Source organism: Saimiri boliviensis, chromosome 7 (assembly GCF_048565385.1).
Source record: "Saimiri boliviensis isolate mSaiBol1 chromosome 7, mSaiBol1.pri, whole genome shotgun sequence".
Taxonomy (NCBI): Eukaryota; Metazoa; Chordata; class Mammalia; order Primates; family Cebidae; genus Saimiri; species Saimiri boliviensis.
This window is the reverse complement of record NC_133455.1, coordinates 30,934,098-31,172,900: the sequence shown is the minus strand read 5'-3', so window position 1 is coordinate 31,172,900 and position 238,803 is coordinate 30,934,098. Positions and strand designations below refer to the sequence as shown.

General features: G+C 40.9%; 2 protein-coding genes and 1 long non-coding RNA gene across 9 annotated transcripts; 2 read left to right on the top strand and 1 right to left on the bottom strand.

Moving 5' to 3' along the window:
* The first annotated feature begins 51,998 nt into the window (after nt 1-51,998).
* DRAM1 (DNA damage regulated autophagy modulator 1) lies at nt 51,999-97,455 on the top strand. Of its 3 annotated transcripts, none has more exons than XM_074402333.1 (8): nt 52,249-52,336; nt 53,043-53,204; nt 71,822-71,889; nt 76,097-76,239; nt 82,960-83,137; nt 87,589-87,647; nt 93,893-93,985; nt 94,949-97,455. In XM_074402333.1, exons 2-8 carry the CDS (start codon nt 53,197-53,199, stop codon nt 94,991-94,993), a joined length of 594 nt encoding a protein of 197 aa, XP_074258434.1. In that variant the 5' UTR covers nt 52,249-52,336; nt 53,043-53,196; the 3' UTR covers nt 94,994-97,455. The 3 variants fall into 3 exon arrangements, with proteins under 3 accessions (XP_039328439.1, XP_074258434.1, XP_074258435.1); XM_074402334.1 differs by having other exon boundaries at nt 52,262-52,336; nt 53,114-53,204; XM_039472505.2 differs by lacking the exon at nt 53,043-53,204 and having other exon boundaries at nt 51,999-52,336.
* Nucleotides 97,456-106,433: 8,978 nt separating this feature from the next.
* On the top strand, nt 106,434-216,572 carry LOC141585080 (uncharacterized). The gene is made up of 4 exons (XR_012518352.1): nt 106,434-106,579; nt 174,214-174,347; nt 211,050-211,170; nt 216,484-216,572. It is a non-coding gene; the product is annotated as an uncharacterized LOC141585080 (long non-coding RNA).
* WASHC3 (WASH complex subunit 3) lies at nt 125,666-230,087 on the bottom strand. Of its 5 annotated transcripts, XM_074402331.1 has the most exons (9): nt 229,869-230,035; nt 229,214-229,312; nt 218,474-218,539; nt 216,530-216,637; nt 211,949-212,059; nt 194,020-194,084; nt 142,339-142,390; nt 131,199-131,266; nt 125,666-130,837 (listed from the first exon to the last, which is right to left on the bottom strand). In XM_074402331.1, the coding sequence occupies exons 1-8, from the start codon at nt 229,917-229,919 to the stop codon at nt 131,243-131,245; spliced, it is 576 nt and encodes a 191-aa protein (XP_074258432.1). In that variant the 5' UTR covers nt 229,920-230,035; the 3' UTR covers nt 125,666-130,837; nt 131,199-131,242. The 5 variants fall into 5 exon arrangements, with proteins under 5 accessions (XP_074258432.1, XP_010338524.1, XP_003929664.1 ...); XM_074402332.1 differs by lacking the exons at nt 125,666-130,837; nt 131,199-131,266; nt 142,339-142,390 and adding exons at nt 182,619-182,697; nt 188,499-188,570 and having other exon boundaries at nt 229,869-230,034; XM_010340222.2 differs by lacking the exons at nt 125,666-130,837; nt 131,199-131,266; nt 142,339-142,390 and adding an exon at nt 175,950-182,697 and having other exon boundaries at nt 211,949-212,056; nt 229,869-230,087.
* Between the last annotated feature and the right edge of the window lie 8,716 nt (nt 230,088-238,803).

Below are 238,803 nucleotides of genomic sequence, written 5' to 3'. Positions count from 1 at the left end.
CACGTGCCTGTAATTCCAGCTACTCGGGAGACTGAGGCAGGAGAATTGCTTGAACCCGGGAGGCAGGGGTTGCAGTGAGCCGAGTTCATGCCACTGCACTCCAGCCTGGCCCCTAGTGACGGAGTGAGACTCTGTCTCAAAAAAAAAAAAAAAAATCTTGGGAACCAGCTTCAGGAAATACTCAAATTTGCACCCTTAACTTTGATAGTCAGATAGAATTAACAGCCTTGCAAAAGGGGTTAGCTTCACTCCAATCCAAGGCAAGATTTTTACACTTTGCTGTTACTTCAATTATTCTTTAAAAAAAGATGATTGATATATGCGCTACGTACATGGCAAAGATTATAGCAGTTGTACAAGTCACATATGTTTCTGAGGTCTTTTCAAGCATTATAATAGATCTGAGGACTTAATCAGAAGGGGGAAAAAAAGCAAAATAATATTTATAAAAACATCTGCCCCTCAACAGGACTCGCAGGATAGTGGCAACATTTATGTAGCATCTACCATGTGCCCAGCTCATCTAATCCTCACAACAATCTTATAATGGAGATACTGTTATTATCCCCATTCTACAGATCAAGAAACTGTATTGAAAAGAAGTAGGCCAGGCGCGGTGGCTCAAGCCTGTAATCTCAGCACTTTGGGAGGCCGAGGCGGGTGGATCACGAGGTCAAGAGATCGAGACCATCCTGGTCAACATAGTGAAACCCCGTCTCTACTAAAAATACAAAAAATTAGCTGGGCATGGTGGCACGTGCCTGTAATCCCAGCTACTCAGGAGGCCGAGACAGGAGAATTGCCTGAGCCCAGGAGGCGGAGGTTGCAGTGAGCGGAGATCGCGCCATTGCACTCCAGCCTGGGTAACAAGAGCGAAACTCCGTCTCAAAAAAAAAAAAAAAAAAAAAGAAGTAATTGTCTAACACCACACATAAAGTAAATCACAGAATTGAGATTTGAACCAGGCACTTAGGCTGTAGAACAGGGTCAAGATTAGGGAAAGGTATAGTGAAATGAGTTATGCAAGTTTGGAGTCAGATTCTGTCTTTTGTACAGTTTTCATATTGGGGCTGGGTGCAGTGGCTCATGCATGTAATCCTAATACTTTGGGAGGTCAATGTGGGAGGATAGCTTGAGCCCAGGAGTTTAGGAGCCAGAAGTTCCAGACCAGCCTGGGTAACATAGACCGCGTTTCTATTAAAATAAATTTTTTTTTTTTTTTTTTTTGAGACGGAGTTTCGCTCTTGTTACCCAGGCTGGAGTGCAATGGTGCGATCTCGGCTCACCGCAACCTCCGCCTCCTGGGTTCAGGCAATTCTCCTGCCTCAGCCTCCTGAGTAGCTGGGATTACAGGCAGGCGCCACCATGCCCAGCTAATTTTTGTATTTTTAGTAGAGACGGGGTTTCACTATGTTGACCAGAATGGTCTCGATCTCTTGACCTCGTGATCCACCCACCTCGGCCTCCCAAAGTGCTGGGATTACAGGCTTGAGCCACCGCGCCCGGCCTAAAATAAAATTTTTTAAATGTAAAATAAAAAACAAAGTATTGGTATTTTGTTTTTCATGGATATTCTTCAGTAATTTTTTTTTTTTTTTTTTTTTTTTTTTGAGACAGTCTCACAGTGGTGTGATCTCAGCTCACTGCAACCTCCACTTCCTGGGTTTAAGTGATTCTCCTGTCTCAGCCACCTGAGTAGCTGAGATTATAGGCACTGCCATCACGCCCAGTGAATTTTTGTATTTTTTTTTTTTTTTTTTTTTTTTGAGACGGAGTTTCGCTCTTGTTACCCAGGCTGGAGTGCAATGGCACGATCTCGGCTCACCGCAACCTCCGCCTCCTGAGTTCAGGCAATTCTCCTGTCTCAGCCTCCTGAGTAGCTGGGATTACAGGCACGTGCCACCATGCCCAGCTAATTTTTTGTATTTTTAGTAGAGACGGGGTTTCACTATGTTGACCGCGATGGTCTCGATCTCTTGACCTTGTGATCCACCCGCCTCGGCCTCCCAAAGTGCTGGGATTACAGGCTTGAGCCACCGTGCCCGGCCAATTTTTGTATTTTTAGGAGAGATGAGGTTTCAGCATCTTGCCCAGACTGGTCTTGAACACCTGACTTCAAGTGAGCCACCCCCTCAGCCTCCCAAAGTGCTAGGATTACAAGCATGAGTCACTGCCCCCGGCCATTAATTTTGATTTTTAAAAAATATTGCATTAAAATTATTATTCCTCTTGATTAGTGAGTTTCTGGGAGTTCCCTGAGATTTTGCACCCAAGACAAGTGCCTCACTGTCCTCACTCTAGTCCTGGCCCTGCCTAGCGCCTGTCCTTCTAAAAAAGTATGCTTTGTTGTAGTGCAGATTACCCTGTAATTTTTTCCTGTATCTTTAGGCTCCAACAGACAGCCTCAAGGGAGGTCAGGGGCATTGTCTAAGTCCTTTCTTCTAGAGAACTTGCTCTTGTTCACCCTCTTTTTCCCCTCCTCAGGCAGTATGGTTGAACTTGAGTAAAATAAATATGGGTGCAATATGATACACCTGTAGTGGCTACCTTACAGAGTTGGGAGGGTTATGTAAAATAATACATGAAAATGCTCAAGCGCCTGAGATATTTTTAGTGTTGGAAAATTTAAGAAAAGAACATTTAACCTTGTTCTGAAAGCAATGAGGTTTTCAGCAGGAGAATTAACTGATTACATTGGCACTTCAAGAACATTAGTAGTACGTAAATGCATAATTTGTGAAAATTATTTTTTTTAATTGTTTGTAGAGACCAGGGGTCTCACTATGTGGCCCAGGCTGGTGTTGAACTCCTGGGCTCACGCAGTCCACCCACTTCGGCCTCCCAACGTGCTAGGAGCCACCTCACCTGGCCTGGAAATGATTTTAAACTCTCCACATCTGAACAGTGGAAAAAATATGCAGTAGTATCTCATTTATCTGGAAATCTCTCTGGCAAACTAAAAGCCAGAAAAGCCAAAAAAAGCAAAAAAGACTCCCAGAAACCCAATGAAACCCCTGACTTTTGCTTTTAGAAGAAACCCACAGTCCCTCTCTCAAAATCTGACAAATATAATTCCAGGAAACTTTGTTATCTGGCTTCTCAGTCCATAGCAGAGAAAGAGAGAGAGAGAGAGAGAGAGAGAGAGAGAGCGCGCGAAAGAGCTCCTTTTCCTGCTTTTTCTCCAAACATGAAGTAACTAGAGAAAAAAAATGAGAGAGAAAATTTTTTTAATTATTATTATTACTATTATTATTTAAGATGGGGTTTCACCATGTTGGTCGGGCTGGTCTTGAACTCCCGACCTCAGGTGATCCGCCCACCTTGGCCTCCAAAGTGCTTGGATTACAGGCGTGAGCCACCATGCCTGGCTGAGAGAGAAAATATTTTTTTAAAAAGAAGCCAAATGAATTCCAAAAGTGTAATCATCTTCACATCAATCATGTAAATATATGTAAGAGCAGAGAGATACAGTGAAAGCAACAGTACCTCCAAGTATAGTAGGCTAATAAGGGATGTGGTGGTGAGCACAATCTTCGAGAAAAGTTTAAGTAATGGTTAGTGTTTGTTCAGCATTTGTGAATGAATGCTTTCTGTTGGGCATTTTATTGGACATTGAGTCTATCTCGGAGTGACTTAGGTACCCCAGTACTTGGGTACCAAGAAAGACATGTCCCTGCTTTTGTGGGATTTACACTCTGGAGGGGCGCATACATGTATATGTGTATATATATACATATATATATATGTGTGTGTGTGTGTGTGTGTGTGTGTGTGTATTGAATTGGGATTGTGAGGGGCACTAACCTAGCCTGGGAGGTCAAGGATGGCTTCCTGGAGGAGGTGATGCTAAAGACAGTGCTGGAGGACTCAAGATGTAGGCTGGGAGGGCCAGGCGCCGTGGCTCACGCCTGTAATCCCAGCACTTTGGGAGGCTGAGGGAGGCGGATCACGAGGTCAAGAGATTGAGACCATCCTGGTCAACATGGTGAAACCCCGTCTCTACTGAAAATACAAAAAATTAGCTGGGCATGGTGGTGCGTGCCTGTAATCCCAGCTACTCAGGAGGTTGAGGCAGGAGAATTGCCTGAACCCAGGAGACGGAGGTTGCAGTGAGCCGAGATCGCGCCATTGCACTCCAGCCTGGGTAACAAGAGCGAAATTCCTTCTCAAAAAAAAAAAAAACGAAAAAAATGTGGACTGGGAAGGGAACTATGTTCCAGGCAGGGCCAGCCGCATGGAAGACTCTAATCTAAGGCAAGAAGGGCTGGAGATGCAATGAGATGGAACTAGAGAGTCTGGCAGGACCTTAAAAGCCATAGCAGGAATAAAAGACTTTATCCTAAAGACAATGAAGAAATTTAATAAAATCTAACAAATGACACAATCAGATAATTAATTTCAAGAGTCATCGTAACTGTGGTGTGGAAACTGTATGGGAGGGGGTCTGAGGAGTTGAAATGAGACCGGTGGTAGTAGAGTTGCTAGATAAAATACAGAATACCCAGTTAAATGTGAATTTCAGGTAAGCAGCACATACTTTGAGCATAAGCAAATCCCATGTAATATTTGGGACATAATTACACTTTAAAAACTTAATTTACTTGAAAGTCACATTTAACTGTGTGTCCTGTGTGTGTAGGTATGTATATATATATTGAAATGGAGCTTCACTCTTATTGCCCAGGCCAGAGTGCAATGGCCTGATCTTGGCTCACTGCAACCTCCACCTCCCAGGTTGGAGCAATTCTCATGCCTCTGCCTCCTGAGTAGCTCGTATTACAGGTGCTTGCCACAACGCTTGGCTAATTTTTTGTATTTTTAGTAGAGACAAGTTTTCACAGTGTGGGCCAGGCTGGTCTCAAACTCCTGACCTCAAGTGAGCTGCCTACCGTGACTTCCCAGAGTGCTGGATTACAGGTGTGAGCCACTGCGCCCGGCTGTGTCCTTTATTTTTATTTGCTACAGCTGTTCTGAGCCACTCTTGGCCAGGCATGGCAGTCCCTGTTCCTTGACTTGAGCCAGTGCCTAGAAAGTCTATCTGAGTCAGGGATGAGGGATTAGCCTATATATCCCCTTGTCCACCGTTGTAAAACAACATTCTCCAGTTAACTTCATCAGTCCTAAAGTGATCCTCATCTGTCTGTATCTTGCACAATCTTCTCAATTGGTTCAATAACTCAGGAGACAATGAGAATGCTTTTATGTGTATTGGACACTAAAACATCTACCATCTTTGAGTCTCCCCTGGCTTAGCCAGGGGGAAAACTGAACATCCAAAGTAAACAATCTTGCTCAAACACGGACCTCTCGTCCCAGGCCTATACATATTTTGTATATAGAAATAGTGTGCTTCGGGCCGGGCCCGGTATCTCATGCCTATAATCCCAGCACTTTGGGAGGCCAAGGCGGACAGATCACCTGAGGTTGGGAGTTCCAGACCAGCCTAACCAACATGGAGAAACCCTGTCTATCCTAAAAATACAAAATGAGCTGGGCATGATGGTGTATGCCTGTAATCCCAGCTACTTGGGAGGCTAAGACAGGAGAATCACTTGAACCCAGGAGGCGAAGGTTGTGGTGAGCAGAGATCATGCCAATGCATTCCTGCCTGCGCATCAGAGTGACCAGAGTGACTACTCTGTCTCAAAAAAAAAAAAAAAAAAAAAAAAAAAAAAGAGAGAGAGAGAGAAAGAAATTATCTCAGAAGCAGTAAAATTACTTAACACTTTTGTTTACACTAGTTTGCAAAAATTAAAAGCCATCCTCACTTTCTTTTTAATACTCTTTTAATTTTATTTCAGATTGAGGGGATACACACGTTTGTTAAATGGGTATATTGAATACTAATAATGATTAAGCTTCTAGCGTACCCATTACCCAAACAGTGAACGTTGTACCTGACAGGTAATTTTTCAACTCTTGCCACCCCCCAACTGTGAACTTTTTTGGAGTCCTCAGTGTTTATTATTGTTATTGCCATTTTTAACCGTACCGTACTTTATTCTTTATTCTTTTTTTTTTTTTTCGAGACAGAGTCTTGCCCTCTTGCCCAGACTGGTGTACAATGGTGCAATCTCTGCTAACTGCAACCTCTGCCTCCCATGTTCAAGCGATTCTCTTGCCTCAGCCTCCCGAGTAGCTGGAATTACAGGCACATGTCACCATGCACGGCTAATTTTTTGTATGTTTAGTAGAGATGGGGTTTCACCATGTTGGCCAGGCTGGTCTCAAAATTCTGACCTTGTGATCTGTGAGCCACCATGCCTGGCCAACCATACTTTATTCTGTTTACATGATATTTACTGTTTTCTGTATTTTACTGATATTTACATGATACTTACTGATTCTGTTTACTCAGGTTTTTTGTACTTTCATCCATTGGAATATAGGCAACATAAAGGCATGAGACTTGCACATTTTATCCAGAAATGTTATCCCTAATCTTAGCATTGTGTCTTGCCAATAGAAACTAATTGATACAAATTTATTACATGAATTAATATATTTTGCAGTGATAAAAGTACAAAGCATTGGATGAGATGGGTCACACCTGTAATACCAGCACTTTGGGAGGCTGAGGTGGGTGGATCTCTTGAGCCCAGGAGTTCAAAACCAGCCTAGCCAACATGGCGAAACCACATCTCTATTAAAAATACAAAAATTAGCCAGGTGTAATGCTGTATGCCTGTAATGCCAGCTACTTGGGAGACTGAGGCACGAGAATTGTCTGAGCCTGGGAAGCAGAGGTTGCAGTGAGCCGAGATTGCACCACTGTACTCCAGCCTGGGTGACAGAGGGAGAGTCTGTCTCAAAAAAAAAAAAAAAAAAAAAGAAAGAAAGAAAGAAAGAAAGAAAGAAAAGTACCAATCACAGAGTTATATAAAGTTTTGATGAATTGAATTACAACATGTTATTAAAGGATGGTAGAATATTATAGAGAATAACCCTGGCCAGGCGTGGTGGCTCACGCTTGTAATCCAAACACTTTGGAGGCCAAGGTGGGCGGATCACCTGAGGTCGAGAGTTCAAGACTGGCCCGACCAACATAGTGAAACCTTGTCTTTAATAATAATAATAATAATAATAATAATAAAGAAGAGAATAACCCTATGTTTTGAGGTACAACTCATTTGGAAAACTTTTCAGTTTGAGATTATTCTTATGTGGGGAATTATACTAATGTCAACTTGGTTTTAAAACCTGTAATTTGTATTATTATTGACTCTGCTTGTCAGAGTCATTGTCTACTATTTCTTTTTGTTTGCTTCATTTTGTGTACTACTTCTTTGTATCTTTTCTTCCTTTGCCTAAATGATCATTTCCGTTTTTTAGAGACAGGGTCTCTCTCTGTCACCCCAATTGGAGTGTGGTGGTACTATCTTGGCTCACTGCAGCCTCAACCTCCTGGGCTCAAGCGATCCTCCCACCTCAGCCCCTGAAGTAGCTGGGATTACAGGCGTGCACCACCATGCCAGGCTAATTTTTGTATTTTTTGTAGAGATGGAGTTTTGCCATGTTGTCCAGGCTGGTCTCGAACACCTGAGCTCAGACAATCCACCCATCTCGGCCTCCCAAAGAGCTGGGATTATAGGCAAAAGCCACTGTGCCCAGCCTAAGTAATCTTTTCAAAAAACCAGCTTCCACTGGGCAAGGTGGCTCCCGCTTATAATCCCAACACTTTGGGAGGCCAAGGCAGGCGGATCATTTGAGGCCAGAAGTTCAAGACCAACATGGCAAAACCCTGTCTCTACTGAAAATACAAAAAATTAGCCGGGCATGGTGGCATGCGCCTACAGTCCCAGCTACTCAGGAGGCTGAGGTGGGAGAATCACTTGAACCTGGGAGGCGGAGGGTGCAGTAAGCCGAGATCGCACCATTGCACTCCAGCCTGGGAGACACAGTGGGACTCTGTCTCAAAAGAAAAACAAAAACAAAAACAAAAACGCTAAAGAAAAATCCCAGTTTCCTCTTTGGGTCTCCTTTCTATTTCCTGTGGTTTTCTATTCATTGATCTGTGCCTCTATCTTTGTCATTTCCCCCCCTTATTCTGTTTGCTCTGTTGCTCTAGAACTCATTCTTCAAATTTAATATTTAGCTCAATTGTTTCAATGTTATGGTTTTTTAATAAATGTTTTCCAAAGTATAATTGTCCCTCTAATTACTAAATTTATTGCATCCCATCAAAACTGGCGTGGAATGCAGGTGCACAGTGGGAGCTGGGGCACTGCAGTGGGTGTCAGGCCTGGGCACACAATGTACCCATCATGAGGACCAAGGCAAGGAAGTCACCAGACCTAGGCCAGGGTGGCAAGGTTCTGAGAGACTGTGATCTCTGGGTGAGCTTGGCTGCTGCAGAGCACCGCTGATGTCCTTACATACTGGTTCCCTAACCGACCATGTGGCAGGAGGAAGAAAACACAAAAACCAAACAATGAAATTGGGGAAAGGAGGCTGGCCCAGTGGCTCACGCCAATAGTCCCAGCATCTTGGGACACCCAGGCAGGAAGATTGCTTGAGGTCAGGAGTTCAAGACTAGCCTGAACAATATAGAGATGCCTGTCTCTACAAAACTTTTTTTAAAAAGAAAGAAATTAGCCAGGCATGGTGGACCACACCTGTAGTCCCAGCTACTCGGTACTTGGGAGGCTGAGGCAGGAGAGTTTCCTGAGCCTAGGAGTTCCAGGCTGCAGTGAGCTCTGACTATATCACTGCTCTCCAGCCTGGGTGACAGAGTGAGACCCTGTTTGAAAAAAAAAAAAAAAAAAAAAAAAAAAAAAAAAAAAAAAAAATCAACCAGGCGCGGTGGCTCATGCCTGTAATCCCAGCACTTTGAGAGGCTGAGGTGGGCGGATCGCCTGAGGTCAGGAGTTCGAGACCAGCCTGACCAATATGGTGAAACCCCATCTTTAAAAAAAAAAAAAAAATCCCAGGCACAGTGCCTCATGCCTGTAATCCCAGCGCACTTTGGGATGTCAAGGTGGGAGGATTGCTTGAGCACAGGAGTTTGAGATCAGTCTGGCCAACACAGTGAGACCTGGTCTTAAAAAAAAAAACAAAAAACAAAAAACAAAAACGCTACTCTGGGTACACTATGGGATAGCCCTGCTCCACAGGGACACAGGAGCAGTAAAAAAAAAAAAAAAAAAAAAAAAAAAAAGCAAAATAAATAAATAAGTATTTTTCAAAGAACAGAGGAGAGGAGGGAGAGAAAATCTGGAAGAGGCTGGTGGCGCGGGTGGGGTTGGGGGCGTTGCCCCCTTCTTCCTGCAGCGTTCCTTCATCGCCCTCTACTGGCAAAGCTTCACATCACAGTCACTGCCAAAGAAATGCTTCAAAAGAAGTCCAATGCATTAATTAATTACACTCCCTCAGGTTCTGAGGGAGTGAATTTGGAACTGAGAGGCAACAATTGATTATTGGCACATCCTTGAAGCTAGGGTTCCAGGTGTGATTGACATTCTCCTAATCAAGCGAATTCACAGAAGATTTTAACCTGGAGGTAAGCTACATGGAGAGAGGGAGTGAGTCCAGGCAGATGTGATGCAGTCGGAAGTGCCTTCCCGCCTCTGTGGAAAGCATCCTGATCCTGCTCTTTCTGATCCCGGCAGAGTCAGTAGCTCCCTTGATGGCCTAGCTCAGTGAAGTTTTAGGACCTGATCTTACAAATTCAGCCTAGTGTTCTCTTTCTAGAATACTGCTACAGGTAAAGTCTTTTTGTTCAGAACTCCTGAGGCCTATGGGTAAACCAACTTAATCCCTTTGTGTTTAAAACAGTGAATAGATTCCTTAATCTACAAATAATAAGAGATCATAGCTTGAATAATATTAAAACATTTTGGAATTCATTGACCCTTCCTTTGTTGCCTAGTACATTGTCCATTTTTTTTTTTTTTTTTTTTTTTTTTTGAGACGGAGTTTCACCCTTGTTACCCAGGCTGGAGTGCAATGGCGCGATCTCGGCTCACCGCACCCTCCGCCTCCTGGGCTCAGGCAATTCTCCTGCCTCAGCCTCCTGAGTAGCTGGGATTACAGGCACGAGCCACCATGCCCAGTTAATTTTTTGCACTTTTAGTAGAGACGGGGTTTCACCATGTTGACCAGGATGGTCTCGATCTCTTGACCTCGTGATCCACCCGCCTCGGCCTCCAAAGTGCTGGGATTACAGGCTTGAGCCACCGCGCCTGGCCATTGTCCATTTTTGTAAAGTTTCAAGTTTGCTTAAAAAGAATATATTCTCACCAGCTGCTGTGGCTCATACCTGTAATCCCAGTTCTTTGGGAGGCCAAGGTTGGAGGATCCCTTGAACCCAGGAGTTTAAGACTAGCCTGGGCAATGTCGTGAGACTCATCTTTACGAAAAGAAAAAAAAAAAAATAGACAGGTGCGATGGCTCACACCTGTAATTCCAGCACTTTGGAAGACTAGGCAGGCAGATCACCTGAGGTCAGGAGTCCGAGACCATCCTGACCAACATGGTGAAACCCCATCTCTACTAAAAATATAAAAATTGGCCAGATGGTGATGCATGCCTGCAATCCCAGCTACTTGAGAGGCTGAGGCAGGAGAATAGCTTGCACACAGGAGGGGGAGGCTGCAGTGAGCCGAGATTGCGCCATTGCACTCCAGCCGGGGTGACAAGTATAAGACTCTGTCTCAAAATAAATAAATAAATAAAAATTAAATTAGCCTGGTGTGGTGGTACAGACTTTTAGTCCTAGTTACTTGGGAGGCTGAGGAGGGAGGATCACTTGAGCTGAGAAGTTTGACGTTACAATGAGCTATGATTGCACCACTGCACTCCAGCCTGGGCAAAGGGGCAAGACAAAAGAAAAGAAGGAAGGGAGAAGAAGGAAGGAAGGAAGGGAGACAGAGAAAGAGAGAGAAAGAAAAAAAAGCAAGGAAGGAGGAAGAGGAAGGAAGGGAGAGAGGGAGGAGGGAGGAAGGAAAAGAAAGAAAATTCTCTCTCTGTGTTTTTCTGCCTCTCTTATCTTTCCTGTCTCTCTCGGTTCCTAATTTCTTCACTGTTTAAGTTCTCACAAGCCTCAGGATCAGTATGAAGTCCACCGTGATATACTTTGCAGAATCTACCTAGTTGTGAAAGCTAACTCCTACCCTCATCTTTGTACCTTGTGTTTGAAAACTGGATCCATTTCCTCATCTCCACGCATTTGTAACTTTCTTTAGTTTTCTTCTCCTTCAAACCAGAGCTTCCAACCCCACTGGAAACAAAGAAAGAACTCAAAGCAATGAGCACTCAATATATATATTTGAATATCCATAAATGCTGATTCTCTAATTCATTGCAATGTCAAGTGTATAATTAAATAGGGAGACTTTCACATTTTGCACAGTCTGCTTTCTAGAATACTGTCAGAGAAACTCTGATATTTTGCTACAATGCTTTGGCAGTGCTCTAGATTTACTAAACTCACTGTAACTGTTATACCCAAGTGACTTAGAAGGAAAGTTCCACACTGAGTTCCAGTTGAGAGTCCTTTATTGCCAGCGACCTCAGCTTGTGCACAAAATCTCTCAGGCCTGAGGAAGGGGCTTGATTCCTTTTTATTTTATTTTTTAATTTTTTTTAAAGAGGGGGTTTCATCATGTTGGTTAGGCTGGTCTTGAACTCCTGACCTCAGGCGATCACCCGCCTTGGCCTCCAAAGTGCTTGGATTACAGGCATGAGCCACCATGCCCAGCCTTGATTCCTTTTTATGCTTTGCTTAAGAAAGGGGAGGGGGAGTCTAGCTGAAGCTGAATTTACGGAAGCAGAACAAGCAAGTGAGATAAGGAGGCTGGTAACCAGGAGGCAGGAGGTTCCCATGATTGTTGATTGCCAAGGAAATCATATACAAGCGGTTCCCATGATTGCTGGTTACCAAGGTGGGTATTCGGTACTCGCCATACAATCAATCAATGGGGTATTCAAAATAGTAAGTGGGCTTGCCAAGCAAGATATGGTTACAATGGTTATATGCCTCTATAGTTCTAAGCACAGCATGACCCAGCACAGTAGGATGACCCAGGTATGCACTCAAGGAGGAAATGGCAGGAGGGGTGAGGTGGAGGTTAAGATGGAGTCTATCTGGCTCTCAGCAAGACGGAATCTGTCAGGCTAACACAGGGTAGGTTAGCATATAACCAATTCCAAGAAAACAGTGTAAGTCCACGTGATGCCAACTAACGAGAAAATTCCAGAGTTAATTTATCTAAAGTGTAAATATCACAGTGAAAGAGTAATAACTGGTGCTTCTGACATTTTAGGCTAAAAGAATGAAGAAATGACTGTGGCAGGAACCTCTAGATTATACCAAAAGAAAGGATGAATAATTATTAGGTTAGTGTGAATGGAGAGAAGCTCATGAAAGAGAAAAATATTTTCTGTTGTCTTTTCTTCTGTGGTCAAGTTTGAACTAGCTGCAAGTTTATCTCAGTTGCTCTGCTGTGAGGTCCACGTAAAATAAAAAGATTCTAAACGCTGCATGATAAGTCCCTTCCAATGTGGACAGTCCTATTCCTTTCTAAGACCTATATATTCTTTGGATTCTTAGTTTAAAGCAGCAACATTAAACTTGCAATTGAGATAAGGCAGAACTGGTTTTACCATTTTCACATCTTACTTCGTATTGACCTAGATTAAAAGTAAAGTCATTCTTCTTGAATTTATTTTCATGTCAAAAAATACGCAGATTCACCACTAATTAATTTTGAAAATTCTCCTATAGAAACATGCTTTTATATCAAGACAAATTTCTCTCAAATAAGGTTAAATAAACAAAAAATCATGGGTCAAAACTTCATTGTTTGCTGAGCAATCATGTGTAGTGTTTGTTTCTATTTACTACCTTAATTCTTTTTCCTCAATTTCCTTGAAAATTCTCTATTTAACTTTATTGAGATTATAATTAATATGCTGCAGGTATAAGTAACTCATACCTGTAATGCCTAATCCCAGCATTTTGGGAGGCCAAGGAGAGAGAGTCACTTGACCTTAGGAGTTCCAGACTAGCCTGGGCAACATAGACCCATTTCTACAAAAAAAAATTTTTTTTAATTAGCTGGGCATGTTGGCACACACCTGTAGTCCCAGCTACTTGGGAGGCTGAGGTGGGAGGATCGCTTAAGCCCAGCAGATCGAGGGTGCAGTGAGCCATGATTGTGACACTAGATTGTAATCGAGCCTGGGCAACAGAGTGAGACCCTGTCTCAAAATAAATAAAATAAACCCATTATAGGCGAACCGTGCCACTTATATATTCATGCCATTTGTGTGCCTTCTTGGCTGAAAAGTCTCTTCAAACCCTTTTGCACTTTTTTTTTTTTTTTTTTCCGAGTCTTGCTCTGTCACCCAGGTTAGAGTGCAGTGGCAAGATCTCGGCTCACTGCAACCTCCACCTCTCAGGTTCAAGCAATTCTCCTGCCTCAGCCTCCCGAGTAGCTGGGACTACAGGTGCATGCCACAATTCTCGGCTAATTAGTAGAAACAGGGTTTCATCATATTAGCCAGGATGGTCTCAATCTCCTGACCTCGTGATCTCCCCACCTTGGGCTCCCAAAGTGCTGGGATTACAGGCGTGAGCCACCGTGCCTGGCCCCTTTGCCGACTTCTTAAATTTGGTTAACCATCAACAACCTGTTGTCTACCCCTGCTTCAATTAAATCTAATCTCTGAAATAATGAAATACCATGGATATCATGATCCCAACTAACAAGTCTCATAGTGTATTTTGGTTCGTCTTCTTAGCCCTCCTGCAGTATTGGATAATGTCTTCAATAACCCTTTCTTAAAATGTTATCTTACTTAGTTGTCCAGAATAGAATACATTTCTGATTTTTCTGGAAGATCTTTGATAACTCCCTTTTCTGGGTTGCAGTCCACCTCCTGCTCTTTCTAGGTGGTGATTCAGTTCACATAGACTAGACCTCTGCCCTCTGCTCTACTTCTACATTTTATTTCATAGTAATTATAGTGTCTTCAAGAAAATTCCTGAATTAGCTGGGTGTGGTGGTGGATGCCTGTAGTAACAGCTACTCAGGAGGCTGAGTCACAAGAATTGCTTGAACCCAGAAGGCACAGGTTGCAGTGAGCCGAAATTTCCACTGTACTCCAGAGGGACACAGCGAGACTCCATCTCAACAACAACAACAACAACAAATTCTAGAAGGCAGTGAGATATCTGATAATGTCTTCAAGGGACTGGTGTTATCTGAGAATGGTGAGAACTGGAGTGGGAGGGAAACTGACTGACAGGCCCTACCATAGAGGAGTGATGGATGCAGCTAGGTGGGAGAGAAACACCCCTTTGATCTCTTCCTGGTGTCTCCCATTTGTTGAAACCAGAGTTTAGGAGAGTCTGGGTAAAACCATCCATGTGCCGGGCGCGGTGGCTCAAGCCTGTAATCCCAGCACTTTGGGAGGCTGAGGCGGGTGGATCACGAGGTCGAGAGATCGAGACCATCCTGGTCAACATGGTGAAACCCCATCTCTACTAAAAATACAAAAAATTAGCTGGGCATGGTGGCACGTGCCTGTAATCCCAGCTACTCAGGAGGCTGAGGCAGGAGAATTGCCTGAACCCAGGAGGCGGAGGTTGCAGTGAGCCGAGATCGCGCCATTGCACTCCAGCCTGGGTAACAAGAGTGAAACTCTGTCTCAAAAAAAAAAAAAAAAAAAAAAAAAATCATCCATGTGGTCAGCAGAGGATATGAGAAAGAATCTGGGAGCAAATGAAGACTAGCCAACACAGTTGGGGTCTAAAGCAAACATCTCACCATACTTTTTTTTTTTTTTTTTTTTTAGTCAGAATCTTGCTTTGTTGCCCAGGCTGGAGTGCAGTGGTGTGATCTCGGCTCACTGCAGCCCCTGCCTCCTGGGTTCCAGTGATTCTTTGCCTCAGCCTCCCAAGTAGCTGGGATTACAGCCACACACCACCACATCCAACTAATATTTATTTTAGTAGAGACAGGGTTTCATTATGTTGGCTATGCTGGTCTTGAACTCCTGACCTCAAGCGATCTGCCCACCTCAGCCTTTCAAAGTGTTAGGATTACAGGCATGAGCCACTGCACCAGACCCTTATCATCTTTTATGCCTTAATCATCTCCCTGTTTTAACTTCTGTGCCTCCATCAATGGCACCATTACTCTCCCAGCCTCTTAAGCTGGAACCTCAGAAATCAATCACTTCAACTCCTTTCATGGATTTTTTTTCCTGCTAGAAAATTCTTACCCCTTATTTGGTATTACCCTGCTCATAGGGTTGGACTGTTAAATCTTCTATAAATATGAGACTTCACAATCTCGTGGTTCTTAATATCACAGGTTAATTAAAATTCTCATGTGTGTACTTGTCTCTTGAACAATCATTTTCATGGCAGGTCTGTGCTTCATACTTCAAATCCTCATTTGCCCCTCAGCATTCTGTCAGGGTAGGGACTCAGCAATGCTTGTAAAATAAATCAATTAATAATCTGTTCACGGTGGACATGGACCTACAACTTGCCTAAATTCCTTGTCCAGGTGACAGAATTTGGCAACAAAGAGTCAACACATTTCACCACTAAGTGGCAGCATCCACAATGATAACTAAAGATGGTCAATACCAGCAAGCACATCACTGCGACTTCGGTAACCATAGCAACAAGACTACAATAAGATCATAACCAGCTAGTCAGACTAATCTCTTCATGGTGGACATGACCAATGAATTACTTTCTGTATGGACTGGGTTACTCTAAAAATAATTTCTTTCTTTCTTTCTTTCTTTTTTTTTTTTTGAGTCAGGGTCTCACTCTCTCACCCAGGCTGGAGTGCAGTGGTGTAATCATAGCTAATGGCAGCCTCGAAGTCTGGGCTCAAGTGATCTTCCCATCTTAGTCACCTGAGTAGCTGGGACTACAGGCACGCACCACCACGCCCAGCTAATTAATTTTTTGTTTGTTTTTACATAGATGGGTTCTCAATATGTTGCCCAGGCTGGTCTCAAATCCTGGCATCAAGTGATCCTCCTGTCTCAGCCTCCCAAAATGCTGGGAATACAGGTGTCAGCCACTGTACCTAATAATTTTTTTTTAATTTCAAATTAAATAGAGATGGGGGTCTTGCTGTGTTGCCCAGGTTGGTCTCAAACTCCTGAGTTCAAACAATACTTCCACCTCGGCCTCCCAAAGCACTGGGATTACAGGTGTGAACTGCTGCACCCGGCCCACCTGATAATTTTATTTAAATTTTTATTTATTTATTTATTTGAGGCAGGGTCTCACTCTGTCACCCAGGCTGGAGAGCAGTGGCGCGATCTTGGCTCACTGCAACCTCTGCCTCCCGGGTTCAAGCCATTCTCCTGTGTCAGCCTCTCGAGTAGCTGGGATTACAGGCACCCAGCACCACACCTGGCTAATTTTTGTATTTTTACTACAGACAGGGTTTCACTGTGTTGACCAGACTGGTCTCGAATTCCTGACCTCAAGTGATCTGCCCGTCTCAGCGCCGCCTGAAGTGCTGGGATTATAGGCCTGAGACATTGCACCTGCCAATAATTTTTAATAAATATAGTTGAGAATCAAAAGAACTTACTGCTAAAGTAAATATTTGCTTTCATGTGTGATTAATATGCATTTTAATATTCTTTTTGTTTTTAAAGTTTAGTTTTATTTTCTTATTTTTAAAGTGTTACATTCTTAGTACAAAATATGTAAAAGAAGACAAAATCGCCAATAGCTCTCTCTGTTGCTTGTTTTCTCTGTAAGTGTTCCATCTTGTTTTTTTCTTTTGTAAATCGACCTTAATGTTATATTGTTCTGGCTGGGCATGGTGGCTCACATCTGTAATCCTAGTACTTTGAAAGTGTCAGGCTGTGGTGGGAGTATTGCTTGAGGCCAGGAATTTGAGGCCACGCTAGCCAACATAGAGAGACCTCATCCCTAGAAAAAAATCATATTATTCTAGAACAATTCATACTCATAAAAACAAAACCATTTAAAGGTACATAGAGTAAAAAGTTAAAAACTTCCTTCTCAGGCCGGGCGGAGTGGCTCAAGCCTGTAATCCCAGCACTTTGGGAGGCCGAGGCGGGTGGATCACGAGGTCAAGAGATCGAGATCATCCTGGGCAACAAGGTGAAACCCCTGTCTCTACTAAAAATACAAAAAATTAGCTGGGCATGGTGGCGCATACCTGTAATCCCAGCTACTCAGGAGGCTGAGGCAGGAGAATTGCCTGAACCCAGGAGGCGGAGGTTGCGGTGAGCCGAGATCGCGCCATTGCACTCCAGCCTGGGTAACAAGAGCAAAACTCAGTCTCAAAAAAAAAAAAAAAAATGTATTTCAGAGTAAGTTGCAGAGGTGAATAGACTTCATCTTTAAATACTTTAGCATTAAATTACTCTTTTTTTCTTTTTTGAGAAGGAGTCTTGCTCTGCCCCCCAGGCTGGAGTGCAGTGGCACAATCTTAGCTCACTGCAACTTGTGCCTCCCGGGTTCAAGCGATTTTCTTGCTTGAGTAGCTGGGACTACAGGCACCCGCCACCATGCCTGGATAATACTTGCATTTTTAGTACAGATCGGGTTTCACCATGTTGTCCAGGCTGGTCTCAAACTCCTGACCCCAGGTGATCCACCTGCCTTTGCCTCCCCAAAAGCTGAGATTACAGGCATGAGCCACTGCACCTGGCCTAATTTCCTTACCGTTTAACTAACTCTTCACTGTTATATTTAATGATATAGTGAAGATCCTTGTTTGTATATTGTTGTATATATTTCTAAATATTTCTGTCAAATAGACTCTAGAAATAGACTTATTGAATCGAAAAAGTACACACATTTTAATTTTGATAGATACTGGTTAACTGCCCACCAAAAACATTGTGCCAACCTACATTCCTCTGATAGAATATAATAGTACCGAATTTCTGGCAAGGTGTGATGGCTCAGGTGTGTAATCCCAGCACTTTGGGAGGCCAAAGGGGCAAATCACTTGAGCTCAGGAGTTATGGACAATGTGCTGAAATTCCATCTCTACAAAAAGTAAAAAAAATTAGCTGGGCATAGTGACATTCATCTGTAGTCTCAGCTACTTAAGAGGCTGAGGTGGGAGGATTGCTTGTAACCCTGGAGGCTGAGGCTGCAGTGAGCTGTGATCTCATCCCTGTAGTCCAGGCTGGATGACAGAATGAGAGACCTTGCCTCAAAAAAAAAAAAAAAAAAGAGTAATCAATTTTTTGTATTTCTTAGAACATTCTAAGTTTTACACAGCTAGTAAAAGAAAACTACCTATATAAAATCATTTCTCATCATTCATTTATTCATTTATTTAATAAATATTCATTGAGTACCTATTATGTTATAAGCATTGTGCTAGGCCAAAGAGACAATCAATGAACAATTTTAAAAAATTCTTTCCCCTGTAGGTATATAATCTACTAAGGGTAGACAGTCAATAAAGAAATAGGTAAATTAATATACAATATAGTGTTAGATGATGATAAGTGTGATAAAAACTAAAGCAGAGGCCGGGCGCGGTGGCTCAAGCCTGTAATCCCAGCACTTTGGGAGGCCGAGGCGGGTGGATCACGAGGTCGAGAGATCGAGACCATTCTGGTCAACATGGTGAAACCCCGTCTCTACTAAAAAGTGCAAAAAATTAGCTGGGCATGGTGGCACGTGCCTGTAATCCCAGCTACTCAGGAGGCTGAGGCAGGAGAATTCCCTGAGCCCAGGAGGCGGAGGTTGCGGTGAGCCGGGATCGCGCCATTGCACTCCAGCCTGGGTAACAAGGGCGAAACTCCGTCTCAAAAAAAAAAAAAAAAAAAAAAAACTAAAGCAGAATATGGAAGTAGAGAGTAATGAAATGAAAGTTTAGATAGTGTCACCAGGAAGGGTCTCTGAGGAAGTGACTTTTTAGCACCGGTGAATGAAGTGAGGAGGAGCCATGTGAAACCCTGGGGAAAGATCATTTCAGGCAGGAGGTGCAAAGGCCCTGAGATGGGAACTTGATGAAACCGAGAAACCTCCATTGTGCTATAAGTTGCCTTTCCCTAATCACTACTGAGATGAAACAACTTTCTTCCCTCCACCTCTTCATCTGTAGAATGTATGAGTGTAGCAGTTTCACAGACCTCCAACCCCTCCCATCCCTAAATGTTAATCAGTCTGTGGCTTCCATATGTTTAATGATTTTGAGTTAAGCCAATGGTAAGGATATTTTTTTCATCCTTGTTTAAAAGTCAGGTTTACTGAGGTATTATTTACATAGAGTAAAATTCATCCTTTTAAAATGCAATGACTCTGACAAAGGTATACAGTTGTGTAACCCCCAATCAAGATAGGAAAACTATTTCACCAGTCACCCCCCCAAAAAAACTTTACTTGTGTCCCTTTGAGCTCAATCTCTTTTTTCCCTCAGTCTCTGGAAATCTATTTTTTGTACTTACAGTCTTATCTTCTCTAGAGTGTCACATAAATGAAACCATACACTGAATAGCCTTTCTTTCTTTCTTTCTTTCTTTTTTTTTTTTTTTTGAGATGGAGTCTCACTCTGTCGCTCAGGCTGGAGTGCAGTGGCACTATCTGGTTCACTGCAACCTCTGCCTCCCGGGTTCAAGTGTTTCTCCTGCCTCAGACTCCCAAGTAGCTGGGATTACAGGCGCCTGCCACTGTGCCTGGCTAATTTTTGTATTTTTAGTAGAGATGAGGTTTCACCATGTTGGCCAGGCTGGTGTCAAACTCCTGACCTCAGGTATCTACCCACCTTGGCCTCCCAAAGTGCTGGGATTACAGCAGTGAGCCACCATGTCTGGCCAGGAATACATTTTCGTGCCTGTCTTAGCATAATGCTTTTACGATACATCCATGTTGTTTCATGTATCAGTAGTTATTTAATCTTTACCATTGAGTAGTTTCCAGGGTCTGGTCGTACTGATGCAGGGGCAGGTAAGCCCCAAAATTAGGGCTGAGCCTGGGAGGATTCTTGGCCTCACCCAGGAAAGAATTCAAGATGAGCTGGTGGGCTTAAACAGCAAATTTTATTGAAGTGGCAGTGCACAGCAGCAGTAGAGGTACTGCTTCTTGCAGAGCAGGGCCACCCCGTTGGCAATGTGCTCAGAGTAACAGCTCAGAGGCATGAATTTATATCCACCTTTAATTACATGCAAATTAAGGGGCAGATTATGCAGAAATTTCTAGGAAAAGGATAGTAACTTCTGGGTCATCAGGTTGTTGCCATGGAAAGGGGTGGTAACTTCCAGGTGTTGCCATGGCAATGGTAAACTTACATGGCACACAGGTGGGTATATCTTGTGGAAAGCTGCTTCCACCCCATTCCTGTTTTAGCTAGTCCTCAATTTGGTCCAGTGTCTGAGCCCTGATTCTGGGGTCAAGTCCTACCCCCTACCTCAGTACTACAATTTGTTTATCTATTCATGAGCTGGTGAACATCTGAGTTGTTTCCAGTTTATGGCTATTGTAAATAAAGCTGCTATAAACATTCATATACACATCTCTGTGTGGACATATTCTTTTTTCTTTGGGTAAGCAATAAAGAGTAGGCCGGGTGTGGTGACTCATGCCTGTAATCCCAGCACTTTGGTAGACCAGAGTGAATGGATTATTCGAGGTCAGGAGTTTGAGACCAGCCTGGCCAACATGGTGAAATCCTATCTCTACTAAAAATACAAAAATTAGCTGGGCATAGTGGCGGGTGCCTGTAGTCTGAGTTACTCCGGAGGCTGAGGCAAGAGAATCACTTGAACCCAGAAGATGGAGGTTGCAGTGAGCCGAGATCGTGCCACTGCATTCCAGCATGGACGACAGAGCAAGACTCTGTCTTTAATAATAATAATAATAATAAAGAGTGCAATGACTGCATTATATGGTAACTGTATGTTTAACTTGATGTGATGTTGCCAAACGTTTTTTCCAAGGTGTCTATACCATTGCATTCCAATCAGGTATGTAAAGGAGTTCCAGTCCCTTCATCTCTGTCTGCATTTGATATATTACTGAGTACATAGTGACATCCCACTGTAGTTTCGCTCTGCATTTCCTTATAGACTAATGCGATTGAGCATCTCTTAATGTGCATATTTGTCACCTGTACAATTTCTTTAGTACAGTGTCTGTTGAAATCCTGTCACCATTTTTTATTGGTTGTTTTCTTATTATTGATTTCTGAGAGTTCTTTCTATATTCTGAATGTAGGTTCTTTGTCATATATGTGTTTTATAAATATTACTTCTCACTTATGGCTTGTCTTTTCATTACCTTTTTTTTGAGACAGAGTCTTGTTCTGTCACAGCTGGAATGCAGTGACATAATCTCCACTCACTGCAACCTCCGCCTCCCAGGTTCAAGCAATTCTCAGACCTCAGCCTCCTAAGTAGCTGGGATTACAGGCATGTTCCATCATGCCCAGGTAAGTTTTATATTTTTAGTAAAGACAGGGTTTACCATGTTAGCCAGGCTGGTCCTACCTTGACTAACTGTGCTGGTGCCTCTCTGTGCCCTGGAACATTCTGCTCAGGCTGTGTGGGTTCAGGAAGGGGCAGTTTCCCGAGTATTAGATTTCATTCATGATGAAAACAAGATGTCATCTTTCAAAGCCTTGAACTAAGACTTAATAAACAACTATCAGTTTTCTATCAGTGCCCAAAGGAGACAGGTTGATGGTGCTTAACAAAGATGAAGTATGGCATAATAGGAAAAATATTTATCCAAAAGATTTTTATTAAGTTTGTGTGGCTGGAAGTGGTAGCTAATGCCTGTAATCCTAGCACTTTGGGAGGCTGAGGCAGGTGGATCGCCTGAGGTTGGGAGTTCGAGATCAGCCTGGCCAACATGGTGAAACCTTGTCTCTACTAAAAATACAAAAATTAGCTGGGCATGGTAGCAGGTACCTGTAATCCCAGCTACTCGGAAGCTGAGGCAAGAGAATCACTTGTACACAGGAGGTAGAGGTTGCAGTGAGCCGAGGTTGTACCATTGCACTCTAGCCCGTGCAACAAGAGTGAAACTCTGTCTCAAAAAAAAAAAAAAAAAAAAAAAAAAAAAAACAAGCTTCAGAAGGAGAAGAAGGGGGAGGAGGAGGGGAGCAGCAGCAGTGAGTATAGAAAGGTCACGTTCTCTGTAAGGTTGCAGTGTGCCACATTTCATGGTGTCTTGCGTTCATGCTGCAGGGATGTGCTAACAGTCACACATGTGTGTATCACCAGTGAGTCAACTGTGCTTTTCCTTCCACCCATGGAAGTTTGCATAGACAATCTTACTGAGCAAAAGGCAATGAAAAGTCACGGCTCTACACTTTGATGTACTGAAATTTTCACCTCAGCTTATGAAGTTTATTTCTAAATCCATAATCATCTAAGAATGAATACCTGTCTGCCATGTATTTCAATCTTAGTGAGCCAAAGTGGTTTGTTTCTTTGTTACTTGAGAACGGAGATGACTGTTTTTTTTTTTTCCTACAGCCCTATGGAATTTGCAATCTGTGATTGCCTTGTAAAAAGGAAAGTGCATATGTCACTGCATTAGATGTGGTGTTTCTAAATATTCCATTATATTGGTGAGTACAATTTATGGCATAGACCATACTAGACCTAATTTGCAAGTATTGGATTTTTTTTTTTTTTAAGTTTTAGTAGAGATAGGGTTTCACTGTGTTAGCCAGGATGGTCTTGATCTCCTGACCTCAGGATCGGCTCGTCTCCGCCTCCCAAAAGTGCTGGGATTAGAGGTGTGAGCCACTGTACCTGACTGCAAGTATTGGATCTTAAACCTAAGTGCAATGTGTATGAAAACCCATCTGAGCTTTGTAGCTCTTAAATATTTATTTATTTTTTTTAATGTGTGAGATGTTCAAGAGAAGCATTCTCCATTACTTTCAGCGTTGCATGGAGGAAACTCGGCAATGATTTCTTTCAGTTGTCAAGTTCCTTTCATGTTATACCCTCCACAGAACCCTCGACCTTTGAAGTACTCCAGTTTTGTGGGTTTATTAGTGTATACCTACAAATTTACCTTTTTGTATTTTGCAATTTACATGTTTTTGGTTTTAAAATCTGAGAAAGTGGCTTGATTTTAAAAACTCTTTTTTTTTTTTTTTTTTTTAAGATGGAGTCTTGCTCTGTTGCCCAGGCTGGAGTGCAGTGGTGTGACCTTAGTTCACTGCAACCTCTGCCTCCTGGGTTCAAGGAATTCTCCTGCCTCAACCTCTCGAGTAGCTGGGACTACAGGCACACACCGCCACACCCAGCTAATTTTTTGTGTTTTACTAGAAACGAGGTTTTACTGTGTTTCCCACGTTGGTCGCAAACTACTGAGCTCAGGCAATCTGCCCACCTCGGCCTCCAAAGTGCTGGAATTACAGGCGTGAGTCACAGCGCCCAGCCAAAAACTCTTTTTTTGAAGATGGGGTTTCACCAAGTTGGTCAGGCTGGTCTTGAACTCCCGACCTCAGGTGATCTGCCCTCCTTGGCCTCCAAAGTGCTTGGATTACAGGCGTGAGCCACCACGCCCAGCCTCAAAAACTCATTTTTTTTTTTTTTTTTTTTTTTTTTTTTTTTGAGATGGAGTTTCGCTCTTGTTACCCAGGCTGGGGTGCAATGGCGCGATCTCGGCTCACTGCAACCTCCGCCTCCTGGGTTCAGGCAATTCTCCTGCCTCAGCCTCCTGAGTAGCTGGGATTACAGGCATGCACCACCATGCCCAGCTAATTTTTTGTATTTTTAGTAGAGATGGGGTTTCACCATGTTGACCAGGATGGTCTCGATCTCATGACCTTGTGATCCACCCACCTCGGCCTCCCAAAGTGCTGGAATTACAGGTTTGAGCCACTGTGCCTGGCCAAAAAAAAAAACCTCATTTTTAAAGTAGAATTCACCAGTCAGCAGAATAAAAACTTAGACTAACTTGCCTATGAGTGTTGATCTATGTATTTGGTTTCATGCATGTGATGATCCTTTTTGGAATTTTTTGCTTTGTTTCAAATGATAGTAAATTTTAATTTCCTAGAGCTAGAGCTAATTTTTTTTTTTTTTTTTTTTTTTTGAGACGGAGTTTCGCTCTTGTTACCCAGGCTGGAGTGCAATGGCGCGATCTCGGCTCACCGCAACCTCCGCCTCCTGGGTTCAGGCAATTCTCCTGCCTCAGCCTCCTGAGTAGCTGGGATTACAGGCACGCGCCACCATGCCCAGCTAATTTTTTGTATTTTTAGTAGAGACGGGGTTTCACCATGTTGACCAGGATGGTCTCGATCTCTTGACCTCGTGATCCACCCACCTCGGCCTCCCAAAGTGCTGGGATTACAGGCTTGAGCCACCGCGCCCGGCCGGCTAATTTGTTTTAGAGAAATTTTGTTTTAAAAAATAAGATCGGCCGGGCACGGTGGCTCAAGCCTGTAATCCCAGCACTTTGGGAGGCCGAGGCGGGTGGATCACGAGGTCGAGAGATCGAGACCAACCTGGTCAACATGGTGAAACCCCGTCTCTACTAAAAATACAAAAAATTAGCCGGGCATGGTGGTGCGTGCCTGTAATCCCAGCTACTCAGGAGGCTGAGGCAGGAGAATTGCCTGAACCCAGGAGGCGGAGGTTGCGGTGAGCCGAGATCGCGCCATTGCACTCCAGCCTGGGTAACAAGAGCGAAACTCCATCTCAAAAATAAAAATAAAAAATAAATAAATAAATAAATAAATAAAAAATAAGATCATTCTGAACTTTGGATTGATCCCTTATAAATTTTCTGAAAATGAAAACAAATAATTAGTTATGTGAAAAAAATTCCCAATGAACATGTCAGGATTTTATGAAAAACCAGGTTATTAGATGAAGGCAGTAAGTGAATCTTTAAAACATACTCGATCATGCACAAACAATGTCTTTTTCTCTTAAACTGGAAGTAAATCTATATCTATTAGAAATAACGTAGCCAAAAATAATGTAAATTTGGCCAGGCATGGTGGCTTACACTTTTAATCCCAGCACTCAAGGCAGGTGAATCACCTGAGGTCAGGAGTTCGAGACCAGCTTGGCCAGCATTGTGAAACACTGTCTCTACTAAAAATACGAAAATTAGCTGGCGGCGGTGGCATGCGTCTGTAATCCCAGCTACTCAGGAGGCTGAAGCAGGAGAATCACTTGAACCCAAGAGGCAGAGGTTGAAGTGAGCTGAGATTGTGCCACTGCATTCCAGCGTAGGTGACACAGCAAGACTCCATCTCAAAAACAAACAAACAAACAAACAAACAAACAACAAAAAAACAAAACAAGAAAATCCAAAACCAATTAACACTTTTTTCGAAGAATGGCAAATTTAGATTCTATTTTTAAAATTTGTTTTTGTTTTTGTGGCTTGTTTTGAGACAGGGTCTCACTCTGTCACCCAAGCTGGGATGCAATGGTTTGATCTCAACTCATTGCAACCTCTGCCTTCTGGGCTTCAGGGAGTGATTCTCCCACCTCAGCCTCCCAGATAGCTGGGAATACAGGCATGTGCCTCCATGCCTGGCTAATTTCTGGGTTTGTTGTTGTTGTTGTTGTTTTGTTTTGTGTAGAGATGGTGTCTCACCATGTCACCCAGGCTGGTCTCAAACTCTTGGGCTCAAGCGATCTGCCCACCTTGGCTTCCCAAAATTCTGGGCTTATAGGCATGAGCTACCACGCCCAGCTCTGAAAAAATATTTGAAACTCATATACGTGAAGCATGTGATGTACCTATTATTAAATTAAACACTAAAAGTCAAAGACAAACAACACATGATAATGCTTCAGGACTCCAAATCTCAGTGTCAGCTCAGCCTGTGTTGAATGGCCTTTGAATGCCTCTGGGTATTCCTCTTTCCCAAGTGCCCAGCCACCTCAGTTAATGACTACTGGTCTTTTTAATAAAGGACTGAGAATGATTACAGAATATACTCGAGATGATGTTCTTCCTCGTGGTGACCTGGCCACCTCTTTAGTTCACCAGTATCAGGTCTGAAAATTGACTTAGGTTCAACAGCAGGGCAAGAGATCATGATTTCCTTTTGGGTGACCACTCTAATTTTGTCAAATGCAGTTTATTAACCATTATACACCTACTGCTAAGCCCAGGGACTGACACATAGTAAGTACTCAAAAATATTTGTCCAATGAATGAATGATGCTTGGAATTTCAGCAACATAAAAGTTTAGGGTGGTGTACAAAACCTCAATCAATCAGTGATTATTGAAATGTTTATTTTTTCATTAAGTATCCTACTTGAACTACAGGGAAAACATAGAGACCTACAGACAAACATCAAAAACATAGCCTCTGGAATCAATCAGTGTGATTTGATACCAAGTCTCTTCATCCTTTCTAAGTCTCAGTTTTGTCATCTGTATAATGGGTATAATAATAACTTACAAGGTTGCTGTGTGGATCAAATGAGATGATGTACATAAAGATGTCAGCCTGGTGCCTGACACATAGTAAGTGTCATAAGGTTAACATTTTTTTATTTATTCATTTTGTTATTTTATTATCTTTTGAGACCGTGTTCCTCCATCACCCAGGCTGAAGTGCAACGGCATGATCTCAGCTCACTGCAACCTCTGCCTGCTGGGTTCAAGCAATTCTCTTGCCTCAGCCTCCTATGTAACTGGGATCACAGGCATGCACCCTCATACCCAGCTAATTTTTTTTTTTGAGATGGAATCTCATTCTGTTGCCTAGGCTGGACTGGCATGATCTTGGTTCACTGCAACCTCCACCTCCCAGGTTCAGGTGATTCTCCTGCCTCGGCTTCCTTAGTAGCTGGGATTACAGGTGTGCACCACCATGCTTGGGTAATTTTTTTTTTCTTTAACCTGCTATTACTTTTGCAATATTTTTTGTATTTTTAGAAGAGATGGGATTTCACCATGTTGGCCAGGATGGTTTCGAACTCCTGACCTCAAGTGATCCACCTGCTTCAGCCTCCCAAAGTGCTGGGATTACAGGCGTGAACAACCATGACCGGCCAATTTTTTTTTTTTTTTTGTATTTTTAGTAGAGATAGGTTTTGCTATATTGGCCAGGCTGGTCTCGAACTACTGGCTTTAATTGATCCTCTTGCCTCAGTCTCCCAAAATGCTGGGATTATAGGTGTTAGCCACCATGCCTGGCACAAAGTTAAAAATTTAAATACTGCTGGGCATGGTGGCTCACACCTGTAATCTCAGCACTTTTGGAGGCTAAGGCAGGCAGATCACCTGAGTTCAGGAGTTCAAGACCAGCCTGGACAACATGGTGAAACCCTGTCTCTACTAAAAATACAAAAATGAGCTGGGTATGGTGGTGCGCACCTATAGTCCCAGCTACTTGGAAGGCTGAGTGAGAAGAATCGCTTGAACCTAGGAGGCAGAGGTTGCAGTGAACTGAGATTGTGCCACTGCACTTTAGCCTGGGCAACAAGAGCAAAATTCAGTTAAAAAAAAAATTTAAATACCACAACTCACATATACCACAATGGTTACTGCTTTGTCTTTGTTTATAATTATCTAAACATTCTCACTAAAGTCCACCCTATTTGGTTGGAAGGAGGAGGGAAGCAGAGAAGTAGGATGCCACAGGAGTTAAACTTGTCAAATAAAGGTCCCTTAGTCTTTGCAAGATGGTTAAGACCATCTCTTGCTGGGTAAATGTTAAATCATCTAATATTTAACTCCACATCAGAGCCATTTTTTCCTTCTTGCTATTACTTTTCAAGGTGTCAGGGTTCCATGGGCAAGCTATGTGCCCTCTTGGCAGGAAGAGGGAGTCCTTTTATCCATAAATGAGTCTCTCCATAGGCTTTCGAATCCCTGTGGGTCTCAAGGGTTTTGCTCAACTTTGTATTGATGTCTTGGTTATGCTCCACCACTGGGACACTGGGGACATTTGCTGCTGGAGTGTGAGGTATGACTATTGGTCAGTTTTCTCAGTTGGTGTATATTAATCTATTCTCACACTGCTAATAAAGATGTACCTGAGACTGGGTAATTTATAAAGGAAAGAGGTTTAATTGACTCAGTTCCATGAGTCTGGAGAGGCCTCATAAACATGGTAGAAGGTGAATGAGAAGCAAAGGCATGTCTTACATGACAACAGGCAAGAATGCTCGTGCAGGGGAACTGCCCTTTATAAAACCATCAGATCTCAAGAGACTTACTACCACAAGAACAGTATAGGGGAAAACACCCCATGATTCCATTATCTTCACCTGTCCCTGCCCTTGACACATGGAGATTATTACAATTCAAGGTGAGATTTGGGTGAAGATACAGCCAAACCATATAAGTTGTGGTAGGACCCATTGATCTACAAATATGACTTGACCTCACCTTTGCATCCCTTCAAGACTCATCCACTGTCTCCCTCAGACATGTGGCAGAGGTTATCAGGTCCCTGTCTACCCACTTCCTCATGGTGACCCCATGGCAGGTCACACTCAATTACTTTCCACTTCCCCAAAAGCAATGCTGAAGAGGGGACATTTGACTCTCTTCCAAGGTATCAAGGGAGGTCTGCACTCTAGCAAGGCTGCGGTTGCATCGAGGTAGCCCTGCATGCACTCAGCAGTGGTGTTCTCTCCATTTCAAAACAAGAAGTCAGGCTAAATCTCCCTTTACGTGTGTTTTCTCTCCTCCACACAAACTGGAGTTTCCCTTTCCTAATCAGCTACTGATGCGGGATTTTTTACTCCTTAGCACAGCTAGGTCTGGGTTCTCATCTCCCGACCAGGAAGAATTAGGTATGCAACACTTGAAGAGTGAATGGAGTCGAATTAATTAAGTGAAAGAAAAGCTCTCAACAAAAAGAGGGGAACTGAAAGCAGGTTACTGGTTTCCCCCTTCACAGTTGAAGGCCAGGGCTTAAGGCATGAATTTCTGGTGGCTCCACCCTGTCCTTCCAGTGCTTATGCAGGCCCTTGGACTGCCAGCTCCGTATTGATTTATTTCCCTTACTGTGCATGTGTTAAGGAACGGAATTTTCCACTTCAGTCATGTTTAGGCAAGCCCCCTGTGCAAGTTCCCTTATCTGCACAAAACATCTGGTGTAAGCACTTGTGGGGCAGGCCGGAGGTTCTCTGGGGACCCTTCCCTTACTGTTTGCCTAAACCAAGTTGGATAACTCCTACCCCTATAATCCCCTGAGTTTCGACAGGAAGAAGGAGCTATGTGTAAATTAAGGGTCTTGATGTCTAATCTCTTTCTCCACATCTTCTGTACCCTGCACCACTAGATCAGAGGAAGGTTTCCCTCTGGGCTGACTTCCCTTTTAGAAATGTTTTCTTCTGCCGGGCGCGGTGGCTCAAGCCTGTAATCCCAGCACTTTGGGAGGCCGAGGCGGGTGGATCACGAGGTCGAGAGATCAAGACCAACCTGGTCAACATGGTGAAACCCCGTCTCTACTAAAAATACAAAAAATTAGCTAGGCATGGTGGTGCGTGCCTGTAATCCCAGCTACTCAGGAGGCTGAGGTAGGAGAATTGCCTGAACCCAGGAGGCGGAGGTTGCGGTGAGCCGAGATCGCGCCATTGCACCCCAGCCTGGGTAACAAGAGCGAAACTCCGTCTCAAAAAAAAAGAAGAAGAAATGTTTTCTTCTTCCTTAATCTAAAGCTAGTTCTTCACTTTCTTTTCCCTGAGGCAAAAAGCATCTCCCAGTCTTAAAGTGAGGAATGTTTGCAAGAGCAGGAAAAAGATTATAGAGTAAAAACTATTGGGGAGGTATAACATTTTTATCACCCTTTAACAAATTTGAGTGTCCTTCTGCCCCTTCTTCTATTTTTAGATTAATTATATGAAATCAAGAGTACATGTTTTTACATAGCTCAGATATAATATGGTATTGTCTGGCTGTGTCCCCACCCAAATCTCATCTTGAACTGTAGTTCCCTTAATCCCCATGTGTCATGGGAGGGACCCAGTATGAGGTAGTTGAATCATGGAAACGGTTACCTCCTTGCTATTCTTGTGACAGTGAGTGAGTTCTCACCAGATCTGATGGTTTTAAGGGGCTTCCCCCCAACACTGCCTTCACTCTGCATGTCTCCTTACTGCCACCATGTGAAGGAGGACATGTTTGCTTCCCCTTCTGCCATGATTGTTAAGTTTCCTGAGGCCTCCTCAGCTCTGTGGAACTGAGTCAATTAAGCCTCTTTCCTTTATAAATTACCCAGTCTCAGGTATGTCCTTACAGCAGCATGAGAACTAACACATAATATTTAAATTTTGATCATGAAACATTAGAACTCAATACATATTAATGATGATGTAATAATGACAGAGTTGAGCAAAAACACAGAAAACTCTACTTGATAGGAATCTAAATGCATTCTGCCACGAAGACCTGCTTATAAAAAATAAAAAAAAGAGGCCGGGCACGGTGGCTCAAGCCTGTAATTCCAGCACTTTGGGAGGCCGAGGCGGGTGGATCACGAGGTCAAGAGATCGAGACCATCCTGGTCAACATGGTGAAACCCCGTCTCTACTAAAAATACAAAAAATTAGCTGGGCATGGTGGTGCATGCCTGTAATCACAGCTACTCAGGAGGCTGAGGCAGGAGAATTGCCTGAACCCTGGAGGCAGAGGTTGCGGTGAGCCGAGATTGCGCCATTGCACTCCAGCCTGGGTAACAGGAGCGAAACTCCGTGTCACACACACAAAAAATAAAATAAAATAAAATAAAATAAAGGTAATCATCAGAATACTTAATGCTTCAGATTTCGGTCTGCTGATAAGCCAATCTTTTTTTTTTTTTTTTTTTTTTTTTTTTTTTTTTTTTTTTTTGAGACAGAGTTTCGCTCTTGTTACCCAGGCTGGAGTGCAATGGCGCGATCTCGGCTCACCGCAACCTCCACCTCCTGGGCTCAGGCAATTCTCCTGCCTCAGCCTCCTGAGTAGCTGGGATTACAGGCACGCGCCACCATGCCCAGCTAATTTTTTGTATTTTTAGTAGAGACGGGGTTTCAACATGTTGACCAGGATGGTCTCGATCTCTCGACCTCGTGATCCACCCGCCTCGGCCTCCCAAAGTGCTGGGATTACAGGCTTGAGCCACCGCGCCCGGCTAAGTAGCTTCTTTTTTTTTTTTTTTTTGAGACGGAGTTTCGCTCTTGTTACCCAGGCTGGAGTGCAATGGCGCGATCTCGGCTCACCGCAACCTCCGCCTCCTGGGTTCAGGCAATTCTCCTGCCTCAGCCTCCTGAGTAGCTGGGATTACAGGCACGCGCCACCATGCCCAGCTAATTTTTTGTATCTTTAGTAGAGATGGGGTTTCACCATGTTGACCAGGATGGTCTCGATCTCTCGACCTCGTGATCCACCCGCCTCAGCCTCCCAAAGTGCTGGGATTACAGGCTTGAGCCACCGCGCCCGGCTGATAAGCCAATCTTAAATAAAGCTTTTCTTATTTTAATTCCTTTTTTTCTCCCCCATAAAGATGGAGTCTTGCTTTGTCACCCAGGCTGGAGTGTAGTGGCATGATCTTGGCTCACTACGACTTCTGCCTCCCAGGTTCAAGTGATTCTCCTGCCTCAACCTTCTGATAGCTGGGACTACAGGTACACAACACCATGCATGACTACTTTTTTTTTATTTCTATTAGTGGTTTCACCCTGTTGGTTAGGCTGGTCTTGAATTACTGACTTCAAGTGATATGCCCTGTTCAGATTCCCAAAGTGCTGGGATTACAGGTGTGAGCCACTGTGCCTAGCCTCTTATTTTAATTCTTTAACCAAAGAAATGTGAGGACAAAGGTCCTGGATGAGACAATAAAACCTGGATTATGATCATTATGTTGGAGACTGCCACTAAATAGCATGTGAGTATGCACACGTTACCTCTCCGGTTTTACGGTTTCCTCTTGCGTAAATCCAAGACATTAGACCAGATAACCTCTAAGGAACTTTTCTGTAGATCTATGATTTTTCCTGAGGGCTCATTGTCCATAAATGTGTCAGCAAGCTGAGTTATTCACCGAATCACATGTTAACCTCTCACTGGAATTGCAATGCTTTACAGGGCTATTATGTAATTCTCCAGCCCCTTAGAATTGGGGTCATTATAATTGGACAGAATGGAAAGAACTCCTGAATGTCATATCCGCTCTAAGCACAGGCATGTGAATTACACGGCTGAGATTGGTAAACTTGAAATTTTCTGAGAAATAAACACATTTTTGTTGCTATTAATTCCTTCCTCTTCCTCCTCCTCTTGCTCCATCACTTACTTCTGCTATGTCTTCATATTCTCTCTCAGAAAGCATTCTGTCCTAACCCCTGAATGTATCTCTCCATTGTGTCTTCTTGTGCTTCTCCACCTATTTTCTTGGAATAGAAGTCTGCACTTACTACTTTACTTTTCCATTCCATGCAATCCAGCTTCTATTTGTACCACTCTCCTGAAATTCCTACAGAGATTGCCAGTGACTGGTTATCTGCCCAAATCAATCTCTTCTTTTCCCCTTTGTGCTTGATTTCACTGCAGCATTTGGTGATCTCACATATACCAATCCCTTTCCACTGATGTTTCCCAAGTCAATTTTCAACTACTGAGCAGTTGTCTTCACCCAGGTGTCCTAGACACCTCAAACTGTTGTATGTCTAAAACCAAATTCATAATCCTCCAGACTTCTTCTATTCCCTGGCTCAATTAATGATTAATATTCACTGAGCCACTGAGCACAATGGCTCATACCTGTACTCCCAGCACTTTGGGAAGCCAAGGCAGGCGGATCATGAGGTCAGGAAATTGAAACCATTCTGGCTAACACGGTGAAACCCCATCTCTACTAAAAATACAAAAAATTAGCTAAGCGTGGTGGCAAATGCCTGTAGTCCCAGCTACTCAGGAGGCTGAGGCAGGAGAATCACTTGAACTTGAAAGGTGGAGGTTGCAGTGAGCCGAGATCTTAACACTGCACTCCAGCCTGGGTGACAGAGCAAGACTCTGTCTCAAAAAAATAAAATTCGGGCCTGGCGCGGTGGCTCAAGCCTGTAATCCCAGCACTTTGGGAGGCCGAGGCGGGTGGATCACGAGGTCAAGAGATCGAGACCATCCTGGTCAACATGGTGAAACCCCCTCTCTACTAAAAATACAAAACATTAGCTGGGCATGGTGGCGCGTGCCTGTAATCCCAGCTACTCAGGAAGCTGAGGCAGGAGAATTGCCTGAACCCAGGAGGCGGAGGTTGTGGTGAGCCGAGATCGCGCCATTGCACTCTAGCCTGGGTAACAAGAGTGAAACTCCGTCTCAAAAAAAAAAAAAAAAAAAAAAATTCAATGAGCCTTATAAAAAAATTTTCTTTCTTTCTTTCTTCTTCTTCTTCTTTTTTTTTTTTTTGGAGACAATCTCACTCTGTTACCTAGGCTGGAGTGCAGCAGTGGTACCATCTTGGCTCACTGTAACCTCCGCCTCCTGGGTTCAACCAATTCTCATGCCTCAGTCTCCCGTGTAGCTGAGATTACAGATGTGCACCACCATGCTGGCCTAATTTTTATATTTTTAGTAGAGACAGGATTTCGCAGTGTTGACCAGGCTGGTCTCAAACTCTTGGCCTCAAGTGATCTGCCTGCCTCAGCCTCCCAAAGTGTTGGGTGTACAGGCACTAAACACCATGCCCAGTCCATTGAGCTTTTCAAACTAGAACCAATTTCTCTTCTTCTTCAGCTCTTCTGTCTCTCTTATTCTGCTCATCCAATTGGCCAGCAATTCCTTTTTCTCCATCCACAATCTACTGCCTTAAATTAGGTTTTTAGCATTTCTTTTTTTTTTTTTTTTTTAATTTATTTTTTTGAGACGGAGTTTTGCTTTTGTTACCCAGGCTGGAGTGCAATGGCGCGATCTCGGCTCACCACAACCTCCGCCTCCTGGGTTCAAGCAATTCTCCTGCCTCAGCCTCCTGAGTAGCTGGGATTACAGGCACGTGCCACCATGCCCAGCTATTTTTTTGTATTTTTAGTAGAGATGGAGTTTCACCATGTTGACCAGGATGGTCTCGATCTCTTGACCTTGTGATCCACCCGCCTCGGCCTCCCAAAGTGCTGGGATTACAGGAGCATTTCTTAAAAGGACCCTCCTGATGTTAGTCACTAATGCTATCTCTAGTCCAATCTATCCAAGGGTTGGTGGAGTTATCACCACAAAAAATAAACTTGATGATGGCACCACCCCTACTTACGAGCTCTCCTTCTTGCTCTCAGGGCAAAATCCAATCTCCTTAGCATGTTATACAAAGCCCTTTACAACATCATCACCACCGATTTCCCTAGCCTTATCCTCATGTGTTCCAGTCATACTGGACCACTTATTATCCTCTAGACAAATCAAGTTCATTTGAACACCATGACCTTAATTTCAGGCACTGAGTGTTTACATACTCAATCAATGTTTGAATGAATTAATCATGGATCCTGGATGGTGGTTTCTCAAGAAGATATTATTATGTGTGTATATATCTGTATCTATATATTTTCTTTCTTTTTTCTTTTTTTTTTTGAGGCAGAGTCTCACTCTGTCACCCAGGCTGGAGTGCAGTGGCATATTGGCTCATTGCAACCTCCGCCTCCCAAGTTCAAGCAATTCTTCTGCCTCAACCTCCTGAGTAGCTGGGACTACAGGCAAGCACCACCACACCCAAATAATTTCAATATTTTGTATTAAGGATATTGGCTAGGCTGGTCTCGAACTCCTGACCTTGTGATTCACCCGCCTCGGCCTCCCAAAGTGCTGGGATTACAGGCATGAGCCACTGTACCTGGCAAGATATTAATTATTAAGTAAAAGAATTATGAAAGAAACCCCTCCCTCAAAAGACTCCCTCTCCCTTTTTCTTTGAGTAGGGAAGCAAACAATTACTTCTGAACTTTTTGTCACTATCGTAGCCACTTTCAAATCTTGTCCAATTCATGTCAGGCTATAAGAAGAAAAACCACTGTGGCCAGGTGTGGTGGTTTATGACTGTAATCTCAGCACTTTGGGAATGAATCATTTGAGGTCTAGAGTTAGAGACCAGTCTGGGCAACACAGCGAAACCCCGACTCTACTGAAAACAAAAATTAGCCAGGCCTGGTGGTGGGCACCTGTAGTTCCAAGTACTCAGGAGTCTGAGGGGGGAGAACCACTTGAACCTGGGAGGCAGAGATTGCAGTGAGCCAAGATCGTACCACTGCACTACAGCTTGGTTGACAGAGCGAGAGTACATCTCAAAACTAACAAACAAACAAACAAAAACAACTGTCAAAATATTTTTCTCCTTCTGTAATATATTTACTACGTGGAGAGATAAATCAATGAGCTCTTTGTGAATGGGAGTATCATGCTCAGTTTGTCTGCAGATAATGACAACTAAAACATGAACTGCACCATGTAGGAAAACCCTATATAAAATTGTTGAAGTAAATAGAGATTTGGCCAGGCGTAGTGGCTCACACCTGAGTAATCCCAGCACTTTGAGAGACTGAGGTGGGGGGATCACCTAAGGTTGGGAGTTCGAGACCAGCCTGACCAATGTGGAGAAACCCCATCTCTACTAAAATACAAAATTCTCTGGGCACGGTGGCAGGTGCCTGTAATCCCACCTACTCTACTTGGGAGGCTGAGGCAGGAGAATCGCTTGAACCTGGGAAGCGGAGATTGCGGTGAGCCAAGATCATGCCATTGCACTCCAGCCTAGGCAATAAAAGTGAAACTCATCTCAAAAAAAAAAAAAAAAAAAAGAAAAGAAAAAAGAAAAAGAAAGAGAGAGATTTATGATGAGCTCACCTGAGAAAGTCAGTTCATATGAGTTCCTATATTCATGAAGTAATTTAGAAACTATTCATAATGGGAAGGGAGAAAAAAAAAAACCTGACCTCTTAAAACTTACAAGAATTTCTCACTTTGTCATAATGGAAATTCCCAAATTTCTCAAATGTGCTTTTTTTTTCTTCATCTCTGGTAGCATGAGAGCATCTGCTAAAAAATATGAAACTTAAGATGTATCTGATGCCATTGCCCAAACTTGCAATAACTTGTAATGATCAGGTTATCCTTAGAGTCAGTTGTCATTCCCACAAAGGGCATTGGTGTCTCTCCCTGAGAGTGATGAAAAATTTTAAACCATTGCTTCTTCCTTCTGATATCTATACTCAATGACATAGGGTTAACAGAACCTCTTATGAGGTGCTACTATGCTGCTGGTATGTACAAATGCATAGGACCAGATTCTCTAGGCAATAGTGTCAGACTACTATCAAGAATGCATCTGTACATATGTTTTCAATAAACATGTATTAACCACTTATTTTGAGTTGGTTGGCACTGGAAATAGAAATATATGAGGTTCAATTCCTGCTCACAGTGTTGAGGATACAAGAGAAGTGACACAGAGGTCACACTTTGGGGCTGTTAGGAAAGGCTTCCTGAGGAAGGCTGTTGCTGAGAATAATATATTCCACAAGTGTTTATTAAGTGCCTATGTCAAGCCCAGTTCCAAGCCTGGGAACACAGTAGTAAACAAAGGAGAAAGATAGTCCTGTCTGCATGGAGCTTATATTCTAGGAAAATAACCTGAATAAAGAATAGAAGCGCCAGGCGCAGTGGCTCAAGCCTGTAATCCCAGCACTTTGGGAGGCCGAGGCGGGTGGATCACGAGGTCGAGAGATCGAGACCATCCTGGTCAACATGGTGAAACCCCGTCTCTACTAAAAATACTAAAAATTAGCTGGGCATGGTGGCACGTGCCTGTAATCCCAGCTACTCAGGAGGCTGAGGCAGGAGAATTGCCTGAACCCAGGAGGCGGAGGTTGTGGTGAGCCGAGATCGCGCCATTGCACTCCAGCCTGGGTAACAGGAGTGAAACTCCGTCTCAAAAAAAAAAAAAAAAAAAAAAAAGGATAGAAGCTTGGCAGGTGAATCATCTACAAAGAAATGAACAGCATATCTTCAGAGGTTAGTCATATACAAGTAGAGAGTACCAGAGTCAGCCCCCAGTCCAAGAGACTGGCCTCCGGATCCATTGCTGGAGGGGGTCTATTGAACCACAGGCAGGTTGTCACAGGGCAATCCTGGATGAGCCCCCAAATTTGTGACCACCCAGTGGTTTTACCTCATCCACTGCCTAGACAGAGCTTATTTATTAAGACTGGGGACTTGCAATAGAGAAAGAGTAATTCATGCAGAACCAGCTGTGTGGGAGATGGAGGAGTTTTATTATTACTCAGATCAGTCTCCCTGAGCATTTGAGGACCAGAGGGGTTTTTTTGGTTGTTGTTATTTATTTATTTTATTTTATTTTATTTTTTAGGCAGTCAAGTGAAGCAGTGGGAGTGTAGAAGGAACAAAGGAATCTGTAACTGGTTGTGATCAATTAGTTGTAAACACCACTGCACTAGGACCAGCCGAGGATCAGAGTTTTGTTTTTGTTTTTTTTTGAGATGGAGTTTTGCTCTTGCTACCCAGGCTGGAGTGCAATGGCGCAATCTTGGCTCCCCGCAACCTCCATCTCCTGGGTTCAAGCACTTCTCCTGCCTCAGCCTCCTGAGTAGCTGGGATTACAGGCACGCGCCACCATGCCCAGCTAATTTTTTGTATTTTTAGTAGAGACGGGGTTTCACCGTGTTGACCAGGATGGTCTCGATCTCTTGACCTCGTGATCCACCCGCCTCAGCCTCCCAAAGTGCTGGGATTACAGACTTGAGCCACCACGCCCGGCTGGATCAGAGTTTTTAAGAATAATTTGGACCAGGTGCAGTTGCTCATGCCTGTAATCCCAGCACTTTGGGAAACTGAGGTGTGCAGATCACAAAGTCAGGAGTTCGAGACCAGCCTGGCCAATATAGTGAAACCCCGTTTCTACTAAAAATACAAAAATTAGCTAGGCATGCTAGCAGACACCTGTAATCCTAGCTACTCGGGAGGCTGAGGCAGGAGAATTGCTTGAATCTGGGAGGCGGAGGTTGCAGTGAGCTGAAATTGTGTCATTGCACTCTAGGCTGGGCAACAGAGCAAGACTCTGCCTCAATAAAAAAAAAAAAGAATAATTTGGTGAATGGGAAGGCCAATGAGTGCTGATTGGTTGGGTCAGAGATAAAATCATGGGAGGTTGAAGCTGTCCTTTTGTGCTGAGTCAGTTTCTGGGCAGGGTCCACAAGATCAGATGAGCCAGTTTATCGATCTGGGTGGTTCCAGCTGATCATCAAGTGCAGGGTCTGCAAAATAACTCAAGGACTGATCTTAGTGATACATTGATAGAGGCAGGAGGCAGAGAAATTCTAGGCAGACAGGAGCGGGTCTGTGGTGAAGCCCTCCCACCTCAAGCTGAAAAGCCTGACACTGAGACTGCAGCTCAAAGTGAGAACTTATATCTCTGTTTTCCTGCTTGAATGTTGCCTTTTTCTAAACCACCTATGGCCCTGCCCTGCGCTAGCCTGTGCCTATAAAGACCCCACACTCGCCTGCAGAAAGGAGAAGCAGCTAGACACTGGGAACTATGGCTGGACATTGAAAGGAAGTGACTTGATTTCAGAGGGACAGCTTGGCAGCATAACTTCAAAGAACAATCCAGCCAGAGACAGCTGACTTCAAGGGAAGATTACCTACCCACCCCATCCTTTTCTCAGCTCCCCTTCCTGCTGAAAGCCATTTCAGTCAGCCATAAAATCCCCTGCATCACCATCCTTCAATTCGTTTGTGTGACCTCGTTTCTCCTGGACTCTGGACAGGAGCTCAGGAGACACAAGTGTGGATACAAAAGGCTGTCACACTGGCTCTTTGCCTTTGCTGGTGGAGGGCAGATGCCTACATGAAGGGGCAGCAGGCCCACAGAGCTGTTAATGCCTAAGCTGCCCACGGATGGCAGAGCTAAAAGAGCACTGTAACACACCCCCTGGGGCTTCAGAAGTTGCAGGCCCCCCTGCCTGACACTGCTGTGGGGTCTGTACAAAGTTTGCTCCTGCCAGTGCCCAAAAGCACCCACTCTGGCTCCTGCACCCACTTACCTGCATGCTCCCTCCCACAAGGGGTGGAACACAGTGGGCCTGAGTGAGTGGAGTTTAATCCCACTGGTGCTGATGCAGCCAGCTAATTCCAGTGCTTGTGCACATCCTATTCCTGCCTCGCTTGCTTAGGTGCTTCCTCTTGCAAGGAGGAAGAAAGTAGCCGGATAAGTAAGCTAAGCACCCCTGTTGCAAGTCCCTCGAAGGGGTCAGGGAAATATCCTGCTTCATCAGGAACAGTTTATGGAAGGGCAGGATCTTGTAGCCTCCAGCTGCATGATTCCTAAACCATAATTTCTAATCTTGTGGCTAATTTATTAGTCCTACAAAGGTGGTCTAGACCCCAGGCAAGAAGGGAATTTGTTTTGGAAAAGGACTATTAACATCATTGTTTGAAATCATAAACTATTAAGTAAGTTCCTCTCAAAGTTAGTTCAGCTTACACCTGGGAATGAACAAGGACAGTCTGGGGGCTGGAAGCAAAATGGAGTTGGTTAGTTCAGCTCAGTTATAATTTTGCAATGGTGGTTTCAACGTTAACTTTATTCAGCTTGTTAAATTGGTGTCTATCAGATTTCTCCTGCAAAGATCTTTTTTCCCTTTCCATACTCAAATCTTCAGAAGCAAATCACTAAGTCTAGTCCATATTCCTTTTTATTTATTTATTTACATTTTATTTATTTATTTGAGACAGGGTTTCACTGTCACTTAGGCTGAAATGCAGTGGCATGAGCACAGCTCATTGCAACCTCTGCCTCCTAGGCTCAGGCAATCCTCCCACCTTAGCCTCCTGAGTAGCTGGAACCACAGGCGTGTATCACCATGCCTGGCTAATTTTTTGTAGAGATGGATTTTCACCATGCTGGTTGGTCTTGAACTCCTGGCATGAGCTGCCATGCCCAGCTTTAGTCTGTAAGTTTTTTTAGACTGACTGGTAACCTCTGTGACCTGCAAGGACACTCCAGACGAGTTTCTGGAACTAGAAAGTCTGAAGTAACTGGAAGACCATGAAAAGGGGAAGAATGATCAACCCTTACAGTGCCTAATTAACTTGAGACATTCTTCTATTGTTTCTTTTTTTCTTTTTCTTTTTTTTTTTTTAAGATGGGATTTCTCCATGATGGCCAGACTGGTCTTGAACTCCTGACCTCAGGTGATCCACCCACCTCGGCCTCCCAAAGTGCTAGGATTACAGGTGTGAGCCACTGCACCTGGCTCTTCTATTGTTTCTTATTCCCACCTCAACTGATAAGGTAATTGGACTTTGTAACCGACCTTGGTCAACCTTGTGACTCCAGACTCTACCACCCTCTCCTAGCTTGCAAAAACCGCCCTAAACTGTAACTTCTATAACTTTCCACTGACTACCCCACACCTGTAAAACTAACTCCTATCCCTTTGCCCTCTGCTGACTGTCTTTTCCAACTCAGCCCACCCACACTGGGGAATAAACAGCTATGTTGCTCACACAAAGCCTGTTTGGGGCAGGGCGGGTGGGGGGTCTCTTCAATCAGAGTGCACATTTAACAAAGTCCATACCCTAAGAGAGGGGATTGGCCAGGCACGATAGCTCACACCTGTAATCCCAGCACTTTGGGAAGCCAAGGCAGGTGGATCACCTGACGTCAGGAGTTGGAGACCAACCTGACTAACATGGTGAAACCCCGTCTCTACTAAAAATACACAAATTAGCTGGGTGTGGTGGCAAGTGACTATAATCCCAGCTACTCAGGAGGCTGAGGCAGGAGAATCGCTCGAACCCGGGAGACAGAGGTTGCAGTGAGCTGAGGTCATGCCACTGCACTCCAGCCTGGGTAACAGAGTAAGATTCCATCTCAAAAAAAAAAAAAAAAAAAAAAGATGAAATATTACAACTTTTTGAATGGAGAGATACTTGAGGTTTTTGCTGCCTGTGAATAAAAACATATACAAGACATAAGGCTGGGCGCATTGACTCACCCCTGTAATCCCAGAACTTTGGGAGGTTGAGGCTGGCAGATCACCTGAGGTCAGGAGATCGAGATCATCCTGGCCAACATGGTGAAACCCAGTCTCTACTAAAAATACAAAAATTAGCTGGGAGTGGTGGTGCATCCTGCAGTCCCAGCTACTTGGGAGGCAGGAGAATCACTTGAACTTGGGAGGTGGAGGTTGCAATGAGCCAAGATCATGCCAGTGCACTCCAGCCTGGGCAACAGAGGGAGACTCTGTCTCAAAAGAGAGAAAAAAAGTAAAGACATGGTGAGGGAAATGGAATTACTGGTACAAGTGCAAGTTTTTATTATTTATTTATTTGGCTAGGGTTTTTTTTTTTTTTTTTTTTTTTTTTTTTGAGACGGAGTTTCGCTCTTGTTGCCCAGGCTGGAGTGCAATGGCGCGATCTCGGCTCACCGCAACCTCCGCCTCCTGGGTTCAGGCAATTCTCCTGCCTCAGCCTCCTGAGTAGCTGGGATTACAGGCACACACCACCATGCCCAGCTAATTTTTTGTATTTTTAGTAGAGACGGGGTTTCACCATGTTGACCAGGATGGTTTCGATCTCTTGACCTCGTGATCCACCCGCCTCGGCCTCCCAAAGTGCTGGGATTACAGGCTTGAGCCACCGCGCCCGGCTTGGCTAGGGTTTTACTAGGTGTTTAATTTTTTTTTTTTAAATCAATTTAAGGGGTACAAGTGCCATTTTGTTACGTGGGTATGTTGCATAGTGGTAAAATCTGGGCTTTTAGTGTAGCCGTCACCCTAGTAGGATATATTGGACTCAGTAAGTAATTTTTCATCCCTCAGGCCCTTCCTCCTGCCCTCTGAGTCTCCAGTGTCTATTGCTCCACTCTATGTTCATGTGTACACATTATTTAGCTTCCCCTTACAAGTGAGAACATTTGGCACTTGACTTTCTGTTTCTGAGTTATTTTACTTAAGATAATAAAACTGCCATTACAAAATTATAACTGAGATGTGAAAAAGATCTGACCTAACCAATCCCATCTTGCTTCTACCTTTCAAGCTAGTCTTGTTCATTCCTGGGCATAGGCCGAACGGGAGGAATTTATTGTCTATAGTTTGAAACAAAGACAGTAACAGCCTTTTCCCAAAACAAACTCTCGTCCTTCCTGGGTACTAGACTGCTTTTGTATGACTAGCAATTAGCCAAAAGACAAAAAATTATGGTTTAGGAGTCAAGCAGCTTGAGGCTATAGGATTCTGACCCCCAAATTGTTCCTGGGGATAACATCACTATTATAAAACCTAAAATCAGTGTTTGAGATATTTTGCAGACACTGCATTTGATGGATTCGCTTGTACTATCTAGACTGATAAACTGGCTTATCTGATCTTGTGTCCTTCACCCAGGAACTGACTCAGCATAAGAAGACACCTTCAGCCGGGCGCGGTGGCTCACGCCTGTTATCCCAACACTTCGGGAGGCCGAGGCGGGTGGATCACGAGGTCAAGAGATAGAGACCATCCTGGTCAACATGGTGAAACCCCGTCTCTACTAAAAATACAAAAAAAAAATTAGCTGGGCGTGGTGGCGCGTACTTGTAATCCCACCAATCAGGAGGCTGAGGCAGGAGAATTGCCTGAACCTAGGAGGCCGAGGTTGCAGTGAGCTGAGATCGTGCCATTGCACTCCAGTCTGGGTGACAAGAGCGAAACTCTGCCTCAAAAAAAAAAAAAAAAAAAAAAGACACCTTCAACTCCCAGAGATTTCATCTCTGATCCAGCCAATCAGTACTCTGGATTCACAGTCCCCACCCACTCCACCACCAAATTATCTTTAAATTGCCTGGCTGGGCATGGTGGCTCACACCTGTAATCTCAGCACTTTGGGAGGCTGAGGCAGGCGGATCATGAGGTCAAGCAATTGAGACCATCCTGGCCAACATGGTGAAAACACGTCCCTACCAAAAACACAAAAATTATCCAGGTGTGGTGGTGTGCGCCTGTAGTCCCAGCTACTCTGGAGGCTGAGGCAGGAGAATAGCTTGAAACTGGGAGGCGGAGGTTGCAGTGAGCCAAGATCGCATTGCATTCCAGCCTGGCGACTGAGTGAGACTCTGTCTCAAAACAAAACAAAACAAAACAAAACAACAGCAAAAAACAACTGTGATCCCAGAATCTGACTGGGAGACTGACTTGAGTAATAAATAGTAAAACTCTGGTCTAGTGTACAGCCAAATCTGGGTGCATTACTCTTTATTGCAATTACCTTTTTTTTTTTTTTTTTTTTCAATTAAATAATAACAAAATAAAGACAGGTTCTCACTGTGTTTCCCAGGCTGGTCTTGAGCTTCCTTGGCCTCCCAGAGTGCTCGGATTACAGACATGAACTAGCACACATCCAGCCCAATTCCCCTGGTTTGTTGTTGTTTTTTGAGATGGAGTCTGGCTCTGTAGCCCAGGCTAGAGTGGAGTGGTGTGATCTTGGCTCACTGCAACCTCCGACTCCTGGGTTCAGGTGAAAGCAATTCTCCTGCCTCAGTCTCCCAAGTAGCTGGGATTATAGGCGTGCACCGTAATTCCTGGCTAATTTTTTTTTTGTTGTTTGTTTGTTTGTTTGTTTGTTTGTTTTTGAGACGGAGTTTCGCTCTTGTTACCCAGGCTGGAGTGCAATGGCGCGATCTCGGCTCACCGCAACCTCCGCCTCCTGGGTTCAGGCAATTCTCCTGCCTCAGCCTCCTGAGTAGCTGGGATTACAGGCACGTGCCACCATGCCCAGCTAATTTTTTGTATTTTTAGTAGAGACGGGGTTTCACCATGTTGACCAGGTTGGTCTTGATCTCTTGACCTCGTGATCCACCCGCCTCGGCCTCCCAAAGTGCTGGGATTACAGGCTTGAGCCACCGCGCCCGGCTCCTGGCTAATTTTTGTATTTTTAGTAGGGATAGGTTTTTGCCATGTTGGCCAGGCTGGTCTCGAATTCTTGACCTCAAGTGATGCACCACCTTGGCCTCCCAAAGTGCTGGGATTGCAGGCGTAAGCCACTGGACCTGGCCCACCTGTCTTGGTGAATCGGCTCTGTCTAGGCAATGGAAAAGGTGAACCTGTTGAGTCATTACAATAATGGCCTCCAGTTCCATTCACGTTGCTGCAAAACACACAGTTTCATTCTTTTATTATGGTGGAGAAGTATTCCTTTGTATGTATATATTCCACATTTTCTTTATCCAATTATCCGTTCACCCATTGATAAATGATTAGGCTGATTCCTTGATTTCACCTCTGCTATGGAGTGCAGCTGTTGTTGTTGTTGTTGTTTTTTGACAAGGTCTTCCTCTTTTGCCCAGGCTGGAGTGCAGTGGAGGGATCACAGCTCACTGCAGCCTCAACCTCCTGGGCTCAAGTGATCCTCCCACTTCAGCCTCCCTAGTAGTTGGGACTGCAGGTGGGTGCCACTATGCCCAGAAAATTACCAAAAATATTTTTGTAGTGACAAGGTCTCCCTACAGGTATATTTTTGATATAATGTTTTATTTTCCTTTGGGTATATACCCAGTAGTGGTATTATTGGATTGAATGGTAGATCTACTGTTAGTTCTTTGAAAAATTTCCATATTGTTTTCCATAGAAGAACTAATTTACATTCTTACCAACAGTGTGTAGGCATTCCCTTTTCTTTGCATCTTTGCCAATGCCTGCTATTTTTTGACTTTTTAATAATAGCTATTTGACTAGTTCAAGATGATATCTCTTTGTGGTTTTAATTTGCATTACTCTGATGATTAGTGATGTTGAACATTTTTTCTTATGCTTGTTGACTATTAGTATGTCTTGTGCTGCAAAATGTCTATTCCTGTCCTTTGCTCACTTTTAATGCATTTCTTTGTTGTTGTTTGAGTTACTTGAAGGTTTTGGATATTAGTTCTTTGTTAGATGCACAGTTTGCAAATATTTTCTCCCATTCTACAAATTGTTCATTTACTCTGTTGATTATTTCTTTTGCTGTGCAGCTTTACAGTGTAAGTCCCATGTGTCTATCTTTGGTTTTGTTGCTTTTATTTTTATATTCTTTTATCTGATGTAAAAAATTGAGTAATGACAAGTGACTAAGCTGCTGAACTGTGCATTTTTGTTTTTATAAGAAACATGACAATTTATTTTTATTTATTTATTTATTTTTTAGGCTTTTTTTTTTTTTTTTGAGACGGAGTTTCACTCTTGTTGCCCAGGCTGGAGTGCAATGGCGTGACCTCGGCTCACTGCAACCTCTGCCTCCTGGGTTCAGGCAATTCTCCTGCCTCAGCCTCCTGAATAGCTGGGATTACAGGCACGCACCACCATGCCCAGCTAATTTTTTGTATTTTTAGTAGAGACAGGGTTTCACCATGTTGACCAGGATGGTCTCGATATCTTGACCTCGTGATCCACCCGCCTCGGCCTCCCAAAGTGCTGGGATTACAGGCTTGAGCCACCACACCCGGCCTATTTTTATTTTTTTAAGAGACAGGGTCTTGCTCTGTCACCCAGGCTGGAGTGCAGTGGTGTAACTTATCAATGGATTCACCTTGCCCATTGCCTAGACAGAGCTGATTTATCAAGACAGGGGAATTGCAGTAGGAAAAAGTAGTTCATATAGAGCCAGCTGTGCGGGGAAACAGCAGTTAATCCTCTCAAATTCTACTGCTTCTTTATCAATTAAGTTTATGAAATATTCTGAATCCTTCGTTGTCATTTCTACAATGATAACAGCATCTTCAGGAGTAGACTCCACCTCAAGAAACCACTTTCTTTTTTTTTTTTGAGACGGAGTTTCGCTCTTGTTACCCAGGCTGGAGTGCAATGGCATGATCTCGGCTCACCGCAACCTCCGCCTCCTGGGTTCAGGCAATTCTCCTGCCTCAGCCTCCTGAGTAGCTGGGACTACAGGCACGCGCCACCATGCCCAGCTAATTTTTTGTATTTTTAGTAGAGACGGGGTTTCACCATGTTGACCTGGATGGTCTCAATCTCTTGACCTCATGATCCACCCGCCTCGGCCTCCCAAAGTGCTGGGATTACAGGCTTGAGCCACCGCGCCCGGCCAAGAAACCACTTTCTTTGTTCACCCATAAAGAAGTAACTCCAGTTTGTCCAGGCATGGTGGCTCACGCCTGTAATCCCAGCACTTTGGGAGGCTGAGGCAGGCAGATCACCTGAGGTCAGGAGTTCAAGACCAGCTTGACCAACATGGAGAAACCCCATCTCTATTAAAAATACAAAAATAAGCTGGGTGCAGTGGCAGGTGCCTGTAATCCCAGCTACTCGGGAGGCTGAGGCAGGAGAATCACTTGAACCCAGGAGGTGGAGGTTGTGGTGAGCCAAGCTCATGCCACTGCACTCCGGCCTGGGCGACAGACTGAGACTCCGTCTCAAAAAAAAAAGTAACTCCTTGTCTGTTTACCTTTTATCATGAGATTGCTGCAATTCAGTCACATCTATCTTCAGGCTCTACTTCTAATTGTAGCTATTTTGCTGTTTCCACAATACAGGAGTTACTTCCTCCACTGAATTCTTGAACCCCTCAAAGCCATCCATGAAGGTTGGAATCAAGTTCTTTCAAACACCTGTTAATGTTAATATTTTGACCTCCTTCCATAAAGCATGAATGTTCTTAATGGAATCTAGAATGATCAATTCTTTCTGGAAGGTGAATCTTTTGCCCAGATCCATCAGACGAATCACTATCTATGGAAACTGTAGCCTCAACTTAAAAAAAAAAAAAAATACAGAAATTAGCTGGCATGATGGTGTGCACCTGCAATCTCAGTTACTCAGGAGGCTGAGGTGGTAGAATCGCTTGAACCCGGGAGGCAGAGGTTGCAGTGAGCCTAGATAGTGCCACTGCACTCCAGCCTGGGCAACAGAGCGAGACTCTGTACTTACCAAAAAGAAAAAAAAAAAGACATTCATGTGGCCAAGGTTAACACCCTAGTCAGGCTTGCTGGAGAGATCACAGATGTTTGACTGGCTCCTGATGAGGATGATTTGGGTGTTGCCAATAAATTTAAGATAATCTAAACTGAGTCCAGCTGGTTAGTTCTAAATATATATATCTATATGTGTGTGTGCATGTGTATTTTCACTAGAAAAAAAATCATTGATCACAGTTCACCATAACAGATATAATAATAAAGTTTGAGAATTATTCAACTATGACACAGAGACATGAAAGTGGGCACATGCTATTGGAAAAATAGTGCTGATAGACTTGTTTGAGGCAGGGTTGCCACAGGCCTTCAATCTGTGATAAAGCAAGGTGTGCCTGTATCTATTTTAATTTTTTCTTTTCCTCCCTCCCTCCCTTCCTTCCTTCCTTCCTTTTCTTTTTCCTTCGTTTTTCCCTCTCCCCTCCCCTCCCTTCCTCTCCCCTCCTCTCCTGCTCTCTTTCTTTTTCTTTCTTTCTTAATTCTAGAACTTTTGGCCAGGTACAGTGGCTCACTCCTATAAGCTCAGCATGTGGGGAGGCCGAGGTGAGTGGATCACATGAGGCCAGGAGTTTGAGACCAGATCGGCCCACATGGCAAAATCCCATCTCTATTAAAAATAAAAAATTGTTTGGGCATGGTGGCTCACACCTGTAATCCTAGCATTTTGGGGGGCCAAGGCGGGTGGATCACCTAAGGTCAGGAGTTCAAGACCAGCCTGGCCAGCATGGCGAAACCCGGTCTCTACTAAAAATACAAAAATTAGCTGGGCATGGTGGCACATGCCTGTAATCCCAGCTACTCAGGAGGCTAAAGAAGGAGAATATCTTGAATGTGGGAGGTGAAGGTTGTAGTGAGATGAGATCACGCCACTGCACTCCAGCCTGCACAACTGGAGCAAGACTCCATCTCAAAACAAAACAAAACAAAAAAGTCAGCTGGGCCTGGTGGCACACACCTGTAGTCCCAGCTGCTTGGGAGGCTGAGGCACAAGAATTACTTGAACCCAGGAGGCAGAGTTTGCAGTGAGCGAAGATTGCACTACCTCAGTCCAGCCTAGGTGACAGAGTGAGACTCTATCTCAAAAAAAAAAAAAAATTCCAGAACTTTTACATTAATAGTGTATTTATTTTAAATATATATGTATACATACGCATCTTAAGCAACAAATTCTTATCTCCATAGTCAGACAACTCTTATATTTGTGTTAAAAGCGATTAGCCAAGTGAATTGCTTAATTAAGGAAATAGAAGGGTAAGAGGATGAGGCGAATTCCCTTTGACATTGTAATTTCTCTGCTTAGAAAGTTTTTTTTTTTTAATCTGATGAATCAGTGGTAGAGCAGGAAAGGAAAAAAGGGAAGCAATAGAGTAATTTTCAGAACACACAAACCTAGCTAGAGATTACAATAGAACCATGGTTGCTAGCTTTTGTAATTTTTATTTTTTATTTTTTTATTATCTTTTAAATTTTTATTTATTTATTTATTTATTTTGAGATGGAGTTTTGCTCTTGCTACCCAGGTTGGAGTGCAATGGTGTGATCTCGGCTCACCGCAACCTCCGCTTCCTGGGTTCAGGCAATTCTCCTGCCTCAGCCTCCTGAGTAGCTGGGATTACAGGCACGCGCCACCATGCCCAGCTGATTTTTTGTATTTTTAGTAGATGGGGTTTCACCATGTCGACCAGGATGGTCTCGATCTCTTGACCTCGTGATCTACCCACCTTGGCCTCCCAAAGTGCTGGGATTATAGGTGTGAGCCACCTAGCCCGGCCTATTTTTTATTTATTTATTTATTTTTATTTATTTTTATTTTTTATTTTTTTGAGGAGGAGTTTCGCTCTTGTTACCCAGGCTGGAGTGCAATAGCGCGATCTCGGCTCACTGCAACCTCCGCCTCCTGGGTTCAGGTAATTCTCCTGCCTCAGCCTCCTGAGTAGCTGGGATAACAGGCACGAGCCACCATGCCCAGTTAATTTTTGTATTTTTAGTAGAGACAGGGTTTCACCATGTTGACCAGGTTGGTCTTAATCTCTCGACCTCGTGATCCACCCACCTCGGCCTCCCAAAGTGCTGCGATTACAGGCTTGAGCCACCGCGCCTGGCCTATTTTTTATTTTTAAATTTTATTTAATTATTATTTTTTGAGAGGTTCTCACTCTATTGCCCGGGCTGGAGTGCAGTGGTGAAATCTCAGCTCACTGCAATATCTGCCTCCCAGATTCAACTGATTCTCGTGCCTTAGCCTCACGAGCAGCTGGGATTACAGGTGTGTACCACCATGCCCAGCTATTTTTTGTATTTTTAGTAGAGACGGGACTTCATCATACTGGCCAGCCTGGTCTTGACCTCCCAACCTCAGGTCATCTGCCTGCCTCAACCTCCCAAAGTGCTGGGATTACATTGCACCTGGACATTTAAAATTTTTTATTTATTTTTGAAACAGAGTCTCAATCTGTGGTCCAGGCTGGAGTTCAGTGGTGTGATCATAGCTCACTGCAGCCTCAAACTCTGGCTCAAGTGATCCTCACACTTAAGCCTCTCCTGTAGCTGGAACCCTAGGTTATGCGCCACCATAATTTTAAAATTTTTTTGTAGCTATGGGGAGTGGGTCTCACTATATTGCCCAGGCATCAGCCTCCCAAAGTGCTGAGATTATAGGACTGTGAGCTACCATGCCTGGCCAGTTTTTGTGATTTTTAAAAAGCCTTAATTTAAAATTTCTGCTTTGTTTTGTACGGTGGGCACTCGCTCCACAGCCACAGTGATTTCTTGAAATACTAGTCTGCCCATGTTCCTACTCTTTCCTTAATACCAAAAATAATCCAAGATTCTCAGCAGGGCTCTGGTGACTGGCATCCGTTCCTCTCTCCATTTGCTGCTTCCAACTTATTTAAGTGCTTTCATAGTCCCAGGAAAGCAAGCTCTGTCTATGCATTTCCTCCTGTTGTTTTCTGGGCCTGGAATGCTAAGCTCATTTTTCTTTGCCTGGTTAATAATTATTTCCTTTTGAAAACTCTGATGTCATCTGTCAGAAAACCTCCCTGGTCCTCCATCTGAGCCTGGGCCGCTGGCCCTCAGCTCTGGGCATGTCTCTGCTTTGCTTTTTAAAATCCTCTCTTTTCTATTTAATATACCACATAATTTTTTTTTTTTTTTTTTTTTTTTTTTTTTTTTTTTTTTTTTTTGAGAGTCTCTGTCGCCCAGGCTGGAGTGCAGTGGCACGATCTTGGCTCACTGCAACCTCTGATTCCCAGGTTCAAGCAATTCTTCTGCCTCAGCCCCCTGAGTAGCTGGGACATTCCTGTACCAGGCATGTTACCCAGGCAGGAGGCACTCACCACCTCGCCTGGCTAATTTTTGTATTTTTAGTAGAAACGGGTTTCACCATCTTGGCCAGGCTGGTCTCGAACTCCTGACCTTGTGATCTGTCTGCCTCGGTCTCCCAAAGTGCTGGGATTACAGGTGTGAGCCACCACACCCAGCCAATTTTGTTATTTTGTTTTTATTTATTTATTTATTTTGAGAAGACTCTTGCTCTGTCCCCAAGCTGGAGCATAGTGGTGCGATCTCAGCTCACTGAGAAAACCTCAACCTCCCGGGTTCAAGCAATTCTCCTGCTTCAGCCCCCTGAGTAGCTGGGATTACAGATGCCTGCCACCGCACTAATTTTTTGTATATTTAGTAGAGACGGAGTTTCACCATGTTGGCCAGGCTGGTCTTGAATTCCTGACCTCAGGTGATCTACCCACCTCAGTCCCCCAAAGTGCTGAGATTACTGGCATGAGTCCTCGCGCCTGGACTAATTTTATTATTTTGATCTATCAATGTCCTGGTCCTGAGGGTACTATTACTATTTCATCTTTGTAGCTTAGCCTGGCACCATGAAATGTTTATGTGGTTGAAAGAAATCTACCTTTGGTTACCAATGACCCAAAAACTTTGGCCACATATGTTGGGTTCAGACTCTCTAAATTACCAAAATCATGTGCTTATAAGCGCCTCCAGAACACAAATCCTTTTCACAGGGTTTGAAATGTATCAAGTCATCATTAATCATCTTAAGTCAAGGCTTCAAGTCTGGGCTATTCCAGAAACCTGAGGGGAGAAAGGGAATTTTGTTTGTCTGAGACAAGGTCTTGCTCTGTTACCCAGGCAGGAGTGAAGTGATGTGATCAAGGCTCACTGCAGCCTCCACCCTCAAGGCTTAAGTTATCTTCCCAGCTCAGCCTCTTGAGTAACTGGAATCGGCTGTTAATTTTTTTTTTTTTTTTTTTTTTTTTTTTAAGTGAGGTTTCGCTATGTTACTCAGGCTGATCTCTAGTTCTTCTGCTTAAGCGATCCTCCCACCTCGGCCTCCCAAAGTAATGGCATTCCAGGAGTGATGGCTTTCGGATGCCTCCCAATGTGATGGCATTCACGGTGCCCGGCCTTGGAAATCTTATTTCCGGCAAATACTCCGTAGATGCGCTTTGCTGGAAAGCAGCACAATGGCACTCTCGGCTCCGTGGGAGTTCAGTCCCACTCGCCTGCCCCGGACCCCATCCGCCTACTCCCAACCCCACCAGTTCCCACCGTCTGGGTTTTCGGGGTTCACCATCGAGGTGGGAGCCACATCTGCGCCCCGTGGCCTGGCGAACGGCACTGAACACTTCTGCCCGACCCCCGCAGCAGCAGTGAGACTGGATGGCGTGGGTGTCACCACGCGGTGGCCACTCACTCCGCCGCCACGAGCTGGTGGCTGGACCTTGGAGGGGGCGCCCCCGGGGTGCGAGACCCTGCACTCCGGAAACTCCCCGGGAAGGAGGGGTTGCGAGAAATAAATCCTTTTCTCTGGAGTTGCGCAAGAGCCAGCGCGTTCAGGCCGGGGTGGGAAGTCCCAGCCGGTGACCCCACGCCTCACCCCCGCGCCCAACCCGGCCCCCGCCGTGTCCGAACCAAAAGCGAAAGGAACCCGACCCCCGCGTCCCCTCCGGCGGCTCCGGCGCCGCGTCCTCGGGGAGGTCGCTGCGCGCCTCCGACCCGGCCGGGCAGCTTTGTGACTTCACTCGTTTCGCAACAAGCCCGGGCCGCCCGCGCCCCACCCACCCCGACCCGGCCGCCTCGCCGCCCGCCGCCCGCCGCCCGCCGCCCGCCGCCCGCCGCCCGCCGCCCGCCGCCCGCCGCCTCGCTCAGCTCTTCGCGCTTCCTCTCCCTCCCGGGCTGGGCCTGCCCCGCCCGTCGCGGAGCCTTCCTGTCCCGCCGCCCGTGACCGCCCGCGCCCGGCCGCCGCCTACAGGCAGCCCGGAGCAACCCGGAGCAACCCGGCGCCCGGCCCCGCTGAGCGCAGCGCTCTCTCGGCGGCGGCGGCGGCGCGATGCTGTGCTTCCTCAGGGGAATGGCTTTCGTCCCCTTCCTCTTGGTGACCTGGTCGTCAGCCGCCTTCATCATCTCCTACGTGGTGGCTGTGCTCTCCGGGCACGTCAACCCCTTCCTCCCCTACATCAGGTGAGGGGCAGGGTGGGCGCCAGGGCTCCGCGACCAGGCGCAGGCGGCACAGGGAGCGCTGGGGAGGGAAGGCGTCCGGACACAGCTGGGGGCGCCCTCCGGGCAGGCCCAGGTGTGCGCAGGAGGAGAGGTGCTCCCGGCAGCCTGGGGTGTTGAGGGAGGCAACGGGTGCGGCGCTGAGCACCTCTGCCTGTACCCGGGGCACGGAACAGGGTGGCACCAGGAGGGGTTCGGGATAGACCGTAGGGCTCTCAGTCAGGGTATGTATGGGACAGAATCTCAGCAGGACGTTCTTTGGCGATATTGAAACAAGATGAGTCCTGACGGATGACATTTATTGGACAAGAGGTAGATCCAGGAATATGCAAAACAGCCACTATTTTCGCTTCTGCATCCCCACATCCCTTGAAGTGGTTGTTTGGGCTCATTTTTCCTGCAAGGGAACGGTGGTGTAAAGTTGATGGAATAAAATCAACGTGACACTGAGGTCACACTAGTTAATGGTAGGAGCGGAATTCACACCCAGCCGTTTCGGAAAGCAGCACTGTGCCGCTTCCAGGTCCCTAGGTTAAATTCTCTGGAGCTGCACCAGACACCTCTGGGCACTGTGACCCCAAAGCCCTCAACTTGGCAACAACTTGTGACCTTTTTTTGTGTTATTTTACCCATTCACTTTTCCTGTGCCTTGGCCTCTACCTTTCCATAGAGGCACATCAATGCCAGGGACAATGGCCTGATCCTCCTCACGTGGGTTCCAGCTCAGTGCCTTTCTTATAGCGGCAGGATTCGTTACACGTTGGAACCATCCATCCTTATCTAAGTACTGTGACCCCTCTGGACCTGCATTGGTTGGTGAACAGATGATAAGGTTGGTGACACCCAAGTTTTGTTACTGCTACGATAGAAAATGTAGGGCGTCTTCTTCCCTGCAGCCATTCTGTCTGGTGAACAATGTTCTGTGGTTTTTGTCGTTTTTTTTTTTTTTTTTTTTTGGGAGGGGGTGAGGGTGTATTTTTTAATAAAAACAGAGTTTTATTATGTTGGTCAGGCTGGTCTCCAACTCCTGACCTCAAATGATCCTCCTGCCTTGGCCTCCCAAACTGCTGGGATTACAAGTGTGAGCCACTGTTCCCAGCTGGACTAGCATTTAAAAGATGCAAGGAAGAGAGCATTAGGTAAGATACTGCACAGAAGCAAATTTTCAGTAATGGTGGTGGTTTTGCCTATGAAAGAAGATGTTCTGTGTATTGAGGAGATTTTCCCATTTGGCCTTTTGGGGTTTTTTTTTCCATTTTTTTATTATTAAAAAAAATTTTCAAGGCCGGGCTTGGTGGCTCAAGCCTGTAATCCCAGCACTTTGGGAGGTTGAGGCGGGCGGATCACGAGGTCAAGAGATCGAGACCATCCTGGTCAACATGGTGAAACCCCGTCTCTACTAAAAATACAAAAAAATTAGCTGGGCATGGTGGCGTGTGCCTGTGATCCCAGCTACTCAGGAGGCTGAGGCAGGAGAATTGCCTGAACTCAGGAGGCGGAGGTTGCGGTGAGCCGAGATCGTGCCATTGCACTCCAGCCTGGGTAACAAGAGCGAAACTCCGTCTCAAAAAAAAAACAAAAAAAAAAAACAAAAAAACAAACAAACAAACAAAAAAAACAAAAATTTTCAGTAGAGATAAGGTTTCACTGTATTGCCCAGGCTGGTCTTAAACTCCTGGGCTCAAGCAATCCTCCTGCTTTGGTGTCAAAGTGTTGGGATTACGGGCATGAGCCACCATGGCTGGCTAATTTTTTGTCTTTTTAGTAGAGACAGGGTTTCACCATGTTGGTCAGGCTGGTCTTGAACGCCTGACCACAGGTGATCCACCCGCCTGAACCTCCCAAAGTTCTGGGATTACAGGTGTGAGCCACCGTGCTTGGCCACCTGCAGTGCTTCTTTCTGCGAGAACGGTAGCCATGTTTGTCCCGCATCTGAAAGTTGAGGACAGATAATATGTGACATGCATTGATTGGCCAGGCTGTCAAAGGCAGGTTTTGAATGTTCATGGAGATGTCTGATGTAGTTGTGATTAACATCACCCCAAGGTGAAGTTGAAATGGGAGACATTCAGAAATGGGGAAATAAACTGACAAGGTGAACCATTTATGAGATGCTCAAACCACAGACACTACAAGGAAGGGGCTTAAAATTTAACAAGGAAGCCTTCAGAAAAAGCAGAATGGCAGGAGAAAAAGGCAAGGAATTGCCCTCTTGTTGCCAGGAGTTCTCAGCCAACACACACAGACATATATTGATTGCTCCCTTGTGCCTGGGTCTTTTGTGTTGTTTGCTCTGTTTACCTGAGTAGCTGGAGTACTGGATGGCCTCTGCCTCCTCCTAGAAAACAAGTCCTTGCTGCAGCAGCAGGATGTGGATAAGAACCACACAGAGAGAAGAAGGCTGGGCATGGTTTTTACTAAAAACACAAAAAATTAGCTGGGCATGGTGGCACATGCCTGCGGTCCCAACTACTTGAGAGGCTGAGGCATGAGAATCACTTGAACCTGGGAGGCAGAGGTTGTAGTGAACTGAGATTGTGCCACTGCACTCCAGCCTAGGTGACTGAGTGAGACTCTTTCTCAACAAAATAAAAGAACCAAACAGAGAGAAGTGATGGAAGTACCTCTGTTTTCATCCACTGGCCCTGAAATATTCAACCTTTTCTGTTTTTTTTTTTTCTCCTGAGATGGTGTCTTGCTATGTTGCCCAGGCTGGTCTTGAACTCCAGAACTCAAGCAATCTCCTCACCTCAGCCTCCTGAGTACTTGGGATTAAAAGTGTGCACCCCCATGCAAGGCTGACCTTATCTCTTAGCTCATCACCTCCTCCTCTCCTCTACCCCTTTTCTTTGTTCTTCCCTTCAACCACACTGGCCTTCCTGTGCCTTCAACACATCAAGCACCCCTCCTTCTCAAGAGCTTTACAGTGGCTGTTCCCTCTCCCAGGTGTTCTTCCTGCTGCTATTTTTCACTTACCTGCTTTGTTAAAATGTTACCATCCTGCAGACTTTTTCACTTACCTCGTTTGTTTAAATGTTATTATTGTGATGAGACCTGCCCTGATCACTGTTTATTTTTTATTTATTTACTTTTATTTTTTGAGGCAGAGTCTCCCAGTGTTGCCCAGGCTAGAGTGCAGTGGTGTGATCTTGGCTCACTGCAACCTCTGCCTTTTGGGTTCAAGTGATTCTCCTGCCTCAGCCTCCCAAGTAGCTGGGATTGCAGGCACCCACCACCACACCCAATTACTTCTTTGTATTTTTAGTAGAGTTGGGGTTTTACTATGTTGGCCAGGCTGGTCTTAAACTTGTAACCTTGTGGTCTGCCCACCTCAGCCTCCCAAACTGCTGGGATTACAGGTGTGAGCCACCATGCCTAGCCTATTTTTTATTAAAAAAAATTTTTTTTTGAGATGGAGTGTCACTCTTGTTGCCTAGGCCGGAGTGCAATGGGGTGATTTTGGCTCACCACAACCTCTGCCTTCTGGGTTCAAGCAATTCTCTTGCCTCAGCCTCCTGAGTACCTGAGATTACAGGCATGGACCACCAAGCCTGGCTAATTTTGTATTTTTATTTTTTATTATTTTTTTAATACGGGGTTTCACCATGTTGGTCAGGCTGGTCTTGAACTCCCGACCTCAGGTGATCCACCTGCCTTGGCCTCCAAAGTACTTGGATTACAAGCGTGAGCCACCATGCCCAGCCTAATTTTGTATTTTTAGTAGAGATGGGATTTCTCCATTTTGGTCAGGCTGGTCTCAGACTCCTGATCTCAGGTGATCTGCCTGCCTGGGCCTCCCAAAGTGTTGGGATTACAGGCGTGAGCCACTGCACCCTGCCTCTGATCACCCTTTTTAAAATTGTACCTGACCACTACTGGTCCCCTATATCTGGTCTTATTATTCACCATAGCACCTATCACCATCTAACAAATCATGTAATTTATTTACTATGTTTATTTTCTGTCTCCCTTCACTGGATTGTAAGATCCAGGAAAGCCCTCAATATTTACTGAGTGAATATTTCTTGGATACTCACTCTTTACCCCAGGACAGGGCAGATACCTTAAGGAAAAGCTTGACCTGGCCATTGAGTGGCTGGTCAGTGAGCTTCCTTTTACATTTTAACATTGCTCAGCCAATATGATGGTCTAATGTTTTTAGCACAGTTGAACACTTTAAATAGGAGTCACAACCATAAGGAGGAACTCTGCCCAGTATGACATTTAGAATCAGCTTCCTTATCAGGTACTTTCTCCTTGTCACATTGTTATTCTTCAGCATATTGGATAAGTTGGCAAACGGTCAACTTTATGAATAGGAATAAACATTCAAATTAAAACTCACTGATGCCAGTTGTCATCTACTGGGTTAGCAGAAACCTAAACGTTTGATCATAGTACTGGTGAGAATATGGGGGAACAGTCTCTCTCATACATTGCTTACAGGAACGTGAATTGATTTCAAGGGCACTTGTGTAATATCTATGTAAAATTATGAAAATGACAGATACGCAAACATACATACACACACACACAAACCCATCATTTGATGGAACAGCCTTTTTTTTTTTTTTTTGGAAATTTATCCTGTAGGTATACATGCCCATGTGAAGAAAGGCATATCTACAAAGTTACTCAGGGCATTGCTTTGAATAACAAAAGATTGGAAACTACAAATGACCATCAGTAGAGGATTGCCAAAATAAATACGGTTTTGTTATTAAAGAACACCTTGCTGGGCGTGGTGGCTCACGCCTATAATCCAAGCACCTTGGAGGCCAAGGTGGGTGGATCACCTGAGGTTGGAAGTTCAAGACCAGCCTGACCAACATGATGAAACCCCATCTTTAAAAACAAACAAACAACAAAAAAAGAACACCTCAAGTGGAAAAGCTCTCTATACATAGCAGATTTTGTTTTGTTTTGTTTTGTTTTATTTTGGAGATAGAGTTTCACTCTTGTTGCCCAAGCTGGAGTGCAATGGCACTACCTTGGCTCACTGCAACCTCCACCTCCTGAGTTCAAGTAATTCTCCTGCTACCATGCCTGCCTAATTTTGCATTTTTAGTAGAGTCTCTCCATGTTGGTCAGGCTGGTCTCGAACTCCTAACCTCAGGCGATGTCTGCCTTAGCCTGCCAAAGTACTGGGATTACAGGTGTGAGCCACTGTGCCTGGCCCAGATTCTTTTTAAGTCGATAAACTGATATGGAAAATCTCCAAGATACATTGTTACATGGGAAAAAGCAAGATGCAGAATATCATGCACTCTCGTTAGTTGAGAAAAAAGAGGAGAAAAATAATATATATTTGCATTAGCTTGTGTAAAGAAACTAATAAAAGTGGTTTATCTGTGTGTGCTGGAGGGAGGAGTAGGTCAAGGTCAGTAAGACATTAGCAGATGGGGAAAAAGGATGATTAAAAGGCATACCTTTTTGTTTTGTATTTTAGCCAAATGAATGGGTTTCCTATCAGAAAATTAAATTAAAAACATGGGACCAAGGCCGAGCGCGGTGGCTCACGCCTGTAATCTTAGCACTTCAGGAGGCCGAGGTGGGAGGATCACCTGAGGTCAGGCCTTCAAGACCAGCTTGGCCATGATGGAGAAACCCCATCTTTAAACGAACAAACAAACAAACAGACAAAAAAGCATGGGACCAACAGCCATGGAATATAATAAGTTAGAATAGCATAAAGTGATATTTCTTATTCTGAAACCATTAACAAAAGCATATCAAAAGGAAGGACAAATAAAAGCTAACCTCAAAAAGTTAGTTTAGATTGGCACTTGGGTGCGGTGCCTCATGCCTGTAATCCCAGCACTTTGGGGAGGCTGAGGTGGGCTGATTGCTTGAGTCCAGGAGTTTGAGACCAGCCTTGGGCAACATGATGAAACCCTATCTCTACAATAAGTACAAAAAATTAGCTGGGCGTTGAGGGAGGCACCGATAGTAGTCCCACCTACTCTGGAGGCGGAGGTGGGAGGATCACTTGAGCCTGGAGTCTGAGGCTGCAGTGATCTGTGATCACACCGCTGCACTACAGCTTGAGTGACAGAGTGACACCCTGTTTCAAAAACAAAAGCATTTGCACAAGACCACACCACATTCTCAAGCACAGTCATACTTACCCTGTTATAGTTTCTTATCAAATTACTAACTTTTCCAGCTGGTTAGACCAGTGTCTTCCATCTTCTTTTTGGCATGTGTCTCTTGCATCCGTGATATTCTGTGATCCTTTACTCTTCAGTGTTGCCATTCTAGATTCTGGCTTTTCTCTTTATTAGCACTTGTCTCACTTTCCGCGTGAACAGTTTTGTGGGATAGATTGTGGCCTTTGGCCACCTGCATTCTTCTACCTCATGACCACAATCTCTGCTCAGTAGTTGGTGGCAGAAAACTGGGTCACCTAGAATCAAGCCACTTTAAAAAGGGGAACAAAATTGCAGAGTAAACAAAGTAAAAGAAGTTTGATCAGGTCTTTAACTTCAAAAATGAAACTAAAAATTAGGAAAATAATGATTTTAACTTGCGTTTATACAACAGTTACAAATTTTGGGTTATGACAAATATGTGTTAATTTTTCAAATGCTAGGAAATGGATTTTTTTTCCAATACAGTTTTATGATTATATTATAGTAAGTCTTATTTCACATTAACTTTTTAAAGGAAGTTTCCTTCTTCTCTTTTTGTCTGATTTTTATAAATCCTTGTGTCAAATGCTGACTTTGAGTAGCTCATAGCTAGGGAGGGAGCTGCTCTGCTATGATGAAACCCTGGCCCAGAAGCACGTTGTCTGTGAATGGTTTCATACTAGGTTCCCCATGAACCACATTTAACTTTTGAAGGGGGATATGAAGAGGTTCATTTTTGCAAAAGTCTGAAGACTTTAATTTTCCCAATGGACATTCTCTTTTTTTCTTTGAGACAGAGTCTTGCTCTGTCGCCCAGGCTGGGGAGCAGTGGCATGATCTTGGTTCATTGCAACCTCTGCCTCCCAGTTCAAGTCATTCTCCTAAGTAGCCAGGAGTACAGGTGTCCGCGCCACACCCAGATGATTTTTTGTATTTTTAGTAGAGATGAGGTTTTGCTATGTTGGCCAGGCTGGTCTTGAACTCCTGGACTCAAGTGATCTGCCCGCCTTGGCCTCCCAAAGTTCTAGGATTACAGGCATGAGCCACCGCACCTGGCCTCCCAGTGGCCATTCTTAATCTATATGTAAGGACATTGGTCTTATTTATTACCTGTCTCACACAAATCTACGCTCCATGAGGATAGATATTTGGGGTTTGTCCATAGCATTTGTGACAGAGCCTGACACATTGCAGGCATTTGGTAAATGTTGGTTGAAGGTTGGCCAAGATAATTTGTGTCATATGGTCCTGTTTTATTAACCTTGTCAGTTTCCTCCTCTTTAATTTTTAACTGATTCTGCTAGCACCTATTCTTCATTGACTTTGATTGCTACTTCTGTTTTCCAGCACAGTTAGAAATGAAATTCTTATGTTTCAGAAGATTTGCCATCTCAGTTTGTGGTTGATTTGACTTGCATTGTTGACTATTTACAATATTTAATAATACCACTGAGAGGGGCCGGGTGCAGTGGCTCATGCCTGTAATCCCAGCACTTTGGGAGGCCGAGGTGAGTGGATCACGAGATCAAGAGAGAGACACCATCCTGACCAACATGGTGAAACCCCATCTCTATTAATACTAAGGCTGGGTGCAGTGGCTCACACCTGAAATCCCAGCACTTTGGGAGGCTGAGGCGGGTGGATTGCAAAGACAGGAGTTTGAGAACAGCCTGGCCAATATGGTGAAACCCTGTCTTTACTAAAAATACAAAAATTAGCTGGACGTGGTCGTGGGCACCCAGCTACTCAGGAGTCTGAGGCAAAAGAATTGCTTGAACCCAGGAGGCAGAGATTGTGGTGAGCTGAGACTGTACTACTGTACTCCAGCCTGGCAACAGAGCAAGACTCCATCTCAAAAAACAAAACAAAACAATAACAACAACAACAAAAACTGAGAGGGAACATAGTATGATTAAGAGCAGACAGCCTGGATTAGGGTATGGCTCTATTATGTGCTGCAGCTGTAGAACTTTGGAGAAGTTACTTGGCTTCTCTCTGCCTTGCTTCTCTGTTGGTTAATAATAGCACGTACTAGGCCGGGCGCGGTGGCTCACGCCTTTAATCCCAGCACTTTGGGAGGCCGAGGTGGGTGGATCACGAGGTCAAGAGATCGAGACCATTCTGGTCAACATGGTGAAACCCCATCTCTACTAAAAAAAATACAAAAATTAGCTGGGCATGGTGGCGCATGCCTGTAGTCCCAGCTACTCGGGAGGCTGAGGCAGGAGAATTGCTTGAACCCAGGAGGCGGAGGTTGCGGTGAGCCGAGATCGCACCATTGCACTCCAGCCTGGGTAACAAGAGCGAAACTCCATCTCAAAAAAAAAAAAATAAATAAATAAATAATAGCATGTACTTCATTAATTAACACGAACTCACGGAAAACTCATTAACACCCTGGTGGAAGAATATAGTATATAGAAGCACTTGCTATTAGTATTATCAAGGGGTCAGTCCACATTGATATGGGAGGTAATTTTAGAAGTGATCACTTTATATGTGAATGTAATATCAGAAGCTCTCTTATCTAGTAGCCTCAACTTAATCAACTTGCTGGGTTAACTGATTAATTTGTTCTTTGAAAAATGTACTGACTGAAGCCAGCGGCCCCTCAAAACTCCTTCCTGTGGGGGCCAGCCACTCTGTAGGTGCTTGCTTCTCTTACTCATTTCTTTTTTTTTTTTTTTGAGACGGAGTTTCGCTCTTCTTACCCAGGCTGGAGTGCAATGGCGCGATCTCGGCTCACCGCAACCTCCGCCTCCTGAGTTCAGGCAATTCTCCTGCCTCAGCCTCCTGAGTAGCTGGGATTACAGGCACGTGCCACCATGCCCAGCTAGTTTTTTGTATTTTTAGTAGAGACGGGGTTTCACCATGTTGACCAAGATGGTCTCGATCTCTCGACCTCGTGATCCACCCGCCTCAGCCTCCCAAAGTGCTGGGATTACAGGCTTGAGCCACCGCGCCCGGCTACTCATTTCTTTGTATTCTTACCAAGTGCTAATTGTGTTTATTCCCAAATTGTATTTATGTTTATGCCAGTTGATTTTGTACGGTAACTATGTGACTTAACATATTAACTGTTGATTGGTGAAGGGAAAAGAGAATTGTAATGTCTATTTTTTTTTTTTTTTTTTTTTTGAGATGGAGTTTCGCTCTTGTTACCCAGGCTGGAGTGCAATGGTGCGATCTTGGCTCACCACAACCTCCGCCTCCTGGGTTCAGGCAATTCTCCTGCCTCAGCCTCCTGAGTAGCTGGGATTACAGGCACGCGCCACCACGCCCAGCTATGTAATGTCTAAAAAAATTTGGTTGGGCCTGATATGGTGGCTTACATCTATAATCCCAGCACTTTGGGAGGCAGAGGTGGGTGGATCACCTGAGGGCAGGAGTTCACTACCAGCCTGGCCAACATGGTGAAACCCCATCTCTATTAAAAATACAAAATTAGCCAGGCATGGTGGCACACATCTATAATCCCAGCTACTCAGGAGGCTGAGGCAGGAGACTTGCTTGAACCTGGGAGGCAGAGGTTGCAGTGAGCTGAGATCACACCATTGCACTACAGCCTGGGTGGCAAAAGGGAAACTCTGTCTCCAAAAAAAAAAAAAAAAAAAATTAGTTGAATGCTTTGGAAAGATTCATAAAATAATGATAATTATTTAATAATAATTTGATCTGACAACTGTAAAGATTTAGGAAAACTGGAAGGAGTCTGAATTCAAATTGCCTGGCTAATTTTTGTATTTTTTTTTTTTTTTAGTAAAGACAGGGGTTTCACTATGTTGGCCCGGCTGGTCTTGAACTCCTGACCTCAAGTGATCTGCCTGCCTCAGCCTCCCCAAATGCTGGGATTACAGACGTGAACCACTGCACCCAGCCCTAATTTTCAATGACTTTTGTTTAAACCAACTTTTTTGATTACTGAGACTACGCAGAATTTCAGGCAGTGGTGATGTTGGCTTTCCTGTTTAGCCATAACAATGGGTACCAGGATAAAAAATATTCAGATAATGAGGGCTGTGTGCATAATATCACATATCCAGACATGATATTAATGACATATCAGTTTTTACAGTGCAGTGAATTTTTATATTTTTAGTAGAGATGAGGTTTCACCATGTTGGCCAGGCTGGTCTCGGACTCTTGACTTCAGGTGATTAACCCACCTCAGTCTCCCAAAGCTAGGATTATGGGTGTGGGCCACTGTGCCTGGCTGAAAAGTATAATTTTTAAGATGATCATTTATAGTGAATATTGACTTCACAAACACATGAAATTAGTTGATTCTAAGAAAAACACAATAAGAAAATTGAAGATCCCAAACTTTTGCAGCCCCCAAATTAATTGAGGGTGATGGATGCAGTGTTGTTCAGCCTGAGTCTACTGTAAATATATAATTTCTCCTCTGATTTAAATTTTCCCTATCATTTGAATACAACAAATTCCTTTGTTCTCACTGAATTAAATAAAATTATGACTGTTTTTCTTTTTAAAAAGGCATTAGAGTATTGCTCACAAGTCTTGACTGATGCAGGGCTGACAACTTTCAAAAACATCTCAGTTTTTTTCTGGCTGAAGGACAGTGTCTTGCTCTGTTGCCCAGACTGGACTGCAGTGGCATGATCTCAGCTCACTGTAGCCCAGGAGTTCACTGTAGACTCTGCCTTCTGGACTCAACTGATCCTCCCATGCAGCTAGGACTACAGGAACATGCCACCATGCTTCGCTATTTTTTTTTTTTTTTTTTTTTCATAAAGTCGGGGTTTCACTGTACTGCCTGGGTTGGTCTTGAACTCCTGGGCTCAAGAGTTCCTCCCACCTCAGCCTCTCAAAGTGCTGCGATTATAAGTGTGAGCCACTGCACTCAGCCTCAATCTCAGTTAAAAAAAAAAGAAAGTCTCATAGTCTTCTTTACCTGACAGTAACTGCCTTTCATTCCATCAAGAATATGCACTGAAGAGTTAATGTGAGCCAAGGACACCAGAAGAACCAGCTGATACACCCCTGCTTAAAGATATACAACATGTAAACTCACATGAAAGGATAATAACTTTAAAGAAATGTAATATAGCACAGCAGAGAAGAGTTCCTAAATTGTTTCCATTGAAATTAGAGAGTTCTAGTGTTCCTTCCTCTTGGAAGTCCCCTTTCTCACTAGAGAGAGAATTGTTTTCCTTTCTCTTTCTTTTCCCTGTTAAATCTCCAGAAAGAAAGAAAAAAAGAAAGAGAGAGAGAGAGAAAAGAGAGAGAGAAGTTAGAGTTCTAGAGGCACAGCTTGGCTGGTTTACTCTGTAACCAAGGTAGTTTTCTGTTTCCTCATCTTTAAAATGACAAAACTGAGCTGAGTGGCTTATGCTTGTAATCCCAGGACTTTGGGAAGCTGAGGCAGGCAGATCACTTGAAGTCAGGAATTTGAGACTAGCCTGGCCAACATAATGAAACCCCATCTCTACTAAAAATACAAAAATTAGCTGGGTGTGGTGGCGGGCCCTTGTAATCCCAGCTACTTGGCAGGCTGAGGCATGAGAATTGCTTAAAATGGAAGATCCCAAACTTTTGCAGCCCTCATTTTTTTTTTTTTTTTGAGACGGAGCTTTGCTCTTGTTACCCAGGCTGGAGTGCAATGGCGCGATCTCGGCTCACCGCAACCTCAGCCTCCTGGGTTCAGGCAGTTCTCCTGCCTCAGCCTCCTGAGTAGCTGGGATTACAGGCATGTGCCACCCATGCCCAGCTAATTTTTTTTTGTATTTTTAGTAGAGACAGGGTTTCACCATGTTGGCCAAGGATGGTCTCGATCTCTTGACCTCGTGATCCACCCACCTCAGCCTCCCAAAGTGCTGGGATTACAGTCTTGAGCCACCGCGCCCGGCAGCAGCCCCAAAATTAATTGAGGGTGATGGATGCAGTGTTGTTCAGCCTGAGTCTACTGTAAATATATAATTTCTCCTCTGATTTAAATTTTCCCTGTCATTTGAGTACAACAAATTCCTTTGTTGTCACTGAATTAAATAAAATTATGACTATTTTTCTTTTTAAAAAAGCATTAGAGTATTGCTCACAAATCTTGACTGATGCAGGGCTGACATCTTTCAAAAACATCTCAATTTTTTTTTTGGTTGTGGGACAGTGTCTCGCTCTGTTGCCCAGACTGGACTGCAGTGGCATGATCTCAGCTCACTGTAGCCTCTGCCTTCTGGACTCAACTGATCCTCCCAACTCAGCCTCCCAAGCAGGTAGGACTACAGGAAAAAACCTGGGGCTAAGTTTGCAGTGAGCTGAGATCATGCCACTGCACTCCAGCCTGTACAACAAGAGTTGGACTCCATCTCTAAAAAAAGGGGGGGCGGGAGAGATGGCAGTCGTGAGTACTTTCCTTCTAATGTTGTGAAGATCAAGTAAGATGTGTCTGGCAGAATGTGGTTGCTAAGAAAGTGTTCACTTCCATTTTTCAATTTTTTCAAATTTTTTACTTTTTTTGAGATGAAATCTCACTCTGTTGCCCAGGCTGGAGTGCAGTGGGACAATTTTGGCTCACTGCAACCTCCGCCTCTTGGGTTCAAGTGATTCTCCTGCCTCGGCTTCCCAAGTAGCTGGGATTACAGGTATGCGTCACCACGCCTAGCTAATTTTTGTATTTTTAGTAGAGACAGGGTTTCACCATGTTGCCCAGGCTGCTGTCAAACTCCTGACCTCAGGTGATCTGCCCACCTTGACCTCCCAAAGTGCTAGGATTACAGGTGAGAACCACCGTGCCTGGCCCTATTTTTTTCTTTTGGTGCTTGTCACTACCGGAGTCCATGCAAGGATGGCTTCTAGAGACTCCCCTCAAAAAAGTTCCCAAATCAGACCACTTTCATCTCCCTCTTTAACACCACACTGGACTGAGCCATTGTCATTTCTTGACAAACTGCTAAAATAACTTCCTTACATTATCCCTGGTCCACAATGCCTCTCTACAATCTTTTCAAAACATTCTTTAAAAACGTGTTGTATATGTGAACCAGAAGGAACTCTGATGGAGAGAGGGCAAAATTGCATGTGGGTAGTGGAGAACAGAGCAGGCAAGGTGTTTTTATTTGTTAGTAAGAAATTCTTTTTAAGTTTCAGCATCACTGATATAGCTGAAGGGTGCCCCCGGTTTCTAAAACAGTCATCACCAAGTGAAGTTGCCATAATGTTAGCTCTCGTAACTAAAAGTAGCTAACAAAATGTGATATGACTTTTTATTCCCATACTTATCCCTTTTAAATACTATATTTAAATATTGTAAAGATGAAGGAAATAATGGTCTCTTTATACTGGGGCATTACAGTTTTTTTAGATTCTAAGTCCCGATCAATCATCCAAGCAATTAGCCTATGAGCCTGGAACAATCTAATAAATTTCAGGCTGGAGATACACATAATATTGTATTTTGTTAGCATTTAAGTTCCTCCAATAAACCGTAACTCTAGGCTTTGAAGTATTTAAATCCTGTATATCCAGTGACTTAAAGAACAATGTTTGGCCGGGTGTGGTGGCTCATGCCTGTAATCCCAGCACTTTGGGAAGCTGAGGTGGGTGGATCACCTGAGGTCAGGAATTCGAGACCAGCCTGATCAACATGGTGAAACCCCTGTCTCTAAAAAAATAAAATAAAATAAAATAAAATAAAATAAAATAAATAAAATAGCAATGTTTGACCAAGCTTGGAAAAGTCTTCTATTATCCAGCGCACTTTCTTTGTATCATTTTCATTCCTTTCAGTATCAAGTGATTATTCACTAGCTTAACATCATAAATTAGTTTGAAGTAGGATGTTACACAAACGACTTGGAATTTTTCACAGTCTGCTTAATTTGCAGAAATGTAAATACAGGAAATGTGGACATAAACGGATTTCCTAAGCACAACCTACCCTCAAATAACTGTGTAGACATAACAGCCTCAACAGCTTCTAAACCACAGGCAAATAACAATTTGCTGGCCTTGTCCTCCTTACAGTTTCCAGGAAATGCCTTATTAGCAAGGAGGCAAATGAGGTGGTGGGTGGGGCTGGACAGGGCCCATTACACTGCAGAAACTGTGTGGTACAGAGACTACTGCTGCCAGTCTGGGAAGCCCCTGGTTTTGCCTCTCACTCGTTCTCCAGTTTACTGAATCAGGCACCCAGGCGCAGTTAGGCCAACCAAATGCTACTACCGTTACCCTTGCATGATGGCATCACTTAGCTTGAGCTTAAAAAAAATAAAAAATAAAAAGAGGTGGCTGGTCATGGTGCCTTATGCCTGTAATCCCAGCACTTTGGGAGGGCAAGTCAGGCAGATCATTTGAGGTCAGGAGTTCAAGACCAGCCTAACCAACATGGTGAAACCCCATCTCTACTAAAAATACAAAAATTAGCAGGGCATGGTGGCACGCACCTTTAGTCCCAGCTACCCAGGAGGCTGAGGCAGGAGGATTGCTTGAACCTGGAAGATGGAGGTTGCAGTGAGCCGATATTGTGCCATTGCACTTCAGCCTTGGCAACAGAGTGAGACTCTGTCTCAAAAAAAAAAAAAAAAAAAAAAAGAGGCTACTCACAGGGTCTCGGTTACCTCTTAGTGTTATGTTCATCTGGATTCCAATATCACCAGAAGATGTGACTTAATATTTACTTATGTATGCTGTCCAAAAAAGGAAAAAACAAACAAAAAAAGAATTTACTTAATATATAACATCAGACATGTAAAGACTTATAAGAATACTTTTCACTGAGCAGTAAGAGCTCTTTCATTTTTTTTTTTTTTTTTTTTTTTTCCAAAGATGGGGTTTCACCATGATGGCCAGCCTGGTCTTGAACTCCTGACCTGAGATGATCCACCCACCTTGGCCTCCCAAAGTGCTAGGATTACAGGCGTGAGCCACCACACCCGGCCTGAGCTCTTTCATTTTTATTTTATTTTTTTTGAGATAGAGTCTTGCTCTGCCATCCAGGCTGGAGTGCAGAGGCACAATCTCAGCTCACTGCAACCTCAGCCTCCCAGGTTCAAGTGATTCTCCTGCCTCAGCCTCCCGAGTAGCTGAGATTGTAGGTGCCCATCACCACACCTGGCTAATTTTTTAAAATTTATTTTTATTTTTTTTTTAATTTTAGAGATGGGATTTCACCATGTTGGCCAGGCTTATCTCAAACTCCTGACCTCAAGTGATCTGCCTGCCTCGGCCTCCCAGAGTGCTGGGATTACAGGTGTGAGGCACCATGCCCAGCCTCTATGATGCCTTCTCATCACCACGCTGGTTCATTTCCACAGCGTGCTGGAGGTAGCTGGTATCTGCTCCTGAGCACGGACTGTGCGTTTCTCTTCCAATTCCATGTTCAGTGACCTGCACTTTGATAGCCCAAATCTTATTTTTATGTATTTTTGTTTTCATTCTTTTGGTAGCCTGAATTTTAACATGTTGGGAGTATTTCACCATGAAAATTGGCAAATGCCACAAACCAGGCACCCTCCAGAGCTGGCTGTTAAATACTGACCAGCATATATATCAGTGTTGGCTCGCTGCCCCCAGTCATTCTCCTACTGGCTTAGTTCCTTGCCTGCTGTTAGAGCAGAGTAGAGGCTGAGAAGTCAGGGAGTTAAACATTTGGACTGGGATACGGAATCCTCTGTGCAGCTCTTGAACAAGTTATATAGCCTCTCTAATACCCAGCTTCCTACTTTGTAAAGTGGAGTTGATATACACCCTCCTTGGGGTTGTGAAGATGAAATGAAATGATGTATGGTGCCTGGTGGGTACAGTCAATGCTCAGTAAGCAGAATTTATTAGGTCAGTTTTTTTTTTTTTTTGGCTAGTATTGATAGTCATTCATTCAACAATACATATGGAATGGCTATTTGTCAAGTGCTTTTGGTTCCACCTGTATGGTTTTATTAATTTATTTTAATTTTAGTATCAAGTATTCTGAGCTTCCCTTCACCTGTATGGTCTTCAAAAAAAAATCGTTTATTTATTTATTTATTTTTGAGACAGGGTCTCACTCTGTCACCTAGGCTGGAGGGTAGTGGCATGAGCTCGGCTCACTGCAACCTCCACCTACTGGGCTCAAGTGATCTTCCCACCTTAGCCTCCGGAGTAGCTGGGACTACAGGTACGTGCCACCATGCCTGGCTAATTTTTGTGTTATTTATTTATTTCTTGAGACCGAGTCTGGAGTGTCTTGTCCCCGAGGCTGGAGTGCAGTGGCGCCATCTTGGCTCACTGCAACCTCTGTCTCCCGGGTTCAAGCGATTCTCCTGCCTCAGGCTTCCGAGTAGCTGGGATTGCAGGCATGCACCACCATGCCTGGCTAATTTTGGTATTTTAGTAGAGATGCAGTTTCACCATGTTGGCCAGGCTGGTCTTGAACTGCTAACCTCAAGTGATCTACCCGCCTTGGCCTCCCAAAGCGCTGGGATTATAGGCATGGGCCACTGCACCCAGCCAATTTTTGTATTTTTTTGTAGAGACAGGGTTTCACCATGTTGCCTAGGCTGGTTTTGAACTCCTGAACTCAAGTGATCCACCCTCCTCAGCCTCCCAAAGTGCTGCGATTATGGGTATGAGCTACCATGCCTGGCCTCCACCCATATGATTTTAAATGTACAGATAAGCAAGAATGAAACACCACCCTGGAATTCTGAGTTTTCTGATCACCTATTTGATGTCATGTGGACTCTACACCTGGGCCTTTGACATAGTCTCAACTTGCCATCAGTAGACAGGATCCCAGGTCTGGTCTCCTCTTCTGTCAGAGTATCTAGAGCACCTTCATCCTCTACCTTCCTATCTTTCTAAATACCCTCCTCATGCTTTCATTGCCTTCCCTTTCTCCTCAAACAGGCAAAGAACCTTCTTTCAAGCGCACCTCCTCTGTGTTTGCTCCCATGCCTGGGATGTGGCTGTCTGAGGTTGAGAGTTATTCTCAGACCTGTGTAACAAGAACTCTAGGATGAGTCACCTGGTGCCTGCTTTTTTTTTTTTTTTTTTTTTTTTTTTTTTTTTTTTTAATAACCTGAGGCCAAGGCAGGAAGGCCTGATTTCCCTGGCAGAGTTAATTATCTGGCAAAAGTGCTGCCCAGGGTAATGAGCTGCCCTTGCTTTTTTCCCCATTCCTAGTTCCCATTCCTGCCTCCATGCCCATTCAGCATTGTGCTCTAAAGGGCATCTTCCCCTTCAGTATTCCTTTAGCGTGAAAAATGGTTACCATGGGAAAAGTGCTAAATTCTAAACCCTTCAGGTTCTTTTTTTTTTTTTTTTTTTTGAGACTGAGTCTTACTGTGTCACCCAGGCTGGAGTACAGTGGTGTGATCTCAGCTCACTGCAAACTTCGCCTCCTGGGTTCAAGTGATTCTCCTGCCTCAGCCTCCTGAGTAGCTGGGATTACAAGCACCAACTACCATGCCCAGCTAGTTTTTGTATTTTTAGTAGAAACAGGGTTTCACCATGTTGGCCAGGCTGGTCTTGAACTCCTGAGCTCAGGTTATCTTCCTGCCTCAGCCTCACAAAGTGCTGGAATTATAGGTGTGAGCCACTATACCCAGCCTGAATTCTAAACCCTTCAGGTTCTTGCAAGTATCAGTGATGTTGAGATTGAATTAATTTGGAATAAAGGCATTCGTTGTAAGGGAGGCTATTAACTTCTTCTTTTCTTTCTTTCTTTCTTTTTTTTTTTGAGATGAAGTCTGGGTCTGTTGCCCAGGCCAGTGTAATGGTACGATCTTGGCTCACTGCAACTTCCATATCCTGGGTTCACGCGATTCTCCTGCCTCAGCCTCCTGAGTAGCTGGGATTGCAGGTGCCTGCCACCATGCTCAACTAATTTTTATATTTTTTAATAGAGACAGGGTTTCACTATGTTGGTCAGGCTGGTCTCGAACTTCTGGCCTCAAGTGATCCCCCTGCCTTGGCCTCCCAAAGTGCTGGGATTACAGGCGTAAGCCACCACGCCTGGCTCTATTAACTTCTTTATACTCCAGTTTAATTATGAAGTATTCACAAAACTTAAAAAGTTCCTGCTTTCTGCATACACAGGCTCCTTGTGGAATTCTTCAAACACTTAGAAGTGCATCATTGTCAACGTAATCAGTTTTTCATTACTTAAATTTCAGAGCTGTTTACAGATGTAGAAACACTCAAAATGGGTACACATTGTTTCATGTCAGCAGCTCTTTCGCCATCAGTTTTAAAGTGGGAAAGTTGCTATGTGAGCAGCCTGAAAATGAAAAACAAGTTAAAACTCGGCACTAATAGAAAATAGAACATGTTGGCCAGACGTGGTGGCTCACACCAGTACTTTGGGAGGTTGAGGCAAGAGGATTCCTTGAGCTCAGGACTTCAAAACCAGCCTGGGTAACAGCAAAACCCTGTCTCTAAAAAAATAAAAAAATAGCAATTAAAAAAAAAGAACATGTCAAACAGTATTTTCCAGCTCATCTAATTAATTGAAAGAATATACCTGAAAAATGTTTTACAGAAACATTTTTGTTAAGATAATTTACCACAATTAATATACCCTAGATACCTTATTATTTCCATAAAGTACTCCTAGAGATCAGTAATATTCCTCAGCTTTTTATCATAATATTTTCAGCAGATAATAAAATCTCAGTTATTAGAAAATAAGGTGATGTGTTTATATAACATCCGAATATTAGAATTTTCAAACATGATTTTATTTTATTTTGAGACGAAGCCTCTCTTTGTTGCCCAGGCTGGAATGTAGTGGTGCCATCTCAGCTCACTATAACCTCCGCTTCCCAAGTTCAAGCTATTTTCCTATCTCAGCCTCTGGAGTAGCTGGGACTACAGGCACCTGCCACCATGCCTGGCTAATTTTTGTATTTTTTTTAGTAGAAGTGGGGTTTTACCATGTTGGCCAAGCTGGTCTCGAACTCCTGACCTCAGGTGATCCTCCCACCTCGGCCTCCCAAAGTGCTGGAATTACAGGTGTGAGCCACCACTCCTGGCTTCAAACATGATTTTAGGTCAGTTTTTTTTTTCAAGGTAGTCACAATTTACCACTGAGAATGAACGCATATCAAGGTTAGTGGATTTGATCATTTGAGAAATGGCAACATCATTCAATTTAAACATTTTCTGACTTTTTGCTATGGCATCTGTCATGGGATAAAAATAAATTTTAGATTTTTTAGAGCCAAAATGAAAATACTTTAGAACAAAATCAGGCCAAATCTTTGTAATTCAAAGTGGCTGAACACCTAAAAGAAACTCGATATAAAACTTGCCAATTACATGTCTTCTCAGAGATCTAGACTGAATTTATCTCAATAATTTGGATATTTCTTCTCTTTGCCAGTGATACAGGAACAACACCTCCAGAGAGTGGTATTTTTGGATTTATGATAAACTTCTCTGCATTTCTTGGTAAGTACACAATAATTATTATAAATAATTGAAAAGATCACAATTCCAAGTGAAGTCAGATGTGTTATTTTTAGTTTGTGTATAATTTTTATTTTATTTTATTTTATTTATTTTTTCTGAGACAAGGTCTCTGTTGTTCAGTCTGGAGTGCAGTGGTGTGATCACAGCTCACCACAGCCTAGACCTCTCGGGCTCAGGCAATCCTCCCACCCCCAGAATAGCTGGTACTACAGGCATACACCACCATGCCTAGCTAATTTTTTTGTGTTTTTTATAGAGATGGGGTTTTGCCATGTTGCCAGGCTGGCCTTAAACTCCTACGTTTAAGTAATCCACCTGCTTTGGCCTCTCAAAGTGCTGAAATTATAGGTGTGAGCCACTGCACACGGCCTTGTGTAAAATTTTTAAAAAACACAACCTTTGCAGCTAGATTTTTGTGCTATTTTGAGAAACCGAAGTGAAAGGATATCCAAAATTATGGCTTTATTAGAGAACTATACTTTATTTAGTAATTTGTGACAGGATTTGCTGTAGGTGGTTTTAAATACCAAACTTCTGGAATGGATTTTAAGTGCAATTTGGTTTTTAAAAATGTTGATTTATATTCAAGACATTTACGTAAACCAAAGACACCAATGCGTAAGCTAAGTTTCTCAAAGTGTAGTCTGAAGGCAACTGGACGCCACACTACTCAACCAGAACCTTTGGGAGTGTGGGTTCATGAATATGCATTGTAAACAAGCACTCTAGGGGACTTGGATTCTCACTAAGTTTGAGAACCATTGACAAAGGCGTTATCTCACCTGTTAGAGAAAGGGGAAAGGTGAAGCAAGAAATAGTATGATTTTTCTTTTCAATTCCTCAGATGTACCTGAGATGCAGTTGATAGGATACAACCTCATCATGAGCCAATGAATGTAATACACAGTAATTACAACTATTGCACAATTAATGTAAGGCTCAGTCATTTTTTTTTTTTTTTTTTGAGACGGAGTTTCGCTCTTGTTACCCAGGCTGGGGTGCAATGGCGCGATCTCAGCTCACCGCAACTTCTGCCTTCTGGGTTCAGGCAATTCTCCTGCCTCAGCCTCCTGAGTAGCTGGGATTGCAGGCACGCGCCACCACGCCCAGCTAATGTTTTGTATTTTTAATAGAGACGGGGTTTCACCATGTTGACCGGGATGGTCTCGATATCTTGACCTCGTGATCCACCCCCCTCAGCCTCCCAAAGTGCTGGGATTACAGGCTTGAGCCACCGCACCTGGCAGGCTCAGTCTTTTATAAGGTGATCCAAGTATATAGATGTTAGATGCAGGGCTTTTTCTCTTAGTCCTGCTGTAATCTACCCCCATGGAACAATCATGTGTTTGCCAAGGGCCTATCGTGTAACTAGCACTTTCTGTTCCTCTCTAGTGGTACAGTGTGGGAAGGGACAGTGATGCTGACCCTGCTTAGTGACTTGGCATCTTTAGAATTTGTTTGTCCTACTTGGTAGCGGGAAAGTTTCACCGCATCACCCATTTGTAGTCCTCCTTTTGGAGGTGAGCAAGGGGAAGTAGCAATATGGAGTCTGTCGATCCTAGTGCCCTCTTTTTTTTTTTTTTTTTTTTTTTTTTTTTTTTTTTTTTTTTGAGACAGAGTTTCGCTCTTGTTACCCAGGCTGGAGTGCAATGGCGCGATCTCGGCTCACCGCAAACTCCGCCTCCTGGGCTCAGGCAATTCTCCTGCCTCAGCCTCCTAAGTAGCTGGGATTACAGGCATGCACCACCACGCCCAGCTAGTTTTTTTGTATTTTTAGTAGAGTCGGGGTTTCACCATGTTGACCAGGATGGTCTCGATCTTTCGACCTCGTGATCCACCCGCCTCGGCCTCCCAAAGTGCTGGGATTACAGGCTTGAGCCACCGCGCCCGGCCCCTAGTGCCCTCTTATGCCATGCTTGCCAAGAATCCAGACTTGGAAAACAGAGAGATTATTATATCACAGCAAGTGATAAATATGGCATTTGCTTCTGAATAAAGCAGAAAGTGACATAAATATATTCATTTAAAATAGTCTGTGTGAGCTAGGTGCAGTGGCTCATGCCTGTAATTCTAGCATTTTGGGAGGCTGAAACAGGAGGATCTATTGAGCCCAAGAGTTCAAGACCAGCCTGGGCAATGTAGTGAGACCCCATCTTGACAAAAAATTACAAAGAAAGAGAAAGAGAGACAGAAAGAGAGAAAGAAAGAGAAAGAAAGTAGTGAGATCCCATCTTTACAAAAAATTAAAAAGAGAGAGAAAGAGAAAGAAAGAAGAAAGAAGAAATAAATTAGCTGGGTGTGGTGATATGTGCCTATAGTCCCAAGTAGTCCCAATGTGTGCCTATAGTCTCAATGCAGTGAGATCCCATCTTTACAAAAAATTAAAAAGACAGAGAGAAAGAGAAAGAAAGAAAAGAAAGAAGGAAGAAATTAGTTGGGTGTGGTGATGTGTGCCTATAGTCCCAACTGCTTGGAGGGTAAGGTGAAAGGATTGCCTGAGCCCAGGAGGTCAAGGCTGCAGCAAGCCATGATTGTGCCACTACACTCCCACCCAGGTAACAGAGCGAGAACCTGCCGCCAAAAGAAAAAAAAAATGCTTATGATAAGCTGTTCGTTTTTAGATTGCTTTTTAAAAATTCAGGCATATACTATGGCCACCATACTTGTCAGTGTATACACATCTACTTTATACTTTCCATGCATGCATGATATCCTTTGCAAGGATGTATTATGATTTATTTAATTAGTCCCCTATTGTTCAACATTTAGGCTATTTCTGGTATTTTGTAGTTACAATGTTGAAGTGAACATTTTAAAAATATATCTGCATATTTGTGTTTTTCTATAAATTTGCTGAGTTAAAGGGAATACATATACAAAATTATAATAACTATTCATTTATTCAACATTTACTAAGTACGTACTATATGGTAGGCTTTGTGCCTGTTTATGCTTAGTGTTGAGGTCACAACAGCAAACAAAACAGACAAGACCTCTGCTCTCATGGAAGCTACATTTTATTGCAAAATTACAACAAATGGTATTTGGTTAATTGGCTAGCTGTTTGGAAAAAAACACCTTTATTATCTTCCTCAAATCATACACAAGAACCAATTGCAGTTTAATAAACATGAAAAGCAAAACTATGTGATAATTAAATTACAGGAGACTATTTTTAAACCTTGGAATAGAAACTTACACAAAACCCAGAAGCATGGACTGATATGAGTACATAAAAAATTAAAACTTCTAAATGATGGAAAATACAAGAAACATTGTTAAAAGACAAATAGCAGAGCAGAAGAAAATGTGCAATATTTATAGCAGACAATAGACTAATGGACATAGTGTGTAAAAAGTAACTACAAATTAGAAATCGACAAGCCCAAGAGAAAAATAAAAAGAAAATTATAAACATGCATTTCTCAGAAGAAGAAATGCAAATGACCAGTAGATATACTGAAAATTGCTAAATCTCACTAATCATCAGGGAAATGCAAATTAAACCAACAGGTTGCATCTTTCATTTATTAGATTGAAAGTAATTAAAAAGGCAAGGGCATACAACATTGCTCTCAAATTCTGCCAGTGGGAGTCTAAATTGTTAACTGTCTTTGGAGCAATTTGGAGGTGTTTCTAAGCGTTTTAATTGTGCATGTTCTTTTGACCCAGTAATATTGCTTCTAGGTGTCTTTCAGAAACACCTGAATGTGTGCCCAAAGATTTATATAAGAGGATATTCATTGAATGTTGTTTGTAGCAGGAAAAATGTGGAAACAATGTAGAAATTCATTTTTAAGAGAATGATGAAATAAATACAGTGTCTCCTACCGTAGACCATCATGAGACCCCTGAAAACAATGAAGTAGATCTGTTTGTAGTTACATGAAAAGATCTCTACGCTACATTGTTAAGCAGAAAAAGCAAGTCACTGAATAATGCATGCAGTATAATAGCATCTACATGGAAAGGACAGCAGCCAAGATGTGTGTGTGTGTGTGTGTGTGTGTGTGTGTGTGTGTGTGTGTGTGTGTCTATGCTGGGGAGAAAGTAAGTTGGAGTCAGGAGGGACAGGGGTGGGAAAGTGGGGAGACTTGCAATCAGTACACGTGATAAGGAGTGCTTCTGTTTTTCATTCTAAAGAAATCAAATTACGAACATTCATCAAAGTGCTCTTCTTTTTCAGGTGCAGCCACGATGTATACACGATATAAAATAGTAGAGAAGCAGAATCAAACCTACTATTTCAGCACTCCTGTTTTTAACTTGGTGTCTTTAGTTCTTGGATTGGTGGGATGTATTGGAATGGGCATCGTCGCCAATTTTCAGGTATAAGCTGGAGCTTTTTCAGTTATGAGGAGCAGTGGAATGCATGTGTCTGAGGAGAGTAGCAGGAATGCAAGAGGCACACTATGCTATTATAGCAATTAAATGCTTGATGAGTTTACAATAAGTGGGTTAGTCCACTTTTTAAAAACAAACTTTTAACATTTAAAAGTCAGGGCCAGGCCAGTGGCTCACACCTATAATCCCAGCACTTTGGAAAGCCAAGGTAGGCGGATCCTGAGGTCAGGAGTTCAAGACCAGTCAGGCCAACATGGTGAAACCTGGTCTCTGCTAAGAATACAACATTAGCTGAGCACAGTGGCACGCACCTGTAATCCCAGCTACTCAGGAGGCTGAGGCAGGAGAATTGCTTGAACACAGGAGGTTGCAGTGAGCTGAGATTGTGCCATTTGCACTCCAGCCTGGGCAACAGAGCAAGACTCCATCTCAAAATAAACAAAATTTGAAAGTCAATTCTGTACTTGGGAGAAATGGGGTGTACATGTGCATAATTATGAGAGAGTTATGTGTGATTCAGAGGAGGCCTTGGGCTTTGCATTGCCCCCTGTTCTCGTCGATGTGGTTTGATGTATTGGGGAGGCTACCTCAGCTACTGTGATGATTTTGTTAAGAGTGTGAAAATATTTGCATATGTTTACCAATTCTTCCATTTAAACTTCTGGTGTTCAAAGAGGAGGCTCTTGGTGACATGTCCTTATCTTTTACGACAGTATGCATTTTGTTTTTCATAACAACAAACATTTATTGAAATTTTCCTGTGACACATGCTTATGAAAATATCCCATATTTTAATTCATACAATTATAGTAAAAGCCTTGTAAGATATGCACTATTATTTTCCCTATTTATCCATGGCGAAACGGAGGCCCAGAGAGGTTAATACTTGCCCAAGATGAGATAAGTAATGCATGGCAAAGGTGGGTTTTTGTTTTTTGAAATGGCGACTTGCTCTTGTCACCCAGGCTGCAGTGCAATGGCACAGTCTTGGCTCCCTGCAACCTCCACCTCCCAGGTTCAAGCGATTCTCCTGCCTCAACCTCCCGAGTAGCTGAGATTACAGGCGCCTGCCACCACACCTGGCTAATTTTTGTATTTTTTTAGTAGAGATGGGGTTTTGCCCTGTTGGCCAGACTGTTCTTGATCTCCTGACCTCGTGATCTGCCCACCTCAGCCTCCCAAAGTGAGCCACCACGCCTGGCCCAGAGGTGGCCTTGAATGGAAGTCATCTTCCTAGAGCCTGTGAGCGATATCTTCAATGCCAAAATGGGGAAATACCTGTGACCAAAAAAAATCAAGTACACAATGCACAGTTCTACCATCAGGAAGCACACACACACACACACACACACACACACTACAAAAAGGAAGACCTGGAATGATATAATTTGTCTAGTGCAGTGTGGTTATGGTTTAATGGGGGCTAGTATAGATATATCATTTTATCCTCTGAATAACAACATCATAAGACATACGGATGTCAGGTTTTTTTTTTTTTTTTTTTTTTTTTTTGAGACGCTCTTGTTACCCAGGCTGGAGTGCAATGGCGTGATCTCGGCTCACGGCAACCTCGGCTTCCTGGGTTCAGGCAATTCTCCTGTCTAAGCCTCCTGAGTAGTTGGGATTACAGGCACGCGCCACCATGCCCAGCTAATTTTTTGTATTTTTAGTAGAGACGGGGTTTCACCTTGTTGAACAGCATGGTCTCAATCTCTTGACCTCGTGATCCACCCGCCTCAGCCATCCCGCCTGGCCAGGCTTGAGCCACCGCGCCCAGCCGGATGTCAGTTTTTAAACCGTTAAAGGGCAGACTTTAAGAAGAAAACGTAGATGCTTAAATAATTTCAACTTTTGGTTCTCCTTAAGTCTTCAATGACGTGATTAAATCTTCACACAAACTAGAAATAGAATCTTAACTTACCAAGGAGCAAAGTGTTTGACTTGTCATTGTTCTGATAACTGTATCTTTACCACTTCCTTGTTCAGTGTGCTGTAATTCATCTTTGTCTTGCCAGGAGCAAACCAACTTGAGTTGTTAACTCAAGAAGATTTTGAGATGTGAGGGCAAGAGAGGGTATGACTGACTCTGGTGGTTTTTCTTTTTTTTGTAGAGACAGAGTCTTGCTCTGTCCCCTAGGCTAGAGTGTAGTGGTGCGATCTCAGCTTACTGCAACCTCCTCCCTGGGTTCAAGAGATTCTCCTGCCTCAGCCTCCTGAGTAGCTGGGATTATAGGTGCCCGCTAACATGCCTGGCTAATTTCTGTATTTTTTAGTAGAGACAGCATTTTGCCCTGTTGTCCAGGCATGTCTTGAACTCCTGACCTCAGGTGATCTGCCCCTCCGCCCACCCCCCCAGCCTCCGGAAGTGTTGGGAGGCATGAGCCATTGTCCCTGGCCTATAAACAATTATTATTTGTCAGTTAAAAATAAAACTTTTTAAAGTTTCCTTTTGAGAAAAGAAAATTTCTGAGGTTTAACCTTATCAGTATTCACATATTCTTTTTTGTTGTTACTACCTTTTAAATTAACAAGAGTTTCTAAAAAGCAGTCCAAAAAGAGTGCCAGGTTTTAACTTTATCAAAAATTCATGTCTGATGTAAAAATCATTTCCCTGCTTTTTTGATTGACTGATTGATTGATTGATTGGCTGATAAACAGTCTCGATCTGTTACCTAGGTTGGAGTGCGACAGCACAATCATGGCTCACTGTAACCTTGAACTCTTAGGCTCAACCTTGAACTCCTTCTGTCTCAGTCTCTTGAGTAGCTGAGACTACAGGTGCACTACCACACCCAGCTAATTTTTATTTTTACTTTTGTAAAGATGGGGTCTTGCTATCTTTCTGAGGCTGGTCTTAAACTCCTGGCCTCATGTGATCCTCCCATCTCTGCCTCCCAAAGTGTTGGAATTACAAACACAAGCCACCATGCCCTGTCCTATTTTATTTTGCATGTATAACTTACTTGAATCTATATGGCCATGCTAGGAATCTTATTTATTTATTTGTATTTGTATTTTTATCTTCATTTTTTGAGAAAGCCTCTTGATCTGTTGCCCAGGCTGGAGTGCAATCATGGCTTACTTCATCTCTGCCTTGTGGGCTCAAGCAATCCTCTCACCTCAGCCTCCTGAGTAGCTGAAACTACAGGTGCATGCCACCACAGCCAGCTAATTTATATATTTTTAGTAGAGACTGTCTTGCCATGTTGCCCAGGTTGGTCTTGAACTCCTGAGCTCAAGTGATATAGCTGCCTTGGCCTCCCAAAGTGATAAGATAACAGGCATAAGCCACTGTGCCCAGTCTTTAATTTATTTTAATTTTATTTTTTGAGTGAGGATCTCTCACTGTGTTGCCCAGGCTAAAGTACAGTGGTGCTATCATAGCTCACTGCAGACTTGGTCTCCCGAACTCAAGTGATTCTCCCACCTCAGCCTCCCAAGTAGCTGGGACTACAGGCACGCACCATCATGCCCAGCTGATTTATTTATTTATTTGAGACGGTGGGTGTCTCGCTCTGTTACCCAGACTGGAGAGCAGTGGCACGATCTGAGCTCACTGCAGTCTCCACCTCCCAGGTTCTAGCAATTCTCCTGCCTTAGCCTCCCAGGTAGCTGGGATTACAGGCACATGCCACCATGTCTGGCTAATTTTTGTATTTTTAGTAGAGATGAGGTTTCACCATGTTGCCCAGACTGGTCTCGAACTCCTGACCTCGTAATCCACCTGCGTTGGCCTCTGAAAGTGCTGGGATTACAAGCATTAGCTACCGCACCCGGCCATGATTTTTAAAATTTTAGTGGAGATGAGTACTTGCTGTGTTGCCCAAGCTGCTCTCAAACTCCTGAGCTCAAGCAGTCCTCCAGCCTCGGTCTCCCAAAGTGCTGGGATTACAGGCTTGAACCACAGCACCCGGCCCATGCTAGGTATCTTAGGTATACAGAAACTAAACGATGTGTTGCAGAGTGTCCATGTGGTCATATTTGAATGTCACAGAAATCATGTAATGAATTTCTCCCCTATTGCTAGGTTTGATACTTGGAAATATATTTCCTTAGAAATAAGTTAAAAGGTCTTTTTTCTGCATCTTCCTTTCTTATGTGGAGAACGAAAATTTAATATCGGTTCATTTGTGCTCCAGGTTGAGGCTGAACTGTTTGGATGGCAAACACTGTGGTGCTGGGGGAGCCAAGGTGGCCTAGGTCAGAGGAAAGCTGGGGGAAGAGCGTGTTCATGGTGAGCTGGGGCCAAAGGGTGCTGTGGCCAGAACTAGGCTCTCCTGCACGACTCTTTAACTTGCCCTTTGCAAAGCTTGCATTTTCAAGTTTAAGCCGAGACCCAGTGGTTCCATCTAAATGTCCTTCTACTGGAAGGATGGTGCCCAGTGCACACTTGAAGGAGCTGAGGCCAGGCACGGAGGCTCATGCCTATAATCCCAGCACTTTGGAAGGCTGAGGTGGGTAGATCACCTGAGGTCAGAAGTTCGAGACCAGCCTGGCCAACATGGAGAAACCTTATCTCTAAGAAAAATTATCTGAGCATGGTGGTGCATGCCTATAATCCCAGGTATTCTGGAGGCTGGGGCAAAAGAATTGCTTGGACCAGGAGATGGAGGTTGCAACAAGCCAAGATCTTGCCATTGCACTCCAGCCTGGGCAACAGAGTGAGAGTCTGTCTCAAACAAAAACAAAACAAACCAAAAAAACAACAAAAAGAGAAAGGAGCTGAAGGTGAGGTGCCTGGCTGGGTATTCTGAGTGTATACAGGATCTGCTCCAACTTTTTCCTAGACTGGCATAAGGGGCTGCCTTCTAGTTGAAATGGCTGGTTACAGGATGGTGGGGGACAGGGAACTTGTTTAGAAGGTGCCTTTGAAAAAAAAAATTAGCCAAAACTGGGCATGGTAGCATGTGCCTGTAGTCCCAGCTACTTGAGAGGCTAAGGTGAAAGGATCCCTTGAGCCTAGGAGTTCAAGGCTGCAGTGAGCTATGATCACGCCACTGCACTCCCACCTGGGCAACAGAGTGAGACTCTGTCTCAAAAAAACCCCAAAAAACAAAGAAAAGAAAAAGAAGAAAGTCCTTTTGCAGTGGTTTTACTTAGATGATGTGTTCATTTGGGGTGCCTTGGGATGAACGAGTAGGGATTATCAGGGAGCAGGGAGCCTAAAAACCCCAGACCACCCTTGGCACCATCATGGAATGAGTCATGTACTTTATTATTATTTTTTCAATCATATCATACCAAAGTTTATTGATGACATCAAATGAAAATTTCTGTAATGAAAAAGGCAAGTTGAAGTCATAAAAGATGGGATTCACATTCATTTTAGAAAGCAACAACGTAGATGTAAAGAAATTGCTTAAGTGAAAAATGTAGTATTGCAGTTCCAGTTTGCAAGCTGAAAAATGATTTTGTCAACACACATAAAATCTGCACATTTATATGCTGCGTGTTATTAGAAAATTCCACCCCTCAATTATTATGAATTTTGCAAAGTTGGGCTTACAATTATACTGTTGCTGATGTATATGTAGTAGATACGGAATGAATGTTTTCAGTTTAGTAGATACATTCTCAAACAATGAGTAGGTTGTGAAAATTACAAAGACATTTTGATAGCTCAAAATTATTCAAATTATAAATATATGATCCCATTATTACATTTTTTGAGTCATATACTTTTATAAAATTTTTTTATATGGGCCTGGCGCAGTGGCTTGTGCCTGTAATCCCAGCGCTTTGGGAGGCCAAGACCAGCAGATCACCTGTGGTCAAGAGTTCTCTACTAACAATATAAAAATTAGCTGGGATGGTGGCACGTGCCTGCAATCCTAGCTACTCTGGAGGCCGAGGCAGGAGAATCTCTTGGACCTGGGCGGCAAAGGTTGCAATGAGCAGTGTCACTGCACTCCAGCCTGGGCAACAAAAGTGAAACTCTGTCTAAAAAAAAAAAAAAAAAAAAAAACAGAAAATGTTATATGTGTATCCTATAATCTTCACTGCAAACATGCAAGAGGGAGATGATTATGCCCATTTTTAGATACAGAAATCAAGGCTTTGCACTGAGGTCACAGAGCCTCATGGTGGAGTCAGGACTTTTTTTTTTTTTTTTTTTGAGACGGAGTTTCGCTCTTGTTACCCAGGCTGGAGTGCAATGGCGCGATCTCGGCTCACCGCAACCTCCGCCTCCTGGGTTCAGGCAATTCTCCTGCCTCAGCCTCCTGAGTAGCTGGGATTACAGGCACGCACCACCATGCCCAGCTAATTTTTTGTATTTTTAGTAGAGACGGGGTTTCACCATGTTGACCGGGATGGTCTCGATCTCTTGACCTCGTGATCCACCCGCCTCGGCCTCCCAAAGTGCTGGGATTACAGGGTTGAGCCACCGCGCCTGGTCTAAGTCAGGACTTTTAACCCAGACGTGCCAGGCTCTGAAGCCCACCACCCTCAGCACTTCCACCTCTAAGGCAGGCCTCCTCCTTTCCTTATCCCATGAGTCCAGGTTCGCTGTGGAGCAACCAACTTTTTAGCATTCATTCTAGCACCTGGAAGGCTTTTCTTCTGGAGGTCGAACAGCCACATTTTCCAAGGAGCGCTGCGTCTGTGATGACCAATGGCTCAAAGCAGCCTAGAGTGAGTGAGTGCTCGCGGCTTGGCATTGACAGACTCACCCTGAGTAACGCACATTGGTGATTTTTTCTCCAGGAGTTAGCTGTGCCAGTGGTTCATGACGGGGGCGCCCTTTTGGCTTTTGTCTGCGGTGTCATATACACGCTCCTACAGTCTGTCATATCTTACAAATCCTGTCCCCAGTGGAACAGTCTCTCGACGTGCCACGTACGGATGGCCATCTCTGCTGTTTCTTGCGCAGCTGTCGTCCCCAGTATCCTTTTTCACGTTTGTGGCTTGTTAAAGGAATAAAGCATTCAATGACACTTGTTAAAGAAAGGGAAGGAAGACTTTATGGGGACCACTGCAATGGGGTCTGACACTTGGGCAGAGAGATTGGGCTCAGTTCTGAATACAGCACTGGCAAGTGCGAATTTATAGCCAAGGAGTAGGATGAGGTCAGCGGGTGGAAAAGTACTAAAAGGAAACCTCAAGGATAATGGGAATTCGGGCCAAACCAACCTAACAGGATTCTTGCTGAGTACTGGCCATGTGATCAGACATCACCTGGGAAGTGTGGAGGAGGAGGAACCCAATCAGATACCAAGGGTGATCAGATATCAGGGTGAGGGGTCTTTGCTACACTGACTTAGCCAGCATTCTTTGCTAAAACTGGATCTTACAAGGAAGTGCACAGACGGACCTAGAAGTGTCAGGAGCTTGATTGAAGTTCGGCCAAGCAAAGAATCTTTGTCACAGTGTCTCAGCAAAGCTTGACACTTCCCTTCCCCCCAGCCAAAAAAAAAAAAAAAAAAAAGATAACAACCAAGTTTCCACATTTTTCAGAAAAACAATGGGGATAAAAGTGTAGATCATTAAGAAAATGTCTCAGCATTGGTTAGATCAAAAGTGTCTTTGGGGGAAAGAATGGTGTGAAAGAAGGTGGGAAAAGGTAAGAGCACTTCAGTCTATTTACTTTCCTTCTCACAGGGCCAGTTTCATGAACCATGTGAAAATATTTATTTTTCTTTGTAGTGCTTGGCTAAAGACACCAAATATTGATATTGTACTCAAAGGAATAGCCGCATGAAGTCCGTCAAGGCTCACCTCTCCCCTTCCCTGCACGTAGGTGGCAAGACAGTTTGATTTACTCGTCCATGTGAAGAGATTTTTAAAAAGCTCTAGGTCACTTATTACTGAGTAAATTAAAATACATTTAGCCTTTTCTTTTTAGTCACTAATTTCGTTTTCAAAATGAAATCCATTTTATTTTCTAACTCAGCCATGTGAAAAGAAATGAAAATATAAATTTAGAATGCTTGTAGATTCCGATTTAGAGGAAATGAAAGCTTTTTATTTCTTTTCCTTTTTCTCTTCTTTAATGAAATATTTAACAAAGGGGGAAAAAAAAGCTGTGGTCTTAAAGAGATGAAGAATTTCCGATCTTTCAAAATACCATCTGTAGTCATATCAGAGAAAGCTGCAGGGTCATTAAAAAAATGATGACTAATGTCAGATTGTAGAAAATCGGAACTATGTTATCAGCAGCAATTTTGTTAGTCTGGGTTGAATTACAGTATAAAGTGAGCAAGGCTGAGTGAAAATACATCACTTGCTTCTAAATATTAAGCTTTGTGTTTCTTTTCTAAAATAGAAACTACAAACTGTGAAGTCTAAGAATGATTTTAGTTTTTCTTCCATCTTAGGGAAGGACATTTTTAATTACAAAATTTCTAAGCACAGAGTAGCCGAATCCTAGAACAGAGACATTTACTACCAAAATATATACCCTTGTTCCTAAGATAGTTGCTTCTCAAATTCCTTGTTCTGTTTATAGATTAAATACACACTTTCTCTTTGAATATATCTCCTTCACATTTTTATCTTGTGTTAGTTGTAAAATTCATAACAGTGGTTGTAGTGTTACAAGTAAAGTTTCTTGATGCAGGAAACCTTTCCTTGCTTCCAACTTTGGAAACAGATCCCCAGGTATCAAAGTCAGAGAGTTTTAGCAAGTAAGCATTTCAGGCCTCAGAGTTTCACTTACTAATAATTCTCATTTCTAGGAACTTCTTTTTTTTTTTTTTTTTTTTTTTTTGAGATGAAGTTTTGCTTTTGTTGCCTAGGCTGGAGTGCAATGGCATGATCTCAGCTCACTGCAGCCTCCACCTCCTGGGTTCAAGCAATTCTCCTGCCTCAGCCTCCCAAGTAGCTGGGATTACAGGCACCTGCCACCACGCCTGGCAAACTTTGTATTTTTAGTAGAGACAGGGTTTCTCTATGTTGGCCAGGCTGCTCTCAAACTCCTGACCTCAAGTGATCCACTCACCTTGGCCTCCCAAAGTGCTGAGATCACTGGCGTGAGCCACCACATCTGGCCTCTAGGAAGTTCTTATTAGGAGCCATGCCAGTGGGAAGCAGCCCCAGACAGAGAGGGATTATGACCCTATATCAGATTAACTTGAATGAATTAATCTATATGAAAAGGTCTCCTGTCTTAAATGTTAGTGTGTTATTTACATTTCCTTACAAAGAATTGAAAGCATCTTTGAATAGGCCAGGCGGTGGCTTATGCCTGTAATTCCAGCATTTGGGAGGCTATGGTGGGTGGATCACTTGAGGTTAGGAGTTCAAGACCAGCCTGGCCAACATGGTGAAACCCCCATCTGTACTAAAAAGAGAAAAATTAGCTGGGCATGGTGGCAGGCACCTGCCACTGCACTCCAGCCTGGGTGAGAGAGCGAGACTCCGCCTCAAGAATAAATAAGTGAATTAATTAATTAATTAATTAGAATATTAGAAAATTTAAAATTACACATAATATTTCTGTGGGATGGTGTTGCTCTGGAGAGCTCCCTAAACTTCACAACTTAGATTAAGTTTCACTGAATGAAGCTTTTTCCCACTCCATTCTGAATTAATAATTTTCCCTTGGAGTCACTGCTGTACCCAGTTCTTTTCTCTCTAGCATGGTACATTCCCTGGGTCTGGCCCAACAAAATTGTGATGTTTCTGAGAGCTGAGACCAAGTTTTCCCTCCTCCCACCCGCTAGACCAGAATGGTACCTGGTGAACTGAAGATGGGACTAGGAACAAATAAATGAAAGAATTAAGAGGCTTTTAAACTATTAGAAACAGAAGCGTGGTAATTAAATGATCGAAGAGTCTTCTGTGCTCTCTACTTCTTTTATTTTGAGAATCAGAAGTGTTAAACTCTGCACAATTTCACAGGGGGTGCTGGTTAAGAGAGGTGTCACTGACTGAATTCAGAGGAGGCTCTAAACTTTGCTTGGCTTAATTAACACTTTGAATTTCTAATATTTTGTAGACTTTTTAGAGCATCCTATTTCTCTCTAGCTTTCTCTTTTGCATTCTAAGTTCAATCAAAATGGTTATCACTGCCTTTGTGCAGAAAGTATTGCCCGTGGAGGAGAGGAGCCTCAGCCCTTGGCATTATTAGGCTGGACTGTAGGGGTTTGTCGTTCATCCCTGAAGCCTGATACAGGCTTTGATTTGCCAGCTCTTAGGCCGGGAAGGAAAGGCTCACCTTATACCCAATTACCCAACAAACGTCTGTTTTTTTTTTTTTTTTGAGATGGAGTTTTGCTCTTGTTACCCAGGCTGGAGTGCAATGGCGCGATCTCAGCTCACCACAACCTCCGCCTCCTGGGTTCAGGCAATTCTCCTGCCTCAGCCTCCTGAGTATCTGGGATCACAGGCACGCGCCACCATGCCCAGCTAATTTTTTTTTTTTTTTTTTGTATTTTTAGTAGAGACGGGGTTTCACCATGTTGACCAGGATGGTCTCGATCTCTTGACCTCGTGATCCACCCGCCTTGGCCTCCCAAAGTGCTGGTATTACAGGTGTGAGCCACCGCGCCCGGCCAAACGTCTGTTTTTTAAAGATAATAGTTTGAGTTTCTGTACCTTGTTTTTGTATATGAGCCCTGGCACTTTGAAATTTTACATTTTTCTTTAAAGCTGTTACCTTGAAAATAGTTTTTTAGATCAGGCATGGTGGCTTACCCCTGTAATTCCAGGACTTTGGGAGGCTGAGGCAGTGGATCACTGGAGGTCAGGAGTTCAAGACCAGCCTGACCACCATGGCAAAACCCTGTCTCTGCTAAAAGTACAAAAAATTAGCCGAGTATGGTGGTGGGCACCTGTAATCTCAACTACTAGGGAGGCTGAGGCAGGACCTCTTGAACGCAGGAGGCAGAGGTTGCAGTGAGCTGAGATCACACAATTGCACTCCAGCCAGGGTGACAGAGCAAGACACCATCTCAAAAAAAAAAAAAAAAAAAGAAAGAAAATAGTATTTTAGGGTGGGAAGTACTCAAAACAGACCATCTTGGACTGCTACATTAGTCATTTTGACCAAATTCCAAATTGTGGAATTGTTTTCAAAATTTTAACTAGCTGTTTAGCTAAGTTAAAGTGGGAAAATCCAGAAACATGCCAGGTTGTACAAAATGTAGCTGCAAATTTTAATAAATTTTGCTATACAAACTGAAAAAGTATTGCAAAGGTATTTCCATGTTGTAATTTAACTATCATAATTGAATTTAAAATTTGAGGTTATAAGAACCTAATGTAACTGGTTTGACTGTAGAAATGTTGGTATTAATATTTTAACACTGTATAATGATTTTATCATTAGGAGAATAATCTAGTTTTAACATTAAAGGAACTGTTTTCTGCTATAGTTTCCTTAACCTTTTTAAGTGATTGCCTGTGCTTCATTAATTTCCATAACCAAGCTGGAGTGGAATCCAAGAGAAAAGGTAACATTTAAGTTGTTCTGAATGTGGCTGTTGGATGTGGTTGTATGAGATTGTGGCCAGGCTAGGCTTATGGAAGATCACTGCCGTTTTTTAGAACAAGGTACAAAATGTGAAGTAAACATAGTATGTAATCAATTTACTGTCCAATCATTTGGTAGTGTGTACGTAGTAATTAGCTAGCAGAGTAATTCCAAATGCTTCCTGGAATTATTTTCAAAATTTTAAATTGCTAATTTCTTTTCTTTTTTTTTTTTTTTTTTTGAGACAGAGTCTTGCTCTGTTGCCCAGGCTGGAGTCCAGGGTGCAATCTTGGCTCACTGCAACCTCTGCCTCCCAGGCTCAAGTGATTCTCCTGCCTCAGCCTCCCAGGTAGCTGGGACTAGAGGCGCCCACCACCATGCACAGCTAATTTTTTTTTTTTTTTTTTTTTTAGACAGAGTCTTGCTCTGTCACCCAGACTGGAGTGAAGTGGCATGATCTCAGCTCACTGCAACATTTGCATCCTGGGTTCAAGCGATTCTCATGCCACAGCCTCCTGAATAGCTGGGACCACAGGAGTGCACCACTATGCCTGTCTAATTTAATTTTTTGTATTTTTAGTAGAGCTGAGGTTTTTTAGCATGTTGGCCAGGCTGGTCTGCAGCTCCTGGCCTCAAGTGATCCCCCCACCTCGGCCTCCCAAAGTGCTGGGATTATAGGCGTAAGCCACCGCAACTGGCCCTCTAATTTCTTTCTGAAACATTTCAACTATCTATGCTTAGCAAAAGGGGGTAGAGGGACAGTGTGAATGAAGGTGTTTGGTGGCCAAAGGGAGCGTGGAATGTTAAGTAGAGAGGACAACACCAGCTCCAGCGTGGTGGATAGTTCATTGCAGGATAGAGTGAGAAATCATTGCAGTCAGGGGTAACTGTGCAAGGGAGTAGTGGCTGTAAGAGGCAGGATAGAGCCTGATACTTGACAGAGATGACCAGAGTAAGACTTTGAAGACTTTTGAACAGTTAAGCAAATGGAAAGAGTATTATTAGATGAGTGTTAGGCAGAAGCAATGCCTGGGATGGTTTGGAGAGCTTGGCATTAGGAGGGCCAGGAGAAGGCAGTTCTACTAGTTTGCATTTCAAATAGGGAAAATCTGATGGGTTTTGGCAAATGACTAACACGAGAATGGAGTGGCACGATGAATCAAAGATGACTTTGAGGATTTTGTCTTAGACAAACCAACAAATTTATTCCCTTGACCAGAAATAAGGTCCCTAACAGGGATAAATAACTTAGTAAGTGGAAGTGGATGAGTTTGGTTAGAATTGATGACTCTGTAGATATCATGGTTAGAAACGTGGGCCTTGGCGAGGCGCTGTGGCTTATGCCTGTAATCCCAGCACTTTGGGAGGCTGAAGCAGGAGGATTGCTTGACTCCAGGAGATCAAGACCAGTCAGGGTAACACAGTAAGATCCTGTCTCTACAAAAATTAGCCAGCATGTGGCATGCGCCTGTAGGCCCAGCTACTTGGGAAGCTGAGGTGGGCCTAGACTTCTGGTGGGACTGAGTCATCAGAGGGTAGGGCAGAGTAGTCAGAGAGTAGGGTAGACCAGTAATTTTTGGACCAAGCATCAGAACACGTGGAACCAAATGTTTGGCATTGAGATCCACTCATCGTATTAGATGCGTGTAGTAGCGGTTCATCTAGATGCTTTATAGGAGAATCAAGGATGCCTTAGGAAAGAAGAGTTAGTGAGACACCAGAAGGGGATTCTTTTCCCCAAGGAGCAGGCAGAAGAATACATGCAGCAAAAAAGAAGTAAAGGGGACATGGATCAGAGAGAAGAGCCAGACTTGTGCTGGATGGCAGACCTCATTGACTGAGCCCTCCCATACGCAAGACTGGGAGATTGTAGAGGGAAGGGTGGTCATGGGACAGAGGATCCGGAGGGATTTTACAGTTCAGAGGGGCAACAGCCAGTTGTCAATGACTAAATGTAATACTTTGAAGAATAAAAATATGCTGAACTGGACTTCAGACAACACATGTGGAAATGCAGAAGCAATGGCAATTAATTCTAATGATGGAATGAGAGGAGATATGGTCCCAGAGACTAAAGGAAGGACATTTTTCTTTTCTTTTCTTTTTTTTTCTTTTTTTGAGACAGAGTCTTATTCTGTCACCCAGGCTGAGTGTAGTGGTGCATTCTTAGCTCACTGCAACCTCTGCCTCCCGAGTTCAAGTGATTCTCCTGCCTCAGCTTCCGGAGTAGCTGGGACTGCGGGTACATGCCACCATGCCTGGCTAATTTTCTGTATTTCTAGTAGAGGTGAGGTTTCACCATTTTGGCCAGGCTGGTCTCAAACTTCTGACCTTGTGATCCACCTGCGTCAGCCTCCCAAAGTGCTGGGATTACAGGTGCGAACCACCACCCCCGGCCAGGAAGGACATTTTTCAAGGGAAAGGGAAATGGCTAACCATGGGATATGTGGCTGAACAGCATTTAGGAATGAAGTCCCTCAATTTGGGCAATAAGGGAATGAGTGATGTTTTTCAAAAAGTAGTTTCAGTAAAACACCAAGGTTAGAAGCCAATGGTAAGAAGTTAAATAGTGAGAGGAATGGTTCATTCACTCAGCTGTCAACCAAATGTTTATTGAGTCCTGTTCTGGACTGGAAGTGAGAGGAAAAGGGGAAACACCATGGTGGCTAGAGGAGACCGCGGGGTCAAAAGCAAGGATTTCCCAGGACGCAGAATTCTGGCAGGTGATGGAAGCCTGCCGAGACAAGAGAGAGGCAAAAGATGGTGAGGAAGAGAATGATCCAGACAGGAGTTCAAAAAGTGCTTCTTGGCCGGGCGTGGTGTCTCACGCCTGTAATCCCAGCACTTTAGGGGCCGAGGTTAGGAGTTCAAGACTAGCCTAGCCAATATGATGAAACCCTGTCTCTACTAAAAACAAAACAAAACAAAACAAAACAAAACAAAAAAACAGGACAGGTATGATGGCACACACCTGTAATCTCAGCTACTCGGGAGGCTGAAGCAGGAGAATCGCTTGAACCTGGGAGTCAGAGGTTGAAGTGAACCGAGATCACGTCACTGCTCTCCAGACTGGGCAACAAGAGGGAGACTCCGTCTCAAAAAAAAAAAGAAAAAAAAGTCTTCTTTAAAATGAAACATTAAAATGGTCAAATTAGTCTAGTCCTAGGCTTTCCCCTAACGTGTGAGGAACAAGCCCCATCCTGTAAAGAGGGTTCAGTTCCTCTTTCCATTGGTGAGAACCTCTTTCCGAAAGCAAGACCGCAGAGTGGAGTAGCTCAGGTGTACTTTACTTTTCAGCCACTTGGGGGAGACCTTCTACCACAAACCCGCTGCTGGGTAGGGCTCATCGAAGTATGCTCCCAGGCAGTCAAAAATCTGCTATATTCCACTTTCTACCTTAAAAATGTGAAAAGTCCATGGTTTTCTATTCAACCCATAAATAACTGTGCCATTCTTGTATTTCCTTCTGTTCCTGATATCGAAGGATGTAAAAAAAAATCCCTTTACATTGATTCACTGAATAATCATTTAGGTACTGCCCCAAACTGCTGTGTTAGTGCTTGACAGCTTTCGCAGCACATTTATATGCAGTGACTTACTTGGTAGGGAGGATGAGAATTTTAATGTCACTGTCCCGTTCCACATAGCGAAGATATTAGGGCTTTGCTTGCATTCAGACTCTTGGTTCAATGTACTTTCATTAATACGCTTTAGAAATTCCCCCCAAAGTTCTGCCTCTGTTTTTAGAAGCCATCTTCTTTGTTCAGGGATGATATGGGTTAGGGCAGGTCCCCTGGTGCTGGTGCCAACAGGAGGGAGCCTCTGTTCTCTACCTCCTAATGGAAGCTGGTCAGGTTCTTCTCAGTGTGACCCAGTATGAGGACAGTGGGTGGAGGTGACCATAACAGGCAGAGTGAAGAGTGGTGGTCTGCGGGCCTGGGGTGCCTCCAGTAGATCTGCCTGGATGGACACAGGATCAAAGAAAACAGCTGTCACCATAGAATTGCCCTGTGCAGCCTGACCAACATGGCAAAACCCTACTAAAAATACAAAAATTAGCCAGGTGTCGTTGGGCGCCTGTAATCCCAGCTACTCAGGAGGCTGAGGCAGGAGAATCGTTTGAACCTGGGAGGCAGAGGTTGCAGTGAGCCGAGGTCATGCCATTGCACTCCAGCCTGGTGACAGAGCAAGACTCTGCCTCAAAAACAAAAAAAAAAAAACCAAAAAAAAAAAGAAGAAGAAGAAAAGAAGAACTGCCCTGTGATCCAGCACATTTCTTCACCCTTGTAGCCTGCAGCAGAGCAGAAAGTGAAGCAGGAAATCACACGGGCACACCGACAGTCCCAGGCCTCATTTGCATGTCAGCTAACGTCAGAATGCAGACGTGCATTTTTGACTTAGAGTTTTATTTATTTTTATTTTATTATTACTGTTATTTTTGAGACAGAGTCTTGCTCTGTCACCCAGGCTGGAGTAGAGTGACACGATCATGGTTCACTGCAATGTCTACCCTTTGGGCTCAAGTGATCGTCCCACTTCAGCTTCCCAAGTAGCTGGGGTGCAGGTGCAGGCCACCGTGCCCAGCTAATTCTTTCTTGTCTTGTTATGTTGCACAGGCTGGTCTCCAACTCCTGGGCTCAAGTGATCCTCCTGCCTCAGCCTTCCAAAGTGCTAACATTACAGGTGTGAGCCACTGTACCTGGCAACAGAGTTTTAAAATTAGTTTCTAGCACTGAAAAATCAGGAGATATCACACACATACACAGACACACAGACAGACGGACCACACACACACACACACACACACACAGAGTTTTTTTTTTTTTTTTTTTTTTGAGATGGAGTTTCACTCTTGTTACCCAGGCTGGAGTGCAATGGCGCGTTCTCGGCTCACCACAACCTCTGCCTCCTGGGTTCAGGCAATTCTCCTGCCTCAGCCTCCTGAGTAGCTGGGATTATAGGCATGTGCCACCATGCCCAGCTAATTTTTTGTATTTTTAGTAGAGATGGGGTTTCACCATGTTGACCAGGTTGGTCTTGATCTCTCGACCTTGTGATCCACCCGCCTCGGCCTCCCAAAGTGCTGGGATTACAGGCTTGAGCCACCGCGCCCGGCTGCTTTTTTTTTTTTAAACCTCTCTGAAAGCAACACTAGTGTACTATTTTCCCATGGATTTGATGAGGTGTGGGCCCCCTAATTTCTCTGTCTTTTCACAACCATTAATTTTATTTATTATTATTAATTTTCTGGCCTCCATATGCAGCTGAGTTTGGAACTTCTGATTGAAGCTGTTCTCCTTGGCCTCCATTCTCTCATTCTGTTTTTTTTTTTTGGAGACAGGGGTTTCACTATGTTGGTCAGGTTGGTCTCGAACTCCTGACCTAGTGATCCACCCACCTCGGCCTTACAAAGTGCTGGGATTACAGGCCTCCATTCTCTCATTCTTGCCTCCATGAAGATACACAGTTAACATGTGGATGTTCATTATTAGCATCTTCTTGGTAGCTGTATTTAGGAGGTTAAGCAGAACTATTTTCTGAATGAACATTTCTATATAAACAGGGAAAACACAAAACCTAGGGGGCTAGTCAGCCAGGTTGTCTAGATGGTAACATGCATTCTTTGGAACAGCTGCGAGAGCGCTTGTTTTCTTTTTTCTTTTTTAAAGATGGGGTTTCACCATGATGGCCAGGCTGGTCTTGAACTCCTGACCTCAAGTGATCCACCCACCTCGGCCTCCCAAAGTGCTAGGATTACAGGTATAAGCCACTGTGCCAGGCGTTTTTTTTTTTTTCCTTTTTTCTTTTTTTAAAGATGGGGGCGAGAATGCTTGCTAAGCGTGCCCTTACAGTTAGGGATTCCCAGCAAAGGGAAACCAAGTCATGCCTTGTATGGAAAGTTCTTTCTTCTGTTGAGGCCAAATTTGCTTCCCAGTCTCAGCCATTTGGTAGTCCTTAGTCTACCTTTTGAAGTGACAAACTCAATCTTAAAACAAGAGTTTGTGGAAGCCAGAAAGAACTTTGGAATACCTGCCTTTGCATTCTCAGTGGGCAGGTGCCCTGACACTTAGTAATGTGGTTGTGATTACTGTATATCCTCAAAGTTCTGACTTATGCTCACTGGACAGCTTTTTCCTTTGGTCGAATCTCTTTGGAGTTATTTCAGTATGTACATTAAAGTGAATCTTTTGAGGCTAAATTCTGTTTCTTTATTATTGCCATTAGGATTACATATATCATGTAGTGAGTGCGATCTGTGAATGGACAGTGGCCTTTGGTTTTATTTTCTACTTCCTAACGTTCATCCAAGATTTCCAGGTAGGTGTTTATCAATTCAAATGTTTTAAATTGCTGACAATTAGGATTAGTAAAAATTCACTGAAGACATTTTGCATTTTTAAAAAGAGCACTTTCTTTTTATTCTTAATGTGTTTGACAGAAATATGTAAAGATTGTGCAACTTCATTCATTAGCTTCTCTCCAACAGGAGGCACCTTTAACAGCTCTCCCCACAATGAGATTTTCTTTTGTCCTCTGCTGTTTGATGTTAATAGTCATATCCCGATTCCTTTCGTTCCTTTTCCTTTTCTCGCCTCCCCTCTGCTTCCCTTCCCTTCCTTTCCTTCTTTTTTGAGATGGAGTCTTGCTTTGTTGCCCAGGATGGAGTACAATAGTGGGGTCTTGGCTCACTGCAACCTCCACCTCCCGGGTTCAAGTGCTTCTCCTGCCTCAGCCTGCCAAGTAACTGGGATTACAGGCACCTGCCACCACACCTGGCTAACTTTTTGTTTTTAGTAGAGACAGGGTTTTACTATGTTGGCCAGGCTGGTCTTGAACTCCTGACCTCGTGATCTGCCTGCCTCGGCCTCCCAAAGCACTGAGATTACAGGTGTGAGTGTGAGCCACCGCCTTCAGCAATCCTGGTTGTTTTCTTTTAGGGGATCTCTATTACTAGTTCCAAATAATAGAAAGTAAATATATCTTTTAAAAAATAAAAGTGTGTTGTTTAAAAATGTTCCCAAAGCAGAGAAGGTGGGACTATATGAGATTTGTCCACAGGAAAATTTTTACATTTTGAAACAAGTGAATTATTAGCTCAAAGGATATGGAAAGCCAAGAAAATTCTTTAGGACCTGACTCAACCATAGCACAAACTGTAGTGAGATCATTTCTGAGGTGGTACAAAGCTGTTGGAAATGTGATTGTCAACGTTGATATCATCATCAAATGTTGGGATTGTTTAACTTCTTTTATACCTTTTTCTTTTCATTTTTAAAATAGAGTGTCACCCTAAGGATATCCACAGAAATCAATGGTGATATTTGAAGAAAGAAGAATTGGATCTCACTCAGTGAAGGTTGCAGGCCATTTCTAGAAGCGCTACAGAGGACAGACCGGGTTTTGATGTCGCCCTGATTATTGGGATGCATCTGCGGCACGTCCAGGACTTGAATTTCGTTAAGAATTTCTAATAGTTGTACTATTTCTAAAGATATGTTTTCCTAGAGAATGTAGAGCCTTATGACATTGAAGTGATGTTTTTATAATTTTCTAAGTAGATTTTTTTATATTAACAAATTCATATACAGAAAAGACAAGGTGTTACAAAAAATGGAGAGCTCTTATTTTTGTACAGATTCTGTTGTTTTTTTATTTGTGTGTGATTTATGGAAATACACTAAATGAGTAATTTAGGTTCAGTACATTTATTACAAAGTGAATTGGGATATTCATTTGTAAATTTCATTCTTAGTGAGTGAACTGTATAATTTTTTTTATCATGAGAGCATATATAAAATTCAATTTGTAACAATCGTATACCCAAATCATAAAGATTTAGTTAATGTATTAACACTAAGATACTCTGAATTTTAGCTAAGCAAAGTGCTTCTACGGAGAGGCCTTCATGCCATCGTGTACAGTAGCTCTAAGTGAATACAGAAGACCTTGGTTTTTGAAATTCTGCCATCTTATTTCTCCTGCTCATGAGGCCGCCTCTTTTGCTCTTGCTGCTAATTGGCCATTTATAATGGGTGTAATTCCAGGTGTAATGGTTTCAGCAACTCAGGTGAGAACCATCCTTTATTGTTACTGGCACAACTTGATAAATAGTCTGACCCAGAACTGAAACTCACATCTCAAATTCATTTCATGCCAGTAAATGTGACAAAGAGAACAAAGGCCCAAGAGCGAGAAGGGGGCGGCCAAGAAGAACTTCTTGGTGCAGGGTGCTGTTTATTCGTTCCTCCTTTTCACGCCTGTGGCTGGATGTCCCACAACACTATAGGAAATGTGAGTCAGGCCCTTTGCATTAAGCAAGAACTACAGACTCCACCTTTTCACCCAAATCATGAATAACCAATGAAAAGCAAGTTATTCCAGAGGAAGAAGCAGCCCTTGAAATGTTAAGACTTAGGCTTGAAAGCTGAAGAGCAGGAATTCTCTCTTCAAAGACCCTAGAGCAGGCCGGGCGTGGTGGCTCATGCCTGTAATCCAAGCACTTTGGAGGCCAGGGCGAGCAGATCACCTGAGGTTGGTAGTTCAAGACCAGCCTGACCAACATGGTGAAACCCTGTCTTTATTAAAAAAAAAAAAAAAAAAAGACCCTAGAGCATAAACCCATGCGTGGTCAAGTGGGACCAGCCCTCAAGGGCACATGCCAAGAGCAGAGCAGCCCATGGAGACAGCTTCGGAGGGCATGGCATTGTATCTGTTGGGTGAGTACAGGGGTGAGGCTCAGTGGCAGTCAGGCACCTCTGCAATGACAAGCTGCCTTCCCTCTATGTGTGTAGCACATGTTATTAGAACATGTCCCACACCCTTACCACTTGGGCCCTATAAGGCCAACTAGAGAAATTTGGCAATAAAAGGTAAATGTAAGCATGCTTTCTTTAAGATGCATAAAAAATGATTTTCTTCAAATGAATGGAAGAGTTTGACAGAGAAACACCTTTGTAAGCAAAGATTAAGAATGCTGGCTGGGTGTGGTGGCTCACACCAGTAATCCCAGCGCTTTGGGAGGTCTAGGCAGGAGGATCGCTTGAGCCTGGGACTTTGAGACCAGAGTGAGAAACATGGTGAAATCCCACCTCTACAAAAAAAACAAAAACCAAAAATTAGCCAGTTGTGGTGGCATGTGCCTGTAGTCCCAGTTACTTGAAAGGCTGAAGTGGGAGAATCACCTGAGCCCAGGAGGTTGAGGCTGCAGTGAGCCATGCCACTGTCCTCCAGTTTGGGCAACAGAGCAAGACCCCATCTCAAAAATAAACAAACAAACAAATAAATAAAAAGAATGCTAATCATTTCTGGGTTCACTGTGACTTATTGTAATGCTGGAGATCCCCCTTGCAACACTGGAACTGAAAATGATGAAAGCTGTGTCAAGCCTTCATTATCCTGAAGAGGAGGAGAAATGCCACATGCCTTTCCCATGGAACCCGTGGTGGAATGAATACATGGCCGTGCCTTACTTCAGACTGACTTTTGTTCTCAGCACTTCTCACAATGGATTTTCATGCTTCATTTTCACATCTCTCTGCAGTTAGATTGGGAGCTCCTTGAGGGCAGCGTATGTGCCTTAATCTTTTTCTTCGTAATGCCCACAATTAACACTGCCTCCTGGTACACTGCAGGTGCTTAAGCAATACTCACTGAATGTATGAATGAATGAATGAATGAACAAATGAACGAATGACTAAGGCTGTTTGTAGTGCTATAATATATAATGGGATTTGCTCTGGTTTACTAGTTAGTTTCATAATAAACAAATTGTCTGTATCACCTGGTAATGTCGACTGTTTTTCTTTGTATGCTGTAAACATTTCAGTTGTTTGGGCATCACCAATCCATGACAACTATCTTCAACCTGGACAGATACCACAGAAGTTGTTACATGGGCTAGACCAAATGGTACACCTGTCTTGGCAAACTGAGAAGGTCGAAAATCACTCCAGACAATTGTATTCAGCTGATTCCATTCCACCTCTAAAGCTGGTCTTATCCACATTTTGGTATTATTTCTAATTCCAATGAACTTGCATTTCCTTGGAACCCATGACTGAAAGGGTAAAATGAAATATTTACTTATTTTTGTAATTTGTTTTTCTGTTAAATTATAAAATGTTGCCTGGCTACTACTGTGAAGTAGACTATCTAGGAGATGGTTCCATATCCATTTGGACCTTATAAAGGTATGATTATGATTTAAACCTTATGCTTTCATAATGCTTTTTTTTTTTTTTTTTTTTTTTTTAAATATTCACCATGATGGCCAGGCTGGTCTTGAACTCCTGACCTCAGGTGATCCACCCACCTCAGCCTCCCAAAGTGCTAGGATTACAGGCGTGAGCCACTGCGCCCAGCTATGCTTTCATAATTCATGTAGTCTTCCACATGGGTGCGATTGGTTCAACTTTGTAGATCTCAAACATTAGCATCAGAAGTTTGTGTCAGTCAAGATTCAGAGTTGACGAGATCAGAAATCCAACAAGAAGGGAAAAAGGGAATCTATACTGCCTCAAGTAACACATTTAGGAGTGGAACTGGCTTAACGGATGGCTGGATCTAAAGGTGCCATTAGAACTCCATCTTCTCTTTCCTCCTCTCAGCTGCCTTCATTCTCAGGCGGGCTTTCCCCTGGCGGAAGTGAGAGGACATCTAGAACCTCCAGACCCACAACCCATCCAGAAAAAGAGGTGGAAAGAAAGGACCTCTCAGCAGTTCCAACCATCAGCTCATGAATTGTCTCTGATTGGCTGGCTTGGATCACATGCCATGGGGAGGGTCTGAGGCTCTGATTGGTCAGACCCGAGTCACCTGTCCACCCCTGGAGCAGGAAGGGGTCAACAGCACCCAAACTCCTGGGCTGATGGTGGCTGAAAGCTGTTTCTCAGAAGAAAGAGGTGGAAGTGGGTCTCTACCGGACAAAAGCAGCAGATTCCGCTGTGCAATTAAAACCCCTTTCCCTTCATATCCCTCCCCGCCCAAAAGCTAACCTAACTTGCTTCACGGTAAACCGAAGTATACTTGCCAATGACCTTTTCGGATTTGAAAGTAAATAAGCCATTTAGGTAATACAGAAACCTTGTGTTAATTCCAAAGTTATATTTTTTAAAGTTCTTGTTTTCTTATTTAGTTTCTCTTATTTAGAATCAGTTTTCCTGACTCCTAATCAAGTGGGGCTTTTTTTTTTTTTTTTTTTTTTTTTTTTTTAAAACACTAACACAGAGGATTCCACAGAAATTGCATTTTATAAACCAAATTAAGTGCATCAGTGCTGTGCTGTGTCTGGGTTTCCTAACATCCCTTACATGTGGCATTGTCCCATGTTCACATTTTTACTCAGTTGGAGACGTACTCATCTGGTGTTTGGGCCTGGAATGAGGAAAGGGGAGTGGGAGGAAGATAAGTGGTATCCCATTCTCTCCCACTGCCTGATTCTGGCAAGCCAGTAAGCCCAGCCGCCTCCCCACACACATACTCTTGGTCTGGCTCTGGATGCCCCACATTCTCCAGTCCAGAATGTAATGCATCTGCATCATGTCTGTTGCACAAGAGAGCAACCGCAGCCTCAAGCCCTGGAGGAGAAGCTTCTGACTCTGCTTGGACACTCCCAACAGATTCATATTCTTCTTTTTTTTTTGAGACCAAGTCTTGCTCTTGTCAGCCAGGCTGGAGTGCAATGGCACAATCTCGGCTCACTGCAACCTCCATCTCCCGGGTTCACGTGATTCTCCTGCCTCAGCCTCCCAAGTAGCTGGAATTACAGGTGCCCACCACCACAGCCGGCTAATTTTTGTATTTTTACTAGAGATGAGGGTTCACCATATTGGCCAGGCTGGTCTTGAACTCCTGATCTCAGGTGATCTGCCCACCTTGGCTTCCCAAAGTGTTGGGATTACAGGCGTGAGCCACTGCACCTTGCCCCAGATTCATCTTCTAAAACAAAGGGTAGCAGGATCCCAGATTCATATTGGTGGTGGCAGTGACCTCCAGAGTCCATGCTTGGAAAATGCTGAAGGAAATGCCAACAGTCTGCCAAGTGGTTTAAGACAGGGCGGCGTGGGGTGCCTGGAAAGCCTGTGATTTAGGTAGTTCCTCCGCTGAGTCCTGCTCTGTGCCCCGCCATCCTCAAGGCCAGTTCCACCTCTGGATGACTCAGTGACATGAGCTGATGAAAGTCTCTAACTTCAATAAACTGGAGTTAATATTTCAGATGATTATACCTGTAAGAGTACTGACTGATAACAGACACCCAAGAGTTCCCCTAACATGAAAATACAGTAAACTACTAGCATCGGAGTCATTTTTATTTCATTTTCTTCTTTTGCTTTCTTTTTTTCAGTACAGACTTACCTTCACAGGAAAGATCATTTTTACATAAGTGAATTCAGCTGACCCCACTCACAACCTCCACCCTCTGAACCATTTGTTTTTATTTTATTTCAAAAAATTTGAGTAATATTTTCACAATTCGAAATTCAATATGTAAAGGTATACAGTGAAAAGCCTTTTTGCTTTTCTCCACCTGCATTTACTCGATTCACTCTCTCCTTGAAGATATGCACTTTTTTTTTTTTTTTTAAATAGTCATGGGGTGTCACCATATTGGCCAGGCTGGTCTCAAACTCCTGACCTCAGGTTATCCACCCTGACCAGGTCAGGAGGTGATCCACTCCTGACCTCAGCCTCCCAAAGTGCTGGGATTACAGGTGTGAGCAACCGCACCCAGCCCACTTTTTTTTTTCTTTTATTTTTTTAAGACAGAGTTGCTCTGTCACCCAGGCTGGAGTGCAGTAGCACAATCTCGGCTTACTGCACCTTAGGCCTCCTAGGTTCAAGCAGTTCTTTTTGCCTCGACCTCCTGAGTAGCTGGGATTACAGGCACTCACCACCATGCCTCAGCTAATCTTTGTATATTAGTAGAGATGGAGAGACAGGGTTTCACCATGTTGGCCACGCTGGTCTCAAACTGCTGACCTCAAGTGATCTCCCGCCTTGGCCTCCTAAAGTGCTGGGATTACAGGTGTGAGCCACTATGCTTGGTCTAGATATCCACTTTTTATCAGATTTTTTGAGAATACAAGCTAAAACAAATATTTTAACATGTTTCCCTTTTCATTTTTGCCCCAAATATAGTATACTCTACAAACAGTTTTGAGTCTTACTTTTTTGACTTAACAATGTATCTTGGAGATGTTTCCTTTATCAATACATAGAAATCTCCCTCATTTTTAAGGTTAATTTGCTTTGTTTTATACCTGTGCAGAATTCCACTGTATGGCTCTACCATCATTTATTTAAAAAATTCCCTATTTGGTGAGCAATTACATGGTTTCCAAACTTTTGCAGTTACAAGTGGATGACCCTGTACATACATCAAGTCACACATGTGCAAAGAAATCTCTAAGAGAAATTCCAATGAGGGGGATGCTGGAAACTTCATCTGTTATTCTGCAAATGTTATCTTGCCTTTAGAACCTTTGTACTTGAATATTTTTGTGGGAAACCTTTCTTTTTTTTTTTTTTTTTGTCTTTCTCTCCCTCCCTCCCTCCCTCCCTCCCTCCTTCCCTTCCTTCCTTCCTTCCTTCCTTTCTTCCTTCCTTCCTTCCTTCCTTTCTTCCTTCCTTCCTTCCTTCCCTCCATCCCTCCCTTCTTTTCTTCCTTCCTTCTCTCTCTCTCTCTCTTTCTTTCTTTCTTTCTTGGTCAACTGCAACAGTGGGAGTGGAGAAGGAAGAAAAAAATCTGTAACTGGGCCAGGAGCGGTGGCTCACACCTGTGATCCCAACACTTTGGGAGGCTGAGGCGGGTAGATCACTTGAGTCTATGAGCTCAAGACCAGCCTGAGTAACATAGCAAGACCCCATCTCTACAAAAAAATTAAAAAAAAATTAGCCAAGAATAGTGGCGCAAGCTGTGTTCTCAGCTACTTGGGAAACAAGGGGGGAAGATCCCTTGAGCCTGGTGAGGCAGAGATTGCAGTGAGCAGGGATTGTGCTTCTGCACTCCAGTCTAGGCAATAAATTGAGATTTTGTCTGAAAAAATAATAATTAAAAAAAAAAAACTAAAGGTAATCTGTAACTGGTTGTGATCAATTAGTTGTAAACACCACTGCACTCGGACAAGCCAGGAATCTTTCTGATCACACACATTTTTTTCTAAACTGAGGATGCTGAATATGAATTCACATTTGCTTGGTGTCTCAGTCATCACTGAGAGCATCCGTGATCGTAGATCAGGTGCAAATGTGGATTCTGGAGTAGATGGCGTGGGACAGAGGTCTGCCAACTTGGTCACAGGCCTTCTACAAACACCTCTTCTGTTCCCTCTTTTATTTAACCACCTACTGCAGGGAGCGCAAGGCTGTGTGCTGTCTTCCTGCTGACAGCAGAACTCTCCCGCCTTCTGCCTCCTCTCCAACCCCGACGTGTCTTCTCTTCTTTTTATGGGCAAGAGTGTCTCCAGTTCACTTGGGTTTTTCATTATGACCTTGCAAACTTTTGCAATTAGTTGCAAAAGTTTTGCCAATGCCTCTTGTATTTTGTACTCACTTTTTCTTTTTGGTATCTCTCTGAAGTCCTGTTACTTGTCTTATATTTCTTCCCTATCTTTAGAGAAGACTGTATTTTTGTAGACATCAACAAACATGCATAATATTCTCCTTTCTCCTTTCTGGCAAACTGACTCAGGACGAAGACGAGGGGCAACCCACAGATCTTCTGACCCTCCCTGACCTCATAGCTTGGTGGTCAGTGCAGAATGACCCAATGAGTAGGGGACGCCAGCCATGCAGTAATCAGAGAGAGCGAGAACAAAAAAAAGGAGAGAGAGGGGAAAGAAACTTCAGCTTTGAGAAACTTAAAAATTGACTTGGAAATAATCAGCTTTAATTTTACCTAAATGTACCCTTTATGTCATCTGGAAAAAATAAAATCTTGTTTGTAATTACCTATGGGGAGGCATCATAATTTTTTTCAGTACCAGGTCTTCAGGGACTTTCACTTAAAAACTAAGGATATTTCTTTATCGGCTTGCATGATCACTCAGGTTCTGTTAATATTGATTATTTCCTGTATCACAGACACTGTGAGGAGGGGATTTCCTCATAGTTAGCCCTGTTTTATTAATGAGAAAATTAATACGTAGGGAGGTTGTAACCAGATACCAAATGATGGGGCTAGGACGAAACCCAGGACTGTGTCAACCTTTGCCATGCTGACAGTGTGATTCTCAGTCACTGTCTTAGAAATATGAATTGATTTATCGTTTTTCTAGGGTTATATAAGGCCCTGAGAAGTGAAACCCTTAAGCTGGAAAGTTAGAAAAATGGGTGAAATGTTTGGATTGCCACTTCCAAAGGGCAGATCCTGGCTGAACTCTGGGCATCTAAGACTGGTAGGGGGCAGGTGATAAGTAGTGGGACTCAGGAGTAGAGACAGTAAGAGAGGGCTTGTATGATGCATCCGATCTTTGGTGGGAAATGGGGATCAGTTCTTATATGAGTTCGTTCTCACGCTGCTAATAAAGACATACTGGAGACTGGGTAATTTATGAAGAAAAGAGCTTTAATTGGCTCACAGTTTCACATGATTAGGGAGACCTCAGGAAACTTACAATCATGGCAAAAGGGAAAGCGAACATGTCCTTCCTCACATGGTGGCAGGAAAGAGAATGAGAGCTGAGCAAAGGGGGATGCCCCTCATAAAAACACCTACCAAGAGCAGCTCAGCCATAGAGACCCCCACCCAGGAGGCACTGAAGAAATTGAGAGGCAGACACCCAGATAGAACAACAAAGTGGGACTGTCTGAGGGCCAGCAGCTTTCTGAGCTGAGAGCCTCAGGGGCTGACAGCATTCCAGGGTGAAGGCTTGAGCAGACTCTGACCCACACATTTATTCTCTCTGAACAGGTGATTATTATCAACAAACAGATGTTTGGTATTTTCTCATAACACAAAATATGCCAAGTAGGCAGCTGGTGCCCTCTTACCACTGATCACAGACAAACTAAAAAGTATTCTCTACGAGGGAGCCACGAAGGCAGGGTCAGATGTCTTAAGGAATTGTTTTAACCAATGTATGATATTTATATATTTTCCTCCCACTTTGGAATACTCCAAGTAGTTTTCGGGTTTTCCTTGCCATCGTTCTTCCTAGCAAACAATATATTCTATCATACACTCAGCATTTCTCAATATTCATACACTCAGCATTTCTCAACAACTTAACATTTCTCAGCAACCATGGCATTTTGTGTGAACCCACTATCACGAGAACAGTATGGGGGAAACCGCTCTCATGATTCAATTATCTCCACCTGGTTCCCCCCTTTGACGCATGGGGATTATTACAATTCAAGATGAGATTGTAGGTGGGGACACAGCCAGACCATGCCAGTTCTCCTGCATCCATCACCACCCCTGGGGAGGACCACTGAAGTGGCCAAGGATTCCACTGGGCAGTGAGACAGGGGTGCAGCAGGCTTTCAGTATGATCAAGGTTCTGGTGGCTGTGAGGTGCGGGTCCATAGGACTCTCAACTCCTGATATCTTTTGCTTCTGGGTGGTGCAGTATGAGGGACTGGGGGCTGTCTTCTGTCTGTGTGGATGTCCCAAGGGAGAAGTCACGGTGGGGCCCAGGGAAAGGACCATCTAGGCTACCGCAGGGCTGGATAAAAGAAGCCTTTCATGCTTACTTTTTTAAAAAGTTATTTTAATTTATTATTATTTCTGAACACTGTTGGTGACCATTATTATTATTTTACCGTGGTAAAATATAATGTACAATTCATCATCTTAGTTATCTTTTTTTGAGACAAGTTCCCACTCTGTCACCCAGACTAGCAGTGGTGTGATCTTGGCTCACCACAGCCTTGACCTCTGGGCTCAAGCCTCCCACCTCAGCCTCCCAAGTACCTGGGATTATGGATGTGCACCACCATGCTTGACAAATTTTTGTATTTTTTGTAGATATGAGGTCTCACTATGTTGCCTAGGCTGACCTCAAACTCCTGGACACAAGCAATCGTTTTGCCTGGGTCTCCCAAAGTGTTAGGATTATAGGCGTGAGCCACTACGCCTGGCCATCTGGCCATCTGAGTCATTTTTTTTTTTTTTTAATTGAGATGGAGTTTTGCTCTTGTTACCCAGGCTGGAGTGCAATGGCGCAATCTCTGCTCACCACAACCTCTGCCTCCTGGGTTCAAGCAATTCTCCTGCCTCAGCCTCCCGAGTAGCTGGGACTACAGGCTTGCGCCACCATGCCCAGCTAATTTTTGTATTTTTAGTAAAGATGGGGTTTCACCGTGTTGACCAGGATGGTCTCAATCTTTTGACCTTGTGATCCACCCGCCTTGGCCTCCCAAAGTGCTGGAATTATAGGCGTGAGCCACTGCGCCTGGCCCATCTGAGTCATTTTTAAGTGTGCAGTGCAGTGATTTTGAATACATTCATAATGTTATGCAACCATCACCACCATCCACTTCCAGAACGCTTTCCATCTTGTAAAATGCCATGCCCAGTGAACAATAACTCCTCATTCCCTCTTGCTCCAGCCCTGTGCAGCCATCATTCTACTTTCTGCCTCTCTGATTTTGACTACTCTAGATACCTCATCTAAGTGGAATCATATAGCATTTGTCTTTTTGTGATTGGCTTATTTCATTTAGTGTAGTGTCTCAACACCATCCATGTTGTAGCACGTGTTGGAATATTTTCCATATTGAGGCTTAGTAGGATTCCATTGTGTATTTATACCACACGTTGTTTACCCATTCATCGGTTGATGGACACTTCAGTTGCTTCCACATTGTGAATAATGCTGCTACAAACGTGTGTACAAATATTTCTTTGAGACCCTGCTTTAAATTCTTCTGGATATATACCAAGAAGAGGGATTGCTGGATCATATGGTAATTCCATTTTTAATGTTTTGAGGAACCACTGTACTGGTTTTCCATAGCAGCTGTTCCATTTTACAATCCCACCGACAGTGCACAAGGAGTCTAATTTCTTTACATCCCCGCCAACATTTGTTTTTTCCTATTTATTTATTTATTTATCTTAGGTTTGAGGGTCTTGGTATGTGACTCAGGCTGGCCTCCAATTCCTTGGCTCAAGAGATCCTCAGCCTCTCAAGTAGCTGGGATTACAGGCAGAAGCCACAGAGCCCCACACATTCTCCATTTTTTTGGCTAGTAGCCTTCTTAATGGGTGTGAGGTGGTATTGCATAGAATTTTGGTTTGCATTTCCCTAAAAATTAGTGATGTTGAGCAACTTTTCATGTGCTTAGTGGTCATTCGAATACCTTCTTTGGGGAAACATCTTTCAGTTTCTTTGCCCATTTATGAATTGGGCTGGTTTCCTCCACCCTCAGTCTTGTCACATGTATGGATTTGATATCAGATCACCAGCACACAAATCAGTTTTCTTGGACCTGAAGCGGCGGGAGGAAGTGGCAAGGACTTAGGATCCTGGGTTCTAGCTCTCTTGCTTTCCCTTGCTCATCAGGCTGATATCCGCAGGAGTGACAGGAAAGCCTGGAAGAACAACTTGACCTTCTTTAACAATCCTTCTACTCAGGGTCAGCCCAGAGTGGCAGGTTCCGGTTACCACCGGATGTCTTGTCTAAGACATCTGATTTAAGGTGAAGAGTGATGTGTTTAGAATTGGCCAGCACTTTGACAGCTGCTAATATAACCTTTAACATGTGTATTAAAATGAATACTCAGCTTCGTTCAGTCTTTCATTTCCTTTTAATACTTGAAAAGCTACCGTTTTGTTTTAAACTTCCCTTAAAAGGCTCTAGTGGGTGAATTTATTCTTCTGCTTGACTGCATTTGGACCCTTAAGTAACAGCCACCTTGAAATTGAATCTGGGAAAACTCCAGGTCTCTGGTCAAAAGAGGGAAAGGTATGTTCTGATTTATTAAATAATTACCTACTTGTTGACATGTTATGGGCGGGAGAAAAAAGCTGAGGAGTTGGCAAATATGAGTAGAGATTAGTAAGAATCTTGAGTCATGAGGCTTATAAATGTAATAGCACATTTTAGTGTTACTGACCTTTGACTCAGGACAGTTGAACTAAGGGACGTGGTCTTCAGACTCAATCAAGCCTTGACTTGGTATATCTTTATATTGACCTCCATGACCACAGTCAACTGTGATCCAGTCGTCTGGAGCATTCACAGCAATGACTTGAAGGGAAGAGAATAAGGACTGAGAAACTAAACTTGGACTTCGTTGGCCTTTGTGACACCCCATCTGCAGTTGGTGAGACTAGCACATAGGGAAGGTTTCCTAATGTAGTACTGCTCTGGGACTAATTTGACTCAGAGTGCCGGGGAGGGAGGATGTTTTCACTTGGTGATACCTTTCATCAGTGTTCCAAACTTCAGCCATCTGTGCCTCTTTTGAAATTTGTCATGCTGTGTACCATAAATTACTTAACACTTTGCAGTGCCTCCTTAACTTAAATATTTTTATTTTAAAGTAACTTCTACTGCTTGATGTCCTGGATTGCCTAGCTTGACCATCTGTTGGGTCACCCAGGGCAGAAACGTGAGTGTTATCCTAGACTTCTCGCTTTGCTCAAAGCCCACACCCCATGTTCTATTAACATTGCCTCCTGGCTGTGTGTGGTGGCTCATGCTTGTAATTCCAGCACTTCGGGAGGCCCAGGTCAGTGGATCTGGGCTTGAGTTCAGGAGTTCAAGACCAGCCAGGTCAACATAGTGAAACCTTGTCTCTACTAAAAATACAAAAAATTAGCCGGGAGTGATGGCACACACCTCTAATCCCAACTACTTAGGAGGCTGAGGCAGGAGAATCGCTTGAACCTGGGAGACAGAGGTTGCAGTGAGCTGAGATCACGCCACTGCATTCCAGCCTGGGAAACAGAGTGAGTAAGACTCTGTCTCAAAAAAAAAGTCTCCTATGTACAGTATGAATAGCTAATTATTATCCAAATTAGGGCATTTTGGGGAGCAAGTGGGACACTATTAATAATTATATCCAGGGTAAACTGTCTGAAGCAAATGGGGATGTAAGGTCAACCCATCCATATGGTCTTGACTCCTCTTCCCACTACATTCTTCCCACTATCACTGCCTTAGTTCAGCCCTTCAAAATTATTTGCTTAGATCAGCGCAGTAACTTGCTACTGTTTCCTTGACTTCAATCTTGGTCCTTCCCAACGTTTCTTACACACTGCACATAAACATTTAACATAGCACCCTTTTCAAACCCTTCAGTGTCTGCCCAAAATGTCATGATGCATTTCAAATTCCTTAGTGTGGCTTATGAGGCTACTCACAGATTTGGTTCCTTCTAGTTTTCCAGCCTGTTTGTTCATTTATTTATTCCTCCATCCACATTTACTGTCATTGTGGGTGGTACAATGTTAGTCTCCAGGAATATAATAAGATGGGTTTTTGCCCTCAAGATATTTATAGTGGAGTAGAGAAACTGTCAAGGGAATGCTGTAGCAATATGTGTCATGGCAAAGCACTGCAACCTATGGTCGCACTACTCAGGGTGTGGTCCAGGGACTAGCAGCATAAGCAGCACTTGCGAGCTCTTCAGAAATGCAGAATCTAAGTCCTAGGGCAGTGGCTCAAATCTGTAATCTTGGCTTTCGGAGGCTGAGGCAGGAGGATCACTTCAGGCCAAGAGATTGAGGCCAGCCTGGGCAACATAACAAGACTTCATCTCCACACACACAAAAAAAGTTTTTAATTTTTTAAATTTTTTATTTTTTAAGATGGGGTTTCACCATGTTGGTCAGGCTGGTCTTGAACTTCTGATCTCAGGTGATCCGCCTGTCTTGGCCTCCAAAGTGCTTGGTTTTAAATTAGCTGATGTGGTGGTACACATCTGTAGTCCTAGTTACTTGAGAGTTAAGGCAGGAGGATGGATGGCTTGAGCCCAGGAGTTTGAGGTTTCAGTAAGCTATGATTGCACACTGTGCTCCAGCCTGGGCAACAAAGTGAATGAGAAAGGAAGGAAGGAAGGAGAGAGGGATGGAGGGAAGGAAGGAAGGAAGGAAAGAGAGAAAGAAAGAAAGAAGAAAGAAAGAAAAAAGAAAGGAAGCAAGCAAGCAAGCAAGCAAGCAAGCAAGAAAGAAAAAGAAAACAGAATCTTAGGGCCCCAAGCCAGGCTCAGTAAATCCTAATCTGCATTTTAACAAGATGCCTAGGTGATCGGAGTGAATGTCAGTTTTTGAAGTCCTCCTCTATGGGACCACATTAGTTGAAGAACTTGATTTAGATCCCCAGGAGTGGTCATGCCTGGCAAGAGACTTGGAGGAGATGGAGTTTGCTAAATGAAGGCGAGGCGGGAAAAGGCACATGTCCTGGAGGGATTGGCATGTGCTTTGGCACGCAGGCAAAAGAGGATGTGCTGTTTGGGGGAAGTTACAAGTTGTTCCCTATTTTGGGAACACAGATTGCTGATGGTGGCCTCATTTAACTCAGAGATGCTGTCAATTCAAGGAAAAAGTTTGATCAAATTTGATACCTCCATCTCTTCTTTGAGCCGATCCTGAAACAGTGATTAAGAATGAGTACTTTGGCCGGGCGCGGTGGCTCAAGCCTGTAATCCCAGCACTTTGGGAGGCCGAGGCGGGTGGATCACGAGGTCGAGAGATCGAGACCATCCCGGTCAACAGGGTGAAACCCCGTCTCTACTAAAAATACAAAAAACTAGCTGGGCATGGTGGCACATGCCTGTAATCCCAGCTACTCAGGAGGCTGAGACAGGAGAATTGCCTGAACCCAGGAGGCGGAGGTTGCAGTGAGCCGAGATTGCACCATTGCACTGCAGCCTGGGTAACAAAAGCGAAACTCCATCTCAAAAAAAAAAAAAAAAAAAAAAATGAGTACTTTGATTCATAAAGACAAGAAACAAAAAGAGAGGTTACCTGGGGCTGGGGACAGGGGGAGATGTGGAGTTATGGCTTAATGGATAAGAGTTTCTGTTTGGGATGGCGAAAACATCCTGGAAATGGGTAGTTGAACAACATTATGAATGCCACAAAATTATAAATACCTTAAACTAATTAAAGTGGTAAATTTTATATATATATTTTTTTACCATAATTTTTAAAAATAATAAGTACTTTGGAGTCAAGATCTAATTTTCAAGACCTACCATTTCCTTTCTGTCTTGCCTCAGTCAAGTCAGATAACATCTTAGTGCCTCGGTATGCTTATCTGTGAAGTGGGAATCATGCTGGCACCTGCCTTGTAGACTTGTTATGAGGAGTCCTTGAAGCAATGCCTGTAAAGCACCTGGAAGCTTGTCGGTGATCCTTATGCCCATTAAAGCTTGAAATGCCCAGCCTTAGCACATTGCCTGGCACAGCCAGAGATGCGTATGGCAATTGCTGTTATATCCCTTCCACCTCCTCTTCGACGGCATACCCTCAATTGTCTTCTCCCTGTACAGCAGCAATTTTCAACTCTGACTCCCCATTAGAATCACCTGGAGAGCTTTTTAAAACCCTGTGGCCTGGAGCAATTAAAACAATTTCAGGAGGTCATACGGAAGCATTATTATTTCAGGTGATTTCAATGTGCAGCCAAAGCTGAGAAACTCGGTTCTGTAGTAGCGGCTTGCAAACTTTAGAGTACATCAGAATCACCTGGAGGGCTTGTTAAAACTCAGTTTATGGGACCTGCATGAGAGTTTCTAATTTCGTGGATACAAAACAACTCTCCTTCATTCCACCATCTGTATGGCTGCCCTTTCCTTTTACTTGCCATCTGTATCTTTTTACCCTCTTCCTAATAACCTCTTCCAGACCCGTTACTGAAATCTTTCTTGAAAAGATGTGCCATTAGTTGTCTTTATGCCAGTGGTGTTGAGATTCTCAAACCTGTTCCGGCTTTGGTCACAGTTGACCACGTCTCAAAATTCTCCTCCTTTGAGTTCAGAGCTGCCACTCTTAGAGTTGCCCTCATTTCTCTTTCCTTCTCCCTCCTCTGCTTGGAACTCGTGACTCCCATGACCATTCTTTGGGTCCCTATATTTATCCTTTAAAAAGAGCACAGTCTTTTTTTTTTTTTTTTTTTTTCCGAGACGGAGTTTCGCTCCTGCTACCCAGGCTGGAGTGCAATGGCGCGATCTCGGCTCACTGCAACCTCCGCCTCCTGGGTTCAGGCAATTCTCCTGCCTCAGCCTCCTGAGTAGCTGGGATTACAGGCACGCGCCAACATGCCCAGCTGATTTTTTGTATTTTTAGTAGAGACGGGGTTTCACCCTGTTGACCGGGATGGTCTCGATCTCTTGACCTCGTGATCCACCCGCCTCGGCCTCCCAAAGTGCTGGGATTACAGGCTTGAGCCACCGCGCCTGGCCGAGCACAGTCTTAAGTGTGAGACAGATATGGGTTTGTGTCTTGCACTTGGGCAATTCAAACTCTGAGCCTCATTTTTCTCACTGGTAAGTCATGGATGATGATAATAGTATCCCCATAAATAATATGCCCCTGACACATAACACTCAACTATTAGCTATTACAGTGTTTCACTTTTAAGAACATTGCAAAATCTTGACCTCATAGAGAATTTCAGGGGTAGTGAGACTGGCCCAAGGGATGCAAAGGGCAGAGCTGGGAATACAGAAAGCACCGAATGGAGGAACAAAGCCAGGATTTACCAAAAGCAAGGAGATGATCCCAAGAATTTTCCAGGAGACCTGGGGAGACAGCGGAGTGACCAATGGGATGTGATAAGAGGAACTGGCCGAGAGACTCCCTATGACGGCATTAAAATGTGGGCCTTACGAGCAGGGAGGGTGTTATTAATGGCACTAGGATGGGCTATGGAATGGCCCCAGAGGAAACCCACAAGGGGACTTCAACCCCATTAGTGTGGAACTCAGAACTCAGTCACTTTGGCAGGAAACAAAGTGATAAGGAACCTGTTACAGTTTGCACCGTCTATTATAGTCCATGCAAAACATGACTGTGGGGTGTTACACAGAGCTCTCATTACAAGATAAGGTCTCTGCGTGCTGTTTCCCGTCGATGATGTTATTCAGCAGGATGGCTCACATGTTGAAACCTGAAACTCCTTGGGTGAAAAAAAAAAAATCCCTCTGCAGGCTATACCAGATGTTACTTGTTGTAGCTCCTCAAGCCCCAAAAAATGAGTTAATCCTTCAAGAAAATTATTTTGAACATGCATCAAACTCAGAGGCTTTTATCCAACAGGCCATGGCAATTAAAAACAAGGCTATCAGAAGAGCTGTGGGTGGTAGTCCTGTCTCTGAGAAAGGAACAGGGCCACTGGCTGACGGCTGCATTCCAGAACGCCTCCAGATGCAGAGGGCCTCACTTAGTGTGATGTTGTGAAAATACTGCACTTTAAACACATGTAGTCATAAACAAAGCTTCCTCGCCCTTTAAAGACCTCACAGAAGTATCACTCCAAGACACTTCTCTTCTGAATGCTCCAGGCCTTGCTGACCTCAGTTACCTTGAAGTTTCTCTTACCCTCATCACCCACAGCACACAGTTTACCACTTAATATTCTTCAAATACATAGGTTCCTTTCTCCAGTTATATGGTGAGTTCCTAGACATCCTAAACCAGTTACATTTGATATTCCTCGGTCTCTCTGAATGCCTAGCACTCTAAGAGGCTCATAATTTAAAAAGCATCATGTTCTTTGCACCCCTGAAATCTAGCACAGCACCTGGCATGTCACAGATGCTCGGTAAGCAAATAGGTGGTTATTAAATGAGTGAAATTGTTGATTGATAGCCCAGTTGAGTCGGCATGAAAAGGTAGATAAAGGGAAGATTCAGCAGGCATCTCTTATATTGTTTACCCAGCATCTCACTCCTCTCCTTCCAGAAGTTACCTTTACCCAACCCCATCTTTATGGCTGCCACAGGCGCTGATGCAAACTCTGCTTCAGTGAGTTCTTTTTTGGGACTTTTTGAATTGGAATCAGAGACAATGTTAAGATAGTGCCTTTCCAGTGACCAAAGCTATGTGGATATTTAGGAGCTATTGGCCCCCATGTTTTTCACTACACAGAGAAGGCTCATCTCTAGCTGGAGTGAAGCATGAAGCGAATTCTGCAAACAGAAAGTTTTAAAAACTCCTCATCCTCATTTGTGGTTTTAATAAGCACCTTTTTGCCTCCCCTCCCAGAGCTGGTGTAGTACCAGATACAGAGGAGGCATGTAGCATACCTGGATGCTAGTTTCTGGTAGCTTGGGTCTTTGCTTCTCATTTTCAACAATTTTTTTCCATATGTGCATTTGTTGAGAAGCTCAGATGCCTGGGGCTGCAATGCCATCTGTGTATAATGAAAAACGTTTATAAAGACTTTCCAAAGTGCACAAAGGGTGATGGGCTCTCTGAACAGCAGCTATGGACTTCACACCAAAATACGGTCTCTGTGAGCAAGGGCAATGGGAAAGAGCCTTTGCACAGTTCTGTGGTAGAGAAGGTGGTTATAGAGACCGAATGGTGTTCACGTTTTCTGGACTTCAAACCAGGGCACATAGCATATGAGGGAATTTATGGAAACAATAGGACAGCTTGTTTGATGTTGAGCAACCAGCTTGGCATTGCTGGTTACCATATTTATAGAGCTAATCTTTAGCATCAAGACCTACCCTAGACAGCCTAGTTTATTTACTGCCACTCAAATAGCTCATGCTGGTTTTATCCTTGGCATATGCCGCAAAGTTCACAGTGTCAAATAGTTCTTCCTCCCTTTTTATGTTTTCCATTCACGTCCTACGCATCCTCCAGGTCCAACTTCTTACCTCCTCCGGAAACAACTGTTCCATCTAATCCGCCACACCTGGCATTTCATGATTCATTCTAAGAATGGCAAAGACATGTCATATAACCACATACCCACACTCCACACATCCGTGACAGACATCACTAATTGATGTTGGGGCTCTCTCCTTCTGTAGCTGGCAAAACCCTCAGAATTCTTCCCAACACAGCTCTGGAGGCAACCACTAAAGGCTGACTGGAGTTCTGTGAAACCTAGTTACTGTCTCTCATCCATTCCCTTATATTGCTGCTGAACGTTTCTGAGCATGTTTGTCTTCTTTCTCTAGCTGAGCTGTGTCCTTGAGGATGGCAACCATGCCTCAATAACCTAACAACAACAATAATAGCAGTGGTGAATATTTACTGAGTACTTATATATGCTGGCACTGTGCTGGCCATTTAACATGTATTATCTAATGGAATCCTCAGCCCATTTCTCTGGAGAAGGTATTATCCCCACTTTATAGATGGGGAGTCTAGATCTTAGAGGATAATAAGCAACTTGTCCAATTGTACAGTCAGAATGTAGCAGAACCAGAACTTGACCCCCAAATATTTGCTCTTATCCAAAGTGGTGCATTATCTTGACCTCCTTTGTATATATGCATAGTAGGTGCCTAATGCAAATTTGTTGAATAGGAGATTTTTAGAAAGCAATGAAGTTCTTCACAAGAGAAAAAAAGAAATGGAATTGAAAATACCGGAAGCAAATTCTCCTCCCCAGGGAGTCAGAGCATTCTTGAAAGAGGTTTACTGAACTTTCCCAATATCCTTGGCTAAAGGCAATATCATTCCCCATTCCACAAGTAAACATGCTTTATGAATACAGAAATACTAAAGGTCAACTCCAATGAATGGGAGGGATGCTGTGAGGAAGTGGCCTGGGAGCCTCCTGACAGGGGCCCTGCAATGTCTACTACCTCCCAGTCACTGGCACCTCCCTGGGACTCAGTTTCCAGACTTGTAGAGTGATTCATTTGGACTTGATTAGCACTTCCCAAGTGTGTTCCCCGGAATATTGGCCCTGCAAGAAATTCATGTAAAAGTAGTTCTGTTGTCAAGCATGATTGGGAAATTGCATTTCCCTTGGGAGATACGTAGTCCATATTAAATGCTCTGAGAAGGCCAGCAGGAAAGAAGCTCCTTATTTAATGTTACTTAATTCTTATTTAACCCAGCATTTCCTAACCCTCTTTGGTTTCACAGAATAACAGCAAATATCTCTCATAACTAATCCCATACTTGGTAAAACAAAACAGAACAGAACAAAACACTCAATTGGCCAAATATATTCTAAGGACCCACCCTCACATTCGGTAAGTTTATGAGATAATAATATAGGTTGACTATAAACGGCCCCTCAGTGAATTACAGGTGGAATCACAATTTTGAATTTTTGAGATGCGTACAAAAAGTGTAAAGGGTTTTAAGACAAGGAACCAACCTTAGCAGTTCAAGCTGCCTGGTTAGTTTCCCAACATGAACGACAGGGGGCACTAGGGGACTGTGCTAATGACCACCCCTCCACAAACTCGGCAAGAAAGGGCAAACCAGAGTTGTAGCAAAAGGAGGCAGGGATTCCAGCAATTCCTTTTCCAGCTGAATGGAAAGCTACTGAGAGCAAACGCCTTTCCCTTTCGTGTTTCTGCCTTTCTGTTGGAGGAATGCAATGAGACAGAATCAGGATAGGTAACATCTTTCCTGTGCTGTTCTGTTTACAGATAGAAAATAACATAAAGCAACTCTTTTCAACAACTGCTTGTCAATGGTTTGTTTTCACCTTGGGGCCACTAACTGCAGTCCACCGTGGAAGTTCTTATTGAAGAAACATAGAGCCTATGAGTTGATAAATGAATTTTTTCCTTCAGTAGCTTTCTCGTTTTAGAGGGGGAATAAATTGTACATGTGAGGAAAAGAGCAAAATTCTTTAGGACATAAAGTTCTTTGTAATTTAGTTTTCTTTTTCTCTAGACTTTGCGGTCACAGTAAGACTCTTTAATGATGTGGTGGGCTATAAAAGGATTGGGGGCAAAGGGATATGTCACATAACTTTTTCTCACTTGTCACGTCTTTGGTGTTCTCCTGTGAAGGAGAACAAAACAGGCGGGCCTCCCTATCCAAGCCAAGCACAAGGGTCTTAAGGTAATTATCAGCAGTAGAAGCTCAGGTGGGTTTTTTCTTTTCTTTAAATCTTCCCTTGTTATTACCGGCCAATACTACCCCTACACAGCGCCTCTCACATAGGAGAGAAGACTTTACATAGACTTTTAAGATGTTTTCCTTAAGAGAAGAGGTATAAACAAGATCCAGGAGAGAAACTCTGAGCTTGGAGAGTCTTCTGCATTCATCTAATTCCGTCCTTGCATTGTGTACACAAGAGACCAGGGAGTCATGCAGAGAGGTACCAGCCCGGCCAGTCCCTGAGCGTCTAGGCAATTGTTCTCTGAAGCAATGCCCTTCCCACCGCCCTGTGCTGGACCCCAACCTCAATCCCTTAAGCGACTTCAGGCGCTTATTTCTGCAGACAGCAAAGTGCAGGAGCAATAGCCACATTCTGCCCTAATTCTATGTACTGCAGCATGCGACTTGTTTTTGACAATCCCTTTCTTGTCCCAGTGAGAACAGTGGAGAAAATAGCACGTGAGGGGATATTGCTGGATCAGCAAACAAAGCGCAATTTCTCTGACTTCTGATCCATCTCTACCATGCACCTCTCAAATAAATGCTGGGAAGAGCTTGGAAGCTAGCAATTAAGCAGTTTAAATTCTTTGGAAAGTTTCTAGTGCCTTAGAATTCCAGGAAGTGCTGAATCACATAGTCGCAGAATAGGAAAAGATTTGTAAGACAAGAATAAAACGAATATTTGTTGAACACCTCCCATATTATTGGATACATTTTGTCTCAACCTTACAGTCTTAGAGGCAGATCTGCTGTGATCTCCTGTTAGAGAAGGAAACTGAGGTCAGAGTGGTTAACTGGAACTAGTAAAGTAAGATTTGAACTTAGGTCTATTTGGACCGAAGAAAAAACTGCTCAGAAGTATTACATGATTACTTTCTTTCTTCTCACCTCCTGTTTCCTACTGGAGGATGCTCAGTTCATATCCTCTATCTATGAAAGATTTATTTTCCCCATACTATCTTCAGATTATCTTCTTACAGATAGAAACATTCTACAACCACATTTATATCTGCCTTTCACAACCATTCCAGTGAACAAGTTCTTCCTAGCATCTAACTTAAATGCCCCCAATGCACTGAGAGCCAACAGCCCTTCCCTCAGGGAACATGGAACCGGGTTACAACATTCCAGTTAGCAGCAGATTCCCAGTCTGGGTTCCAAACTGCTTCTGTTAAAAGAATCACCAATTCATAACACAGGCACTGTCATGAAGCCTCGCCCCGGTCCAGATGCTCCACTCCTTGGACCCCTTTCAGGGTGAACATGAATATCACTCAGGATCAGGCTCTGTGATCCAGATTGCCACCAAGAGGGATCAAGGCTTTTCTTCTATCTGCATTCCAGAGCTGAGCCTGGATTGGATCTCCTTTTTCAAAGTACATTCTAGGACTATCATTTTGTGTGATCAAATAAAGGGCCTATTTGTATTTCAGCTGTGTCAGGGATGAGAAAACAAAATTCTTCCACTGAGAATTTGGGCACCTTCTATAATTCTATGATTTTTTTTTCTTTTTTTCTTTTTTTTTTTTTTTTTGAGACAGAGTCTTGCTTTGTCACCCAGCTTGGAGTGCAGTGGTATGATCTCAGCTCACTGCAACCTCTGCCTCCCAGGTTCAAATGATTCTCATGGTTCAGCCTCCCAAGTAGCTGGGATTACAGACATGTGTCACCACGCCCAGCTTTTTTTTTTTTTTTTTGTATTTTTTGTATTTTTAGCAGAGATTGGGGTTTCACCATGTTGGCCAGGCTGGTCTTGAACTCCTGGCCTCAAGTGATCCACCTGCCTCGGCTTCCCAAATTGTTAAGATTACAGGGATGAGGCACACCATCCAGCTCACCTTCTATGTTTCTTTTTTCTTTTTTTTTTTTTTTTTTGAGACGGAGTTTCGCTCTTGTTACCCAGGCTGGAGTGCAATGGCACGATCTCGGCTCACCGCAACCTCCGCCTCCCGGGTTCAGGCAATTCTCCTGCCTCAGCCTCCTGAGTAGCTGGGATTACAGGCATGCGCCACCATGCCCAGCTAGTTTTTTTTTTTTTTTTTTTTTTTTTTTTTTTTTTTTTTTTTTATTGAGACGGAGTTTCGCTCTTGTTGCCCAGGCTGGAGTGCAATGGCATGATCTCGGCTCACCGCAACCTCCGCCTCCTGGGTTCAGGCAATTCTCCTGCCTCAGCCTCCTGAGTAGCTGGGATTACAGGCACACGCCACCATGCCCAGCTAATTTTTAGTATTTTTAGTAGAGACGGGGTTTCACCATGTTGACCAGGATGGTCTCGATCTCTTGACCTCGTGATCCACCCACCTCGGCCTCCCAAAGTGCTGGGATTACAGGCTTGAGCCACCGTGCCCGGCCTCCAGCTAGTTTTTTTTGTATTTTTAGTAGAGACGGGGTTTCACCATGTTGACCAGGGTGGTCTCGATCTCTTGGCCTCGTGATCCACCCTCCTCGGCCCCCCAAAGTGCTGGGATTACAGGCGCGAGCCACCGCGCCCGGCCTATGTTTCTTTACTAATAGAAAAATCAAGCCCTTTGCAAAAATGCCTGCATACAGCATGATAGAGAATAACCTTCAATCTTGCTCCTTTAGGGGCACATCTTTATTTGTCATGTATTTAATAGCTAATTTTAATAATAGCTCATGTTCAGCGAGTGTTTACTATGTGCTGGGCTTACATGTTTTAAGCTTTACATATTTTAGCTCATTGTTAGCAATTCCAGGAAGTAAATTGTCTTTAGCATTTTGATTTTTTTTTTTTTTAGTCAGAGTCTCACTCTGTCAGCCAGACTGGTGTGCAGTGGCGCAGCCTCGGCTCACTGCAACCTCTGCCCCCCAGGTTCAAGCTGCTCATTTCAGCCTCCGAAGTAGCTGGGACTCTAGGTGTGTGCCACCGTGCCCGCCTAATTTTTGTGTTTATTGGTAGAGATGGGGTTTCACCATGTTGGCCAGGCTGGAACATTTTGATTTTACAATTAAGACCAAACAAGGGAAGCAAATTACCTACGGCTTCGAGGTAATAAGTGGCTGAACTTAGGCAGTCTAATTCCAGAACACATGCTCCTGAGCACTACATTAGTATTCATTTTGGCTGTGGGTAATGGAATTCAAAATGACAGTGGTTTAAATTAAATGGAACTTTATTTATCTTATGTAAAAGTCCAGAGGTTAGTCCAAACTAGATAGTCCAAAACTGGACTGGAAGCTAGATACCACACAGTGCTCAGGGCTCCAGGCTCCTTCTCTATCCCAGGACTCCGAATGTGTAGTTTCATCCCTAACATTCAAAATAGATGCTAGAACTTAAGCCATCCCATCTGTATTCCAAGCAGCAAGATGAAAGAAGTGACAGCATAGAAAAGGGATGGAATGCATGCCAGTTGTTTGCTATGGACTGTTCCTGGATGCAGCCATGTGACATTTCTGCTTACATGCCACTGATCATAGTAGCAAGAGGACTGGGGGTAGTCATTAGTCTAGGTGGCTTTGTGACTGGTTATAAATTAGAGGATTTCATTACTGAAAGGAGGAGAGGAGTAATCAGAGGCTAGATGGGTATATAGAAGGATAGAGGGAGATGAAGCTGGAGAAGGGGCAGAGCCTGGGTGATGAGAACTTACCAGGATCCTACATTTCCCCAGTTTAATCTTTGGGTTCATTTCCCATTCCAGCAGGTAGCCAAGGAAGGCAGGGCCATCCCTTGAAAACCATCAATTATGGCCAGTGACTGACCCCCTGAAGTTCTGTAATCAGCAGTCCTAGAACTCAACTCAGGCGTCCACTTAAGTGATGAACTTTAGGCAGGTTCCAGTCTGAGACCACCAGTTCATTAGGTTCAAATGGACGTGGGTGGCTTCTGATTGTTGTCTCCAGAAAGCCCAGAAAGGGAAGAAGGTGTGGGGAGGAGGACACTGTATTGGGCCACAGCCTCAGAGTGGCCCTTGCCTCTGAACCTCCAGAGTGAGCCTGGATGCCAGTCATGAGAGAGGAACTTCACGGTTTCCAAAGCTCTTTGGCATGTGCTATTTCCCCTGCACATACAAGACTGTGATAGGGCTTGCTCTGCTCCGTTTTTCCAGTGAGGGAAAAGGAGTCAGAATCCCCCTGTGATTTTCAGTAGGATGAGGTGAGGTCTTAGAATCTGTCTTTTCACAGGAGTGTCAGGGGAATCTTATGTTTAAATAACTTTGGAAACCCCCAAGCTCAGTGTGCGGCAAGTGATATTGGAGGGTCACATCTCAGGGGGCAGAGAAATCACAAGACCGTAGACTCTGTGATTAATAAAATGCTCTAATTTATTTTTTTAAATTATTTATTTATTTATTTATTTTTGAGACAGAGTCTCACCCTGTCACCCAGGCTGGAGTAAAATGGCACGATCTTGGCTCACTACAACCTCTGCCTCCTGGGTTCAAGCGATTCCGGCCTCAGCCTCCTCAGTATCTGGGAATACAGGTGCCCGTCACCCCACCCAGCTAATTTTTATATTTTTAGTAGAGACGAGGTTTCACCATGTTGGCCAGGCTGGTGTTGAACTCCTAACCTCGTGATCTGCCCACCTTGGCCTCCCAAAGTGCTGGGATTACAGGTGTGAGCCACCATGCCCAGCCAAAATGCTCCAGTTTATAACCAGACACAAAGCTACCTAGAATAGCAACTAGCCCAGCCCTCTTGCTACTATGATCAGTGGGATATAAGGAGAAATGCCACATGGCTGCATCCAGGAAGAGTCCACAGTAAACAACTGGCATGTGTTTCATCCCTTTTCTATCCTGTCCCTTTGAGTTATGCCTGTCGTCGTCACTGCTGTGTCTCTGTTTCTGGCACACCATAGATACTCAATACGTATTTGTGGAAAGGATGAATAAAGACAAGCTTAGACATTCAGACTTTTAGATCCTAATTCTTCTAGTGCCATGGAAGAATCCTAGAAGGAGTTCACATTTTATTATGCTTACCACCCACAAGATGAGACATAAGTACTATTAAAACTCATTTTACAGATGTTAAACACTGGGTTTAAATGACTTCCCCAAGGTTACACAAACAGTACGTGTTACAACCAGGATTCAAACTCATGCTCTTCCATATGCTGCTCTTTTGTTTCTTTGATATGGAATTACAATTTATTCCATTGCAACAGATTTGTCATAGCTCAAATCATTCCCTGGGAAACAGAAAGTCTATCCTCCGGATTTTTCATATAATAAGTAACCTAATACACAGATGTGAGCCCTGTCACTTGACACCGTCCATGTTATAGAAAAGTTCCACTCTGCTTCACAGACTATTTGCTCACATTGAGGTGCCAAACTATATTGGCGGAGAGGAGCATATATTGACTTTGAATGTTTATACTGGTGAGCACACATCTGTTTTTGTTTATGGGGATGGGGGCAATGAGAGTGAGCACTCCTCAGCAGACACTGTTGACGGTGGTGGATTTCTCTCCTAGTCTGTGAAGTTTTATCACCTCTGAGGCTAGAAAGTAGGCTGTCAGTTTAGACCGTGCCTTTTTGAACCCAGAGGCTTCTGGGCTCTTCCATTCTTTCCAAAGAGTCATTATTTCTTCAGGGCCGAACTGAACCTTAAGGAGATTTGAGATCTTGCGGTGGAGTAACTATATCCAAGGGACTTCAAGTAGACCTGGAAGAGTGAGACGGCTCTAAAAACCCCTCTCTTATCTGGTGATAAATTCAAAGTACAAGAGCTGAGTCCTAATCTGATCTGTGTTCCTAGGGGCACTCATTCCTCTGCCCTTTTGCATCCTCTGCCCCAGCGCTTGCATTTGTGGAGGAGGGGAGGGTGCCCACACTGGGAACCATTTCTGTTCTCTTCCTCTGTTGACATACCTTCAGAGAAGACATAACACACACAAATTGCATCGGCACATGTCGCCTCATAATGTGTTTAGTATTTGCAGCCTTCAGGTGGTTTCTGGCTAGTTCTTTCTCTGGGTTAGACACAGACTGGCCCCTGCACTGTCTAACGCAGGGGCAGGTTCAAATAGTTGGTAGTGGGTTTCATGAGGACTTTGCTCTTTCACTCAGCTGCTTTTCCTGAAAGATGAGTTAAAAGCAGGACTTTATGTTCCTTGGGTGCAAGCAACTATGACTAGGTTTTTGCATCTGTCCCATCACCCCAAGTAACGAGACCAGTAGCCAGTTCATTGGCTGACAGAAGGTGGATCCTGTGACACTGTTTGGAAGTAAGCTTCTGCAAAGAGCAGGGTATGAAAAAATAGTGGCTATGGAAGATGGGAATACAGAGGGGCTTGGTAGTGTGTCCATGAAGTGCTGTTCAGTCTGACTTTGTAATTATAGTCTAGCTCAATAAAAATGATGCGATTTTTTTCTTGGTTACAAAGGAAATAGGATGGCTCATGGGTTGATACTTCCACATCTGATTTCTTAGACCTTTGACATTTAAATTGCACTTCCAACAGTTAAAACTTGTCTTCTGAAATATCTGCTCCTTCCACTGGGAAAAGCATTTTGGAATACACGTAAGCTTCAGTGACCCCAGCCACCTCCCTTTACCTCCCCACATCCTGCAATGCATGCTTACTTATTTAATTTTTTTTTTTTTTTTTTTTTTTTTGAGACGAAGTTTCACTCTTGTTGCCCAGGCTGGAGTGCAATGGCACGATCTTGGTTCACTGTAACCTCCACCTCCCAGGTTCAAGGGATTCTTCTGCTTCAACCTCCTAAGTAGCTGGGATTACAGGCACCCACCACCCTGCCTGGCTAATTTTTTAATATTTTTGGTAGAGACGGGGTTTCACCATGTTGACCAGGCTGGTCTTGAACTCCTGACCTCAGGTGATCCACCTGCCTCAACCTCCCAATTACAGGTGTGAGCCACCGCACCCAGCCTATTTATTTAATTTTATAACCAGCAACAAGCCTAACATGCCAGACTTAAGTGTTCCCAAACTATAACTCTGCCAAGTAATGGGAACAAGAGGTTTTCTTCTGTGGTACTGACAGGAGGTGATATTGGGTAAGCAATAGGTGGTCAAAGATTTGAGCAGGAAGGGACCCCGTGCCCATTCCAGTTTCTTTGAGGGAGATATAAGGCATGTGTAAATGTGAGAACTGGCCACTGCTTTCAATGCTGTGGGAACCCAGGTTTCCCCTTTAGAATGCTTACACATTTTCATTAGATACATAAATTGGTACAATCCTTTTGGCATGTAATTTGATAAATACTAACAGCCTTACATATCTAACTGGTGATTCTTTTTCCACCAGTCTATTATTTAGTGGAAGTTGTTATTATTATGAAATAATCAGAAACTTGGATAAAAATTTATACACAAAGCTGTTTATGGGAGTTTTATTTATAGTTGTAATAAATGTGATGTTACGCATTTGGTAAAAGTGTGATTTGAATAATGAAAAGTGTTTAAATAAATGATGGCGCATCCTTAAAATTTAATACTGAGGTAGACATTAAGGTTCTGCAAAACTATTATGGCTCCCTCCCAGATTAAGTTAGAAATAAACATGTGTATAAGCCAGCTCTTGCCGCATAACAAACCACCCCAAAATTCAGTGGCTTAAGATGCTGTCAAAATCCATGGTTTGCTGGATGAATCTTTTGGTCAGAGTTGGCTAAGCTGGAGCTGGTTGTATGTATGGGACAGCTGGGATGGCTCAGCCAATCTCTCCATGTGGTCTTTCATCCTCTGAGTTAATCTTAGATTATTCTAAAAGCATGAAGAGAGAAAAGCCCCAATGCACAAGCATGTGTCAAGTTTTTGCTTATGCTACATTTGCTAATATATATATATATATATATATATATATATATATATATATATACACACACACACACACACACACATATATTGGCCGGGCATGGTGGCTGGTGCCTATAATCCCAGCACTTTGGGAGACCAAGATGGGCAGATCACTTAAGGCCAGGACTTTGAGACCAGCCTGGCCAACATGGTAACACCCTGTCTCTAGTAAAAATATAAAAATTAGTCAGATGTGTGGCGCATGCCTGTAGTCCCAGCTACTTGGGAGGCTGAGCCATGAGAATTGTTTGAACCCAGAAAGCTGAGGTTGCAGTGAGACAAGATTGTACCACTGCACTCTAGCCTGGGCAACAGAGAAAGACTGTATAAAAAAAAAAAAGAAAAGAAAAAGAAAAAAAAGAAAGAAGGAATTAAAATTAAAGATATATATGTGTAAATATATATATTTATTTTACACCACGTAGCTTGCTTTGGCTAATAAAACGCGTATGCTTTTCAATATTCTCCTTTCCTCTTGCTTGATGATCAGATACATCTGAAATATCAGCTGCTCTGTCTGGCTCTATTTCAAAGTGATCAAAATGCTGTCCTGCACTGGACGTGAAGCTTGAATTGGAAACAAACCTTTGCCGTATGAAGTCATATAGCCACATTGAGAATTTTTTGCTATTGCTACAAAACCTAGTTTGTCTAAACTAATACAAAAATTATGCAGGCACTAAAATGATATTTTAAGAAAATAATTATGTGGGAAAGAATTCAATAATATAACTCTATATAAACAAGCAGCCTATAAAGTGGGTACGTACTTGTATATGTTATATAATTCCAAATTTACATTTGTATTTGCAAACACACACACACACACACACACACACACACATACACACACACACACACACACGTACTGAAAGGAAATATATCAAAATGTTAACTATGGGATGCAGGTAATTATTTTCTTTTTTCTTCTCCATGGTTTCCAAATTTTCGATATTGAGTTTGTATCATCATGGTAAATCATATATTTTTTTCAATTTCTCCCTAGCCTGTCCCTATAAGAGTATTACTTGGCCAGGCATGGTGGCTCACGCCTGTAATCCCAGAACTTTAGGAGGCTGAGGCAGGTAGATCATTTGAGGTCAGAAGTTCGAGATCAGCCTGATGAACATGGTGAAACCTGTCTCTACTAACGATACAAAAATTAGCCAGGCATGGTGGCATGTGCCTGTAATCTCAGCTACTTGAGAGGCTGAGGTAGGAGAATTACTTGAACCTGGGAGGCGGCGGTTGCACTGAGCTGAGATTGCACCACTGCACTCCAGCTTGGGCAGTAGAGCAAGATTCTGTCTCAAGAAATTAAAAAAAAAAAAGAGTATTATTCATCCCTGTCCATCATCATGTGATCTGCTATCCGTCCTATGGGGAAATTTTATGTCTCCACCTCACTGGACTGGGGTTTGGCCATGTAACATACTTTGGCCAATGAAATGTGAATAAATATGGAATCTGTTATGTTGGATGTTTAAGATGCGTTGTGAATTTTGGCCAGGTTTTTTGCTTTTTTCCAGGTGTGCCTCATGAAGGGATTACTCTCTCAGCCTGGCTCATGGAATGAGACAGAAGTACAGAGAGGTACAAAAAATTTTTGTTCTGAGTCGTTGAGATTTGGAGGGGTTTTGTTAACACAGCAAACCTCACTAAGGAAATGTATTTTTTACTTTAAAAAACACACCTAAAAATATGTCTATCAGTGACTCATAAGCCACCAAATTCTACGTCCTGTCTGTAAAGGACACTGCTTTCTTCTTTATCCCACACCATTTTTTTCTGTCTCTTTCACTTTCAACTTCAAGTGGAATACTACAAAATCAGGTTGTCCTGAAGTAAACCAGTTCACAGATACAAGATCTACTCTTGTCCTCTTATAAAGGAGTGGGTCATGTAATCCCAGCACTTTGGGAGGCTAAGGTGGGCGGATCACGAGGTCAAGAGATCGAGACCATCCTGGCCAACGTGGTGAAACCCTGTCTCTACTAAAAATACAAAAAAATTAGCTGGGCGTGGTGGGACATGCCTGTAGTCCCAGCTACTCGGGAGGCTGAGGCAGGAGAATTGCTTGAACCCGAGAGGCGGAGGTTGCAGTGAGCTGAGGTCATGCCACTGTACTCCAGCCTGGTGCCTGGTGACGGAGTGAGACTCTGTCTCAAAAAAAAAAAAAAAAAAAAAAAAAAAAAAAGGAGTAGGTCATATCGCCGCTTTCTGGAGATGTACCAGGAGCTGTCACTTCTTTGGACCTGGGGATAGATTAGCAAAAAGGAGCTCATCTCTTATTCTACTGAATATTATAGAGCAGGTGTGTCCAGTCTTTTGGATTCCCTGACTCACATTCGAAGAAGAAGAATTAGGCCACCAATTTTTTTATGTGTAGTCTTCGGCCACACATAAAATACACTAATAATAGCCGATGCGCTAAAAAAAATCACAAAAAAATCTCATAATGTTTTAAGAAAGTTTACAAATTTGTGTTGGGCCGCATTCAAAGTCATCCTGGCTGCATGCAGCCATGCACTGCGGGTTGAACAGGCTTATTTTAGAGAATATTTTAACACTGGCAGGGATTATGGCATCATTCAGAAGTCATTAACCAGCATGGAACCCCTATTCTGAATAAGAATAGACTTGTTTCTTTCAAAACCTGGCCAGGGATTTCTTAAAACATGCAGAAGGTTGATCCTTTATACATAAAATGTTCATTTATTCAAAGAAAATGAAGCTTCTTTTTTAATGTGTATATGTAAATTACCTAATCCTCCATCCCAGTAACAAGGAAACTTAGATTTAAGTATCTCAGTGTCCCCTCTGTCTTCTGCTCCAAGTGGCTTGTTGGGGTTTGCTGACTGTGTTGCTGTGGTGGTGGGTGGTTGGAATGCCAATCTTTGTGCTGGTCTCATGCCAGATCTTCACCAGTTTTGAAGAAGTGATTTCCCCATCTACTCTGTCACTCTTCACTCTACTGCCACCTCCTGCAAACATCTGTGGCTAGAATAATACTCTTGGTATGCTGTCTCTTAGCTCAGCAAGAGTTTGGGGCCTCCTGGGTAACTTGCCTCATCTCAGCTCTCTGAGGTTGTGTATTTCCTTAAAGTTGTGGGGATTCCCATTTGGTCACCAGCCCAGGTGGTATGCCCCACAAGCTCCCACTTTGGTAACCCTCTGCTGAACTTGCCAGCATACCATCTACCTTCTTTATCCTTCACTGGGCCCTTGAAGGACTTCAGGACATTCTCCATACCACATGAGAACCAAGGACAGTTGGGCTTAGCAGCCCAGATTGGTAGAGGGGGACTCTATTTTGTTCCAATTGCTGCCCTTAGGCAGGAGAAGAATTTTTTGCTTTGCTGGAAGGATGTGGGCTAGACTTCCTGTCCTTGGCTTTGAGTGAAGGTCACAGAAGGAAGATAGACTCTATTATCCCAGTGGTTGCAAGTGAGGTCTCTGCAGGCTCTTCAGTTCTAAATGAGATTCTCTCCTGCTTCTCTGAGAGCCATTCTCTAGCCATGTTTGGGAGCATATTTCCCATCTGCTTTTCATTTCCCCAGCATAGAACATGGGAAGTCAGGATCACACAACATTCCCTTCTTGTTCTCAGGATGCCTGTGAACTCTCATCCTTGAATGTTTTGCTCAGATTCATGCTGACTTTCTTGAATGGCCCCCAGCACACCCCATGTTACTTCCTACTTCTGAGCCTTGACCCATGCTGTTTTCTCTGCCCAGACTGCCCTTCTAACATCCACTGCCCTTGGAAAACTCTTGCTCATCCCCTAAGACACTGCCTAGGACTCTTTCTCTGAGGTGTTCACTTTACTCTGGGCACTTTGCATAATGAACTTCATCAAAAAGACCTTCTGTGTCTGTCTTTATCATGAGAATAGAAGGTCCTAAGGGGCTAGGATTTCTTCTAAAACATCTTTGTTTTTCTAATGCTAAACAAATGTTGGTTTACAAAAATAAACCTTGGGTAAAGGATGTATGGGATCTTTCTGTATTACCTCTTACAACTGCATATGAATTTACAGTGATCGACAATAAAAAATGTAATAATAATTTTTAAAAATCCCTAAATGAATAGAGCCCATCATTTTCTAAAGCTCCCTGTTACCCCCTGGTAGAAGATCAGAGTCCAAAATAAGTCTGAGGCTTTTAAGAAGATGCCATTTCCAATTGAAGGGTGGATGCTTCAAATTATTAATAGTTGGATCCCCCACTTGCCCTCAGAACCGTCAAGTTCAGAAAGTTTTGAGGGAAGTTAGGGTACCTGTTAGCACATTCAAATTACAGATTATAAAAAGGAGAGCCTCTGGGCAGATGAATTAGAAAAACGTGGGCTTCTCCAGGCTTGGAGGGTGGTAGAATCTTTTTGTGTGAAATAAAAGCATCGTACCCCTTCTGCTGGGTGCTTCAGCCACACAAGCTAAGAGAGGAGTCAATTTCAGCCTCTCTTCCCCTCAGCCCCCCTCTCTTGTGTAAGGTATAACCTGAATGTGGCAGCCCAGGCCTGAGTATCTTCCTAGGTTTGCCATCTCACTTCAAGGGGCCAACTGCTATGTTTTCATCCCCACTGGAGTGTCTGCTCATGTGGAAACATTATTTGGGGGGTGTAACAAAAACTTAGCATTTTCTGTTAAATTTCTTAAATGAGTCAATGCAAGTAACGAATTAATGCCAGGTGCAATGGCTTACACCTGTAATCCCAGCACTGTGGGAGCCAAGGCACGGGGATCACCTGAGTTCAGGTGTTTGAGACCAGCCTGGCCAACATGGTGAAACCCTGTCTCTACTAAAAATACAAAAATTAGCCAGTCGTGGTGGCTCGTGCCTGTAAACCCAGCTACTCAGGAGGCTGAGGCAGGAGAATCGCTTGAACCCAGGAGGCAGAGGTTGCACTGAGCTGAGATTGTGCCACTGTACTCCAGCCTGGGCAACAGATTAATACTCTGTCTCAAAAATAAAACAACACATAGAGTATACTTGAGTTAGTGGCCCATTCTCCATCAAAATTAGCTCCCTTTAAGTGAAGATCCCCTCTGTCTTAGTCCATTCAAGCTCTAGTGACAGTATACCATAAATTGGGTGCTTAGAAACAGTAGAAACTGGGTCAAAAGGGATTTCTATTTTTAGGTCATTGAGGAATCACCACACTGTCTTCCACAATGGTTGAATTAATTTACATTCCCACCAATGGTGTAAAAGTGTTCCTATTCCTCCACATCCTCTCCAGCATCTGTTGTTTCCAGATTTTTTAATGATTGCCATTCTAACTGGTGTGAGATGGTATCTCAATGTGGTTTTTATTTGCATTTCTCTAATGACCAATGATGATAAGCATTTTTTCATATGTTTGTTGGCCTCCTGTAGAAACTTATTTCTCACAGTTCTAGAGGCTGGGAAGTTTAAATTAAGATCTGGCAGATTCAGTGTCTAGTGAAAATCTACTTCCTGATTCACAGGTGGTACCGTCTGCTGTAACTCACATGTTGGAAAGGACAAGGGAACTCTTTCAGGTCTCTTTTTATGAGGGCACTAATCCCATTCTCATGACTTCATTACCTCCCAAAGGACTCACCACCATCACCTTGGGGGTTAAGATTTCAAAATGTGAATTTTGGGGGTACACAACCATTCAGATCATAGCATCCTCCTTTGGGGTTTCTTCCTAGTGGAAGTCCTTGTTGGGATAAAGTTTTCTGAAGGGTTTTTGTTTGTTTGTTTGTTTGTTTTAATACCTGGAGAACAAAAGTGAGGGTCCAGGAACCAGTTCTGGTCTTTTTATGTTTTTCAAAGGAGTGGTCCTACAGGACTTTGCTAAGCAGGCAGAAGTATGCATCTTAATTAAGACTACAATCACTGCACATAGTGCATATGTTGTATGGAGTAGGGGTAGATTAATAGCCTGTTAAAGTCACCTTTTAAAATAAGAAATGTCTATACATGTATTTGCATCTATTATTGTCTTTGATTTCTTTTCCACAAGACTGTGAATTCTTTATGCATGAGGACGTTGAGTTCACACTGGCATGGCTAATCTGCTGGGATCTGATGTTGCCATGCCAAGGTGACATAAATACACACCTAACAACTCACAAGTAGCAGAAAGTGAAGTATGGTTTACTGGGGATGCCTCGATGTGGAGTGGCAGCAGAATGCATAGCACCCTCGCTATAATCATCAACAGAAAGCTGTGTACTTGGTCAGCCAGAGCTGGATACTGGCTTCCTGGCAGGGGCTCCTGGGAAAGGACCCTGCCCCTTACTGCTCTATGTATTTATGAGAAACGATGGCAGAGGATATCTACCACACTGCAGATAGTAGGAACTTCTTGGTTGAGGAAGCAGCCTTGTTAGAATAGAGAGCTTCTAGAGTTCAGCCTCTGGCATCAGCCTGTTTTTCCCTTGAACTAATACAGACCTGCTTAGCCAGTGACTTGCTAAACTACCAAGAAGGCTGCTGGGATATATCTGTCTTCTAGCACCAAGTATGTAACTGGGCACTCAGTAAGTGTTGAATGAATAGAGCTATTATTGTTAGGAGGAAACTCACGGTTCTTTCCTTTAGACTTACTCTCCTCTCACAAGCTGGCTACAGTAAGATCCCTTAGGAATGTGTGGGCTAGGCAGGGTCAAGGGGGATGTTTTCTTCCTGCCCATTTCATAGAGAAGGCAGGGGGCAGATTAGCTACCATGAGCTGTTTTGTTTGTTTTGCACCTGGATTCTTAGAATAAAAACCAAGAGAGCTTCTCTGTCCCGCTGAATAGAAGAGGTAGCCACTGGAGAGACTAGGTACAGAGGAACCAGGCAAGGCATAGCTATATGCCCCAAATCACAGTTTGGGCAGAGTAGCCCAATCATACTCCATTGTGCCAAGGAGAACCTAGAGACCATTCTTGAGAGGGGTCTGAGTAGGTATAATGGTCATGTTGTTTCAGCCCAAACCTCAGGGCAGCCACATGGCAGCTGTTGAGTGCTCTTTCCGAGGTAAATGTTTGAAACTAGGACTGTCCCAAGGGGAAAAAAAAGCCCAGGATTCATCATTGAGATGGGTTTTTCTGGTCCCTGAAGGCCCCAGCATCACAGGAGGTTCCAGATCTGCTGCTTCAGGGATCCACATGGAGCAGGATCATTCTCCTGCTGAAACTGAAGGGACAGGGCAGTGGGAACAGTCTCCATCCCAGGATGGCAGGCTTCCACAGCCACAGCAACTCATGATGGGTCTCAGGGGGGATGAGCAGAGCTGCATCCTTTGGAGCCAGAGACATCAGGGCTCAGGTAGTGTGGAGGATCCTCTCTGTGGAGTGGCCAGCCACTAAACTGGGTTGGGCAGTGAAGGGCCAAGAAGCTAGATTCCTTCCATGGGCAAGAGGAGGCACTGCAAGAGGAGGCAGAAGATGGGTTTCTGAGCATTAGACAAGCCTTTTTTTTCTCTCTCTTCCTCAAATGCAAAAGAATCCTAGGGCAGGATGGATCTGTGACCTGCTGGTGACAGGTGGAGCCATGAATTTGAAATACCAAGGAAAAGGAAACAGCCTATTCTACTGAAGGTTCACATGGCCCAGTGGTCCCCAAGCTTTTTGGCACCCAGGGACCAGTTTCATGGAAGACAATTTTTCCATGGACCACTGTGGGGGGCGGGGTGATTTCAGGATGATTCAAGCACGTTACATTTATTGTGCACTTTATTTCCGTTATTATTACATTGTAATATATAATGAAATAATTATACAACTCACCATAACGTGGAATCAGTGGGAGCCCTCAGCTTGTTTTCCTGCAGTTAGATGGTCCATCCCATCTGGGGCTAAAGGGAGACAGTGACAGATCATCAAGCATTAGATTCTCATATGGAGTGCACAACCTAGATCCCTCCTATGTCCGGTTCGCAATAGGGTCCGTGCCTCTATGAGAATGTCATGCTGCTACTGGTCTGACAGGAGGCAGAGCTCAGACAGTGATGTGAGTGATGGAGAGTGGCTATGAACACAGATGAAGCTTCTCTCACTTGCCTGCCACTCACCTTCTGCTGTGCAGCACAGTTCCTAACAGGCCAGGGACCAGTAACCAGTATTGGTCTGTGTCCTGGGGTTTGGGGACCCCAGATATGGCCCATCTATTATTACTACTATTATTACTGCTACTACTATTACTGGCTAACGAGGCACTTTGCTAAAAGCTGTACAAGCATTTTTCCAATTAATCCTAGAAATAACCTTATGAGGTAAGTACTGCAATTTACGAATCTGAAACTAAGCAAGGCTGCGTAAGTTGCTCAAGATAAAATAGCTTGGAGTGGTCTAATCTGGAACAGAACACAGTTATGTTGGACTCCAGAGTCCACAAGCCTCAACATGACTGTTTTGTATGTGTCTCAAATGTCTTAGCAAGTAATTGACGCAGCCAAGATAGCTTCCCTTGGTGAGTGCCATGTGGCAGGAATTGTGTTTATTCTCTTCTCCACTGTGGTCCCAGTGCTTAGCATGGTGCTTGGCTCCCAATAGGTATTAGATAAGTATTTGTGGAATAAAAACAGGGACGTGTGTGTAGCAGAAAACCATCAGTTTTTACTGAGCTTCTTTCCTGAAGAGAGTTATGGATCATATTCCCATCCCAGGTTAAGGGATGAAGAACATGATCATCAGGCTGTTTGTGCTTTTATCATTTCAGATTGAAAAACAAGCACTGTTTTATGATCAAGATGAATTATCCTGACGTTCTATCACATCTTATCAGACTCTTCTTAATTCAAAATGCTGTTGGTACTATTACTTAACGTAACTGGAGCAAGCAATAAATTCCACTGGTCTGCAGAGACTGTGGTTGGGTTCCCAGTACTAAAATGATTTTGATTATTGAGTTGGCATATACCCCTAAACATTCCTAAATCAGTGGTTGGCAGCAGCAATATTCTGAAAGAAAGAGTAAGAAAAAACAGTGCGTGCACACACATACACACATGCGTACACACACATAGCAGCTTCGAAGCCTCTTACACATTAATGGATTCCTCATGGATTACATGGCTGTAATTGTGAAAGAGGACAAAGAACCAGAGGGAACCTTATTTCTTTAAACAAAAACATTTTTTAAAAGACGTTTCTTTTGAAAAGTCATTTTTTTTTTCTGAAGAGAGTAGAAATAAAAAAAGCTCCAGCATAATGGAACTCTTAAAAATGTGTCAGCAACGCAATAGAAAACCAGAATAAATGTAGGCAAGGCAACCACATGAAGCCAGTCACAGAGTGAGTTCATTTGTACTCTTAACAGCAGACAGGGATGGAGAAAACAGTCAGCAGGAGAGAGAGTGGTGAGAAGTGCCAGCTCATAGGCAGGGGGATGGTGTGCCGTATGGGGAGGGACATTCTAGAATTCAAAACAACAGACTATTCATATCATATTCCTAAAATTTGTATAATGAAACCTGTTTATATTATCCTCAAATTAATTGTTCAATGTTTGAATGTCAGTGTCCCAGCCAATGACCCACCAACAATTTCCTTGGTCGTAACATTTTCTTTCCTTGGTCTTTCGAAAAAAATAACGAATGAGTTTTCTGAAATGTCTTCTTACATCATGGAGGATGGGAGTTCATCTTGGGATACTGGATATGATGGTGGGTGGGGGGGCTTGGCTGGGACCAGGAGGTTTGTGATTGTGAGGCAACTTTTGATCCCATTAGCTGATGGTTGACTGACATTTTGGAACAAGATTTTGCAAGAGACTGGGGAAAGGAAAAGAAGGAGCATGGGAGGGAGAAACTTAAAAGATTGAGAAGGCAGGAATAAGCTGAGTGCTCCCAAATTTGAGGAGGATTTTATTATTGGACACAGATCTCTGGTGAGCTTGCAGCCAGGATGTCAGAGGCCTGGTATGGGGGACCTAGTTTAGGTTTTCTTGTCAGCTTTGTACTGAACTTACCAAGCCAACTGGCTCTATGAGAAAAGGTACATTACTTCTCATTTATATATTAAGTAGCAATGTATACAGGCATGAAGGGGACAGCTTTTCCTGGAGGGTTTAAGGTAATATTTTAGAGAAAATAAAAGGAAATACCACTTTAGATGCCTGGAAATTGCTTCCCAGAGAAGTGGCATAAGCTAAAAGTAACTAGTTCCGTGAAAGATTTATCTAGATTCTTTGTTACTAGATTTGTAAATTCTTTTCTTAGTAGAAGTGAAATGCTTTGGAGAAGGTTTTTAAATTTTCTTTAGTATTCCTATTAGAAGCAGAATATTGGTTGGGTTGCATAGGATCTGACTGATTATGTAATTTCTTGCTGAAAAGAGTTACCACACTTTGGAAGATTTCGGGAAGCCCCTCTATCCAAAGTGTGTGGAAAAGTAGAAAAAAGGAATGAGCTTTGCAGTGAGGCAGCCAGGGGTTTGAAGCCTACTTGCACTACCTGCTGGCTGTAAGACCCTGGGTAAACCACTTAACCTCTCTGAATCTCAGCTCAATGCTGAGGGCAAAAACGTGTGCCTAACAAGGTTTTTGAGAAGAACAAGAGAGATCACGTACGTGAAAATGTAGCATAGGGCCTGTGGCACATAGTAGCAGTATTAGTGGTATTAGGTTGATGCAAAGGTAACTGTGGTCTTTGCTGTTTAAAAGTAATAGCAGGCCAGGTGCATTGGCTCATGCCTGTAATCCCGACACTTTGGGAGGCCCAGGCAGATGGCTCACATGATACAAGCTTGTAATTATTTAACTAGAAATAACATAGGTCTGCCCCTGGCCATCTTGGCCCACAGTCAGGAGTTCAAGATCAGCCTGGCCAACATGATAAAACCCTGTCTCTACTAAAAATACAAAAATTTGCCAGACTCAGTGGCATGTGCCTATACTCCCAGCTACTCAGGAGGCTGAGGCAGGAGAATCACTTGAACCCAGAAGGTAGAGGTTGTGGTGAGCCGAGATTGTGCCATTGCACTCCAGCCTGGGTGACGGGGTTAGACTCTGTCTCAAATAAAATAAATGAAATAGCTGGGTGCAGTGGCTCAAGCCTGTAATCCCAGCACGTTGGGAGGCCGAGACAGGTGGATCACGAGGTCAAGAGATTGAGACCATCCTGGTCCACATGGTGAAACCCCGTCTCTACTAAAAAAAAAAAATGCAAAAAATTAGCTGGGCATGGTGGCATGTTCCTGTAATCCCAGCTACTCAGGAGGCTGAGGCAGGAGAATTGCCTGAACCCAGGAGGCGGAGGTTGCGGTGAGCCGATATCACGCCATTGCACTCCAGTTTGGGTAACAAGAGCAAAACTCCATCTCAAAAAAAATAAAATAAAATAAAATAAAAATAAATGAAATAAAATAAAATAAAAATAAAAGTAATGGCACAAACTACGATTACTTTTGCACCAACCTACTAGCTGTCCAATAAATGTTTGCTCCACCCATTTTCTTTCTCATGTAAATAAGTAACATACTAGCCCTAAGCACTTACCATACATATAACTTCATTTATCCTCACAACAATTCTATGAGACAGGTACTATTATTGACCCAATTTTACAGAGGAAGAAACCAAATCTTAGTGAGTTTAAATACTGTTTAAGATGGAAGTTATCTATGCTGTATAATAAACAACCCTCAGAACTTAGTGGCTTGAAACAACCACCATTTTATTAGGTCATGATTCTGTGAGTTAACTGGGCTGGGCTGGGTGGTTCTTCTACCCTACATGCTGATGTCTGGGGCTGTATTTATTTAAAGGCTCAACTGGGTTGGAACATGCAAGATGGCTCCCATGTATGGCTGGCGGTTGATGCTGGTTGTCAGCTGGGAACACAGCTGGGACCGTCCACAAGGGCACATACCCATGCTTGTTTCTCCATGTACTTTTCACAGGATGGCAGCTGTGTTCCAAAAGGGGGCATTCCAAGAGTAAAGACATGTAAACTTGTAGTTCTTTTAAGACTCGAACTCAGAAATCTCAGAATGTCTCTTCTGCCACTATCTAGTGATCAAAGCAGTCACAGGCTCACCAAGATTTGAGGGAAGGAGAAACAAATTTTACCTTCCAGTGGAGAAATGGTGTGAATGTATGGGAGGGAAGGAGTTGATGACAGCCACGATTGGAGACTATCTACCACAAATGCTTTGCCAAAATCAGAGAACTAGTCAAGTGTCAGAGTTAAGATTCCAACCACACAAATCAAAATACATATTCTCAGCTACTAGACCATACACATACACATGACAATATACAATTACATGTTCATATCTATGGCAAACACAAGTAAAATACAGTTTCAGAGGAAAGATCAACAAAATTAAGAGCTCTAAAGGTCAGAAACAAAAAAAAACATATACTTTTTGTGTGTGTGCTTTATCCCCATACCATGCAGAATAAATGTTACTTCTTGAACACATACTCATACTCGTTTGCCCTTTTGGGTAACCCATGCTTGTGTGGCAGATGTCAGAGAGCCCTGTAGTTGTTAAGGGAAGCTTCCAGGGAGAAGCGGAATTTAGCCTGGCTCTGAGGTCTAATTAGGATTTGAATAAGAGAACGAGATGAAGAAAGGGGAGGAAGAGAAAATATGAACAAGAATGAGCGGCAAGTGGCAGTTAAGGGATGGAGGAAGGGTGAAGTGATTTGGAATGGTAGGACTGATTAATAACTCAACTGATGATTACAACTAAATTGGTTCCCCGTCTTTTTTTTTTTTTTTTTTTTTGAGATAGGGTCTCACTCTGTCACTCAGGCTAGAGTACAGTGGCATGATCTCAGCTCACTGCAAACTCTGCCTCCTTGGCTCCAGCTATCCTCTTCTCTCCTACTTCAGCCTTCTGAGTAGCTGGGACCACAGGTGCATTCCACCACACCCACCTATTTTCATATTTTTTGTAGAGATAGTATTTCACTATATTTCCTCTGTTGGTCTCAAACTCCTGAGCTCAAGTGATCCACCCACCTCGGCCTCCCAAAGTGCTGGGGATTACAAGTGTCAGCCATGGAGCCCGGCTGGTTTCCCATCTTTTTAAGCATCCCAATGTAGCACTGGGAACCTGATTAAAAGGAATGAAGATCCTCATGACACCAGCCCAACTGTGCAAACTCTGTTTCAAGATTGCTGAAGGTGGATGCTGGAGAGCCTTTTCGGGGCTACATGGGGAGGATGCTGCTTGAGGATCACCCTGATGGCAGGTCTAGGCAGAGCCAGGTTCATACCACTGTCTTTCTAGTTTAATTTGGAAATGGATTGATGAGCGTATGACAAACCCAGTCATTATAACTCTTATTATAGAATGCTCTAGAGAGTTCATTAACCTGAATCTCTCTTATACTTCCCCTCTACCAGTACTGCCTGATGAAGGGAAGGGCTTGGGGATTTTTTTGAGCCATTCTGAGCAAACATCGTCTTTAGAATATTTTCCCATGAAGGTGGCTTCTATCATTCTCATTTGCAAAACCTTTGCTCTTTCTTCACATTTGAAAGAAACCCAGAATGACTGTTGTAATTTTTTCATGTAAATTACAAATATTTAGAATCCCTGTCAAAGGAGTGAAAAAAAAAAGCAGATGGTTTCCTTTATGTTCATCCCAATAATACCACATTAGAAAATAGTATTTTCAAGAGTTGTTACAAGATATTTCAAGGAAATAAACATTTGTTGAATGCAAACAAGAACAGATATGACATTTAAAAGTATTAATTTAGAGCTAAGGAGTCTGAGGCTCAGAGATGATGAGTGGTGTGTATAAGGTCACAGAGTGAATTTGCAGCCATGTCAGAATCTGACCTCAGTTCTCTCAAGTCCCAATCTGGTGTACTTTCTGTACTCTAGAAAGCACTACTCCAGATTTATTGCAAAGATGGCCATATTCCTTTGGGCTTCCCCATATCCACATCTTTGCAATATGACTTTGCAGTTTCTTTCCTTTCAAGGTAGACTATTTCCCCACTTCTTGAATCTGGGCTGGTCTTGTGATTTGCTTTGGCCAATGAAAGGTGGTGGAAATGATGGTACACCACTTCTGAGCATAGGCCTCAAGAGACCTGTGAACTTCTGCTTGCCCTGCTGTAAACTTACTACCACTATATGGACAAGTCTAGGTTCTTAGTCTGTTTCTTCTGCTATGGAAAATACCTGAGACTGGGTAATTTATAAACAATAGAAATGTATTCTTCACAGTTCTGGAGGTTGGAAAGTACAAGACCAAGGTGTCAGCTGGTTTGGCACCTGGTGATGGGTCAGTCTCTGCTTCCAGGATGGTGCCTTGAACACTGCTTCCTCTAAATGGAATGAATTCTGTGTCCTCACATGGTGAAACAGATGGAGGCAGAAAAGGGGCAAATAGTTCCCTCGTGCTTCTTTTATAAGATAATGAATCCCATTCATGAGGGCTCTGTCTTTATGACTTAATCGCCTTCTAAAGATTCCACCTCTTAATACTAACACATTGGTGATTAAGTTTCAACATATGGACTTTTGGGGGACACACTCATGACATAGCACTAGGCTATACTTAGAAGATAAAAATTCATGGAGAAGATCCCAGTGATTCCAGTTAAAGCTATCCTAAACTAGCCAACAACCAGTCAACCACCACAGATGAGAGAGCTTACCCCAGATTGCCAGAGCTTACAGATGATCATGAGTGAGGCTTGAGTGAGCACAGCTGAGACCGGAAAAGGCCAGCTGACTCATGTCACAAATACTCATGGTTTTAAGCAGAATTGAGCAAACCTTTACTTTTAAAGGATCCTATAGTACATAATACAGGTGCATACAGCATAGGCTCTGTTGTAACTCTCCTCTGCCGCTGTGGTGCCAAAAAATAGCCATAGGTGATACGTAAATGAACAGACATGGTGGTGTCCAAATAAAACGTAGCCACAAAAACTGGCATCTGGACCACAGGCTATAGTTTTCCAACCCCTGATTTTAAGGCATTGAGTTTTGGGTGATTTGTTATACAACAAGAACTAACTGATACACCGCTTGATTCTGAGCTGGTATCCCAAATAAAGAAAAACATCAGAGTTATAGCAAGTAATGTATTTGCAAAGATAAAAGCAAGTAGCAAGAGGAAGATATATCCATTTGCTTGAAGTTTTTACCTTAGCTGCCTTTAAAGTTTATACCTTAGCTGCCTTTACAACCTTTTGTTTGCAGACTGGGTATATTGTCATAGAACTGCTATTTCAATCTTTACAGATAATATTTCATGAGGGTAGCCACACTTCTAGCAGAAAACAAGTTATTCTGGTTGCAAACTCAGTTTACAAGCTTCTGAATTCAGATTTCAATTCCATTGAAACAGATTTCAAAGATTCCTGGAAAGCTTTTAAAGCCAAATTCATCAGCGTCTGCTTAGTTCTCCTCATTCTCACTACCTCCATCACAGTTAGTGCTTCTGACCTCAGCCTCCTTGAAACTCCCTTCTCTTTTGGCTTGTGTACTGCTTCTAGTTCATTTCTTTCATCTCTGGTCTGCCAGCAGGAGCTCCGTATTCAGAGCTTCTCTCCTCCTTGCATATTTCAGTCCTGAATCACTTTTTCTAGTGGGTCTTGATCAGGCATATATATCAGAAGCCTCTATGTATTAAACTTGGAAGCATAATAGCTATTATTGGCAAAGCTCTTCAGGTGATTTTGAAGAACATTTCTGTAGCAGAGAGTAGTTTTCAAATATGACTCCAAAATATCTCCTATCCCACATGCCCTTCTGCAATGTGACTGTGCCACTCCCATATCAAGAGAGAGATAAAATCTAGGCCGGCCAGGCTGCCCTTGCTCTGCACCACATGCTCACTGTGGTGGGCCCTGTGCCAGGGCAGTGGCTGCAGCACCTGGCCATGCTAGTCCTGGTCCCAGTGCTAGCCTGGGGGGCTGATCCACTATGGCAGGAGGAGGAGTGGCCCACCTTTTTGGCAGCGAAGGGAGTGGGGCTTGATGTCATCTCTGGAAAGGAGTTTTATGGACAAAGAGCCACCTACAATGCTTTGACCAGGAAAGACTCCACTAGAGGGATAGCCAAGATGTCCTTGGATCATGTAGACCTCACCTGTGACACACTGCAGGTCTCATAGCCAAGAAGTTGGATTTTGTGGATGATATCTTCACCAGTGTGTACAAAGCCAAATACCCCATTGTTAACTACAGGGCTCTGACAATTCTCAATGAGTTTGGCAGCCCTAACCTGGACTTCAAGCCTGCAGACCAGCCCCGTTTTGACAACAAGGAAGGGTTCTGAGTTCCATCTGCCGGAGCAGGTTCTTGGGAGTATGAGGCAGGAAGACACTCCACCACTAAATGTCCTGCAAAACAGGCTGCCTAAAGCTTCTGAGTTACCTAGGTTTGAATAAAACAGATGCTTAATCTGGAAAAAAAAAAAAAAAAAGAGATAACGTCTATTTCTCAACGTCTTGAATATGGTTGAGGCCTGTGACATCTTTGGCCAATAGAATGTGATAGAAATGACTGTGCTAGTTCTAGACATAGCCCTTCATTGGTCTGGTAGCTTTCACCTCCTACCTCTTGTAAGGAGTGTGATTATTGAGACAACCATGGTATCAGAAAGCCAGGCCATGTGAAGCAGCTGCTAAGGATGAGATCCCATGTGTAAGTGGAGAATCCATCTGGGAAGTGGATCCTTCAGGCCCAGCCACTATCATGTGGAACAAAACTACCTAGCTACACCCTTTCCAAATGCCTGACCCACAAAATCATGAACAAAATAAATGGTAGTGTTATGTCATTAAGCTCTGGGGTAGTTTATTACTCAATAATAGGTAAACTAGAGCAATCTTGAAGAACCTGGCCAGGTACAGTGGCTCAGGTCTGTAATCCCACCACTTTGGGAGGCTGAGGAGGGTGGATCACCTAAGGTTAGGAGTTCGAGACCACCCTGGCCAACATGGTAAAACACTGTCTCTATTAAAAATACAAAATAGCTAGGTGTGGTGTCCTGTGCCTGTAATCCCAGCTACTCTGGAGGCTGAGGCAAAAGAATCACTTGAACCTGGGAGGTGGAGGTTGCAGTGAGCCTAGATTGCACCACTGCACTCCAGCCTGGGCAATAGAGCAAGACTCCATCTGAAAAAAAAAAAAAATATATATATATATATATATATATAAACACTGATGAGCCTGTATTTTCTACCTGGCCTTACCCTGTTAAGAACCATTAACATCCTATACTGCTGCCATCCTGGCCTATATGGATTAAGCATGAGCTGACACTTCAGAAATCTTAATCTTACCTCTTTTATGAGCTCTACACCATGTATTTTTATAGACGTCCTGCTGGCACCTCAAATGCAATACATCTTTGCTAAACTGAACACATCAGCTCCCTTTTTTAAAAAGTCCTGTCCCCTTTTGCAATTAACTGTCCCATTGTCTACCAAGTTACCCTTGGAATAATTTTTCATTCCCCTCTTTCACCTGGAGCAGCCAATTAAGTCAGAAAGTTCTATTTGCCTTTTTCTTTCTGTCCTTTTTGTCATTATCTTAATTATGACCTTATCATCTCTCAGCTGCATTATGGCAGTGGTCTCTCTGCCTTTTATTCTTTAGCGCATCTTCCACACAATGGCCAGAATGAGCTTTCTAAAACATGAGCTTTCTCACATTATTTCCCTCCTTCAAAAGCAGCAATAGTTCCTGAATGCTTACCAAGAACATCTCGCACTTAGTGTGGCAGGCAATGTCCTCCATTATTGAGTGGCAAAGTAACTTCTCTACCTATCATCCATTACCTCCTTATCACAACATAACTCTCAGCTACCTGGTCTACCGGCTGCCTTTCCCTGACTTTGGGCTTCTATACAGACTCTTTCCTCAGTCTGAAATGCCTCTGCATTCTTTCTTCATGTGTAGAATTTTTTTGATTATCTCAAAGCCCAGTTCAATTTTAATGTTTTTCTGGATGTGTTTTCTGATTGCTCTTTTCCTTATGGCTGCCACACGTACTGGTGCAGGTGTGTAGCACACAACTCTAAAGAAAGCCATTCATAATTACAGTGTAATTTGCACCTCCTAGAGTTGTACAACATACAACTTATAACAAGCTCCAGGCACAAGTAATTATTTTGTTCTCTGTACTCCTTCAATACAGTTCTTTATTTTGTTCCCGAAAAATGCATTTATAACACTCACTAGATGCCAGGCACTGACAAAAGATCACAGACACAAATATGAATATTATCAGGTATTGGCCTCGAGAGGCTTAAAATTAGAGCAGTAGACATATAATTCGTATGTTACATATATACATACACATGTATGCTACATATATACATACATATAATGTATATTCCAAAAATCTTTCGCCTTTATTTTGTCCTTACCTTTGTCTTCTCTATATCAGTGTTGGTTGAGAGCTCTATTTTAGAGCAAAAAAAAAATTTTTTTTTTTGAGGCAGAGTCTCACTCTGTTGCCCAGGCTGGAGTGCAGTGGCATGATCTTGGCTCACTGCAACCTCCTCCTCCTGGGTTCAGGTGATTCTCGTGTGTGTGTGTGTGTGTGTGTGTGTGTGAGAAGCATGCTACATATATGAAGGATAAATTATAAAAATTGTTCATATGTTCAGGAACAAAGGACATATTTTCTAAAACTGTAGAGATCCAGAGTCAGAAGAGGTACTTTCAACCCAAATGAATCATTTCACAATCGAAGTGACAGACTCAAAGAGGTGAAATGACTTGTCAAAGACAAACAACTAGGAAATAGTTGAGCCAGGACTTAAATCTTAATCTGGATTTCCAGTCCAATGCTTTTACCAACATCTTACTAGTCAAGAAAGGAGTTTTTCCATGATGCGATACAAAAGGGCTTCTTGGAGGTCTTAGTTCCATTTTACAGGTGATAAAAATGAGGCCCAGAGAATGATAATGATGGCTCCCATCTATCAACCACCTACCTCATGCCAGGCATAGTTCGAAGCACTCTCTTCTATAATCTTCACCACAGCCCTGTGAGATTGGAAATGAGGAATAGGAAGCTAAGTGACTGATTCAAGATCCCATATGTAGTAAGCAGCAGAGCAAGAATTGACACCAAGGCTGCCTGGCATCAATGCACATGATCTTCATTACTGCATTATACTAGCAGATTGGATTCCTGCTTTTATTATTTTTGTTTAAATATGATGCACCTTGGCTGGGCACGGTGGCTCATGCCTGTGATCCCAACACTTTGCGGGAGCCAAGGCAGGTGGATCACTTGAGTTCAGGAGTTCAAGACCAGCCTGGCCAACATGATGAAACCTTGTCTCTATTAGAAATATAAAAATTATCTGGGTGTGCTGGCACATGCCTGTAATCCCAGCTACTTGGGAGGCTGAGGCAGGAGAATTGCTTGAACTGTGGAGGTTGCAGTGAGCTAAGATTGCGCCACTGCACCCCAGCCTGGGTGACAGAGTGAAACTCCGTTACACACACACACACACACACACACACAGAAAGATGATGTACATTATGTCAAAACTCTGCTGGTAAGAAGTATAAATTATTCTGCCTACAGGCACATCTGCTGGGAGTACAAGTATTATTTTATAGGTGAGAACATTTGCTTCAGTGCTTACTACATGTCAGAGTTCTGCACCTGTACACATGACCTCAGGTAAAGCATGCAGCATAATGCTGGCCCACAAAATATCAATGAAACAAAAGCTGATCATTTGAAAAGATAAACAAAGTTGACAAACCTTCAGTCAGACTAAGAAAAAAGGGAAAAGATCCAAATAAATAAAATCAGAGATGAAAGAGGAGACATTATAACTGATACCACAGAAATTCAAAGGATCGTTAGAGACTATTATGAACAACTATATGCCAATAAATTGGAAAATCCAGAATAAATGAATAAATCCTTGGATACATACAACCTACTAATACTGAACCATGAAGAAATCCAAGACCTGAATAGAGCAATAACATGTAATGAGATAAAAGCAGTAATAAAAAACCTCCTATCAAAGAAATGCCCAGGACCTGATGGCTTCACTGCTGAATTCCATCAAACATTTAAAGAACTAATATTAATCCTACTCAAAGTATTTCAAAAAATTAAGGACATAGGAATACTTCCAAACTCATTCTACAAAGCCAGTATTGCCTTGATACCAAAACCAAACAAAGACACAACAAAAGAGAGAAAACTAAAGGCCAATATCTCTGATAAACATAAAGGCAAAAATCCTCAACAAAATACTAGAAGACTAATTTCAACAACACATTTTAAAGATCATTCATCATGATCAAGTGGGATTCATCCCAGGAATGCAAAGGTGATTCAACATATGCAAATCAGTTAATGTGATACATCATATCAACAGAGTAAAGGACAAAAACCAGATGATCATTTCAATTGATGCCAAAACACATTCAATGAAATCCAACATCTCTTAATAATAAAAACTCCCTCAAAAAATAGAACATCCGGCCGGGCGCGGTGGCTCAAGCCTGTAATCCCAGCACTTTGGGAGGCCGAGGCGGGTGGATCACGAGGTCAAGAGATCAAGACCATCCTGGTCAACATGGTGAAACCCCATCTCTATTAAAAATACAAAAATTAGCTGGGCATGGTGGCGTGTGCCTGTAATCCCAGCTACCCAGGAGGCTGAGGCAGGAGAATTGCCTGAACCCAGGAGGTGGAGGTTGCGGTGAGCTGAGATCGCGCCATTGCACTCCAGCCTGGGTAACAAGAGCGAAACTCCGTTTCAAAAAAAAAAAAAAAAAAAAAAGAACATCCTTCAACATGAGAAAAGTCATATGCAAAAAACCTATAGCTAGTATCATACTGAATAGGCAAAAACTGAAAGCTTTTCCTCTAAGATCTAGAACAAGACAAGGATGCCCATTTTTCCCACTGTTATTCAACATAGTACTGGCAGTCCTAGTGGAAGTAATTAGACAAGATAAAGAAATAAAGGGCATTTAGATTGAAAAGGAAAAAGTCAAATTATCATTGTTTGCAGATGATATCCTATATTTAGAAAAACCTAAAGACTCCACTGAATAAATCTATTAAAACTGATAAACAATTTGGTCAAGTTGCAGGATAAAAAGTCAATATACAAAAATCAGTAGCATTTCAATATGCCAAGAGATAACAATCTGAAAAAGAAACAAAGAAAGTAATCTCATTTACAATAGCTACAAATAAAGTATAATACCTAGTATTAGGCCTGGGGTGGTGGCTCATGCCTGTAATCCCAGCACTCAGGGAGGCCGAGGCAGGTGGATCACCTGAGGTCAGGAGTTCAAGGCCCATCTCGCCAAAATTGTTAAATCCCATCTCTACTAAAATATATATATATGTATTATATTATATATATAAAATATATATAATATATAAAATATATAATATATATAATATATATAATAATATATATAAATTTTATATATATTATATAAATATATAATAAATATTATATAAATATATAATAATATATATAATATATAAAATATATATATATAAATTAGCTGGGCATGGTGGTATGTTTCTATAGTCCCAGCTACTTGGGAGGCTGAGGCAGGTGAGTCACTTGAACTCAGGAGGTGGATGTTGCAGTGAGCCAAGATTGTGCCACTGCACTCTGGCCTGGGCAACAGATAACAACTCCATGTCAAAACCAAAACCAAAACAAACAAACAAACAAACAAAAACACCAAAAAACTAGTATTAAATACCTAGTAGTGAAATACCTTTTTCATCAAACAAGTTAAAATTCTCTACAATAAAAACTATAAAATAATGACAAAAGAAATTGAAGAGGACACAGAAAAATGGAAAAGATATTCCATGTTCATGGTTTGGAAGAATCAATGTTAAAATATCCATACTACCCAAAGCAATCTACAGAGTCAATGCAATCCCTGCCAAAATACCAAGGACATACTTCACAGAAACAGAAAAAATGATCTTAAAATTTATATGGAACCACAAAAGACCCAGAATACTCAAAGCCATCCCGAGCAAAAAGAACAAAATTGGAGGAATCACTTTACCTGACTGTAATACAAAGACTACTCCCAAACTCATTCTACAAAGCCAGTATTTCCCTGATACTAAAACCAAACAAAGACACAACAAAAGAGAGAAAACTAAAGGCCAATGTAATACAAAGCTATAGTGACCAAAACAGCATGGTACTGGCATAAAACAGATGAATAGAAGAATGGAGTCAAATAGAGAACACAGAAAGAAATCCATACATCTACAACTAACTCATTTGCAACAAAATTATCAAGAACATACACTGGGGAAAGTACAGCTTCTTTAATAAATGGTGCTTGAAAAACGGTATCCATATGCAGAAGAATAAAATTAGACTCTGCCTCTTATCATGTACAAAATCAATCATATAGATTAAAGCCTTAAATCTAAGACTTGAAACTATAAAAATACTAGAAGAAAACATTGGGAAACACTTCAGGACATCGGTCTGGGCAAAGATTTCTTGAGTAAGACCTTAAAAGCACAGTTAACCAAAGAAAACAAAACAAAACAAAAAAGACAAATGGGATCACATTAAAGTAAAAGCTTGCACACATCAAAGGAAACAATCAACAAAGTGAAGAGGCAACCCACGAAATGTGAGAAAATAGGTGCAGACTATCTATCTGACAAAGGATTAATTACCAGAATATATGAGGAGCTCAAACAACTTAACAGAATCAAAATAAGAATAATTCTTTCCCCCACCCTGAGACAGAATTTCGCTCTTTCGCCTGGGCAGGAGTGAAGTGGCACGATCTCAGCTCACTACAACTTCCATCTCTTGGGTTCAACTGATGCTCCTGCCTCAGCCTCCTGAGTAGAGATGTGTTTCATCATGTTTGGCCAGGCTGGTCTCAAACTCCTGACCTCAGGTAAATGTAAATTGGTACAGCTTCTATGGAGAACACTATAGCATTTTAAAAAACAAAAATAATCCTACCATATGACCTAGAATTCCCACTACTGTGTATATATCCAAAAAAGAAAAAAGAAAATCAGTATCTCAAAGAGATTTCTATACTCTCGCACTATTCACAAGGGCCAAGACATGAAATCAACCTAAGTGTATATCAACGGATTAATAAAGAAAATGTGATCCTTATACACTATGGAATATTACTCAGCCATAATAAAGTAAGATTCTGCCATTTGCAACAACATGGATGGAACTAGAGGAAACTATGTTAAGTGAAATAAGCCAGGCACAGAAAAACAAATATTGCATGTGGGAGCTAAAAATAAAAAAAAGCAACTTATGGAGATAGAGAGTAGAAGGATGGTTACCAGAGGCTGGGAAGGGTAGCAGGGAGGGACGGATAGAGTGGAACTTCTTAATAAATACAAAAATATGCTTAGATAAAATGAATAAGAGCTAGTATTCAGTAGCACAATAGGGTGGCTATAATTAACAATAATTTATTGTATATTTTAAAATAACTTAAAGAGTGGAATTAAAATGTTCCTAACACAAATAAATGATAAATAGTTGAGGTGATGGATGCCCCAGTTACCTGGTTTGATCATTACACATTGTATGCTGCTATCAAAACATCTCATGTACCCATAAATACATACATCAATTATGTACTCACAAAAATAAATAAATTAGCTTAAAATGCTGGCTTTTAGTAGATCTTCAATATAGTAAAATGGCAAGCAGTAGGAATAAATAAGTAATGCTGGAAACAACCAAGAAACTTAAGGAGTGGGGCTGCTGGTAGCAATATTTCTTGATCTGTATTTGGACAAAAATATTTGTGTTTTTGCAAGGCTGGTTTGCTTTATTTAAATATAAACAGCAAGTATCTATATAAACTTTCACATACCTGTTAGAAAGAGGACAATTTTTGCAGAATTATATATCAGTCAAAAAAAGTTATTGTGTAATATAATTTACCTGTCTGTTTAAGCCATCCCATTGCAAAGCATGGACACAGTCCTTGTGAATAAAAAGCAGACTAAAACAATTTTCACTTTCAAGTCAATTCTTTTAAAAAGGAATAAAACAGTGAAATCACAAAGTTTCTTTATTCTCTTCCACCATATGGGTCTCTTTGAGGTTTAGTAATATTATAAATAAAGCAGCTCTGAGATGAAATATGAAACAGTGAACAATTTAGAAACATTTTGAAGGAGCAAATATTATATCCTAGTGTTGCCAGGCTTTCAGCATAAGTAAGACAGAAAACAGAGCGAGAACTCTCATTTGTTCTATCAAGAAAGCATAAATATTGGGTTCCTATTAAGACAATCTCTTGCAGCTGTACACCAGCTCTCAACTATTAAAAAGATTCTTAAATTCCCAGGGAAACAAAAATTAATTTTGATCATATAAACTTATTGTGTTTATATATATATATATATATATATATATATATATATGAACTTATTGTGCTTTATTCCAAATATTTCCTCATCAAGGAGTTTGGAACAAAAATTTTTAGAAATATAGTCAGTTCACCTATTACACCATTATAAATATTTGAATGATCTCCAGCAACTTTGCTTAGAAAATTTCATAATCTGTATAACATGCCAGTGACAGCACAGCATTAGTGTCAATACATTTCATTATTTGGCAAGATAAGCACTCATAGCAATAGATTGAAATTCTGATTGTCATTTTCATATATTTCAGTTTCACCACAGCACATTGGATGGTTGTTCTTGCCTTTTCTTTCCCTCTTGGCTAGAACTCATTTGTCAGATTATATTAAAAATTTGTTTTATCTGTTAAAGCTTAGAGAGTGAGCTAAGTGATACTGTTTTAATCACAAATCAATATGTATAGTGAGGTCTTGAAATAATTCCAATCACTGTAGCCCTTGTTCATATTTTAGATGGATAATAATGCTATTGTGTTGTTTTCATTGGAACTCATTTTATGTATTCCATTTGTAGGAATTATAGTGACAATTGATCACATAGCCTAAACAAGGAAATGGATGTGATATTCATTTTCTGAGTTTTACAAGAATCTTCACTGGTAAAGTGAAACATTATATATATATATTTGCTTAAGTTTGGAGAAATAGAGTAGAGGTGTACTTTTCAAATTTTAGTGTGCTTTAGAATCTCCTGGAGAGGTGATTAAAATAGACTTGTAGGTCTCATAGCCAGAGATTCTGATTCAGTAGGCCTGGGTAGAATTTGGGACTTTGGGACAAATTCTCAGTTGATGCTGATGTTGCCAATTCAAGAACCTTCCTATGAAAAACAAAAAAAAAAAAAATAAAAAAAAAATAAATGGAGTGGTCAAATAGCAACGGCTTTGCTGTTAAACAATCTTGGGTTTAAATCCTGCTTTCTTGTTTAAAGATTTATTAATTTGAGGTAATTTATTTAAACTATTTTTAAGCCTTTGTTTCTCATTTGCTCAATAGGGGTTTTGTATGTATTAGATAAAATAATGTCTGTGCAGCACTTCATATAGTGCTGGACAGATACCTGATAATAAATGATAGCCACAGTTATTAAAAATGAGATAATCACTTTTACTGGGATCTGTCTGGTTGACCATGCAGTGCTTCTGTTTCATTTCTGGGTGTATTTAACAAATTATTTGTCAGTTATATCTAGATAGGAGTTATCTGATTAATGGGTTAGCAACTATTCAAGACTTGAATTGCTCATGTGGGCCCCAAAACACTTAAATATTTTTATCTTTGGGCCCTCGTTAAACAGGAACCCCAACTAAATACCATACTAAAATTTTGTTTGGTTCTGTCCTTTAAATTATTTTCCATGTAAATTTATATTTCCACAGTCTTATGTCTTCTTATGAATGAGTTTTTTAAATGAACATCGGTTTATTTTCAAAATCAAACTCGAGTCTTTGGAGACTAATATCCTTTCTCTGCATATTTTGTTATTAAGAGGCTTGGTGTTCTGCCAAACTTAATAAATTTAAGCTTGAGATTTTCATTGTCATGTGAATGTTGAAATTGGCCCTCAATTACACAAAGCAGCCAATTCAACAGGATATGTGAATTGGATTTATAATGAACACGTTTGTGAAGAATTACTTTTAAATCCCTGATTTTGTGGTTTACTTCTAATTCATTCAAAAAGCATGATCCAGCAGTCAAAAAAATCTCAGCCAATTCAGACCAAGTTTATTTTGAGAAATACATGATTTTACTTTAGTCAAGTGTTAATAAATAAATTTGTTTTACATTCAATCTCTTACCCAGTTGTTCATTTAATACTAAATCCTATCTTTCTGGTAGGCACTGGGCTAGACACTAAGGAAAACACCTCATCCTCCCAGAGCCTATAGTCTTGTGAAAAAGGTAAAAGTACAGTTATTAGAATCTCATTTTTACAGGCTGATAAATCTCCAGACCTTATCAGTTGTCAAGTGTTGGAAAAATGTTTGTGTTCATACCCAATTACTCATGAATCTATTAACCATCACCCCAAACTTCACATACTTCACGAGGTGGTATCTTCTAGATGTAGTATCCTTCCAGGGTATCTAGTCAAAGGAGAAATTCACATTTCCTATGGCTGTGTTTGTAAAATGAACATAGAGATGGCAAATCAAGTCAGTTCTGTTGCTTGCAATTAGCTGTCACTGAAACTCTCTAGCAAAATGATGTGATTGAAGAAAATAGCATATCTGTACATCAAACTTGATTTTGGGGGATTTTCATACAATGCAGGAATTTACATTCACATGATCTGTTATGAAATGAATGTTTGTGTTCTCTAAAAATGTATATATTGAAGCCTTAACCCCTAATGTGATGGTATTTGGCAATTGGGCCTTTGGTAGGTAATTAGGGCTAGATAAAATCATGAGGGGTGGGGCCCTTGTGATGGGATTAGTGTCTTTTTAAGAAGAAACACCAGAGAGTTTGCTCTGTCTTGCTCCACCATGTCAGGACATGGTGAGAAGGCTGTCATCTGCAAATCAGGAAGAGAGACCTCACCAGAAGCTGAATTGGTTGGCATCTTGATCTTGGACTTCCCAGCCTCCAGAATGGTGAGAAATAAATGTCTGAAGTTTAAGCCACCCAGTCTATGGATTTTGCTATGGCAGCCCTAGCCAACTAAGGCATGATCTCAGAAAGACCACAGGAATTTGTACAAAATTATGGAAACACTCTAAACTTGTATTATACCCAAATGGGACCCCTTAGCCCTAGTCTGCCAGGGCGGCTCTTTACTATTCCCCGAATACAATTTGCTCTTTCTTGCCTCTGCTATATACTCCTCCTATGCTGTTTTATTTGCCCAAAATGCCCTCCCCAAATCTTCCACTTCTGGCCGAGAAGCTCATCTTCAAGAGATCTTTTTTGATTAGCCCTAGTCCTCTCCCAAACAATCTTTCATTACAAACTTCATGTTTCACCATGCATTCACATGCATCTAACTCTATTTTGTCCTTGTGTTGGTTCAAGGCTGTAGGTCTTAACTCTTCAAGTAGACCCTGAGCATTCACAAAACAAGCCTAGGATCTAGAATTTTAAAATCTTTTGTGTTGTCCAGTGGCTCTTTTAGAGCATTGTGCAAATAAAATGGGAATCAAACTTATTGAATGAAGATTGAACTGGATGCCAAGAGCCAACGAATGTTTTAAGGCAAATGAATCAAGTAATACAGGAAAGTACAATAAAACCCTGACTCCAGAGGGTGCAAGTGCGGGGTGGGATGAGAGTTGTTCTGGATAAATGAGTTTAATGGATGGCTGAGGATTTATCTTTTTGCTTTTACTTTTAGTTGTTTTACTTTTAATTGTCTTGGATGGAAACATTTCCAATATAGCAATCTTAACTGTCTTCTCAAATAGTGCATTATGAACATGACCCAGCCAGAGGACTTGGGGTTGTCATTAAAAGCTATAACCCTGAGAAGCCCTCAGGCCCCACTGAGGTCTGCAGAACTGTTTGTCCCTAGTCTAAATGGCTGCAGATTGCTGTGTTTTTATTGTTGTTTTGTTTTTTGGCTCTTCTGAGTCCTCCCTTGCTGCTGTCCATCTCACTGATGTCCGTGTGAGTATGCCATTTCTATTCCCTGATCCTAATTTGCTGCTTCTCATCTAAAATGAGTTTGGAAATCAGATGTCCAAGCTCACAGTGGTTATTGTCATGATTATTATTGTTAGAAATGTGTGTAAACTGAGAGAAAAGGGCTCTCTGTCTGAGGGCTTGCCAGAGTCTCCATGGCCATGGCCAAACTGGGCAAGAGTCAAACACATCTATGTTGTGAACGCCTAGTTTGGCTCCTCTGAAGCCTTTTAAATTTATTTTCTATTCTTACTTTTATGTTCTGAAAATAAAACTTCCCGGATATATATGTTTCTGATAAATTCAGTCAGGTATTCAACAAATAATCATTGAGTGCTTACAAAGTGCAAGATACATGCTAGGCACTGTATCATGACCCTCTAAAATGAATATTCTATATCTTTCTCACTATTTTCTAGATTGCAGTAGCACATCACACTCAATAAATATTTGTTGAACAAATGAAATGAACCTTATAATTTGAGCAGTGATGAGATACACACCACACACACAAACAAGCTTACAGTGTAACTACAGAGCAAGTCATCATAGAGATACTATTAAATTCTACACAAAGACCAAAAGATTACTTTCTGCTAAAAAATCCAGAAGGACTGCCTGGAAGAGATAGTAGCTTTGACTGGGATTTGAAGGATGGCATCATATTTCAGTCAGCGAGAAGTTAGGGAAGTAAGAAAGGACGAGAGCACTGCAGACAAGACCCAGATGCTAGAATGGGTAGGATGTATTTGGAAGTTGATCAGTACATTTTGGCTGGAGTGCCTGTAGGTGAGTGGGAGAAGATCACATTACAATATTATATTTGGGTCAGAGCATGGATGGGCCTTGACTACCAGACTAAAGAACTTGGACTGTGTTTATTAGGGGATGGGAAGGAGCTGAGGGTTTTTGAGCTGGAAGGCAACATGCTTAGATCTGGGCCTTAGAAACATCACGTTGGTAGAAGTTGAAATTTAGGAGTCGAAGAGAAACAGGGCTAGAGGTGATTCCAAGGGTATAGGTGAGAAGTGATATGGGCGTGAACTAGAATGCTAGCAGTGGTAACAGAAAGGAGGAGCAATTGCCAATGATGCTGCAGAGGTAGACTAAGAAAACTTGGCAATGTATTTGTTGCCAGGAGTGACACACAGGGACACATTGAGTGTAACTCCAAGTAATGTCCTTTTGATAGAGGGTCCACAAGAACAGGTTTTAGAGAGACGGTGATGAGTTTGAACTGGAATATGCTTAGGTATGAGAGTGAACTGTTGATAGCTCTGCTGTAAAAACCTGAGTGAAGGAAGGGTGCAGTGGCTCAGGCCTGTAATTCCAGCACTTTGGGAGGCTGAGGCAAGCAGATCGCTTGAGATCAGGAGTTCAAGGCCAGCCTGGCCAACATGGTGCAATCCAGTCTCTACTAAAAATACAAAAATTAGCTGGGTTTGGTGGTGCATGCCTGTAATTGCAACTGTTCAGGAGGCTGAGACTTGAGAATTGCTTGAACTGGGGAGGTGGAGGTTGCAGTGAGCTGAGATCACATCATTGCACTCCAGCCTGGGTGACAAGAGTGAGACTCTGTCTTAAAAAATTAAATAAATGAAATGAAATAGGCTGGGCATGGTGGTCCACACCTGTAATCCCAGCACTTCGGGAGGCCAAGGTGGGTGGATCACTTGAGGTCAGGAGTTCAAGACCAGCCTGGCCAACATGGTGAAACCCCATCTCTACTAAAAATACAAAAATTAGCTGCTCATGGTGGTGAGTGCCTATAATCCCAGCTACTCAGGAAGCTGAGGCAGGAGAATCTCTTGAGCCTGGAAGGCAGAGGCTGCAGTGAGTTGAGATTGTGCCACTGCACTCCAGCCTGGGCGAGAATGAGACTCCATCTCAAAAATAAATAAAAATAAATTAAATTATATTAAATAATAAAAACATGAATGGAAAACGACATTGAAAAATACCAGAGAGAGAATTAATACTCACAAAGTGAGTGCTTATGTGGATTCAGGCTACAAAAAGCGTTAGAAGATCCAAGTTTCATTTTTAGTCCCTTTTTGATATGACTATGCTAAAAAGTATTAATTATTCAATTTGCTTCCAAGTGAACCTTTCAAATAAAGCTTTTGCTTGTTTTTCTGAGAGACTACTCTTGATGAGACCAAAGCACTAGTGCTCTTCGAAGTCTGAGCATTTTTGGACTTGCTCATGGAAGTAGTAGTAGATCCTTTGGTCAGAAACAAAAGTGTTTTCGGATTAGCAAGGAAACTCACCATGGAGTAAGTGGGGAAGTTAAAACACTGCACTGGATTTCCATTTTTTCTAGAATCATATTTTTCAAAGTAAAAAGAAACATTTACTTTATTTTAATAATATATTTTATTTAACCCAATATATCTGAAATTTTATCAACATGTAGCTAGCACAAAAAGAATGGATGTGTAGGATTTGGGCATGTAAATCAGAGGAAAAAGTTTATTCTAGACAAAGGAGACTGGGTATATAAACCTGGTGTGATAAGAATGATAAGGCATGTCAGAGACCGGCAAGAAGCAATTTCCATGTGGCTGGAGCACCTGCAGAGAGCGTATGGGGAGATGCCACACAGATAGGGAACTAAATGGATGCTACACTACTGATGTGCTGCTGAAAGCAAATGAGGTTATGAATGAAGCTACTGACCAGCTTCTAATGGCATTGAATGTGTGCTCGTTGATAGGCTGTTCATGTTGACAACAGCTTTTGGCCCATCAGAATTGGATGAACCTCCTCTTAGGTTCAAATCAGCTTCAGCAGTAGGTTGCTAGAACAGAGGCCTTGAAGTGAGGAAGATTCTAGAAGATTAATACTACAGCCAGCAACCAAGATTCACTTTTGGATTGGGGCACAATTTTAATATAGAAGACAGAGGGAAGCAAAAGGCCATCTTACAACACGCATAGCACCCTAAGACATAATCATTCTGGACAGGAACATATCAGGTCCTTGGGGGTCAGTGAGTGGGGATAATATAGTTTCTAAGCAAGACTAAGGGAAAAACAGCAAGGGCTGTACATCAAAGAGACTCTAGTTCTTTTTTAAATGCAATAAATATGTTGAGCCATTCTATCTTACAGAATTGTGCTGCTGAAAGCAAATGAGGTTATGAATGAAGCTACTGACCAGCTTATAATGGCATTGAATGAGTGCTCGTTGATAGGTTGTTCATGTTGACAACAATTTTATCTTATAGAATTGCTCTGTCCAGCATGGTAGCCACAAGTCACATGCAACTATTGAGCATCTGAAATATGACTAGTCTGAATTCAGATTTGCTATGAGTGTCAAACACAGTCTACCATATTTCAAAGGCTTTAGATGAGAAAAAAATATAAAATGTTTCATTACTGCTTTTTGAATAATAAAAACATTCTACATGTTGAATAATATTTTAGATATATTGGGTTAAATAAAATATTTTATTAAAAGGAAGTAAATGTTTCTTTTACTTTGAAAAATATGGCTTCTAGAAAAAATTAAAATAACTTATATGGCCTATTATACTATTGGACAGAACTTCTATGAAAAGTTCATATTGGAATCATAAAATTGTTCTATCTCCTCTGATGTTTCTGAACATTTTTCCTCATAGGGAACTTGCCAACATGTGTACTAGGAAGAAATTCAAACTGTAATAAACAGCTTAATGCATTCTTATCTATTTTCTAGGATTATTTATCTGCATTTTAATGTTTCTATGGAGATTAGTGCAACTGCAGGCTTGTTTTAATAGCCACGGTGTTCCGTACAGTTTGCATATTATAAAAATTATTTAAACGAAAAAATTTGAAATGGTTTATTATTTGGGAACATTAAAAAGCAAAAAAGTCAAGGAGGGGAAGAGGTCTCATAATAACAACTTTCATGTCAGGCAAGTTGTGGTCTGACATGTTCACATAGAGACCTTTTTAAAGAAGAAGTTATTGCAAAATACTCCTCCCTTGCAAAGAGCTTGGAGCCAATATCTCTATTAGAACATCACATAATAATAGCAAATTCTCAAGAAGCAGTACTTGAAGGATCATTTTGCTTTCACATTGGTAAACAGCAAGCAACTGTTCAGAGAAGGCATTCCTGGATTCAACTACAGGGCTTCCAATTATTATTATTTTCCTGTGGGCTAGTGGAAATTGTAATGTTTGATCATAACACAGACATTTAGCTTAATTTGTCTTAATTTTGCAATCATTCCTGCTTCCTACCAGCAATCCCCCATGATTCTACAAATTTGGTGTGTGTTAGCATTGAACAGAATGTGAAATAGGCTCAAGGAGTCTCCACCAAATGGAACTTACTTATACAATGAAAATAAACTTAAGCAAGGGTCTGAGACATCCTGTAAAATATTTTACTACATTTTGCAAGGCTCTTGGCATTTAGGAGACAAGTTTGTTTTGAAATAGAAGTGGTTTCTTTAAAAAAGCAAAGCATTATTCACTTTCTTAAGTGTAAGCAGGCAAAAAAAGAAAAAAAAAGAATTCAAAAGTTAAATAATGACTAACCCAACTCGAAGGAAAGAGTTACAACCTGAGGCATGCCTACCACACAGAAGGTCTACGGTGCTTTAAATAAGTTGGGAGCAGTTTATGTATATGGACAGTCTGATAGTACTTGGTAGACAGTGAACCTTTTGGAAGAACAGGCAGTTCCTAAATACCTGTCACCAGGGTTATATTGCAGAGTGAGATGGGACTGAAAGATTCTCAGGTCAAGCCTTTAATATCAGCACAACAAAAATGACTTCATCTCTGCAATTCATGAACAAGCTGTTCCCACTCGTGTAATAACTCCAGAAGGAGAAACTTATTTTGACTTTGATCTGTCCTGGTTTTCCTCTGCACTGAATGTTGTAACCTTGTCAACTAAAATCTCTTGGCCTTATAATTACAGTCAACATTGAAAAGCTCTGCCCTTAAATTACTAGTACAAATAAAAGGAGGGAAAAATAAATTAAACTTGGCTCTTATATCCCCATGTGATGGATGACATCCACCTGCACCTTGGAAGTTCTGTGCTCAAAATGTTTCAGCACTTTTTCATCTGGAAAATCAAACTAAGTTTCTGCTAATAAATTAAATTTACAGAGTTTTGTTTTGCTACTACTATCATTGTTTTACTAGCCTGTTTGGGGAGTAGAATTCATAAAGTTGAAGAATAATTACATTCTTTTACTTAAAGGAAAGAAACTCTAAGAGATCCCCTTGTTTTCCATTTAGTTTCAACTGTTTAAAGTGAGATAGCTTCCAGAAATGTATGGGTAATATGAGGCCAATGTATAATAAAAACTAAATTGTGACTTGAGCATCTCATTTAGAAGAAAACTTTCAGTTATTAACATGCTATGTCTCAGAAAAATTTTTTTAAAAGACGATGTGTTTTAGCTTTGACTCAACAGTAAGCCCAAATAAGCAGACTTATTGCTCTTCTCCATTGAAAACTGAAAAGAAACATCCCCAAACCACTCTAAATTATACTTCCAGTTCTAATCTATCTTGCTAGTGATAAGCCCTCTGAGTCTAGGGAGTATGATTCAAGTTGCTAAGTGAAGCCAATTCCTTCTAGGATTTAAGGATCTAGATTTATTATTCTAAAGTAAAAAAATAAATGTAGAGCAAAAGCAATATGTCAGAAAATTCTCCCTTGGAAAGCAGCAGTGATAAGTCATTTATGTTGTGGTTGTCAGGTGTACTCTCACTAGATTCCATTTTAAGTTGAAGAGAATATTTTAAGAGAATATATTCAAGTGAAATTATTTTCACTTAAAAAGTGTTTTCATTTAATTCACATCTGATTCTTTTAATCCAAATAAGGTGTTTTTTTTTTTCTCTTAATGATGGAATGATACATGGATATCCACTCTTGTCATTTCAAACAGACAAACATGTCAGTAGGGATAAAAGAAAACCAGCTGTAGTGAGGATGGAGGGTGCCTAAATGCCCACTATGTGCTAACACAGTTATTAACTTCGAAATGAATTTACTTTATTCTTCTGATTTAGGAGATGATTTTACTCAAGACATTTTTTTTTTTAAGCAGGTAGCCTGGTAGCATGGAAGAGACAGAGTCAATATGCCAATACTAGCCATTTCCGAGCACTTTCTAGTGTTCAGAGCATAAATTATGAGACCAGGGCCAGGCCAAATTATTTTGGCAGATGAGACATAGGAATCATTTCCTCTGAAGAAAATTTAGGCCACTGGATTAGACTACTGTTTGATGGGTACATAACTGTTTAGAGATGCTGTTCACAAAGATATCAGCAGATTAAGTCAAACAGAGGATCTACAGTTTATGTAGGTTCTCTCTTGGGGATTTTTTTCTAAACATTTTAAAAGTTCTGTGGAAGGCCAGGTGTGGTGGCTCATGCCTGTAATCCCAAAACATTGGAAGGCCAAGGTGGGAGGATCATTTGAGCCCAGGAGTTAAAGACCAGCCTGGGCAGTAATGAGACCCGTCTCTGAAAAAATAAAAAATAAAAAAAAAAAAAAGAAATTCTATGGAAGTATATTAACCACATGAAGACGGATATAGGAGAGCCAATATTTCAGGAGAGTGAACTGAAACTGAAAATGTTCTTAGTAGATCAGAGCAATGGTTAGAATTAAAAGAAAAAAGTTCATAGAGGACAACGTTGAAGGAAACAGACCTCATTCATTCAAAAAATATTTAATGAATGTCTACTATGTGCCAAGTTCAATTCTAGGTGCTAGCTTAATTTCAAGGTGCTCACATTCCAACTAGATTTAAGACTCTAACTGAAGTTAAAGCATTGAAATTTTACCCATGGCCATAATAGAGTAATCAGGACAAAATTTACCCTCCCTTCTTTAAAAATTAAAAAAAATGGTCAAAAATCTATGAGACAATGACTTTCAGACATTGGAAAACAGTCATTTCCCCAAAAGGAAAAAAAAAAAAAAAAGCCAGGATGAACTTGAAGAATGACCCAGATTACTGGCTAAAGAATTTCCAGGTTGGCGGGGCATGGTGGCTCACGCCTGTAGTCCTAGCACTTTGGGAGGCTGAGGCAGGTGGATCACGAGGTCAGGAGTTTGAGACCAGCCTTACTGACATGGTGAAACCCCACCTCTACTAAAAATACAAAAATTAGCCAGGCATGGTGGCATGCGCCTGTAATCCCAGCTACTTGGGAGGCTGGGGAAGGAGAATTGCTTGAACCTGGGAGGTGGAGGTTGCAGGGAGCCAAAATTGCACCACTGCACTCCAGCCTGGGTGACAGAGCAAGACTTCATCTAAAAAAGAAAAAATATTTTCCAGGTCACTACACACGGATGGGAATCTAGCCTAGTTTGGTGAACTCCCTCAGCTGAAGAGACAGAATTCAGAGTTCGGAGAAGCCAATGCAGCTAGACTTCGTGGAGGGGCAAAGTACAGGATAGAAGGAAGCTACAATGACAGAGAGAGAGAGAGAGAGAGAGAGAGAGAGAGAGAGAGAGAGAGAGAGAGAACTCCAGATATCTGCAGAGGATCCCTTTGAGTCTTTAGCTGAATAATAATTAGTGCATGAATTTTAGGAAACTGCCAAGCTGGAGAGGAAACCACTGGAAAGGAGCAGGTGGAGCAATCCTTAGAGCACACACAGGGCTGGGAATACTTTATGTTCCCATGAGCTACAGTAGAAGAGCTTCTTATCACAAAAGAAACTGAGTAGAGCCTTCTAAAGGGTACTTGCCTCAATAGTAGTGTTAAATTATCCCTAGACTGAAGGCTGTTCTGTACCTACCAAACAGAGCTTAAGAGCAAGCCTTGAAACCATAACTGTTTGCAAGTAATTTTCTTTTCTTTCTTTTTTTTTTTTTTTTGAGATGGAGTCTCACTCTGTTGCCCAGGTTGGAATGCTGTGGTGTGATCTTGGCTTACTGCAACCTCTGCCTCCCAGGTTCAATTGATTCTCATGCCTCAGCCTCCTAAGTAGCTGGGATTACAGGCATGTGCTATCATGCCCAGTGGCTAATTTTTGTATTTTTAGTAGAGACAGGGTTTCATCATGTTGGCCAGATTGATTTCAAACTCCTGACTTCAAGTGATCCACCTGCCTTGGCCTATCAAAGTGTTGAGGTTACAGGTGTGAGCCACCATGTCCAGCCTGTTTGCAAGTAATTTAACTGCATTCTTGTGCAAAGATAAAAAATATTGAAAGGGTTACAAATATATCCAGTATCCCTCAAAAAATAAGTTTACAATGTCTGACATTAAATTAAAAAAAATTACCAGACATGCATGGAAGCAGGAACATAAGATCCATGATGAGAAGAAAATCAATAGGCACAGAATCAGTCAAATAGATGATGGAATTAGTAGACAACAACATTAAAACAGCTATTATAAATTTATCCCATATGTTTAAAGTGTATGAGGAAAGCATAAGCATGACAAGAAGAGAAATGGAAGCTATGAAAAAAGACTGAAGTCAAACCTCTAGAGTTCAAAAGTGCACTGAATGTTGCTGAAATGAACAGCAGATTACACATTTCAAGAAGAAAACAGCAATGGACAAAATTCACAATAGGAACCACCTAAAATGAAGGGTGGGTGTGGTGACTCATGCCTGTAATCCCAGCACTTTGGGAGGCTGAGGCAGGTGGATCATCTGAGGTTGGGAGTTCCAGACCAGCCCGACCAACATGGTGAAACCCCATCTCTACTAAAAATACAAATATTAGCCATGTGTGGTGGCACATGCCTGTAATCCCAGCTGCTTGGGAGGCTGAGGCAGGAGAATTGCTTGAACTCAGGAGGCAGAGGCAACGTGAGCCAAGATCACACCACTGCACTCTAGCCTGAGTGACAGAGTGAGACTGTCTCAAAAAATAAAAACAGACAAACACCTACCTAAAATGAAACACACAGCCTAAAACACTGGGGGAAAGTCTGTGCAACATTGCCAGACCCTGTCTCTACAAAAAATTAAAATGTTGACTGGGCATGCTGGTGTATACCTGCAGTTCCAGCTACTTGGGAGGATGATGTGGAAGGAGTGCTTAAGCCCTGGAGTTAAGGCTCTGGTGAGCTACAATCATGCCACTGTACTCCAGCCTGTGTGACACAGTAAGATCCTATTTTTAAAGCAAACAAACAAAACCAACCAACCAATAAAATAGTTGGGGGAAAAAAGTGAATAGAACATCAGTGAGTGAGCTATGGGCAACATCAAGCAGTGTAACAAGTGTAATTGGAGTCCCAAAAGATGAGGAGAGGAAGATGGGAACAGAAAAATTGTTTTAAAGAAGCAATGGCTGAAATTTTCCACATTTGATAAATCCAAAGCATGGCTTAAAAGATCCAGGGGATTTTTCTCATCGTAAAGCACTACCTCTGTTGTCCTTTCACCTATAATGGTCTTCCTCTGTTTCTTCACCTACTCCACCTAACATACTTTAAGAGTCATCCTCCAAAAAACATTCCTGGACCCATCTAAATGACTTAGTCTTTTCCTGAACACTGCACCTTTTTGACCAGATGAAATAAATACTTGTTTCAATGAATACTTGAATTCTTCTTTGCAATGAATACTTGTTTCTACAGTTAACCTTTAAATTTTTATGCAACTATTGCCATGTTTATATCTTTCCTCCACTCAAGCTTTGGATTCTGCCTTTTTCCCTATTCAGAACATACTTTCTCCCTCAACTCTCTTCTTTTCCTGTTCAGATCTCTACCAGCTTTTGAACTACAAAAGATTTAATGGCCAAAAAGCCTACCATGATCCTTCTACCCCACTTGACTTACGGTTGTTTTATCTTTTTCCCTTCACACCAAGCCTCTGAAAAGATTTCTCTATTTTTTTAATACCCCATTTATACCACAAAACACTACCATGTGGCTTCCATCTTCATCATTCCCACCAAATTTTTCTCATCAAGGTTACCAGTGACCAATTTGCTACCAAATACAGTGGATTCTTTTAGCTGAATCTTTGTGTTTTATTCACCTCTTTTTTATTTTTAATTTTTGTGGGTACAAAGTAGGTGTATATATTTATGGATTACATGAGATATTTTGATACAGGGATGCAATACATAATAACGCATCAAGATGAATGGGGTATCCAACACTTCAAGCATTTATCCTGTGTTATAAACAATCCAAGTATACTTTTAATTAGTTTAAAATGTACAATTAAATTATTTCAGACTCACCCTGTGGTCCTATCAAATACTAGGTCTTATTCTTTCTAACTGCTTTTTGGTACCCATTAACCATCCCCTCTCCCACCTCCTGACCCTTACTACCCTTCCCATCCTTTGGTAATCATAATTCTACTCTCTACCTCCATTAGTTCAATTATCATAATTTTTAGCTTCTATAAATAAGTGAGAACATGTAAAATCTGTCTTTTTGTGCTTGGCTCATTTCACCTAACACAGTGACTGCCAGTTCCACCCATGTTGTTGCAAATGACAGGATCTCATTTTTTTTTAAATGGGAGTATAAGTATCCCATTTTCTTTATGCATTTACCTGTTAATGGACACTGAGGTTGCTTCTAAATCTTAGTTTCCAAAATTCCTCTTGATGTTGATTTCTACTTTTATTCCATTGTGGTCAGAGAAGATGCTTGACATTATTTCAATTTTTTGAATGTTTTAAGACTTGTGGTCTATAACATATAGTCTATCAAGAATGATTCATGTACTGAAGAAAAGAATGTGTATTCTGCAGCAGTTGGATAAAATGTTCTGTAAATGTCTATTAGATCCACTTAGTTTGTGGTGCAGATGAAGTCTGATGTTTCTTTGTTGATTTTCTGTGTGAAAGGTCTGTCCAGTGCTAAAAATGGGATGTTGAAATCTCCAGCTATTATTGTATTGGGGTCTGTCTCTCTTTTTAGCTCTAGTAATATTTGCTTTATATAGCAGGGTGGTCCAGTATTTGGTGCATATATATTTAAAATTGTTATATCCTCTTGCTGAATTGACCCCTTTACCATTATAAAGTGACATTTTTTTGTCTCTTCTTACAGTTGTTGTCTTGAAATCCATTTTGTCTGATATAAGTGTAGTGACTCTGGCTCTTACTTAGTTTGCATTGGCATGGAATATATTTTTTCATCACTTGCTTTTCAGTCTCTACGTGTCTTCACAGGTGAAGTGTGTTTTCTATCGGCAACAGATCATTGGGTTTGATTTTTTCAATCCATTCAGCCACTCTATGTCTTTTGATTGGAGAGTTAGCCCATTTACATTCAATGTTATTATTGATAAGTAGGGACTTACTCCTACCATTTTGCGATTTGTTTTCCAGTTGTTCTGTGGTCTTGTCTTTTTTCCTGTCTTCCTTTTAGTAAAGTTATTTTCTCTGGTGGTATTATTTAATTTCTTGCTTTTTACTTTTTGTGAATCTGTAGTATGTTTTTTGATTTGAGATTACCATGAGGCTTGCAAATACTATCTTATAACCCATCATTTTAAGCTGATATCATTGTATGTTGTTTCTTTTCTCTTGTTGCTTTTAGTATCTCTTCCTTATCCTTGACCTTGGGGATTTTGATTATTAAATGCCTTGAGGTAGTCTCATTTGGTTTAAATCTGCTTGGTGTTGATAAGAGAAATATTTCAGCCAAATTAAATTTAAAGGTGCTTACTTGAACAATAAACGATTCTCGAATCAGGCAGCTTTCCCAGCCAGAGTTGGCTTGGAGATTCCAGAACAGCCACATGATAGATGAGAAAGGATAGTGATACAGAAAGTATAAGTGAGGTACAGAAACAGCTAGATTGTTTACAGCTTGCCGTCTGCCTTATTTGAATACAGTTCAAACAGTTGGTTACATTTGATTGGCCAAAAATCAGTGATTGGCACAACTGTGGCTACAGTCTGGTTACACCTCCACTAACAGTTCATGATGTACAGAAAAACCTTTAGGCCCAACTTAAAAACTGTAAAGAGGCATCTTTATGCTAAACTTGACTTAACGGTATTCTACAACCTTCTCGCATTTGGATATTAATATCTTTCTCAAGGTTTGGGAACTTCTCTGAGATTATCTCTTTGAATAAACTTTCTACCCCTATCTTTTTTTCTACCTCCTTTCTAGAGCTAATAACTCTTATATTTGACCTTCTGAGGCTACTTTCTAGATCTTGTAGACATGCTTCATTCTTTTTTCTTTTGTCTTCTCTGACTGTATATTTTCAAATAGCCTGTCTTGAAGCTCACTAATTCTTCTGTTTCATAAGTTCTGCTATTAAAAGACTCTGATGCATTCTTCAGTATGTCAATTGCATCTTTCAACTGCAGAATTTCTGCTTGATTCTTTTTAATTATTTCAGTCTCTTTATTAAATTTATGTGATAGAATTCTGAATTCCTTCTTTGTGTTACCTTGGATTTGAGGTTCCTCAAAACAGCTATTTTGAATTATCTGTCTGAAAGGTCACATATCTCTGTTTCCCTAGGATTGATTCCTGGTGGCTTGCTTAGTTCATTTGGTAAGGTCATGTTTTCCTGGATAGCCTTGATGCTTGTGGATGTTTGTCTGTGTCTGGGCAATGAAGAGTTAGGTATTTATTAGAGTCTTCACAGTCTGGGCTTATTGTATCCATTCTTTTTGGGTACAGCTATTTCCAGGTAGCTGAAAGGACTTGGGAATTGTTATCTAAGCCTTATCTGCATTAGGGGACATCCCTAGCTCAGTAATGTTGTGGTTCATGCAGACTCATGAAGGGACCATTTGTTGTCTTGGATAAGATCTAGAAGAATTATCTGGATTACCAGATATTTTTGCTCTCTTTTATTCTCTACCACACAGTCTCTCTCTCTCTCTCTCTCTCTCTCTCTCTCTCTCTCTCTCTCTCTCTCTCCCCTAAAGTTCCTGGAGCTGCGTGTAGGGTGACAGAAGAATGCCTGTGGGCACCACCACCACAGGCGTTCTTTTGTCACCCTACACCCAGCCTGTGCTTGGTCAGCCTGAAGCCAGCACATCACTGAGACTTGCCCAATGTTTGCTGTAACCACTACCTAGCTGTCACCTATGTTTGCTCAAGGCCCTGGGGCTCTACAATCATCAGGTGGTGAAACCAATCAGGTTTATGCCCTTCTCTTGAGTGTAGCAAGCTCCTTCAGTCCCTGGGCAGGTCTGGAGGTACTGTCTGTGAGTCAGGGACTGGAGTCAAAAACCTTAGAAGTGTATCTGGTATTCTATTGCACTGCAGCCGAACTGGCACTCAAACAACAAGACATAGTCCTTCCCACTTTTCCCTCCCATTTCTACAGGTGGAGGAGCCTCACTCCATGACCACCACCACTACAGGCTCACAGGTGGACTGCCAGGCTACCACTGATGTTCCCTTAAGACTTAAGGGTTCTTCAGTCAGCTTGTAAATGAAGCCTGGCCTGGAACTCACCCTTCGGAATAGCGAGCTTCCTCTGGCCCATATCAGGTTCAGAAATGCCATCCAAGAGCCAAGTCTTGGAAGTGGGGACCTCAAAAGCCTGTTTGGTGCTCTACCCCAGTATGGCTGAGCTGATACTTAAGGTGTAAAACAAGTCCCCTTTACTTTTCCTCCACTTTTCTCAAGCAGAAGGAGTCTATCCATAACCACAACAGATGGGATGTGCTGAGTCTCGCCTGAAGCCTATAGTCTTAGAATCTAACCCAAGGCTCATGGCTCACTACCTAGGTATCTCTGCTGGTTATTCAGGACCCAAAGGCTCTTCAGTCAACAGGTGATGGGTCCTGCCAGAATTGATCCTTTCTCTTCTTTCCACTTTATGTCTTACGTTTTCTTTCATGATTTCATTCATGTCCATGGTTTTATCTGTCCATCTTAGGCTGATGCTTCCAAATACATATCCCAGGTTTAGAATTTTTCCCCTAAGTTCCAGAATTGCTTTATTTCCTGGACAGCTTCACTGGGATATATCCACAAGTGCTCCAAAGTAAACAAGAATCAAATGGAATTATTCTTTCCCTTAAATTTGCTCACCTCTGAGCTCTTCAACCTAGTGAATGGGACCTATTCCCCATAGCCTTAAGTCTTGGCATTATCCTTGATTTCTCTCTCCTTCAAACCCCACGTACCATTGGCCACCAAATCTTGTTAATTTTTGCTTGTAAGCATTTCTCAAATGGGTCTCCTTTCCACCTCTATAGCCAGTGACTTAATTCAGACCTTATCATTTCTTTTGGACTTGCTAGTCTTATCTCCCTGCCTCTGACCTTGGTTTCTTTCAAATAGTCCCATACAGCAAAAAGTGACCTCTCTGAAATATTAGGTTAGTGCAAAAGTAATTGTGATTTTTTTGGGGCATTTTTTAAGGCAAAACCCACAATTACTTTTATACCACCAACCTAATATAATCTAATTATTACTGTTTCTGCACAATTTAAAAAAAAATTCTCCATAGGCTTCCAGATAAAACTTAGGTTCACCACCATGGCTCATAGTGCCCTAACCTGCCACCTTCGTCTCTTACCACATACTGAATTACTCAGTTACTGGATGTCCCATGCTATCTTACAGATCCCAGTATTTCCACATGCTACGCCTTCTGCTAATTCTTCCTCCCTCCTACTAATACCTCTTCATGGCATTCTTTAAGACTCAGGTCAGACACTTCCACATCTGAAGTTTCCCTGACATTCCCCTTTTCCAAGCTGAGATTGGGTGCCCTCCTGATATAGGTAGAAAATATCCCATATATGTTATTTGTGAAGCATTGACTTTGATTTTTAAAAAGTATCTGTTCAGGGCTTTCCCATCACTAGATTGTGAGTCCCTCCTTGCCCTCTATACTTTCTATCCTCCACCCTGGCTTAGCTTTTCTTCAAGCACTTATCACCATCTGGCATACTAGGTGTGTCTCTATCCCTAAAAAAGAATATTAGATACATGAAGGTGGAGACATTTTACATGTTATGTTCACTGCAATATCCTTGACACCTAGAACAGTGCCTGGCACACAGCAAGCACTCAGCATTCATTTGTGATGTAAACAAATAAATCTTTGCCCTGAGCACTTAGAGCAGTATCTAACACATAATATGGGTTGTTACACTCTACTGCAACCTTGTTTACTCATCTGTCCCCCCTACAAGACTGTAAATCCTCAAGGTCACTACATTTTGTTTATCTCAGTATCTCCGTGCTTAGTATAATTTTTTGGCATATACTATAGTGAATAAATGAATCTCTTCAATACTGCAAGTTCATCAGGGCAGGAGTAAGGTCCCACCACACCTGGAATACTGCCTTCCACAAAAAAGATATTTGATGAATGTGTGTTTATTGCAAGCTGAGCATAAGCAACAAACAAAATGCTTTATAAAACTGAAGCATAATACCAGGGCGGCGTGTGAATAGCATTATATTTACACAAAGTCATTTTTTCGAAACTCAACCTTGGGGGACTTACCATTTCAAGTTAAGAATTAGATGCTCACACCGTTAAAAAAAAAAAAACCTTCTATGAGAGGAGCTTAATAAATTAGGATTATTTCATAAATTGTTTTCTCTATCTGAATAATAAAAAAATTTACTAATTTATTAGAGGTTACAAAATGGTGATATTTTATTTTGATTATTTTTTTCTAAGTTGGAAGGTTTCTAAAAAGACAAATTTTCATTCATTCACTATTTGATTACCCTAAAAAATAGTTTGTATAGAAAATATAAGATAAAGATACTTTTTTTGTTGTTTCAAAGTAATGAGTTAGTTACTTCATCCTTTAAGGAAAAATAGTACATTTTTATTTTTAACTTTTTGTACCTTTGTGACCTAATGGATTTAAACATATTGAAAGTGTTTCAAGTCATTGCAGTTATTATCTTTATTGATCCTCAGATTATCTTTTTTTTTTTTTTTTTTTGAGACGGAGTTTCGCTCTTGTTACCCAGGCTGGAGTGCAATGGCGCGATCTCGCCTCACCGCAACCTCCGCCTCCCGGGTTCAGGCAATTCTCCTGCCTCAGCCTCCTGAGTAGCTGGGATTACAGGCACGCGCCACCATGCCCAGCTAATTTTTTGTATTTTTAGTAGAGACGGGGTTTCACCATGTTGACCAGGATGGTCTCGATCTCTTGACCTCGTGGTCCACCCGCCTCGGCCTCCCAAAGTGCTGGGATTACAGGCTTGAGCCACCGCGCCCGGTTGATCCTCAGATTATCTTATTTGGTCAGTGGAGACCTATGCAAAACAGTTCTTGGATAAGTTGGCTTTAAAAAAAAAATTTTTTTTTTTTGACACAGGGTCTCCTCTGTCACCCAGGCTGGAGTGCAGTGGTGCAATCTCAGCTCACTGCAACTTCCGCCTCCTGAGTTCAAAGGATCCTCATCTTCAGCCTCTCAAGCACTCTCTTGCTTCAGTCTCCCAAGAAGCTGGGATTACAGGCACGCACCACCACACCTGGCTAATGTTTGTATTTTTTTGAGATGGAGTTTCGCTCTTGTTGCCTAGGCTGGAGTGCAATGGTGCGGTCTCGGCTCACTGCAACCTCAGTCTCCCGAGTTCAAGCGATTCACCTGCCTCAGCCTCCTGAGTAGCTGGGATTACAGGCATGAGCCACCTCGCCCAGATAATTTTGTATTTTTAGTAGAGATGGGGTTTCTCTATGTTGGTCAGGCTGGTCTCAAACTCCCGACCTTAGGTGATCTGCCCACCTCGGTCCCCCAAAGTGCTGGAATTACAGGCGTGAGCCACTGTGCCCGGCCAATTTTTGTATTTTTAGTGGAGATAGGGTTTCACCATGTTGGCCTGACTGGTCTCGAACTCCTGACCTTATATAATCCATCCTCCTCAGCCTCTCAAAGTGCCAGGATTACATGCATGAGCCACCAGGCCCCGCCAAGCCTGGCTTCTAATAGCTTTCTCACTTGCAGATATGACAACATCTTGCTGGTCTCATAGTGTATATTTTCTACCCTGCCCAGGAGACTTGATTCCTCTTATGAGAAAGGATAAAAAGTCAAAAGCCAAAACTTAAGAATGCTCACTGATATTAAATTGATCATGATTTTTTGGTCATTAAGTACAAAGGGCAACAGTTTTTTCTTTTTTAAACTTGTAAAAAGTTTATATGGAGACACAGTCTCGCCATGCTATCCAGGCTGGTCTTGAACTTCTGGCAGGGCACAGGTGATACCCTGTTTTGGTCTCATAAAGTACTGGGACTACAGGCGTGAGCCGCCATACCTGGTCAGGGCAACAGCTCTTTGTGTCATGTTTCTCCAGTTAATTTGGTGGCCTGAAGCTCATTCTCTATTGGATTCCTAAGAAAAATATTACGGAAAAAATATTCTGTAATTAGGTTCCTGCATTCTCTTAAAAGTTTTTTTATTGTGGCAAAATATACATAAAATAAAAGTTAACATCTTAATCTTTTTCGTTTTTTGAGATCAGATCCACTATGTTGCCCAGGCTAGTCTCAAACTCCTGAGCTCAGGTGGTCCTCCTGCTTCAGCCTCCCAGATAGCTAGGATTACAGGTGCACACCACCATACCTAGATCATTAATCATTATTAAGTATGTTGTTCAGTGGCATTACGTACATTCACATTGTTGTGCAACCATCACTAGAACTTTTCCAATTCCCTCTCTAGAGCTTTTTCATCTTCTTTAACTGAATGCTGTACCCATTAAACACTAACACCCTACTCCTCTCTTTCCTCAGTCCCCGGCAACCACCATTCTATTGTCTGGCTGCATGAATTTGACTACTCTAGGTGCCTCAGACAAGTGGAGTAATAAAACATTTGTCCTTAACTGGGCGTGGTGGCTCACGTCTGTAATCCCAGCACTTTGGGAGGCTGAGGTGGGTGGATCACTTGAGGTCAAGAGTTTGAGACAAGCCTAGCCAACATGGTGAATCCCCATCTCTACTAAAAATACAAAAAGTTAGCCAGGTTTGGTGGTACACACCTGTGATCCCAGCTACTCGGGAGGCTGAGGCATGAGAATCACTTGAACCTGGGAGGTGGAGGTTGCAGTAAGCTGAGATTGTGCCACTGCACTTTAGCGTAGGTAACAGAGCAAGACTCTGAGTAAAAAAGAAAAGAATTGTCCTTTTGAGTCTAGCTGACTTCATTTTTCATAATCTCTCAGGGTTCATTCATGTTGTCGCATATACCAGAAAGCCTTCCTTTTGAAGACTGAACAATATTCCAGTGTGTATACACCAGAGTTTGTTTATCCATTCATCCATCAGTGGGCATTTCGGATGGTTCTGACTTTGGGCTATTGTGAATCTTGCTGCTACGAACATGGCTAGAGAAATATTTGTTTAGTCCTTTGCTTTCACTCCTTTTGGGTATATACCCAGAAGAGAAATTGCTAGATCATATAGTTATTCTACGTTTATTTTTTTGAGGCATTGCTCTACTGCTTTCCGCAGTGGCTGTACAATTTTACATTCTCACCTGCAATGCACAGAGGTTCTAATTAATCCGCATCTTTGCCAACTCTTGTTGTCTTTTGGTGTATTTTGATAATAGTCATCCTAATGGGTGGGTGGTGGTATCTTACTGTAGTTTTGATTTGCATTTTCATAATGGTTAATGATATTGAGCATCTTTTCATGTGCTTCTTGGCCATTTGTGTGTGTGTGTGTGTGTGTGTGTATGCACATATTTATTAATTTATTTATTTATTGAGAAACAACTATCCAAGTGCCCATTTTTTTAAAAGATATGATTTTTAATGTATTTGATTCAATAACATATGTACATAGGTCGATATTCCCTGGGTGATCCCCTGGGTCCCTTCTCCTAGAGGCAACTACTATTACCAGCCTGATAAATGGTCACGTCATTCATGGGATTTACTCATGCTTACTGGATCAGAATCTTCAGGCTGCAAACATTTCTCCAGCCCTTCCCACAAGTGCCCATTTTCAAATTGGGTTTTGTTGAGTTGAATTATTAACAGTTTGTATGTTTATACTTGAAGTTCAATTTTGTTGGATATGAAATATTCAGCTCATATTTTCTTTCTTTGGGTGTCTTAAATATGTTACTCCATTATCTTTCAGCATAAACTGTTACTATCAAAAAGTTTGATGATAAGCTAATGTTATTTCAATTAGAAATGACTTGCTCTTTTTGCCTGGATGCCTAAAAGATTTTTTTTTTCTCTTATTGTCCAATAGGTCTAGTAAAATATGTCTTGATGTTAGCTATTCTGGGTCTACTGTCCCAGATACATACTATGCCTTCTCAATATGTAGTCTTTTTTATTTTAGAAAAGTTTTATTGAATTGTACTTTTTAACTTTTTTTTTTTTTTTTACATTGTATGGCTTTTTCTTCTTTATGAACTCCTATTACATTTATGTAAAATCTTCTTTGATATATAAATATGTAATAAATATATATCTAAAGGTTGTGTATATATAAACTTTATCTCAAATCCTCCACATTCTTGCCAAGAGTTGGTATGTTCAGTCTTTTAAATTTTAGCCATTCCAATAGGTGTACATTAACATCTCATTATCATTTTAATCTGCATTTTCCTAATGACTAATGATGTTGAGCATCTTTTCATATGTTTATTTGTAATCTGTATATCTTCTTTGGTAAATCTTTTGCCTTTTTTTTTTTTTTTTTTTTTTTTTTGAGACAGTCTTGCCCTGTCACCCAGGCCAGAGTGCAGAGGCACAAGCTCGGCTCACTGCACCCTAAACCTCCTGAGCTCAAGTGATCTTCCCACCTTAGCCTCCTGAGTAGCTAGGGCCACAGGCGCATGCCACCATGCCCAGCTAATTTTTGTATTTTTTGTAGAGATGGGGTTCCACTATGTGGCCCAAGCTGGTCTCAAACTCCTGGTCTCAAGTGATCCACCCATATTGGCCTCCCAAAGTGCTGGGATTATAGGTATAAGCCACCACAGTAGGCTCTTTGCCTATTTTTTAAAATGATGGCAATGGAAGTTTTTAATTTTTGTGTTACAAATAGAAGTTTTTAATTTTTGTGTTCCAATTTATCAACTTGGTTTTTATGGATCACATTTCTGGTCAGGATCAATATATAAAAATATAGCTAAAGTTACCTATTAGTTCTAGCAGCTTTTTAATAGATTGCAATAGATTTTAGACATAGATGACAATGTCATCTATAAGTAAAGATAGTTTTATTTCTTCCTCACTATCTGTATGCTGTTTATTTTTCTTCTTGCTTATTTTACTGTCTAGAATCTCCAATATATTGTCAAATAGAAGTAGTAAGAGCAGACATTGTTGTCTTGTTCCTGATCTTAGGGGAAAAGTATTTGGCCTTTCACCATTAAGCATGCTGTTAACTCCAGGATTTTTGTAGACACACTTTATGAGGCTGAAGAAGCTCATTTCTGTTTTCAGTTTGTTGAGAATTAAAAAAAAAAATTAGCAGTGGATGTTGGATTTTTGTTAGATGTATTATCTGTGCCTGTTGAGACTGCTATATGGTCTTTCTTTTTTGTTAGTTTGTTAATATAACGAATTACATTGATTGATTTCCAAGTGTCAATCCATTCTTGCATTCCTGAGATAAATCCTACCTGGACATAATGTTTTTTTTTTAAAAAAATTATAGATTCTCTTTTTAGTCTGGTAGGATTCGCTCCTGAAACCATGTGTGTTTCTAGTTTTCTTCATGGGAATGTTTTAAACTCTGTGTTCAATTTCTTTGGTAGACATAGGCTGTTCAAATTATCTATTTAATCTTGAGTGGTTTTTGATAGTTTGTGTCCTTCAAGAAATTTTGTCAAAGACTTTAGCCATGGAGGTTTTTTAAAATTTTCTAAGTATTCTGTGTTTACTGGGGCCATTTTAAGTATCCTCACCACACACATACACACAAAAGAAGGGTGATGGTGGATGTGTTAATTAATTTGACTATAGTAATCAGCACGCAATGTATTCTCATACCAAATCATCACATTGTTCACCTTGAATATACACAATTTTGTTAGCGAAACATTTTAAAATACAAAATAGAATAAAAACTATTCTTCTACTTTCTCAGAATTTTCTAAGGTTTTATTTCTAAAACTAGAATGATGGTATACTAAAATATAAACCAATATGATTAAAAGATCCCTAAGAAAATGGAGAAGTAGCTTTATTTGATTGCTACAGGGTTACATCTTTTAATGCAAGTGAAAAATTGAGAGATCAATGTTAAAATGTACTTAAGAGACATAAAAAACATTTCACAACTTCACTTTGCAGATTATCAATGTGAAATTTTAACATGATTACCAAAATTGTAAGTATTTGGTCTTGTATAGATGACTAAAATTATTAATATTTATTATAAGACTATTACTAATATATTAAATATTTTTGTTTATATAATAAAACTCTTCTTTCTCCCATTTCTTGGGGCAATCATTCAACTTTTCTGGGCCTCAATTTATTCACTGGTAAAAATGAGTCAATTAGATTAGATTTTTGCTAAGACTTCTTCTAAACTTTAACTTTTAAAAAAAGTTTTCAATGTTGACTATGAAACAAAGTGTTTGAAGTGTTTTAAAATAATTATACCAATTGGAACCTAAGTACATAAAGATGCCTAGTAAATAATTTGTAGATACTGTAAAACGAGTTTTTTTCAAGTTAATTTGCTTGTAAGCTGCTAAAGTAATATTGTTTTGGGAAGAGAGGAAAAGGAGTCACAAATAAAATCTTTATACTTCATGTTCCAAAGGAAGAGAGATGTCTCTTGTCTAAGCAATCTGCCCAAAATCCAAGTCAGAGTGAGAACTGCTTTGGTGTCAGTCCTCTCATTTATTAATCCTACCAACCACAAAGGTAAAAGTGAGTGTTTTTGAGAAGACCCCTTGGCACTGCTGCAGCAGCTATTAAAGTAGAGGATTGAATTGTGTGAATCTAAACTCTTCATAAGCCCTGGAAATCAAGCTTGTTTTTGTGAAGAACTTGATCAGAAACAAAAGAGTGTTACTAAACATTTTGCTGTCTGGACAGTCTTCAAGAGCACATGGACACAATTTATTCTTTAACAGGAGCCATGCTCTGGTTCACATACAAAAGCTTTACAGAAAAACGCTGTGAGGTATGTGTAAAAGGAAACATTTAAAAATTATATTATAATTACAGCAGACTATAAAGATACAGATTTAGTCATTGTTTATCTTTTGCTCATTCTTGGAAGATTTTTAAAATTAATATTTCTAATGAAAAAGTTCTGGAAATCTTGAATGTGGCTTACTATCCAACTTGTCTTTCTATCCAACAAGAAAAGTGTGCATTTTAAATAAAGGTAAGCTCAGGTCCTTTTGGTGTTTTGGAAGCAGCACTGTCTGTAGCTGATGCTTATGGTGATATTCCGAAATACATCCCCAGACCCACCTTGGATTTCAGCCACAGCTGTAGTGGGGAGCTCCTCTCAATTTTAGACTCACTTTTTAGTGACCGCAACCAACCTCAAATGACTTCCCCATTTCTCCACTTTCTGATCCTGTATCCTTTCCAAGGTCATGGAAGCACCCTAAGCCTATGTAAACCAATAATAAAATTCCAAGGCCCTCTACCCATCTGAATGGACACCTCCTCTCTGTCAAGGGCATTCCAAAATTAATCTGAAAAACTAGTTTAGGCAAAGATGGGAAGGGGAAGCCATACATGCCCTTCTACGTTTTGGAATTACTGATAGATCAGACCTTTAAGTCTGATAATGAGTACTTATGATCTAGTCTCTGTGAAGTCTGCTACCTAGAGGCTTCATCTGCATAATAAAACTTTTGTCTTCACAATCCCTTATAATAACCCAGACATTCCTTTCTATTGATTCCAGGTCTTTGGATAAGAACTCTTTCAACCAATTACCAATGAGAAAATCTTAGAATCCACCTGTCACTTGGAAGCCCCTGCTTCCAGTTGTCCTGCCTTTCCAGACTGAATCAATGCACATCTGACATGTATTGACGGGTAGGTTTTGTCTCCCTAAAATGTATAAAACCAAGTTGTGGCCCAACCACCACGGGCACATGGTCTCAGAACCTCCTGAAGTCTGTGTCACAGGCCAGTGGTCACTTATATTTGGTTCATAATAAATCTCTTCAAATATTTTATACAGTTTGACTCTTTTCCTTGATAGCTGTGTGTGGGTAATCCCATTACTATAGAGGAGTAATGCCCCCCACCAGTTGGTCCAGGTTAGTGGACAAATTCTCCAGCCTCCAGTCCTTCCAATGGACAATTCTAAAAGCATTAATCATTTCTAAGGAGTTGCTAGTCCTGGAATCAAGTCCCACATGCCCATAATGACAATCGCAGTAATATGCATCTTATTGGGTTTTCCTCTCTCTTATTCTTCCTGCTCTCTCACTTTTGCTTCCTGGGATTACCAAATAAACTCCTTGCACCCAAGTGTTTGTCCCAGGTTCTGCTTTAGGAGGAATGTAAAACTTTTGATATGAGGTGTGACCCTAGAGGACAAATCTTTGGATGGGATCCTGGAACTGAATCACTTACCCTTATTGCTAGGATAAGTAGGATGGTGATAACCCCTGGTATGCATCCTAATTTCTATGAATCTTACCCATGGTGGATTGAGATGAGAAGAAATGGGTTATTTGGTAACTCTGTCACTACAATGAATGGAGGCAAAGGATTGTAGAACTGGCTCACATTTGTCAACTGCCTTGGGACCTTTGAAAAAAAAAATGCTGGCAGGCCCAGATCAGCCAATTATCAATTTAGGGCATGCTGTGAAAGCCAAAAGTCCTCTTTGGCAGTGTTTAAAATGGCTATTATCCCTTCAGCCACAGGGAAGCTGTGCTAAAAGCCAGACACAGAGTGTAACTGTAAGGATGACAGAGTAGCAAAGAGATAAAAGATGCCACCTCAACAAGTCTCCTTTGCTAAGTTAGGGCTCTCATGTCAAAGGAGTAGGACTCTGAGACCTGAGATGAGACAATTTGAGTACATGTGCTTGAGGAGCTTGAGTCTCAGATTTCCTCTGAACTCTCCATGCCAGCCAAAGCAGCTGTTTCTCCCACTCTAGAGGAGAGCAACCTCCCCTTACCTGGAGACCATATGAAGTGTTTGTCTGAGATGGATGCCTTGTAAAATGACTCCTGTCTCTTCAAGATCTAACTCTGGCTTCCCCAACTGTTTTTAGATTAATCTCAGATTTAGCTGAGAGGAAAAATACAGTCCTTGGACTGGGAAGAAATAGCTTATTTACTGAAAGAATTTTAGGTACTGGCTAAGAAGTACTGGCAGTAAGTTGGAGAGTATGAGTGAAGATAGGTCTTGAGTGGGCTGGACCAGAGAGGCAGAATATAAGGCTGGATAGAGGAGAGTTTACTGACACAGGAGCACTCTCTTATGGCTCAAGATATAGTATCTCATCTTTAGGATGACTCAAGATATAGTGTGTCATCTTTAGGACACATGTCCTGGTCTTAACAGGCTGTTGATGTGGTTTCTTGAGACTTGGCTATAATGGTCTACACTAAATGAGGCAGGAATGGTGGAAATGCCTTATCAAAGTGTTGAAGAAGAGGTCAGAGGCAGAGAGAGGTGGATATTTGAATGCATTTATTTAACGTGAAGAGAAGAGAACAAATGTACCATTTTCCTAGGAAGGGCCCAGAGAATACTCTCTTAAGATAATAAAGGATGTCACTCAGGGTGACAACAATATCTTTGATAAAATCATCAGAAACTGTACTCTATAGGCCAGGATTCACAGTAGGATATGATGGCATAGAATTGGGGTCTTTAGTACTAACTGAGATGAAAGAATTCCATAATGGCAGGAGGCAGGTAGTGGCATTCAACCATCTGCAACAAAGTGACAGCAATCCTGAAGTAAATGCTACTTATGTCACCAGGAGTATATATGGTAAACGTTCACTCAATCTTTCTCCAAAGGACTTTCAACCACTTAGCAAAGTCAAACAAGTGGAATACTCAATCCTCTCAAAGGTTGTTGTATACAAGGCTTAGTTGACCTGATATTAAGTGATCTAAAATATCCTCATTGCCCCCTAAAGAGAGTGGAGGCTGTGGATACCAGGTAATAGAAGGAGTTTTGGCTCCAGTCCATTTCACAGCATTTTCAATTGCTTCAGTGGGGTTACTTTGATTGTTCCCCTGGTATCTAGTGCATACCTGGGCTAAATATTCTTAATACCTTCTCATTAGCTTCCTGACCTATGGAAAAACATCCATTGTGGCATGGAGGAGCTAGTGAAAATTCCCTAAAATTGTACCTTCCTTACCCCAGCCAAGATAGCAAACCAGAAACAATATTGCATTGAGTGGAATTTCTGAGATGAGCACCACTTCCAAAGACTTACAGGATGCAGAGGTAACATCCTCTGCATTTACGTGTATGGCATCTGCCATGGTAGAAGACAAGGGAATATTATAAACTTAATCACGTAGTAGTACCAATCATGTCTACCATGTCAAGTATGGTACCTTTCCTGGAACATATCAACACAGCCTCTGCATGATATGTGGCCATTGTTCTGACAAACATTTTCCCAATCATTAGGAACATCAAAAGTGTTTATATTTATATGGAAATGATAGCAATATGTATTAACTTGATTGCTCCAGAACTATGTTAGCTCTCCTCTCTCACACAGTGTAGTGTAGTCTTTTTTTTTTTTTTTCTTTTGAGACAGAGTCTCTGTCCCCCAGGCTGGAGTGCAGTGGCACCACCTTGACTCACTGCAACCTCCACCTCCCAAGTTCAAGCGATTCTTCTGGCTCAGCCTCCTGAGTAGCTGGGACTATAGGTGTGTACCACCATGTCTGGCTAATTTTTGTATTTATAGGAGAGACGGGGTTTCACCATATTGGCCAGGATGGCCTCAAACTCCTAACCTCAGGTGATCCACCTGCTTCAGCCTACCAAAATGCTGTGATTACAGGCATGAGCCACCAGGCCTGGCCCACAGTGTAGTCTTCAGGGATCTTGTTTATTCTCACATTAGCGAGAATGTTGTGTTGATCCTCTATATTGATAACATTAGGCTGCATGTATCTGGTAAACAGCAGAAAGAACTCTTGGTGTTCAATAAGATGCACACAAGCCAGACGATGGAAGATTCAGATCCCTACAGCTTTTAGAAGTTCAATAGTCTGGAAGGTGCTGGGACATCTCCTCCAAGGTAAATGATAAATTAGTGAACTTTTACCCTTCCCCAGTAAGAAAGAGACATAGCATGTTGGGGACTTTGGCTTTTGAAAGCTTCTTATACTTTCTCAGGAATACAGCTCTGAATTGGAAGACTACAAGTTTTAGGTGGAGCCCAGAACAAGAGAGGGCTCTGCTGCCAGTTCAGGCTGTGATGCAAGCTGCCCTCCTTCCTGAACTATATGGCTCAGAATACCGATTGATCATAGAGATGTCTATGGCAGATATGAAGATTGTGCAGCATGTCTAGCAAGCCCTAACAGAAGATTAATAGCACAGACCTCCTGCTTCTGGAGCGAAGGTCTTGCCTTCTCATTGTTTGAACAGCAATACCTAGCATGTGCCCAGTAGAAGGTGAGAATCTGTTTTTCCATTTCTTCTTTTTAGAAAAAAAAAAAAAAAGGAAAAAAACCCTGAGAATCTGACCATATATGATATCAAGTAATGAACTGAGCTGCCCATCCTAAGCTGAGTGTTATTGGATATACCAAATCATAAAGTCAGGTAGTCACAGTAGCAATCCATTATTTAACGGAATTATACATCTGGGATGAAGCCTGAAAAAGCCAATACAGCACATGTAAGTTACATGGACAAGTGACCTATCATTTACCTTCCATCTCATTTACATCTCTTACACTAATGCCTTATCTTCAACATACTTGTGTGATCTCATGGGGCATCTTCGTCAACCGTGTCAGTTATTTATCGCTACAATTACGTGGTAACAACCAAGAACAACAAAAAACTTTATGATAATCAACAGTGAGCATTTACTATTCACACATCCACAGCCAGCTGGGAATTGGCTAGGTAGATTTTCTGATCTTGGCTGGTCTTGCTCATTTCTTGGGTTGGCCAATATGTGAATGGAACCTCATCTGCTCCATGCATCTTTCATCCTCATCAGACTATCCAAGTCATGTTCTTATGTCAATAACAGAGCCACAAGAGAAGGCAAGTATTTGTCAAGCCTCTGCTTGGATCACAGTTGTTAATATTCCATTGGCTAAGTTCAGAATCAAAAGTTGAGGCCAAATGCTCTACTCAGAGGGGGCGGGCAGTGCAAACTGGCAAAAAGCATGGAATAGGGAGAAGTGAACAATTGAAGGCACTTTTGCAATAGTATCACACCAGCTGACAGGAAACAGTGGACCTTGTTGATGCATGGTCAAGATTGATATATTGATGTGGGCAAAAATGACCGGCTGCCACACTGCTGCCTCTGACAGAGGCGGCTCTAACAATTAGTGGTAGGGAAAATAACCTTCCTGATGGACAGAACTTCAAATAGTACACTTTGTCATGATGTTGCTGAAAAAGCATAGGGCCTGAGTTAAGCACTACACACTTTTGATCTTGGTAACTGGGTAGGCTGGTCAGGGACAAGGAAGGAACAATATTGGAAGATTAGAGAAAGTGATATTTAGGGATAAAGAATGTGAACAAAACCATGGGAATGTGCACAAGTGTGGAGATTTTTGTAGATTCTCTGCCAGAAAGAAAACACTCAGGAGGAAAAATTAGGCGGATAGGATGATTTCTCCAGTAGATGTCAACCAGCCTTGTCCTTGATTGCCCCAGGTTATACAATGAGCCCACAAATGGAGTAATCATGGTGGCAGAGATGCAAGCTATGATTGGGACCAACAGCTTGGGGCTTCCTCACTAAAACTCATCTAGTGATGAGCTAGATGAGCTAGGATTCAGCTACTGCTGAATACCCAATTGGTCGGCAGCGGAGACCAATGATTTGGTACTACTACTCCTTGAAGAGGTTAATCAGTCACTTGGGAGCAATTTATTTGCATTAAATTTCTTCCACCTTGGAAGAGGAGTAATTATTTGCTATTGTAATTAATTATTACTCTTAATAGGGGCTTTCCTTTTCTTCCAGAGGCACCTCTGCCAGCATTACTCTCTGAAAGACTACAGAAATGCCTATTTATCAACATGGTATCCTGCATTATACTGCTTCAGATCTTGGGATTATTTTGCAGCAAATGAGCAACAATAGGTGCATGAATTGTTGGATCCACTGGTCTTACCGTAGACAGCATTATCCAGAAGAAATCAATCAAATAGAACAATGAAATTGTCTATTATAGGCTCAGTGTAGGCAACAGCTCAGAGATGACATCCTGCAGGGTTGAGGTGCCAATCTCTAGGTTGTGGTAAATGCACTACAAAAATGATTAGTGTATGATGCTGTGTCTTCAACTGCCAGGATTCACAGACCCAGGAATCAAGAGAAGAGAAACAGGAATGGTTCTTTTCCACCATTGTCAGTGACATTCTTTGGCAATTGTTCCCATTCTGTCACCTCAGACTTTGCTGGAAATCCCAGTTCACAGATGGGGTAGGGAGAAGAAACTAGCACACTTCTGTGGGCAAGCACAGTTAAGGATTCCACCAAACTGAATTTACTGCTGCCAATCAGTCCCTTGGGACTGCTCATGTCTGTGGGATAACAGACAAAAACAGGAAGTAATATGTTAACATGAGGAGCTAGGGTTGTGATTACAGACTGAAACAGGAAGAATATGTCTAGAATGCAGGTGGTTCACTGGGGCATGTCGTGGTGCTTCAGTTCCTGGTGTGAACAGCAAACATGACTGTGATAACCACTGCCTAAACAGGGCAAAACAATAAAAACCCTAGAAAACCTAAAGGATGAAGGTCTGGGTCACTATAAATGACAATCAACCTAGACCAGCAGAATTTCTGATAGAGCAAGAGAAATGCAATACGGGTGGTGGAGGAGATGACAAGTATCAGTTTTGGTCTTGCATTCAGGTGTAGCGACAGCAACCGTAGCTTGTCTCACTCATCTTCCTGTGTAGATTCTAGAAAGACTGTGGCTGACCACCACCTTGTGCTAGTCCACAGATGAAAGACAAAACAGACTTAACATGGGACTCAAGCAGTTCTGATTTGCCTGCTTATTGGTAGACTGAAGTAAATATCTTTTTTGCACATTCCCTTGTCCGCTTCCGGTATCAGTCACAGCTACATGGCTGGTTCTAGGTGAGTAAGCTCAAATTTGTCCTTTTTGTTGGTGAAATCCCACTGCAACTGAAGCCATGCATCTTTCTGCTTTCTGTTTTGAGTCTTTCTTCAACACTGGGGTGCTGCTTTCCCACACAAAAGCACAGCCCAGAAGTGCAAGGATAATTAATGCCCGTAGAGACAACTCTCATCTAATGGCAGATAGAAACTGATTAATAAATGACCTCAGTTATATTAGGTGGAAAATTTTGGGAGGCATTCTGAAAGCTTCTCAGAAGGTCTTGGAGCACTCAAACCCTAACTGGCAATCTTGATAACACACTTTTAAAAAACTTTTTTATTATTTTTGAGTCTCACTCTATCACCCAGGCTGGAGTGAGACAGGGTTTCACCATGTCAGCCAGGCTGGTCTCGAACTCCTGACCTCAAGTGATCCGCCTGTCACAGCATCCCAAAGTGCTGGGATTACAGGCATGAGCTCCTGCACCCAGCCGATAATATACTTTTAAGTGGTTTTCTCCCTTTTCCTCTCCCTGTTTTCTCACATCTGTTTTCTGGGATCACCTTGCAAATGACCTATATACACCCAAGTTCTCTTCTCAGGCTCGAATTTCAGGTGAACTAAACTAAAATGGGCACAATTAGTTAAATATATTTACATATTTTTCCATATAAGTACTTCAGAAATTTTGTAGACTGTGTAAATAACTATGAATAATTACTTATTTGCAAGGTGAGGTGAGAACATTTTAATCCTGCACAATTTTTTTTTTGTTGTTTAGGTAATAAAGGAGTTGATGGCAATGATGGTTACTCACTCTGAACCACACTGAAACTACCTTCAATTCAATTTCCATCCGCTAATAAATATAGTCTGTGCTACATAACAATATTTTGGTCAGTTACCTAAGATTATAATACCATATTTGACTGCAGCTGTTCTACATTTAAGTACACAAATACCATCGTGTTATAATTGCCTACAGTATTCACTACAGTAACACACTGTGCAGGTTTGTAGCCCAGAAGAAATAGGTTTTGTGTAAGTACACTCCACAATGTTTGCACAACAACAAAATCACTTAACAACGCATTTCTCAGAATGGATCCCTGTTGTTAATCAATGCGACTGTATAAGAATATCTGACTTAAAAAACATACAAACTAATGGCCAAGTGGTAAAAGTCTGTATATGCTAAAAAATATTACCAATAAGTACCATAACCATAACATAGGTGATCTGTTTTTAGTTGCAACAGAAAATTTCAACCCAGTATTACTTTCTACCAGAAATGTCTTTAACAACTCATGATATGAATCCATATATTTTCATGCTAAAATATTCACAAAAAATGAATAATTTCATCAAATTCACTATTTTTTTTGCATTAGGTCGATTATTAATCACTAAACTCACACTGACTTCATTTAAAATTGCTCATTGCGTCTCTTTTTTTTTTTTTTGAGATGGAGTTTCACTCGATGCCATGGCTAGAGTGCAATGGCACAATCTTGGTTCACTGCAACCTCTGTCTCCTGGGTTCAAGCCATTCTCCTGCCTCAGGCTCCTGAGTAGTTGGGATTACAGGTGCCTGCCACCATGCCCAGCTTATTTTTGTATTTTTAATAGAGATGGGGTTATACCATGTTGGCTAGGTTGGTCTTGCACTCTTGACCTCAGGTGATCCACCCACCTAGGCCTCCCAAAGTACTGGGATTACAGGCGTGAGTCACTGTGCCAGGCCATAATTGCTCATTTCATCTCTAAAATAGTCCATCTTAGTATTTGTAGCACTGATTATTCTTTATTTAGTTTATCTTATTTTTCATTTTGAGGCCCTTTATTTTAGTAATGAGACTGGCAGGTTATAAATGCTTTATTATTTTTTTTAATATAGAAGAAGCTTGATAGTGGACATGTGGCCATCTGATGTTTTTATGACTAAGAGTTAGAGTTCAGGCTCAGCCTCTCATAGAATGTAAATGTACCCTTATGCATGCATATGTAATTCTTATCAAAATTAAGCTTAGTCACTAAAAGAAGATTCACTATCTGAACTTTCTTCTACAGTTTTTTCACTTTCGCCATCAGGCACTGGAGCATCTGGCCTCCTAAAAGAAAAGAAAAGAAAAATTCAAGGTCTTTTCCAATTGAAAAGAGCACTTGCAAACTGTAAATTAGGTTCGTCTTAGAATATTGCTGCTAGTAAATCTGCCAAGTCCATGTCCTTAGTCTCCCGCTCCACACCACAGCGTGCTTCTCTCGGGCTTCTTCGGCACCATGGGGATTAAATGCTACGCCTGTAGAGGCCTCGGCAGTATTTTCTCTTGCCAGTCCTTACATAGTGTGCTGCTTCAGCACTTTTTGCTTCTCATTACCATGGAGACTCAACTACAGACAGAGACGCGATCTGTAGAGGCTGGCATGATCACTGCTAAATCCCTGAAGCTTCCAAGTGTACATGAGGCACAGCGAAAGGAAAGCTAGAAGTGGAAAGAAAAGGAAACACTTCATGTTCAGGAAAGCTGCAGAGAGAAACTTAGAAATGGAAGAGAGTTCAATAATGGCTATTAAAAAATAGGTAATGAGGAAATTTTGTAGTCAAGGAGAGTGCCTGGTCAAAGAATGTTCTTTATGTTTTTTAAACGTTTTTGCTTACATATTTCACATGTATAGAATGAAAATATAAAGTATGAGTTGGCAAAAATAGTGTTTCTAAGATCCCCTAGGCATAATAAGGAGACATGAGAATGATTAGATTCCAACTTTGCATGGATGTGCTCTAATAAACCAAAAATGAAACTTTAATGATGTTATTAAAACAGTCAACTAGTTAAGCCCCAATAGTTTTGTGCCAGTAAATCACTTAATCAGTGCAGTGGCACATCACTCAGCCTCTATTCACTCTTACGGAGAAAGCAAATTAAGCAAAGAAAGTATTTTTTGGGGGGAAACAAACAGGAGAAGGAGTAACAATATAACTGCCATATCCTATTTTTTTTTTTTTTCTTTTTTGAGACAGGGTCTTGCTCTGTCACTGGGCTGGAGTGCAATGGTGCAATCTTGGCTCACTGCAACATCTGTCTCCTGGGTTCAAGCAATTCTGCCTCAGCCTCTCGAGTAGCTGGGTCTATAGGCGTGCACCATCACGCCCAGCTGATTTTTGTATTTTTAGTAGAGACTGGGTTTCACCATGCTGGCCAGGATGGTCCCAGTCTCCAGACCTTGTGATCCACCTGCCTCAGCCTCCCAAAGTGCTGGGACTACAGGGGTGAGCCACTGCGCCTGGCCTACAACTGCTGTATCTTAATAATTAAAAACTACCAGATTGATATCTCCCCTCAGGCTTTTTGACTCTTATTAAACATTTAGGACAGTTAAAAAAAAAACAAAACTCTTCTTCACTATAAACAGAAATTACTAAAATAAAATTAAAAAATGCATGGTATTTACTTTAGGTATTAAAATTATGGCTTATATTTTAAAATATATTTGGCATACAACAAAAGAGAAAGAAATGCTAGTGTTGCTCCCTAGTTGTCAAATATAAACCCATTTGCTCTGCTGAACAATTTTAGATTATACCTAGAAGGAAGATTTACCTACTCAATACAGTAAAACTTTAAAGCTGGGTATAGCAGTTCCAAGATTTGACTGATGCTCCATCTGCCTAAAATACTAACATGGTGCCATCATCTTCAACGCTTTTCATTTGAAGCAACAATTCTAGAATCAGTGGGCATGAATGCTAGGCACATTTTCCCCAGTAAATTTCTCTTTGCTATATAGTTGATTTCTTACTGTCTACACTTTGCTAAGTAGGAAAACACTACCAGTGGGAATTATTTCAATACCACATCAAAATTGTATTAGTATCTATGACAACTCAAACAAATACAACAATGTACATAACTTCCTAAAATAAATGCTACTTTAGAAAAGGGTAGGCCAGGGATGTTGGTTCATGCCTGTAATCCCAGTACTTTGGGAGGCCGAGGAGGGCAGATTGCTTGAGCCTAGGAGTTCAAGACCAGTCTGGGCAACAGGGCAAAATCCTATCCTTCACAAAAAAAATACAGAAATTAGCCAAGTGTAATGGTGCAGGCCTGTAATCCCAGCTCCTTGGGAGGGTGAGGTGGATCACTTGAGCCTGGGAGGAGAGGCTGCAGTGAGCTGTGATCATGCCTTGGCACTACAGCCTGGGCAACAGAGTAAAACCCTGTCTCAAAAAAAAAAAAAAAAAAAAAAAAAAGGGAAAGGGTAAAAGCAGCAGCTTAGGTCTAGAAGAAAGTGAAACTATAAAATTCATTAATTTACATGTGTAATCATTTATTGATACATGTGATGCTATATATTGCATAGTAATTAAGAATATAGACTGCCTGTGATGAAATCCCAGGCTTGTTTCCTACTTCTTGGCCAATTTTGGGGAAGGTATTTAATTACTTTGTGTCTGGCTGATTGGATTTTGTGATATTTAAATTAATAAACATAAAGTATGTCTGATAATATCTGGAAATGAATGTTATCTGCTGTTATTATGATTATATTGTTTTCATCATGTATCTACTATTTGTTAGAAAATGTGTTAAGTACTGGAGATACAGAGATGAATAACAAGTAGTTCCTTCCTTGAAGCAGCTAATATTTTTCTGAAGGAGACAAAAATGCAAACAAATTGTTACAGAATGTGATACAGCCAGGTGCCACATAATGATGTTTCAGTCAAGGATGGACTGCATATGATGGTGGGCCCATTAGATTATAATAGAGCTGAGAAACTTCTATCACTTAGTATTTACATCTTATCTTATAAGGAATCTCACTCTGTCACCCAGGCTGGAGTGCAGTGGTATCATCTTTGCTCACTGCAACCTTCATTTTCTGGGTTCAAGAGATTCTTCTGCCTCAGCCTTCCAAATAGCTGGGACTACAGGCATGCACCACCACACCTGGCTAATTTTTGTATTTTTAGTAGAGAGCAGGTTTCACCATGTTGGCCAGGCTGGTCTTGAACTTTTGACCTGAAGTGATCCATGCGTCTTGGCCTCCAAAAATGCTGGGATTATAGGCGTGAGCCACAGCACTCAGCCTCTGTTTTTATTTTATTTTATTTTAATTTTTTGAGACAGAGTCTTGCTCTGTCACTCAGGCTGGAGTGCAGTGGTGCGATCTCGGCTCACTGCAACCTCTGCCTTCAGAGTTCAAGCCATTCTTCTACCCCCGGCTCCTGAGTAGCTGGGATTACAGGCATGTACCACCATGCCCAGCTAATTTTTGTATTTATTACAAAATACAAAAAGTATTGATGGGGTTTCTCCATGTTGGCCAGGCTGGTCTGGAACTCCTGGCCTCAGGTGGTGCACATGCCTCTGCCTCCCAAAGTGCTATGATTACAGGCGTGAGCCACTGTGCCCAGCCAGCAAGTGAACTTTTTAAACTAGCATTTTCCCAACTGTAGTGTTAAGTACAGTCACACTGTTGTACAACCATTATCATCATCCATCTCCAGAACTCTCATCATCTTGCAAAACTTAATCTTTGTACCCAATTAATAATATTCCCTTCTCCCTCCAGCTGCTGACAACCACTATTCTTTCTGTCTCTATGAATTTGACTACTCTAGATACCTCATGTGAGTGGAATCATGCAATATTTGTCCTTCTGTGATAGGCTTATTTCATTTAGCATAATGTCCTAAAAGTCCATCCATGTTGCAGCATGTGTCTGAATTCCTTTCCTTTTTAAGGCTGAATAATATTCCACTGTTTGTATATACCATATTTGTTCACCTATTCATCCACTGATGGATACTTGCATTGCTTCCATCTTCTGGCTATTGTAAAAAATGCTGCTATGAACACGCGTATACAAAATCTCTTTGAGACTCTGCTTTCAATCCTTTTGGGTACGTGCCCAAAAGTGGAAGTGCTGAACAATAATGCTATTTTTAATTTTGTGAGGAACCACAATACTCTTTTCTATAGCAGCTGCATTATTTTATATTCCCACCAACAATGCACAGGGGCTCCAATTTCTTCATATCCTTACCAATACTTATTATTATCTTTGTTTATTTATTGGAGACAATGTCTCATTCTGTTTCCCAGGCTGGAGTGCAGTAGCACAGTCACAGCTCACTACAGCTTCAGCCTCCTGGGTTCAAGCGATCTTCCTGCCTCAGGCTCCCAAGTAGTTGGGACTGCAGATACACACCACTGCATCTGGCTAATTTAGTTTTTTGTAAAGATGAGGTCTCACTTTTTTGCCCAATCTGGTTTAGAATTCCTGGCTTCAAGTGATCCTCCTCTCTTGGCCTCCCCAAGTGTTGAGATTACGGGCATAAGCCACTACACCTGGCTCCTCATTCATTTTATTTTAATTAATTAATTAATTAATTTAGAGATTGAGTCTTGCTCTGTTGCCCAGGCTGGAATGCAGTGGTGCAATCTTGGCTCACTGCAACCTCTGCCTCCCAGGTTGAAGCAATTCTCCCTGCCTCAGCCTCCTGAGTATCGGGGATTATATTTGTTAGTAGAGACAGGGTTTTGCCATGTTGGCCAGGTTGGTCTCAAACTCCTGACCTCAGGTGATTCACCCACCCCTGCTTCCAAAAGTGCTGAAATTATAGGCATGAGCCATTGCGCCTGGCCCCCTCATTCAAGTTAAAATAAATTCTATACTAATTGCCAGGAGAACAAAACAAAAAGTATACACTAGTTCTCTTTGAGTATAAAAAAGAAAAGCACAAGACTTCAGAATCTCAAAAAATTTAAAAAAAAAAAAAAGCAAACCGTAAGAATCAAATGAGGTAATATATAGGAAAGCATTTTATAAATTGTAAAGCCTTAAAAATATTACTATTAATAATAAAACTCACAGCAATACCATCATTTCCAGCCTGGATATTCGTATTTTCAAGGGGAACAAAAATTTGGCTCTGTATATTACGATCATAGATGTTCTTACTTCACCCTACAAGTTGTTTTTCATGGAAAGAAATTTTAAGACATATTTGAAAAAGTTGCTACTTTAAACTACTAAAGGTTAGCTTCTCTCAATTCAAAGAAAACACACTTTACTACTAAAATTTGGAAATGAGGACTTTATAATAGTCTCTCATTATTTTAAAGATATGTGAATTTCCAAAAAAGATTATATTAACAAAATCCAGAAAAATATATATCATGAATAGCATATATATTTTTTAAAAATTTCAATCTTTGATGGTTACAATAAAAACACTTGGTGGCTACATTTTAATAAGCATATTTATATTTGTGATATCAAAATTATCAGTACAATTTTTAATAAAAGCAAATTTTTAAAAATTTGTTTAAACTAATTACATCTAAACTATCTAAATATATATATATATATATATATATATATATATATATATATATATATATGTGTGTGTGTGTGTATATTCAAAGAAGTTACTAGGTTGACCTCAACTAAAAATGAGCCAAAATATAGAAAGGAACAGGAAGAAGGATGAAGTATATACAAATCTGTTCCCTATCCACTTCTTTGTTTCAATCACACAATCTAGGCTTAGCCAATCACAGGAATCTATTTCCTGGGGCGGGGAGAGGGGAGGGGGAGAGGGAGGAGGGGGGGAGAGGGGGAGGGGGAGGGAGATGGATTCAAGGAAAGGCACACAATTCAAACAGGGCTAGTCCCCTTGGAAATGAACTCTGGGTTATGGAGAAGAAGGAGCTCTATTTCTGTTCAACTGGAAAAGCTAGCAATGTTAAAGCCTTGCTGGGTAATATGTTCCCAGGCTTCAGAGAGGAAACTAGGAGAGGCATGGCTTATTATACTAAGAAAGTAAAGGTAGAATGAGGTGGGGAGAGAAGAATGCCACTAGCAGCCCTGATGACACTGAATCCTGTGATACTGTCCTTACCTAGATTTCTCAGCTATGAGAGTCCATAACTTCCATTCTTGTATAAGCTAGTTTGAGTTGGTTTCTGCCATCCTAAACATGAAGAGAGTCCTAATATAGCAATATTGTTGGTTTAACATGTTTTCATTAAAGGAAGATTTATATTTGTGTTTAAAACTGCAGTTACTTTAAAGACAACAAAAACCAAACATTCTTTGGGAAAACATGTATGATAAAGAGTTTAAAAACATTTTTCATTTTCTATACATTTAAAACCACTGAATTTAAAGCAGATTAAGTACAAAAACATTGTTAGTAAAAATATTGAGTAGGAGGTGGTGAGGTAGTTATTATTCAAATTACTAATGTCAACTACACACACGAAGTTATAATGTCACATGGTACTTTTGTCCATTAATGGTGGTTTGTCAGATGAGCTGAGATTGTATTGACTTAATAAGGACCTCTGGGTAGTTAAACATATAACAATTTTGACTTTGATATCATAGCAGCTAGTGAGATCATTTGGTATTTTCTCTTTTGAATTTTCATCGATAGGTATATCCTGTTCTTTGCCTTAGTATGTAGACTCCTGCAACCACAAAAATAATTTAATGCCTGATATCACAAAGAAAAAGAAAAGCAGCTGTTCTAGGTAGGATGGGCTTTTGCTATTGATCTTGGGATCCTTTATTTCTCAGCAGCTTCTCTGTTACTCCTCTGCTAGTCACTGACAGACCACAACTGCTTTTTAACACCTCCTCTTTTATATATCTATTATCTCTCTTATTCTTATGATCAAGTTCTCCAGAAGCAGACCAATCTCAATTTTTTGACACAGTTTTTGTTTTTCCTATACTTTCGAATGTCTGCCAGCTAATGAATGAGGACTGGTAATTACATAAAATGGAGAACCTAGCTCAGCAAAAACTAACAAAATGGAAACAGTAAAAACCCTATTTTTGGATGTCCAGTTGTTCAAAGGAGGTCTAATCTATCCTCAACCAGCCAAAACCTCAATCTTTAATCCACTATGTTATTATATAGCAGGAGGTAAAGATCCTCCTGGCAGATAAGGAATTCTCTTAGAGGGCAGAAAAATCTGCTGGACATGCCATGCAAAAAAAAGTTTTCTTGCTTCCCAGTATCCTTTTATTTAACAATAATAAATCCCCTGTTGTCTCAGTAATAAGTAGGCGAAGGTGGCTACTTTTATTTCTGGCAACTGTAAGAGTGGTCATTCCACTGTCTGGGAGGATGGTACAAATGTCTTTTGGATAGATATATCCAGGAGAAATCCCAACTGAGCTAGTTCTGTTCAAAGTCTGGTTCTGAACTCAATTTTTATATGCTTGCTTTAACCAAATCGATAAGCTGCATGCTGCACCCTCCCACCAAGGTTAAGAGTATGATCAACTGAATTTCAATTTCAGAAATCTGTTCTTTACAGCAAAGTAACAATATAGGTTTTCAGTTTGAGAAAACAGAATGTAATTTAAAAAGATAACTACTCTGTATATGTTAAATATGTCTTTGTTAAGAACACTATATAGGCAACTAAAGGATTATAAACAAATTGTGATCCAAAAGCCTGATAACTCCATTGTCTAGAATTGCTACATATTCCTCCATTAAAACATTAATAAATCACAACTAATATTTATTAAACATTTACTGCTTACCCAGAGCTGTGCTGAGTGCTTAGATCATTATCTATCTTAGTCTAAACAACTCTATAAGGGAGTAAACTCTTTTATTTCTCATTTTACTGATGAGGAAACTGATGCTCAGAGAGGTTAGGTAATCAAACCAGGTTCATACAGCTAGAAAGTGGCAGGGTAGACTCTGAATACAAGTAAGTAGACCATCTCTAAAGCAGGCCTTATTCCTGAGCCTTAACCATCATGAATTTCATGGCTTGCTGATGGTCAAGTCCAGAAGCTGATCTGTTTATTCTAGAACAGTAAAAGTAGCAATTACTAGGTAACAATAGTAACGTTAGTTCAGGGACATAAATGTAAGAGGACAGGGCCGGGCGCGGTGGCTCAAGCCTGTAATCCCAGTACTTTGGGAGGCCAAGGCGGGTGGATCACGAGGTCGAGAGATCGAGACCATCCTGGTCAACATGGTGAAACCCCGTCTCTACTAAAAACACAAAAAACTAGCTGGGCGTGGTGGCGTGTGCCTGTAATCCCAGCTGTTTAGGAGGCTGAGGCAGGAGAATTGCCTGAGCCCAGGAGGCGGAGGTTGCGGTGAGCCATAATCACGCCATTGCACTCCAGCCTGGGTAACAAGAGCGAAACTCCGTCTCAAAAAAAAAAAAAAAAAAAAAAAGAGGACAGAACAGGATAGGGGAGAAACGTTTTTCTTTTTTTCTAAGCAAGAAAATCTAGGCAATGATTGAAAGAATATTTAAGGCATGATTTACCCATTCTATATTTCTGAATGTAAAGCTAAAACAGATTAACCTTTGGCCAAAGACCAATTAAACTTTTCCATTTTCTTTCCCCTTAAACTCTTTCGAATATTTTGGTGACAAAGGTATTCTTTCACATTATCTTTTTATCTCAGTGGTAGTAAAACTAATTTTTAGAAGCTAAACAGGACTAATTTTTGGTTATATATAAACGATTATTTTCAAAAACTTGAATTTTTAAAAATAATTACTTAGAAGAATAAAATCTAATTTTTATTTAGTAATTATCAGGCATTTTCTACAGTTTTATAGACTTCCTAAAATTCTGTAATAGTCATTTTTCTAGGAAAATTGCCAGGGTCTCTTCTCCTTCATCATGTAAATATTTTTGGTTTAAAATTATATATTCTCAGCTTCCAATTTTTTATATACATGTCAATCAAATATCACTATATTTTCTGATCAGTATTTATTTCTATATTAACCTCAGTTCTGCCCTTTGCTCAGTGCAGGCAGATCTAGGCCATGTCTTCCAACAGTTATATGAGTTTGTCTTACTACCTAAAGCTAATAAAAAAAGAAAGCGTATGTTTATACTTTAAAATAAAAAAGAACACAGAACAATCTTTACTGAAAGTTCTTGGCTGAGGCTTAAAATGTACCTAAGATTCTAAATAAAAGTGTACTCTTGCCTTGGATGGCACATTTTCTTCTCTTTCATCATCTCATACTTTTCTCCCAAAGTGAGGCTATGTAACTTTTATGTAAACATGATTCCGAAAGCACCAGAATTCCTTTGTTAATAAGGTGGTTGATTCCACTTATCAAATCTAGCTAAAGACAGTTAAAATTGCTTTGCCAGTAGTGATGATAGGTTACAGTGAGTCACCGCCATTCCAACCAGTGCCCCTGGTGACCAATGGCATGTGCTTATGAGGTAATGGGTCAGAATTCAGGCTCCAGGCTGTGGTTGAGGAGCAGCTTTTCTGTAAGACAATGTTAATTGTTACTGGAATTTTACCCTTAAACTTGGCACCACCTCACAAGTGAATGTTTCTCAACAGTTATAGACAATGAAATACTCTCAAACTGGCCAAGTGAGATACAAGGAAATGTTGAAGGACCTGGGATCTTCACCTCATGGTAGTTACCTTTGGATTCTGTCAGGTGGTGATACCTGATGGAGTCTTGAAGAATAACAAGTTAGCCAAGCCAATAAGATGGGGGAAGGGAGTTTCACAGAGAGAAGAAGAAAACATTTAAGACACCAAAAGGGAATAGGGAAATGATACATTCAGGGAGCAGGAAGTAGTTTGGTATGGCTACATGAAATAGGCATATGTGAAAGAATCACAAGAGATGAAGCTAGTGAGAGAATATGGGTCTTAATGATAAAAGCATTTCTATACAATACTAAGAGGTTAGACTACATGTTGAAGGCAGTGGAGGGTCACAGGAAGATGTGAAGCAAGGACGAAGTATGAAGAAATCCACTCAGGCTTCAGTGGGTGACTTGAAAGAGAATAGGAAAACCAATCAGTAGCTACTATAGCAATTCAGATTACAAATCATGAGGGCGTGAGCTAAACAGCAATGGATATGGAGGCATATGGTGAGATGTGAGAGATATTAAAAATGAGAAAATCATAGTGATTGACACCTGTAGTGGGTAAGGAATAAGACAGAATCAAGGATGACTATCAAGTTGCCAGTGTGGGTTGAAGTAAAGGATTATAAAGTAGATTTAGGTTGGGCAGGGGATGAAATGAAGCCAGTAGCAGATAAAAGGCTTGGATATCCAGCATATGCTGATGCTTATAGGGAGCTACTTTTCCATTTATTATATTTATTCTAGAAAAATGTCATAATTTTAAAGGTAAATTTAGCTCTCTGTTATTATAGGAGGTCTATGTATTTCCCGAAGCAAAAGGAGGTCATAGTTAATGTTAAATATATTTACAACCTATATATTGCAATAAGTACCCAAATGGATGGAACCTATATGTTCGATTCACATTAAATTATACATCACAATCCATCTGGCTTTTAAAGTGTGTGTCAGAGACAATTTCTAGAACAAGTGCCAACTATCCCGGAGATGCTTCAGCTCAAGTTACCAAACTATGCCACTACACTTGAACTGTTTGCTACTTGGATGTATACCAAATGTAGATATATGTTGGACATTCATTCTTTCAGACTATAAAAGAATTCCTAAATTTCATGTTTTGGCAGATAAAATATGATAAAAAGAGTATTTCATAGTGTTTTACCTCCAAAGTATACACCTTTTCTTGGAGGACTGAGAGCCAAAGTAAAAATTCCAAAGTATACTGCTAGCACAGTAATGAATGCTTGGAGTGCTTAGCTAAATACATTGGGCTGAACTACAACCCCAAACTGGAAAGAGTCTTTACAAGTACCTAGATACTTGCAAAACAGAATTCTTCTGAAGAATCTATTATGATACATTTTATCCAAGATGAACTATGTAGCCATATTTACTTGGATGAAATAGTTTTGTCAAAATTCTGAGCCATAATTTTTTTTATCATTTCTCAAAAAAATTTTATAAAACCGACATAATATGGAATTAAATACTTTAAGGTTAAAAAATATCACATAGATTAGTATCTAGTTTCTTAATAACAATTAACTTAGACATAGGGTAACTTTAACCTATTTATTTTTCAATCTCCCTTAACGTACATTATAGTAGACTAAATTTCCTACAAACTAAGATCTTAAATGAAATCATCTACCCCCTGGTAGATAATAATCACCTCCCACCAAAAAAGCACAAAACAAACAAACAAAAAAACCAAGAAGGAGGTAGCACAAAAAGGAAAAAAAAAAAAAACCAAAACTGTCATTAAATTCCAGCTCCTTTGGATATATAGAATCATTATTGATCTATTGAAACTGTTCCTAAAATGTGTAAAGGCTGGTTTTGGAAGAATAGGATATTTTTCTTTTTGGTAACATAAAAGACACCATTTACAAAGATGATATCCTCAACCATACAACACTGTAGAGAAAAAATTTAGAGAATTTGAAATATTTTTATTATAACTGACAAAGTCGATGTCTTGGTAATAATATCATTATATTAGAAGAATTACTTACTCAAGAAGATCTGGGTCTAGTCCTTCTGATATCATTTTGTTTCTTATTGCCATCACTGGTACACCCTAAGCAAAGGACATGAGATAATCTGATCATTAAAAATGCTTCCTTTATATGTCTACACATACCATCTAAAACAAGACCTTTAGATGCCTCACTATTTAAAAGAGTTTGTATTCTACTTTTAAATTAGCACATGCCTAGCACTTGTATAATCTAGTAAAGTACCCATTTTACACTGACCTAACAGAATCAGTCTTATCCAATATCACATAAGCCCAAATTAAGTCATTTGAGCTATTCTTTACTAATTCTGCCGTATAGAAAACAGAGATCATATTCTCACTCTTCTTATATCACCAAAATAAAGAAAACGTTACTCAAACGATTAAAATACGAGCTGAAGTGATACAATGAATACTTTTACTTGAAAAGGGAAGAGAATTGATGTACAACTAAACATTTATTCGAAGTTCACTTAGTAAAGCTCTAAGGGGAGAAGATGACATCAAATCTGTCAACTCCTCCTCTTCACACCATCCCCAAGGATAAGAAACACTAGAGTGATGTGTTCAATTTGAGGGCCTTGATTCTATCCCCTTAAAGTAGGCAGAGTCACATCATGGGACTCTCTCTCCTACCCCATGTGGCATAAGAAGGAAGGTACACCCAGGAACACACAGGAAAAAGCCCAATCACCGCTCTACTGCTGTTGCACACTCATCACTAGCCAGTTGTGATGTTCATTTATTTTTACTTTTATTTTTAAATGACAAATAATTATACATGTCTATGTGGTAAAGTGTGCTGTTTTGAAATATGTATATATTGAGGAATAATCAAATTAGGCTATTTAGCATATCTGTCACCTCCAATATCTATTATTTGTGGTAGGAACTTTTAAAATCCTCTCCCATAGCTATCTTGAAATATATATCTTGAAGATGGGATAGGAGTTTGTCTAAAATGAAAAACATAAACAATTAGAAATATACACAAATCTTAATATAACCTATCATATGTACACTTGTTTCAAATTTGATCTTGCCAAATTAAGTTAAATCGTTACATCTAATCTTCAGTTTTTTAATCAGAAAGTATTATGTCAAAAAATTTAATTTTTATTTACTTTAAAAAACTGCCCAGAAAAGATAGCTACTGAAAGACTCATAACCACTTATTTTGGCTATGGAAGAAAAAAATAGCCACATCCCCTCTCACAGCCTGCTAGGTTAAGTAAGGTTAGGAAAGCAAAGGCTTTCTTTTGAGTTTACAGGTTACTTAGAAGACTCTCATGAGAGGTAGCAAAGGCAAAGCAGTCATTCACAGGCCCATTTATATACTTATCTTGGTAACTGTTGTGTTTTATCTTATAAATTAGTAAAATTTAGCTTACTGAGACTCAGATAAAAATGAAAACTTAAGTGTTAGATGAATCAATATAAATAGCATCATCATAAAATTCTCTTCAAAACCATACCTCTGAAAGCAATATTGTTCCATTAGGCAATTTTTGAGATATTCTGAAAAGTGTATTACAATAGGTTTGGAAGACAAAGAAGGTGGAATATAAGTTTAATGAGCAAAAAGAGAAAAGCAAAAAGAAAAAAGCCCACTTGCTAGGGACATCCAATGTGAACAGACTCAAGTTTGAAATAAAGTAAGCAAGAAATAAAAACTAACACCACTTTTGAAATATATTACCTAAAACTAAGACCTGAATGAAATATATTTAAAAACACAATGTACTTAGTAACAAAATTTTCATAGTAGGGGAGAAAGCTGATTACTTGAATGACATAGTTGGCATTGATAATTAAATGTCATTCAATTATTTAGGATAAAAGGGGGTAAGTTAGGAGTTTGGAACATTCCACAAAAAAATATATGAGTGTTAAGAAAAAAGAGAAGAAGAGCAGAGTTAATGTCATACTTATTTAAAAAGACCTCTTGGCTTCTATTAACTATGGTTTGATGGTATAAGGTCTTTCTACAAACTCAAGCATGTGATTTATTTATTATACTTTAGCATAATCCACAGGACATCATTGGAAAGGTTATACAAATAAGTTACAAAGCCAAGACAAGAGAAGGGAGGAGAATGAGGTTGAAAAAAATTTCCTAAAATACAGCAAAGTAAGTGTATATTGGGTGGTGGTGAGGGAAAGCAGTGGGTGGGAAGAGGGGAATGATGAACAGGGAAGTTGGTAGAATTAGATAAGCCCTCTATTTGAATATTAGCTTCACAGAACTGATCATACAATAAGAATAATAGAAACCTAAACCTGTAAGCTCCAAATTTGAATCTTAGTTTGTGGGGTCTGCTTACAGTAGAACAGCACAGATACATATACAATTTGGTATCTTTAGTCATTTCTGTATATGGATATGGGTAAAGGAAAATACATATAACTGCTATCTTACTTGATTCTTAGACTTATCACTACCTTAAAAATCTCATAAAGCTTGATAAAAAAGAATAATTTGGCCTGTGTTCCAAAGAATGCATTCCAAAGGGATCTGCTTTGTTTCCAGTGATGTTGCTTAGTTTGCTATATTCTTCCTTAGAGGTCACGTAACAGAGTCTGGTTTGTTAAACACCAAAAAGAAGTGTGCAATTTCTGATTGCCAACAGACAAAGCTACTGGTGGTCTAAGAAGGACAAGAAAGACCTCAAAACTGAAGTCTACTGAACTGTGGGGTTTTTTTTGGCAAGTGAAAATGGCAGTGTGTCCAACATAAGTAATGAAGAAGAGAGAAGGCAGCCATAAGTCTGATGTTCCAAAAAATAACATCTGTATTTGCGTCACTGGAGAAAGTGTGTACAGAACCACACTAATGAAATTATGATGGCAGCACTAATAGTTAAATACTAGTTTCTTATATCACAAAAAACTGTTTAGAGGTTTATAGGCCTGCCAATATTTACATTTATTTCTTATTGTGTTAAAGAAAGTCAAAAGACAAAATCCTTTTATAAAGCATGTTGAAATTTTCCTAAAGTTTTAGATTAGAAGGAGGAAAAAAACCCCTCTGTACTCAAGAGAGATACATTACTTTCCTAGTTTAAAAATAACTAAAAATTCTCCTTACATTTTAAAGTTTTTCCTCTTAGTTTATGAATGTGAATCGTAAAAACATAAGTTTTCTTCCCTACCTAATGCAACAATAAAAAACAGATCTATTGAATACGTTGATGGAAAAAGCTCTTTCTTTGCAGAGAACAGGAACTAGTAGAATTTGAAAAGAGGCTACAGATTGTTAAAAGGGAGCCAGTCCTCCAAGTAGGCTCCTTTTACTTAAAATTTAACTTCATAAAGTGGACTTATATCATATCTTTGCCTTTTGACTTTTTTTTTTGAGATGGAATCTCAAAAAAAAAAAAAAAAAAAAGTGGAGGTTGCTCACTGCAACCTCCACCTCCCTGGTTCATGCGATTCTCCTGCCTCAGCTTTCTGAGTAGCTGGGATTACAGGCGAATGCCATCATGCCTGGCTAATTTTTTGTATTTTTAGTAGAGACAGGGTTTCATTATGTTGGCCAGACTGGTCTCGAACTCCTGACCTTGTGATCCGCCTGCCTCAGTCTCCCAAAGTGCTTGGGATTACAGGCATGAGCCACCACGCCTGGCCCCTGCCTTCCGACTTTCAACAATGCTATTTTAAAAATATTTGACTGCAGTTTATAAAATAAATTCATAGGATGCTGCATTTAGGATAAAATTTTCAGATAAAATATATAATGGATTACTGTTCACTGAACAAATTATAACACAAAAGAAAGCAAATGCGCAATGACCTTTTCTCTTCAAAGCTTTCAGTGAAGGAATAGAAATTAATTTAAATAGATCTTTGAATCACTGTAAAATGAATATGGCTATCTAAAAAAAAGGAAACTTTATTTCTAATGACCTAGAAAATGCTAGACTCTGAGATTAACTCTGATACTGTCACCATCAAGTATTATTAATTAGAACTTAAATATGTGGGTCAAAAAGAGTCTCACAAATCTTGACTAGTAATATATATATGTTATATATATACACACACAGTGGTTTCTATGAAAACTAATGGTAAGTTATTCCTTTTTCAAGGATTATCTTAAGACATCAGTTTCAGTCAGAAAGTATTCTTCACTGACTCCCGTGAGATATCTTTAAAGGTGAAGGAACAAATCACATGAAAAAATGGACCAAAATGAAAGCAGCCAAGACCAGGGCCCCAGGAAGTTGGTAAAGCAATTACTGTTACTTTATTCATAAAATAAATACATTTTAGCAGTTTGACCTGTGACTTTTATAGGTGAGAACTAAGGTTAGCCTGAATGCCTATGAAGAAAAACCTTTAAGAAAATTATTTCAAAAAGTAAGGGATCCATTGTTATAATACAATTGAAAATACAATTCATAAATTTCCCTATGTGATTGACTCACTACTCCCTTAACCTGCCTCCCATGCCTGCATAAAATATACTTATTATAGACATAATCACTTGTTAATCACCAAAAAAAAAAGTATATGGTATTTTCTGTGCATACTATAGCTACTCAAATATTTGTTGATTTAAGGATAATTTGGGGCTGTCGAAGATCCATTTTCCTCTCTGCATTATAAATGCAAAAGTAGCATCTAAAATTTATAGATTTGCTATGCTAGGCTAATTAATGCTAAAACTCCATTATGAATATATACCTAATTTCATTCAAATGATTACAGTATTCCACTTTGAAACAGACATTAATTATAAATTTCTAAATCTTTCTTTACAGGAATAAGAACTTTAAGAGAATTTTTATAGTAAATCATTTTGAAATTTGCTAATTAAGAGTATACAAAGAATTAAAAATGTAACTACCATTCAACACAGCAATTTTATTGCTGGGTAGATACCCAAGGGAAAATAAACAGTTCTACCAAAAAGACACATGCACACACATGGTCATCAAAGCATAATTCACAATAGTAAAGATAGGAATCAACCTATGTGCCCATCAATGGTGGATTGGAAAAAGAAAACGTAGCACATACATGCCATGGGAAACTACACAGTAATAAAAAAAAGAGCAAAATCATGTCCTTTGCAGCAACATGGATGTAGCTGGAGGCCATTATCCTAAGTGAATTAATGCAGAAACACAAAACTAAATACTATGTGTTCTCATTTATAAGTGAAGCTAAACATGAGGTACTCATGGAAATAAAGACAGAAATGACAGATACTGGAGACAGTAAGAGAGGAGAGGAGAGGGATGGGGCAAGGGCTGAAAAACTACCTACTGGGTATTATGCTCACTACCTGGGTAATAGGAGCATTTGTACCGCAAACCTTAGCATCATGCAATATACCCTTGCAACAACCCTGCTCATGTACTCCTTAAATCTAAAACTGAAATTTAATAAACAGTGTAATAAGTTCAGACGTCTCCTGATCAGTTTTTTAAAACTTATTACTACATTGCACCTATTCAAGAAGTTTTAAAGAAATATCTCCAAATATAGTAATAAAAGTTACAAAGAACAGAATCCTTAGTAATTAACAATAAAGATGATGCTACTGATTGACATAATAGCATATTCACTTTTGAATTAATTTTCCAGTAGTGGTAGTTTGTTTGAACTGGTATGATTCTCTCATTCAATGCCCTTAGGGATCTAACAGCCACCCATTTAAAGAGAGATGGCCTGGATTAGGCACTGCATGTGGCTACAGAAACCACAATGAAAGGGCCTTCAACCTGATAACAATTTGTCATCAGCACATGGTCTAACTAATGAATGGAATAAAAGTCATTTGTGAACTTGGGCTAGGAAAAAACAAGAAAAGAAAATCTGGGGTGTTTCACTGTATTATGAAAATCTTCAGAAAGTCATACTTAGGTCTGAAAATATTTTTTTAAATGATGGCATTAAGATAAGCACAAAAATGAGGTTATCTACAGGTAAAAGAACAGAAAACTTTCATTCATTTTTCCCAATGAAATTCAATATTTTTGAAATCTTCTTTAATTTCCTTTTAACACATATAGCTAATGTAACAGCATTTTCTCCAAAATGTAAAATAATCCTCACCCAAAAAACTAGCTTACGAATGAAGTATGTGGCTGCATCTCACATTGCTTTGACCCACTTAAGACAAATTATCTTCTGACCTAGGACCATCTACCACATTATGAATGCTTATACCATCTGAGATCCTTGATATAGTGCTAAAAATGCCTTCCTCAAGTTCATGGTCTCAAAAACTTCTAAGGCACTTCTCTTGCTTCTGAGGTGAGCCCACTTGCTTATCCTAGTTCATTTGCTTCTCTGGTCCTTACTTTTTCTCTCATTAATTAAACATGATCTTAGATAAATTTATAGTTAAGGTGAGAATCATGGTGTTTCTAAAATACACCAATTTGGAAAACTTATGTGAGATTCCTTCTTATTTCTGGCAGAGGTGGTCAGTGGGAAAGACAAGAGAAGGGCACTGAGAAATCAAAGCTGGAAAACTAAAAAGTTATGATCGCATCAGAGAAAAGAACGATACCACACATTTCAGCAAGTATAACAACTGCCATAGCTTGTGTGCATCTTCAAGAGCTTCCTTACAAATCCTAACAGTAGAGTGCTGTTCCTTTTGTCACACCTTCCAAAGAGTTAAGGAGTTGCTTAAATGAGTTAGAAGAAAGATATAAAGTCACAAGTTAAAATGTTTTTCTGTTTATGCCTTCTGTTCATTATCATTTTATGCATCATCTAAAGGAAATTCCTGCGAAACTTAGAATGACTCTGAGCTAATCCTCCGGAAGTTCTCTTCCCTGAACTTGCTTTCTTTTTCTTTTTTTTTTTTTTTGAGACGGAGTTTCGCTCATTACCCAGGCTGGAGTGCAATGGCACAATCTCGGCTCACCGCAACCTCCGCCTCCAGGGTTCAGGCAATTCTCCTGCCTCAGCCTCCTGAGTAGCTTGGATTACAGGCATGTGCCACCATGCCCAGCTACTTTTTTTTTGTATTTTTAGTAGAGACGGGGTTTCACCATGTTGACCAGGATGGTCTCGATCTCTTGACCTTGTGAGCCACCCGCCTCGGCCTACCAAAGTGCTGGGATTACAGGCTTGAGCCACCATGCCCGGCCGAACTTGCTTTCTTGTGTTCTCTCTTTGCCTTACTTTCTTCTGTCAGGAGATGAGGACAGGGGTTTGGAGCTGTGATGAATTTAAGGTAGATAAATACGTTTTATTGGCACTTGGTGAAATAAACTAAAATCAAGAATTAAACATTTTGGCTTAAAAAGGACTGTTTCAGATAAACTATCCTCCACCTTATCTAAATTATTTGAATTTCAATACCAGTGACACCAAAATATGGAGAATAAATTCTGAAGAAATAACATCTTCTTCAAACACACTTTCACACTTATGAAAAACTGATTTGACAAATTTAGCACCTTAAATTAGCTTATCAGTTTTTTAAAAAGATTATTTTGCATTTTGAATTCTCTTATGTTTCACTTATTCCCCCTTTTAAATATTTTTAATTAAAATTAATTTTACTTGTCTGATGTTTCATTAAAAAAAACAAAGAATTCAAGTCTATGGTAGCCAAGTATCCTTCTACAACTCTAATGGAGACTGGCATCTATGCCATCTGTTAGTTTGTCGGTATGTGACTATTCTTCAAATATGACTGAGAATTCTAGAATGTTCTGAGGGGCTCACAGTTCAAAATATATTTTCCAGAGACTGTATGAACTATATACAAAAATAGTTATAGTAAACAACTAGTTCCTGGAAACAAATTATTCAAAAATAAATACTTTCATGGCAATTAAATGCCACCTAAGGATGGTAAGAAAAATGTGATATTAGTATGAAAATATTCTCAGCTATATTATTATGACAACAGTGGTATTAGTGAGAAATAAAGAGATGAGAATCAAGGGAGGCATATTTAATATTACCAAGTAGGCACTGACATGACTACCATGTAACTATTTATTATCTGCCCACTACACAGCTAGTAATTCCTTCAATCTTCTATCTTTATCACAAATCAGAAAAGGCAAGAAATTTAAAACCTGAACTTAGTAGTATAATTGTTTACTGCTCTCTAACAAATACTTATAACAAGAAAATTTTAAAATATGCAAAAGGACAAATACATAATAGAAAGGCAATACTTCTCAACATTAAATCTGTACACAGTATGAGTGGTTCTAAGCTCCCTAACTTTCCACGCAACATGGGGAGGGTTCAAAAGGCAGCCAAAATGATGGAAAAATCATAATCTGTAAACCTGGCATAACCATTCTTCACATATACTTTCCTTAGAGGCCAGTTCACTGACTTTAGCAGAGAGTAATTTTTGTAATTCTTTGACAAAAGTATGACAAAAGTTATCTGTCTCTAGGTCCTCTGTATACTGGGGCCATGGCAAAGCATAGGTAACATGGTAGAAGTTTCCAGCTGGTGGATAACTGTCAGTTTTCTGCGTAAGGGAAAGCTCTATCCAAACTTTCTTGCATTTGATATAAGATAGAAAGTAGAAGGAGAAGGACAAATGTCAGAGGTCACTTTAATTTCATTTATCCCAACTCAAAGTTACTACTCATATAGTCTACTATTTTGCTAAGCTTTGCTTCTTTCTTTTAGTTGTAGTCAGATAGACCTGCCTACCTATTTAGTTCACAGGAAGGATAAAATATTTTTTACTTAGAATTTTCAGTTGGCTAAGTTATGCAATTAATTGAACAGACAAATGTTCATTTGTATCTTTTCTTTATATTCATAAGTATGGCAAATCAAAGTAATTGGACATGAAGCTTTTATTTTCAATGAACAAAATGAGGCTAAAACAATACAAAAGTTATTCCTCCATCCCACAAACCTTCATGTACTCAATAAATGTTGATCTTGATATTGATTAGTAAGCCTTAGGTATTATAAACAAATGAAATACACATTAATATTATAATACCTACAGTTAAAAACAATGAAACAATCACGTAATTATTAAGCTAAATCTGTAACAGTATTTTTCACAGCTATGATTATATATAAACCAATAGCTCCTTTTTTTTAAATTATACTTTGACTATATTGTTGATCAGTGATGAGGACTTGGAGTTCTCTAAAACATGGAAAGCCACATTGGGGTCATATCTGAAAAAGGTTTTAAAGACTTTAACTACTCTTACAATAACTATATCTTGTTTGTTATCTAAAGAACATGCTACTTCCTGCTTGACTGATTTCACAAGGTCCAAGGTGCATAACTTCTCGATGAACATCTTTAATAATCATTTGAAGCCTCCTCATCCTTAGGTAATGGAAGTCACATTTCCTCAGGCCAACATCCACCACTGGCAACAGATGCATCAGAACCACCAGAACCAAAGAGATTATTCAATTCACATTTTAAGCCAGCCAAAGAAAATAGAGCTTTAAAAAAGTCTAAATGTCCAAGAGACTGTTTTGGCAAATACGGTTTCAAAAAATACAAGTCATTAGCTTCTTAATGTGGAAGTCGGACTTTCCCAATGCACAATTTATTACTGGCAAAGGATTCACCAAGATCTGCCAGTAAAAAGGGGAGAATTGTTGGAAAAGTGATCTATGTACATGATTCCAGTTAAGTTATAAAAGCAATATGTAATTTAGTAAAGGCTTGTGCTGCACTATTATGACAACAAACATTAAATCAAAATCAATTATGTGCCACATTTGGAACACAAAAGTATTACTAAAAAATCTTGCATAAAACTTGCTTAAAAAGGAAAAAAAAAGTCAGAAAATGCCAGCAGGTGTTCCAGCAACAGTCATTAGTAATGAGATTCAAATTTGGGGATCAATTAATAGATCATAAATCTAAAAGGAACTTCTGATCTCATTTTATGTATGGGAGAACTGAAGTCTTGAGAGGTGACATATCCTGATGTGATGACAAAGCTAAGAAACTATACCATGTTGTATCCCAGAAGTTCTGGGAAAAGATCTGGGTGTTCTCCTAGGGAATGAAATTTTCTCCCAGAGAAAGAACAACGTTTCTTTCATTGTTTTAATCTAATCATTGTTTTATCTCTCAGAGGGCAGTAATCCAGGAGTGACAGAAAAAGGCATGGAGAGCAAAAAGCAAGGTATTGCTTATTACTCTGTGAACCCGTACTTGTAATTAGTGAAGGACTGTGTTGGTTTGTACCTCCATACTCTCAAAGGAGTTTATATTGATTAAATAGTTTTAATTCTCTAGACTGTAAAATAGATTTACAGGTATGTGGCAAGTGAAGCAAGGCACATATAAAAGCAAGGCATTCCAGAAGATAGTACCCAGGAAGAGGAAGTTTTCGCAGCAGTTTAGGGAGGAAGCCAAAGGAGCTTGTAGTTCATCCTGATATCAAGAAAGTCTTAAAATCAAGAAAAATCTGTTTTTGTAACATGCAAGACTTTCTGCCATATCTAAAGTGAATGATCACATCAGAATTCTGCAAATCAAAGCTTTCTATATTAGAGAAGAAGCCAAAAGGGCTTGAAAAACATGGTTCTGTCATATTACATAAGACAAAATCATTCTAAAAAAATAGGAGAAATGGTTAAAAGATTGTTGAGGAGCTATGTATCAAGATGATACTGAGTGGAAATATATTACACTTTGGAAAAAGAAACTCAGTATAATTGGAATAGAGGTATAAGACTCTACGTATGGAGCAGTTAACTCATATTTTTAAATGAAAAGAATATAAAGGCAACTGAAAAAGAGATAAATCTGTTATTACCCTTTCACAAGGTGAAAGACCTGTGGCATTGTTAATTCCCTTTTGAATGTATACAGACAGTTATTTTTAGGATTTTAGGATTAGATATTATTGGCATAAAGGATTAGATATTGTTGGTATAAATACAGTTTTGTTTTTTTTTTTCCAGAAAATGCTATCCTCCTTTTCGTTAATACAAACAATTCCCTAAAAGCTGAGATGCAGGTTTCTAAAACTGTTTCTATAACCTGTTGTCTTATGCACAATGGGTGGTAAGCTACTCAAGGTCATACCAATAGACAAATTGGAACTCATTTAAAGAATTACATTGTTATCAGTCTTTCTGTGCATTAAGAACTAAAACTGAATTTTCCCTGGTAGGTAAGCAAACTTTAGTCACCCCTAAAGTTAAGAAAAATTGGGTATTTTAATACAAATTTAAAATCTTGTTGGGAAAGTGAAACACTTTTCAGTATGATAAGGTAGTTTGTAATGAAGTCACCCACTAGAATTAGCTGGGGTTAGGCTCCTCCTTATAGCCAGTGGTCAAATTTGCTTTTCTTTCTATCTATATCCCTCTGAACCATGTTTGTTCTCAGTTATATTCCAGGAATTGAACCACATTTTCAGAGTGAACCACCAATTAGCAGACAAACACAGAAAACAGAAAGGCTTATCACCATCCTGAGGTATAGAGATACAAAGCCATCTGTATTCTTTCCATGTCTATGACAGCAAATGAATGGTTCAATGGTACAAATGGTAATAGGTCTCCAATGGTTGTTCTTCACTCCACTTCTGTGAGGCATTTTCTAAAGCAGAGTGGTACTGTCATCTGTTCTTCCAGTTAAAAGTTATAGTTTTATAAAGGAATGGATACAGAAAACACAACTAGCTATGCAGATACTGTTGAAGAATAATATTTTAGGTGATAACTTATGACATTAGAATGATTGTACTCTTGGAAAAGTGCTAAGTGGTTTGGAAGAACCAATGGATTATGTTTAGCAGTACCCACAGGTATGTTCAAGAAGCTTTACACTGAAATCAAAAGACTAAAAAATCCTCAATTAAAATTGTAAGACTAGACCTATGAATAACAACAATCTAATAAGGAAAAAACAGTGGAAGAACTGCCAGGAAATTATTAGGAGGAAAATGTAAACAGTAAACAAAGCCAATAGCCTAAAAAAAAAAGTGTGTATGTGTGTATGATGTGTGTCTGTGTGTACGTAAATACAGCAAATCTGAAATTTCAAAATAAATAAGCTAACACTTAATGGGAAGAAATCTGTGTATGCAAACTGGCATTTGAAAGAAATGTCTTACAATGTTTCCCAGCAGAAAGAGGACAATTACCATAAATCAAAATATATACACATATATAGAAATTCTTGAACAAGTGATAAAGAAACTCCTATGTGAGGCTAAAAGAAGGCAGGAATTTTATCAGGTGGAGCATACTTTTTTGCTACCCTGCCAGATGGAAGATTTAGATAAGGCTTTCTTAAAACACTGTAAATGAGCAGAAAGATACAGACACGATGGGGAATATTATCCATCTATACATACTAGAAGCTTAATTTTGCCTATATTAGAATAGCTGATAAATTCCTAAGTTGCCCTGCTGAAAATTTAATTCCTCAATAGATAAAGAGGGCAATGAAGCAAACACGCAACTATTTGTGCCTAAGTTTGAACACAAAGGCCAAAATAAATGATAATAAAGAAGGGGCAGGAATTCTGGTAGTGATCACACCAAGGAATGAAAATTCCTGGGCATTATAAAACATGTAGCCTACATCTGCTGTTGGAAATTTTGACAGTCACTCGTGATGTGCTTAGAAAACAGAAGAAAGTGAATTTATAGATTGTTCAGTAATCATAATCCAAAAAATAATGATTGGTAGATTCGTGTCAACCTTGAGGAGGACCTCTATTGGGTCTATTCTTGTTTCGGTCCTGAAAACATTTTAAATTGATAATTTGAAGAAATGAGAACATATTTATACATATCCAGGTAGCACAAAGCTAGGAAGGAGAGATAATATGTGTGATTACATATATAGTCCTTTAACAAATATTGATTGAGCACCTTTATGGGTAAGGTGTTAAAATGAATATGCAGATTAATCAAGACACCATTGTTCCTCTCATGGTTCCATTTTCAACTGGAGATATAAAAATATGTACAGATAATCATAAAACAAGGTATTAAGTGACAAATTCCAGAAAGAATACCAGTAAAGTTATTGGATAGGTAAACAAAAGGAGCTATTACTTCTAGCTTTATGTGTTGGTGGGTTTAGAATGTGGGATGGTTTAGTGGATACAATCATAGGCACATGCTAGATAACAGAATTTGGACATATGACAATAAAGAGAAGGAGAATCTAGATTCAGAGAAGGAAAAGCATGGAACTTATATAGGGAAAGGTTTGTGGTTCTATCTGATTAAAGAATGGAATTCAGGGCCTGACGCAATGGCTCACACCTGGAATTCCAGCACTCTGGGAGGCTGAGGCAGGTGGATCATCTGAGGTCAGGAGCTCGAAACCAGCCTGGCCAACATAGCAAAACCCTATTTCTACTAAAAGTACAAAAATTAGCTGGGCATGGTGGCAAGCGCCTGTAATCCCAGCTACTCAGGAGGCTGAGGTAGGAGAATGACTTGAACCCAAGAGGCAGAGGTTGCAGTGAGCCGAGATCGCGTCACTGCACTCCAGCCTAGGAGACAAGCATGAGACTCCATCTCAAAGGAAAAAAGGGGAATTTAGGACAGGGAGCAACAGGAAATAAAAGTTGGGTAATAAGGTTCTGGGATGTCAGTTGGCACAAAAAACTAAAAACAATAAAATTAAATTTAAGTTGGATGGACTTCTAGTATTATGATGGCAGTCTGATGTCACTCCCCACTTTCTTCTTGAAAATTACCCCTTAGCAATTAGAAACAGAATATGACCTCCAGCTTTAATGACTAAGAGGCATATATGAACCAATTACCTAAAAATTAAGAGCAGGTAGAAGAACGATTGATGACTTAGCAGAGCAAAAGAAGGTCAAAGTCCATGTGTCTGAAGGAGATGCCAGGAAGAAGCTGCACTTCCAGAACCCTGAAAATGCTTAGGAAATAGATATACCCTTACCAAAGGCAAAAATGAGACAAAGGGCTAAGAACAGAAAAATCTGTCTTAAATCAGAGAAAGTCTGAGGCAGAAGAAATTTAACCCCTAATCATACTCAGTGACATCAAGCAAAAAGGATGGGCTGGAGTTAAGTACCAAGTACAGCTAGAAAGTTAAGGCTTTTTAAAAATAAAACAATTATTTACTTTCTTAAATGTTTTTAAATTAAAAAAATTAAATATGAATATATAGTTTAAAATATTTTTAAGCAGTTCTTCATCAGAAGTATTTTTTCAAAACACACATGCTCTATGTACCAAGTACCAAGTCTAGAGATTCTAATTTTGTAAGAGAGGGTCCAGGAACTTACATCTTGGAAGTTTCTTATTCTGAAAACCACTGAGCTAGTGTGAAAAAGAAATCTATCACCTAAACCTGTCAGAAGGTGAAATGGTATAGACAAATTATAAGCATTTTCTTTTTTTCCTTTTTTTTTTTTTTTGAGATGGAGTTTCGCTCCTGTTACCCAGGCTGGAGTGCAATGGCACAATCTCGGCTCACCGCAACCTCCACCTCCTGGGTTCAGGCAATTCTCCTGCCTCAGCCTCCTGAGTAGGTGGGATTACAGGACGTTCCACCATGCCTAGCTAATTTTTTGTATTTTTAGTAGAGACGGGGTTTCACCATGTTGACCAGGATGGTCTCGATCTTTTGACCTCGTGATCCACCCGCTTCAGCCTCCCAAAGTGCTGGGATTACAGGCCTGAGCCACCGCGCCCGGCCTAAGCATTTTCATTTACAGGACTACAGACAAGGTACTGTTGCAGGAATGAAGAATAGTGTAGTATCCGAAAAAATTCTCTGCCTTATGGAGTTTTTAATCTTGTAGAGAAGACAGAAAGTAAATACATAAAACATGTAGAACGCTGGAAGTTGATAAGAAGAAAAATACAGCAAAGAAGGGGTAAAGGGAATTGGGTGAGGACACTGCAATTTAAAATAGTGTGGCCGAGGAAGGCCGTACTTAGAAGGCAGTATTTTTGAATACAGATTTGAAGGAAGTGAGGGAGCAATGCAGATATCTGGGGAAAAGTGTTTCAGGCAGAGAAAATAGCTGAAGCAAAGGCCCTGAGACAGAAGACTGCCAATATATTTATTCAAGGGACATAAAGGAGGCCAGTAGAGCTGGAGAAAAGTAAGTGAGGGTGTGAGATCATAAAGGTAACAGGGGAGCTAAATTGTATAGGATTTCATGGGCCTGTGAAGGATCTTGGCTTATTCCTACTGAGGCAATAAGACATATGATTAAAAAAGTAAATATTTAAAGGGTCATTTATATATATATATATATATATATATATATATATATATATATATATGACAAAAGCAATGGAACTTGTTTACATAATTAATAACAAAAATAAAAACTGCAAGTGGTATCTGGAAACCTTAGCTCGCTAAATAAATCTAGACAATACCTAATACAGTAGTTTAAAGTAAGTGTTTGATAAATATTTGTGGAATAAACAGTTGGCGAATTTATACTGAAAAAGAGTTTTTGAAGCTCTTGTAAAATTGAAGGCAATTTATCAAGAATTTAACAACTATTCTAAGATGCAGCCTTCATAAAAGATTTCAGGGCAGTTTTATGGAGTATAACCTAGTAGATGTTCCTATTTCTTATTTTATATAGGTTTGGCAAGGAGGGGTGAACATAAAAATCTTTCAGAGTCATTTTGAAGCATTTCCCTTTTGTTTGTTTGTTTGTTTGTTTGTTTGTTTATTTATTTATTTATTTATTTTGAGACTGAGTTTCGCTCGTTACCCAGGCTGGAGTGCAATGGCGCGATCTCGGCTCACCGCCACCTCCGCCTCCTGGGCTCAGGCAATTCTCCTGCCTCAGCCTCCTGAGTAGCTGGGATTACAGGCACGTGCCACCATGCCCAGCTAATTTTTTGTATTTTTAGTAGAGACGGGGTTTCACTATGCTGACCAGGATGGTCTCGATCTCTTAACCTCGTGATCCACCCGCCTCGGCCTCCCAAAGTGCTGGGATTACAGGCTTGAGCCACCGTGCCCGGTTTGTTTAAAGAGTGAAACAGTGTTTTTTTGTTTGTTTGTTTGTTTTTGAGACGGCGTTTCGCTCTTGTTGCTGCTGCCCAGGCTGGAGTGTAATGGTGTGATCCTGGCTCACCACAACCTCTGCCTCCTGGGTTCAAGCAATTCTCCTGCCTTAGCCTCCAGAGTAGCTGAGATTACAGGCATGTGCCACCATTCCAGGCTAATTTTGTATTTTTAGTAGAGGTGAGGTTTCTCTATGTTGGTCAGGTTAGTCTTGAACTCCAAACCTCAGGTGATCTGCCCACCTTCACCTCCCAAAGTGCTAGGATTACAGGTGTGAGCCACCATGCCTAGCCCCATAGTTTTTTTTTTTTTTTTTTTTAAACAAGCCTATCTTTTAAGCTTAGGCTTTCCTGAGTTTTAGCTTTAAAAATGTGTTCTATATGATTCATAGTTAAACTGGCTTTGCTTTATTCTTTTTTTTTGATCTATTGCCTAGGCTGGAGTGTAGTGGCCTGATCTCAGCTCACTACAACCTCTGCCACCCAGGTTCAAGCAATTCTTCTGCTTCAGCGTTCCGAGTAGCTGGGATTACAGGTGCCTGCCACTGTGCCCGGCTAATTTTGTATTTTTAGCAGAGACAGGGTTTCACCATGTTGGCCAGGCTGGTCTTTAACTTCTGAACTTGTAATCCACCTGCCATGGCCTCCCAAAGTACTGGGATTATCAGGCGTGAGCCACTGAGCCTGGCCTGCTTTATTCTTATTAATTAAAAAACTTCATATATTTTCACCCCGAAGTCTGGTTTACTTTTTTCTAAATTGACCATCCATACCCTGAGCTCTAGGCTTCAGAAGAAAAAGGAATCGCGAAAGTGAAAAATCCACTTCTGATAGCTAGAGAAAGTAAATGTACTTTCTTAACCACTTTCACCATTGCAGCTTCCAAATGAGCCGATCTACTTTCTGATTGTCAGAACTGGCTTTCAACTTACTAAGTGATAAACTATCCCACGGACAGCAAAATAAAACTGTCCTTTAGTATTAGCATTGTGCTTCTTTTGCTTGATAATACAATTTTACAAAAACTTTTTTGTTTTTTTTTTGAGACAGGGTCTCTGTCACCTATACCAAAGTACAGTGGAATAATCAGTAAGGTCAGCCACTGCATCCTTGAACTCCTGGGCTCAAGCAATCATTCCACTTCAGCCTCTTGAGTAACTGGAACTACCAGGTACACACCATCATACAGAGTTATCTTTTTTTTTTTTTTTTTTTTTTTTTTTTTTAATGTAGAGGCAGGGTCTTGCTTTGTTGGTCAGGCTGATCTCAAACTTCTGTTTTCAAGTGATCCTCTCATTCAGCCTCCCAAAGTGCTGGGATTACAGGTATGTGTCACCATGTGTCACCTTAATTATTTGATTAACAGAAAAATGATGGACAACTACCTCCTTCAACTACTGAAATAGTTTCTAAAGGAATAAAAATATGTTAACTTCTGCTATCAGAGACAACTGCAGATATTTTTGGTACCATACCATGTTATGATTTGTTATGAAAAATATGAATTCTGAAGTCATATAATATTAAGAGCATTACCTTACATGGCCAAGAGATCATTGATAGATGAACATAAAAAAGTGTTTTAAAATTATTATTTGTGCTAGCGTATGGGGATTAAGCTAGAGTCAAATCTTTTACCAAGTGAATAGTCTACTTTCATTACTTTCTGTTTCTAACATTTGCATTGATAACTGTGAAAAACAAAAAAAAATTACATAAATCTAAATTAAACTATGTTAATTTGAAATGTGGGATCAATTCTAATTATTTAGATTTGACTTCTGATTTTTTTTTTTTTAAATCAGAGTATTAATTAAAATAGGCAGGAAGTAAGAGAACAAAAAACTTGGTTTAGCAGTTTTCTCAGATTGAAAAAATAACAGTAAAACCTCCAAGGTTAAGAATTACAAATGAGGCTGCTACACAAAGAAGACAGACCAATAGCTTACCACTTGAACCATTTTGAGATATCTGGCATATCTTGGATCCTTGGCTACAGTTAAGATATTTTCTGCTGATACTTCACTTTCCTGTAGTCCAGAGTCTTGTGTACTGTTCTGCTGTAGAGAGTATTTTGTGTAAATCTTTAGACAATTCACAAAAGGGGTCCATCATGTTACTTAAAAGGGATGTTTCTTTCCATAATTCTAAGGCAATAAATGGCAGAAAAAAATCATATCCCCAAATTTAAATCCCAATAATTTAATTATGAGATATGTTTCCAAATATCTACAAATATTTAAATATCACTTCAGAGGAGGTTACACTTCAACACTATATTGGTTCCTTAAAATGCAAGTATATTTATGCAATAAAATTAAAATTCTGCTTTACTTATCCTCAGAGTGATGACACAAAGCATGAATTATAGGTGGTTATACTATTTTAACAAAACTTTTAATAAAGCTAATGAAACTTATGAACTGTTTACAAATTAGTAAGTTTACTGAGATAATGATGAATTGATTTCCTAGGTATCTATCATCTACCTAATTGAGCCCTTTATTTATTAAATCATTTTATTCTAAGTGAACATGGCTCTTCTAACTTTTTAGAAAGCAATTTTTAGAGAATTTGTAGAACAAAATTATCTGGTTTTATATATTTCAGTTACTGATGGAACTATTAATGGTAACACTGTCTACAGAGTGGTTAAGATAAATTACTAAATATGACTTACAATAAAGAATACTGGGGAGTGGTCTTTTTAGACAAAAATGCTGTTGTTATACAGGCAGTCTTGGTACCATGCTACTGAAACTTGTGCATATCAGATCCATATCCTTGCTTAAGTGCAAAACTAGAACAGCCTGTATACAGTACTTGATTTTTCTATCAAACCAAACATTTAGAAAAAGCTTAATTTTGTGAATCTCATTATCTGTGTATAAGCATTAAGACGAATTACCTTAGCAGAAATCAATTTTATGTCTGTTGTCTATGCTGAAATACAGAAAAATCAATATCTTTCTATCTTTATAGTCTTTAGAATATGAATGTGAATTACACATTGAAGTTTTTCCTCAGATAATTCAAATATAAATTAAATCTGTCAAAAACTCCAAAGCAAAAAAAAACACCCAAAAATCCTTTAGGTTTCTTCCGTTACATGATATTGCTAAGCGTTACAAAAGTGAGTATATATATATTGATCTATAATATACAAAAATACAAAACTTTCTAAACACTGTTAAATAAAAAAATAAAATAATATCCAAGTATGTTTTTAAAACATTTATGAAAATTAAACTCATATAATAGCAAAATTGTGCAAATGAGAACTATATCCTGGCCAGATATCAGCTCTCAATTGTCAATTTTTGCATAATAACAAACACCTCAACAAGGTTTAATTATGAAATATATTATACCTTTGCTATTTGAATGACTCATTCAATACTCTATCATATCTCTCAACTGTCCTTCATTTATTCTCAAATCAATCTCAGTCTTCACAACTGGATATTCTATTGTGAATAATGATAAAATCGGAACCATGAAATGAAGTTTGCCGAAAAATCAGTATACAAAGCTTGCATCTTTGACTCGTGTATAGATTAGAAAGAGTGATAAATAATTTATTTAAAAAGTGCATTATTCTCCTTTATCTGATAATTGAGTTGACTAGAATGTCAATGAAAACTCTGCATTAAGTAATACTTAAGCCCATTTCAAAATATTTTGTATAAAATATAAAATATACCATTTAATAATAATGAAGAAATGAGAAGTTGATTTGAATATTAAGAACATGCTGAGCAGTTATTTTATTAAGCTAATCAACATACAACTTTATCACAATATTTCAAACTTTGGAAGCCAATAGAACTTCATAAACCCTCTAAATAAATATATGTACAATTTTAAAATAAAGCTGCCAGAGATATATCAGGTTATTCTCAATTTCCAAAGCACATTAAGAAATTCAGCTGTGATTACTGGTAATTAACTTTTTGGGACATTAAACATGTGAGGACCAACAAACACTGAATAAAAATTTTAAAGTACATATTATAGATGGCATTCATAATAGCACCTGGAAAAATTAATAATCAAAGTTAAGTACACTTAAAATTTTTATAAAAATATATGACAACACTGTCTACCACATAACTACTAGGTAGAGTAGAGAATATTTTCTTAATATTCTTTATAGGTGCTTGGTTTTAGAAAGAGGATAGTCATATTTAATTGAGATAATGTAAAGTTAAACTCCTCTACAACATCTGGATATTCTCTTGTACATTTTATATATTTGAGTGGCCATGATAATGAAATTTGCTATATACATATATATATATATATATATATATATATATATATATACACACACATACATATACACACATATATATGCATATACATATATATGTATACACACACACACACACACACACACACACACACACACACACAGTTTTTCTTTGTTTTTGAGATGGAGTCTTGCTTTGTCACCAGGCTGAGTGCAATGGTGCAATCTTGGCTCACTGCAACCTCTGCCTCCTGGGTTCAAGCAATTCTCCTGCCTCAGCCTCCTGGGTAGCTGGGACTACAGGTGCGCGCCACCACACTCAGCTAATTTTTGTATTTTTAGTAGAGACGGATTTCACTATGTTGGCCAGGATGGTTTCAACTCTTGATCTGTCTGCGTCAGCCTCCCAAAGTGCTGGGATTACAGGCATGAGCCATCGTGCCCAGCCAAAATTTGCTATATTAAATAAATGGATGTTGAATTTTATAATGTATAATTAAGTAAACGATCGTCTAATTTATTACACAAATACATACCATATTCTAAACATTTGGCTCTTTCTACAGGGCCTCATACCACACATCATCAATATATTTAATACATTGAACACAGGTAGTGAAAACAGTGTGGTGTAGTGTAGTACAGTGTAGTGTAGCAGGTAAGTGCTAGGGCTCATGGCATCAGACTGTCTGGCTTAAAATTCCAGTTCTTACATTACTTTTTGACCTTTGGCAAGTTACTTAACTTCTATATACCTCATTTGACCCATCTATAAAGTAAGATAATATAGTGCTTATATCATAGGACTGCTGTAAAGATTGAATGGAGTAGTTTACGCAAGGCACTTAGAAATGTGCATGCCCTGGTACACAGTAAGCACCCTTTATGTGTTAGCTATTGTCATCATTGTCAACATCATCATGATCTAAAATATATCCTGAAAAAGTACCTCCAGGTATAAAGGCAGAATTCCATTATACAAGTCTATTTGTTTTCTTTGTTTATTATTATTACTTCGGTAGGCCACCATTTTGATGATTATTTTGTTTTAGATTTTAATACCTCATTGAGATACACTAGAGACTGTTCTCAAACAACAAATAATCTTTATTTTTTTGAAAAAAAAAGTAATAAAAAATTTTACAGAAGCTTAAGTGAACATTAAGATCTAAGAGCCAAATATAAAGTATAGCGTTTACTAGGATGCTGATTCAAATGAATCAACTTCAAAAACACACATTTTAGACAACTGGTATTTCTAAGATCAGTAGCTCTCAAATTTCAAGAGCCTACATATCACCTAGGGATCCTGTTAAAATGTAGATTCTGATCAGTAGTTTTGGGGTGGAGCCTGAGATGCTTCATTCTACCAAGCTGCCGGTGATGGCCATGCAGTTGGTCCATGGGGTATACTTGAGTAACAAGGGGTTAGACAATAGCAGGAATTTTTTTTTTTTTTTGAGACAGAGTTTTGTGCTGTTACCCACGCTGGAGGGCAGTAGTGCAATCTCATTTCATTGCAATCTCCGACTCCTTGGCTCAAGTGATTCTCCCACCTCAGCCTCCCGAGTAGCTGGGACTAAAGGTGTGCGCCACGATGCCTGGCTAATTTTTGTATTTTTAGTGTAGATGGGGTTTCACCATGTTGCCCAGGCTGATCTTGAACTCCTGAGCTCAAGCGATCCACCTGCCTTGGCCTCCCAAAGTGTTGGGATTATAGGCGTGAGTCACTGCATTTGGCCAATTATTGTTAATTATATTGTATACAATAAAGGCATTTACATAAGAAAAATGTTACAGAAGAAAATGTCAAAACTTTTCAGAGATGCTCAAAAATTTATGCAGGGGTGAGATGACATGATGTCTGAAATTCAGCAAGTGACAAAAAAATAGATGAAGCAATTGTAACAGAATCATAACTGATGAATCTAGGTCTATTTTTGTGTATGTTTTAAAATTTTACAATAAAACATTTTAAATGTACATTTCTTATAAGAACTTAGAAAAATTTCTAATTATTTTCAAGAAAATAATTATTTGATGATTTTTCCTAGTCTTAAACAGATTGATTTTCTTTTTCATAGGCAAAGAAAGTATTAATTTCAGGAAGGCCTTCAAAATAACACAGCAAATTTGTTTTTCCCAAACTTTATATTCTATGTTAAGGTTTTAAAATTTTACTATTAGAAGTTTTACGTTTTTATTTTTCTTCCTTCCAACCTGCTGCTTAAGACTATCAGTTTCAACGAAGAACATCTGCTCATTTCTTAGAACTCACCTGTGGTTGCTCTGAAGTGGCTTCAGGATGTGCTCCATTTGTGACACTCGTGACACTTAAAGGAGATACTTCAACTGTGACATCATCTAGGCCTGGGATAGATGACAACTGAGCAAAGAAAATTGGTATTGAACTATAAAGATAGATTCTGCATAGATGAACACGATACGTTTCCAGGTTTGTGTATTTTTAATAGCGGTCTTAAGTTTTAAGTCTACACAAATAGGTTCATAAAATCTTGTTTTTAATTCTCCATGTCATAAACTAAAGGGGAAAGATATAAATACTTTTGAAGAACTTCTCAAAAATCTAATTTAGTTTATATAAAAAGCTATGTCATTTATATCATTTTCAAAATGTAGACAATCATAGTGTAAGGAATGAGAGCCTGGTCTTTGGGGTCAGACTGTCTAGGTTTAAGTTTTAGTTCTACCACTTGCAAGCTGTGTGATCTTGTATAAATCTCTCTATGCCTCAATTATCTCACCTGTAAAGTGGAGATAAGAAAATGTACCTAGTAAAGTTGTTGTAAAAATATTTCTATTAATAATACTTTGGAAAAAAAGTGCTTTGTACAAATTTTGAGTTTGAATTATCTAGGATATGACAAAAATCTTGTCTTTACACTTTAATGTATGACACAGCTCATTCTTTTTTCTTTCTTTGAACACTCACCACTGAATGTTATTAAAATGTTTCTTGTATGCAAAAAAATAGGCATATTGTTGGCATTTCAACCTGAAATGGTTTAGCATTTCACTATGAAACAGTTAAGCATTTCAGGTTAGATCTGCAAGACCCATGCAAACCTTCTTTTCTGAGTTCATCCCGATATCAATGACACATATTTGGCAGATGTTTGGCTAATTTTGGGGATGACTCTATGGCTATGGGAATAACTAAGGTTAAGTTCTCCATATGGTAACTTAATGTGTCACCTTGGACTCTAACTCCATATGAATTCCCTAAACACTAAAATAACACACATATTCATAATAAAGAGTCATTTAAAAAACCAATGATAATAAGATCTCAAGCAGCAATACTCATTGAAAACTGTTGACTGATAACCATAGTTAGCATAGTGGCTACAGCCCAAATAGTTTCAAGTGGTTATGGCCGCTAAAAGAATATCTAAACACGTTCAAGGCCAGGTTTTCAAACTAGAGAAATGTTCTAAGAGAAACACAGGTGCTGAAGTCCATAAGGAGACCTAGAAAGTGCAAACTAGATATTCTGGTCATATTCAAATGAGATATAGTTTTTTTCTTCCTAATAAATATTCACTGAATATTTCTTAGTTTTTTTTGGTAAATGGACAAAGGAAATATTAATTTCAGAAAAGTTAGTCATGAAAATACACTAGTGTCTCCATAACTTTATAAACAGAAAAAAACCATGTGAAATATATGTATATTAAAAAAGAAACCAAACTAAATATATCAGTTATCAAAATCTTTAAGCTTTCAATCTAAAACAGTCTCCTATTTTTCTTAGTTCTCATTTGCAATTTCTGACATCAAAACTGGTATTCTTCATTAGTATTTAAGATATTTGCAAACAGAAACAGCTGATATTTTCTCCAAAGTTTGTTCTGAGACATCTAAAGGTTTATATAATTATTACTGTATTATCAAATAACTAGTAAAATAATTTTGGAATTTTCTATCAAATGAAGTGAACTACCTAACAGCTGAACTTGTTAACATGTTACTTGCATTATGCATTTGCCTATCTCAAACTACGTGCACATTTGAATTAATGTTTCATAATGAACACCATTTTCTTTGCAAATGTAGTAAAATTAAAAACACAACCAGTATCACTTCATAGATACAGAAGTTAAATGGAATCATTCCTAAATGCAATGAAAATTAAGTATGATTAAGAAAGCTGGTATATGTACAGCAAAGTTTATACTACAAATTATTCAGAAATACAAACCTTTGCATCTAAAATATTGAGAGTTGTTTCAATTTGTTGGATACGAAGTGAAAGGTCTGCCAGTTTCTGGAAAAGAAAAATTAGAGACAAAAAATAAGAACTGATTAAAATAAACTGTTAACAATACTAAGGGAAGATTTGAAAATATGAAAAACCATGGTTTAAATATTTGTCATGTTTTAATATATGAGTAGGAATGAGAACTCTTCTATTACCTGTATTAGAATGCTTCTCAGTTATTTTATAAAATTATATTCACTTTTAAGATAGTAACATTTTCACCTTTAGCAAACTCATTATCAGAGCAGTAAACAATTGTTGAGACTAGAATATAAACAGCCCAGGACAGAATCTTTTGTTTACTACCCTGTCTTTAGTGTCCCGAATAATACCTTGACACTTAACAGGGGCTAAATAATTATTTGTTATTGAATGAAGAATTTTTTTCATTCAAAGACACTCTGTAACATGGTCTGCCTTTATAAATTACTTAAATGAATAAGCATATACAATTTGTCCCAGATTTAAACATCTCTACTTTGAGAAATAAAGCGGGATGAAATTGGAAGATGAGTAATTCATTTTGGAAAGAGTTAGAAGATAAAAAATTAGAGTATTAAAAAAAATCTATCACCAAAATGCAAGATAAACCAGATTGAAGAGCTTATCATGCTTGTCACTCTGTATAACTAAATTATTAATATACCTTGTAAATTTACACCTACACAAAGAAAGTAACATCATAAAATATTATCTGTAAGAACATTTACTTAAAACCTCCTAATCTGAAACATTATATTCAGTCACACAGTCCAAGAGCAGTAGGCAGATACACGCATCCTGACTGTATTCTGGGATATTTTAAAAATCCTGACTATTAAGTGGAACTTTATCATCTTGTGAAACTGTCACCTGCCTACAATTAGAGGGGGCAAAAACTGAAAGTGGCCACAAAGTAGAGAGTGCTTCTTTACAGGTTACTTATTTTTAGGTTAGCATCTTGATATCCACAAAGATTTCAAGATAATCTATAAATAAAACATTAGGATCTAGTTTTCATGGTATCAAAGCTAAATCTACTCTTAACTTCAGAATTCATTCACCTAAAGCTTTTAAGTAAACACTAATACAGGTTTATAACATGTATTATGGATGAATCCCTCTCCAAATTATAAGTGTATTCCTTAAATCATAGAAATTTAATTTTGGCAAATCTCATCGGTCTCAATTCACTAGAGAAGAAATTCTACAGCAAATTAATATGTAAAATGAATGATAATTTTCAACTTATTTAAAAATGGATGTAATGGTTTGATTGAAGGAAACAGAAAAAGAAACAAAAAATTAAAAAATTTTTGTGCTTTCATATACCTATATAAGTATGTACTTTTAAACAATAATCATCAATATTGTAAATATTTGAGCATTTACCTTAGTACATATGCTACACTGTATATGCAATACATAATTTGAAATCTTACACTAAATCTATGAAGCAGGAACTATTATGCTAGTTTTAAAGATAAGAAAATTGAGACTCATACAATTAAAATAACTGTACTCAAACCCTTTAACTCCAGAGGCAATACATTTCATCAGAATTTTTGAAAGAATTTTACGTTGTTAAGATATAATGGTAAATTCTTGGGTGTTGCATAGAATTTTTATTATCCCAAGCTAATAAATGATCAATTCATTTCTCACTATGATGATTCTGTGCCAAGAGGAAAAGCCTTTTGCTCTTCTGATTTTGAGCGGATCATTTACAAAGTGGTTCTGAACTATAGTACATGAACCAAGACAAGAGAAAAAATTCTACCTTTATTTTTATCTACTTCTAGCTTAAATTTGGAATTAAAAAAAAAGATGAAGTAAAGAAAAAAAAAATCACCATAGGCCAGGTGCAATGGCTCATGCCCATAATCCCAGCACTTTGGAAGGCCAAGACAGGTGTATCACCTGAAGTCAGGAGTTCGAGAGCAGCCTGGCCAACATGGTGAAACCCCATCTCCACTAAAAATACAAAAAAAAAAAAAAAAAAAAGGCTGGGTTTGGTTGTGTGCGTCTGTAGTCCCAGCTACTTGGGAGGCTGAGGCAGTAGAATTGCTTGAACCTGAAAGATGGAGGTTGCAGTGAGCTGAGATCATCATGCCACTGCACTCCAGCTTGGGCATCAAGTGGGACCTTGTCAAAAAAAAAAAAAAAAAATTCACAGTGGTTTTAGAATCTATGACTGTCACCAATAGAAATCATAGATTTTTAAAAATCATATTACAATTACTACAGATTTCTTTATACTCAAAATTATGGTTATTAGACATACTAAAGGATTCTATAATCTGATGCTTTAACAAAGAACCTACCAGTATATCATAGTTTTGGATTTTTTAAAGTACATAACTGGTTTCTTTTGTAATCTTATGCATTTTATTTTATCCACCTGAAAACAATGATTTGGTTTCACTAGACTGTCAAAGTGTCCATGGCATGATAAAGAAAGAACTATTTTTCAAAGATAATTCAGTCTGATAAATGGTTTTGTCTGTTACAATGAATTTATTGCTATAACATACACGAATGTATACCTTTTACAGAGCCATCGTCAGCTCAAAAGGTATACCTGGGTTCATTTATGGGTTGCTGAAGTTCATTTCTAAGATGTTTATGCTTGTGGCATTTTCATTATATAATCCCCAGACCACTATAAAGCAGGTTTTTAAACACTGGCTATATTGACATTTACGGGTGAAATATTCTTTGTTGCAGAAGACTATTCCGTGTACTACAAGTTGGGTAGCAGAATCTCTGGTCTCTATCCAATAGAGATTAGTAGTCTACTAAATGCCCATAGCACTCCCCAGTTATTACAATAAAAACACCTCTAGACATAGCCGCATGTCCCCTGGTTGAGAGCCACTGCTCTATAGTATGGATGACTATGGATATCACATAAGTAACATAATCAGTGACAGTAGCTGTCCTCTGTAAGTTTTAGCAAGAGGAAATGGAAAGGTAACAGTCTTTCTCATCCATTTAACCATCGTCTTTATGAAGACTAAAAATAAACTTGAAATGCTATGGTTTGGGATAACAGGGGAATTTACAAAGTACCTGATATTTGTCAGATAAGCTGAAAACTTAATCTATTTTAAGGCAATACATTTTATAAAGTCAAAATAAAAGGATAAAAGAAAGAAGGAAATATGGAGTTACTAGTTGAATATGGAAACACAATAAAACACTGGTTTTTCACGGATGTAAAATATCTAACTTATATATCCATTTCTCTAAAAGAGAAACAGTATTTTAAGATAATGGATCTCTTGGTATATCCCACTGTGTTGTATGTGTCCCAGAAGCCAGAAAAGGAAACAATCAATGGTTTTAATTAGGTTGCATCTGATACTTAAGTCCAGAAGTTGTTAAAGATATAAGAGCAAATAAGGATTTAAGCAAAACTTTACCTGATTAAAGGTTAAGTCCAACAATGGCAGGTAACAAGCATTAAAGAAACTTTTAGGTTATGTGACAATTCTCAGCACTTTTGCTTGTACTTAAAAATTTTAGAAAAAGGAATTTCAGAATATTAAAAATTATTTAAAAATCCAATATTTAGGCATATAATAAGTCTGAGTTTGGCAGGGGGCATCTGTAATCCTAGCACTTTGGGAGGCCGAGGCAGGGAGATGGCTTGAGCTCAGGAGTTCAAGATCAGCCTGGGCAACATAGTGAAACCCTGTCTTTACAAAAAATACAAAAAATAAGCCAGGTGTGGTGGCACGCACTTGTAGTTCCAGCTATTTGGGGCAGTGAGGCAGGAGGTCTAGGCTGCAGTGATCTAAGATCACTCCACTACACTCCAGCCTGGGTGACAAAGTGAGAACCTGTCTCAAAAAAACAACAATAAGTTTGAATCAGAATACATTCTGGCCAGGTGCAGTGGTTCATGCCTATAATTCCAGGCCTTGGGAGGCCAAGGCCAAGGGATGACTTGAGCCCAAGAGTTGGAGACCAGCCTAGATAATGTAGTGAGATGCCATCTTTAACACACACCCACATACACATATAGCCGGGTGTAGTGGCACATGCCTGTAGTCCTAGCTTCTAGGAGGCTGAGGTGGGAGGATCACTTGAGCTGAGATCATGCCACTGCCTTGCAGCCCGGGTGATAGAGCAAGACCCTGTCTCCAAAAAAAAAAAAAAAAAAAAAAGAAAGAAAGAAAGAAATTTATATTATTAAAAAAATAACACATCTGTCTGACACGTCTGTTTACAAAGTACCTCTGACTTTAAGGTTCACTATAAGGTTAAATGCTCAGGTTTTACCTGCAATATGCATAGATCTTACATTGCTTCCTGCCAATCCCTCAAAATTTGCAGTCCCAATGGATGACCATAGTATTCTGCTGAGTAAAGCAAGAATAAAAATGCTCACTGGGGATTTGTGAAGGAAGAGGAGATGACCCTAAGTACCCCTGTAACTCTACTACTTTCTCTGTCATCTAATCTCTCTTCTACTCTGGTGCCAATCAATGGAAGAGTTACAAAAGTAGCCTAATAGGCAGAAAGTGTTTGAAAAGTTGAGTTCTTCACAGAATGCAGTTTATACTCTTCTCTTTAGTGAAGAACTCTAAAAACAGTGTCACTGATGAGGAAAGAACCTAGCAATTTGTTTCAAACTTAATTCTGGCTTGAGAGTTTATCTGTGACTGAAGTTGCTTAAGTTTGGGTCTGGTTCAAACCAGATCCTGTGGGGGGTGGAAAAAGTTTCCTTTTTCCTTCCAGTTCACTCTCAGTTTAAAAACTAACAGTTAAGATTCCTCTTTTATTGAGAGAAACAGTCAGTTTGGTTCTTATTTAAGGCTTTAAATAAACAAAGACTAGAGGCCATTAACAAAAAACATTTCAAAATACTGAAGTGATTTTAACTTGGGAGAAAATGACACCTCACATTTGAATACACATATCCTTCGAATTTACATAAAAAATATATTACATCAAACAGACATGGCATAGCAAAGGAGTGAATATGAATCTAAAAATAATTTTAATATAGCTATAAGAAGGTACTGGTATTGTACTCTCTCACTCAAAAACTACATAAACATGCTTCTTAATCAGATAAGGCAGTTCAATGTAAGACAGTAATGAAATACTGACTTTTCCAGTTAAAAAATCAGTTGGAATACAGTTCTGCTACATTCTGTGTGTGTGCAGTGAATGCAGCTACAACTACTGGGGGCACGCAAAGATATGTTGAATAAATGAGTGACTAAGCAAATGATTTTTTTTTTTTTTTTTTTTTTTTGAGACGGAGTTTCGCTCTTGTTACCCAGGCTGGAGTGCAATGGCGCGATCTCGGCTCACCGCAACCTCCGCCTCCTGGGTTCAGGCAATTCTCCTGCCTCAGCCTCCTGAGTAGCTGGGATTACAGGCACGAGCCACCACGCCCAGCTAATGTTTTTTGTATTTTTAGTAGAGACGGGGTTTCACCATGTTGACCAGGATGGTCTCGATCTCTCGACTTCGTGATCCACCCACCTCGGCCTCCCAAAGTGCTGGGATTACAGGCTTGAGCCACCGCGCCCGGCCAGCAAATGATTTAAACTTCTCTGCATTTTAGTTTCTGTATCTGCACGAGTGGGATAACCAATCCTCTCTCAAAGGGCTGACTCTGATAATTAAATACACATAGAGCACTTAGTATGATGCCCAGCACAGAGTAAGTACACAATAAATATTAGTTGTCATGTCATTAAGCAGTCTCCAGCTGACATGAATGTACAAATTGCCTAAATATATACTGTAGAAAATGAGTTACAGTTAACCCTAAATTATCATACATAAAGAGGAAAAAGGTGGGACAACAGCAAGATGGTGGAATAGGACTTCCCAGCACTCATTCTCCCACAGAAACATCCACTTGAAAAACTATTCATGCACAAAAATACCTTCTCAAGAGCTAAGGAAACCAGGTGAGAAATTACAGCAATAGGTGTAGCACAAAAATAAGAAAAAACACATTGAAGAAGGTAAGAAGGACTGTTTTATAGCAGTCATGTCACCCCTCCACCAACTCCAGGCAGCAGAGCATGGGTAGAGATATCCTCCAGGTGGGCGAAAGAGAGTCAGTGAGCATGGGAGTTTGCCTTGGATCACCGCAGCAGGCCCACCCCAGTAGAACTCAGCACTGAGCAAGCCCCCTCAGCCCAGAATCCAGGCTGATAACTGTAGACAAAGACTTCAGGCCCATCCTGGTATGAGGATAGATCACAAAGTCCTGGGTTCTAGGCTTGTTCCACTGGGATCCCAGACTCCAGACCAGCTCAAGGCTCAGGACAGCCCTAGCACCAGGCAAGACTGCATAGACTGTCTCCAGCTCTGCTCCAGGGCCAGGCCAGTCCCAGTGGCCCTACGTTCTAGACCACTCCCAGCACAGGGCTGGCCTCCATGGGCCCAAGCTTCAGGCCCACCCCAGCACCAGGCCAGCTCCTGCAGATACAGGTTCCAGGCCTGACGAGGGCCAAGTTAGCTCCTGCTGCCCTAGTCTGGCTCCTGCAGCCCACACCCCAGTGGAAGTAGGGTCTAGGCCCTTCCCAGTAGGGCTCTCTGTTGGGTTGGCCCCCATAGACACAGGTTCCAGGAACACCCCTGTGGACTCAAGTTCCAGGCTAGCTCCTATTGCCCTAGGACCCAGGCCAGCCCCATGTGGCCCAAGTCACCAGGCCAGCACCCATAACCCCAGGCTCCAGACTAGCCCCTGTGATCCCAGGCTGCACACCTGCCCCAGCATCAAGCTGGTCCTAGGTAAATTCCTGTGGTGCCAGGCACCAGTGAAGTCAGGCTCTAGGTATGTTCCCGCAGAAGCAGAGTCTGGAATCACTCCAGTAGATTCCATTGCCAGACTGGCTCCCATAAACTGAGGCTTCAGGACCACTCTTGCAGATTCAGGCTCCAGGCTAGCCACGGTATACTCAGGACCCAGGCCCATCCCAGGGGTCCGAGGCACCAGGACCACCTTGGAACCTGGCCAGATACTGCAGACTCAGGCTCAAGGCTCACACCAGTGCCAGACCAACCCCCATGGACTTAGGCTCCAAGTTGGAACCCTAAGGATCCAGGCCCATCCCTATAGAGCTCATCAACAGATCCACCCCAGTAGATCGGCTCTAGGAACAACCCCATGAACCCATACACAAGGCCAGCTTACCCAAGGACTCCAGCAGCAAGCCTGCCACGCACCATGCCAGACGGCTTGTCTAGAATCTCTGGATGGGGTTACTGGTAAAGAGCTTTCCCAGACAGAGCCAGCCTGCAAAGACTGGAATAAGTCCTTATTTCTTTAAACACACACACATCAACACATGGCCACAAAGATCAAGAATAATCAGAGAAATATGTCACTACCAAATAAACAAAATAAATCACTAGTAACTGACTCTTCTTCACAAATAATCCAAAATTATTGTTTTAGAGAAGCTCAGTGGACTTCAGAAAAATTCAGAGGAATAATTTGATGAAATCAGGAAAATGATAAATTATCAAAATAAGAAATTTAACAAAAATTGGAATTATTTTTTAAAAATCAAATTTTAGAGCTGAAAAAATATATACAGTCAAATTCAGAATATTCTAATACTGTTGTGGTATATAAATCACTTATATCTTTAGTACGAAGGTTAACAGACAAAACTATTAAAAATAATAATAGATACAATGACTTGTTAAGGAACATGCAATATAAAAAGACTTACATTACAAAATCAAAAACAAAACGTGGAGAGGTGGGTAAAAGTGCAGTGGTTTTTTATGTTATCAAAGTTATGTTATTATCAGTTTAAAATAGCCTGTTATAACATCTTTTATGTGAGCTTAATGGTAACAACAAAGTAAAAACCTAATAGTAAATGCACAGAAGATAAAAAGTAAGGAATCACAGCAAAGCAAAAACCTAACAGTAAATACACAAAAGATAAAAAGGAAGGAATCAAAGTCCTTACTAGAGACAATCATCTAATCACAAAGGAAGACAGCAAGAATTGAAGAAACAATAGATCTAAAAAGCAACCAGAAAACAATGAACAAAATGGCAGCAGTAATTCCTTACCCATCAATAATTACCTTGAATGTAAATGGACTAAATTATCTGGTCAAAAGACACAGATTGGCTGAATAGATACAGAAATAAGACCCAATTATATGCAGTGTACAAGAGACTCATTTCATCTTTAAAAAATGGATGCACATAGATTAAAGTGAAAGAATGGAAAAGAGCCAGGCACAGTGGCTCACATTTGTAATCCCATCACTTTGGGAGGTCAAAGCAGCAGGATCCCCTGGGCTGGAGTACAGTGGCATGAACACAGCTCAATGCAGCCTCAACCCCTCAGCCTTCAGTAATCATCCCAACTCAGCCTCCCATGGAGCTGGGACCACAGGCAGACACCAGCATGCCTGGCTAATTTCTTAATATTTTGTAGAGACAAGGTCTCACCATGTTGCCCAAGTCGAGTCTTTAACTCCTGAGTTCAGGGGAACCTCCCAATAAGTTCAAGAGATCTCCTATATGTCATGATGACTGCTGTTAATAACAATATATTGTATTGAAAATTGCTGAGAGAGGAGATTTTTAAGTGTGCTCACCACAAAAACAATTAAGTACGTGAGGCAGCACATATGTTAAATAGCTTGAGGTAGCCATTCCGCAATGTATACATATATCAAAACATCATGTTGTACATCATAAAAATACAATTTTTACCTCTCAATTTAAATAAAGAAATAAGATTTTTGAAAAATGGGAAAAGGCAATAGACTACCTTTAAACTTCACGAGGTTTTGATGAACAAAATTTTCTCTATAGAGTTCAAGGAAGTACTAGGGAATAGTGATACAGCCAGAACAGCTGCAGAGAAGTTGAGAGAGGAATAGGAGGAGGTTAAAGAGTGACTCATGAGGCTTTGATCATAATCTATCAATAAATGAGACGATTATTGTTTTGTTTGATCTAGTTGTCAGTAAACAGGTCTCATTCAAGAACCATTGGGCACTACAAAAGTGAAGGGCTATCCATGCTTTGGGACAGCTCAACCAAGTTGCTTTCATAGGTGTGTTTGCTTGTTGATTTGTTCTTTAGAATTCAGCTTGATGATAAGGACTATGGAGATGGAGTATTTGCTCCTTTCTGCTAGTAATCCTGGGACAGTGCCTTTCCAGATACTCCTCCATCTTGCCCGGGTATAAAAATTGAAGGGTGAAAACTTTGGCTTACTGGTTTTTATTCAATTTTATATCCTAAATTATTTAGAGAGATAGCAGGACAAAATAAAATTGACTGGAGGGAAGCATCTAGTTTCCGGCCATATATAAACTAAACTGAATTGAGTCCCTTACTCTACCAATTACTACATTTTACTTTGTCTTAGAAAGAAGAAGAAATACTGATAATTAGACAAAACAATAACTGGAATTTCATACAAGTAAAAAATAGTTTTTCCATCTTCATGCAATTTTTATTAATAGTAGAACACACTTAACAAAAACTCTAATTGCTAAGGCTATACCTTACATAAGACAGAATGTTCAACAGACTTACTTGTGAATTATCTAAGTCCCATGATTTACTTTTCTCTTTCCTTAAATTTCAACCCATGGTTCCCATTGTCCTCCTCATCCTCTTTTTTGGCTTTTTAAAAGATAGGGGTTCCCTGGATCCTGGAGCTAGTACCCAATCCTCTTTTTTTAAAAACAAAAACAAAACAAAAAACAAAACACTGGGTTCTTCGATGTTGTCCAGGCTGGTCTCAAACTCCTGGGTGCAAGTGATCCTCCTGTCTCTGCCTCCCGAATAGCTGGGATTACAGGAGCACACTGCTGTGCCAGTTCTGGTACCTAATCGCTAGTTGGGTACTTAATCCTTACATCACAAGTCATTCACAGAAAATATTTTTATTTCTATAATCATATGTGATGCCAAAGTTCTAGGCTATATCCTCTAGCCACCTTTTAGCTTAGAATGTAAAATAATTTTAATAAAAACATGTATTTCTGGGGTAGGAGAACGAATTTCAAAATAAAAACTATTTTCAACTGTGAAATTTTAGAGGCTGGGCGCGGTCGCTCACGTCTGTAATCCCAGCACTTTGGGAGGCCGAGGCGGGTGGATCACCTGAAATCAGGAGTTCAAAACCAGCTTGGCTAACATGGTGAAATCCCGTTTCTACTAAATACAAAAAATTAGCCAGGAGTGGTGGTGCACACCTGTAATCCAGCTACTTGGGAGGCTGAGGCAGGAGAATTGCTTGAACTCGGGAGGCGGAGGTTGCAGTGAGCCGAGATCGTGCCACTGCACTCTAGCCTGGGCAACAGAGTGAGACTCCGTCTCAAAAAAAAAAAAAAAAAAAAAAAAGGAAAGAAAGAAAAAGAAAGAAAGAAGGAAAGAAGAAAGAAACAGAAAAAGAAAGAAAAGAAAGAAAGAAATTTTAGGTTTCCTTTTGTTCTCTTTAATCACAATAAGCCTGACTGAACTATCTCATGAGGACTTCTAGAACACTAATTCACTAGAGGAGGGAGTGCAGGAAGTCAGAGTAAAAGAGAATTTAAGGTGTGTTAACACAACTGGGGAGAAAAGATCATGGTACATGAATAAAGACTGTAATTCTTGTTTTACTCCATTTGTCAATCTCAGCAGTGCAAGGTGATTTCTAGGCGACTCTATAAACCACGTATCACAGGACCTACCTCCTCACAAACTGTAGAAAAGCGGTTGAGGAACTGTACAGTGTGCACCACAAATTGGTTTAGAAAAGCCACTGTTCTTTTCTGTTGAATAGCTGGCACCTGTGTTACGTAAAAACAAACATGGTTCATACAGGAGGAACGTACGCTGTGCAAACCTTTTAATATCTGCACATAATCACGAGGCACTTTGCTGCGTGATATGAATTTCCTGAAAGACTGTGAATAGTCATTAACTTGTTTTCCTAAACTGTAGGTGGGGTGTCCGAAGATGACAGAGGATGCACTCAAGTTTGAGACCACGCTCTAGCGTCACTAGTATGAATTTTAGCAGGCAAAAGCCACACACATAAACACACACAAAAACTTGGGGCTGAGTAAGAGGTAGGGCTAGTGATCATAACCGGCTTGGGTCGCCGGTGGCACCTAGAGACACCCGACACCGGAAGCCAAAGTTGGCAGGTGCACACCGTCTCCTTAATCAGCTCAGGAGGGACCCCATTTCAAGGTGGACTGTGGGGTTCTCCCTCCTGAGGCCGGCAGAAGGGCCCAGGGTCGGGACAGGGTGGGGCCCGGGAAGGTGGGGTCTCCCCGGGAAGTGGCGTCTTCCCCAACCTCCTCCCGGGTGGCCGGAAGTTTAGCACCGTCTTTTACAAACCTTCGTCAGGTCTATGCCTGACCCCATGAGAGGAAGCCCGTCCTCATCCATCTCCTCAGCGGGCGGGGGACCCAGAGTTCACCCACAAACCCCTCCCGGATGCTGACCTCCCAGCCTGGTAATCGTGACTCAACTGACCCCCTCAAATCCCCGCCTCCGGCGCTCTTCCCTTCCCGGCGGAAGAAAACTCCTCCGCTCACCAATCACTCGGCGGCTTCCGGAGAGCCCGCCTTCTCGCTGGGCATTCTGGGATTGGTAGTTTAAGTCCAGATGTGATGTTGAGTTCGGGGTGGTTAGTGATGGGGCAAGGATGCAGTTATAGCAGTAAAATCTTAGAGGCGGGTAGAAACAAGCAAACAAACAAACAAGTCGGAAATTGCGAGTCCTTTTGAGGTTATCCCTACTTAGTTCTGTCTGTTATGTAATAGCTCTGTCATTCCTTGAGCAACAATTATTTAAAAAATCCTAAGTGCCGTATACTTTGCTAGGCCTTACTGAGAAAACAAAGATTGAGTTCGATTGCTGCACTGGCAAGGTTTATGCTCTGAAGAACGAGATATAAGACCTACTTTTAAAGTGTGTGTGTGTGTGTGTGTGTGTGTATACACTAGTTCTTGCTATTTACCCAGGCTGGTCTCAAACTCCTGGCCTCAAGGGATTCTCCTGCCTCAGCCTCCCAGAGTGCTAGGATTACATGCGTGAACCACCGCACCTAGTCTTACAAAGCTTTTTAAAATATGAAGTAAGATGTCAAATACTAGAGGTGAGGCACAACCTATGGAAGTGACTGTCACAGAGAGCATCAATAAGATGAAGAGGTAGACTGAAGTGGGCAGTTTCGTTTTAAAGATGCGGGGAGATGGGGTCTTGCTCTGTCACTGAGGCTGGAGTGCTGTGAGGATCATAGTTCATGGTAGCCTCAAATTCCTTGACTCATATGATCCCTAAGCAATGGGATTACAGATGTGAGCCACCAGCACCTGGCCCTGTTGGTTTGGTTGAAACAAATGATCCCATAAATGGAGAATGGTAGGAAATGAGGTGGGAGTGTTATTCGTAGTGGGTGTTCAGGTTCTTGATGCTTTGAACAAAGAATTGGACAAAACGCACCAAGCAAGGAAAGAATGAACCAAAAAAGCAGAGATTTATTGAAAACGAAAGTACACTGCACAGTGTGGGAGCAGGTGGGAGCTCAAGGGCCTGGATACAGAATGTTCTTCTGTTTAAATACCCGCTAGAGGTTTTCCATTGTCCACTTGGTGTTCTCCTCATGTAAATGAAGTGGTGACCCACAATCAGTCTGATTGGTTGTGAAAAACAACCAATCAGAGGCTGAAGTTACACCAGTCACATTCCTATACAAACATCTGATTGGTTGTGGGAAACAACCAATCAGAGGCTAAAGTGATGTTACTGAGTTGCACTTTTATGCAAACGAAGATTTGGCCCACAGTCAGTTTGACTGGTTGCAGACAGCAACTAATTAGAAGCTGAGGTGAAGCTACAAAGTTACATTCCAATGCAAAATCTGACTGGTTGCAGAAAGCAACCAATTAGAGGTACTTTCCATTTTTACCTGCCCATCAGAAAAGGTAGGGGTTTGCAAAGGGAGTAGCCTCTGGTCCTTTTATTACTTAGGTATAGAAAGTTGGGGTTTTCCTTTTGATTTTTTTCTACTAAGTCAGTATGAATCGGCTTTAGGCTCCCTTCCTCCAGACCCCATTCTGCCTCAGGAAACAAAGCCAGAAAAATTTCATATAAGGGCCTTTTATGCCAGATTTGACACTGTAGTCCACGTTTATCTAATGTGATCCATAGACCATCAGTAGCAATTATTTGGGAGTGGGTGGTGTTTCACGTTGCCTAGCCTAATCTTAGATTGAGCACCTTCTCCCGATTGAACTTTCTTAATTATTCTTTCAAGAAGGCAAATCTTCTTTGGTTTTGTTTTTATCATTATGGTCATTTCTTCTCAGTTTCTTTTGCTGGTTCCTTCTCATGTCCCCAATCTTTAGAGTTTCTCACATTTATATATCTATCTCAAAAATCACATTGGAATACAATATAGCTGAAGCAGAGTGAGCCACGTGGGGAACTGAAGGACATGATATCTGAAAGTTACGTGGAGACCTGATCATGCAGAGCTTTATGGGACATCATAAGGACTTTGGCTTTCACTGTGGGTGTAATGGGAAGTCATGGAAATATCTTGAGCAGAGAAACGATGGGAGTCACTGAAGAGCTTTTAAGCAGCGGCGTGGAATGATCAGAATTATACTTTGGGACATTCTATTTGGTACAAGATAATGAATGTGACTTGAGGGTAGTGGCTGAGCCTGGAAACAGTCACTCTTTACTCCATCCTCCTTTACATCTTACCTCTTCTATCTCCTAAGTAGCTCTTGAATCAATCTGTAACAGCATCTTTATTGCCATATCTCAAGTTTTGTACAATACACCTTTATGTCTGGGTTACTGCAATCGTTCCTGCCTCCATCTTGTGTCTCTCTAACCTATTCTACACATTGTAGCCATAGTAACTTTTAAGAAGACAAATCTGATTATATTACCTAGGATATAATTTTGTTCCCCATCTCCCTCAGTTTAATATGCTCACAGGTCCTCTCTATGGCTCTTGGCCACTTCTTTAACCGTACCTCTCACTGTTACAACTTTCTCCTTAACCCCAAATAATTTTTCAATTCCTGGAACTGCTTGCTGTGTGTGGGTCTTTCAAGATGTTGTCTTCCCTCTGACTGGAACTATTTCCTTGCTTCCTAACCACCCCTGCCTGGGTAACTCCTACTCATTCTTCACATCTCTCCTTTGTTCTTGGTTTTCAAGTTTGAATATAATGTGCGTGGGGTATGGGTGTGGTTTTCTTTGTATTTACCCTGCTTGTGGCTTGCTGAGCTGCTCAGATCTGGGGGTTGTTGTTTTAAATCAAATTTGGAAAGATTTTTGGCCATTAATTCTTCAAAAAAACGTTTTTATCATTTTTCTTTTTTTTTTTTCTGGGAATTCAAAAATACTTGTATGTTAGACTGCTTGATATTGCCCACAGGTCATGGTGCTCTGCTCATTTTCCCCCTATCATTTCCTTTTCTCCCTATGTTTCAGTGTGGATAATTCTTACCAACCTATCTTCAAGTATTTTCTACTTTCCAATTTATTATAAAACTCATCCAATAAATTGATTTCAGATATATTTTTGTTCTAAAAATGTTTTTTAGAGTTTCTATTTTTCTCATGAAATTCCATTCATTCATCTTTTCCTCTTTATTAAAAAAACCAATTTATAAAGTTTATAAAAAGTCCTTATCTAATAATTCCAATTTCTGGTTCATCGATGTGCCTGCTTTTATTGACCACTTTTTCCTAATTATGGGTTGTTTCCTGCTTTTTAGCATGTCTTATAATTTTAAATTTTATTTTGGACATTGTGAAAAAAAGAACAATGTTCAGTGAGGAATGAAACATTCAGATTCAGTCACAATTTGAATCAAGCTGGTGCTGGGCTGCTACTTTAAGTTTACCTGCAGTTAATTCAATTCAACCTCCTGCAAAAGACTCAGCTCTTGCATCTTGTCAGTGTTTGTGTTAGAGGGGGATGGGCCATAGTTTCAGATCAGTTGGTTCACCTCTGGATTCAGTTTCAGCAGGGCTCAGAAATCCAAGCACTGGAAGAATGTGCAAGATTTAGTGAATTTTTTCTACTTATCAAAAGCATTTCCTCCATTGCTGCTTTCTTAGCAATCTTAGGGGTGGAGCGTAAGCCTAAGCGATTTATTTTTGTGATTGAGGTCCTTTCAGACCCAAGTCTGTCTCACCAGCTTATACCATTGGCAAAATCTCAGCCACTTTCTCCATAACTCTGCAAAGTCTCCTAGAATGTGGCAGGTTTGTTCTGGGCATGGCAATGCCATGGCTCTCTGCTCAACTATATTCCTTCAAACATAGGCATGTATATAGAATTTATTTTATTAAGGTCTTACAGACATTGCTTTTCAACAGCCCTATAAAGAGTGTGATTTTTATGGGTTATTTCTTATTACCACTATGTAAAAGGCTTTCATGGATCTTTCTGTATTCTAACTACTACCAGAAGTCTTACCATTCCATCCTTAGAGCTTTCCCTAACCCACAAAGATTAGATTAACTGTTCTTATATGCTTCTATAGCATTCTCTGCTTAACTCTACCTTAGCACATATAATTGCCTGTTTGCTTCAAAGCCTACTATATTATCAATTTAGGGCAGTCTGTTAGTTCACTATTAAGGCCCTAGCCCAATGTCTGACCTACAGTAAATGCTAAGTATCTCCTGAGTGACATTTGCGCTTAACAAACCTTGTATTTCCACATCTTACTTGATATTCCATGAACCTTCAATTTAGGTGGAACTCACAACTCTGGTTACCCAATCAGCCTCCCTGAGCAGAATTCCCCAGTGGTCAGCCTAGACTTCTTCCGGAGCCAAGAGAGGCTCCCAACCAGGAGAAAAATTAAAAAAGAAAAAAAAGCACAGTAACTTCATGGTTATGGTTATGTGTAAGTAGCAGGCATTTATGTATGTGTATTTGTGTAGACACGTGTATATGATGTGGTTCTAGATACAGTTATGGGCCACATACCGTTTAATCAGTAATGGACTACTTACTACAGGGTGAACCCTTTAGATTATAGTAAAAGGTATAGTATTTTTACTACACCTTTTCTATGTTTAGATACACAAATACCATGGTGTTACAACTGCCTATAGGATTTAGTACAGTAATGTGCTGTATAGGCTTGTGGCCTAGGAGCAATAGACTACCAACAACATTTTGTTAAGTGGCTTGGTTTTTAGAGTGGCAGTTTCTTTGCCTCCTAGGATCCTTGATGATTACTGTTCATCAGTCGTCCTTCGTTCCTGAGAGTGGTGCCATTCACATTTTAATAAAGGATTTCCAGGACTCTTAAAAAGAATCTATACCTAGAAGTCTTGGCCAACTGCCAGATACCCTTTGAAATATGTACTCTTTCCTTCAGGTTTTCTTGCTGTGGTAAAAATGAAAAGTATTAACAAATTTCATTTACTGTAGTGAATTTTGGAGGCAAAATAGATTGTAATGAATACTGATTTCAAAGACTGTATGTGCCACCTCCATATATTCATTTGAGAAAAAAAACCTTAAAAAAATTTCAATTTCTTGAAATGTTTTCGTAAGATTACCAGAAAATTGCTGTTAAATTTTATCATGACTATGGTCTTAGGTGGGGAAACAATTAAAAATGGTTCCCCCTCCCCCTGACCTTTTTAAAATTTCTCCCTGCTCTGCTTCAGGATGGAACAGTTAGAGAGGCATGGTGTTGATTCATAATAGTGGGAAAACAAATGTTTCCCATCCTTATTTCCTCCTCAACCCCATCTCTCAGGAATGGTACCAATCATCTGCTGAGACTTGGTTAAGTGAAGGAATTTTAGCCTTGTTACTTCAATTGTGTTAGTAATTCATGTTTCCAGATACTCCTTTAATTGTTCTGGCTCTCCTAACTTCATAAAGAAAATTGAGTTGTAACCTTATATCCTCTGGGCAGATTTGATTCCTCTCTGGAAAGCTAACTACCTCAAGAGAAGAGACCTATACATACTTATAGTCAGCTATTCCTCAGCAAAAGAACAATCAAAATGATCCTGCCTTTTTTGAGGGGGTTGGGAAAAGGTCTCACTGTACTCATGGGACTTTTACTTATGGAGACAAGAGATGACACAGAGAAGCTAATGCTATTGAAAGAATTTAGTACTTACTGTTCCCAAGAGGTACACCATGCCATACAAGGCCACAAGGGAAACACCAGTTTGGTTAGGAGAGAGAAGCAGAAGTGAGGGGACTTCTTAGGAGCAACCATTACTATTTTTATAGAGTTATGGTACTTTATATTGAATTCACTGAGTCATATTTTTCCCCCTTTGGTGCAGTAGAAATTAGGTAAACCTAAGTCATGAGTCTTTGCTTAGTTTTGCACATTTTTATTAGCACTGCCCTCTTCGTAGAATTGCCATCTCCGTTTATTTTTTTGAAAAGCAGCAAATGATGCCACTATCAGCTGCTTCTAATTAACCTCCCCTGACTGTGTTCGTAAATGACTCAGCACCTGGACTTCTTAAAGTGGTCAGGTCATTTTGAATCACAACCAAATAAAATCACTTAAAACTACTCTGAAGTTCAGCACCAACATTTCTTCCCGAAGCTTTGTTTCTAGAGTTCGAAATGATCATGCTAGAGCCTTTGCTATGAACTTTTAAAAAATATCTGGGCCACAAGTTATAAGCCAATCTAGGAAAATGGTTCATAGTGTTTTCCAGTATGAGAAGCCCTTTAAATAATATTAAAAACATTCTGAAGAACATTGATGATGATTGTGGTTGGACATCTAATATTAACTGAACAAACACATATACATTGTTGTGTGGGAAATTTAAAATAGGAATAGAGCTAAATCTGAAGACATGTAGTAGATATCAAGATGACAGACACACCTCCATATATCTGGGAATGCTTTATTACCCTCTCAAGATTGCTGGGATCTTCAAAAGCCACTATCTCTGAATATGAGTGGAGAGTTCCTTGGCTAGGTCATTCCCCTCCTTCCTACTATGGTGTTTTGGGGAGGAAGTGAAAGATGGCAAGACACCTTAAGTGAAACTCTGTTAGAAATATGTGAACAAGTTTGATTCTGGGGCTGTCTTTATTATCTCAGGACCCTAGGAGGTCATGAATTCTAAGGAAAAAGAGGATTTTGCTAGTAGCAGCATGAATATAATTTTGAGAAACCTTGCAATAGTTCCATATTCTCCCGGGTACTTGCCACCAAGGTTGGGGAAAAATGACCCAGGGTTACATGAAGACTATATATACAAAAAAAATACATCTTAGTTATTGTGGTAGGTGGGCATAATGACAGGAAGAGAAAGAGGTCAAAAACACTGACAGAATTCCAGAATTGTTCCCTAATTTTGGGATTTAATGGATTTGTGGATTAAGTCCAGGATGAGGTGAGACCTCTGAAAGCTGTCTATATAATCACATCCTATACTTGCTGAAAATCACATGCCAGGAAAATCTTATGAGACAAATCCATATTAGAGTTCTACAGATTTCAGGTGAGGGGTAGTCCCACAAATGTTCTTTTGGAATAGGTAATTTGGAGAGAAATGCATTATTAGCTGTTCACAATACAGCTTGAGGTGCTAATGTCCAAATCACAGGAGAATCAGCCCTACAGAACATTTGGCAAAGTACACAAAATTCCAGAAAGTCTTTATGAAAAAAAAATTTTTTTGTAAGCTAGAAACCAAAATGAGCTATTACACAACAATTACAATGAAATATATCAAGTTATTCTATTTGTAATAAACACCTAGTTTTAGTATTAGTGGAAGAAAATACTAGCAATTAACCAAAGAAACATGAAATTAAGATGGTAGAAAGTTCATTAAAAAGTAACTTATATTGGTCTGATTTAAACTTAATGTCAACTAAGACTATTATGGTAAAAGGTGACTTTCTAAGTAAAAACGAACCAAAATGAGTTTATTTGGTTAGACAGTTTCCACCTTTCTATCTCCTTTATCATTACGGTATAATTTTTCATTAGCTGCATCTGGCTTACTTTAGAGGTCAGTTGTCTGGAACATACTTCCTTTTATGCTGTCTCAAAAACAGATCTCCTAAAACAGTATTAGAAAGCTCTTACTTAAGATGGTTGCAAAGATTAACCTTAATTTTGGCCAGTTTAATCCTGTCTGAATTTGGCTCAATGATAGGACAACAGCTGTGTTTATAAGATCAAAGTTTTATGTTTAACCACCATTAGAAGCAAAGATGCCAGCAGCATTTATTGTCTTTTACTACATAGAAATAGAAACTCAATTCGTTACAGCATTATAGATGCAGTTGGTAGAAATGAATATTTCATAAATTTTTAAATCAAATTGTAAAGGCTGAGAAACTTGGTGGTCTCCTCAGTACTTACCACTGTTCATGTGGATTTTATAAGCTTACATTAAGTGTTACAAGTCTCAAGGTAGAGCATCCTGTCAAAAATTAGTTCAAAAGGCAAACAGCTATATAACAAAGACATAAGTTGCACAGAAATAAGCTGATCGAAGGAAATTTTTAGACAGACATCACTTGATTCTACATTAGGGCAACAATTTTTTTTTTTTTTTAAATTAAGGTAGTTCAAAGAACAGATGAAAAGGTCACAAAGTAGATTAAATGCTTTTGATTTTCCATGAAATCTGTGCCCAATGCATGCAAATGGAAGTGCTTATGAGTTTGATTAATGGATATATCATAACGTGTGTTTTTTTGGCTTTTGTGAAATAAGATCTTCAAAGCTGATACATTAATTATTTTGTGGTGTTATTGTGATTAGGTAACAAATGGTTGCTATAAATTAAAATCATGTTAATAAAAAGTTCTACTCACATTTTAAAGGTCATTATTTCTTTAAATGTGTAATTAGGAACAAGTGTTAATTGTTTTGAAATTCTTTTCAAATGCCTGTTAAGATAACTGTTTTTGAATCAGCAAGGTGTTAAAATTAAAGAAACAAGAGTGTCCTCTCCTGTCCTTTTTACTGAGCACACAGTTTGATAAAGATATAGTGGAACACAATGCTGCTTCTGAGGACCTGACCAAGCTCTCAGGAGGAGTGTGTGGAAATGAATAATAATTATCACTTTTATTTGGCAAATTTTATTTGAGCCCAGAGCTAAGGCTACTACTTCTATGGAATAAAGTTGGGTTAAACTGAGTTTAACTTTTAGAGGTATAGAAAAACATGGAAGATAGTCTAGAGCCATACTTTTTCTCTCCTAAAAACGATGAAAATCAGTCTTGGGCACAATATTGCCTCATAACTTCCCAATCAGCATTTCTGGGACA

Coding starts and splice junctions, on each gene's coding strand:
- DRAM1 (XM_039472505.2), top strand. CDS start 52,206: ATGCTGTGCTTCCTCAGGGGAATGGCTTTCGTCCCCTTCCTCTTGGTG. Junction 71,890..76,096: donor AAACTTCTCTGCATTTCTTG/GTAAGTACACAA, acceptor CTTCTTTTTCAG/GTGCAGCCACGATGTATACA. Junction 93,986..94,948: donor CGTTCATCCAAGATTTCCAG/GTAGGTGTTTAT, acceptor TTTTTAAAATAG/AGTGTCACCCTAAGGATATC.
- WASHC3 (XM_003929615.3), bottom strand. CDS start 229,919: ATGGATGAGGACGGGCTTCCTCTCATGGGGTCAGGCATAGACCTGACG. Junction 218,540..229,213: donor TTTCTACAGTTTGTGAGGAG/GTAGGTCCTGTG, acceptor TTTCTTTTCCAG/AAACTGGCAGACCTTTCACT. Junction 216,638..218,473: donor TCAATATTTTAGATGCAAAG/GTTTGTATTTCT, acceptor TTCTTTGCTCAG/TTGTCATCTATCCCAGGCCT.